At 46.9% G+C, this 227430-nt stretch overlaps 12 protein-coding genes and 3 long non-coding RNA genes across 41 annotated transcripts; 10 read left to right on the top strand and 5 right to left on the bottom strand.

Moving 5' to 3' along the window:
• The first annotated feature begins 23394 nt into the window (after positions 1–23394).
• Positions 23395–31789, top strand: LOC133154397 (uncharacterized). 3 transcript variants are annotated; one of them, XR_009714467.1, is made up of 3 exons: positions 23395–25059; positions 28415–31060; positions 31217–31789. XR_009714467.1 is itself a non-coding variant. In XM_061279083.1 (2 exons), exon 2 carries the CDS (start codon positions 28468–28470, stop codon positions 30961–30963), a length of 2496 nt encoding a protein of 831 aa, XP_061135067.1. In that variant the 5' UTR covers positions 23395–25059; positions 28415–28467; the 3' UTR covers positions 30964–31789. The 3 variants fall into 3 exon arrangements, 2 of the variants coding, with proteins under 2 accessions (XP_061135067.1, XP_061135068.1); XM_061279083.1 differs by having other exon boundaries at positions 28415–31789; XM_061279084.1 differs by lacking the exon at positions 23395–25059 and having other exon boundaries at positions 28577–28735; positions 28807–31789.
• A 1136-nt stretch (positions 31790–32925) lies between these two features.
• On the top strand, positions 32926–46221 carry LOC133154381 (protein unc-13 homolog B-like). 3 transcript variants are annotated; one of them, XM_061279034.1, is made up of 32 exons: positions 32926–33054; positions 33190–33409; positions 33485–33712; positions 34140–34281; positions 34359–34528; positions 34810–34925; positions 35007–35170; positions 35402–35555; positions 36039–36107; positions 36297–36386; positions 36585–36725; positions 36876–37141; positions 37352–37437; positions 39157–39283; positions 39357–39453; positions 39822–39965; positions 40487–40564; positions 40635–40712; positions 41224–41259; positions 41373–41408; positions 41506–41535; positions 42456–42482; positions 42728–42816; positions 42883–43020; positions 43091–43214; positions 43527–43571; positions 43634–43705; positions 43812–43959; positions 44032–44088; positions 44319–44399; positions 44474–44633; positions 44747–46221. In XM_061279034.1, the coding sequence occupies exons 1-32, from the start codon at positions 32983–32985 to the stop codon at positions 45027–45029; spliced, it is 3768 nt and encodes a 1255-aa protein (XP_061135018.1). In that variant the 5' UTR covers positions 32926–32982; the 3' UTR covers positions 45030–46221. The 3 variants fall into 3 exon arrangements, with proteins under 3 accessions (XP_061135018.1, XP_061135020.1, XP_061135021.1); XM_061279036.1 differs by lacking the exons at positions 41373–41408; positions 41506–41535; XM_061279037.1 differs by lacking the exons at positions 41224–41259; positions 41373–41408; positions 41506–41535.
• An 850-nt stretch (positions 46222–47071) lies between these two features.
• Positions 47072–58179, top strand: rusc2 (RUN and SH3 domain containing 2). Of its 4 annotated transcripts, none has more exons than XM_061279031.1 (13): positions 47072–47203; positions 49948–51553; positions 51995–52421; positions 52855–53397; positions 53722–53895; positions 53975–54136; positions 54253–54329; positions 54393–54567; positions 54640–54745; positions 54811–54857; positions 55023–55911; positions 56026–56190; positions 56776–58179. In XM_061279031.1, the coding sequence occupies exons 2-13, from the start codon at positions 50171–50173 to the stop codon at positions 57041–57043; spliced, it is 4416 nt and encodes a 1471-aa protein (XP_061135015.1). In that variant the 5' UTR covers positions 47072–47203; positions 49948–50170; the 3' UTR covers positions 57044–58179. The 4 variants fall into 4 exon arrangements, with proteins under 4 accessions (XP_061135015.1, XP_061135016.1, XP_061135013.1 ...); XM_061279032.1 differs by having other exon boundaries at positions 51992–52421; positions 55056–55911; XM_061279029.1 differs by having other exon boundaries at positions 51992–52421.
• Positions 47865–52024, bottom strand: LOC133154523 (uncharacterized). Its single transcript, XR_009714486.1, has 2 exons — positions 51905–52024; positions 47865–49154 (listed from the first exon to the last, which is right to left on the bottom strand). It is a non-coding gene; the product is annotated as an uncharacterized LOC133154523 (long non-coding RNA).
• A 3542-nt stretch (positions 58180–61721) lies between the features above and the next one.
• Positions 61722–93291, top strand: wdfy3 (WD repeat and FYVE domain containing 3). 6 transcript variants are annotated; one of them, XM_061279014.1, is made up of 66 exons: positions 61722–62081; positions 62282–62433; positions 66270–66480; positions 66993–67116; positions 67238–67347; positions 67595–67819; positions 68266–68458; positions 68619–68805; positions 69173–69339; positions 69408–69896; positions 70180–70290; positions 70465–70658; positions 70750–71030; positions 71420–71608; positions 72091–72295; positions 72380–72594; positions 72771–72883; positions 73365–73614; positions 73878–73978; positions 74203–74421; positions 75146–75327; positions 75597–75828; positions 75906–76069; positions 76328–76439; positions 76711–76901; positions 77204–77356; positions 77954–78027; positions 78110–78271; positions 78462–78677; positions 79101–79318; positions 79497–79693; positions 80163–80297; positions 80378–80557; positions 80741–80974; positions 81156–81255; positions 81356–81516; positions 81714–81943; positions 82368–82477; positions 82551–82733; positions 83012–83181; positions 83254–83331; positions 83653–83883; positions 84005–84173; positions 84356–84525; positions 84694–84842; positions 84948–85068; positions 85151–85236; positions 85309–85389; positions 85579–85633; positions 85715–85834; positions 85925–86042; positions 86125–86231; positions 86303–86456; positions 86526–86617; positions 87070–87282; positions 87573–87714; positions 87786–87940; positions 88421–88579; positions 88642–88821; positions 89044–89226; positions 89337–89430; positions 89519–89662; positions 89899–90138; positions 90575–90686; positions 90849–91046; positions 91300–93291. In XM_061279014.1, the coding sequence occupies exons 3-66, from the start codon at positions 66301–66303 to the stop codon at positions 91418–91420; spliced, it is 10629 nt and encodes a 3542-aa protein (XP_061134998.1). In that variant the 5' UTR covers positions 61722–62081; positions 62282–62433; positions 66270–66300; the 3' UTR covers positions 91421–93291. The 6 variants fall into 6 exon arrangements, with proteins under 6 accessions (XP_061134998.1, XP_061135001.1, XP_061135000.1 ...); XM_061279018.1 differs by lacking the exon at positions 61722–62081 and adding an exon at positions 71712–71795 and having other exon boundaries at positions 62280–62433; positions 83012–83175; XM_061279017.1 differs by lacking the exon at positions 62282–62433 and having other exon boundaries at positions 79497–79687.
• A 714-nt stretch (positions 93292–94005) lies between these two features.
• Positions 94006–105081, top strand: cds1 (CDP-diacylglycerol synthase (phosphatidate cytidylyltransferase) 1). Its single transcript, XM_061279184.1, has 13 exons — positions 94006–94510; positions 96375–96538; positions 97055–97151; positions 97675–97772; positions 98027–98166; positions 99440–99498; positions 99722–99804; positions 100485–100572; positions 101114–101182; positions 101373–101528; positions 101787–101906; positions 101994–102097; positions 102224–105081. Exons 1-13 carry the CDS (start codon positions 94442–94444, stop codon positions 102345–102347), a joined length of 1371 nt encoding a protein of 456 aa, XP_061135168.1. The 5' UTR covers positions 94006–94441; the 3' UTR covers positions 102348–105081.
• tmem175 (transmembrane protein 175) lies at positions 103683–109592 on the bottom strand. 2 transcript variants are annotated; one of them, XM_061279157.1, is made up of 10 exons: positions 109383–109592; positions 109001–109039; positions 108837–108934; positions 108698–108749; positions 108565–108600; positions 108404–108487; positions 108170–108334; positions 107782–107898; positions 107581–107705; positions 103683–107103 (listed from the first exon to the last, which is right to left on the bottom strand). In XM_061279157.1, the coding sequence occupies exons 1-10, from the start codon at positions 109590–109592 to the stop codon at positions 106428–106430; spliced, it is 1602 nt and encodes a 533-aa protein (XP_061135141.1). In that variant the 3' UTR covers positions 103683–106427. The 2 variants fall into 2 exon arrangements, with proteins under 2 accessions (XP_061135141.1, XP_061135142.1); XM_061279158.1 differs by having other exon boundaries at positions 107581–107716; positions 107782–107860.
• rasgef1ba (RasGEF domain family, member 1Ba) lies at positions 109507–121841 on the top strand. 4 transcript variants are annotated; one of them, XM_061279162.1, is made up of 15 exons: positions 109507–109647; positions 110183–110410; positions 114933–115106; positions 115349–115471; positions 115540–115677; positions 117213–117428; positions 117625–117699; positions 118283–118378; positions 118561–118663; positions 119435–119514; positions 119595–119690; positions 120378–120473; positions 120696–120819; positions 121095–121167; positions 121260–121841. In XM_061279162.1, the coding sequence occupies exons 2-15, from the start codon at positions 110300–110302 to the stop codon at positions 121276–121278; spliced, it is 1524 nt and encodes a 507-aa protein (XP_061135146.1). In that variant the 5' UTR covers positions 109507–109647; positions 110183–110299; the 3' UTR covers positions 121279–121841. The 4 variants fall into 4 exon arrangements, with proteins under 4 accessions (XP_061135146.1, XP_061135145.1, XP_061135147.1 ...); XM_061279161.1 differs by having other exon boundaries at positions 109590–109710; XM_061279163.1 differs by lacking the exons at positions 109507–109647; positions 110183–110410 and adding exons at positions 112465–112726; positions 114379–114445.
• Positions 121842–122618: 777 nt separating this feature from the next.
• Positions 122619–131398, top strand: prkg2 (protein kinase cGMP-dependent 2). Of its 7 annotated transcripts, none has more exons than XM_061279093.1 (19): positions 122622–122720; positions 123318–123779; positions 124711–124877; positions 125152–125265; positions 125498–125603; positions 126176–126239; positions 126517–126594; positions 126652–126746; positions 126820–126888; positions 127054–127152; positions 127213–127363; positions 127551–127687; positions 127930–128019; positions 128085–128226; positions 129834–129997; positions 130071–130193; positions 130269–130331; positions 130623–130689; positions 130947–131398. In XM_061279093.1, the coding sequence occupies exons 2-19, from the start codon at positions 123382–123384 to the stop codon at positions 131040–131042; spliced, it is 2223 nt and encodes a 740-aa protein (XP_061135077.1). In that variant the 5' UTR covers positions 122622–122720; positions 123318–123381; the 3' UTR covers positions 131043–131398. The 7 variants fall into 7 exon arrangements, with proteins under 7 accessions (XP_061135073.1, XP_061135077.1, XP_061135076.1 ...); XM_061279092.1 differs by having other exon boundaries at positions 127210–127363; XM_061279089.1 differs by having other exon boundaries at positions 122619–122720; positions 123381–123779; positions 127210–127363; positions 130071–130331.
• A 239-nt stretch (positions 131399–131637) lies between these two features.
• On the bottom strand, positions 131638–137881 carry bmp3 (bone morphogenetic protein 3). Its single transcript, XM_061279193.1, has 3 exons — positions 136565–137881; positions 135019–135896; positions 131638–133538 (listed from the first exon to the last, which is right to left on the bottom strand). The coding sequence occupies exons 1-3, from the start codon at positions 136839–136841 to the stop codon at positions 133347–133349; spliced, it is 1347 nt and encodes a 448-aa protein (XP_061135177.1). The 5' UTR covers positions 136842–137881; the 3' UTR covers positions 131638–133346.
• Positions 137882–138769: 888 nt separating this feature from the next.
• On the bottom strand, positions 138770–162973 carry cfap299 (cilia and flagella associated protein 299). Of its 4 annotated transcripts, none has more exons than XM_061279268.1 (6): positions 162800–162973; positions 160737–160861; positions 157035–157129; positions 144314–144456; positions 139471–139611; positions 138770–139346 (listed from the first exon to the last, which is right to left on the bottom strand). In XM_061279268.1, exons 1-6 carry the CDS (start codon positions 162902–162904, stop codon positions 139254–139256), a joined length of 702 nt encoding a protein of 233 aa, XP_061135252.1. In that variant the 5' UTR covers positions 162905–162973; the 3' UTR covers positions 138770–139253. The 4 variants fall into 4 exon arrangements, with proteins under 4 accessions (XP_061135252.1, XP_061135251.1, XP_061135253.1 ...); XM_061279267.1 differs by having other exon boundaries at positions 157039–157129; positions 162800–162972; XM_061279269.1 differs by having other exon boundaries at positions 139471–139600; positions 157039–157129; positions 162800–162969.
• On the top strand, positions 158178–162082 carry LOC133154521 (uncharacterized). Its single transcript, XR_009714484.1, has 2 exons — positions 158178–158613; positions 161783–162082. It is a non-coding gene; the product is annotated as an uncharacterized LOC133154521 (long non-coding RNA).
• A 1949-nt stretch (positions 162974–164922) lies between the features above and the next one.
• Positions 164923–170385, bottom strand: prdm8b (PR domain containing 8b). Its single transcript, XM_061279132.1, has 4 exons — positions 170222–170385; positions 168377–168620; positions 167340–167571; positions 164923–167031 (listed from the first exon to the last, which is right to left on the bottom strand). The coding sequence occupies exons 2-4, from the start codon at positions 168608–168610 to the stop codon at positions 165785–165787; spliced, it is 1713 nt and encodes a 570-aa protein (XP_061135116.1). The 5' UTR covers positions 168611–168620; positions 170222–170385; the 3' UTR covers positions 164923–165784.
• An 11412-nt stretch (positions 170386–181797) lies between these two features.
• On the top strand, positions 181798–217557 carry antxr2a (ANTXR cell adhesion molecule 2a). Its single transcript, XM_061279171.1, has 17 exons — positions 181798–182284; positions 184725–184796; positions 186607–186678; positions 186783–186864; positions 186943–187047; positions 187129–187197; positions 187991–188071; positions 189796–189856; positions 189938–190033; positions 190872–190941; positions 195904–195982; positions 196385–196480; positions 199717–199767; positions 199879–199968; positions 200858–201028; positions 201105–201185; positions 216768–217557. The coding sequence occupies exons 1-17, from the start codon at positions 182100–182102 to the stop codon at positions 216801–216803; spliced, it is 1497 nt and encodes a 498-aa protein (XP_061135155.1). The 5' UTR covers positions 181798–182099; the 3' UTR covers positions 216804–217557.
• Positions 217558–221488: 3931 nt separating this feature from the next.
• LOC133154518 (uncharacterized) lies at positions 221489–227181 on the top strand. Of its 2 annotated transcripts, none has more exons than XR_009714480.1 (3): positions 221489–225592; positions 226861–226980; positions 227044–227181. It is a non-coding gene; the product is annotated as an uncharacterized LOC133154518 (long non-coding RNA). The 2 variants fall into 2 exon arrangements; XR_009714481.1 differs by having other exon boundaries at positions 226075–226980.
• The last annotated feature ends 249 nt before the right edge of the window (positions 227182–227430 follow it).

Below are 227430 nucleotides of genomic sequence, written 5' to 3'. Positions count from 1 at the left end.
TACATTTGCAAATACACATTTGCGTCGGCTTATCAGCACAGCTTTTCCATGAAACAGAACTAAAGTCAAAGTCCTCGGCCTTTGATGCTCGACAGTTGTTGAATAGGACCAATGTGCCAACTGAACACAACACATCTTTATTTATCTCCAGTAGCGCTTTCACAACAGCTAGGGCGCTTTCCAAGAACATGCTGCATGATGATTAAACCAACATTTGGTCATTTACATGCACCTCGGCATTTGTCCTCATTATATTTGTTCCCATGTGCTTCTCGATGTGCCCGTTTTGGAGGTTCTAATGTTGTGTCTGATTAATGCCCGAGGCAAGATCGCGCCGCTGCCCAACCCGTCCGTTCTGGGCCAACAGTTGCGAGACCCCAGCTGGGCCCGGTTTTGGATCAATATAGACGGCTTCATTGCGATTGTCGGATACACACACCTACACACGTGTGTCAAACGTTTCCTTGCGGGGACAAAGAACGTCAATCTGGACAAACCAGAAGAACAGCATCCGCGTAACACTCTATCTTCCGTCTTGGTCAAGCTTCTCAAGGTTGGGGGACCCTGGGGAAAAAAAGTCTAAAGTAAACTCAAAATACAACAACACAAAATGCCTCGGCTTTCTTTTGTCTGTGGCATTGCCTCGTACTTAGGTTCCTCCACGGCTTGTCTGTGGCATTGTCATTTTCTATGAGGTCAGTCTGAACTCGTAGCATTTCGCACAGAATAAGCAAATGTCCTCCATTTTGAGGTTACATTGACAGAACAAAAAGTGGAAGTGACAGGTGAGGATAGGAAATGAGCACCTGAAAGTCAAGTAAGAACAGGAAGTGAGCAGCAGGAAGTGACAGGTGAGAAGAGGAAGTGAGGTCGCAGCAGGATGAAATAAACAAGGAAGTAAGCCTTGTGCCTGATGGGAGGGGCTGAGCGGGTAATCCCGCGGCCATCTGCCGCTGTTGTGTTGGAATGTCGAGCTTGCACGGGGCGGTGCTCTCACGATAATGCCGCTTGCTGAGCGTCAAAGCCGTGTCAGTCTTTCCCGTTTTTTCCCGCCGCCGTGAAGGGGCCTTGAGCGTGTTGGTGACAAAAAACGGACAATGCGGGAATGTTACATTCCCGCCCGTCTGACCTTCTGTCATGAGCCCCGCCCCCACCTTGTGAAAGTATCTATTTTACTGGGCCCATGAGCCAGCAAGTCAACAGTTGTGAAAAGCGTAACTCCCTTCATCAAATGTCTTTTGGAAAACCCAGTCTTGATAGAATATGACATCGTCATCATTCTCTGACCATTTAATCCTATGCTTGACATGCGTCACATGATGAGAAGATGGTTATTGATTTGACCACGTTTAGTCTCAAACTCAGAGGCTACTTGTTGACTTGCCCAATGCAGTCTAGCTGCGAGCATGCCGGTTAGCTTGCCTGTTAGCCTCGGCGCGGCCCTTAAGGCATTATCCTGTCGGGATGATCCGTTAGCAAACGCTAGCCCGCAAGCACATGCGCACGTCCGAGGCGTTTCTAGCGCCTTCTAATTGCAGCCACGCTGACCTGCGACGGCCCTGAGATGACGGATTTAACTTTGATGATTGCCGTCGATTGGCATCGGCCTGCTTGGCTGGCTGGCTGGCGATTGAGTTTGACTCAAGTGGAGAAAGTTTGATGTACCGTATTTTCCGGCCTATAAGGCGCACCGGCCTATAAGGCGCACCTTCAATGAATGGCCCATTTTAAAACTTTATCCTTATATAAGGCGCACCGGACTATAAGGCGCACCATTAATGCATCATGTCAGATTTTTAATCCAAATCAAACCATTCTCCATTTTATCTTTTTTATTTCAACTTCAGACGGAACAAATTACTTTATAATCATAAAATAATGATCCATAGTCTTTTTGAGTCATGATTCATAGTCTTCAGCGGGCCACTTATGATTAATTTCATGACACAATGCTTTGGGCCAGTTTAAATTTAGGAATTTTGTCCATATATAAGGCGCACCGGACCATAAGGCGCACTGTTGGTTTTTGAGAAAAGTTTAGGTTTTTAGGTGCGCCTTATAGGGCGGAAAATACGGTACTTTGTAACAACGTTTTTGTTCTCATATTGTCAAACATTTGGATGAACTTGTCAGGACTGTAAATTAGGGTGACCAGATTTGGTTTGGTGAGAGCGCTGGAGTGGGCGGCGGCAGTTGAACAAAATCCCGGACAATTTTGAAGTTCTCCCCGGACATTTTATTCGGTCTCAAAAGTGGACATGCACGGGAAAAAGAGGACGTCTGGTCACCTTACTGTAAATGTGGACGTTATATCTCCAATCAAAGATGATTCTACATGTCTCTTGATTTCCGCTTCTCTCCCATTTTTGCGATTCAAATTGGTTTGTGTCTTACCAAGCTAGCTAGCAACCTTGCTACCGTTCTTCGCAGCTCACTAGGACACTTTATTCCTCTCTCGCGTGTTCTTCACCCCTCGAATAAAAGGTCACCGTGGATTTGCACGTAAACCTCATTGAGCTAACCTCGTCAGCTTTAATTGGCAATTAACATTTTCACACTAAAAGTCATTTCACCGTTGAGCTTGAGTCAGCTTGATCTCCCAACGCTCATGTTTGTTGGAGCAACAAGTTGATGTTAACATTTGCTTTCTCTCCCCCCCCCCCCCCCCCCACAGTGAAGAAAGCCAAACTTGACGGGCCTTCAGGTGAGAGCTCTTCTCCTCATTCCTCCTTTTTTTTGCAGCAAGCAGACACATCATTTGAATTATATTGAGTTGCTCCGCTTGTCCCGCATGTCTCTTATTCCAATTCCTTCTCATTTGCTCTTGCGTGTTAGTAGAAGAAAAGATAGATTTCTCTCTTAGTGTTCTCTTCCCTTACAACTGGGTTCTACTTGATGGGTGGAATTGCAACTTGTCCTTTGGAGACTGGGAGCAAAATGCTTTGCAGGAAACTCAGATTCAGTGGAGCGTACAAGAAGGAGAAAAGAGGCGCCCCAGTCTGCTGTTCCACTTTAGAAAAGCCAATCTGATTTTTGATAATACGCGATATGTTTGGTCGCGGACGCTCAAATCCCAGAGGCAGAATGTCCCTGGAGATATACGGCCCGGAAAATGTGTCACTTCCTCAATTAGTCTGGCGATCACTCGGATTTTGTCTGCTGTGGCCGTCGCTTGTTGACTCCTTTGCTCGCTTTCACAAGGAACACGCGAACTTCAGTTTGAAAACGCAGCGCAGCCCTTAAGGCCAGTTTCACAAAGCCAAATGAAATTTGGCAAACATGGGTCTCATGAGCAGACCCACAAAAAAATCTCAAGACCCCTTGGCCAAAATGAACTCAATCGTTTTGGTTTGAAATTGAGTGCCAGTGTTGTCAACACCTCCATGTCCGTCACGCACCAAAGAGTTTCAAAAAGCCAGGTCCAAAAACAGAAGGGAAGACTGTTACTTTGGTTTTAAGCAGCCGTTTCTGGGTGACTTTTCTCATCTTTAAGAGTCCGTTGATCAGTGTGCAAGTGAAACACTGAAAAACGTTTTCAAGAATGCAGGGATATATTATCGTGAGTAGACCCACCAAAAAAAGCCCTCTCCCAAAACAACACGGCAAGAGTGCGGAATTGGTTTGAAGCATCCATGTTGGGCTCTTTCACATCCAGTAAATATGATTTTTTTTTTTTGATCAATTCTATTTCGATTTTAAAATCGGGAAAAGATATCGGTAAAATATAAAAGGAAAAACGAAAACAGGACATAACAAAATGTCCCAAGCAAGTCGTGAATAACTTACCCATTTTTTTAAATTTTTTTTTATCTCCAGATAAATTCAACGCCTACGTGACACTAAAGGTGCAGAATGTGAAGAGCACGACCATTGCGGTGCGCGGAAACCGGCCGTGCTGGGAGCAGGACTTCATGTTGTGAGTCGAACACTGATAAAGCTGATGCGCCGCTTAAGATTGAGAGTTTACGTCAAATGCGGTCGGACCGCTTTCGACGCCACACTCCTTGTGGTGGTGATGCTCGGAGTACATACGTTTTCACCAAAAGTCATTATTTTGCCACTGAAATGATACAATTTAGCTTTATTGTTTTTAGCATTACCGTTTTTTTCCTTGTATAATGCGCAAAATTTAACTAATTTATTGTCCTAAAATCTGGGGTGCGCATTATACATGGGTACAAAAAAAAAAAAAAATTTTTTTTTTTTTTTTTTTAAATCCGGATATCATACGGAGGCCGCCATTACAGATGCGCTTTCTTCTCTGCTGTTCACTTCAAACACGCTCCATACGAACACAATGCTCTCGTATCAGACGCTTGCTCGATCACCTACTCGTTTGCTGTCACAATGTACCCGACACAAATCCGAAACATTTCTTCGCTATTGAGTTTGCTAGCGCATGCAAAGTGATACTGACCGGCAGAATAACATCCGGTTGTTCCCAAAGATGATCTTTTTTCTGAAATAATTTTACGTTTACGGACTTAAGTAGGAGTCAAAATTTGGGTGCATATTATACATGGGTACAGGGTTTTTTCCAGCATCAACATGCCATTTTTAGGGTGCGTATTATACATGGGGGCGCATTATACATGGAAAAAAACGGTAGTTTTTTTTCCAATTCCAAAAAGTGCATTAACTTTTTTCCCATGTAAATACTCGATACGGTATGTTGACAGTCTTAAATTTGCCACGTTTTGCTAATTTTGCTTGTTTGTTGTGTAGTGAGATCAGCCATCAAGATGCCTCTCTGGTGGCAGAATTGTGGAACAAGGGTTTAATTTGGGACACTTTGATAGGCACGGCGCTGCTGCCCCTCGACGCCATTCGACATTCCAACGAGGTTACGCACGCACGCACGCACACACACACACACGGTCCGCCAACATGTTGCGTGTGTTACAGGAGGGTCCCGGAGAGTGGACTTGTCTGGACTCGGAGGTTCTGATGAGAGCAGACGAGATCTTTGGCACCACCAAACCGACTGCGCACCAAGTGCTACTGGACGCACGCTTTGAGCTCCCATTGGGTCAGTTGCCCTAACACATAGGTGTCAAACTCAAGGCCCGGGGGCCAGATACGGCCCGCCACGTCATTTTACATAGCCCGCAAAGAGAAATTTTGCATCGACTTTTTGTCATTACTAAAATTACAAATTGTCTTTATCTTTTAAAAATAGAGATATTGCTAGCCTGTTTTTATTGCCGTAAATCTATTTAAACTATTTGAACCGTTTTTACTGATTTCAAAACTAGTTATTCATCAGTGTTGTGTACTGAATGTGTATGGAAGTCATACAGTCATAATGGCCCTCCGAAGGAAACTATGAGGATCAAGCGGATCGATCGTTGCTGTACTTTTGCAGACATTCCAGAGGACGAAGCTCAATATTGGACTCGCAAACTGGATCGCATTAACAACATGAACATGGACGAGCGAGACGTGAGTTCAAGTCTCCTTTTGAGCATCCTACTGCTACCTTCAGGCCGACAGCGCTCATTACAGTCGTGCCCATGACGCTTAATATGAAATGTGACTTTTTGCGTCAGTATCCGCCGCATGACGACACCATTGACAGAGGACGGGTGGCGTCCGTGCCCTCGCAGTGCTGTGAGTAGCACATTTCCATCTTCATCTTTCATATTCACAATTCATACGGACGCTTCATTAGGCACAAGTCACTGCATGAGGTCCGCCACAATTCATGCCGGTGTACGTGTCCATTCCAATCATCATGTTTGCATATTTTATGTTGGTATCTGTCACTTTTATTTTATTTTTTTTTTAACAAATGTATGATGTCATAATGTAGTTTTTCACCATGACCCCAGTAGGCTTCTCCCAAGTGTGAAGAAGAGTTAATGGCAGTGAAGAACAGTTAAACTTTTACGACTACTTTCATCATCAATTCAGGCCTACGCTATTGTTTCAGATCAGCCTGCTTTGGTTTTCAAATTTAGGCTTTAAGTGCGGCTTAGGGTGTTTTAAATGAGGTTTCAAAGAAGCATTTGGCTTTTAGAGGGCTGCAAGGACAGTTTTGGCTTGGAAAAATCGTTAGGGTGTTAAGCAACGGGTTTCGTGTGTGTGTGTGTGTGCGTGCGTCTTCTTTTCTTCTCTTCTCTTGCTCCTTCATTTGGAGTGAGTGTTGCACAAAAGCCATCGCTATCATGACCTCATCTCCTTTGTCGTCGTCATCATCCTTTTCATCCGTGGTCTTGATTTCTCGGAGTGACTTTTCTTGTTCTTGTGGTTTCCCTGCTTGCTGATCACCAGGCAACTGGGCTTATTTTGGACGGACGGACCAGCAAAGTACGTACACAGAATTAAAATGAAGGTTTTGAGCCAGAGTGTATGACGAGGACGAGGTTTATGATTTTAAGATGGCTTAGGCTTTGACATGAGGCTCCCCGAGCTCATGTTCAGGCTTTCAAATCATGGTGACTAGAAAGTTTTGAAGTTGCAAAACCCGTTTTTACCACCAGAGAGAAGTATTTCTCTAAATGTACTTTTCATCTGTGGCGCTCAGTAGTCTGTGTTCTCACTCAGAACCTGATGAGCTGATTTGGTAATTTATGCAAACTTGACAAGGAAAAAAAACGGACTGAATGGCTGTTACCTTTTTCCCAAAGTGTTGTGTACCTGGTTGTCTTGAACACAGCTTTCGACGATCACGACAGCGCTGTGGACGACCATGACTGGGAAGCGGCCGTCCGAGCGCCGCCTCCACGCTACCACAACTCCTCGCAGAGCAACTCGTCGACCCACCAGTACCCCATCGGAGGCCGGGTCCAGCGCCAGCAGCTCTCGCGGGACAGCTTTGAGATGGAGCACCCAAACCTGCGGAGTTTCAGGTAAACACGAACCGCCATGGCTGGGTTCTTTTTTCCCTCACTTGATGCTTTCTTTTCTGTCTTCCATGTTAACACTTTTCCTTTTCTTTGCATCATTGCTGTCGCACTTTTTCTTCTCCTTTGCATTCCCGCCCAGGCGGTCAAGCAGCAGGCGCAGCGTAAGAATAGTCCCGGTGGACTCAGGCATGGGTGTAGAGGACTGGGAGGGCAAGTACAGAGTGGCCAACTCGGGAGTCCTGGATGACTATTTGGACCAAGAGCAGAAGATGTGGGAGGACGAGGAGAAGAGCATCATCTACCGGCTCACAGATACGGCAACAAGGCATGAATCCAGAGCCAGTAGGTTCTACCAGACAGTGGAGTGCGACGCCCTCTCGCCCGAAGACCGTGAGGCGCCCCGCCGGCCAGACGGTTTTGGCACCGGGGACCTCCGCTTGGTTTACCGGCAAGCCGGCAGCTTTGAGGATGACTCGTCCCCTCCTGAGATTGACATCATCCCGTCCATCAAATGCCTCCAAGAGCATGTGGACCGGGAAGGTCTGCTGTTCAAGACCAGGTTGTGGGCCAAGACTGCATTGGAGGACAGCTATGCGGCATTCCGCGAGGAGGAGGCGGCCCGACAAGTGACCAGGATCAGGACCGAATTTGGATCCGTAGGTTCCGACGAAGTGCAGTATTCCTTCGGATCGGATGAGGAACTTGAGGACCTGATGTTCAGTGAGGCGGATGTTACATACGAGTATTATCAATATCCTAGCAGGTATGCACCCCACCTTGAAGGGGCCAGAATGAGATCAGACACCAGCTTGTTGCCCGAGGATGAGTCCTGTGAGGACTACATTAACCCAATGGATGAACTCAAGTGCTTGGTCGATTCCGTTTCACAGTACTTGACCGTCAAAGAGGAGGAGCTCAACAGCTCTGAGTTACAGCAGAAACCGGTGAGGCGAAAACTGCCGTCGCTGCCAGCTGTGCCGTGCAAGGAAAGTAAAAGCGAAGACGTCACGTCCGAGGACGTCAAAGCTGAAGACCTCAAAGCCGAGGACATCAAAGCAGAGGACAAAGTAGGTGTTAAAAATGTCATGATGTCATTGTTCAGTACAATTACACAAGCCAAAACCACTTCTGAAGTAGACCCGACAGAGCTTCCCAAGGCTCCCGCTGTTGACTCTGGGATCTTCAAACTGCTATCCATGGTCCCAAGAAGTAGCCCCGATGCCACCGAAACATCCGGGGTGATGCCCACAGACCCGCCGTCCTCCAAGGTGTTCCCCCAGCCTGAATCTGGCATCTCGAAGCTGCTTTCTTTCATCCCCAAAAGCGGTGGCACGTCCCCCCCTGTGGCTATCGTTCCCCCCGCCTCCCAGGAGCCCGCTACTGAGAAAAGGTTTTCCCTGCAGTCTCTGATGCCTTTCCAATCATCTGAATCCATTCGGCAACCTGAAGCAAGCCAGGCGTCTACTATTACAGAGGCACAAGGTGGTCCCCAGACCACTTCTGGTTTAGAATCTGTGCTGGGCAGGCTTAGTCCTATGAGGCTGTTTTCCAGCACACCACCATCAAGAGAACCATCCCCATCAAGAGAGTCTTCCCCTCAAGCATCAGAACAACAACAACACACACCAGCTGCCAGCAATGACCCTGTAACTCCTGTCCCAAGTCCCAATGATGATTCACAAGCACAGCCGAGACCAAATTCTGGGAGTGGATCAGTTGAGCTCTCTCCAGATACAGGAAGTGGATCAGTAGAGCTTCTTCCAGAAACGGAATCTTCGGGTGAACTAGCAGATATTCAGCATACAACTCCCATGTTTCCAGAACCAAAACCCGAAACCTCGCAAGAAGATACAGGTTTGCTTGGTCCATTTAGGAAGTCTCTGTCCAGTTTGATATCCACAAATCCCCCTGAAAGCTCCCCAAACAGCCCCAAACCGGCAGAAGAATCATTTATAAGTGGCAAACTCAAGATCCCGTTCTTCTCCTCTGAAGATTCTCCCACTGCAAGCCAAGTAAAACCTGAGGGAGGGTTTTTTTCTGGCCTTCTTAAGTTTTCCACCAAGGAGGAAACCGATGTACAGCCAAGGAGTCCATCCCCGAGTCCTGGGAGAACGCCTTCGCCGACCCGCGTGGCACTACTTGAAAGCACCCCGAAAGGAAATACTGAAACAGGCTGGTTTTCAAACCTATTCAAAGTGACTCAAAGTGAACCGGCTAAGAAACCCACAAAGGCTCCAGTGACCCCCAGTGTGACACTCACCAAACCTAGCGGCCTAACGGAACCACACACTGAGCAATCAGAGGGTTCTGCCGGCGGGAGTGACACATTGTCGGTCCGTAACCCCCTGAGTCTGAGTGATGTCCAAAATAAAGATCGTTTAGAATCAAAACCAGAAACGACACAGCCTCAAGGGTTTTTATCTGGGTTCTTAAAACTTGGCCCCTCAGAGGAGTCTAAACAAAACCAAGGAGGGGACAATCACCCTCAACATGGAGGAATCTTTTCAGGGATATTTTCCTCACCCCCTCCACCTTCACCTCAGACACAGAACCCTGCGACTCAACCATCGGCAGGACTCTTATCGGGATTCTTAAAATTTGCCTCTGACAACATGTCGGCTCCTACAAATCAGCCGTCGGCAACAGAGCCACAAAACCAATCTGTCCAGGTATCTGGTCAAGGACAACCTGCAGATGTGCAACCCCCTATTGGTGGACTGTTGTCTGGGCTCTTGAAAAAAGCCACTGACTCGGTTACTCAGCCTTGTCAGGAAGTCCAACCAGATGTGGCAAATGAAATGAACGAAAATATCCAAACTTTACCTCAAGGGACACCTTCATTGCAAAGTTCTCCTTCTGACAAGCTGGGCCATCAAATAGAAGTTACCTCAGATCAACCACAAAAATTACCAGCAAAAACCTCAGCGGCAACACCACAGCCACCGAAAGGACCTTCGGCAACCCAAGCTGCTCAGTCAACCAATCAACAGTCAAGTAATTTGCTGTCTGGGCTTTTTAACAAGATTGTAGAACCTACCACTGCATCATCTCAGCCACAGTCCGCATCCCCTTCAGCAACCCCTCAGCAAGGTGGTTTCCTTTCAAGCCTGTTTGGAATTGGGAGCCAAGAAACAGCCCCTGAAAGTTTACAGAACCAGCCACATAGTGGCACACCTAGCTCTAAACCATCTCAGCAACCGGGCATCAGGCCCAACTTGCACAGGCAAAACCAAATCCCACCACAGCAGCCCACAAGCACTCCTGGAGGGACACTCAGTGGATTTTTTAGCAAAATTGCAGATGCGGCAACACCACCGACAGCTGCTCCACCAGGTACTCAACAAGATCAGCAAAAAACACAAATGGCAGGCACTAAGACGAACCAGCAACTTCCTAATCAACAAGGCGGTTTCTTGTCTGGACTCTTTTCAAGTCCTACGACTCAAATCCAGCAGAAGCAGCAACAACCATCTGTGAGTCCTTCCAACAGGCAGCCACTGCGAAGGCAAAGCCAGATACCCCAACAGCCGGCTACCCCTGTGACTGAGCCACAACAAAGCGGGTTGTTGTCAGGGCTGTTAAGTAAATTAACCACCGATAACGCACCACAACAACAGACCTCACAAGGCGGACTTCAACAGCAGGGTAAATCAAACGCTGCTGGATCTCAACAAAGTGCAAAGCCACCTGGTAACCAGGGAGGATTTCTGTCTGGGCTGTTAAGTCAAAAAGCGTCTCCACAGCAGCAACCACTGGGAAAAAGTTCTCAACCTGCCACTTCGGAACAACCCAGTCAAGGTGGAGGTTTACTTTCAGGCTTTCTGAAGCTTGCATCTGGTGAGAGTGTACCTCAGGAACATCAAGCACCTCAAACTGAAGGCAGTCCAGCGCCATCAGAATCGGGTGGCTTACTTTCTGGCCTGCTCAACAAAATCTCCGTTCATGTGGAGCCAACGTCGTCTGCAGCTGACCAGGCAAACAGTCAAACAATGCAGCAGCAGCAGCCATCACGTGCGGAACAAGGATGTCCACAGATTCAGAGAACAAAACCAGTGGAAATACATTCTGCACCTGATGTGGTGGGAGAGAAGGACTCCAAAGATCAAAAGGGATTCCTCTCAGGTCTGTTCAATGCCGTAGACGAGTCATCTTCAAAAGCCTCAATTTTTGTAAAGAGTGACACAAAGTCTTCCAACACCAGTAGCACATCTACTGCTTTGCTGTCGAGCGTTTTTAACAGCTCCCCCGGCGACAAGCACACTTCTGCTCAGGAAAAAGAACCAGAAAAAGGCCTTCTTAACCGTTTGTTGCCAAACACTAAAGAGGATACCCCTTCGAGTACAGCAGCAGTCACATATTCTTCTCTTACAGTTTCAACGGGTGTCAATCATGCAAGAGAGTCTCCGCCGCAGGTTGTGAAAGTTCCCACCGTGTCCCCCACCCAGCTTTACCTTGAGGAAATTCAGCGTCTCTTGTACGGGACGGCAGGAGAGTACGGCTACAAGGACCTTTTGTACAACTTCACGGAGCACGGTGTAATTCCACCCGAGCTCTATGAGCACCAGTGTCTCATCGAAGCTCTCCTGTGGCAGCAGCTTAACGACTATGCTCTCACCGAGGCTCTTGCCGCTCAAGCTCATGAAAGCTACAGCGAAGGCCGACCACCATCCGCAGGTGTAGGCAAAGCGCCCAACTGGGAAAGTCACGCTTGGCCTAGTCCTAAAGAAATGGATATTGGGCATTTTAATGTTCCATCACATCCATGGAAGGATTCTGCCACCCAGCCTTTTGAGAGGAGAAATCGCTTCCTGGAACAAGATGAAGACCTAGTTTTGTTTGATATGACCTGCAGGGATAAGATGCCATGGACCAGTTGTGACCATTTAGATAAACTTGGCGTGAAGCGCCAACCCTGGATTACACAGGGAGGGGGTCTAAATCTGTCTAGCCGAAAGTCAAGAAGCGGTCTAAACCGAAGTCAGTCTCTCTCAGAGTTTAACTATGTAGCAGAGAAGGCAGCAACTTTCAACGATGTAACTCTCAATGACTTTAGTTTGAAGTCAGCGACAGACTTTTTAAAACAACTCTCCACCAAAAAAGGTCCAATGGATCTAACGCATAGTGCCGTGGATTTGAGCAGAGCAGCTGGGGCCTCATTGCTCAGCGATGATGAAATGCTTTTTGAGGACTCAGAATGGTACCACCAATGGCTGTCATTGCTGGATCAAGGGCTCTGGTGGCCAGCAGAAGCTGGGGACTGCGGATATTATGTGTACACCAACGAAGACTTTATTTATTCTCTATTGACTGACAGAGCTGGTAAACACCTTTATGCCTGTGCCGCACCGGAAGACTTACAGAGACTCAGTAACATTACAGAGAATATCGCAAACATTTTAACCCACAAAGAAAAGGAAAAAATAACCTTGTGTGGTTTTAAAATTCCCCTCTGCCCAGAAGAAAAAGCTCCTAGGTTTCCAGAACAATTGCACATCAGATCAGGGATACCGGATGCTCCGGAGGATCTCACCTCAGCTCTACATAAGGGTGAGAAAATCATGAACATGAACTTGGAAAGTTTCTCTCAGATGTTTCAGGAGTCCCTGTCTTCTCAGTTCGAATCCCCCGTGGACTTCACGGTGTATAAACTAAAGAAAATCACAGTGAGAGCAGAAGAAAACCTTTACAGCAACGACCAGCCTCCATTGAAAGCCACCGATTTGACAGTAAACTCTTCCAAAGCGGAGCATGGAGGACCATACTGGCTGAATCAAGGGGTGAAAACCATGCCTACATACTCAAATCCACCCTCCGTAAAGTCCCACAAGCCAATATCTCCCAAGAAGCATCACCAGATCCCTGAAATTAGGATTGGACATGTTGTTGATGCACCCGTGGACCAATCTGAACCAAAAACAAGCTCTGTCGTCTCCAGAGGAAACTTTTCCAAGCCAACTGGCACTCAAGTGACAAATTCTCATTCTCTTCCATCCTCAACAACTGCGTCACCTTGCAATCTTTCCTCAACTGTTGCCAGGAGCCTTCCCCAGACTCCATCAGCATCAAAGGTAGATGAACCCATGCAAAAACAACTCTCCCCTCCAGGAAATGTTACACCTGTCACTTCAGCTCCTTCGTCACCAGTAGCTTCAGCGGTTTCAACCACTATGTCTTCTTCTCAGAGACCTCGACTAGCAAGACAGCCCTCTCAGACAGACAAGCCCAGAGAATCACTGCAAACCACCAAGACTTTAGACTCTGGGATTGGCAATGCCAGCAGAATCCACTCTGCTAATACTCCAGCTCCCATTCTGAAAGACTCACGCAAAGAACCGCCACAGTTACACATCCTGAATCCCGGCGCTAATGATGAAGTTAAACTTTTCAACAGGAACCGTTATTTTGGCTCATCAACTGGCCATCAGTCAGGGGACAAAGTTTTAGATTTTTCCACTGCAAGCAATAAGATCAAATCTTCAACAGAAAAAGATCTCCAAACTGAAGCTTTGAAGCAAAAATTAGAGGTTGTTGACTTTTCCAAACACAAGTTGAAAAGATCTAAGGAATCTGAGACATCCATAGTTACCGACCGGTCATCGCAACAGACCCGTGTCGACAAGGGAAGAGCAAGCATTACCTCCACTAAATACCCATCTAATGAAAACCAGGAGATTACCACGCCAGCAAACTTGTTCAAATCCGTACTAGATATGTCTGCAAAGACCGCAGCTCAGCCAAAGTTACAAAATATCGAGACAAATCAAGTGGGATGTTCCCCCCAGGTTGGATCATTTGCATCCTCCTCACTTCAAAGAAGCCCTGTTCCAAAGCAATTACACATTGGCGAAAAGCAGCCGAATCCCACTATTAACTTTCAGAGGCAACCGTGTGGAGTTTTAGGAGCAGATTATTTGGCACATCAGGCTCCCGTCAACAGCAGGAGAGCATCATCGTTTGAAAACCAATACACTGCCCCGGCCAATTTAGTCAAAGCGGTAGAAGACATGTCTTCTAAGTTGGCAAAATCCCCACCTAAAGGAGACAACAATGTGTCAAGAGACTCAGAGCTGACCACTGAAGCACTTGCACTGACTAAGAGAAAACATGTCAGTCTGGAGAGAAAACACCAGACTCATCAGGAGTCTCTTGACTTATCATACAGAGAACTAACAGAGGTCTTGGGATATCTTCTTCCTGCTGATTCTCATGAAAACCATGAAAAACAATCCGCTATGAGAGATGATATTCAAAGATGCCGGGTCCCGTCGCGGCGTTCTTCCGACCAATCCCCGGAGCAAGCCTCAGCACCTGCCAATTCCATCAAGGCTGCACTTGACATGTCTTCGAAACCAACAGGCTTGAAAACGGTACTCGACTCGAGAGCGGATGAAGTTCTGACCAAAGGAATTCCCTTAACCAAAGGAAAAGCAAACGACCGCCAAATGGGACGCAATAATTCTCTCGGTCTTGCGCTAATCAAAGACCTTCCCTCTCAAGAATCCTTTGAGTGGGTTCATTGTCAAGAACAGCAGAAAGCAGTTCCCCTCCCACCTCTGTTAAAATATTCAGACGCTGTATTACCAGCTATGCTCCTTGCACCCACCTCAGTGATTTCCACTGCGGGAGGTCCACTGGATATGTCACCCAAGCCACCTGGCAGCACATCAATAAGCGCCACAGTGCCTTCACCCGAGCTTCATGACGCCATTTCACTTATTAATAAGCCTAGTGCACGAGCAATGGCCAGGAAGGACTCTGTTGGCCTTCCACTCATAGTAGAACTAGAATCCACATACCATAAGATACCTCCAGCCGAGTCTCAACAAAGAAGGGTCGCCCTGACTGATCTTGACACAACAAAGACACTGCAGAGTCATATATCCAACTGCCATACCAATGACCCTTTGTGCTTCACATACAAGCAAGTCCAGCAAGCACGCAAACCATTGGACTTTTCTATAAAAAACAGCGTCAACAGAATAAATATTTCTGATATTTGCGCCGAACAAGAAGATGGAGTGCCTGTAAATTACATTAATGTTAATGTAAGGAAAGAATCCTTAGAAAGAGAACAAACTGGTCGAATCAAAAAGAAGTTGTTGCAAGGTTTAGTGGACCTGACTGTGGATACTCAAAATAAGACCACAAACAGTCAAAGTCTGAGTGCGAACGATCCTTCCTCGCCTCCTTTGTATCTAAGCTGCCTTTGCCAGCAACGGGAGTACACAAGAGCTTACGCCCCTCAACAAATCTTTCGATACTCACCCTCTGCTCACACTACTTCTCAACCAGGTATGACTGACCTTTCAGGAACACACCAAGCAAACTTTGGACAAAATTCCGAAATTCAAGCTGAGCTCGACGGCCCATCCTCCAATAGCACATATCACACGGCCGGTACAAGAAGTTTTCAAGCCAAAACACTTGAGCAAATACATCCAAAAATAACACAAACCAACCTTGTAGGCTACATGGCACCTGTAGATTCAGTTACGTCACTATCAATGGTGACAATGTTGCAAAGACAAGATCCAAGTGTTCCTGCAAAACCCCAAATTTTCAACAAGCAGGGTAACTTGGAGGAAAGCCCCAGACAAAATGTCACAGGAAGTAATCAAAAGCCCTCCGTTACCCAGGAACATCACATTAAGGAAACGATCAAGACCTCTCAGCCTTTGAATTGTCAGTCATCACCCGTGTCGGTTGTTATTCAAGTCTCGGAAAAACGACAAGATTCATTGAATTCTGTGGATACGCAACCTTTGGTGAAAACAATGTCCGCTCTATTATCTGATCAGCCTGACACTAGACAATACCCCGCTATTATGCATCAAAGTCAGAAACCAAATGTACCTTCAACTGCTACCAGTTCTACCCAGCTTACGACAGGATTTACCAACCTTGTCTCCCAACCCATGGCCTCAAAATACAAGCCTTTAAAACAAACGATGGAGCAAAGTTTTAAACCTGATCTCCAAACAGTAGAACAGGGTATTAGACCAAAACTTCAAAGACAGGAAGTTCAATCTCAATCAGGAGCTTCTTCTGTCAAGGGGTCAGTTTCATTGTTCAGTAATATAGGTTCCCATGTCACTGAAAATCAAACAGGAGGAACACCCCATCCCACTATAACCAGGTCTGCACCTGTGGAAGAAAAATCTCAGGTTACACCTATTGAGCTTGTTTATGGTAGCCATGTTTCACCTTCCCAATTGGTAGCTAGTACCTTACCATCTGAAGCTGCAAGCCCGCTGAAAGATTTGCCTCCGCTACCATCACTCATTTTGGAATCACATCACATCGTGGGTAGTTTCACATCCAGTGGCTTGACCCATCAAGAATCTGTGACATCATCCACTGTCAATGTTCAGCAAGCCCAAAAAACACAAAAATCAAGTATACCAATATCAGAATCTTTATCTAATGAACCAGGCAGCACCACACCTTTCAAAGTCACTCTCAATAAAGACACCACAGTGGAACCCTCACCTAAATTGTCGGAAGATTTGTCAGAAACTATGCCACAAGAACCCAACACAAAATCCCCAAAACTAAGTACTGGAAGTGACCAATCGCAGGAAGAAATAAGCCTACCCAGATCAATTTACATTGGCATTAATGTTTCAGACACATTGCCTGTTGATCAACTAATGGATCCAAGTGAACCAAGACAGTATGTCAGACTACCCCATATATTTGTCTCTGCTGCAAGTTCACCAGAAGATGAGTCGACTGAAGATGTATCCAAAGAAGTCAAGGCTGAAGAAGGTATCACTGAAACTGTGACAACCCCCACAGAGTGTGGGAAAGATTCTGAACCTGATATGTCTTTGGACGATAGAGCTACAGATGCCATGAGCATAGAGACCACACCGTGTTTACCCAAGAGGTTACTGCTGATAAATGAATCGAATGCAGAAGACCAGGGAAAGAAACATTCCCTCCCAGAAGCCTTTGTTTCAGAAGAAGATCTCAAAGCAGACACCCATGTTGTTTCTGAACCACCCGTTGAGAAACCACTTGCACAGCTTGAAAAAGATGAGCCACCTAATGACCGGACAGCATCAACCCTCGAACCAGAAGAAAGTACAGAACCTCCTTGTGATGACAAGAGAACAACTTCAGAAATTGTATCACCCGACATCGAATTTCACGATAAACTGATCGAACCACCGTTGGATATAAAACCCTCTGAAGACGTCCAACATCTTGACAGCAATACAGAAAAGGATGCTTCTTTTCCTACTTCTCAAGACAGTTCTGTCAAAGAACCTTCCAAAGAAGATAGTCCAGTAGCCGAGCTTGGTCAACTGCCCAACGAACAACAAGGAAAGAGTTTATTGTCCATGTTGGGCACCTCTAATGCAAGTCCAGAGCCGTCTGCTTCCCAATCTGGAATGTCAATACTTGAAAGTATCCTCCCTAGTTCGGTACCTTCTTCAACTTCAGAAGAACGACAAGGAAAAGGTTTACTCTCAATGTTTGGTGGATCAAATGTCCCATCTTCTTCTGAAACCAATGAACAGTCATCTTTAACTTCACAAGAACCACAAGGCAAAGGTTTACTCTCTATGTTTGGTGGGTCAAATGCCCCAGCATCCACTGAAACTAAAGGACCCTTACCTCAGTCAACCACACATGAGTCACAAGGAAAAGGACTACTCTCAATGTTTGGTGGGTCAAATATCCCATCTTCTTCTGAAACCAATGGACAGTCATCTTTAATCTCACAAGAACCACAAGGAAAAGGTTTACTCTCTATGTTTGGTGGGTCAAATGCCCCAGCATCCACCGAAACTAAAGGACCCTTACCTCAGTCAACCACACATGAGTCAGAAGGAAAAGGACTACTCTCAATGTTTGGTGGGTCAAATGCCCCAGCATCCACCGAAACTAAAGGACCCTTACCTCAGTCAACCACACATGAGTCACAAGGAAAAGGACTACTCTCAATGTTTGGAGGGTCAAATATCCCATCTTCTTCTGAAACCAATGGACAGTCATCTTTAATCTCACAAGAACCACAAGGAAAAGGTTTACTCTCTATGTTTGGTGGGTCAAATGCCCCAGCATCCACCGAAACTAAAGGACCCTTACCTCAGTCAACCACACATGAGTCAGAAGGAAAAGGACTACTCTCAATGTTTGGTGGGTCAAATGCCCCAGCATCCACCGAAACTAAAGGACCCTTACCTCAGTCAACCATACATGAGTCACAAGGAAAAGGACTACTCTCAATGTTTGGTGGGTCAAATGCCCCAGCATCCACCGAAACTAAAGGACCCTTACCTCAGTCAACCACACATGAGTCACAAGGAAAAGGACTACTCTCAATGTTTGGTGGGTCAAATGTCCCAGCATTCCCTGGAACCAAAGGACCGTCTGCTTCTTCAACGTCACAAGAAACACGAGGAAAAAGTTTACTCTCAATGTTTGGTGGGTCAAACAGCCCAGCATCCCCAGGAACCAAAGGACCATCAACTTCAAACTCACATGAATCACAAGGAAAAGCTTTGTTCTCAATATTTGGTAGCACAAGTAGTAATCTATCAAGTGGACCAAGAGGTCCTATTGCTGGAAGTGTGCCACCAAGAGGTCCTCCACCTAAAGAACCTCCAGGAAAAACCTTGTTTTCCATGTTCGGGGGACCTGCACCCCAGCAGGGGCCAAGTCCAAGAGGTCCTCCTCCAGCTACTACTGGTTCTGCTTTATTTGGCAATTTGCTCCAAGGTACCTCCAACAAAGAAAGCCCAGGTACAGGCCTGTTCTCCAAGCTTGGGAGCCCCAGTGGATTGACTCAGAGTGGACCAAGAATGCCTGCAGCAGGACAAACAGAACCAACAGAACTCAAATCTTCAGAGCCCCCTGGAAAAGGACTGTTCTCTATGTTTGGTGTACAAAACCAGCAGAATCAGGCACCTGAATCAGACAGCGGTTTCAAAGCACCTTCTGTGTCCTCTCTCGGAGGAACTGCTGATAGAAACAAAACCAAAACTGAGATTGGGATGTTTGCAATATCTTTCACAGAGGAATCCAAAAAAGAGTCACAATTAATTGTTCTTGGGAAGGGGTGTCATACTACAGGTGAAGATGAAACAAAAGAAGCTCTCCTAACAGAGCCTAGCCAAAGTGAAGACATAAAACCCCAAGAAACGAAAGAGGCTCTTGAGACGCAACCTAGCCCAACTGAAGACACAAGTCATTCTGAGAACTTGATTAATGTTGACCCTAAGTCCCAGCCTTCACACCCAGAGGTTATTTTGACTGAAAAGGAATATGAAGATATACAAGACGACACCAAGAAAACATTTGACAATACTGGTACAGGAACAGAAGAAGACATAACTGATGGAATCCCACCGTGTGCTGAAAATGACTCTGATGTAGGGTTAGATGCACAAAAGTTAATTTGTGTACTAGAGAGTGACACTATAGACATAAAAGAAGTTGTGGTTTTAGACAACCAATTGAGTGGAGATGACAACCAGCAAGTAGGTGAATCAGAAATGAGAGCAGAAACCACCAGAAGCTCTTTAGTCTTAAACATGAAAGACGCTGTCAAAAGCGAATCTGAAACGACTTGCGGTGATAATGCCGGAGCTGACATGATTGTGGTGGAGCATTTGCAACCTGTTATTGAAGCCATACCAATTCCTGAGCCACAAAAACAACAGAAACCTGGAGAAGGAATCCCAGATATTCTCAGTACATATGAAGACCCACACACTCAGCAATCGGATCTGAAAGAACAAGCAGTAGATGGAGAAAAAACAGCCGGTGATTCATCTGGCGTTTCTACCGATACGGGTCTTACAGTGATGGAGGAAGCAATTGCAGTTAAAGCAGAGGAGCCCCCGACAGAATCATTGTCTTCACTCACACCCTCAGAAATGCCAGTGTGTGCGAAGGAGCCAGGTAAGGCAGAGCCTTCACTAAAACTGCCATTTGGACCAGACCCACCTTTTGATGGTTCTGTTTCAGTGGTCTTGGCAACCGCTGAGGACACAGTTCCTGGAATAAACCCACCAAAAATCATGCCTTTAGACACAGAGCACATTAAGGGTCCTGATTTACCTCCACAACAGCCCACACCGAGACCTCTCTCAGGTAGGCCATCTGTTTCACAAGCACAAAGAATGGGAGGACCCCCACAGACGGAGGGATCGAAAATGCCTCGGCCCACACCACCAGGACCTCAGAAGTCCTCTGAGCCGACTCCGTTTTCTGGATTCATGTCTATGTTCTCCAACAATTCAAGTGCTCAAAGTAAACAGGCAACTGTTGGTGCTTTCTTCTCAAGCTCACCTGGTTCTCTCTTTGGGTCAGCTACTTCTCGACAACAGGAAAAAACACAGCACCAATCACAAAAAAGCTCATTTTTTGGCATTTCAAGTAGCATTGCCCCCGAATCCCTTACAGGAGACATTCTCAGTATGTTCAAGGGTCCCGAAGCAACCAAATCTGAGGGACCTCAACCTTCATCTGAAAAGACTAAAGAATTTGTGAAGACAACAGAGGACTCCATCCTTGAAAAGGGTTCAGTCGAGGAAGCGGAACATGCGTATAAGGAAGACGCCAAGGAAAGTCTTAACGTTGAACAAGATGGGGAAGTTTCAGAAAAAATGTTAGAGCAAGAAGATCACGCTCAGGTGTCTGACAAAACAATGTCACTTCCTCCCCCGGAAGCCCAAGAGACTGCACCAGAGACCAAAACCACTTTTGAAACACCAAACCTTCCTGCACCTAAATTTGGCTTTTTATCTGTCGCTACTGAAGGAACATCATCAATCGGATCCTTCTTCTTGTCCTCTACACCGCCAACTGTAGATTCAAAACCATCTCAGCCCCCACAGACAGAGGGGGGTCTCTTTTCTGGTTTTAAAAGTCTCTCGGTAGGCATTTTCCAGGATGAGAAGCACTCAACAAAGGAAGAATCATCATCACTTTTTGGCGGGAAACTTGGTTCGATGTTCGGAACTTCCGATTCTCCCAAGTCTGCTGTCGTCACTGCCCAACTGCAGCCCCAAAGTCCAACACCTGCCGAGGAAGTGGACAAACTCTCCCAAGGCTCAGAAGACACAAAGAGCGACACGCCGAGTGGGACTTCCAAAACTGAGAGCTGCGACAGCCTTGCTGAGTCACCGCAGACGGGACTTGCTTCCGAGTCAGTGTCCCTTGCTGAATGTTTGGATGAAGATCAGGTACGAGTGATTCCGTGTGAGGAAGATGTCAGCGTGGCTACGTCACAGAACGCCGAGCCCTCGAAGAGCCTTCTGACGCAAGAAACTGCCCCAAGGCTAGTGCTTGTCATCATACTATTGCTAGCTTTCCCTTTCCTTTCTCATCCTTGTTCACTGACTTCATCCTTTGGTTAGTTATGTCCATGTGATTTTACGTCACCCTCACAATCATGAGCTAACTATACCTAGCATGGTACTTAATCTAGCAAGCAGACATTTTTGGTGTTTTTTTCTTGTCGTTTGGAAACTTTGAACTTGTTCAAAATTCCCTTGCGACAACAAAATTATAGGCTCCCCAACGTCTGGCGACCGTTCAAAGCCCTTGAACAAAAACTAACCCATAAATCAACCGACATTGAAACATTTTAACAGTTAAACACAAAAACGTTTGACCAAATTGTGTCACCTGAGCAAGCCGGCATAAAGCGAGCAGACTTTTTAGCGGACACAGCATAAAGTTTATGCCAACATCATGTAAAAAAAAAAAAGAAAAGAAAAATGTGGTCATTAAAAATCATCCAAGAGCAGCGACTTTAACAGACCAGCTACACATACAAACGCAGCAAATAGTAACAGACACAGGAATAGGGCCTTCCATAAAGACCCATCAGAGGCAATCTCTCCAAATGCCACAAAAGAGCCAATATCGCGTTGTACACGCAGGACAATTTATGAACTAACAAAGCTTTGTGTTTTGTAAACACAATTTTCAGGCTAACAAGTATGTCTGGCGACAGGGCTGGCTAGTCAAAGCCGTTGCAAATGAAAAGTGCAGATGAGAACGTCTGCCAGGGAACGACTCTGCAGCGCGTGTCCCGCTACAGCAGCGAGCACCTACGTAACAGCGTTACAGCTTTCTTGACAGTGACGAAGAGGCAGAGAATCTTTTTATTTGGGAGGTGTGTGTAATTCGCCCTCCTTGAACGATGCTCGCAATCGCAGCCAATTTCTTATATGAATCAATGTGGGCGGGATGGATTGACGACTGCGTGGCGGTGCGGACGGCGATAAAAGGAGGGGAGGGAGAGGCTGTTTGGAGCGAGGCCAAGACCAAGTAAATCACCGCCACTTACTTCGTTAGCCGTCGGCATCACGGAGCCGCCTCCCAGACGTCTGCCGCGTTTCACCTCTAATGCTTCGCTCCCAACGTTCAAATATTGGGAACAAGTCTGCCTCGAGCACGTGTTGACCATTCAACCTCGGACACCAGTGGAACTTAACAACCTGAAATTTAGTAGCCGGGTAAAACAGCTCAAGAAGCTACGCCCAAAATTCAAGTCAAAAACACTTTTGGTTCCAACTGCCAATAGAAGTTGCCCATCCTTCAAGCCTACTTCCCTGTATTTGGTCCTCCCTGAGATTTCTATTTGTCATAAATACCAATATATAGTATTTTATTGAACATGGCAGTAGGCAACATGATGCTCACTCTCCAACTGTTTGACTCACAGCAGTCGCTTGGACTCGTCGGGCAACCTCAGTCCCAGCAGCTCCCAGGTCAGCTCCGAAGCCGAGTCGGGCCAACCCCCGGAGGGACACCTCCACCCACCTCTCCAGGACGAGGCAGACACAGAGGAATTGAGGCACGCGGCCACCCTGCCATCCAAAGCCATCTGGGACAGCCCTGAGAACGAGACCAGGATTCACATCAGGTATGTCGGCTGCACTAGCGCTAGCAAACGAAGGTTTACGATACTATACGGCCGTTATTATGTTCCTACTGTTACTCCACAATGAAAGCAAATGGATGGTACAATATCATCGTGAGATTGCTTAGAATGATACAATCTGCGATATCGGCCAAGAAAATAATCGAGGACGCATCATCCTCCGTCTCCGATTTGATCGTGGCGTGTCGTTGCTGTGCTCAGAGCGGTACCGGTGCGGTACCATTGTGATATTTTGATGACAATGGATGGACTGGAAGAAAATCGATTTTCATACATCACGGTATCGATATTTGAAAAAACGCCGCCGTGGATCATAACCGATTTTCTTCCATCATATTGACGACAGACTATCAAATATCCAGATTTTGATTGTATTGTTACCTCTGGCGGTACGCTATTGACACGCCAATACAAAGTGTGGTTGCTGATTTTCTTCCAATATATCGACCGTCGCATCCGTCCCGATATCGTCAAAGTCGTACAATTTGGATACGGCCGAGTATGTCGCTGACCAAGTTTTGTTTTTCTCCTGGTCAGCGTGGAATCGGACCAGCCTCCTCTGTGTTCTCCTTCCAAGATCCGCTGGCTCAAAGCATACTACAAAGTCAGGGCCAAGCTCCTCCTGGTAGGACACCTCACGCCGGCCTTTGTCTCCCCCACCTCCCCTTTCATCCCGACTTTGCTGCGGCTCTCCTGGCGCTCCCCGTTTGCTCACGTTTGCCCTCAGCTTTGAATGCCCATTGCGAGTCCGCGGATCATCTCACGCCGCCAGTGTGAGAACGGTTGCGGGCTTCAATGTTTTGCTCAGAGTCAGTGGTTGGTTGCCAACGTTGTCGGTTGCCGTGTTGCACATTGTCCGTGACTTGAACGTGGGCGCTTACGCTGAAATTGCGGGGCTCGATCGTGGCTTTCAAGCTGTTGCCGCTCAGTCGCGCTGCAAAGGTGGGCAGACTCGATTGTCGTGCTCTCCCCGCATGTGATTTTCTTGTTGCGTTTCATCATTTGTTGTGATATTAACATCCCGACTTGGTTTATTTTCCCCCCAGGAGGATCAAAAATACTTTATTTTTTTTCCTTCTGTCTCTGTGGTCAGTATCAGCATGGCAACCATGTGACATTTCTGCTGCCTTGCTGCGGTCTATTTCTTTACGATCCGCGCGGGCTGCATTGAAACTTTTACTCTCTCTTTTAGGCGTGTGTTGGTGTGTCACTTTTCATGAAAGGACTTTACTTCTGTCAAGATGGCAGTTCAATAACCATAGAGGGTATAAAGTTCATGAAAGTATCTCCTATTTCTTACTTCTGCCAAGGAATGTTTTATTTTGCGTGTCAATGATTAGGATGACACAAAAATGACTCGACTCATTTCTGGAATAACTTGGAGAGTGGAGGGGGGAGGCATGGTGGGATTCAAGGCAGAAGCCATTACATTTTGGTGGGGAGCCAAGACTCCCCCCCCCGTCCCCCTTCACTTTTTCCTCCGCTCTTGGCAGATGTCCGCAACGCACGGCTGAGTGCTCTTGGTTTTTATTTTTTTTTACTGGATGGATGGACGGACGGATTAATTGTCTTCATCACGCACAGACATGCGGGCTACGTGGATTATTCATCATCATTGATTCATCCATCAATCTTCCGAACCGCTCCTCCTTATGAAGGTCACGGGCGGTCTTAGGGCGGTAGGCGTGGCACACCCAGAAACCCTGCCCAAGGCGGCAGATTTTGTGTATTATTTCAAGACATCCTCAGGATAGCGGAGGTGTCGAGGAGGAGCAGATGCGTGAAAAGCATATGTGAAAATCAAAAGGATACATGTGTTGATATGACCAAAAAAAGTGCAAAAACGTGAGGAGGAGGAGGTGGGTGAGAGAGAAAGAGAGCGGGAGAGAGAGAGGCAGAAGGGGAGAGAGCCTCAGGTTGGGAAGCAGGGGGAGGGAAGAAGAAGAGGTGAGGCTGCGGAGGAGGAAGTTGGGAGCAGGGAGGAAAGAAGGGACCAGAGGGAGAAAGTGAGAAAATGGGAAAGAGTGAGGCAAAGAGATAGAGGTGGATGCAGCAGAGGAAAGTGGGAGGGAAGGAAAGTGAGAGGGAGGGAGAAATGAAGTGAGGAAGGAGGGAGAGAGCCGGGAGAGTAGTGCGACCACTGAGCGGCTCCGTCAGTGATAAGAAGGAAGACGATGAAGAGGATCCTGATTGGACATAGCAACAGCTTGAAATGGACTTGATTGACAGCCCAGCAAAACCATGCCGACTTTGGAGGATTTTGCCCGGCGACTCTGGCTGGTGCCGTTGGTCGTGCGCCTGGTAAGTGCATGGCGACCATTCATTCTTCATGGCGAGGAGACATTTGAGGAATGAGCACAAGGTGGACATCCCTTCGCGACCAGACCCAGTGTACCTCCACCCTCCCTCAAGTGACAAGCGCTTTCTATTTTTAACCAATCGTGGCGCACTTTCACCCTCCTGCAAATCTGTCACTTAGCAGCCAAGTGAGACGCGGCTCGCATCGGATGGGCCGGCGGTTCGATTCCCAGCAGTCAGTTCGTCAGGCGAGAAAATCATGATAGTAATAAGAATAAGAAGAAGAGGATTTTTCTTTGGGGGTGGAATGAATTGTTGTCTTATTTTAGCGTTAAAGAGAAGTCGGCAAAAATTGGGGAGAATTTGACCGGTTTTTGCCAATTTGAAAATCACTCATAAATCAGGGCTTTGTTCTTAGAGTCCAACTGTCATCTAAAGATCCTGTAAGCTTAATTTTTGTTGTTGCTAATTCCTGGATCTGAAAAGGTTGCCATCAGATATGAGACGAGCGAGAAGTTACTGGACTGCTTGGAAGTACTACCCACAAGCAGGGTCCTCTAACTACATTTTGACACGCCCCTCCAAAACCTCCTACTGTTGCCTAAAGTTCCATAGGTTCCTGGATCTTTCCCCCCCCACATCCCAGAATTGTCTTTTTGGGGCCCTGATGAACTATCCCGAAACTACACTTAGATAATATTTGCATTGATCCCAAGATGCACAAAATCCCTACTTCCTGATAAAATTCCTGGAACTGTCACTTTTTGATACTTTTAGTTTCTGCACATAATTTTAGCCCTGATAAATAAAAACCTTGTCCATAAATGTAGACAATGGTTCTCAAACAGATTGGTCCCCCAAGAGTTCAGAATTCTTAAAAATATTCCTGTCCAGACCCTGCCCCAAAGGTTCAAGGAGCTCTTGAAAGTACTACAAACAACAAGATCTTCTAATAAATTATCCTGGAACTAAAACAGACACATTGGACCTCCCCAATTTCCATATTGGGATTAAAGTTCCTGATCATCTTGGTGCTTGGAACTTTATTCTTGTCTGTTCCAATCGCTGAACAAACCCAGAAGGTGGACCTCTCAAAAGCAGGGTCCACTGCGTACTACTTTCTTGTAGAAGTAGTAGCACACGGTTGTCGAGCAGTTTTGCCTATATGTAACATGTAGTTCTCCTACTAGTGTGCTCAAGTGTGTGTTGAGAGGAAGCTAAAGCTTTTAGCACCAGCAAGCTAACAGCTTGGCATTCACTTGAGGCACAGCGAGGGAAGAGAAACCTGATTGGATTACACTTTCCAGAATGCGGACACGCCATGACGGTGTGTAAGCGTGCGTGTGTGCGTGCCTGTGTGTGTGTTTGTGCGTTAGTGTGTGTGTGTGTGATGGCAATGCTAAATCAATTAGCTTGCACGGGACAACCAGGCTAATGAAGGTTGGCAGACATGACTCAGTCCCATAAGTGTGCGTGTGTGTCCGTTTTTTTCTATCTTTGTGCATCACAAAGTTGTTGCAATCCAATCACACCACGGTTCATCCTAAAGTTGATGGTTGCACCTCTTGATCTGCAACTTTCCATCATTTTCCCTTTTTTATATTTGATCAATGGGGTCACTCTACACTGTTGTATGTTTATTGTATAGAGGAGCTTCACCACTCATCGTTTGCCTTTCTTGTGGAACTGTCATAGAATTTGACAATAAAAAGTTCCATCCTGTTATGTCAAGCTTGCCTTGTGTGCCCGCCCATGTTTTTTTTTTTTGCTTCTATGAAGCGATGACACTGTCGTTTTGTCTCCAACGAAGGTGAGCAGAGGATGTTTTTGTCTGATTTGTTTCGTAGACTCTGCTTTCTTTATTGCTTCCGATAGAAAAAGTCTGATTGATGGTGGCGGTCTCAAAGCACCGCCATTGATCTTCTCCGCGTGAAACGGTCACAAGAGCGCGGCCGTCGTTTAGCGACGATCGATAAGGTCTTCGGAAGTAAGAAATCTCGGGACGAGGCAGATTAGGGTGGCACTTACCATTCGTGTTCCTCCCCCCTCCAGCAACAATATGTGTACAATAAGAAACAGAAAAGTGACGAGCGGCACGTGCACCCAAATGTCAAAACGTGGCCGTTTGTTTTGGTCGTGGTTTGTCACTGAAACCGCTAAATTCAACTTGAATCCACAACTCGATCTCTGCATGCAAATTGATGCAAAAACGATTCCAACTGATCTGAACACTGTACCGTCTTGATAACAAGTTTAAACTGTTGCACTGTAATGTAGAATTTGCATATTTAATTGTTAAGCCTAGAATGATCCCACCTCCACTATTTTGTAGTTCCTTCCTTTTGGTGTTTATTCACACGGTTTGTGTTGGGTGTAAAACCACTGTCAACCGCTAGATGGTGGCACACTATTTTGATTGACTGTACATTTTGAAAAAGAAGTCTGAAAACAGGAAGTGTATTTCAAGTCAGCCGGAGTTATCCGTCAGTTGGGCGTCCCTCAGGGCATGTTTCTTAATTGTTTCTCTGTAAACCCTTGTGGTGCCATCACAGGCTCTTTCTCAATTCCATTTTGGTGTTACAATCGCAAAAACAGACGCTTGGCGCAGCACAAAAAAAAAAAAAAAACAGTCCTAACATTGCGAAGCTTCACTGGTTGAATCAATTCCATGGAGAAGCAAACTAAGGTGAAGCGGCCGAATGTGTCACCGTGCCCAAGTTACAAGGCGTTCCCAAAGAGACCAAACGCCTTCGGTGGCAGTCAAAATGCTTTGACACGAAAAGCGCTCCCCACCCTTTTGGTGTTGGAGGAAATTAGCGTGATGTTATCCTAAAAAGGATGCTTTTGTTTCTTATCAGGCTGTAAGCTTTCGCTTCTTCCTTGAAGGGGGGCATTTGGCGTGTGATCAACAGCAACTGGTGTGATTTACATTTGCCCTTTCCTTTGACTGCAAAGGACTTCCAGGATGCTGACGTCCAATCAGTGAATAGAAATAAGAGCGTCGTGCGAGGGCCGTAAGTCAACAGTAGCGTAAAAAGACGTGGAATATCCCCAACATTACCTCCTTCGGGTGACATTGCGACATTCAGAACCTTTCAGCATTTGTAATGAAATGAAGTACAATCCATTTATGGTACATGCTTGACGTTTAGATGAAGGTGAGCGGCCAGTTTACAATTTCTCCTTGGTCTTGCCAGGAATAATCTAGAAAATCTTGAGCTTCATCGGATCCACCATTCCTCAAATGTCTCAATCCTTCTTGTTGGTTTTGGTGAAAAAAAACTTGACTGAAGATCATATGAATATGAGAATTTTCCCGTATGCTGACTTGTCCGACTCACAAACATACTTCCTGCAGGTATAAATAACAGAAAATGGCAGCCGCCTTTTGACGGGAACAGCGTAAGGAACATGTTCTCCAGGAATCGCTCCGGTGGGGCACATGGAGCCCCTAAGGGGGGCACCAAGACCAAGAAGCGGGCCCCCAACCCCAAGGTAGCCCTGACCATTCGGGGGAAAATCCACCGGCTGCTGCAAGGGTCCGTGGACCACCACGTGCCCGATCCCCAGCATTATTATGAGGAGGAAGTGAAACAGGAAAAATGTGCAAAGCGTCACGAGCTCTGTCCAAAAACAGCATCCAAGGATGAAGCCTGCTCATCGGTCGTCATGTCAAACGGTAAAGGACACGCAGGTCCGCCGGGTCCACTGACTCTGGAAGGGTGTTTACGTATACCCTGCACTCCGCAGCGCAAAAGTGGAAAGTCCCCCGCCAATCGGAAGCGGATCTCCTTTGAGGGTTTGCTCCCGTTGTCCCCGGAGATGCCGCCCACCACCGTTCCACTCTCTGGTTCTGCCCGGCAGGACCGCAACGGGCTCTCGATTACTTCCCCCCGTGCTCGACCCAAGAGACCTTACTCTGCCGGTGACACTTTGGATTACGACTTCACTCCACCCTTCCCAGGACCACCGGAGCCAGAGGAGGAGGAAGGGCGTCTGGGCGAGGCGGATTCCAGTGCCATCATTGATCACATTCTCAAAGAGCTGCGGGGCATCAACAAGATCCAGGAGGAGATCTCTGACCTCAGGGATTACCTCACCTCAGTGAAGGGCTCCGTGGAGGAAGTGTCGTCCTGCGTGGATGCGGTATTGCTGGAAATTGAGGGCATTCGCTCCAGTGGGAACCGCAAGCCAGGCCTTGGCGCACAAGCCAGTACCTGGTCAGGGAAGGTGCGCACGGATGGGCCCTCCGCTCGCAGGAGGCCGGCTAGCGCACACGGAAGTTTAGAAAGCGCAGCGACAAGGTACAACCGATTCCCCGATGTTCGCAAAGGGGAATTGCGACAACCGAGGGCAAAGAACTACTCGGTATCTCCGATGGCAGAATCAACCAGTCCTCTGGACCCCGAGGACCTTGAGGATACTTCGGACCTCAGCTCGGACATCCCAGAAGGCGCGCGAGCCGGGAAGCTGAGCTTTGGCCAAGACTGCCTGAGCACAACTTCCTTGTCTTCTCCAAGTTCCAAGTCCGAATCAGATGTGGAGAGAACTGCTGAGCAGGCAAAGGATCACTGGGCGACCGCCACACTTCCGCACGAAGCTGCCGCTGAGCGTCTTTGGGACAGGGAACCTTCCTACCTGCGAGATTATAAATCAGAGGCTCCATATGACGGAGCGGTTGTTTGGGATCACTATGTCGCCAGAATTTCTTCAGATCATGGCTTGGGTGGATCGAGGCAACATTACTCCCAGTCGCCTGTGAGGACATCCTCTCGTCGGGAGGACTGGCAAACGCGGAGGTCTAAATCCCAGCCAGGATTTCAGACAAGCCTCAGAAATTACAATGCAGAATATTCCTACCCTAAAAGTTCTGCTTACCATTCTTTTGACGGACATTATGGATATGCCAACGGGTTCGACTCTGTCCAATCAATCAGTCAGGTCGGTAGTTATGATGGAACTTATTTTCCGTATGAAGACTCAACAGCAGGGACATGGACGTCACAAGTCAAACCCTTTGTACCAGAAACTGACGAGACACTCCTTCAACTCGGTCAAAAAGATCCCCAAAGGGGCTATAACGTCAGGCGTATAAGTCGAGCCGTGTCCGACTTTAGTTCTGCTTTGCGTGAAGCGCTTTGCAAACTTGAGGTCCCCCCAGACCAAGAAGATGTAACAGACTTTAACGCATCCACGCTTTCTGACATGCCTCCAAAATCTTTTAGTTGGGACCTCGTGAGCCAAACCATTCCCTTTGAAGAAGCCCAAGAAGAAGGTTTTTTCTCCACCAGCCAGCATTACCCGAGTTTGGAACTTGTTGCCTATCCTGCGTCAATGTCCAACAATGTACCAATGTACCATGCAGATGTTCCTGAGGAATGGCCACTGGACCGGAATGTCAGGAGCCAGTTATCTCAAGGCACCACCACGGAATCTTTGTCAATTGCAGAAGCAGAAGAACAAGGAGAAAATGTGGAAGTCAAGTCAGCCGTCCAAGCTGAGGAGCAGAACCTGGAAATAAACCAGATGGATGAACGCACGCTAAAATGTGTCAGGAGTTTCCAGCAGATCCTACGAGAGAAGCGGGAGATGAGGCGCACCCTGGCCAGTGTGTCCACCTCTTCTCGGGAGGGCTTTGAAGCAGGTAGTCCTGAACCCAAAAATATTCTATCTTCATCGCATGCCTCCACCAAAACAGAGTTCCAAATGTTTTCAGGAGGGAAAGGACCATTTTTCATACGTTGGCGTCGGCCACCTGTCGCCCAAAGTCAAATGCGACCGACCTCAGCTCAAAACTTCTCAAGTTCTGTACTTTTTAAGTTTCAAAGCACCTTTGGGGCTAATATCATTATGACGTCGTCTGTCTTGTCATCTGCGCTAAAGCCAAGATTTTCGTCGTCCCCGTGAGCGTCATCCATCCATCCATCCATCCATCCATCCATCCAACCATCCGTCAGTTGCCAGCACTGCACTCCATCGCTGGCGGCCATTTGCTGAATTAGAAGTGAATATCTCCTTGGAGAAGAGGGAGAGATCTTTTTGTTTTTGTTTTTTAATAGCCGCATGGTCACATTAGAACACTGATGAGCTCAGTCGGCTGCTCGCACCGAAGCCTAAGCATGAGTTGACGCTCGGCTATATGTCTTGTGCTGTCTTGCAGGTGGAAGTCGTGATGGAGATCAGGTTTCTGACTGTGTGGTTATTCTGCCTCCCGACATTACTAACATTACATCCCCCCCAAGACCTTGTTCGTGTGTAACTTGATGGAATGTTTCTTTGGTTGCATTGAAAATGTTGCGTCATATTGCCACAGTGATGACAAAATAACATTGGCCTTCGTGTGTTTTGTAGGACCTGAGCATGTGGTGTGAAGGCCCTCTTGAAATTGTTTTGATTTTCTTCTGCATCGTTCATCCCTCCCTCCAACCCTCCGTCCCTCCCTCCGCCATCTGAATTCATCCAAATGAAATTTGTTTTGTTTACACCCCTGGAATTTTGAGACGATTCCGTCATTGAAACCAGTTTCATTACATTTTAGTAGGGACAAAAAATTTTACTTGTTACTAACTATCGGGGTGATGCTAATACTAGCACGTCATACCGAAGGTCCACCACACTGCCTCGATCCCGACTGGCTTCCCTCCATGTGCATGCTCCTTGTGGTGTCCGTCGAGCCCTGAAAGCGATCCCTGCATCCCATCTGCTTTGGAATCTTTGACGTTTGATGTTTGTGTTTCAGAGCCAAGACGGCGACCTGGGCGGGCGGCCGTGGACCGGGCCGAGGTCAGTGAATGTCTCGTAGAATCAGGCCGACAACATCCAGCACGAAAGCTGTTTGGATTTCCATCTGTGTGTTTGTGTGTATTGGCGTAGGGAAAACGCACCGTTTGGCATTGACAGCATGCCGGACCTCCCAAAGCGAAGGCCCGTTGCTCTCGTCAGTGAAGTGGTGAGTTCCAATCATGAACTTTTTTTTCTGAATGGCCTTAAAAACGCCATTAGCTTCCAACGTAAATATGTGCAGATTCATAAATAATGACAAAATGACCAAGGCCGCATTTCCCGTAATTCTGTTGCGAGTGGAAATTTATAATCGTATCATAACAATCCATTGAATACATGTGAATTAAATTGACCAATGAAATTAAACGGGATATGTTGTCCACTACAGTGCGGCAATGCTAATCGTAAGTAGCTAACATAAACAAAAACATATCTATCCATAAAGACAAAAGGTGGAAGCAACTAGAAAGATCTTTTGGAAAAATATGAATAAAATACCAAGAAAACACAAAAGCCCGTTTTTTGAAGCTGCTTGCTCATGTGTAACCTTTGATTTTCTTCCTCCTCTTCCTCCTCCTCCTCCTTCTCTTCTGGCTTCCAGGCTATGGTGAGTAAAGCACATTTCTAGTAATTGTTGTGTTTTGAATGATGTGGGATGAGCTCGCACACTTTGTGCGTCCTTTGAAATATTCAGCGTGGGGACGCCCACACTTTCGCTCACAAACAAAACAAAGTCATATGAAGCCATAGAAGGAAGGGTTTGGAGTGCCCGGAGAAACCCCACGCAGGCACGGGGAGAACATCCACACAGGGAGGGCAGGAGGTGTCATCGAACCCGCACCATCTGAACCGAAAAGCGGACTTGCTAACCAGTGCTCCACCGTACTGCTGTAGACAAGATTTGGACAATTTTGGGCCAAGCCCCCTCACTATGCTCCTGTGAAGGAGGGGCGCAGTATGAGTTTGGAAAAATACCTTAGCAAGCAGCCAGATGAAGACAAGACGCAACACGTGTAGAAGTGGAGGGGTAATCGTAGGCTGATCAATTAAAATATCAGCTGACTGTCATCACGCGACACTGCACCGTAATCAACTATTTGTGTTGTGGATTTGAAAAGCTCATTGGCTTCATCTTTTCAGACCATGCTGCAGTCCAGGAAGGCCGGTCTGTCCCACACGTTGGCCATGAGGAGCTCCCTCAAAGACAAAGAGCTGGTGGGTCACGTTATCGATTCGTGTGACGTTGTCGTGCCGCAAGAGGTCGGCGACCTCTCGGATTGTTGCCACAGTGAATGCAAAGGAGGCTCATGATCACGGAGTCACAGGTGACTGTTGGCTGTTTCCCAACAGAAGGGCCACGTGTACAAGAAGACACTTCAGGCTCTCATCTACCCCATCTCCTGCACCACTCCGCACAACTTTGAGGTGTGGACCGCCACCGCGCCCACCTACTGCTATGAGTGCGAGGGGCTGCTGTGGGGTATCGCCCGGCAAGGCATGCGCTGCGCCGAGTGTGGCGTCAAAGTTCACGAGAAGTGCCAGGAGCTGCTCAACGCCGACTGCCTGCAGCGTGAGTGGAAAGAGCTTCTGGGGCCAAAATTCAAACCGAGCCTCCTCGTCAACGCATTGCCACCGTCTTCCTCAGGAGCCGCCGAGAAGAGCTCCAAGACTGGAGCGGAGGACCGGACTCAACACATCATCATGGCCATGAAGGATCGGATGAAAATTCGCGAGAGGAACAAGCCGGAGATCTTTGAGGAGATTCGCCGAGTGTTCGACATTTCCAGGACGCTCCACAACCAGCACATGAAGACCATCAAGCAAAATATCCTGGACGGGACCTCCAAGTGGTCAGCCAAGATCACCATCAACGGTACGGTCTCCTTTTCGCTCTCCTGAGCCCGATGACACTTTGTGATATCTGGCAGGAGTCGAACCGCCCCCAAGCAGTAGTTTGTGAGCGCCGATACGCCATCTGCGCACCGGGCTCAGCGCTAACCCAAACCACTTTGGCTTACCGCCACCTCCCGCGCATCCAGGGTGCCACTGTTACCACGGCAACCTGGCACGTGGCAGTATGCAGTGGCAGTGGTTGTTGCTGTGACAACCATCACACCTTGTCTGCGTGGTCCGTCAAAGGCGGAGATGTCAATCTGAGTTTTTCCATCAAAGACGCTGAAATAGTTGCACAAGGTTGCTCAGGAAGCAGGCGCATTCAACGTCTTTGAAAATAATTGACGAATTACCAATTAAGGCAGCCATGCAGTTGAAATGCTCCTGCACTTCCTCTGGTGCGTTAGTTGTGAGTGCGCAGGGGCTCCAGGCCAAGGACCGGACCGGATCCAGTGACCCATACGTCACCATTCAAGTGGGCAAGACCAAGAAGAGGACCAAGACCATCTACGGCAACTTGAACCCGGTCTGGGAGGAGAAATTCACCTTGTGAGTTTGCACTTATCCATTCTTCATCAGCGATGTTTGTTTCCAATCTTTTTCGAGCTCTGCGCCGTCTTTTTCAGCCAGTGCCACAACTCGTCGGACCGCGTGAAAGTGCGCGTGTGGGACGAGGACGACGACATCAAGTCGCGGGTGAAGCAGCGGCTGAAGAGGGAGTCGGACGACTTTCTGGGCCAGAGCATCATCGAGGTCCGAACGCTCAGCGGCGAAATGGACGTCTGGTACAACCTGGGTACGGATGTTTTTTGTTGTCAGTTCATTGCAGACTTAATTTTGCAACAAGAAATGTGGCATGCCTGTCGTGCGTGCACCCACAAGAGATCTCAAAACGCCATGCTGATAAAGGCGGGGCTGAGCTGAGCTTGGCTGGAGGGCACTGTATGTCCAATACGAGGGAACCAAACACTGCACAGTCTCCACTTCCCTCGCTGCGGGCTCGGACGAGCACTGAGCGCTTTAGCCGTTAGCTTGAGATGCACTGCCAGTTGTGCCTTTTATTTTTGTTTTTTCCAGAAAAGCGAACCGACAAGTCAGCGGTGTCGGGTGCCATTCGCCTCCAGATCAGCGTGGAGATTGAAGGCGAGGAAAAGGTGGCGCCGTACCACGTGCAGTACACCTGTCTCCACGAGGTGAGGCCTTTGCTCCCCATCTGGGTAGGGTGCTAGGTGGGAGAGGCTCCCACTTCATCATCTTGCACTTCTGTCCGGCAGAACATTTTCCACTCGGTGACGGACGTGGAGGGCACCGGCACGGTCAAGTTCCCGGTGGCGCAGGGAGACGACGCCTGGAAGGTTTACTTTGATGAATTGCAGCAGGACTTGGTGGATGAGTTTGCCATGAGATACGGCGTCGAGCCCATCTACCAGGCCATGACGTAAGGCTACCGTCAATCTTTTACATGAGGTTGTGGAAGGTGACAGTTGAGGTCAAAGTCGTATCTGGTTGAAATAAACTTTGAACATACAATAAGTGGTAGCAACACAGTAGGACAGCTCTCAGAGCAGACAATGCTCAACTAGCAAATATTCAGATTTTTTTTCAATTTGCAAGTCAGGGCACTGCCATATTTGACAATGTCCTAATTCATGTGTGTGTGTGTGCTCAGCCACTTCTCGTGCTTGTCGACCAAGTACATGGTGTCGGGCGTGCCGGCCGTGATGAGCACGCTGCTGGCCAACATCAACGCCTTCTACGCGCACCCCAGCGCCACCACCCCCAACGCCTCCGCACCCGCCAGCTTTGCCGCCTCCAATTTCGGAGTGAGTGGCATAAAAGTCGCGGTTAAGGTGGAATGACGGAGCGCTCCCGCCGTGATCTGGGAACCCCGCCTGCTGTTTGTGGTCCAATTACTTGCACACTCACACTGGGCGCGACCTGTCTGAAGTTTAACCAGCAAAAATAGTGAAATTGGCCCATCCTGTCGAGCCTATTAGCAAGTCCACCTTCAAAGATGGCGGCAGGAGCTGGCGGAGACCACCACCAGGGAGTCCTGGCCTTGAAGCAAGTTGATGGCACTTTTTTCAAGGGGGACTGCGCCACTAAAATTGAACTTCATGTTGGCCCCAAGGTGCCAGATAATGTCGCGGTTCCAATTGTTTTATCCTGACATAAATGCTTGTTGCTAAGCTAGCCACCCGATCAAAGGTAAAGCTTGATAAATACAAATCCAGACATTTGTCTTGTGTAACAAGGTGAGAAATTGTGCTCGGGACAACCATTTTGGTATTTTGTCTCTCTAACAGCGGGATCGTTTTGTCAAGCTTTTGGATCAGCTCCACAATTCCTTGAGGATTGACCTCTCCATGTACCGAGTGAGTGTGCGAACCTTGGAAAAAATAGATGCCACGTACATTATGGTAGCCAAATGGCTTTCGGGAAGGCGTTTCAATCTTTCAAAATATGTAATACAGTAAAAATAAATATATCCTAGTTTTGTCCTCAATTTGATGACTTTTCTTTCATTTTTTTGGATGAACAAAAACACGCATATATGTCCTCAGAATAATTTTCCGGCAAGCTGCAAGCCCCGCCTCCAGGATCTCAAGTCCACGGTGGACCTCCTCACCAGCATCACCTTCTTCAGGATGAAGGTCCAAACTCAATTCCACGCATTGCGCTTTCTTATATTGCCATACTAACAGGCCCTTTGTCTCATTCACTTAACGAGTGCATCAGCAACACAAAGCAGAAAAATTAACCAAAAATCTTTTTTTTTTTTTTTCATGTGATGGATTGTCGGGATTATCGATGCAATACCGACATGGCGTGTTCTTGTCCACGCGGTCCAGGTTCTGGAGCTGCCGAGCCCCCCCAGGGCGTCGTCGGTGGTCCGCGATTGTGTCAAGGCCTGCCTCAACTCCACCTATGAGTACATCTTCAACAACTGCTTGGAGCTCTTCAACCGCCAGTTCCAGACCGCCGCTCCCACCGTCAGTAAACGCCTAACCCTCGCAAGCTTTTTATTTTGCACGCAGACGCAGCACAAAACAACATCCAAACGGCACATTCACTTGTCTTTATGTTCAGTATGTACACAAGGATTATTTACTCACAATCGACGCTTTGTTTTTTCCTTGCAGACTGAGCCAGAAAAGAAGAAGAAGAAGAAGAAGAGGGAAAAAGTAGAGGGTCAGGAGAAGGAGGAAGAAGAAGAAGAAAAGGAGGAGGAGGAGGAGGGTGAAGAAGAAGAAGAAGAGGAGGAGGAGGAAGAGAAAAAAGAGGAGAGCCAGGCACCAGAGGAGCAAGGCCCGAGCATTCAGAATCTGGACTTCTGGCCCAAACTCATCACGCTTATTGTGTCCATCATCGAGGAGGACAAGAATTCTTACACGCCCATCATCAATCAGTCAGTCTTTTTCTTTTGTTTTGAAAATTCACCTGCTGCAAAGCTTTCACATCATCTTGCACTTCTGTCTGGCAGAACATGGTGAAGCCTTGCAGCAGTGGAAAGACAAAAAATACAAATCTGGGTTTTTGCTGTGTGTGTTGTGTGTGTGTGCGTGCAAAGGTTTGAGGACTCGGTATAAAACATGTAACCTCTGTGGGTTCCCTGTAGGTTTCCTCAGGAGCTGAACGTGGGGAAAGTCAGCGCTGAGGTGATGTGGACACTGTTCACGCACGATGTCAAGTACGCTCTGGAGGGTACGATTTTGTGCTAGCATGTGTGTTTGTCCATTCCTAAATCCGTCTCGTTGTTGTTGGTTTTTGACTTTGCTGCGTCCGATCTTTTCTTTGACGATCTTTGGTGTTTCTCCAGTTTTGGCTAAAGGCAGTCGCTATCGCCGGAACGTCGGTGAGCGTTGCTTGTTAGCATTGTTATCGTGTTAGCCGTCAAGTGATTGTCTAGGACATATTCGTACTGTAGGCTAGAAAACACTTTGTGGTCTTGGATTTTGTTTTTTGTGGAGATTTGGAGATTTTTTTGGAACCGCTTGTTTTTACTGTCAAGAAGGTAACCACAGGTCATATTCAACCCTAGAACCCTCATCTCTTCGAAGCGTGTCAATGATCAGGTTGTTAGCGTTAGGTCAATTCTTAAAAGAGGTCACGGAGGTGAATATTCTTACTAGAAACTGTACCCACCTGAAGGGTGTGTTTTAAAATCATTTTCTTTCCCTTGAGCTTTGCAAAGCTTAGTATTCCATTATTTTTACTGTATTCCAACCCTCGTTTGAAATAATATCCGGCAACGTAAATGTTGTGACGTCAAATTCTGATACATCCGGCTTGGTACTTTCTTCAGTCAGCATGTATGCTAGCATACTGCCTGGTGGTGTGTTTCTTTTTGACCAGTTTTCATTTGTGATTGTACCCGATAAAAAGCTGTCCTGTAATATTACATATACAATATTGCCATTTCTTAGCATGTTAGCATACAATTTCTATTTGTGCCTGATTAAAGGGCGTGGTGTAAATTCCAGATCCATCCCAATTATGTCTTAGCAGACGCCGATTGTTAGCATAGCAATAGTTAGGATTCCAGTTCAAGCACTTGAGTCCACGAAATCTTCCCAAATTGCAAGCCTACCTGTTTAGCAGTGGTTAGCTTTTCCCTTGTACGCTTGCATGGCAGTTCATAATGCAGGCTAGTCTTGGTGTTAAATTTGTGTTAGCGTTTTTTTTTTTTTGCTGCTGCTGCTGCTGCTGCCTCACCGCTTTCCTCCATCAAGTTTATCATCAAGTCACCAACAACATCCTTCTTTTCTTCTCTGCTGTCACTGTTTTTGTCTTTGTTTTTTTTGCCATTCTGTCACCATGGCAGCTGCAGCTCCCAGCACCTTCCGCATCCGCAGAATATACTTCCCGGATGGTAAGACCACAGATGCAGATATAAGCAAGATGTCAAATCATTGTTGTTAGATCCGAAGATGATTACCATCGTAGCGAAACGATCAAAAGGAAAAGAATCGGTTGATTGCTGATCATGTCTGTACGGGAATGACGTTGGTAGTAGATTTGGGAAAAGGGATTTGCTGCTAAGTTTTCAAATAAAAGGTTGTTGGTAAGTTAAGGAAAGAGGTGATTGCTGGTAGTTTAGGAAAGAGGGGTTGCTGGTAAGTTCCGGAACAATGAAGGAATTGCCGCTTCACTCTGGAAAGCGTTGATTGGCGGTCGAGTGAAGGTAGATTTTGAATGTTGGAATTGCTGGTAAACTGAAAACAAGGGATAGGAAAGGAAATGGATGTTGATGGTAAGTTAGCAAAACGTGAGGTTGCTGGTAAATTTGGAGAAGGTCATTGCTCGAAGGTTAAGGAAGGCGTGGTTGCAGGTGAATTTAGGAAAGGTGGGTTGGTTCACTGAAGTTTCGCAAGTTCGACTGCTGGTAAAATTTGGATACTGACGTGACTTTGTGTTCCCCAGAGCACAATCATCATCGTCTGTGCAAGCTTTCAGACTACATGAACCTTCACTTCAAGGTCAAGTGGCTCTACAACGAGTACGTGTCAGATCTTCCCGCCTATGCCGACGCCATTCCCGAGTACCCTTCGTAAGACATCCGTCTCGCCCGTGTGGATCAGTCACACGTGTGTCCGCATTTGACGGCTTATTGTGGTCTCCAGGTGGTTCCTGCCTTTCGTTCTGGCTTGGCTGGCTGAGAATGAGGATGTTTCCATGGACTTTATGCATGGAGCACTGGAGAGGGACAAGAGGGAAGGAGTAAGTCAACACACACACACTTTTTTTTCCTAAACTTACCAGCGAGACCTGCCACCAGCAATCTCCTGTCCAAAGCATACCAACCTCCCCAAACACTCTCCTAACTTTTCCAGCAGTCCTCCTTTCCTAAACCTCCCAGGTACCACCTTTCTTCAAATTTAGCTTCACTTCCATTCTCGGAAGCGCCACAGCAATTAACGTTAATTCGTGAACAGACCAGCAATCACCCTAATTCCCAAATTGACCAGCAATCTCCCCTTTTGCTAACTTTACCAGCAAAAATAAAAATCAATAGTCATGACTTTTGAAAAAAATATGAATTTTCTATTATCTTCTCCTTCCCGTTGCTTCTTTTGGATCCTCTCCAGTTCCAGTCGACGTCGGAGCACGCGTTGTTCTCCTGCTCGGTGGTGGACATTTTCACGCAGCTCAACCAAAGCTTTGGGATCATCCGCAAGCTGGAGTGCCCCGACCCCAGCGTGCTGGCTCACTACAACAAACGATTTGCCAAGGTGAAGATGAAAGTTAGACGAAAAGATTTTCATCGTCGTAGCGTGTTTCTAGCAAAAATGATCATTGCCAGTGTCGATTATGGTCGTCGTCGGATCCAAACCTCGTGAAGTGATTCCAATCGTCATAGTTGAAGGATAATTGTCAAAACCCAGGATTACTCTCACGACATTACATTATTAAAAGAAATAACATCCTAGGATTCTTATTGTCACATTTGTTATCCTTTGAGACTGATTGCTATTAGTTATGTTTTATACAATTATTATTATTACCATGATTCCAGATGTTAGGAAATGCGCTTTATAATTAAAGCTGTGTTGTATTGTATTTTAAAGTGTTACGTCAAAGGATTATTATTGTCAGAGTTGTTAGAACAAGTATTATCGTAGTAGTTGATCAACGGATGATCATCGTACTTTGAATGTCCCACGATCCTTCTGGCGCGACCTGGCCGCTCGCCGTGCTAACCTTTGAGGCTAAAGGTGTTTTTATTGGTCCGGTTTGCTCCTTGTCTCTACAGACCATCAGCTGTGTGCTGCTGCAGTACTGCGCCCTGCTGGCCAAAAACTTTCCATCCTACTGCGGCAAGGAAAAGATCGTCAGTACCCAAACGCGGCCGTCGGAAGTCGAGCGGGCGTCCCTCACCTTGTCTTGTGTTTGCCGTGCAGCCCTGCGTGCTGATGAACAACATCCAGCAGATGCGAGTCCTTCTGGAGCGGACGTTCGAGTCCATGGGAGCAAAGCAGGTTGGCAGAGAAGCTTCTCTTCCGTTTCGCGCAGTAATCTTGCCTTTTTAGAAAGTTGCCCACCTTTTGATGCTTTTCAATCTGCTTTGAAGACCTGTGGGCTGACTTTTCAGTGTTTGGTTTTCTTGGCAGTTCACAGTTGAGGAAGAGAGGGTAGGTCCCTTCTTTCGAGATCCCCCCCTTTTGCTCCCTCGCGGTCATCGTTTCTTGAGCCGTGATCAAAAATGTATCGTTACGATAATTGTCAACGCAAATACCAGATTCCCAAATTCCAACCTTCCTTTCTTTAACCTATTAGCAACATCCCTGTACCAGCGATCGCCCTTTCCCTTATTCACCAGCAATTCCATTCGTTGGAATCTGCCAGAATGCCCTTTTTCCGAACTTGCCCCTGTTGTGAATGTTCCAGTCCCCTTCCCCAAGCTCACCAGTAATCTACCTTTCCATTAGTGATCAGTTTCCCTCCATTTCATGAACTGACATGTTCAATATTGATGCTTCTTCACAAAAGTTGGAGAAAGAGGAAGAGGAGGAGTTTAATGATGAGGTTGGTACATATGTGGCCTGGTGACGTGATCGCATGACCCTGCCTCCTTGGTAGAGGGCGTCATTCATATTTGTTTGTTTTGGGTGTTCTGTCTTGGTTGTTGCCCCGTGCAGCCCAACAGTGACATGGAAGGCGCTGATAATGACGGGGTGGGTATGCTATGCTATGCTAAACACTTTTCTGTCTATTATTTTGTGCTTTTATCATTGCTTCTTTTTGTTAATTATGATTTCATTTTCGACTCAGTCGGCCTGCTCGGACTCGGAAGGCTCGGAGGTAAGTGGCGGCTGCCGTTTTTTTTAGCTTGAACGCGGTTACCATTTCGGGATAATCAGGGCAAAACGGGAAGTAGAAGTGAATCCACATCCCGTTTGTCACTTTTTGCCCAATCTCTGTTCACCTACTCGCTCTCGCTCAGATGGACAACAAGGACAAGGAGGACAAGGTCCAACTGTGTGTGTGTGTGTGTGCCTGTATGCATGTGTGGTTCTGTGTGTCTGTGAGCGTCAGCGTGGCCGTACGTCTGTACATCAACATGATATCTAGACTACCGTTTTTTTCCATGTATAATGCGCAAAATCTAACTAATTTATTGTCCTGAAATCTGGGGTGCGCATTATACATGGGTACACGTTTTCTTTTTTTTATCCGGATATGATACGGAGGCCGCCATTACAGATGCGCTTTCTTCTCTGCTGTTCACTTCAAACACGCTCCATACGAACACAACGCTCTCGTATCAGACGCTTGCTCGATCACCTGCTCGTTTGCTGTCACAATGTACCCTAGACAAATCCGAAACATTTCTTCGCTATTGCGTATGCTAGCGCATGCGCAGTGATACTGACCGGCAGAATAACATCCGGTTGTTCCCAAAGATGATCTTTTTTCTGAAATAATTTTACGTTTACGGACTTAAGTAGGAGTCAAAATTTGGGTGCGTATTATACATGGGTACAGGCTTTTTTCCAGCATCGACATGCCATTTTTAGGGTGCGTATTATACATGGGGGCGCATTATACATGGAAAAAAACGGTAGTGTAAATGTGCACCTATGTGTCTCCTGGAATGTATTTGAATGTATGTAAGAGTTTGTTTGTTTGTGTGTGTGTGTGTCAATGTCTATTGTGTATGTGTGCCTCCGTGCGTCTGTGCATGTTGCGGTTTGTGACGTTTGTGCATTGTGTTGTTTCAGGCTGAGAAGAAAGACAAAGAGAAGCAGGTTGGTTGTTTTTGTTTGCGTGTCACTTTGGCTTCCTCGTCTTGCTCCTTTGTGCTTTGACGCCTCTGCAAAGCGGATTGAAAAGTAGACAAAAGGTGGCGCAAGGGTGGGCGGACATCCTTACCCACCTCGGAGGTCCCAGCGTGCCCGAAGCTGTCACCACTTCGACCCTCACAGCAGGGTCATTTTTGGATATCGGCCTTCAAATTCAAACCCGCGTGTGTGGATGCGTGCGTGTGCTGTAGTTGGACACGGAGGCTGCTGACATCCTGAACGAGCTGCAACTGCACCTCAACGGCGTACTTGACAACTTCAGCGGCGTCTTTGCCACGAGGTAACGCTAGCACCCACACCCACAGAGGGAAGCGATTGTACCAGGCAACGTTTTGTCTTCTATCAGTTTGCAGGCGCGCATCAGCGCGTGCATGCGGCAGATGTCGGAGCTGCTGTGCCAGATGAAGGGCCCCCCGAACCCCGACACGGCCGAGGGTGACGCCGACGCCATGTTGAGGCCGCTCATGGACTTCCTGGACGCCAAGTACGCGGACTCTGTTACGTGCCTTTCTGTCCGACAGCTGGCGTTATTTCATACTCGTGCTTGCGTGCAGCCTGAGCGTGTTTGCGGACGTGTGCGAGAAGGCGGTCCTCAAGAAGATCCTGAAGGACTTGTGGAAGGCCGTCCTGAGCGCTCTGGAGAAGAACATTGTGTTGCCACAGAGCAACGATAGTCTGGTAACAACAAACGGCATCCCACACTTCGCAATTTGAGCCTGGCCCTGTTTCCAAACCATAATCCAGGCAGGAAACACTACTTTGAAATGCTAATCCTTGTTGGAAACCCAAATGATCAAGACCAAATCCCTTAAAACTAGGGGTGGGCGCTATGGTCTTAAAAAAAAAAAATCGATTAAAAAATCGACTATTTTACGATATTGTAGAATTTCTCTGCTGCCTTTCCTGATGGCAAGTCAAAACCTATTTGCTGTCATCAGCTAGGCTGAAATATGATAACAAAAATGATCGTTGTCGTCATCATCATTGCAGGGTGCGCAGATCTTCACTGCTGCCAAAGGACTCTCCAACCTCAAGGTAGCTCACTTTACAATGATGATGATGACAACAGCAAAGACAATGATGAGTTTGTGTTTTAGGGCGGCGGTGAGGCTAAAACGCTGACTCCCAAGCAGTGCGCCGTGGTGGACGCGAGCCTGGAGAGCCTCAAGGTGGGCGGAGCCGTCCAGTCAAATGACCGGGTCTTCAAACAAAGGCCTGGCTTTCGGACTAGTTGAGGAATTTGAATCGAGAATAATCTCCCTTTCTGTTTTGCAGCAATATTTCCACGCTGGCGGAAATGGCCTGAAGAAATCTTTTGTGGAGACAAGTCCCGAGTTGTCGTCCCTGCGTCAAGCTTTGTCGCTTTACTCGCAGAGCACGGACGCCCTCATCAGGACTTTCGTCACCACGCAGCGGGAACAAGGTGGCCGCGGTTGCGCTCGCCCGCACGCGTGGTGCGTGCAAACACCGTTAACGTACGTGCGTATTTTCCTAGTGCACAACGGCACGGGCATCCGAATCACAGCCAATGAAAAGGTTCGACCTGATCGAGGTGAGCTCCGAAGCCCCGCCTCCGCTGACGTTGTTTTGTCCATCTTGAATCATTTTGATGAGCATTTCAAGCAGACAAAGTTAAGCTTTCAAAGGCTGTAGCTTTGGGTTTCAAGCCCGAATGAGTCCGGCTTAGGTGTTTAAGTCAAGGCTACAGTTAAAAACAGAATCAGGAATCCAATTAAGGGGTCGAGACTAGGGCTGGGTTTTGAAAACGTGTTTGTGTTTAAGGCTCAGGAGTGGAGAACCCAATCGGCGAAGTGGTGCTGCAGGTGGACCTGCTTGCCAAGGAACGCAAAGTCGGCGTCAAAGGTGACTCCCGCTCCGGTTGCATTTCAGCTGCTGATGTTGTCATGGTTACCCACGGTCGCCGTATCGCCCGTCAGTGATCGGCGTCAACGACCTGCGCTGGCGGACGTCCGGAATGTTCCGCCCCTTCGTGGAAGTTTCTCTGCTGGGGCCGGCGCTGGCTGACAAGAAGCGCAAGTTCACCACCAAGTCCAAGAACAACTGCTGGAGCGCAAAGTTCAACGAGAGCTTCCAATTGTCAGTGGCGACATCGCACATGACGTCACGTGACATATACATCCTGTGCAAGTTTCTCTTCCTGGTGTCCATGAGTCTGTTTTCCACTAACGCTCCTTGTCGGTCCTCATCAGCACGTTGGGCAAAGAGGGAGTCGAGTGCTACGAGTTGCAGGCCTCGGTCAAGGACTACTGCTTTGGGCGGGCCGATCGCGTGGTGGGCGTGTCCGTGCTGCAACTGCGCGACCTGGCCGGGCGCCGCGCCTGCGTCTGCTGGTGCCCCCTGGGTCCTGCCGTCCACGCCGACCAGACCGGCACCACTGTGCTGCGCATCCTGGCCCAGCGGCCCAATGACGACGTGGCCAAGGAGTTCGTCAGGATCAAGTCGGAGTCGCGGCCCCCCGAGGAGGGCAGTTGAACGGGGAACCGGATGCCTTCCCAATGTGGTCTGCCAAAGGCCCGAAACGAGGACTGGTCTAGAAGTCTGGAGAACTATTGTGTGTTGGGACTGCAGCAATTACTTTCGGCAAGTCCAGGAACTGCAATTACCAAAAACTAAAAAGCTCCTGTAACTTGAGGTGGGCTGGAACATTCAATACCGTCATGTCCGCATTCAGGCCGAGCAAATTTATTACATTCTTACAAAATGCAAATTCTGTTGTTTACAAACATTTTGATTTCTGTTGTCAGAAAAAGCTAAACGCTAGCTTATTAGCTTCAATCTGTGCTCTTACGTCTCGTACCTTCAAGGGCGAGCGTTTTGCTGCCATTTTGTCGGTGGAAAATAACGCAGTAACGCACGAGCGCTTTGAAATGTCATTTGATGACAAAGAAAGGATGAGTTTCCGTTCATTGCAAAAAAGAAAGAAAAAAACAACGTCCGTCCCGATGAGTTGGCGGCTAGTTGGCGTACCTTTCTTCACTCGGTGTCCTTAAACGTGGTGCTTGACGACAATACAAAAGGCGGGGCAGCAAATTGTTGTTCGTGTCACGTTATGTACGGACACGAAGCGACATCCCGGTTTTCTTGCTCCCTTGAATTCAAACTGCGACGACCGCTGCCAAAACAAGGGCAAAAATTCAACTCTGACTTTTCAAAGTGTATCGGTGCACGTTTTGAGTTGGATTTCAACCCGTGACGTCAGTTAGGCCAACTTTCCGTGTGTGTTTACAATGTGCCAAGTAATCCAAGAGCTCGCCTTGGATACACGTCTGTACATACGAAGGGAAAGAAAAAGCATGTACAAACCTGTAAGCCCTTATGCCATGTATTTAATGTGAATTATGTATGTGGGCTGCATGGCTCAGTGGTAGAGTGGTTGTCTCACAATTCAAAGGTTGTGGCTTTGATCCCCAACGTTGGCGACCTTGTCAAAGTGTCCTTGAGCAAGACACCTAACCCCTAATTTGCTCCTGGCAATGCCTTGTGTGGCAGCAGCCTCCCATTGGTGTGTGTGTTAACGGGTGAATCGATTGTAAAATGCGTGTAGATGAAGTGCAGTCCATTCATCATTTACCATGTACAAAGACTGAGCAACATGTAATCAGGCCATTTGACAAATTGCGTGACAGTGGACTAATGTTTTGTACATAAAATATTTATGAATGAAGTGTGGTTTAGTCTCTTCTTTTAAAGATAAAAATGGAAATAGCATTGATCTGTTCTTGCTTATTGATATTTTATGGCTAAGTATTGCGCCACCATTTGTTCAAATGAACATTCCAAAAGGCGAGTTTCTAAATACGGTGAAATATCTTTAATACATACACTACAGTACTGTATAAAATTGTTACCGTATTTTCCGGCCTATAAGGCGCACCGGACTATAAGGCGCACCTTCAATGAATGGCCCATTTTAAAACTTTATCCTTATATAAGGCGCACCGGACTATAAGGCGCACCATTAATGCATCATGTCAGATTTTTAATCCAAATCAAATCATTCTCCATTTTATCTTTTTTATTTCAACTTCAGACGGAAACAAATTACTTTATAATCATAAAATAATGATCCATAGTCTTTTTGAGTCATGATTCATAGTCTTCAGCGGGCCACTTATGATTGATTTCATGACACAATGCTTTGGGCCAGTTTGAATTTAGGAATTTGGTCCATATATAAGGCGCACCGGGCTATAAGGCGCACTGTTGGTTTTGGAGAAAATTTTAGGTTTTTAGGTGCGCCTTATAGGGCGGAAAATACGGTACTTATGCTAATCACTCTTGATTACGTTGTAGTTTAGAATTCCTCTCATACAGCACCATCAGGTGTCAAAATGCAGAAAATGACAATAAATGATCTGTCACCACTATTATGTATGTTTTAAGGCACGTCTGTCCTTTCGGGTTATTATTAGTATTATTAATGATGACATTAGAATCATCAGGCAAGGCGGAAGGCAAAGTGGATGTCATGATGCGGGTTAGATAAGGCGGTGTCGTCACCGCGCATGCGCAGTGTGTGTATTCCGCCAAATCGACAAGAAGCATTTTCGTCGTCGACGTCGTCTTTGCACGGGCTCCCGCACTCGTACGTGCATGAAACGCCAGGACGCCGGACAGGGACCCCCACGTTTACCACCGGGGACAAGGTGACTGTTTTGAATTCGTCGTCGGTGATAGAAAAGGTATGGAGGTTTTGGGCGGTCCGGCCCCGCAGGCTTGTCGGCTCATTCGTACCGAACCGACGACGCCTCCCTCAGCCTCCTCCTCAAATATTCTTTTCACCACATTCATCCATCCATCATCTCGTCTCGTTTTATCCAGCAACATTTCTCGTGGCTGGTTTCTCATTGAAAAGACAGCAGAGTTCGTTTCTGGGCTGTGCATTTCGGGATTTAAATATATATATGTACATCTATCGCATTGACACAAAGGAACGTTTGTGTCGGTCTTGCCAGTAACAAGATTTTGCCGTGTTTTACGCATAGACAAGAGATGATTGGGCGTAAACACAGATTTAGTTTCTATTGGATGACGATGTTCGATAAATGACACACAAGAGGCCCAAGACCTCATTTGATCATCACATATTGATCCCGACATGACAGAAACAAACAGCCGTCAAGCTCCACACACAGAAGCAATGACTAGTATTTCCGCTGCCTTCCTTGAAAATAAAAGTCTCGTTCGGTTTCTGACACGTATTACCAGTCTTAAAAATATTATTGACATGAACTATACTACAAATGCATCCCACATGTAATTAGCTATAATTTACTCAGCTTTCATTGAGTTGTAGTGTGAGTATACTTTTTGTTTTCTTTTTTTTTTTTTTTTAAATTAGGACGACAAACTCAATTCTTGGGGATGTTCACTGTGGTACTTCGATACTGCGAGGCAGAGGGATGTCGATTTTGGTTAATGCTTGCGTCCCTGGACACTTGAGCAGCAGCATGACGGCACTCCCTTGATATGTAAACACAGACCGGTGCAACAAATTGACATCAACTAGTCAGTTTGTTGCACCGGATGAACGTGACAAGCGTGACGAATGGCGGAATGGGAATAGTTGGTGAGAGTGGCACCTTGGTGAATTCTGCCAGTTGAAAAGAAGTGAAAAGTCTGGCTTGCTAACGACTGCGGCTAGTTGACAAGTTTGGCCAGTGTGAGCGAGTATGACCAGTGCAGCTAGTCTGCAGGCGCACCTTCCGTGAATCTTCTGTGGTTAGCGTGATGTCTTGCAGACAGTATAAAGATGTGTTTTAGTATCTACCGTTTTTTTCCATGTATAATGCGCAAAATTTAACTAATTTATTGTCCTAAAATCTGGGGTGCGCATTATACATGGGTACAAAAAAAAAATTATTATTATTTTTTTTTTTAAATCCGTATATGATACAAAGACCGCCATTACAGATGCGCTTTCTTCTCTGCTGTTCACTTCAAACACGCTCCATACGAACACAATGCTCTGGTATCAGACGCTTGCTCGATCACCTGCTCGTTTGCTGTCACAATGTAACATTTCTTCGCTATCGAGTTTGCTAGCGCATGCGCAGTGATACTGACCGGCAGAATAACATCCCGTTGTTCCCAAAGATGATCTTTTTTCTGAAATAATTTTACGTTTACGGACTTAAGTAGGAGTCAAAATTTGGGTGCGTATTATACATGGGTACAGGCTTTTTACCAGCATCAACATGACATTTTTAGGGTGCGTATTATACATGGGGGCGCATTATACACGGAAAAAAACGGTACTTGCGTTTCTCCTCACATTATGTAACAGGCAGGATGCACATATTTTCTATTTTATGAGGGTGGCCTGTTGTCTTTCTAATTTGCTTCAGCTGCTGCATGTCGCCCCGCCACCCTGGGTATCCACTTGTCGCAGTCATGCTAACCGAGATGCTAGCCCATGACGGCTAGCGGTCAACTCTTACATAAGCCTTGCTAAGCTAATCTACTTTAGGGAAGCAAACCAGCGTTGTTTGTCAAACGTCCATCCAGGTCACGGGCATCTCTTGACCGGCGTCTCTCTTGTTGTGTGTCGCTAGTTGACGCCAAGTGCGACTCGTTGACGAAAGCGTCGGCTTGGTGCTTGTGAAGCAGATAAGAAAGACATGTCGATAAGGTCGACTGGTTGTCACGAGAGAGACAAGTTGATATGCGCAAAACAAATGTGTCGACCAGAGATAAGAGTTGATCTGATACTTGATCTGTGCAACTAGTTGGTGCGTGAGACTAACAGTTGACCTTTGCGACTTGTTTTCAAGAGATGGGTCGAGATCACATTACACCCAATCAGATTCATTGACCGGTGACACTAGTTCACGCGTGCAACAATTTGACCAATCCGACTTGCCGATGCTTATGACTCTGTGATGGTCGTTCTACTAGAGGTGCGACGAGCTGACGAGGGGGACGCGTTGACGCCAAGTAGGCCGTATGTTGATTGTCTAGCTCTTATTTAAACGCGAGGTAAGAGCACCAGTTAAACAAACCACCTTTGGTCAAGTAAACATGCCTCAATCCATCCATGTGGATTTTCTCTCTGCCATACACGAAGCAGGCACCGTAGAGGGTTGATTAGTATTATCATAGAGGATTATTGAACGTGTGAGTGCTCATTTGGATTGAGCGGCCTTTCTTCTTTTGTCTCCATCGCACAAAGACATTTCGTAGTTCGAACCAAGTCTAATACAAGTGATAAGAATTGAATTGTACGTCCCGTTGACCTGAGGACACCCGGACCTGGCCTGAGGCTGCAGCCACTCACCTTGACATTTGGACTTTTGCCACCAGTTGACAACTGGATCCAGTCGAGTTCTGCGCGCTGACGAAAATAAATTTGACTATAAAGTAGTAACACGCAGTCTTTTTTTGTCTGCAGATGTCGTTCTCCGTCTCTGACTTTGTGTTCCGTGCTGACCATAACCTCGACTTACCCACCCACTCCCAGCGGGGTCGCTGAGCTGCACCCGGCCTGCCGCCGCTGAGCTGCACCCGGCCTGCCGCCGCTGAGCTGCACCCGGCCTGCCGCCGCTGAGCTGCACCAGGCCTGCCGCTGTTGACAGCGCAGGCTCGTCTGATTCCGAGCGTGTTGCTTCTCCGCCATGGACGGCCCCCCTAAACTGTCCGGCGAGACCCTGATCGTGCACCACATCCCCCTGGTGCACTGCCAGGTGTCGGGGCGGCGGCGGGGGGTTTGCGGTGTCGGGAGTGGCTCTCTAAAGAGGGGCAACCCGTTCAGCCCCCCGGAGAACTTGGGCCTGAGTCGCACCACCTCCCTTCCGGAGAGGGACGTCCTCCAGAGGGAGGCGCTGCTCTACAGCAGCCTGATTCAGACCTCCGCTCAGAACACGCCACCGGAGAGGAAGGGCGGCGGCAGCACGGCTAGCGACGACTCCTCGTTCACCTCCAGCATCTCCGACGAGCAACTGGTCGCGGCTCACACGATACCCCGGGTCAAGACCAGGAGCCGCCACCCGATACGCTGCAACCCATTTCTGGTCAAGACTGACGACGAAGAGTATGAGGATGAGGAGGACGACGAGGACGACGACAACCTGGCCGGCTATCTCGAGGACTCCTCCTTTCACCTCCACGGCCTCGCCGAGGGCGCCTCGCCGCCCTTCTGCCTGCGCGGCCTGAACTTTGCGTCAGAGTCACGCTATCGGAATGGCGCGAGCCAAAGCTCAGACCCGCCGGAGCTGGGCCGGCGGCACGGCAGCAGCGGCTCCAACATGTCGGTGGACTGCGGCGAGCACGAATGGGAGGACGACGAAGACGAAGATCCTCCCATGCCTTGTGGCATCAAGACGGGCTCCTACTCCTCAGGGTCTTTGGCGCAGCACTGCTCCTGCTGCACCGTGGCCCAGAACCTCTCCCAGGACTTCCCCGATGCCTTCCCAGAATGCCCGCGAGGCTACTGCAGCGACTCGTCGTGCAACAGCTCGGACGGCGTGCTAGTCAATTTCAGCACTATTTACAACAAGATGAACAATGGCGTCCCCGAGAAGCCAGGCAACCTGAACAGCCCTGCCGAGCGGCCCTCTGCCATTGACCAGCGGGACCCAATAGAGGGCGCCTTTTACTTGGACCTCCTCACATCGCCCACGGAGCCTCCGCTGGCCTTCTCGCTTGGCCGAGAGCCTTCGTTGTCCGCCTACTCCTCTTGCTCGGCGGAGCACCAGGCCGCCGTGGAGCTGGACGCCAACTGCAACTCCTTCTGTCCGACGCCCGCAGGCGGGGACGTGTCCTGCCTGCAGAGTCGGGCCCGGTTGGTGGTGGCCAGCCAGAATTACTACAAACTGGTCACCTGCGAGCTGTCATCCCAGTCTCCGCCCAGCCCCGCCGGATCGTCCGTCCACAGTGGCTCAGAGGAGCACAGCAGGGGCAGCCCGCCATGCTCCACCCAGCCCAGCGAGTACTTCCTGTTCCTGCAGAGGGCCAACCAGCAAGTGGAAGATGAGGGGGAGGATGAAAAGTCAGTGACGGTGAGCCCTCGGTTTTCCTTTGACAGTTGTAAAAGTTGATTCATGCGTGTGTTGTTTTCCATCATCTTTTCATTTTGAATTTGCATTCAGATAATCTAATTTGTTATTTTTCCATGTTGATGAATGTACAACATGGGCATATCAAAGGAGCAGTAGCAAGCAAAGAACAAATAATCATCTTCTGCTTTTTCTTGGTCTGCTGACTGTTACCTGGGATTTTTTTCCTCCCCGACTGAGTATGCATTTTATTTTTGCGTCTGTGACGCTAAGTCGCCACATCTGCTGCGCTAAATCTTGGAGCGTGACTCAAAATCATGTCACATGAGTCCGAGCGCCATTTGCCATGCGTACCTTCGTTGTTGGGGAAGCAGATGGAGTGCAGCGGGCAGATTGGTAAACAGAGAAGGTTCCTCAATGCCTTTCACGCTCTTCTTCCAGCAGCCTGTGGCGGCTAAAGAGGATGAAGACGAGGAGGCGGCGGACGAGCCAGACGCCCCTGCCGATCTCCTCCAAGTGTACGTCAACGTGTCGCCCCCGCAGGACGAGCAGGACGCCGGCCGACTGCGATCCCGCAGCTACGACCGCAACCTGGACAAGTCGCCGGGACCCCACCCGGGCTCTCTGGAGCGCATGCTGAGTTGCCCCGTGCGCCTCAACGATGGGGGCGGCGCTCTGGCCGAGCCTCCTCCTGCACCGCCGCCCCGGGTCACCTCCTTCGCCGAGATGGCCCGCAGCAAGCGGCGGCACGGCAGCTCGCCGTCCCTCAAGGCAGATCCCTACTCCTCTGGCGAGTTCTCGCCCAGCCGGGAGGGTGACGCCGCTGCCCCCGGTTGTGGCCAAGACGCCACCCGGGAGACGGACGTTGAAGGTGTGTCTTGCGCGCTGCCTTCCCGTCTTCACTTGCATTCTTCCTTCCCCCCTTTCTTTCCACCCTGGTTTCCTCCCCTCCGTCTTCCACCGTTCTCACTGCCACTTATTAACTTATTATTACTCTGGCAGCCAATGTCACTGCGGCTATTTCTAGCGATAGCAGCACTAGGGCCTCTAGACTGATAAACATCTTGCGCAACACTGCGAGGCGGCTCACAGGCACAAATGTGTGTGTTTGTGTGTCTTTGCGTGCATGTTTTTACACACGTGTGTGTTTATTGTGTCTGAGCAGTGGTAATGTTATTTGGCTAAGCTAATGAGCGTGTGCTTTCTGTTAGCTGACGACATTGCTTCAATGACAATTATCTTAGTTTATATGAACAAGTGAACAGATTTAGATTCAGCAGTGGTTTTTGCTCTCCTTGATGCAGGCAGGTCCTCCAGCTGCTCCGACGTCCATCCGGCTGTGGTGCGTTACGGCAAAGACCAGCGGCCCACCTCCCTCCCCATCCAGCCCTTCACCTTCCACCACCAGCTGGCTCCGAAGCCCCCCCAGCCTAAGCCCCTGCCCCACCTGATGACCGGCTACGTGTCTGGCATACAGGCCAGCTCTGGCTCCGGTGACGAAAGCGAGGAGCGACATCGGGAGGTCGTAGCCAGAGCCGCGGCTCCCCCCGGCTCCGTCCGTCCGTCGCCCCTGGGGAGTTACTCCCCAGTGCACCTTCAGGAGGAGGCCGCCAGCAGCAGGACCTGCTCCACGTGCACCCCGAGCCCCCCGGCCCCTCACAACCTCTCCCGCTGCCCACATAGCGCGGTGCGCACGGGGCCGCCGCACTGCACCCCTCCCCCCGCTGGCCTTGGTGCGAAGAGGGGGGTGGCGCCCCCCACCCTGCCGCGCCTGCACGGGGACGTTGTCAGCCCCCTGGGGTGCGTCAAGACTGGAAGCCTTGTGGAGGGAAGCAGGATGCAGAATGGTCAGTTTCACATCACTATAAAGTAGCTCTGCCAAGGAGAGATTCTGTTTGTCCAAACTGGAACGTGAAAATTATTGTAGGAATGCCAATCCACTGACAAAAAAATGAGATTGATTATGAGAAAGTAACATGTTGATGGTTTGAAAATGATGCCAAATTGCGACTCTAACACTAAATTTAACTAATTTCTAATTCTGTTGTTTGTTTTCTGGACTTCCCTTGGACTTGCAACGTTTTCTTTCTTTTCATCACCTTGATGTTTGTGATGATCTCGTCCCGCCTTATTCTTACTGTTCTTCTTTCCTCCTCGCACTCGTCTGGCAGCGCACCACCTCTCCCCCCAGGCCTTAAAGTGGCGGGAATACCGACGTCAGAACCCTCTTGGCGGCGAGAGACCGGCTGGCATCTCCTCGTTGTCAGATCCGCGGCGTCCTCCCCGACGCAACGTCTTCGATTTCCCTTCAGCTCCCCGCTGCCGGCCGACGGGACACCTTCACGGTACGGTGTGGGTCACGTGACCACCTACTTCCTGTTTCGGGTGTGTAATTGGGAATCTGTTTTTCTTTTGAATCTTCAGTCAAGCAGATGCAGCAGAACTTGCCCCCAGATTACCTGTCTCTGACTGAGAGGCCGCCCGAGGAGTTCTGCCTGTCCCCGGATGCCTCCGCAGCTTCATCCTTGTCCTCTTCTTCCGCCGCCTCGCGCTCACAGTTTGCCGTCAACATGACTCACAAGAGAGGTTGGTGAGCGTGATTGAGTCTTTTTGGGAGCATTGAGAAAAGACACCTGTGTGCCAGTTAGGGTCTTAAAAGGCAAACTAAATGCTGACATTGCTGCGTTCCGGACTTTTGCCAGGTTTGGTGAAGGCTGTCAACACGGCAGTCGATCTGATCGTGGCTCACTTCGGTACGAGCCGAGACCCTGACGTCAAAGTAAGTCCAACACGTCTGCGTTGGCGTCAGTCTTTTGATACTCATGCGGATTTTGCATTCCAGGCCAAGTTGGGCAACAGCTGGGTGAGTCCCAACGTGGGTCACCTGATCCTCAAGTATTTATGCCCGGCGCTGCACGAGGTACTGCAGGACGGCCTCAAGGCCTACGTGCTGGACCTGATCATCGGACAGCGCCGCTGTCAGCCCTGGAGCCTGGTGGAGGCCTCCACGCAGCTGGGTAAGGACCAACCAGGCTCCCTCTAGTTGTTTCGGAGAGCCCTTAACCATGTTGGGTGTTTTTGTCGGTCAGGTCCATCCACGCGCGTCCTCCACAACCTGCTGATGAAGGTGAACCAGTTCTCGGAGCTGACGAGCCACAGCATGAGACTCAACGCCTTCATCTTTGGTCTTCTCAAGTAAGTCCTGCTTCTCTTTGTTTTATTTTGAGCCTCTCGTTCATCTCGTCGCTCTTCTTTTCCAGCCTCAAGTCTTTGGAGTTCTGGTTCGGTCACCTCCTGACACACGAAGGTAAGTTTACTTACTTTTACCTGCGGAGCGAAAAAATAAGGAAGACGGGAGTACGAGTAGTTGAAAAAGTCCAAAACCTAAACGTGGCCACGGCAAAGTGGAGACTGCGGAGTTGTAGCTGCGCATAAGTGGCAAGATAAGAAACATGTCTCCTCTTTGATGCAGCACCCTCTACATCAGCCTCTCCTTTGGTTCCAGACATCATCGCCGCTCACTACAACACCTGGGGCCTGGTCCCGCTGGCTCAGGGTGCGTGTCAGCAGCTGTTCGGCGAGCTCCTTCTATTGCTGCAGCCCCTCTCGCTTCTCCCGTTTGACCTGGACCTCCTGTTTGAACCCCGGCTCCTGGCGACGGGGCGCGAGCAGCAGAAGCGGCGCAAAGAGCTGCTGCGCTCAGCGGGACAGTCCACCACCAGCTCCACCCTGCAGCTCATGAGGGGCTGGGGTGCCGCCGTCGGGGACATGGTCACCGGGAGAGAGAGGGTGGCGATGAGGCCGGATGGCACCTGGCCCAGGACGGAGGCCTCCAGGAAGGAGAGTGTCCCGGTGGGGGTTGCTAACGGGGCCGAGGACAGAGTGACGGGTGGCCAGAGGATGAAGGGAATAGGGCAAGAAAGTGAGGAAAAGGACGTAGGGAATTATCCCCTGAGGAAGCACCCCGCAGCCACGCACGAGGGGCGCCAGCGTCAGGACCGCCAGGCTGGATGGTGGTACCAACTCATGCAATCCTCCCAAGTCTACATTGACCAGTCCGCAGAGGGTTCCAAGTTTGTCAAAACGGACAAGCGCCGGACGTCGGGCGAGCGCCGCCCTTGCCGGCTGCCGCCCCCCAGGGAGGGTGCAGTGGAGGGCGCCGAGTCTGGCTCTGGGGGACGGCCCTCCTGGATGGGAAGCCCGCCCGAGTCGCTCCTCAACCAGGAGGTGACAGCGGTCCCAAGTCCGGCGACCAAAGTCCAGCCGGAGAGCGTTGGTCAGGGGCTGCGCTGGGGGCGGCTCTTTGGGTCGGCGACCAAGACATACGCAAGTGAACTCAAGGCTAAAGCTCAGAAGAACAGGTACTATCAAAAGAGATCTAAATTCAGTACACCGGCTAAGCTAATCACGCTCGTGGTTAAGCCGTGGCACGCGTGTTTCAAATGAACAAAAAGTCCATTTGTTGTATTTTACAGGCTGCCGTCTGGCTGGCTCGGTCTGGACTCATCGGTTTTGGGCCTAATGGCGCAGACTATCGGTGCTGGGGGCAGCCAAAAGGTAGAGGCGGCGCCCGCCAGGCCCCCGTCCGGTGTGGTTTCACCCAACGAGACCAATGCTAGTGAGACTAAACTCTCAACATGGTAGGAATCTTCAAAAGCAAAAAGTCGCTTCAAACAAACACGCAGCAGTTACCTAGTTATGAAATCAGCGATGGGCATTGTCCTTCCACCCTTGAGTTTTCCCGCACGGACGGAAGATGGCCAGCTCTGTGAGCCTTTACCTCAGAACTCCACGAAAACAGGATAGATCCTGAGCCTCGGATGGCAGTTTTGCAAATCTTCTTTTTCACGGAGCTGTTGTCCTATCCCCAGAATTTTCAGAACCTAATTTGCGGGTCAGCTTCAACCTCCCCGATTTTGCCCACCCATCTAGACCCGACCTAACCTCGACATGTTACTTGGATCTTCATAGTTTCTTTGCTTGAAACCTGTCGTTCGCCTTTGCCGCTTCACACGGTACAGGGCCAAAACGGGACAATCCCATAATCGCAGAGTTGAGAGTTAGGGATTTGTTTTGACGTTTGGTTTTTAAATTCACCTAAGGTCCAGTCGCACGTTGCTGTGAAGCAGGCCTTGATTCTACCTCACCAGCCAAGAGAATCCCCTGTCAACTGTCGCTGCCTTTTACACAGTGATGTGGCTCAAGTTGTTCTTTTCCTCCTTCAGCAAAGTGCAAGCGTTGTGCCACCACATCGCCACAGAGACGGGACAGCTCAGCTTCAACAAAGGCGACGTCCTACGAGTGCTGAGCAAGGCGGATGCCGATTGGCTTCTCTGTTCCACGGGCGCCGCTCGGGGCCTGGTGCCCATTGTCTACGTCTCGCTCTGCAGCACCGGGGAGACCCGGGATGCCAGCGGCTCCAATGGTAGCGGCGGTGCCGGTGGCGTCTGCAGCGCTGGGAGTTCCGGTGATGAGTCTGAATCCGGACAGTGAAGTCCCTCCGCCCACGGTGAACAGGAAGTGCCCTCCATTGACCCACGTGAGCATGCAACCCGCCAAATAACCAAAATTCAAAGACAGCAACTGGACTGTGATCATGTCACCAATATTATGGTTATTATTAATATTATGATTGGGAGATATCGATACACCAGGTTGGACTTGCTGTCAATCACTCCCATGTGTGGAGGTGGATGGGGCCATCATGTAATGTTGTGACATTACTAGAAGATGCAGCACAGGGATGGGCATCAAATGGATGAATACGTAATCATGTCTTAAATCACTGTAGTCAAACCGATAAGAATTTTCTTGGCTCTATTAAAGAAACAAACGCGCATCCTGTACATCCTGTAATGTCAATGGAGTTAGCCCCTGTAGCTTAGCATGCTTTGCTAAAACCATTGTCACGCTAACTACCTACGACGGAGTCTAGTTGCTTGCAACAGATTTGGACCTGGCGATCCCTCAACAAGTGTCTGAATGTTCTTGAAGCACTATTCCAAGCTAATTAAAGCGCTACGGCAGAACGCCTGACGTCGAAATGACTGAAGTCGTACAAACGTTCACAATGAAGGAGACAAAGTCCAGAGTTTGTTAACATTAGCTTGCCTGCGCTTTGTTTGCAATTTACTCTGAAGGAGTGAGTTTTTTTACATGTTTGATATTTAAGACCGGGAGCCAAAAAAGATGCCTCTGACATCACGAAGAACTTATTTTTATGCCCGTAAAATAGCACGGTACCCTGAAACATTGGCCAGTTGACAATTTGACCCAGGATCTAATTATTTCGACGTTGGTGTTTCCGCCATATATTCCGGTCTTGGCTCCCCGCTGGTCGCCCGGTTGTCATAGTCGCGGCTCAAACTAAGTTTTAGCGAGCTTGGGTCCTGAAGAAAAAGAAGGGAAATTTGCACTGTTTGGACACTTTATTGAGGGTGTTAGACTCTTTGTCTGCTTTTCTTGTACAGTTGAAACTATTTAAAAATGCCAACAGTATTCCAGTGTAAATACGTCGTTTGCTATCCGTTAGAAGATTCCCCCAACCTGTAAATCTCTACACCATCTTCCCCTTGTGCATATGTATGATGCTAATCAGCTAATGTGGCTAACTAAAGTGCTCTTGTGAACACGTGACTCCTGTGTGTGTGTGTGTGTGTGTGTGTTTAGAGTAGAAAAGGAAGACATTTTGGAGGCAACAATGGTATGTGATAATAGTAAAGAAAAATATTTTACTGAAAACAAATTGGCACTTCTGTTGGAGCAGATTTTCAGGCAATACCGAGACATTTTTTTTCTTTTTGTAAATGTAACAAAATAGTAGTATATCCTGAAAATGTCACCATCTTTGGTTCTTTTCAGGCAGACATTTTTTCATCATCCCACTCACCTGTGCTATTGAGTCCAAAAGTCCAATCCACGTAAATTCTGCTCTTTAAAAAAAAAAAAAAAAAAAAAGTCAAGTCCAATCAGATTGCATGTTCTGGCAGCACTGTCACGCCTTTGATTTTAAGGCAAAAAAAGCGTGTGGGGGGGAAACAGCGCAGCCAGCAATGATGCAAAAAACATTGACGAATGACAATAATCAAGTTTAACAAAACCAACTTTTCAACCGGAGGGTCATAATATAAAGCTATGGAGGTTTATCCATACTTTTTCAACTTTCAACCTGAGAGTCATAATATCAAACAGCTGTAACCAAGGGGACAACATTTTATTGGTTAACGACAAGTCACATTCTCGAAGTTATCCAATGTCACTCGTGCGGGACACCCAAACAGGCCGGAACCTGCGAAAGAACAAACAAAAATGTTTAGTTTGTGTCGCAAATGACAAAGAACACGGTTCACTTTTTGAATTTGTAAAACTATTTTGACCCAAAGTCAAAAGTGAGAAACCCTTTCATTTTGGTACTTAACAAAGCATTCAAATGCTTCAGTCTGCGGCCCACCTTGTAGTTCTTGTTCCGGCAGAATTTCTTGAGGCGGTCCACTTTTCGCATGGCGTTTCGCACGTTAGGCGCATTGGTGGCAAAGCAAAGCTTGGTTCCCTTTCTGCACACAAAACTGAACCACGACGTGGCCTTCACATCAAGATGTGTTTGCCGCCGTTAATGTCAAGTCGCAGAAGCCAAACTCACACAATGGCGCTAATACGGCAGCCGGAGCCGGCGATCTGAAGGCGGTAGTCCACCAAGGGCAATTTTTCCGGGATTGCCACACCGTGGGCCTCCAAGCAGCAGTCGCTGGGCATCTGGCCGTGCGACACTGACGACAAAATGAAAGGAAAATGCCATTACGAAGAGCAAAAAAAAAAAAAAACAACATTACCGTTTTGAGTTGGTATACAAGTGAAATGTTCAATACATTAATAGTTATAATCAAAGTCCAAATTCAATTCTCTATCAATTGGAACAGATTCATTACAATTTCTATTCATCTATTCATTTACTCTAAACCAAATACAAAATAAATGTACCAGTAATAACGCCATGTTTTACAATTGAAGTAATTAACACCCATTCCTATTTTAACCATCTATGATCATTGCAATGCATCTTTGAATGAAGCTGAAAAGCTCTGAGTACAAGTGTCCCTAATATACTGACCCGTACAGCAGCAGGAGACAAGGATGAGGACGAGGAAGAAGCCAAGGAAGTTGTGCGGATTCATGACTGCGCCTTCTGACCGAAAAGGAGACCTGGCGCCGGCCTTTAAATCCTCTTTGGCACCAACTTTCACTTTCACTTTTTTGTCTTGCCCCCTCCACCGAGCCTTCAAGGGAAATTTCCGACATTCGTCTCGTAACTCATTAACAGCATTTAAATTCTTTCGAGTAATAATATGACAACCATCAAATGAACCTTATCTTGTCAAAACAATAAATGTGTCTGGTGTGACCGCTCACTGATCTAAACACTAGACATCCAAATAGGGGTGTGTAGACTTCTTCTAGCTACGTTATGTGAAAGAAGCTTTGTGCAGGTGTTTGGTTGCGTGTTTGTGCTCGCCCACCATCCGGACAAGCATCATCAAGACAAAAAAGCTTGCCAGGTGTGGTGAAACAAACTCAACATATCCACAAGATGATGATGATAAAGGTCTGTTTTTATGGGCCGCTTCTGCAGTCATGTGATTTTCGGGAAATCGCTTGTGTCGACTTTGGCTTCGAAGCAAATCTGTGAAAAACTTATTGGGGGCAAAAAAAAAGGGAAAGTGATGAGATTGAAACTGTAACATTCCTACATGTACATTGTGCATCAGTCTAAAAAAAACAAAACTTCTACTCAAAGTAAGTCGGAAAGGCACTGGTTAGCACGTCCACCTCACAGTTCAGCGGCTGCGGGTTTGATTCCACCTCCGGCCCTCCTTGTGTGGAGTTTGCATGTTCTCCCCGTGCCTGCGTGGGTTTTCTCTCGGCACTCCTTCCACGTCATCAAAACATGCAGGGTTGGCCGATTGAGCGCTCCAAATTGCCCGTAGGTGTGAGTGCGTTGGAGATCGAAAGTGGAAAAATCCACCTGCAAAGTGCCTTGAGGGGAGTTGACTCATGCTTAGCATAAAGAATCTTGCAATTCTCACAGCCGTAAATCAAGGGGAAAAAAAAGGTAGACTCCTGTTTCATTTCAGAGAAACGTTTTGTACTTCACTGAAAGTCTGCACCTTCTCTTCCTCTTATGCTGCTTGGCAAACATCCCAAATAAACGAAAAAACGTGTCGCAGCCAGCTGGGTGATTCCTGGAAGCTCCCGAATTTATTAAATTATTTCACACAAAATTGAAGATCCGACCAGAAGGCCCTGAAACATCTACGTCCAGAAGTGAGAAGGAAGTCGACCATTTGAAGGGAAGGCTATGGCCCACGCTTGCTGACATGAATGTCATGTTTATGGATGAGCGAGGCACAAATACAAGCTCCAGCAGACAAAGACGTGAAACAAAAAGACAAATTCACTGGTCTTCAGTCTCATTCTTAGTTATGTTGACGTGGAAGTCAAAGGAAAACCAAAAGTGTGGCCACAAACATTTTGCACGACAATGCAAATATTTTCTTACTACGGCATCCTGTCCAAAAGTCCGTGTATATCAGGAAAGGTCAAGTTTACTCAAGCATTTAAATGTCAACTGTTGGTTTCTTTTTTAAAACTGTAAACATTTGAGAAATCATTTGCTGTCACAGTGTACCCTACACAAATCCGAAATTTTTCTTCGCTATCGAGTTTGCTAGCGCATGCGCAGTGATACTGACCGACAGAATAACATCCGGTTGTTCCCAAAGATGATCTTTTTTCTGAAATAATTTTACGTTTACGGACTTAAGTAGGAATCAAAATTTGGGTGCGTATTATACATGGGTACAGGCTTTTTTCCAGCATCAACATGCCATTTTTAGGGTGCGTATTATACATGGGGGCGCATTAGACATGGAAAAAAACGGTAAGTATACCCGCAGCTGGAGTGTGCGGGGTGCACTTGATTTCTTTAAGTTGGTGATCTGATGTCAATGTCACTGGCGCCCTCTCGTGGCCGCCGTTGCACGTCCTTCCAGGGGCTTGTCCTCTTCCTTCCCCCCGGCAGATGTCAGCTTCGCTCTTCGGATGTCAATGTGAGCCACTGGCGCCCTCTCGTGGCCGCCGTTGCACGTCCTTCCAGGGGCTTGTCTTCTTCCTTCCCACCGGCAGATGTCAGCTTCACTCCTCGGCGTGTTGTTCCCGGCTCTCTGACTGCTTGCTCAGTCAGTGCTCGGCTCTACTGGAGGGATGCTCACCGACCGACTGGGAAAACGAGGAGCTCTGCGCTAAGCTTTTTTGTTTGTTGTTGGTTTTTTTTCCTCCTTTGGTGTGTGTGTGTATGTTAAGCGGGGAAAGAATGGCCACCGGGCGGCACTGAAGCAGCGGGAGCGGCGGACCGAGGCGTCCCGTGTAACCTTATGGATGTACGTGGAGGCCGCCCGCCCGGAGCTCCTCGACGCGCCGCTGCACTCCTCCTCTCTGAATCCGGGCCAAGTGTTTTGCAGTGACCGCTACTTGGCTGGTGAGTCTTGCGTACTCAACGGAGACTCCGCGGAGAAGCTAAATGGCTGGGGCGAGTTAGCATCAACAAGCGTCGTGCGCCTCGGCTACTTCCCCACACCCAGTTTCGGCCTAAATGTACCTTGTCCGTCGTTCGCTTTTCGATTTTACATCAATCATTCATGTTGTGATAGCTACTATCTTATTTTCCATGTGGACAAGCACGTAAAATGGGTCGCTGGAGGTGCTAGCGGGATCATCCGGCGGCTAGCAAAGGGACAGACCCTCCGTACGCTGGACCTCCCGATCTGCTTCGACCGTGGAAGCGATTTGTGGCGTGATGGTGTCCGAATCGTCGCGACTACCGAAGCGAGGTGGGCGAGCGAGCGACACGCAATAATGCCGCTGTGATTTATCATGACGAAGGTGGGGGAGGGTTGTTTCGGTCACGGTACCGGATGGCCGGTTCGGTTCGTGTGACGTTCCAGAGGAAATGACTGGCATTTTAGTCCGCTTACGTCGGGCCTCGGTGCGGTGGTGGGGTGCATTGCTCGATTAGTCCACCGACCGGCGGCGACGTGCACCAGTCCGGTGGGAAATGTGTGCGGAGCCGATGTGGAGCGCTCGGATGTGGTTGGTGTGTAACAGTCGTACCGAACATGTTCGTGATGGAAACATGCGTTACGTGTGTGAATTGCACACGGGCGGGCGGCTTTGTATTCCAACCGGATGGGGAGTCAGTCGCATCAGTGTGTAACATCAACATTGTTGGTTGTTGACATTTCCTTCATCCTTCCGTCATGTGTGTAACAGAACCAAGTGATTCCATGTGTGGCAGAATCATGTTCAAAATGGCGTTTCCAACATACGAGGCGTTACAGTACACATGGTGTTGGTTACAGGTGTCAGAAGCTGTAGATGTTATAAGAAACATCTGATGGCAGATGTGTATTGCCAACACGAGGTGCTCGCTACTCATGTATTTTCGAAACAAGAGTTCTTTGCAACTATTTTCTCTGGGGGTTTCATGTTTGTTTATTTAGCGTTATTATTATTATTTTTTTAATGGGCGATATGATTCAACATGACTCCGTCCGGTTCCGAGATGGGACAGCAGGCGAGCACTAAGGTTCGTCTGTCCTCATTTCCTACCCTGGTGGTAGAGCTGTTTTGAGAGAGTGGGTGTGGCCCGGGCTTCAAGGCACCCGCCGGCAAACGGGCAATGCGGCCGAGACCCGAGCAACGTGACGGAGAGGCAAACACACCACAACAAAGGGCAGAGCTGCGACAAAAGCAGCGCCAGTATCTTCTTACATGCCGGAGGCCTTCTCAGGGCCGAGAATGTTTGAATCCAAGTCAAAGTGTGCAGTTTTCTAGCCGTACGTTATTACCGATTTTTTTTTGTTGTTCTTTCACTCTTACGTTCACCTGATGCATGAAGTAACACACAAAAACCCGACATGCTACTATTTCAAAGTTTCAAAATGGTGCAGTCGAATTTGGATTGAGTCTTCCAACCCATGAGTCCAACTGACAGCTAAGCTCCACGTTGCCGCATGTTATCACCATGGCGACGGACTGTCAAGCCCAAAGTCTCGGCACTTGTTTGTGGTCTACTGCAGGGGTCACGAAACCTGGCTACTGTGTAGTGCGGAGGGCTACCAGTTTGATACACACTTTTGAAATTAGGTCACCATAGTCCGGGTCCTCGCCGACTCGTCGGGTTCACTTTTGACGGATGGGTGGATGTACTTGAACACTAGGCGTGACTCATTGTTTGCTCTCTAAAGTTGCCATCCCAGTTCTTTTCCGACATGTGTGACGAGGACACAGCCTTCTTTTTGCCTCCGCTCGTTCTTATTCCGACGCCGCGTGCACGTCGCCGGTGTCAGGGGGGGATCAGCTGCACCAGTCCCGGCAGGCCGGCCACACGCACGCACGCACGCACGGAGGCACACGCGCAGCAGGCCGGCTGGCAAACAAAGCCACTGGCACTGCCATGCTTCTCCCCTTCTCGCGCCACCCCGGGGAGAAGGAGCGACACCGCTACGGCTTCTCGTCGAAAAGACATTCCCGAAGGAAGCAAGGAAAGGAGGGAAAGAAGGGCAGGCGGGTGTCTTGAAGGCAAAACACTCGACATGAATCGCCCCTGCGTGGAGATGCTGGCCGGGCACCTGGAGAACAGCAGGTAGCGGAAAAAACAACAGCCCGTCTCCTTGGCGACCGAGGCGTTAGCTGTGGTTGCGGTCTACCATCTTTTCTCTTTTGATCGACTCGCTTTGCCGATCTTAACCCTAAAGGAACATATTTTGTCTTTGTACGTTTCCTCGGCCGCCTTCCTCACGCGGCCTCGGTTAAAGAAACGTTGGTATGGATTTCAGTCAGAGTTTGCGTCGATTTGCGTCCGGTTCCGAGACATTGTTTGGACGTTTACGAATGTCAGTTTGGTCTTGAATCAACTCGCGGGAGACATCGGGCGGTTATGTCACGCTTTCTCCCACTGGCGCGGCAGCGGCCCCTTGAAGACAGCGGGCTTGTCCGCAGCTCGCTCGGCGGGAGACGCTCATCGCACGTGACGGACGCTCTCGCTCAGGAGTTTGCGTTTCACTGACTTATTTGGCTGACTCGTTTTGATTGTCGGGGGACCAAGTGAAAGTAGCTCGTCCTCGAGTCATTTGAGTACCTCCAATCACAATCGGTCTCTCAGAATTCTGCAACTCCTAGAATGACCATAGCGGTCATTTTGGCAATATTATTTGTTTATATTTGGATTTTTATGAGAAAGATCTAAGAATAAATTGGTGGACTTGGTAAAAACACACCAGGTCACCGAATGTCAACTATAATTTTGTTTATTTAATTGACGCAACATAACTCTTCTGCAAATACAAGTACAGTGTTGAAATGCAAACAATTTCTCTGTGAAAATTCCCCCCCAAAAAACAAATGTAACTTGCTTTTAATAGAAGCTAGTATCATCATAGGACCTTGACAATCCACTCTATTAAATTCGAGCAACTTTCCAAAATGCTGTGGTACCTGAGAGCCAGCTCATGAAGACCCTCTGCTGTTCACAGTCACTGTAGTAGATAGCCTTCATGTGCATCTCCAACATCTCATTGGTGAATTTCTGGAACAGGATTGCCAAGAATATTCTAAAAGTCGCTAACGTGTGGGTGCTTTCACTAAATTTTCCCTTGCCATTCCATCAAGCACATCGACTCCAAACTTGGTTCTGTTGATATGCAGTCTCTGGTTTGGCTTCTGATGTTGACCGTGTTTGGACAGTGCTTAGAATGGTGACTTTTGTGCTTGGCTTGCTTTGCCTTGATAGAGAATACGGTTTGCACTGCAGGCTGGTTTTCTGGGCCGTTGCACCGGGCCTGTTCCCCGGGTTACCGATGCTCGGGTCGGTTGCCCGGCGTTTATGGTCGTGGAGTTATTGTGTGTTGCTTTGTGTGTCGAGTCATATCGGATGCGTGGCTTGCAACAATGTCTCGGGCCGTGCCGTTTTTTTTTTTTTCCCCCCCCTTCGTCTGAATCAGATTCTATTTTTAAAATGTCAGCAGGTGCCGTGACGCCAGCCGCCTGTCCCTCTCGGAACGTTTGTCCCGCCGTGACTCAGGAAGCAGCATGCTGATTTTTCTGGGCATCGTCATGATTTTTTTTTTTCAGACATTTTGCGTCCGACCGGAAACCCTTCCGACTTTCTATTTGGGTCGACCGAGGTTTGGCTCTTCTCACTGCTTTGTGTTTTACCGTTGAGGACTCCGAATGTGAAATACTGCTGAAGTAGACCTTCTGGAGCGTTTTGGTGGGTCGCTCGTTCCCATCCTAAAATCACTTGCTGTCCTGTTTATCAATTTGAGGAACTGCAAACCACAATAACAGCAGATTTACCCCCCCCCCCCCCCCCCCCCACACACACACACATCCTGTTTGAAGCGTTTCCCGTTCCTGAGGGACTGCGGACGCAGGCATTAAGATGTCACGCGCGAACGCTTCTGTTGGGTTCATAGGCTGAGCTCCACAGGGGTTTGCTTTCATTGAGTGTTTTTTTATTTTTACGCTGACTTTCTGCATGACATCCCCCCCCCCCCCCACCCCCAGTGTGATTTTTTTTTTTTTGCATTGGCTCGCATTAGCCGCTGCAACTCAGCAAGCGACCAGCGAGCGTTCTACTCACCAGCGGTCATGTACTTTTGTCCAGGGCGAGCTTCGTCCTGAGCAAGCCTCTCAAGATGAACATGATGAAAAGGATCATGGGGCGGCCGCGTCAGGAGGAGTGCAGCCCACAGGACAATGCCTTGGGCCTGATGCACCTGCGGCGCCTCTTCTCCGAACTCTGCCACCCTCCCCGTCACATGACGCAGAAGGAGCAGGAGGAGAAGCTCTACATGATGCTGCCCGTCTTCAACAGGGTGCGTGAAAAAGCAGTAATAGTATTCCTACACGATGGTCACAACGGGCGCCCGGACTGACTGAGGTTCAGTGGTGCTAACTTTTCAGCCTTTTAAAGCCATAAACACTCAAAGTCTGTGGAAGTGAGGATAGTGACCCCAGGTGGACAATGATAATAATACATGCCGTGTCCAATTGGCCCTCGTGTTGCTACGGTACTCTAATCTGCCCAGGCCCTCCGCCAGTTGGTATCGCTGGCCGTGTAACTTCACCGAAATAAGCGGTTGGACTCTTTGTTGAATCAGATTTCATTCTCGGGCCAATGATGACGATGTCATCATTTTTCCGTCCTCCAATTGGCTGGTCGCAGCCAACATGGACTTGCAAAATAGGCGAGATGCACGCATAAATACCTTTAGCGTCTCTAGTGAGTATGATGTATTGTTTTAAAATGTGACACTGTTGCATGTTGTACTGCAATTTATAAAAAAAAAAAAAAAAAAAAAAAATCCCACTATGTGCCCACTCTCAGGTTTTTGGGAATGCGGCTCCCAGCAGCATGACGGAGAAATTCTCGGACCTGCTGCAGTTCACCACGCAGGTGTCCCGCCTCATGGTGACCGAGATCAGGCGTAGGGCCTCCAACAAATCCACCGGTCAGTGCGTGCGTGGAGGGGGAGACCCCTGACTGGTCGCCGGGCAGCCTAATTGCAAAAGCCGTGTCGGAGGATGATTTAAAGCTGCCTAACAAGCACGTCTTTACGTGTGCGCGCGCAGAAGCGGCCAGCCGAGCCATCGTGCAATTCCTGGAGGTGAACCAGAGCGAGGAGGCCAGTCGCGGCTGGATGCTCCTCACCACCATCAACCTGTTGGCCTCCTCGGGACAGGTCAGTGCAGAAGGCGCCTTGTCTGTCTCCTCGCTTGTACAATGTGTCTGTTGTGATAGCGGGCCCGCTTTTATAGCCCCACAACAACAACGGTCTTCCTGACGCTCTCTTTCTGTGTGTGCGTGTGTGTGTGATCAACAAAGCAGTCTCTCAGCCCACGTGGAGTGCGTTCCCTGCTACCTTCCTTCCTCGTTTTATCCTTGAATCCATCTTTTCTAACGCGCACGCACGTTGATTTTTCTTTCAGAAAACGGTGGACTGCATGACAACTATGTCTGTGCCATCCACGCTGGTCAAATGTCTCTACCTGTTCTTTGACCTCCCACACATGGTGGAGGCCCCAGTAGGCCCCGCCGCGCCCCCTCCCACCTCGCCGCCGGCCTCCCAGGACAAGACGTCCGGCCCGGCCCAGCCCCCCGCGGAGCTGCCCCCGGCCGACCGCCGGGCGCTGCTACAGAAAGTCTTTGTCCAGGTACCAGAGCAGAACACGCGTGTCACAAATCACTTGGAGGGAAACTAAAAGCCTTCACCGATTCAGATTTGGGTTTCCAGAAGAACAAGTTAGCAGTCTGACTAAGGTTACCGGCCTGGCTTAAGGCTTCAAACCAAGGTTTGTGTTCCTACAAGGCTTTTATGAAGGCTTATTTTAGGGCTAGTGTTTCTCAAATAGTGGTGGGGGGGTCAGAGGTTACGTTGTTATGCAGAGGTGTACAATTTAATTCAATTTTATGGACAAAGGCTTCTATTTTTAGTCTAGTTGAGGGGGCGTAGAATATTTTCCTCCTCTTCTGTGGGGCATAAAAACGAAATTGAGAAGCACCGGGTTTGGGTTTGAAGCCTGCATTGGGATTGCGGGCTTAGGATGCCAAATGCGTGGTGGGCGGAGTTTTAAAGGTTGTGATTTTGTTCCTTTCCCAGATCCTGGTGAAGTTGTGCACGTTTGTGTCCCCGGCGGAGGAGCTGGCCCAGAAGGACGACCTGCACCTGCTGTTCAGTGCCATCACGTCCTGGTGCCCGCCGCACAACCTGCCCTGGAGGCGGAGCGCCGGAGACGTGCTCACCACCATCTCGCGACACGGACTCAGCGTCAACGTGGTCAAATACATCCACGGTAGGGCTGGTCCATTCATCGTCATCACCACCACCAGATACTTGGCTTGACATTGAGATTGGCACCAGTAAACGAGATGATTGATTCTTTCAAAACATGCCTCTTGAAATAAAAAAAAAAAGCAAATACATTTTAGAATTGCTCTCTCTTGTGTCCACAGAGAAGAAATGCCTGTCCACGTGCGTTCAGAACATGCAGCAGTCGGACGATCTTTCACCGCTGGAGATCGTGGAGATGTTTGCAGGCCTGTCCTGCTTCCTCAAGGACTCCAGCGACGTGTCGCAGACGCTGCTGGACGACTTCCGCATGTGCCAGGGCTACAACTTTCTGTGTAACCTCATGCTCAGGTGGGCCATCAAATGGGTGCGACTGGTTCCATTTTTGCCGTGTTAGGCGAGCTAATCCACGTATTCCTGGATCGGTCCTTTGTAATTATTTTCTCATCCACGAGCGGTTTCCATCGGCCCCCGTTTGGCACGAAGAGAGCGGACGTGAGTCGACTTCATTCCAAATGCTTTGGCTTTCTCGAAATGTCGATTGCGCAAGCGGCACATTTGTGCTATTCTTGCGATCCATTCAGAACAAAACAGGCTCAGTCAGGTGTATTAAAAAAAGAAAAGAAAAAACGGCTCCAGCGGGTTGGGGAATGATGCAGGGTTTGGCAAGACACTTCTTCTCTAAAGTGGTCTTTGTGTGGCGGCGGGCCAACACCAGGCTGGAGCAGGCCAAGGAGGACGAATCCAGGGACGCCCTGAAGGACCTGGTCAACCTGGTGACCCGCCTGACCACCTACGGTGTGACGGAGCTGAAACCGGCCGGCCTGACCACCGGGGCGCCCTTCTTGCTGCCGGGATTCGTCCTCCCTCAGCCATCAGCCAAAGGTAGGGCTCCGGGAAGGCGGGGTTGAGCGAGACGGAGGCTCTGAGGCCACGTGTTTTGTTGGGCGCAGGGCAGACGGTGCGCAACATCCAGGCCTTCTCGGTGCTGCAGAACGCCTTCCTGCAGGCCAAGAGCGGGCGGCTGGCCTGCACGCTACTGGATGCGGTGGGCGCCGTCTACGCCGCCGACCCGGCCAACTACTTCATCCTGGAGTCGCAGCACACGCTGTCGCAGTTCGCCGAGCGCGTGGCCCGCCTGCCCGAGGAGGCGCAGGTCAAATATTTCCAGCTTCTGGATTTTGTGGTCTTCAGCCTCAACTACGTGCCCTGCAAGGAGCTGTTCAGCGTCAGCGTGCTGCTCAAGGCCAGCGCCTCGCACGCCTGCAGCATGACGGCCGTGCGCGCCCTCCTCAGGATGGCCCGCCACGACCCCGTCTTTGCCGACGTGCTGCGGGAGGTGGGGCTGTTGGAGGTGCTGGTCAACCTGCTGCACAAATACGCCGCCCTCCTCAAGGACCCCGCCACCCAGCAGCAGCAGCAGCAGCAGCACAACGACCAGGGTGAGAAACGAGTTGGTTCGCGTGGGAGGGGCTTCATCTGCAACTCAGCCATCGACCAGACCATCCAGAATTCGTTTTCGTCGTCCCTTCATTGTTTGGATTGCCCCAATCCTCTGAATTCCAGCCTCTCAACAGTCAATATTTGCAGAACCAGTCCGACTTTTACTTTGGAGAACAGTAACGAAACGAAAGAAGGGATGGAGATTGAAACATGTTTTCCTCAATCCAACTCCATAAAGAACAGTTGGAATCTTACAAGAAATGTGATCTCGCTTCTCCACAGCCGAGTGTAAGAACAACGCGGTGGCCGAGGAGCAGAAGCAGCTGGCCTGGCTAGTCATGGAGACGCTCACCGTGCTCCTGCAAGGCTCGCACGCCATCAACACCAACGCAGGTAACGGCAAATTCAATTGCTGGCAAATTCATCGCGACTTGAACCTTGCCGTGAGCTCCACGTCTAATTTTGACCTTGTCCACGCCAAGAAAGGAACAAACGAGCGCGGCAAATATCACTTTGATTGCTTTTGTGCCTTGACATTCTGGCGGGCCCTTCTTCCCGGCCGCGTAGCCTTGTTTCGTGAGTTTGGGGGCGCACGCTGCGTGCACAACATCGTCAAGTACCGGCAGTGCCGCGAGCACGCGCTGCTCATCATCCGGCAGCTGGTGCTGTCGCCCAGCGGCGACGACGACATGGGAACGCTGCTGGGGCTCATGCACTCGGCGCCGCCTGCCGAACTGCAGCTCAAGACGGACATACTCCGGGTGAGCCACGTCTTGCCTGATTCATTGACGGCGGCGGGGAGCTCAAAGATGCCGTCGTTATTTTCATCTCGATTTTGGTGCTTGATTCCAGGCCTTGCTGTCCGTGCTGCGTGAGAGCCACCGCACGCGGACGGTCTTCCGCAAGGTGGGCGGCTTCGTGTACGTGACGTCGCTGCTGGTGGCCACGGAGCGCTCGCTTTGTCCGGGTCAGCCGCCACGCACCCCCTCCCACGCCGCCCAGAACCAGAACCAAGTCTTTGAGCTGCTGTGCACCGTCTTCTGCACGCTCACTGCCGCCATGCGGTACGAGCCCGCCAACTCGCACTTCTTCCGCACCGAGATCCAGTACGAGAAGCTGGCCGACGCCGTCAGGTACTTTGTGGAGCATTTTGGTGCCCAATTTGTTTTGGGGACAGAGTGTGCCGTTTCACAGTGTCGCATTTTTTGCGCCGTTATGCCACTTTTCGCGTGTGCATAAATATTGCAATTATAGCGCCTGTTGATCTGGCTTTTTGTGCACAAATATTATACATTCGCATTGAGATCCAGTAGGTCATGTTGCATTTTTCAGCCCAAATACAAATAAATTGTGTTTGCGGTACTCAATTTCCGAGTACTCGCCGACACCCCTAGTACCAAATTTGCTAGTAAGCCAATGACAGCTAATTATCGTGAAAGCATACGGCCACAGGAGGGCGCCTTGGTACTGCTTTGGGTACTGGACCGTCCGTACTTTTCTGAATGCGGGGGTCCTCCGGCAGGCTGCTGGGCTGTTTCTCGGACACCAAGAAGCTGGGCCCCACCGCCGTCTTCCCGTCCAACTCGGAGCCCTTCCAGAGGCTTCTGGAGGATGAGGCCGCCCCCGGCGGAGACGGTGTGTGTCCCACCCTCAGACACTGCGCCAAGCTCTTCATCTACTTGTACAAAATGGCCACCGACTCCTTTGACAGGTACGCAGCGCCAAGTCTCCCTTGGTCTTCCTCTCTTCTACGCGACTAACTTTTCTTCTTCTTCTTCTTCCTCTTTTAACACCCGTTGCGTTTGCGTGGTCAGTCGCGCCGAGCAGGTCCCCCCCTGCCTGACTCACGAGACCTCGCTGCCCTCGCCCTGGGGCACGCCCGCTCTCGCCCGTAAGAGGTAGCTGCTCGCCTCTGGCGCTTTCCTCGTCTCCTTTCCTTTACACATCCCCGCAAACACGCGCTTCTGAAATTTCAAGTTGCTTAAAAGAAATTCAGACCTGATGAGTTTGGTGCCTGAACGGGTTGTCAACTCGCTCAAAATCACCGTAAACCAGAAAGGAGCGATGTTTGATGATAATGTTTCTTAAAAATGTTGGTCACGGGTTTGCCGGCCCGATCGGTTGGTTGCTCGATCACAATTTTTAGCCCCCCCCACTTGACCTGCCTTGGCTGACTTTGTTCCCTGTCGGCAGGCACGGCTACAACAATTCATCGGCCCCCCCGGCGCCAGTCAAGCTTCTGACAGAGCTGAAACTGCACTCCTCCAATCCCGTCCATTCAACCCCCCCCTCCTCCTGCTCCTCCTCCTCGGGGGGCGACATGGTGGTCATCCACCCGGGTGCCGTGCTGGCCATGGTGGACCTGCTGCCGTCCGTCTCCTCGGAAAGCCAGCCTGAGGTGAGAACGCCGCTACATTGCCGGAAATCATCGTGGACCGTCGGTCGTTCGTACCTGACGAGTGACGCCCCGTCCCCATTGCAGCACGCTTTGGACCTGCAGCTGGCGGTGGCCAACATCCTTCAGCTGCTGGTGAGCAGCGAGCGGAACCAGCAGGTCCTGTGCGAGGCGTCCCTGCACCAACGTCTGCTACAGCGATGCAGTCAGGCGCTGGGCGACGAGGACCACCCACTGCACCCGCCGCTGCAGCGCATGTTTGAGAGGCTGGCCTCGCAGGCACTGCAACCCGCCGCGCTCAGGTACGCACAGGCCCACCCTACGGCACCCATTACTCCACCCGCGACTTTCCCTTAGGAACGCCGATCCTGCGGTTTTCAAAGAAGGGCACGCAGCGGGACCTCTGAGGGTGCAAACACTGACTGTTTCTCTCTCTCTCCTTTTTTTTTTTTTTTTTTTTTGTTGATGCGCCGGTCAGGGAGTTCCTGCGTCTGGGCAACCCGCTCAACTGCGGCGCCTGGGACAAGAAGCTGCTCAAGCAGTACCGCATGCACAAGCCCAGCTCGCTCAGCTACGACTCCGACCCGCGAGGTGAGACGCTGGCGGTCGGCTTCCCACCCCCAACGGCCGATGCTGACTCTAATGGTGGCTGATGGCGGCGGCAGCGCGTCTTCGGGAAAACGCCGATTATGACTTTGCCTCCGCGGATGAAAGATTGAAAGTCGGGCTAATTATCTATCATTAGTGGAGACTTGCAAGCTTTACGCCGCAATCTGGCTTTCGTTCTAAAAAATTAGATTTTTTTACAATATAAATGTTTTTTCCTTTATAGGGATGGAGAAAAATGCTGACTTAAGTCTCCCGAAAATAATTCCTTTATTCTCCTGAAAAATATGATTTGCGTGCTAGATTTTGAAAAAAAATCGAAACTATTATAGATTATACTATTATAGAAAACAGATTATTGAAAACAAATCCTGCCCTGTTCTACTTTTGCTTTTTTTTGTGAAATGACTGCAACGAATCTTACCGTATTCGTTTTGACCCCCCCCCCCCCTCTCTCCTCCCTCAGGCAACATGACGACGTCGATGGAGGGCTTCGGCACCGACGGCGTGTTTGCCACACCAGGCGAGGACGGCGGCCAGCAGGCTGGCCAGTACCGGATCAGCCGGAGCCTGGTGCGCTCGGCCGAGGCCAGTGCCGTGCCGCTCACCCGCGTCAAGTGTTTGGTCTCCATGACAACGCCGCATGACATTCGCTTGCACGGCTGCGCCGACACGCCCGCCTACGTCGAGTTCGACGCCTCGCTCGAGGGATTCGGGTAGGGTGTGCTAAGTTAGCACCGGAAGTTATTGTTACTGTTCGTAGTGGTTGTCCTTTGTATTTTTGTGACTCTGTGGGTGAGATGACAACGCTGGGCCACTTTCTGCACAGCACACACTCACACACCCACCAAGCCCCTTGCCGCTCTCCCACTTGTCAACGTGAAATCTTGATGCTTTCCTCTGCTGTCTTCTTGGCTCACACATGTCCACGCGGATCGAGTCGATGGCTTTAGGTGAATGCGTGTGTGTACCTGCGCAGGTGTTTGTTCCTGCCCAGCCTGGCTCCTCACAACGCGCCGGGCAACAACAGCAACTCGTCAGGCATCGGCGACGGCGACGTCATCAGCGGCTTGGGCACAGGTGACATCATCAACCGCCCCCCCGGATGACCTCTAGCCCCTTTTTGGAATCTAAAACTAAAACAGCCGAAGATGAATGCCATTATCTTTCAGCGTTTCCCATGCCGTTTTAGCATTAAGCTAGCAGACCTGAGGCTCCCCCTGCCACATTTCTGTCACCCACGCGCCAGTCGTCGCGCTGCTCGCGACTGACCGGCTTGTGCTTTTGTGCGCCCTGTCGTCCAGGAGAGCGTTTGTTCCCCCCACCGTCGGGCCTGAGCTACTCCAGCTGGTTCTGCGTGGAGCGCTTCAGCACGCCGCCGCATAGCCACCCGGTGCGCTTGCTGACGGTGGTGCGGCGCGCCACGTCCTCGGAGCAGCACTTTGTGTGCCTGGCCGTGGTGCTGTCGGCCAAAGACCGCTCGCTCACCGTCTCCACCAAGGAGGAGCTGCTGCAGACCTACTGTGAGGCCTTCGCTTGATTTCATCTGATCACATGCGTGTTCATCTCGTTGCCTTTTGCGCCATCGTGTGTCACTGGCACTGGTGCCTAGGGCACCGAGCCACACTTGGGAATATTTGATTGAGTCCCCTTCTGAAAGTTCTGTCGCATGCTCAATAGTCCTAAAAGAGCAATTAAAAACAATCATTGCATATATTAATATATTAACAGTCGCATCCCCCCCCACACCACCAAAATTTACTTTACTGCAGACAAGTGGAATCTTTGAGTGAGGCGATTTCAAACAATAAAATTCAATTCAGGCGAAACATAGAATTGATTTTGTCATTTTTAGTCTTTTAATGGCATTTTTATTTGCATTTTTTTGTATTAAATTAATGTTTGTATTGGCATTAATTAATTTCTAGTTTAGTTAATTTATTAGAAATATTTATTATTAAATTATTAAATAATCTACATTTTTATTTGAAAGTTATCCATGTATTTTTGTATTTTTTTTTATTGATGTAATAACATTTAAAGCAAGATATTTTGGAAGTATTGATTTAATTTAAATTATTGATTTGTGTAACAATTTAAATTCATGTGTTGAATTGGTTTCACGTTTGTTTTATTATGGCACCAGCCGGCACACTGGGTCGAATGTCAAACGTATTCCTGCAAAATGACTTGATAATAATATTAAGTGTGTCCGTGTTGTCCTCTGTTTCTTTCTTGCTTCTCCAGCGGACGAGTCCAGCGAGGAGGCGTCTTTCTACGAGATCCTTCCCTGCTGTGCCCGATTCCGCTGTGGCGAGCTGATTGCCGAGGGCCAGTGGCACCACCTGGTGTTGGTCATGAGCAAGGGCATGCTCAAGAACAGCATGGCCTCGCTCTACCTGGACGGACAGCTCGTCAACACCGTCAAGGTTTGTAGCTGAACACTTTTTGTTCTGCCTCCTGTTCATTTTGGGTGTAGTGCCACTGTTGGTCAGTAGATGGACACACAGTGTTCTGTTTGGCACAGAAGACTAAAAACAGTCTCGAGCTCAGAAATGCTCTTGAATTCTGCTTTTTCCGTCGTAGCTTCATATTAGAATGTACATCTTTGGCCAGGACGTCTATTTCAAGTTGAGGAATAACTCCAGTATGCACACTAATATGCGTGTCTATCGCGATTGCGGCACCTTTACTGCAGCTCCACTACGTGCACAGCGTGCCCGGGGGCTCGGGCTCGACCAACCCCCCAGTGGCCAGCACGGTGTACTGCTACGTGGGTACGCCCCCCGCCCAGCGCCAGCTGTCAAGCCTGGTGTGGCGTCTGGGGCCGTGCCACTTCCTGGAGGAGGCGCTGCCCGCCGCCAGCGTGGCCGCCATCTTCGAGCTGGGCCCGACCAACGTGGGCAGCCTGCAGGCCGTCGACCTGCTCTGTGAGCGCCGTTCCTGCCCGCCTCCTTGGGATTCGCGTAGCGGCTTTTCATAGCCAATCTGCCCCACCCCTGCGCAGGTAAGGAGTCCAAGGCGGAGGTGGCGCCGCCGCCCGCCCCGGTGGCCCTGGTGCCAGAGGAGAAGGTGTCCTTCAGCCTGTTTGCCGTCTCTGTGTCCACGTTGACCGTGGCCAAGATCAGGAAGGTCTACAACAAGCTGGACAGCAAGGCCATCGCCAAACAGGTGACGCGCGGTACTCGCCGACTAAAAGGCGGCCCTGGGAATCTGAGCGGGACTTGGGATTCTCTGCATGACTGACCACATTTCAGAATGGCTTCCTCTTGGTTTATGTAGTCGGACTCAGCCGCAGCTTTTTCTGGACTTTTGTTTGCTTTTTTAACACCGATAACGGTTTTCTTTTGCTTGGTTTCTACTTCCTGTTGGCTTAATTGCCCTTTCACTCTGGATGGAGCAGCTATTTTTTTAATTTTGTTTTTGCAGCTGGCCGTGTCCTCCCACGAAAACGCCACGCCAGTCAAACTGATCCACAACGCGGCCGGCCACCTCAATGGACCCGCCCGCACGATCGGCGCCGCTGTCATCGGCTATTTGGGTAGGTTTATTGAGTTAATATTGCTAATGACGCTAGAAATGCTGATGATGCTAGCGAAGCTTTACAAGATCTGATAAGACAAGCTAACAAAGGTTTGATGCTATTTGGATCCGATTGGATTAGCTTAGGGTTGGACTAGATGGGGTTGGATTGTTTTTTTTCTGCTAATAATGCTAACGAAGCTGACAAAGAAACAAACAAAGCTAATTTTGCTAAACAAGCCAAGATGCGTTTTGTTCCTGACAGAAACTTTGGTGGCCTTTCTTTGCAGGGGTGCGCGCCTTCTCGCCCCAGCCGGTTGCCACCATCCTACAATACGTCGGCGGGGCAGCGGCCATTTTGGGTCTGGTCGCAATGGCGTCGGACGTGGAGGGTCTGTACGCTGCCGTCAAGGCGCTGGTCTGCGTGGTGAAGAGCAACCCGCTGGCCAGCAAGGAGATGGAGCGTATCAAGGGATACCAGGTGGGGCCGTCTCTCGCGACAGTGGACAGCTTTCGGAAAGCACTTTGCTTCTGACTCTTGATGTTCAACGTGGACATGTCACGTCAGTCGCTAAACTCGCAGGGCTGACGTGCAAGCCTCCACTGTTTTGACATCACTTTGGAGTGTGTTGACATTGTAGTGACATTTGTCATGAAAATTCATCGTGAAAAGCCGACCACCGTTGTGACCGCGACAAGAACTTGACTATGACAACTCCAACGAAAACATACACTGGCGACTGATGGTGAGCGGGGCTCTTTTTTTGGGGGGCGCGGTTGCAGCTGCTGGCCATGCTGCTGAAGAAGAAACGCTTGCTGCTCAACAGCCACATCCTGCACCTCACCTTCTCCCTGGTGGGTACGGTGGACAGCGGGCACGAGACCTCCATCATTCCCAACTCCACCGCCTTCCAGGACCTCCTCTGCGATTTTGAGGTCAGCCCCAAAAGGCCGTACAAGTGTTCTGGTCTTGCAAACACATAATAAGAACTGAAGTTCAAGAAACGTAAAAATAAAAAAAAATCCAATCGATTTTTCTATTTATAACCTTTTGAAAAAACCATATATTTTCTAATATATATATATATATATATATATATATATATATATATATATAAACAATTTGAGAAGATGAATTTAAATTTTAAAAATGTAGAAATTATAAAAAATTTATACATTAAAATTTATATTTTTAATCATAAAAAGTAAGCATCTAAAATTGTTGAATTCTTTTTGTTTGTAAATCAAAAAGCGTCAAAAATTCAAATATTGGATATTTTGTGATTAGGTCATTCTCATGTATTCTGATATGTAAATGAATATAAATAAAGTTGACAATGTTTTGAAAACATTTTAATTTAGACGAGATAATAAATACATTTTTAAAAAGGTATTGCTTTTGTGCTTTTATTTATTTTATAAGTAAAAATAAGATTGAGACGTCAAAACCATACATCTTAAAGATAAAAAAAAAAGACCATCCGTAAATGTGAGCAAAAGAAATTTGGAGTAAGTCAATGTATTTGTGTTCAGGTGTGGCTGCACGCCCCTTATGAGCTTCACCTCTCCCTCTTTGAGCATTTCATTGAGCTTCTGACCGAGTCCAGGTGCGTCCCTCTTGCCCCATGACATCTCGTCCGTGTCGTTCCCGTTGGTGATTTGCCTCCCCTGCCCTTCTCTGCCTCGCAGCGAGGCGGCAAAGAACGGCAGGCTGCTACGTGAGTTCCAGCTGGTGCCCAGGCTGCTGCTGACGCTGCGCGACACGTCGCTATCGCAGCCCACCGTGGCCGCTATCAGCAACGTGCTCAGCCTGCTGCTGCAGGGCTTCCCTAACCCCCTTGACCTGCTCAGGTCAGACCCGCTCGTTTGACTCATCACCATTCAGGAAAAAGTTGGTCAGATTGGTGGCATGTAAAAAAAAAAAAAAAAAAAAAAGACCAAAATGATCTGGTTCAAAACTCGCAGTGTACGAATGAAAGCCAAGTTCGACACAGCATACAATTAAATTGAATGTTAACGTAAAATACGTAACCCTTTGCAGGTTCGGTCAGTTCCTGTCGTCCACGCTGCCCACGTTCGCCGTTTGCGAGAAGTTTGTGGTGATGGAGATCAACAACGACGAGAAGACGGACGCGGGCAGCGAGGAGGACTTTGGCGGCCTGCTGTCGCCCAACCTCATCCTGTTGCGCAACAGGCTGCTGGACAACCTGCTGAGGCTGCTCTTCACCACCAAGGACAAGACGGTCGTCAACGCCCAGTAAGATAGCGCTCGTAATTAGCATTGCCAACTCTCGCCCCCCCCCCAAAAAAATAGCTTTCCTGAAGTAGAATCCCACACGACATGAGTCAAGAGATAGAACACAAATCATTTCATTTCAGTCATCAAATCACATCATCGGATTTCATTCACTCCAATTAGGATGCCATTTTTAGTCGCTCCAATGACTCACTGCAGTTGTGTCATCTACTAATTAGAAGTTGAATACAAGGCAAATCATTGCAGTTCCGGTGCGGAGCGATTCGATCCACACCTTACAAAATTGATTCAATTAGGATTCAATATGGTTGGCTTTAGATCTGCTGCCATTCGCCCCACTAGCAAATGTGACTCATTCTAATGACTTCCCAATAGCTAATGTGACTCATTCTAATGAGATCGAGCTGTCGGTCTGGTGTTTAGGGCCTGCGAGGACCTGGTGCGCACTCTCGGCCTGGACTGGCTGCTGATGTTCATGGAGGAGCACCTCCACTCCAGCACGGTGGCGGCGGCCCTGTGGATCCTCACCGTGCTTCTGTCCAACCCGGCCGTCTTGCACCGCTTCAAGGAGGGGGCTTGCGGCGGCGGCTGGCTGGACCACACCGACTCGGTGCTCACCAACAAGATCGGCACCGTGCTGGGTGAGTGCCGGGCCGTAATGTAAAAGAACATGTTGCAGTCCCACAATGACGTTAGTCCGAACGTGCTGATCCTCTCGGTCCCTCTCTTAACAGCATTCGCACCCCGACCCCCCTGACGCTCAGTCATATGCGGACTTGCCACTAGGGGCCAGTAGCTCACCCTCCGTTGCGTTTGCAGGCTTCAACGTGGGCCGCAGCGCCGGCGGGCGCTCCACCGTGCGGGAGATCAACCGCGACGCCTGCCACTTCCCGGGCTTCCCGGTGCTGCAGACGCTGCTGCCCAAGCACACCAACGTGCCCGAGCTCTACTTCCTGCTGATGGCGCTCTTCCTGCAGCAGCCCGTCACCGAGCTGCCGGACAGCCTGCAGGTACATGTCAGTACCGCAAGGCTTTTTTAACCACACGATCATTACGCCGAACGTCCAGAGTTGAACGCAAACTAAGATTTCTCGATATCTGTGGTAGACCCGAGTCAAGTCACTTTTTTGGGTGCGTCTGGCCCCAAGTCAAAGCGAACTTTTTTTTTTTTTGTCCTATAGCCAATTGAGAGTGCAGCCGATTTATCTGGAAAAGTCGTAGCGGTAATTTCAGTATTTGTTTTTGGTTTCTCAGTATTGCAAATGTGATGACATAATTTTTTAAAGAAGATTTCCCATGTGTTTTTTTTTTTTTTTTTATAAACACAACCAATCAAGCACTGCTAATAAGGAAGAGTCCCAAAAAAAATTCAAAGGCACTCAGTTTTCCCACGCTGTTCAGCTTTGGAAGTTCCGCTGCATCCCGTAGAATTTATCTCGTGAAGATTCATTCATGTTGACGATTGCGCAACGCCGTGCACTTCAGTTGGACCTGGACTCCATGTGGACGTTCATCTTTGGGGTGCCGGCGTCCAGCGCCACGGCGGTGGGCTCCATCCACAGTGTATGCACAGAGGCCGCTTTCCTCCTGCTCGCTATGCTGCGCAGCATGCTCAACCTGGTGAGGCTCAAACGCGCCTCAGCGGCCACCGTGATGCGCCCAAAAGCTCGTTGGACGCTCTTGATTTCATTTTCTGGCAGCCGTGGCAGTCGGAGGAGGAGGGCTCGTGGCTGCGAGAGTACCCGGTGACGCTGATGCAGTTCTTCCGCTACCTGTACCACAACGTCCCCGACCTGGCCCCCATGTGGCACGGTCCCGACTTCCTGTGCGCTCTGGCCGCCACAGTCTTCCCCTTCAACATGAGGCCGTACTCTGAGATGGTAACGTTGACTTTGGCCGCTGGAGGGCGACTTTACGGCCACCTGAAAAAGAAAAAAAAAAGATCCGTTGGATTCACATAATTGGGACATGCGCATGATTCAAACATTTATTTATTTTGGGGGAAATTCACCACATTGGAAATCCGCTAGCTGGTAATGAAGACGTCCGCCGGCGCGTTGCAGGTGAGCGACCTGGACGACGAGGCGGGCTCACCCATCGAGGAGCTGAAGGCGTTCGGCTCGGACTCGGGCATGAACCGCAGCCAGTCCGAGTACTGCAACGTGGGCTCCAAGACCTCGCTCACCAACCACCCGGCCAAGAAGTATGTCTTGGACTTTATGAGGGCGCTCATCATGGACAACATGTGTATCACGCCCGCCGCCAAGCAGACGCCCGTCATCGACCTGCTGCTAGAGGTGGGTGGGACGCAGCTGACTCTTTTTACCCGTCCCCAAAGTCCCATGTGGACACATTTGACCTTCTTCCACATTTCTTGACCTTTGCATTTGGAACACCTTCACAAGCGTCAGACCTTCGACCCTTCCTCAACGCATTTCACACTCACTTGGCTTCCCCTTATTATTTTGTGAACCAAAGGCATCCCCGGAGCGTTCCACCAGAACTCAGCAGAAGGAGTTCCAGTCCAACATCCTGGACGGCGTGATGGAGCACCTTCTGGCTGCTGACGTTCTGCTGGGTGAGCTGCAAAGACATAAGCGTTCCTGCCCGCTGAACCCGACTTGCGGCTGGGCCCCAGGGCATCTACCTTTCTCTGGCCCAATTGTGACCTTTCGCAGGCGAGGATTCGTCCCTGCCGCTTAGCGGCGGCGGCAGCTACCAGATCCTGGTGTACAACGTCTTCTACTTCTGCCAGCGCGTGGTGGACAAGCTGTGGCAGGGCATGTTCAACAAGGACTCCAAGTTGGTGGTGGACTTCATCGTGCAGCTCATCGGACAGGTGACCTATTAAACGGCACTTGACACGTATGCAGTGCTGAGCTGAGAAAAAAAAAAGTTCTGCTTTCTTTTTTTTTTTTAACAAAGACAACACAAAATGCACAAAAGCCAATTATATTACAAGCAAAACTATATTTGGTCGATCATGTAAAAGTTGTATTTTGGCTCAAATTCCATTTTTTTGCCCCATCCCTTCAGTCCAAGAGGCGGTCTCAGGGTCTCTCCCTGGACGTGCTGTACCACTGCCTAAACCGCACGGTGCTCTACCAGCTGTGCCGTCCGCACAAGACTGTGGCGCAGCAGGTGGCGCTGTTGGACGCGCTACGAGTTCTCACCGTTAATCGCAACCTGGTGCTGGGCCCCGGCAACCACGACCAGGACTTTGTGGCCTGCCTGTCGCACTGCTTCATCTGCTTGCACGCCGGCAGGTAAGGCTGATGTGGGAAGGACGTGGCAGATTGTACGCTGTGGGATGCAGTCTTTGGATTTGGAGTTCCGCCCTAGCGACAAATGACCTGCTGGCTGTGACAATGAATTGTGAGTGGCAACAAGCCACCTGCTGAGGGTGACTGACAATTTTTTGTTGGTCTCTGCGTCACAGATCATGGCACGTGACCAACTGCCGTGCAACAGCTGATTTAGCGCGTATGACTCATAGATGCAAAGTATGTTTTGGTCTTTTGGGCCTGACGAATTCTGCCGAGCAACGGGTTGACCTGTAGGCATGACTGCCACATTTGAATTATGACTAGCAAGAAGCTAGCTAATGTGCATGACTAGTAAATCACAATATGTTATTTGACATTGGGCTATGTACGTAACTAATTGTGTGTGTGTGTGCGCATCGTGCAGCAGCGTGGAGGGCTTTGGCCTGGAGGCGGAAGCCCGTATGACCACGTGGCACGTTATGATTTCGCCAGAAAACGAGAGCGACGCAACACACAACCACGACGTCAGCGAAGGTACGTCTCCGGACTTTGGAACGCGCGCTCGGCCTCGCACGGGGATCTGACGGGGATGATCGGGCATGTGCAGGGCGCCAGCTTTTGTTGAAGGCGGTGAACCGCGTGTGGACGGAGCTGATGCACAGCAAGCGTCAGATGCTCGAGGACATCTTCAAGGTGTCCCTGCCCTGCAACGACCGCGGCCACGTTGACATCGTCACGGCCCGACCCGCCCTGGAGGAGCCCGCGCTCAAGAGCTGGCAAAACCACCTGGGTGAGGAACGACTTCTCGTTCGGGAAGATCTGGCTTGTCACTCGTCTTTTCCTTTCGTGAATTGCTTGTCAAGTGTCCAGTAGCGCACCACCCAATTTAGAAAAGGAAAGAAAAAGGGGGGAAATGTCAAATTAGTTGAACGATGTGTTCAGTGTCATATCTGAAAGGCTGCCACTTCAAAGTCGTAATGAATTAAAAAAACAATGTAAATGTGGTGGGCCTTCACTGCCAGCCCTTCTTCACAAGTCATGACGTGTGCCTGCTGTGCTTAATTTCAGTCCACGAGAAGAAGTGCATCAGCCGCGGTGAGGCGGCGGCACCGGCGGTGGCGACCCAGTCCAAACTGTCACGGGTCAGCAGCGGTTTCGGCCTGTCCAAGCTGACGGGCGTGCGCCGCCACAAGAAGGAGAACAGCCTGAGCAAGAGCAGCCTCTCAGCACAGGCCAGCGCAAGTCCAAATCCGAATCCACGCGCCAGAGTCTGAAATGTCGCTCAATGTTGTTTTGTTTTGACGCCACAGGAAGCTTTCCAGTGGATGTTCACGCACATCGCCGTGGTGAGAGACCTGGTGGCCATGCAGTACAAAGAACACCAAGAGGTAGTACCTTCTCCTGCTTCAGCAAACTTCATTAACGTGCACAGTAAATCACCAAATTCGTTAAAATAGGTCACATACTGCGAGGCGGAATTCCTCGACCGCCAACTTTTCCCGCCCAACGACAAATAGAAAATAAACACAAGGCAGACACCACTCGGTCACTTGTTGCGAGGCAGAATTTGTCCAGCGCTCCGAAACAAAGATGAATGAATTAGTCTACGTTTTTTCCAAGAAAAAAAAAAAGCATGTTGCTAGGCAGAATATGTGGTCCGCTAACGTGCTGTTTGTGTTTGCGTTGTTTGCCACCTTGTCGTCTCCCAGCGGCAGCAGAACGCGCTTAAGTACGTGACGGAGGAGTGGGCGTCCATCGAGTACGAGCTTCTCCGCGAGCGAGGGCTGTGGGGGCCACCCATCGGCTCCCACCTGGACAAGTTCGTGTTGGAGATGACGGAGGGCCCGTGCCGCATGCGCAAAAAGATGGTGCGCAACGACATGTTCTACATCCACTACCCTTACATCCCTGACACGGAAAACACCACCAATTCGGCACAGGTGCGCCTTTCCTTTCTCGCTGGCCAGGTAACTTGTCGCTAGGCAGACTTGGTCAAGCATCACCATTTGAGTGCACGAAATTGATCTTGTGGCTCGGAAACCATGACTTTTTCCCCAACAGAAACCGGTGCGCTACCGTCGTGCCATCAGCGCAGACAGCAAAGAGTACTACATGCGCCTTCTGTCGGGCAACCCCGGGATGTACCAACACTCGGTGGAGCACAGCAGCGAGGGCGAGACCACGCAGCACGAACCCGAACACGGCGAGGACACCATCGCAAGGGTCAAAGGTCAGGCGAAGGATCAATCGCAGTTTTCTTCTCGGAAGTATTTTCCCATCCAAAATATGACTTTCTTTACTCCCCTAATCGACTATTTCCCCTTGAAAGAATGACTATTTGTCGCCTGCTTTGTTGCGAGATGATCTCATTGTGCGTTTCGTCGTTTCATTCAACGGCTTTCATTTCCTCAGGTCTGGTGAAAGCGCCGCTGAAGCGCTCTCGGTCAACGGCGGACGGCGGCGACGAGGATGCTCAGGATCAGATCCAGGATCAGCTGATAGAGTCCGGGGGACCCGAGGAGGAGCAGCAGCAGCGTACTGACAACACCGCTCTGCTGCGACTGCTGGAGGAGGGGGAGAAGGTCGGCATGACGACGACAACAAAAGACATTGTGGACATTATGTAAAAAATGACCATATTCTCGTCATATTTGACATTTTTCTCGAAAAGACCTACCCCTTAAAAAATGCATATTTATGCAGTCTGCCTTTTTGGAGGGGGGAAAAAAATTAATGTTTTTTGTTTTCAGATCCAGCACATGTACCGCTGCGCCCGCGTTCAGGGTCTGGACACCAGCGAGGGTTTGCTGCTCTTTGGAAAAGAGCACTTCTACGTCATTGATGGCTACACCATGACCGTGTCCAGAGAGATCAGAGACATTGACACGCTGCCGCCCAAGTACTTCTGCAATTTCCCACTCGCTTTTCCATTCGTCTTTCCCAAATGACGGAAGCCTCGCCACCAGCACAAAAGTTCTAAAGACGTCCTGTTGTTGTGTGGTAGCTTGCACGAGGCCATCATCCCCAGAGGTGCACGGCAGGGTCAAAGTCAGCTGAAGCGGACGTGCAGCATCTTCGCCTACGAGGACATCAAGGAGGTGCACAAGCGACGTTACCTGCTGCAGGTAGGGCTGCTTCTTTAGCTTTACAGGGGGCGCGCCATCTCTTGTCGAGGTCTTGAAGTGTTGTTTTGGTGTTGCGTGGCAGCCGATGGCAGTGGAAGTGTTCTCCGCCGATGGGAGGAACTACCTACTGGCTTTCCAGAAAGGGGTGCGGAACAAAGTCTATCAAAGGTACGAACTAAACGCACCCCTTCAACCGTACCACCACCACTGTCTTAATGATACAACCCATTCTTTCTGTAGGTTCTTGGCAGTGGTACCGTCGCTGGCTGACAGCTCCGAGTCGGTATCGGGACAAAGACCAAACACAAGCGTAGAACAAGGGTGCGTTTTATTTCCATGTACGGGATGAAAGGGCAGAAATTGGAGAGAGTAGGTTTGAAAGGAATGCAGTTTACAGCAAGTTCCACTGGAGCTAAAGGCTGGCTAAAATCATTGCGGTGGCTAATCATGAATGGTAGCTAATGCTAGTAAGAGGCTGACTGTTGAGTTTGTTCGTCATGTTGCCTTCAGGTCTGGTCTCCTCAGCACTTTGGTGGGTGAGAAGTCTGTGACTCAGCGTTGGGAGGTAAGAAGCGGCCTTCTCATGTCTCAAGTTGGACCCCCATCCTTGGTGCTGTCCTCGACTGACTCGCGTATTTCTTCCCAGCGAGGGGAGATCAGTAACTTTCAATACCTGATGCACCTCAACACTCTGGCGGGACGCTCCTACAACGACCTGATGCAATACCCCGTCTTCCCCTGGATCCTGGCCGACTTTGACTCCGAGGTGAGTTGCGCAAAGGGGCAGGCCCCTTGGCTGCCACATCCTCAAAGCCTGTTGTGTTGATTCCACCTTTGTGTTTATTTTGTGGCCAAGGAGTTGGATCTGAACAACCCCAAGACCTTCCGCAATCTCGCCAAGCCCATGGGGGCGCAGACGGACGACAGATTGACGCAGTACAAGAAGCGATACAAAGACTGGGAGGACCCCAATGGTAACCAGCGCCCGTTTCACCGAGCGATGACTGGATCAATTCAGAGTGAAGAATTGATAAGTACAATGGTTTGACCACGCAGGCGAAACACCCGCCTACCACTACGGTACACACTACTCGTCTGCCATGATCGTGGCCTCCTACCTGGTGCGCATGGAGCCTTTCACGCAGATTTTCCTTAGACTTCAGGTGAGGGAATTCTTCAATGAATTAACCCTACGCTATCAGTGCTTAGCTAACGTAAAGGTCCCCTCCCCCAGGGTGGCCATTTTGACCTGGCCGACCGGATGTTCCACAGCGTGCGCGAGGCCTGGCTGTCGGCCGCCAAGCACAACATGGCCGACGTTAAGGAGCTCATCCCTGAGTTTTTTTACCTGCCAGAGTTCCTGCTCAACTCCAACAACTTTGATCTGGGTCAATAGCCACAAACACAGCACCAAGCAACATCGCTAATGCTAACGGCTATCTCTTTGAATCGAACAGGTGCCAAGCAGAACGGCACCAAGCTGGGCGACGTCATCCTGCCTCCCTGGGCCAAGGGCGACCCCCGGGAGTTCATTCGGGTTCACAGAGAGGTACGCCGTTAGCGATCACTACACTTTTTAACCTATGCACATTGGGAGTGACGACCGAAAAAGATGCGTTGTGCTGTCTTGCCTGAAAGTCTGCGCTTCCTCTCCCTCGCGCACCCTCAGAGAAACGGTGCAGTAGAACTTTGAAGGTTGCGCACCCTCTTTCAATCTCCCACAAAGGGATGGCGCACCACCGCTCCACATTTTGTGGAACTGCGCTGTCCATCGACTTCTTGAGTGTGCGCACCCCCTCTTCCCAGTACACGAGTGTGTTATACCGAATCTTTTGCACACCCTCTTGAGTTCATTCGGGTAACTGTGTCCCACCACCAGAATATTGTTGTTCAGTCTCACTCAATGTTCAGTTTCGTGTGCCCCCCGAGATGGCAGTGGCACACACCCACTGTTTGCGTTTCATCTGTGATCACACGTTCTTTCTTGCGTCTTTATCCCAGGCGCTGGAGTGCGAGTTTGTGTCAGCGCACCTCCACGAGTGGATCGACCTGATCTTCGGCTACAAGCAGCAAGGTCCTCCTGCCGTGGAGGCCGTCAACGTTTTCCACCATCTCTTCTACGAGGGCCAGGTGGACATTTATAACATCAACGACCCTCTCAAAGAGACCGCCACCATCGGATTCATCAACAACTTTGGGCAGATCCCCAAGCAGGTGCTAATGCTAACACTACAGTTTCTGACACTGTCACTAATACCATCACTACATTACTGCTAATACTAATATCTAAAAAGTGTGGCTGTAGCTAATGTAGCTTATGCTAATATCTGTTGACACGAACCCAGCAAAATGTCATTGCAAATAATGCTACAATATAAAAATGCTATTTTAGCAAATAATATTCCATGTACTGTGACTAATGCTAATGTTCTAAAACTGCCGCTGCGGCTAATTGTCACAAACGTGTGCGTGTGCGTGCGTGTGTACACGCGTGCCTGCTACAGCTGTTTAAGAAGCCCCACCCGCCTAAACGGGTGCGCAGCAAAGCTAACGGCGACCCCGCCAATGTTCCTCCGAGCTCCACCGGGGAGAAGATCTTCTTTTACCACCTGGACAACCTCAGACCCTCACTGGCCCCCGTCAAAGGTACTCAACACAGACTCAACGCATACAATCTAATAACACAAATAGTGAAAATGTTATTGTTTTTGTTCCAGAGCTGAAGGAGCCTGTTGGTCAGATAGTTTGCACCGACAAAGGCATCCTCGCCGTGGAGCAGAACAAAGTGCTGACTCCGCCGACGTGGAACAAGACTTTTGCGTGGGGCTACGCCGACCTCAGCTGCCGCCTGGCCAACTACGAGTCAGATAAGGTCAATGGCGCTCCCTCAAAGGACCAGATTTAAGGGGGCTGGCGTCGGCTTAAATGTCCCAGCTGAGGCTCCTCTCGAGCAGGCAACTACAGAATACGAGCAGTTCTTTTCTGCGGCCCTCCACCTGTATCAGTCTGGAGGGAAAAAAGAAACGTAAATAAAGGCAAAGCAAGTTTGTCGATATGTGCCCTGGATTAGCTGGCAACCAGTTCAGGGTGTTCCCCGCCTAGTGCACAGAGACTGCTGGGATAGGCTCCGGCACGCCCCACCGTGAAAATGAACGGATGGATGCAAATGTATGTGGATTATCTTTCTGGAGAAAAAATGAAAGGGAGCAAGATGATAATCCACACCTTGCAGGAGCCTAGCTCAGCTGAGTGTCCCAGCTGAGACACCTCTTGCGTGGGCAAGAGTCTGAGCCTGGGCACTTATAGTTGAAACTATTTTGAACATTTACATGTGTATGTTTTTTTTTTTTAGGCTTTAGTGGTGTATGAGTGTTTGTCCGAGTGGGGTCAGATCTTGTGCGCCATCTGCCCCAACCCCAAGCTGATGATCACGGGCGGCACCAGCACAGCCATCTGCGTTTGGGAGACTGGCACATCCAAAGAGCGAGCCAAGACGCTCACGCTCAAGCAGGTAAAACTTGACATTCTCGTGCTGTGAAGCCACCATATTACCCTCCGCCCCTCCGTTTGCAGGCACTGCTGGGTCACACGGACGCCGTCACGTGTCTGACAGCCTCGTCCGCTTACCACATTGTGGTGAGCGGCTCTCGGGACAGAACCTGCATCGTGTGGGACCTCAACAAGCTTTCCTTTGTCACGCAACTACGAGGACACCGCGCCCCCGTCTCCGCGCTCTGCATCAACGAACTCACGGTACGAAGAAATACAAGTTTGCTGAATTTTGTCAAGGGGCTGAAATCAAACAGCCGCTTTAGTAAAAACGTGTAAATGCTAACATCGCAAAACCGCTACTGTGGCAAATGCTAACATCCCAAAACTCCCACTATAGCGAATGCAGACGGCACGTTCACTGCTCAGATTGTTTGTATCACAGGTTGCTAACTTGCTAACGCTAGCTTGTGTGTGCATGCGCAGGGTGACATTGTGTCATGCGCGGGCACGTACATCCATGTGTGGAGCATCAACGGCAGCCCCATCGCCAGCGCCAACACCTTCACGGGACGCAGCCAGAGCATCACGTGCTGCTGCGTATCAGAGATGAACGAGTGGGACACACACAACGTCATCGTCACAGGACACTCGGACGGCGTGGTCAGGGTAAAAGAAAACCAAAACATAACAAATAAAAAAATACCAGCTAGAACCAAATACCAGTGTGGAATTCCTCTTTCCTTACTGATCATACTAAACTTGAATGCTCGTCGTAGTTCTGGAGGATGGAGTTCCTCCAGGTCCCAGAGACCCCCGCCCCCATACCCGTCGAGCCCGATGTTACCGACTGCTGCGGGGACGACAAACTCGGTCAGTCAAATACAAAAAAAAAAAAAATCCAAACCCCGTGTTTAAATTGTCAGGGAGTGTCACGCATTTTTTTCCTACGGTCCTCCAGAAGGCGGCGACGAGGACAGCAGCGACTCAGACGGAGAAGAGGCAAGAGGAGCAGGAAGTGGTCTCAGTCAGGAAAACAAAGCAGCATGCAACCCGTCTAGTCAGCCGGGAAGCCAACCGGGCAGCACCGTACACAGACCCAGAGGTAACAGCCTGCAAAAGCTCATCAAAACTAATATTCATTTTCAAACTGAGTTTATTGTTGATATTATTTCCCAAAACAATGTTTTTCTTGACGCTTAATGCCGCCATGTCCCCAGCATTCAAAATGAGCCCAAACGAAATCCACGTTGTAGCGGTCTTTCCAAAACAAAAATCCAAATAACATTCACTATAGTTTAGGAATCCCTAATAATAAAGCATGAACTTTTTTTTCTGCAGGGCCATCCGCCAGAGGCGGCGCGGCATGGTCGATGGACAGCGGCTCGGACGACTCTCGCCGTTGGTCTGACAGCTTGAGCATCGATGAAAAGGACGGCTTTGTGTTTGTCAACTACTCGGAGGGCCAACACAAGGGCGCGCATCCTCACCATGTGCACCCCCATGGTCTCAACAGTGCCAACACTCAGCCGGCGCACCCGCCTTCCGCCGAGGCGCGCGCCTTCAACCAGCTCAGAGCAGGTCGGTATCGTTATCGACTCCTCGACTGCGCGACACTAAATAAATCGCTAACACGAATTACCAGGCCCCTTTTCCCATCCGAACCCCGACCCACAAAGAACGGCGGCGTAGTTTATCGTCCTAGCATTGCACTACCCGATGTCCGAAAGCTTTTATGTTACTATGTAGATTTAGACTCCTAGAAAAACGTTTCCCAAACGTTTGTTGATGCAGCCACCTAGCATTGCCTGCTAACCGAATGCTTGAATCATTTTTGCACTCTTCAAAGATTAAAATTCTAAATGTTAACTTTTTATTTTGAATCAACGCATCCTCTTCAGTCACAGTTGATGCACTGCCTAAATCGATACGCAAATGGCAAAAAAGTCAAACCAGTAGTGTGGGGGGGGGGGGCGACGCGCCCGCTAACCGCTAGCTTGCTACCATGTGTCAACAGGCTACAGGTGGGAGCGACAGCTGGTCTTCCGCAGCAAACTCACCATGCACACGGCGTTCGACCGCAAGGACAACGCGCACCCCGCCGAGATCAGCGCGCTCGCCATATCCAAGTGAGACGCCGTTTTGTCATGCCGCTCCGCCGAGCCCGTTATCGCATAGTCTCGATATCAGCTTAAGGTTCAGGAGCTCGTGTTGTTTTCAGTGCCGTCACGTGCGCGGATTGGAATGGAATAAATGTTGAAATGAGATCACCTTCTTTGCTCACCTGCCAGGGACCACAGTAAGATCCTGGTGGGCGACGGGCGCGGTCGGGTCTTCAGCTGGTCAGTGAGCGACCAGCCGGGGCGCTCAGCCGCCGACCACTGGGTGAAGGACGAGGTGGTGGACAGCTGCTCGGGGTGCGCCGTGCGATTCTCCCTCACCGAGAGGCGTCACCACTGCCGCAATTGCGGACAGCTCTTTTGTCAAAAGTAAGTTCAACATGAGACTGGGAGGGTGCAAAATCATCCAAATTCACCCAAATGATAGATTCTTTTTTTTTTTTTTTCTCATGACTCGCCATATCTCTTCTCCCTCACACAAACACACACACCCTCGATTTTGTTGTTGTTGTTCCTTTTTTTATTCCAGAACGTTGCGCACCCTCGTCAAAGCCTCAAAGGTGATTTTCTAAAACATTCGAGAGCGGCCAAACCGAGGCAAGCCTTTGTGTGTGTGTTGCAGGTGCAGCCGCTTCCAGTCGGAGATCAAGCGGCTGAAGATCTCGTCGCCGGTGCGCGTGTGCCATAATTGCTACTGCAACCTGCAGCACGAGCGCGCCGCCAACGACGAGCACAAGAACTGAGCGCGCCCCCGCCATCTTTGTCGTCGTCATACTTAAGGTGTTAATAGTGTACATATACATGTAATCGCGGCCTTTTGAACGACCGCAACAAATGTAAGATAGCGGCTAGCAGGTGGACGTCAAAGAAATGTGAATGTCACTCATGAAGAATAGTGTCACTCGTTCTGCAAAATTTGGCCACTTTTTTTTTGCTGCTGCTTTCTGAAGAGACTGGATGAACATGTTGGAATATCACATCTTATATCTTGAAATAACTTTCATATGAATAATGTCTGGTCAATCTTGAGTTGGTGTACAGGATTTTCTACCAAAAGGGATTTACTTCTCTGTGTGTATGTTGTTGTTTTTAATAGAAAGATATCATTTGTTGCCCGCACCCGCAAGCGTGATCATCATGTCATGACGTATTATGGCAAAAACAAACATGGTCCAGATGCTGCTTTGGTTGCAAACAGCAGGAATGTAAACAACATTTAAACACATCGTTAATTGGGTGTTTGTTTTTTTCCCCCATGTTTTGAACCTGGTTCCAACTGCGAGTGGCAATAACAATACATCAGAAATGTACATGGAAAAAAAAGCTTGAAATTAGTGAAAAGTAAAATACAATTTTGGAGGATTTTTTTTAAAAAAAATTTAAAACAAGATTTTGACTCTGGCAAAAGAAACCCGGATTGTACTTTTTTGTATAATGTGCTAAAAAAGAATTTTTTAAAATATAAATTCCTCTCAGACAGTTACCATTTTGTGACTTTAATCTCATTATAACCATTTTCCTCCTAAAAAAAAATCCTTAATTCAATCAGAATATTTTGCCTTTTTTTGTTTATGTAACTTTAGAGTGTTGTCTAAAAACAGTGGAGTCTTCGTATTCCAAATTATTTCTTGAAAAAGAGAAAGACTATTTGTGTACTTCTGTTGTCATTTTGTTGCAATGTTAACTTGTTTACTCAAAATTGCAACATATTTCCTAATAAGAAAATCCGACTTTTTTCTTTATTTCCCCATCAAATATATATATTTTTCATTTCTGACGTTCATTTCCCTCCCCGCACCTTTGGAAACCTGACCACTAGAGGTCGCCAAATCCCAGCGCAAGCTTGAGCCTCTTTAAATCTTATTTTTTTTCTTTTTTAAACCGATTCCTTTGCTTTTCATTGGCGGCCACGAAAAGACGAAATGGTTGTAGCCAGGTTCACTAACACTCATGGTAGTGGCGACCATTGTTGATCAAGTCATAGCGTTGGGTGTCCTTGTCAATCCGCAATGTGCAAAAGAGGAATGTGGGGAGCTGGACTTTTTAGGTTTTATATTGTTTGCGCGGTCCCGAAAGACATTTCACGTGTACAAAGTATTTATGCACAACAGCTGCTTTTACATGTTTTTTTTTTTTTACACATACATATATATATATATATACACACAAAAAAGAAGATTGTTGCATGAGCAAAGCGGATTGACTTGATATGTCAATACCACAAGACTTGTCGTCAGTACCACAACAAGTCTTTTTGTGTGTGTGTGTGTGTGTGTGTCGCGTTTTGCAAGGAAAAGACACTTTCATGGGCTGGGCCCGACACGTGACACTCACAAGTACACGACCGCTCGTCCGCTTGGGGGAAAAAAAAACGTCGCTTGTGGTGGGGTCTGCCATATGAACACTGCTGTGCAATCTGTGCTACATGAATGTTTCTGTTTCTTCTTGCTTCTGCTTCTTCTTGTGTGTTTGTTAACACCACAAACGTGTAAAAACGAGAAAAGAACAAATAATTACACTCCTGTCATCGTCATGGAAACAAGATGTTACAATAATGCAATAGAGCTGATACTTATTCTTTAGCCTTTCAATAAATAATTGGTGTTTACCACTACTTGCCTCGCTCATTTACATTATCCAAGCCAAAGTGAGTTTAAAAAAAGTTTTTAACCACCCTTTAAATTTCTTTTTTGAAGAAACAAAGTAACATTTTGATCCAGCCATATTTAAAAATATATATATTTTCCAAAAAGTCTGATTTTCAGGTCACACTTATTTTCAAATGGAGAAACGTTTCAAGGAAAACTTATTTTTTTAGGAAAAAAAAGAATTGTCCTAAGGTCTGTTTCGTGTTGAGCGCAATGTCCGTTGTTGAGCCAGAAAAAAAAACAAAGATGTGGAATATGGAGTTGGTTCTTTATTGGCAAGATGGGACAATGTCACCTGACCATTTGGTATCTGTGAGTGAGGGGGCGTCACCCCCATTTAAAAAAGAAAGATCTAATTTCTTGGCATTTTTTAGGTCAACATTCTCAAAAAGTCAGATTATTCATTCAATTCCAAAAAATTGTCTACATTGATTTTTGTCATTTTATTAGAGTTCAGCTTTATTTTGCCATTGTCATCAAGTATAAGCAGTATACTTTTCATCAAAAAAATTCAGCAACCAAACCATCACTTTGATGGGGAAAGTCCTATTTTTCAACAAATCAAATGATCTGTAAATCAAATATTTCCGTTCATGAAGGCTTTTGCTTTGGTTGCCTAGTGACGTCAGAAAGCGTTTCGCTCATGCGCACACATCATCTGCAGTCAGAATTAACTGCAGCAAACGCTTGGAGCACCATACCGGAAGTACAAATCGTTTCACGCAACCAAAATAATTCGTCCCTTGAAGCTTTGTCATCCCATCTTGAGTTACTTTGAAAGGCCTCGTGGAAGGGACGTGGTTTCCCCACAGTGACTTTACATTGACGGTGGACTGCGGTGATAAACACAACCACGCAGTCCGAGCCCAGTCTGTGTGGAGACGTCAAAGAAGCTTTTGGGATATTTGAAGCGGCTCACCTGTAGTTCCCTGGCTAAGCTTGCTCCCTGTGGTCCTTAACCTCACAACAGGGACGCCCTGACCAATCGTCCAAGAAGAACCGACGAGCGAGCGTGAGAGTGGGTGACCTTCCTTGCGAGCCTCCTCTCCCGGGCTCACCTCTCCTCGGGGGGCGGCTTATTCGAAGCTCCTGGCAGCGGCGGGCGGCGGAGTCGACATGACCGAGCTGCGGCGACGAGGGGGCGGCGGGGAGGACCCGGACAGCACCGACAACCTGAGCGATAAGGTGAAAGTAATTATGATTATTTAAAAAAAAAAAAAAGCAGACTAATCAGATAAAAGAGCTTCCCGTCGGCTGGACAAGTTGGTCGTAGTTGTCAAAGTGAGGGGAGACGGGAGGCTAATTATTAGCCTGTTAGCTTGTTAGCGAGCTAAATGGCTAATCCGTCCACTGTTCTAAGAATAGTCTCCCTTGCTTTGATTTCATGTTTACAACACATCCTGCTTGCTTGGGTGAATATACTTCCTCAAACTGCCACTGCCATTTATTCACGAAATTTCAAAACTACCTCCTCGGGTGTTTTGTTGAAATAAGAAACACTTATACAAAGTTAAATTGTTGATTCATGGCAAAAACAGAAAGAAAAAAAACAAGGTTCAACTCAATCTTTTTTCTTTCTTTTTTTTTAAACCGCAGTTGTGCAAAGAGCTGCACTGTGGATCCCCCGATATTCGCAAACCGCAAGAGGAAGAAGCTGGATTAACAAAAAGCTTTTTGTTTTAGGTAGTCACAACTCTTCCAAAATACAACTTTAATCACTTCCCTCCCCAAATTATAACTTAATCATGATTTGTCTGGAAAAAAAAAAATCAGATTGAAATTTTTATTCATATCCAGGCTGCTATTTGTAATTACTATTGCTTTGCAGGAATGAGTCAAAATTTGTTCACGCGTTGGATTGGGCACAACATAGTAATAATCAGTGTGTAATTTGTGGACTCGGGTGGGATGTTGTGACCTATGCCGTTTTGAGCAGTTGATGAGAAAACTGTTCCCTATTAATAAATCTCTATTCTGTTCTGGTCTGTCCCGGTCTCTTGTCAGTCCAACCGCCTTTGTAATTATAAATAAGACCATGATGGGTGAGTCATAAATATCAGGGCAAACAAGTTCAAGAGGTGGAGGGATGCTGAATGTTTTTGACCTTTTACCTCGCTTGAGAGGGTGTGGTGGCGGCTGCGCCGGATTGACTCATTGACCTTCGAACAGGTCGCACAAGTTAGAAATATGCTTGAGGAAGATTTCTGTTCTTCTGTACAAACAAGTGAGGCCTGGCAGACTACTTGTGCGTGTGACAGTGTCGGTTGCACGATGATGTCACAGGGAACGCGCGTGGCAGATTTGTCAATTGGGCCTCGGTAAAAGTTTGCCACGCCGTTTGAGGCCGAGCGCTTTTAGTCATACGATTGCCGTTGGCGTTGAACCGCCAACGCGTCATGTGAGCATGGCAACAACATCGATTCTTTGCGCTCTTGATTTTGGACTGGAAGGACACCAAGGAAGGAAGGAAAGAAGGAAGGAAGGAAGGAAGGAAGGAAGGAAGGAAGGAAGGAAGGAAGGAAGGAAGGAAGGAACATGAGCGGTGGCAGAGACATCCGAGAAAAGATAATCACACTTTTTGTGGAAATCGTCCCGCTCAGAGACAAGTGAAATTTATAAGTTGACATCATGCACGCATGAGAAATGGCCAATCGTCAATTTGACCACCTTTCATGTCCATTCCAACATTGTGTGAGAAAAAAAATCACAACCATTTTACATACTTTCTTCTAATTTAGCGCCTAGCCTTCATTTCTGGACCAAGATCCGCATATGGCCGGCGTCCTCCTCGTCACCGACAAGCGGTATTGCCATTTCTTTGATTGTCCAAAGCGAACATATAAATCTGTACGGCTTTCACGTCAGCCGTGGCTTCATGTAAGAAGCGTTGCTGAAGTTGCGATGAAGCGTTCCATCACACCAAGCAGAAGTGGGTCAAACCGGATCTCGAATCAACATGGCATTCCCATCACTGCTGGTTAATGTCTCTTTCAGTCACATGTTTGTCAATGTCAATCCCTCAAACCTTTTGTTTCTGGTGCGTGTGAAGGAGGCCGAAGGCGAGGATGACAGGCTGGTGGGCATGCAGGGCGACATGGAGGGCGAGTGCGACGTGGACACCAAAGCGGACGCCGTGGATGTGCCTGCGTCCACGGCAGACACAGACAACACGCCACAGTGTCTCAACAAGGCTCTGGAGGGACTGGCGCCGAGGTACGACGTGGCATCTTCGTATCCAAACCGGCTGTGCGGGGTCGCGTCGCAAATGCACAAACACTCGGCGTGACACTTTTACCCTGATGGAGATCTGTGCTCAAGGAGCTGCTCACGCCAGGCTTTTTGTGGAAGATGTGAAAAATCTGTTATTGTTTTTTTTTTTCAATCTGAAAATGCAAATAGCTGAAAACATTTTACATCGCCCCCTAGTGGACCCTCTGCGCTTTTTTTGCTTTCTTTCACTGCAAGCGTTTGTGTGTGTGTGTTTTTTAAAAAAAAAAATTATAATTGTTATTAGCTCTTAGTTTTATGCTAATTAGTCGATGCTAAGCTACTAGACGGACAGGTTTTCTTTCTTTCGGTTTTGTGTTGCACACTAACAAAGCCCAAAACATTCCAGAAATGACTTTCACAGGAGGGAAATGGAAGAGCCGGTGCTGCGGCTTCTGTCATACATGTTTGAAACATGATGTAACCCAATGAATGTTCCTGTTGTTTCTGTGCCGTTGACAGGTGGAAGAACTACTGGATCCGCGGAGTTTTGTCTCTCGCCATGATTTCCTTCTTCTTCCTCACCATCTACCTGGGACCAATTGCTCTCATCTTGATTGTACGCACCCTTTGTTTTTCTTATGCTGCAATTGCTTATTTCTTTCAGCCCCAATTTACCACCGACCTAAGTGGATATCCCTTTTAGGGGAGCAAACACACATTTTTAAAAGCCTGGTAGAAATGTTAGGGTACCCAACAAATTCAGAGTTAGAGACCTTCTTTTCACCCATCAACATGCTATTTTTGCTTTCACGCTGCCATTTTGGGTAAATCCAGGGCTCTTAGAACGCTGACAAAATCTGCTTTTTTGGAAATGTCTTTAAGTCTTAACATTTGTCAGTTGTCTCTTATCCTGACACTTAAATAACCCTTTTTGGAGGACTTCATTATTTTGATTCCTCAAACCGTTTTCTTTCAGACCTTCAATAAAATTGCCTTTTTGGCCGGTCCTAACTCTTTATTCCGATGACTTAATTACAGTTTGAGCGTTCTTAAGACGTATTGGTCTGGCCACTTTTGAGGTTGCTTGAATGACTGAATCTTCTTTGGGCGGGCTTAACGATCTTTGTGTGTGCTCATAGGTGATGACGGTGCAAATCAAGTGTTTCCAGGAAATCATTACAATCGGCTATAAGGTCTATCGCTCGTATGACCTGCCCTGGTTCAGGACACTCAGTTGGTGAGGAGAGAAAGACACGCGCAGCACATTCACACACACACACACACACACGCACACAGGACAATGTGTTGAGAATGTGCTGGGTTCAAAGAACACTGCCGTGTTGGAAGTCAATGATAGCGAACAGATTTCCATGTTGAGCAACCACATCGTGTGCATGTGTTTTGTGAGATAATGAACTGACAAATAAATCACAGCCTAAGCATGTGTGTGTTGAGGGCAGATTCTAAACGCGTATGTTTTGCTGTATTGAGGTACTTCCTGGTGTGCGTCAACTACTTCTTCTATGGCGAGACGCTGGCCGAGTACTTTGGCGCGCTGGTGCAGAGAGAGGAGCCCCTGCAGTTCCTGTCTCGTTACCATAGGTTTATCTCCTTTGCCTTGTACCTGGCAGGTAAATAAAGCGTTGCTTGAACCCTCTCACACACGAGCCTGGCTAAGCAGAGCCAATGCTGTGCGCGCGCCATTGGGTCCAGCGGGGAGGGCCATTTGAGCCGACACATCAAATTCGCTTACTTGCTGTGACGTCTCCTCTGTCCATGTCGTTACAAAATGACGCGCGAGAGATTCAGTCGTTTGTTTAATTCGGCATTGAACTTTGTTTTGAATGACTCGAAGCACACCGAGTCCAGCCGACGGCTCTGGAAGCATTTAGAAAGATGTGGATTTCTTCGTCGGCGTCACATCCGCTCTTTGCTAATTGCTTCCTTCCACCTGTCGGTCTGTTCAGGTTTGCCCCACCTCGGAAATGGGCATCAATGCGACTCGCTGTAGCATCGGTCTGGCTTGCCCGCATTCTCCTTAAACGTTTCAGTCACCTTTCTGATCTGGTCATGGCGTAGAGAGCACCTCAATTACCCTCCGCATCATATCAACCATTACCAACCATTCATCAATTTCTACTTGTGTAGTTTAATCAATGATTGTGTGTATGTAAATGTATGCTTGTGCACTTTAATTAATGAAACGTGAGCGTCATTGATTGTTTTGCTAACGGGGACTCTGAAACCTATTTTCCACACTAGCTAGCTGAAGCTAACCCCCACAGTGCTTTTCAAATAAAGGTATGCTAAGGGAATGTTAGCTGGCTAAACTAAACTTGATCTGAAATAGATATGTGCTGTGATCAGGCTAGCTGGCTAAAGTTAACGTGAATGGTGTTACTGTCGCTGTCTCAAGCAAACGGTGTTTGTCAAATAGATATGTGCTGCCTCTATCCGGTTATTGCTAATGTAATGTGCACTGTGGTCATGTTAGCTGGCTGAAGTGAATGCCGACAGCGTGTGTGCATCTTCTCTAAATACATGCTTTGTCATGTTTTGTGCCGTAAAAATGCTAATGGTGTGCTGCGCCCGTGCCAAAACTGCTGTAACTCACGCTGGCGGTGTATGTAAAACAGAAGTGTATGTAAAAACAGATGTACTTTAGCAAATTGGCGAATGCTAGCAGTGTTGTTCGCTATGGTCATGCTAGCCGGCTAAAGCTAACGCTCTCTGTGGAAAGTATGTTTCATCCTCCCAAATTACAGACACGGTGCGGTGTTGAACAGGCTCCCTGAGAAAGAAACATACATCTGTCATATTAACCACGTCGTCTATGTCATCTCAGACACACGTGATGTCATCTTTGATGCTGATGGCACATTTGTTTCTTTCCTGTTTTTTTAGGTTTCTGCATGTTTGTGCTGAGTTTAGTGAAGAAACATTACCGCCTGCAGTTTTACATGGTGTGTATACAAACAACGCTAACAGCTAATCAAACTTATTATGGAGGAGATGACTGATTAAAAGGAGAATGCTCCCCCGGGATATAATTAATGATTAACCTGCACATCATCATGCTTTTAAATGATGTGCTTTTGCTCATCTGTCAAGCAAATATTGGACTGAAAGCTACGTTGGCGCATTCCAATGCTGTGACACTTTGTGTGTGTGTGTTTGCCCTTCCAGTTTGCGTGGACCCATGTGACGCTGTTGATTGTGGTGACTCAGTCGCACCTAGTCATTCAGAATCTGTTTGAAGGAATGATCTGGTAAGCCCCACAGAATGTTTGTAGTGACAGACCTTCTGCAAACTAGCAAGGTCCCCCCCAGAGAAGGGCTTGGTCGTTGCCGGTCACGATGGTGGCAAAGCACTTAAAACCGAGAGAGGCTCTGACGGCATTGAGCATGAACTCTACACAACTATTTACCCACGTGTGATAAGCAACCGGTTGCAATACGTACATTATTTAGCATGTATAATACTACAGGCTCATGGACCTCAAATAATGTGCCGGTGCATACCAAGGCTGGCACTCAAATATTTATAGAATCACAGATTCTCTCGTCATTATCGAATATTCTGATACAATTTTGCGTTAGTGTATTAAGAAATAATCCGTTCCCCGATTACTGTTCATCAGCCAATTATTTTGTCGGGTTATTTTGTGATTCAAATAACAATCAAGCAACTGCTGATGTTTGCAAATGTCTTCTTTTGATTGAACACAAAAGATAAATCATCTTGCTTACACGAGGCTCGAGAGAAATCATGACTTTTGTGAGCCTGAAACGAGAAGATTTGGAGAGCGAAATAACTGCTCTAAATGATTCCTAATACAAAGCGATTCATTTGATCATTGATTTGTTGTTTATTCATTTTGACACTCTTACACAAACTGCCGCGGCGTCACACTTTCGACTGACTTCGCTTACCAAATTGTGTTTTTAGGTTCATCGTGCCCATCTCCATTGTGATCTGCAATGACATCGGCGCCTACCTGTTTGGCTTCTTCTTTGGACGCACGCCGCTCATCAAGGTGACTCCTCCCCCCCTCCCCCAATACCCTTGAAAACGTGTTGGCGAGCTGCCCAACGCAGCAGGCGGCGCCATCAAGCCTGACTCGGGAAGCAATTGCAAGTTGAATCAATTGAATCAATCGAACACAAGTCATATCATTATTTAAAACATGTACATTCAGTTTCGCAAATGTTAATTAAATGCAAGATAATGCTTTTGTGGGGGGTGCACATCATGTTTGGATGCTGCTAATTTGCCCTTTATTCGAATGAAAATGATGTCCGCCGCCATTATATGGCTTGGACACAAGAAAAAAAAAAAATCAACATGTGGATAAAATTTAGTCATTTAGTCTCTTTCCATTTGCTTCCAAACACGCGGACGGATGTACGGGAGTAGAAAAGGACTTTATGCGCTCCCCATGATTAATCGACGTGGAAAGGAAGCTTAAGGGCAAGACCATAAAGAAAGAAGCGCAGTGTTGCAATGGGCACACGCGGGACATGTTCAACAACAACCACCGTCATTGAGCGTGCGTGTATGTGTGTGTGTGTGTGCAGCTCTCACCGAAGAAGACATGGGAGGGCTTTATCGGCGGTTACTTCTCCACCGTGATCTTTGGATTCGTTGTGAGTGCACATATGAGGCCACACCGTTTCTACACCACTTCTACCTCCCGACATGGAGGGCACACAACTGACATAAACACGCAACCGGATGTTCACGTCGACACGCGCTGCAAGCAACTGAAAGTGGCGGCGAGTCCAATTGACGTGTTTAACTGCTGAAGAGCACCGTTGTGCTTTTTGTGTGGTGCAGTTGTCGTCGCTGCTGTCCCAGTTCCAGTACTTTGTGTGTCCGGTGGGCCTGAGTAGCGAGAGTGGCAGCTTGTTCACGGTGGAATGCGAGCCGTCCGACTTGTTTGTGCTGCGGCGGTACAACCTGCCGGCGCTGGTCCGCAGTGTGCTGCCGTGGGTGAGCTCCTCGCACTCCTGAAATACGCTTGGTACATTTGAACGCAATTAAGGTAGGATCCTTTTCGTTTGATAACGTCAGAGCATGTCAGAGAAATTCAAGTGATGGGCTCAGCAAAGTTTTGGAAGCAGCTGTCCTTTTTTTTCCCCCCCATCGCATCGACATGTTTAATTGCTAGCCAAAATATTGCAGACTGCATTCTGTTGTTTAAGACATTACGGATGATGATAGCAAACCTTTTTTGTGTTTCTTTCCCAGGAAACCGTGACGCTGTACCCGTTCCAGATCCACAGCATTTTCTTGTCGTCATTTGCGTCGCTCATCGGCCCTTTCGGCGGATTTTTCGCCAGTGGCTTCAAGCGAGCCTTCAAGATTAAAGTGAATGGCCATAGTCTCTCTCACTCTCACTCTCAATGAGACGCGAGTGGAGCCGTGCTGAGCGTCATCGCCACGCTTCTCTTCCAGGATTTTGCCAGCACCATCCCGGGACACGGAGGGATCATGGACCGTTTCGACTGTCAGTACCTGATGGCTACCTTCACCCACGTCTACATAGCCAGCTTCATCAGGTGGGAATTGGGAATTCAGCCCCCACGAGAAGAGCCACACAAAAGTCTCAAGAAGCAATACTCTTAAAGATGCGACGAGTTTGCCATTTTGACCCGAGTGCTATTTTCCTGTGGTTTTCGTCGCAGGGGTCCCAATCCCAGCAAAGTCCTGCAGCAGCTGCTCATGCTGCAGCCGGAACAGCAACTTAGCATCTTCAACACACTGACCTCGCACCTGAAGGACCGAGGGCTGCTGCCCCCCGCGGCATGAAGGCGGCTCGACGGGAAACCGTGTGCGTGATGGCGCAACTACTGTATGTACACAACAACACATGAAGCGTGTCGTATCCTGACAATTCTTTATCCGACTTGAAACCTGCACTAGCTTTAAGTTAAAAAAGAAAAAAAGGTTGTCAAAAAAAAAAAGTCTTTCATCGGTTTTGGAGCATTGCATCCGACCACCATATTTGACCAGAAAGTGGTCAAACCCACGTTGCACTGACGCGCCAATAATGAGTCGTCGGTTAGCGGCCTAGCACATGTGCTAACCGGCGACTGTTCACTTTAGCCCCACGCTTGTCAAGTCACCAAACGTAATGCTAGATGCTAACGTACATAAAGAAATGTCGAGCTAATATATACCTATCGATAATGTCAGCAAAAAGAAAAAAGACAAATCAAACAGATCTTTGTAGTTAGCGAGCATGGACAGACACATTTCGTAGATTTGAATATTGAGATCATGAAAAAGATCTTTTTATATTTCCCAAGTAGTTAGAGGACGGCATCAACGTACATAAGGTTAACATGTAACTTTAGATGCAATAATAACCAGCATGCTCTGCATAGGGTGGGAACATGCTAGCAACTAGCACAGATGCTAAGAGTATATACATAGATAGTTTCGTAGCAAAAAAAGTAGTTTTATTTATGAGTAAAGTGACGGGGAGCATTCAATTCATGAAGCCTCCTAAACTTTAGATACAATAATGTCAAGTTTCTTATGCTAAGAAGTTTGCATTTTCTTTGCAGTCACTAGTGTGTAGCGCTAGCTCATTCAGCTAACAATATTCGAGCATGTGTGTGGTGTAAGCATAGTTCACCTGCTAACTGCTAAACTCCCCAGTTTGCATTATTGTACTACTACTACTACTACAACTACTACTGAGGTTGAAGAAGCACTAAAATATTCCTAATGCTAACAAGGGCAGCCACATTGAACGTCAAAAATTTGCTAACTACTAGCAGACGTAATGAGAGAAAACTCAAATTAGACTATTTTTTAAAACTGGAAACAGTCGTTCATGTTACCTTTGTTAACAACGCTCTTGCTAACCACTGAACAAGGCTTGTGGCTTGTAGTACTGCTTTGCTCCACAGGTAATGACAGTGTCACGGACTCGCTAAACTAAAAGGTGCTTTTTTGTTTTGTTTTGGATGTTAAGGAAGTTAACATTTTCTGGGCCGCTAGTTTGTTCAGTTAAAGGCTAACCTGGCTGCTAACCTCTAAACGGCAAACCAGTTAGCATTGTACTACTGAAGAAACACTAAAATGTCCCTACCCGCAAACGTCGAGCGCCGCACTGAGCCCCACTTTTTTAAAGGCTTTTATTGCGTGAAATTAAATATTTTAATGATGTTTTTGAATGTAGTTTGCAATGAAGGCTTTTGCAGATGATATTTTGTGCAAATGTACTCCAAATGTTGGTGCGATTCTTGGGGGGGCAGGAAGAAGAGGTTTACCAAAGCGTTTTGTTTTCTGTTGTAGTTTTGTTTAGTTTTTTCACTCTCTTAACTTTGTGCTGCTTTTTTTTTCTGGGTGGACTGAGTCCAGGACATTTATTTTAAAAAGTGCTACTGGGACCAGACGAGGGGCTTTTATTGTGAAACTCACCACTTCCTGTCACAGCTGCCCACTGAGTTGATTTTGAATATGTTGACATTCATATAAAGGATACAGAGCATGCTTTACGGACCGAAATATTAAGCCCAAAACAACAAGATGTGACAGTAAAGAAATGAGACCCAAATTAGTCTTTGAAATCTTAGACCCAAAGCAATGGGGTGTGACAGTAAAGAAACAAGACGCCAAACTTGACGCCAATTAACTGATACAGCTTTGTTCACTTAATGTGCTCTGCACTGGTTGTTTTCAACAAACAAACAAACAAAACCGGGCTACCAAATAGCCTCCGTTTGATAGCCCTTTAAGCAACAGATACTTGAACACAAATGGATGGCCCAAACACTTGTAGACAGATTATATAAAAAATATTCCAATCGTTTATTCTTTATCCTCTGTGAAGAACGGAGAACGATACTGTAGCTTACAAAGGAGTTGGTACTATCACCACGTTTGTACTCTTCTTCCACCAGGTGGCCAAGGCGCATATAATATGCACCGCACAATATTCGAAAAATTGCACCGAAACCAAAAAGTAACTCTTTAAATTGTCATTCCTATTCGTTTTATGTAGGACATGACACTGTGACATAAGCAGTCAGCCAATAGACATCGAGTTAGTCATGTTTCTTGTCACAACTTACGCAAATAACTTGACAGAAAATTGACCATCGGCTCCTATAGAGCTCTAAACCTATATAGTTTCTTTGAAAAGGTGAAAAGCTCCATTTTGATTGTCCCCTTGACAGACTCGCACGTTCAAAATCAATCAGGATTGGCCATGACATCGATGAGTGTGCTACTTAATTTTTTTTCTGTCAATCCCACCCCCATCCCCTCTTTGGGTTGTGTAAATTCTTCCATCAGAGAAAATAATTTTTGAAAAAAAAACCTGGAACATTTAGCAATGGTGTTACTTTTTATTTATCATTGTGAATATTTGACGATGTTTATTATCATGGTTGAAGATGAAAATGATGAAGGGTTTGCAATGAAGCTGGGGTCAATAATTTAAAAGATATATTTTGTTGTTTATTGGAACATTTTTATTCTGCACAAAAAATATGACTATAAAATAAAAACTACAATTTTTTTTCCCGTACTTTAACAATGCCACAAAATCTCCAAATTCACTTGAAGAACATTCCGGATGTCTCTGAATTGAAATAAACAACCCATTGCGCAACAAGCACACAACTCAATCATAACAACAACGCAGATTTCAATAATAATTTCACATGCTTTTTTGAAATCTTTTACTCACCAGTGGTGCTTTTAACTGAAACGACATTGACTCCTACTGGTGGACGTTTGTAAATCAGCAAAACGAAAACAATGCTTAAAATGTGCAATTTGAATTGATGGCTTAGTGACATTTTTATGGCATTACTATCAGTATAGTGTCAATTATTCAGGGTGTATTCAGACCTGACTGTTTGGTCCACTTGAAACGGACCAGAGTTGGATTGGAAGGCTGGTCCGGACTTTTTGTGCAGGTGTGAATACACTCAAACGAATCCTGGTGCGGATAAAGTGGTCTCGGTTCACTTTCAAACGAACTCTGATGCGGTTCGCTTCAGGTGTGAATACAAATGGCGAAGATCCGCACCAATAGCACAAATATTCAGAGCGGGAACATTTCGGGTCGAAGCGGACGTTTTTTTGCAAATTCCAGGGTTAATATTTTGTTTGGGAAGAAAGGGGTGGGGGGGGGCATAAAAAGAAGTCACTTTAAAAAAAATGGGAGTTTGTCTTTTTTGTTCGGCCACCATTGTCGTGATTTAAATTGCAGTTTGTTATTAGAAACGACATTAAAATGGGTTTGATGTAGCCTAGCAGTAACACGTGACTTAATTAGTTTGTATGTTACTAACAAGTCAATGTCGACAAATGCAACATGTCCAAGGAGGTTAGGTACAGGAAAAGAGTGTGAAATGTTTTGCCCACCCTGTTTTTTCCCCAATTTCATTTGCACTGGGGTGTGTAGACCTTTTCTAGCCATTGGATGTTTCAAGACGGATTTTCTTGCGTTTTTCGTGAATGCCCTCAAATTATCGTTTTCCGTCTTTCCCAAGACCCTGTTTGTTGATGATGCAACTTATCCGAAAGTGATTTTCTTTGGCGTTGCGATGACCGCAAACAAATATTTTTCCAATTAATTATCCTGTAAATGAAAAAAAATCCCACAAAATGGAAAAATTATCTGCAAATCCGGGGGGGGGGGTAAATGTTACATGTATTGTATAAACTTAAAACAAATAATCACCCCTGGAATTCCCTTTCCAGCCCGATTAGCCCCTTAAGTTTTGTCCTGGCTGACGCCACTATTTTTGAGGTTCCGATTGCTTAAAATGGACGACATGAGTGTGGTGCACATAACACAGTTAGCAGCGCCGCCAAGCTGCAAAGCGTGTCGTTGTTTTCCATGCATTAAGCGCGCTCGACACATCAGCCGATTAGCAGCGGGTTGAACGGAACCCCGGAGCAAATGTTTTCCTCCCCGTTTAGCGTTTGTCTCCTTTGCGGACCAAACAGGCGTCTGAGCAGGGCCAGGACGACTCTCACCGTCAACCTGAGCAGCAGGAAGGCGAGCGGCGTGGCAATCTCCATCAGGTGGAAGATGGTGGCACTGAAGCGGCTTAGTGCGCACGTGAGCAGGAAGGCGGTGAGGGCCACGGCCGGGTACAGCGTCAGCTTGGCCAGCATAAAGACGTGCTCGGGGCCGCCATAGCGCACCGCCGGCCTCAGCGTCCGTTGCCCGCTGCCCTGCAGTGCCGCTACCCAGGTGGCTAGCTGGAACGCACCGGCGCCAAAGACCAGGACGCAGGCGGCTTGTACAGCGCGCCGCTCGTCACGCGAGGCGGCATGAGGCAGCTCGTGGGTGAGCCGGAAGGCCAGCGGCAGGCCGCCGACAAAAGCCAGGGACATGGTGTTGAGGAGGCCCATCAGGCGCGTGGCCTGGACCACGTGCAGGAACAGTGAGTGGTGCGCGAACCAGAGCAGGCCCACGGTGGCGAAGGAGCCCAGGTAAGCCAGGTAGTCGGACCCGTACGGGCGCAGCGCCGCCACCAGGCTGCCATTGAAGCGCTGCCGCACCGTGGCCGGTTCGGGGACGTTGTCCTCGCTGCAAAACAAAATGTTACCATTATTTTAAGTCAGTTATTTATTTTGATCAATGGATGGATTGGGTTTACATTTTTTTTTTAATATAAAATTTTAAATAAAATTTCTGTCACTTTATTGGAAAAACTGAAATGTTTTTCATGTGAGGGAAAAACAGAATTACAAACCAATTGATGGTGATTCAGTTATTCGTTTGGTCATACATATTTCAGAAAATCAAAACGTTGATTGTTGTTTGTTAATGTCTTATTTGGACTCATTTCAAAGATTGCGTTCATGGCACGCCACTAAAATCTCAAGAGATTTACTCTCGCCAGGCTGCATTGGACTATACCAGGTTCAAGTCTCAAAGCAATGAATCCATTGTCAAAATGTGCCGAGATGTGTGTGTGTGTGTGGTTGCTGTGGAGAGGAAACATTGTGATGTTGAAATGTAGTCATAATCCCGCGTTTTCAGAATTTACCAATTGGTACCTACCAAATGTCCAGGATGAGCAGCGTGGCCACAATGGCGTAGACGCCGTCACTGAAGGCCTCCACACGCTCTTTACTCAGCGGCTCGCTGGGCATGAAGGTGTAAAACATCACCTGCTCCGGATCCTCCTCCACGGGACCTCAAAACCACACTTTCATTATTTTGAAAAGGGTTTGAATTCGGAGAAACCAAGAAAGTACCTACCGAGAAGTTTGTCCCGACACCACAGGACGCCCTGGGAGATATACGGAAGGAAGATGACAAGAGCCAGCAACACGTACGACTGACGGAGAGGAGAAACAACTCATCGGGAACAAGAACCTAGCAAGAACAACCCCAAATCGAAGAAAACAACTGAATCCCATCGGGATCACATCAGCTCAGTGGCCTAGTGGTAGAGTGTCCGCCCTGAGACTGGAAGGTTGTGGGTTCAAAATCACATGGGGATGGGTTAAATGCAGAAGACAAATTTCACCACACCCAGATGTGTGTGTGTGACGATCATTGGGACTCTAACTTTAACTTTTAATCTTCACGACAAAAGAACATCACATCTGGAACAACGACATGAGGTCAGGGAGTCTGGACCAACCAGCTGGTAGCAGAAGAAGGAGCAAACTGCAGCCAGGAGGCACATGACAGGAACCCTCAGGAGGACTTTGAGGATGTGATGTCGGCACACGGTGCGGTCCTCACACGCTTGGATCTGATCCTGGAGCAGGAACGGACGACCGAAGGCGTACAAGACGATCACCGACTGCACAAAAACAACAACGGCGATGTCAAGTCAGGCTTGGAGATGCGTGCGCTAATGTCAATGACAGACCTGAATGAGACCGATGACCATCACGCAGCCGCAGAAAAGAAGAATTCCAAGAATGTGCGACGGAAAGGTCGCCATCAGCGAAAACTGCAAGCACAAGAAAAACTCTGCGGTGATGTCTTTGGCGATGTCGTTTCTCAACAGATGGCGCCAATGAGACTGACTGTGTACGGCAGCAGGGTGATCAGCATCATGCACGCCTGGGACCCCAAACAGGAACGACACAGAAGGGACAGCAATTTCATATCGGGCTTGTAAAAGGAACTTCAGGCACAAAGTCCACATTAGCCTACATACAAGGTTGAGCAAGGCCAGAGTGTCATCGATCCGCACAATCACTTGGAATAACCTGCGGCAGAAAAAAGGACAAGTCAAACAAGAACTACAAGTCAGGTGAAATGAATCTGTTGCCACGACAACAGGATTTTCTTCACACCTGATGTGCGCCGCCCAGGCCACAGTTACAATGAGGAAGGTCATCAGATAGACGGCCAACTTGGTGCCTAGGAGAAGCTGAAGGTTTTCATCCAGCTCCTGAAATGGAGATCCCGTTACTATGGTCATGTTACCGTACTGGACAACACTGATGTCACGCGTTACCTCATCGCCCTGCATCTTGGTGTGGGCCACAGGAAGAATCTGCGTGCACATACATTTGTTAATGGTGCTCATGTTTGTTGGCTATATTGGATGTCAAGGAAGCAAAAAAATGAAGGAAGCCTTGATTTAAAGTGCTTTTATTCGCCGTTTTGAGCAACAGCAAATAGCGTGTCCACATAAACTTCTCATGTTGCTCATAATGGCCTCAAAATAAATAAATACATTATTGTATGACATTGTTTAAAAACAGCAGACAAAAACTGCAAGCGTTTGAGTCTTCCGCCATAGGACTGCCACGCCTACTTCTAAAAACGTTTTCTTACGTCACCAGCACATACTTTGTAGCCATTGGGCAGCGACTGACTTTCGGTCGCCATCTTACCATGACGGTAGCGATGATGGAGAGGAGCGCGTCGCTGTAGGCCAGCAGCCGGTGCGACGACTGCGTGCCGCCGTGAACCTCTTCGACATTGTCCGAGGCGGCCAGGAGGCTCTCTGTGGACATGGCAGAGGCGTGCCGCTCCCTTTCCGCGTCCTCCCCGACGTGTTGCTCCTCTTCCGCCGCGTGGTCGTCACCTTCGTGTTGGCTCATCGCGAAGCTCGTCGCGCCCCTGCTCTGTTTGCAAACAAACAGATCTAACAGTCAGGTGACTCCAGGCGGCGAAGAAACCCTATGCGGAAGTGCGATGCGTCATTGAGGCTTCTCCGAGGTCTCAGTCATTTCATTCAAATATTTATCATGACTCAGTTATTCAATAAAAAATGGTTTGATCTACTAAAAGCACAATAAGAGCCACCGTAAATTATTTATGCATATTTTTAAAGGTAAGCGCTAATGGGGTAAAGTAGTGTCACTTTTCTGCCTCTAGAGGGAAACAGCAGTCTAGCTTAGTGGTCATGTGTTTTTTATTCGGTATTTTTTTTTAAACAATGAAAGGATTATAAACGTATACAATGCGAGTTGTACAGCAAGAAAATAATTGTATATATTCTTTACATATTTTTAAAAATACTTTTTTTAACCTGAGGAATTATAAACAATAATAACCATTTGATTGATTTACGTCTGTCAAAATGTACGTAGTGTAAAACCAAAATATAAGTTACGTAACAACATTTACTAGTATATCCTGTAATTCTTTCGGGGGGGGGGTTCGGTTTTAATTGACTTTTCTATTCTAGTGAATGAAGCCGCAGTGGCGCCCCCTGGAGCGTGGAAGCTTGACGGGATCTTACAGATCTGCCACCTGGGTGTGTCGCCCATGGCCCCGCCCCCAACCACCGCGGAGGATTTGACAGATGCTCTTCATCCATCATCGCATTATTGCGCTTGCTGGTCTCTCTCTCTCAAACTCCGCAATGGCAAAGTTCCTGACCAAAGTCCTGGGATGTGCGCTTCCTGTGCGGAAGGTAAGGACTCCTCACCTTCTGATTTGCGTTGGACTTTGTTTGATGATGCTGAAGTTGTCGCCTTGGCAACAGGAGGAGGAGGAAATGGGATGCTGCTTGACAGCTCTTCTCACTCATGCCCGTGCGTTTTTGTAGTTTGCATTTGACTCCATTTTTAAAAGAGACAAAAATGAAACTGGTAGTAGAAGGTCAAACGGAACAAAGAAAAAGCCCCCCAAAAAAGGCAGAGGAGTCAACTGTTATGAAGGGAAAAGATGGTACATTAAGAGATGACATGTCACTCTTTTGGTTGTTTTTGTTTATACTGTTGCCTTTACATGGAATTGGAACGGCTGGGCATTGCATAATGACACACACGCGCACACACACACACACACACACACACATCAAATCGAGCAGATTGCAATGATGTCTGATGGATAAGCAGCTATGCCTGTGCTGTTTTGGGATTACAGCTGTGTGTGTGTGTGTGTGTGTAGGGGGTGGTCGGGTGCGCGTGTGTGTGTGTTTGTGGATTATGAATTGATGGGGGAAATGTGTCACGGGATGACAGAAAATGAAGGATGGTGTGCCAGTCAGACAACCGTTAAATAAGAAAATCACTCAGATATTTCCTCTATTTTAAGATAAGCATTAAAGCATAAATTAACAATATGTTGATAATCATAGAGGTAGTACGAATGCTGTGTCTGGAACCTGTCAGTTAAACATCCGGGTAAAATATTTCAATATATGGTCCACCGCCAGTTCGTGGGACTTTTAATACTTGGTCCTTCCAATCCCAAAGATTCTTAGAGCCTTCAAAAGTACTTTACACCCTTAGCAAAGTATTCCTTTGGCTTTTAATTGACTGTATTAGCACAGGACTGTATTAGCACAGGACGGACACAATAGTCCACTACCGCAGCATTTGGAACTGGTACTTTTTTTAAAATTAGAGTTCCTAGATCTTTAACAAAAAAAATAAAAACACAATCTCCCCCAGGAGGGTGTCATTTTGAGCCCAATGAAATAAATGCCTTCGAAAGCAATTCTTCTTGCCCTCTAAACACAAACAAAACTCCAACTAAAAATGCTTGTAATCTTTGGTTGTTTTTGTATGAGTGTAAATATTTTCTTATGTGTTGTGTCACCCCCAAATACGGCCACACGCACGGGTTATATAACGGCGCCAAGCCGATTGTGTGCGAACAAGGAAGGACAGTGTGTGGCTTCACGTAAACACTCAAGCACGAGGAAAGAATTAGCCAGCTGGGAATGTCAGTTCTAGACACTGTGCATGCGTGCGCGTGTGTGTCTGTGTCGGGATGGAAATGTGCAACAGATATGAAGTGATGGAGTTTTCTATATTTTGCACACGCCCACCCAAAAAAATGTGCGGGCAAGTCTTGATGAAGCAGCATGTGGCCCATTGCCATAGCTCGTGTTTGGGGGCTGGTGTAAGCGTTCAATCATTTCCTAGCTGGGATTTAGCCAGACGCCCCTCCCCCTTTGGCCCGCTAGCACGCACTGGAAGGAATGTGTCCTTCCCAGGGTCACTGTGGCAATCCTCCCTTCCGACAACTTTGGAATGTCTGCTGTGCCCCATGCCTGTCTTTCTTTCTGCTTGTAAATTGATCCTGACCACACATGGAGCAGGTCTCCTGTGGACCCCCCTTTGGTCTACATTCTCCCTCCCACCCTTGCTGTCAATCAGCAGCTAACAGCGTCAGACCTTCATCCTTTCTACAGCTTTGTCCTGATTACGCACCAGTCCCAATCTTGGTCACGGTCAAGTCACTGCTTTCTGAAGTCACCAGTTCCATATATTGAGTTCCATACATACATCCAGTTCCATTGATACCATTTCATAGCATTAGTTCTTTTCAAATTTAATTTCAGGAAAACAAACTAGGTAGAGAAAAGTGGATGCGAGAGTGGTGGAAAAACCAACCGGGGGAAATCGAGACAATAGAAAGAAAGAGGAACCGATTGGAGAGAGGAGGAGGTGTAGCTCTCTCTTCTCTCCTCTCTTCTGATTGGCTGTCGGCCTTACACTTAAAAGCTCGCAGCCCCGCACTGAGTTCGAGAGCCTTGGACCGAGACTGAGAAACAGACGTGCGAGCGAGAGGCATCATTGACGCGCCTTCTCGCGGCTTCCATTTCGCCGTCACCCAACGGACTCCTCTCAATCTGGATTTGTTGTTGCAGTTTTTCGTTTTGTCTTTCTATTTGCCTTTTTTTTTTGGCCTCAAAAGTCCGTTGACGTGACGTGGACAAAAGTATTGAGACAGCTGTAGCGAAAGGGGAAAGGACGCAGGCCCACCTGAAGTCCAGGTAAACTGAACACACATTCTGGGTGTGCGCGTGCGTGTGAAATATATATATATATAGTATATATATATATGAAAATAAAATTTCATGTGAAATAAACAATATTTGAAAAATAAAACTAACACAAATAGCATGTATAAGGTTTCAGTCGATAATTAAATGATACTTAGTCTCAAGCACCAGGCGTAGAAAAAAATAGGATTAGTAATAGTGTCTATTATTAATGAAGTGACTTTTTAGTCAGAGTCACTCAAGTTAACAATCTTCACTTGATTTGATTGACATGACAAATTTCCCACTCGTACTATAATATGAATCAATGGCCGTGTGTTTTCAATGCTAGTATGTTTGGAGCCACACGCACACATTTGCACACCTTCTGGCTAAGAGGATTCCCACCCCGTCTCCTGCAATTTAATCGTTAATCCCTCACGTCCTCTTGATTTGGCCACATTTCATTTTCTAGCTCTGACTTATTTCTAGAGTTTGGAAATTTAACATTTTTATTTCTGCATGTATCTTTCAAAGTATCAGATTTGTCCTCGTGTATAGCCAGATGGCTAAACACTCACAATGTAAACAAAGACCCCGCTACTATCTTGTGGGTTTGTTTCACTCTGCTAGCTTGCAAGCTAAATTAACAACGTGTGAAAAATAATGCTTTTGTCCATCAGGGTATGCCCCCCAAAAAACAAACATTGTACAAAACTAGGGTTACAGTCGTCACTCGGCACTATTGGGCTTCACTCTATGATCCATTTGATCAATGTTGGACCCCTGATCTGATCCGAGAAGGCGGCGTCGTGTGTCCGAAGAGCACTTTCATCTCCACATGACATCATCCGTCCTCAGGCGTCGTCCAGGGCGATGTCACAGATGACATTCCCTTTTGGCTCGTTCCACTCGGCTTGATCAAACAAGGGGCGAACAATGTAACACCCGATAGCTCATCCTAGAAACATTTGGCTCCAGAAAAATTAATCTCCTGGAGCCAATTTCATTTGGCAGTGTGACATTTGTTCGGACCGTCTATCATGACCTGAGGCACACAAAAATGTCTCAGCAAGGCGTCTTCCAAAAGTCTGATCATTAGCTTTGAAACGGCCATTGTGGGCTCACTTTGGACATCTCAGGGTTCTTCTAGATTTCATTTGGAGAATTCAACTCTGGAAAATATTTTTTTCCTTTAAAACACCAAGGACTGAACTGAAACAAACACCTTACACATAAACACTCGTACCCGCCCCCGACAACCCCAAACACACACACACATCTTTGGTTTCACATACGGGCCCTCAGATGAAGTCCACGTGCGTCTCGGCTAGCCCATTCATGAACTCAAGTGCAGGACATTTCCATGAGAAAAGAGAGCGAGGCAGCGGGAACATCTGCCACACCATGTGGTGGTCACGCTCACACAAACAGAACACAAAAGTCCATCTTTGTTGACACTCAAGCCTTTAGCATAGTCAGATCACGGACATGTTTTTTTTGTTGCTGTATAAAGCATAAGAAAGAATAAGAGAGCAGGTTATTTGATTCTTAAGTGCTAGCTACATATATAGCTAATTGCGTTTTTAAATTGCCGTACATTAAACGCAAGACTGTCGGAATTGTGTCTGCCATGTGAAACTATTTTTACTTTTTCCCGCCAGTTATTCATTCGATGGGCTGTTTACAACGAAGATTTTAGAATTTGCTTCAATGTTCTCGACAAAATGTGTAAGTGAGAAGTGTTTTGTGCTTGCATTGTTAACTATCGGTGTTACGCAAAAACAAATACCGAATGTTTTTGGAGCAAATTTAAAACAGTGAATTCTTTATCTTTTAAGTCAATTTTCCTGAAGCTTCCGAACTTTACACAACGAGCGTTCATGGGTTCTAGTTGTTGACTTTGAGTTGTTTTTCTCCCCACTTCCGTCCCCTCATCTGTTTTTGTCTTTTTCGGGGCATCGCCCGGTTCTGATTTAGCTTCTCGCGGTTTTCGGCAAGGTCGCGCAGGGTTCAATTTTGGCGGGACAGCTGCGAGGCGAAATAGCGGTCATCTCTAATCCGGTGCAGCATTCCTGCTCTCGCAGACCGTACTTTTCTTCCTCACGTCCAAACAAAACAAAGCAAAAGCCAAAAGACCGTCGTCTTGAAAACGTCTAGAACAGTTATTCGAACCGTCAGCGTCTGCGGTTCTGACCCGCTTGTTTTGCTTTTGCAGGACAACAAGAGCATGCCTCAGACACCGCACAGCGCCGGAGGCTACAAAAAAAACTTTTACCAGGCCCAGGAGGAGGCCTATTCTGGACTCTCCGACCATGACAACAACCTGGAGTCCGGATCCTTGGACGCCCTCATACGGCACCTGCTCCCCACTGTTGACTATTATCCGGATGTGAGTATGATTGGACCAGGAGGTTTTGGGGCAAATTCAGCACACGAAACCTGTTTGGTTGATTACGTCCATGAAAAATTGGCCCACCAAAAAGTCCCAAGAAGCCACTCCTGAAATCGGACAGTCAGCAAGTGTTTGGTTTTAGGAGGCCATTTCCAAGCCATTTGCCGCGTCCGTCAAACATTTTCCCTGTTTGCAATTTCCCAGTTTCTAAGATGATTTTGTTTTGCCTCTCTCCACAGAGGACGTATATCTTCACATTCCTGCTGAGTTTTCGCCTCTTCATCCACCCGTATGAGCTCATGTCCAAAGTGTGCCACCTGTGCGTGGAACAGCAACGACTCGGCGACCCCCAAGCCGATAAGGTGGGCCGCCGGATCTCAAAGTCGTCCCATTCCCCTTTAGCAAATCTGACACTCGGCGACCGTTCCAGATACGACTCCGAAAGATCGCTCCAAAGATCCTGCAGCTGTTAACGGAGTGGACGGAAACTTTCCCTTACGACTTCCGGGATGAGCGGACAATGCGTGGCTTGAAGGAGCTGACGCATCGGCTCTCCACTGGAGATGAGGTGGGACGTGAAAAAAAAAATGATGAGAATGCTAAGCTAGCCCGCGTGCCTAGTGTATTCATATGGTTCAGACGTATAGCAAAGTTCTTAGCTTCAGCATTGGAGCAGCAGTTAGTCACCTGTTAGCGTTGTGCTGCTAGTTAGCATGACATGCTGGTGGGTGGCTGCTGTTTTTCAATCATGGGAACCGTTTGTTTGTTTATTGCATGTGATTTGGGGGTGTCGGATGCTAACAATGAATGAAGCAGCAGGAGCTTGAGCAGAGCAGATGGGGAAGGTAAACATCCATCTGTCATTTGGGAGACAACCCCCTCCCTGCCCCACCCCCCAACTCGCCCTCTCCCATTGTTTGCCGTGCAGGTTTCGTGTCATTTGTCTTTAATCTCAAAATCGATACGTGACACATTAACAGCGACATCATGAGACGGACTCACATTCCCTGAGACGCCAAGAAATAAAGAAAGAAAAACACAGACAGAGAGACAAGCAGACTTTTGAATCTGCATAAATGAAGTGCACCGTTCCATGCAGTCCTCCCAAAAGTTCAACGTTGGCCTGGAGCAAATGCTGCTCATCACGTTTGTGCTTGTTGTTGTCTACGACTGGGAACATTTTGTCCATCTCAGAGGCGCAGCAGTCGAGCATCAGCCGCGATGTGCAAAAGCTCTTGTTTATTTTGGTGCTTTGACAAAATGTTTTTTTTTTTTGTGGACCGACAAGCATGCTAATAAGACCCATTGATTGGATTTAGATGGGGAAAAAAAAGTTCTATTCTTGAAATACTCCCGCTGGTTCCCCTAATGTGTTTTCCTCAATGAAAATAAAGCACGAAAATGGTGATTTTTGCAACATCAAAAAAATACATTTTGATATATACATACTTGTGTCCTTTGAACAGTATGATCTTCATTTTGTAATTGAGTGACTTTTTTGGTTGGGGAATTTCCCTTTTCATAGAATAGTATTTGTATTTGAAGTTAATTTGGGGTGTTTGGAGCGGAGGTCAAGTCCCAAGTCGAGGATTGTTTTGTCTCTCAGCAATGGAATCCTGTCTCGCCGCGCCTGATTGGCTCCAAGTGTCAACACTTGTTCACACCCTGGGTAAAAAAAAAAAAGCTGCGGCCGTTTCTCCATGGTGGAGCCTGGGTTTGTTTTTGCAGATTTTGAAAGCCTCCAACAGGATGTGGTGGGGAGAAATCCACAGAGGCAAACACATGTGCGTCCCTACCTTTTTTTTAGCCCCCCCCCCCCCCCCTTATGTAACCAAGTTCAGTGTGTCAGTGCGAGAACGATTATCTAATCTTGGCCTCTTCGGAGTCCAGGCCGCCAGAGGCTCTTTGGCCAAATTTGGAGAGTCGCTAGCGATCAAGAGCTTGCATAAGTTCTCCAGTGAGCCGCGGCCAAAAGGGGAGAGCTGGCCACGGTCGGCACATTTCCAAAAAATGAAATGAAAACAAATCTGTTTCGCCATCTTGAAGACCAAGGTGGGGCACGGGCAAGCACTGGACTGACCCGATTTGTTTCCCCTTTTACAGATTTACAGGAAGGCGACGAGTCAGCTGAGCCAAGGCTTGATCCGGAGGCTGGCGGTTCTCAGCCAATACGAGGAAGCGCTGGTCAAGATCAACGCGGTGGCGGCCGAGCGCCTCGGCATCCTCAAGGCTAAACCCCAGGCCGCCATTCACAGGGACATCATGTCCATCTGCAACGACCCCTTCACTCTGGCCCAGCAGCTGACCCACATAGAACTGGTGAGAACCAAGAGCGAAGACTGATCAGTGGATAGGAAGTTGTTTTGGTTTAGTTAATTACTCCTGGAGCAAAGCGTGGCTTCGCCTATCGGGCAAACTGTGGTATCCGTTGTTGTTTCAAAGATTCTGGTTTGAATATCTTCCACTTGGTTAGGTTTTATTGAAGGATTTAGGATATTGTTCTGCCTTTTCTCAGGAGAGACTCAGCTACATTGGCCCCGAGGAGTTTGTCCAGGCATTCGTCCAGAAAGCTCCGGTGGACAACGGCAAGGTAAAGAGGGAAAGAAAAATGTCCCTGAATAAATTCACAGATAAGACATCCATTATGCAATGTTGCGGCGCCGTTTGACGTACTTTTCGGGAGGCGGACCCATTTGGAGTCTCAGCTTCACATTGCCGGGATCTTGACACACCATCAGACAAAGGAAATATACGCCGTCGAGCTCGTCAAAATAGAAGAACACAAAAGCACTCTTGCTCGGTCAATTCCTTCAAATCCCGACGGATCTTGGACGAGGTGGGCATCGCTAAGCAACCGCAGTCGCCGCCGGGCGGGTGGGGGTGCGCTCGCCGGTCAGGCTTTCAGGTTGCTAGGCAACAGGTTGATTTGGGATGCAAGGTAATGAGTGGGGAGGCGAGGGTGTCATTGTGCCTGAGGCCAACCTGCCTCGCACCCACAAAAGGTGAAGGGTACCCCCCACGCACACACACACACATTTTCCCAAGGCGCATGGGGGGCCCCTACAAGAGGTGATTGGTGTCAAGCCAAAGGAATGTGTGCAATTCAATTGAGAAGACTCCTCATGAGCGCACTCTCGAGCTAAGAAACATGTTTGTCGTTGTTTTGGATGCAGAGCCTCTTTAGCGAGCACAAGGCGGCGGCCAACCTGGAGGCCTATGTGGACTGGTTCAACAGGCTCAGCTACCTGGTGGCCACCGAGATCTGCAGGGTGAGGGACGAGCTGCTGAAGCACTTAACCGCTTCCATTGAATGCTTAACATTAGCTTTGAGAAGTTAGCTTTTGAGCTAAGAATCATTTGCATCGCTAAGTAATCAAAGGACTAGGTACTTTTAAATCGGACTTTTCACTCACTTTTAAATGGCAGCTCTTTTGTGTCATCTTCTTGACAGCCCATAAAGAAGAAACAGCGAGCCCAGGTGGTGGAATTCTTCATCGATGTCGCACGCGAATGCTTCAACATTGGCAACTTCAACTCCCTCATGGCCATCATTTGTAAGTTACTCATCGGCCACGCCTCATCCGGAAAGTTAGCGCACCCACGCTCGCTTTTGAATTTTGCTTAAAACAAGCAAAAAAAAAAAAAAATAGTCCCACATGCCCTTCACCGGGGTGCACGCCACCATTTGGAATTAAAAATGTTGAAAAACTCACAAAAGCGAGAATTACACACTTGGTGCCAACTTTGGTTTGTTTTAAGGGTGCTCCTGGTTTTAGGGAGGGGGGGATGTCTGGAGGAGCATCTGGTCAGCCTGTGCTACATAGCGTGGGGTGGGGGTGCGCAAACAATCAAAGCAGATGGTCAACACGGTCAAGAAACTGCGGTCAAGAAAGTCGGAAGAAAGGGTCAGGATGTTTTCCTTTTTTGGGTGGGGTCGCTCGGAGCCCGTTGGTGACCGGGTGAGCGAGACAAACAAAATGTCTCCTGGGAACGCTGGGAAAGCGCTGAACAAAACGTGTGGCCATCACTTTTGCTCAGACTTGAGCAACTTGTTTGAGATTTTGATGCGGGCATATTTGAATTTTTCAGCGAGTGAATTGAACTCGTGGAGAAAGTCCAGTCATTTACAATAGTCATTTAAACGTGCCCCTTTTTGAAGCCGATTTTAAAATCATCTATATTTCAAAACCATGAATCCATTAATTGGTTGGTTTCTTTTGTACAATATAAAGGTGGGAACAGAGGCAGACAAAATGGTGCGTTGTTACGCTCGCAGTGGGATCAGTCCATGTGTTTGTTACGCTCTTGTTTCTTTTCCATTCTAGCCGGGATGAATATGAGTCCCGTGTCCCGCCTGAAGAAGACGTGGAGCAAAGTGAAGACAGCCAAGTTTGACATCCTGGAGGTGCGCTCTTTTCATTCTCCTTACTGGGCCGTGTTCCAATACTTTTGTCTTGACTGTGTATTTGTAACGTGTCTCCGCAGCGCCAGATGGATCCTTCCGGCAACTTCTACAACTACAGGACTGCGCTGCGCGGCGCCACCCAGAGGTCCATCACGGCCAACAGCAGCAGGGAGAAGGTGAGGACCACATATGGCAAAAATGCAATCTGATTTAGTCAAGCAGATGTTATGACTATTCTACAGGCAATTGGATCAATTAAAGGAGTGCTAAAGAAGTTTGAGCGCCCGTCGCGACCAACTTGCTATTTTGTCTCGCGGCCTTTCATCTGGCAAAAACAAACCCGTTCACGTCGCCAACGTAAGCGTTAAAATCGTTTTAAAAGGGTTGGTATTTTTTCTGAATTTTTTTCTAAATGAATTGTTTCTTCAAACAAAATATAATTTAGTTTATAATTTTATATTTCTCTTGTATACTCAAACATTTCTGAACATTTTTCTCAATTTATTTTCAAAAAGAAAATGTTTCATTTCTATTTGAAGAAAAAAAAGGTTCATCCAGAGGAAAAAAATATTGCATAATTGGCAATAGCTTATTTTATCCTGATAACGTCGCAAGGCGCCTACTGCCGACTTTCTCCTCTTTTCACGTGGCAGCCTCTGTTGTTTGTTTGGTAGTGTGGCAACGGACGGGCTTACGCGAGGCACTGTCCCGTCATGTGGCCTCGTCTTCATCCTAATCATAGCAACAACACGCACGCACGCACGCACGCACGCCCTCACTGAGCAGTGTGACCTGACTTGCAGACGAGCAGGACGCGGTAGCCCGCACGCTTTGCCCTCGTGACGCTTTTGTGCGCATTCTAGATTGTCATCCCGTTCTTCAGCCTGCTCATCAAGGACATCTACTTCCTCAACGAAAGCTGCTCCAACCGGCTGCACAACGGACATATCAACTTCCAGGTGAAAAATGTGTCTTTTACGAATGTCAATTTCTCTTGATAGAAAAGTGTTACTCTTTTTCTACTACTTTGGACTTTTTTTTTGCTTTCATTTTGGCTTTGTCTCTTCCTTAATTTGCTAATGGGGTGATGCAAAAATCAGACAGTGTAATCTTTTCGAGGAAAATGTACGAGTGAGAAAAGTTGTCATGTTGGAATGTGTTGCTGCTTTTGTGATTTGTAGAAATGGTGGGAGCTGGCCAAGCAGGTGAGCGAGTTCATGAGCTGGAAGGCTGTGCAGTGTCCCTTTGACAAGGAGCGCAAGGTTCTGCACTATCTGCTCACCGCGCCCGTCTACACCGAAGACGGTACGCACGCACCCATGCATGAAAAGTCTCCACACCCCTCTTCAAATATTAGCTTTCTGTGATGCAATCCAAAGGGGGGAAAAATATTGTTTGAGGTGGAAAAACATACAAAGCAAAAAACTAAATAGCGGGAAAAGTTACAACATACATATTGGATAAGCTACATGCTTTAGCAACTTTACGCAAATTGTTATTGTGGCGTTTTCCCCCGCTCATGAAGTTGCTGAAAACAATTTTTGACAATTTATTTGACAATGTCTTCTTGTTTTTTGCAGCGTTGTGTCTGGCATCGTACGAGAGCGAAGGTCCCGACAACAACATGGATAAAGACAGATGGAAGTCGCTCAGGTCATTCCCACTCCTGGTCACAATGTACACAAACATCTGGAAATTAGATGGCAGAAATGTTTATTGATGGATTTTTCTTTCTGTCTTTGCAGATCCACGCTGCTAAATTGAGCATAACCAAAAAGATGCAAGATGGCGTCTGGAAATGAAAAAAAAAAAGGATCCTCTAACGTCTGCGAGGAAACCACCAAAGTTACTTTTTCCACTAGCGTGGAACTAACTAACTGCATCTTTTTCCATCTCTTTGTAAGACATTTCTAGTCTCCTTTTGTATACTGTGGGAGCAACTATATGCTAGCTGCTGGTTGGCTAGCATGTGCCATGCCTCTGAGCTAAAACTAAGGTCAGCTGTTATTTTTTTGTTTTCATTTTCAAAATGCGCTGGCTGCATTTCAAAGACACCTCGGCTGCTAACTTAGAATATTAGCGTTACAACAGAGCGGATAAGCTACACATTTTAGCAACTTTATGCTAATTGTTATTGTGGCGTTTCCCCTGCTCATTCAGTTGCTGACAAAACATTCTTTGTATAATTCAGCTTTTAATTACGTGTCTGCACTGTGTTGCTATTGACCTTATTTATGATCTCAATTGTGAGAGAATTGATTTTACGTCTTGTAACCTGTGAAGCTTTTACATTTGTGATGTTTTTGTTAATAAATGATCTCCATGTGCCCGTGTGGATTGAGTGTGAATGTAAAAGGTTGTTTGCCCTGCGATTGGCTAGCAACCGGCCCCTGCCAAGCGCCCAAAAGACTGCTGGGATGTAAAGTAAGGCTTTTTTTTTTTTTTTTTTTTTTTATGTAAAAAATGACCATGACCTTTTTTTCACAACTGTTAACCCTAACATAAAAGTACCGTGCACATCAATAGAACACGAACAACAAAGGCAAATTTGAAATAAACAGTTACACAAGCGCATGCATGCACATGAAGACCCAAAATGTGAACAAAGACACGCAGAGACAATCATTGTTCCTTATGGATATTTTGTTTATGAACACACGTGATCATCCGGCTCTGCGTGTGGGCGCGCGCATCCCGCTGGCACTCACTGAGCATGCGCGAGCAGAAGTAGAAGAAGCGCAGAGAAGAGCGTAGTGATGTGCATTCCAGTTCTTTTGAATGAACTGGATCTTTAGAATCAGTTCACTCAAAAGATTCGTTCAAACGAATCGATCAAGGAATCGTCCCCCCCCCCACCACACACACACACACTGATCCAGTTTTTTTTATTTTTTTTTATTTTTTAACTTCAATAACACACAGAACTAAGCAATACACCAGACAAAAAAACAATCACGGTAATATCGACAACGGCAATGCACACACTTTTTTCTATATTACAACATGAACTGAATATGAACTGAAAAAGAACGAATCACTTTAGGAAGGGATTTGTTCACTGTCGTTCACTGAAATAACCTCGTTCTTTGAACGAATTGTTCACTCACGACCCAACACTAGAAGAGGAGACAGACGTGCGGTAGCGGATGGAGCGCGCCGTCTCGTCGCGAGCGCCGGATTCGGACTCGAACCTCGTCATTCGTCAGGTAAGAAGCGGCTTAGGGTTGCATTCGTGCACACCCCGCGCAAGCACGCCCCTGGTACCGCCGCTATTTATTCCCCCCAGGTACCTTAAGTGTGTGGTCGTGACGTAGTTTTGTTGACGTTGGTGTAAATTTGACATTTGACGTCATCAGAAAGTTATGGCTCAAATGCATGTTGAGCGCGAGGGGGAGCGGGGATCACTAAGGAGTTACACAATTACACTCTTATTATCACTCAGTGTGGAATTTGCGTGTGCGTGTGTCTGCCTTTGTGTATACTTGCGCTTGTGTGTGGTTGACTTCTTGTGTGGGTTTTGTCCGAGCGTAAATGTGTTTATTTGTAGTGTGTGTGTGAGAGAGAGAGAGAGAGAGAGAGAGAGAGAGAGAGAGAGAGAGAGAGAGAGAGAGAGAGAGAGAGAGAGAGAGAGAGAGAGAGAGAGAGATGTTTCTGCCTGCCTGTGGGTGTGATTTTGTTTTGTGTAACCGTGTGTGTCTATGTATGTATATGTTTGTCAGTGTCTGCCTCTGTGATTGTTTGTTTGTCAGTCTTGATTGATTGTGCAACCTGACACTTGCTGCCTTCTGAATTATGAATGACAGCCATACCGCGCTCTTCTTCTTGGGCTTCCTCCAATCTCGACGCTCCTCTTCCCGCTCTCCAAGGATGGGAAACGGCTCAGCTAAGGCCAAGCGCTCCAAGAAGCCCTCGCCGGACCCTCTGACGACGCGCGTCGACCAGCTGGAGCAGGAGCTGCGAGGGAAAGACCAGGAACTGGCCGCCAAAGAGCAGGTGGTCAGAAGTCTCCAAGAGAAAATTGCCGCGCAGGAACAGGCCCTCATGCACCTCAGCCAGGAGCTGCGGAAAAAGCAGCAGAATGGGGTCCAAAACCAGAACGGAGACCGAATGGCCGCCGGGGTCCCAGGAGTCGGTATCAAGGAGACCCTCAATAAGAGGAAGGGCGCCAAAGCGGGAGTGTCTGCAGAACCGACATCCCGAACTTATGACTGTAACCACCTGCCAAAGTTCTCCTTTGACAAAGCCCGAGTACCCAAAGAGTCCAGGTAAGACACCTCAGATGCAATCAGGAACAGAACCACAACACTTTGCATTAGTCTTTTTCCAGCCAGGAGATTTTAGCAGCATTCTTGCTCCAGACAGTAAACTTGAGGAAAGTTCTTGTTCCCAACAGGTGACCTAACATGCAGTTCTTGTTCCCAACACGTGACTGCAGGTCTGTCTCCAGGCCAGAGACTTTAGCGGTCCTTGTTATTAACTAAAGATTGTCCAACAGTCTAGTTCACGACAGTAGACATTAGTATAGTCCTTGTTCCAGACAGGATGCATTATTGTATCTTTTGCTCCTGACCTGAGACTTTAGTGAAGTTGTTATTCCTGGCAGGGAACATAATCAAAGTTGTTGTTTATGACACGCAACTTCCCAATAATTGAGTTTCTGCCAGGGGTTTTAGATTTCTTGTTCCTGAGAGGTGACGTTGACAGACTTCTTGTTCCTACGAGGGAAAGTCATAGTTCCTGACTGATGATGTTCTTGTTCCTGTTCTTTGTTCCACACAGGTGAATTAAGCAAAGTTCTTGTCCTAGACAAGTTAGGGAAGCTAATCACTTCTTCCTGCGAGGGACGATTCTCAAAGTCCTTGTTCCTGACGGTGGTTTTAAGAATGTTGTTCCTCACAAGTGCTTTCCCCAAATTCTGGCTCCAGACGGGCTGTGCCAGATGGTGGACCACCTCCGGGCTAATACAAGTGGCGTTAGCACACAGGAAGCGACACCTTCCTCCCGCCAAAGCTGTGATGATTGTGTTTTTTTTTTTCACCATTTACTTTTGCTGTCCTCATCTTGTTTTGCAGACGCCAAAGAAATGTTGAGTTGCTCCGACGTGGGCGAAAGATCGCTTGCCAACGTCGCCATCTAACTCCTCTGTATTTGTGGCATTTTTTTGTGTGTATGTGTGTGTGATCTGTTTTGTGATAGTGTGAAGAAGCAGTTGGTGGAGGCCCTGAACAGGAACCAGTATCTGAAGCGTTTGGAGCCGCAGCAGCTCAGAGACATTGTGGAATGCATGTTCCTGCGCAAGTACCAGCAGGGAGATTTTGTGGTCCGGCAGGGAGAAGTTGGCAACCACCTCTTTGTCCTGGCAGGTACCACTTTATTCTTGTTCCTGACATGCCATTTTGAACAAAGTTAAGGTGAAGAAAAGTTCTTATTTTTCCAAAAGTCTTTGTTCCCGATGAGCAACGACACCTAGCGTGCTTATTTCAATTGTCCCTGTCCCTGTCCCTTGACAAGAGACGTTGACACACACGTTACATAAAAGCACACACAGGAACCGATTCTATCAAAGCATGGTTGTGATGCGTGATAGTGTAATATAATGTGCGTTTGTGTCTCTCTTTCTCTCGCTGTCTCCCGCAGATGGTAAGTTGGACGTGTTTCAAGAGGACGTGCTGGTGTCGTCAATGATGGCGTGGACGGCGTTCGGGGAGCTGGCCATCCTCTACAATTGCATGCGCACCGCCTCCGTGCGAGGTAAACCTCATCTCCGCTTTCAGGCTAAGGCCAGCTTGCTGCCCCAAACCGGCTGAGCGTCTTATTTCAAAGGCGGAAAGGCATTCAATTCTTTCATTCAAAATTGGATTGAAAAATGATATACCACCTGCTTCAAATCAGGAGTGAAAGGTCTGAATCAAAGACATTTGCTCACAAATAGGTTTTGTCTTGTGCGTGTTTGTCCAACGCCTTTGTTTCCCCCCGATGGAAGCTGTGAACAGAGTATGCACGTGGGCTCTGGAGCGCGAGGCCTTCCAGAACATCATGCGGAGAACGTCCGATACGCGCCACCACCAGTACGAACACTTCCTGCGCAGGTTGGTTGAAATGGCCACCTCACTTTGCCCTCATGGTGGACAATCCCCTGATCTGAACAGGTTTCGTGACACAGGACATATGTTACGTTGGCAAAAATTCGGTTTGATAGTTAGGGTTTGATTTGAAATGTTGTGTTCACACTGCAGCCAAATCTGGATTTGATCTAGACTAAACTTAATTTGATTTTAATTTAAAATTTCCATCAGTCCAACACTTCTGCCAGAGTTTAGGTTTTCAATTCGGGTTTGACAACAGTAGTGCCGTTTGAGTTTCAGGACTGGGTCGTAGTTTTAAGTGATGTGTTCAAAACTACTTTAGGGTACAAAATTCGAGTTTAAAGTCTGGATTAGAATTTCAAAGACATTTTGTAATTCAAATGAAGATTTTAAAACAAGTATTTTTTTTTTTTAACGAGGGTATCAAGATAGGTTAGTTTGGGTTTGCAGCTAGTGTTCGGGTTTCAACTGGGTGTTATTGGATATTAGATATTACAAGTTATGTTTACATTGAAGCCAGATCTGGAGCAGATGTGGCTTGAACTTGGTTTGACTTTTTTTTCTCCCCCCATCAGTGTGTCACTTTTGGCTGATTTGCCCGACGACAAGATCAGCAAGATTGTGGACTGTCTGGAGGTGGTAAGGTTCTCACTCAGTATCATCAAGTGCCTCCTGTTTGACTAATGAAGGAATCAAACCTGTCATCTGGACATAGACCTGAGGGTTAGGGTTTCAAACGAGGGTTTCAAAACAGACAAAAAGATAGGATTATAGAGGGATTTATTAGAAGGATCAGGTTGGGTTCCAAATGAGCCTTTTATATTGGGGTTTAGGTCAGTGTTTTAAATTGTTTGAAGCGTGGGGTAGGGTTTCAAGTTGTTTTAACCTTGTTGCCTTACCTTTGCCTTCCTTGCAGGAATACTACAACAGGGGCGACTATGTGATCCGAGAGGGCGAAGAGGGCAGCACCTTCTACATCATCGCTCAAGGAAAGGTAAGACATCTCTACTGCTACTACTACCAGGATTAAAAGCTGCTTTTCATCTCGCAGGTGAAGGTGACCCAGACTACAAAGGGCCACAAGAGTCCTCAGGTCATAAACACGCTGCAAAAGGGCGACTACTTTGGAGAGAAGGCACTCATCAGGTAGCCGCTAGCTTCCACATAAGCTAATCGCCCACGCAAAGTGAAATATTGCTAATGCTAGCGCCTGCTTTAGCAATGACGTCAGGTCGGCTAACATCGTTGCCGATGACGACGGATTGGAGTGCCTCCTCATGGATAGACAGTGAGTCAATTGCACCATGCCACCAACAAGTTCCGAGTTTAGGCTTTCAAATTGGGGTTCAGACATCAAGTCAGGATTGGAATTTGATTTTCAAATCAAGATCAGAGTTTTAAACGAAGGTTTGGAGCTAGAGTTAGATTTCAAAAGGGGATTTTGATGTTACAGGACCTTTAACCAGACGGTAGGAACCTTCGACTCGCTCCAGAAACATCTCCAGGGCTACGTGGCTACGCTAGACCGGAAGGACATGAAGCGCCACGCCAGGTACGACACTCTCTCGCTTGTTTGCCGCTGTAAAATCAGCAGGGTTGGCGTCCCCAGCAGGAAGTCGCTCTCACGGCACCCCAGTCAGACGCTGCCACCCGACATGCTCCGCCTGAAGCAAATGGCCGCTACCTTCCCGCCATCCAGACCCCTCGACCACATGGACGTCGTCGCCACACTCGGCGTCGGCGGATTTGGCCGAGTAGAACTGGTACGCCCAGATGCAATAAGCTCTTTCATTGGCAAAGAAGTCATCCCTATTATTGTTCTCTCATGTACCAGCCAAACTGCCATAATTTGCTTTTCATGGGAGGGTGAGCGTGGGTTGAAAACACCTGTTGGGAAAACCTTTTTGTTTTCTTAACTGGTCCTGACATGAAGGTATTTCTTTCCATCAGGTGAAGGTGAAAGGCGAGGACGTGACGTTCGCGCTGAAGGTGATCAAGAAGAAGCATGTGGTGGACAACCGGCAGGAGGAGCACATCCACTCGGAGCGCCGCATCCTCGCCGAGGCCAGCTCGCCCTTTGTCGTCCGGTCAGGACTTAGTCTCGTATTTGCTCGTACAAATATTTGCACTGACAAGAATCAGGAGCCAGATGGTCACTGACTTGAACTCTGTCAAGAAATGACAATACGCTGGCGCCTTGTTCAATTGCTCCAAAACGGACCAGTGTTTCTCTTTGTAAAGTTAAATAAATACTAAAGGAGAAAGTCTTGTAAAAGGCTCAAATGTTCTGCGGTTCTTTGACGTTCACTCTGCGACTCCTCCGCTCCAGACTGTTCCGAACATTCCGAGATGACAAATACGTCTACATGCTGCTGGAGGCGTGTCTCGGAGGAGAAGTCTGGAGTCTTCTGAGAGACAGGTAGGTCCAGACATGGTGTTTGTTTGCGCTTTGACCCAGCTGGTGCTCTCCGCCATCTTTCTCAGGGGCAGCTTCGACGAGCCCACCGCCAAGTTCTGCGTGGGCTGCGTGACCGAGGCCTTCGAGTACTTGCACCGCAAGGTGATCCTCTACCGAGACCTCAAGCCGGAGAACCTCATGCTGGACTCCGAGGGTTACGTCAAACTGGTGAGTGGACGACTTTAGCGCGTGTTGCCATTATTACAAATCTGCTTGACCAATGAGTGACTGACCGTCACTGGTTAAGGAGACAAATTTGATCCAAGAGGAGACTGAGGGCAAAGCACAGCCAAGTGCGGATCATGTAGTACATTCCAAAGAACAGGGCGATGATTCAAGCAATGAGTGATCAAATATGATTAAGGGGGGGTGGGGACTGAAAGCAAAGCTTGCGTTAGCCAAAATGTCCCGGACATGACGGGTTATTAAGAACCATCTACGGTGGTACCTCTACTTACGAACGCCTATACTTACGAACTTTTCGAGATACGAACCGGAGCCTCCCCATTTTTTTTACATCTACTTACGAACCAATTTTTCACTTTGAATTATTATTTGCTTTTACATTAATCCCTATGGGAAACATTATTTCTACTTGCAAACGTTTCTACTTACAAACCTGATTGCTAACCAATTAAGTTCATACCTCAAAGTACCACTGTACCACTTTGAAACCCTAGCCCTAGTTTTAAACCCTAGTTTGAATCTCTAAACCTATTTTGAAACACTAATCGTAGTTTTAAACCATAGTTTGAATCTCTAACCCGAGTTTGAAACAATGGTCCTAGTTTTAAACCCTAGTTTGAAACCCTAACCCTAGTTTTAAACCCTATTTTTAAACCCTAAACCAAGGTTTAAACCCTACTTTGAAACCCTAACCCTAGTTTTAAACCCTACTTTGAAACTCTAACCCTACTATAAAACCCTACTTTGAAACCCCAACCCTAGTTTTAAACCCTACTTTGAAACTCTAACCCTACTATAAAACCCTACTTTGAAACCCTAACCCTAGTTTTAAACCCTACTTTGAAACTCTAACCCTACTATAAAACCCTACTTTGAAACCCTAACCCTAGCTTTAAACCCTTCTTTGAAACCCTAACCCTAGTATGAAACCCTACTTTGAAACCCTAAACCTAGTTTTAAACTCTACTTTGAAACCCTAACCCCAGTTTGAAAGTATATTTTGAACCCCTAATCCTAGTATGAAACTCTAAACCTAGTTTTAAACCCTATTTTGAAACACTAACTCTAGTTTTAAACTCTACTTTGAAACCCTAACCCTAGTATGAAACCCTACTTTGAAACCCTAACCTTAGTTTGAAACCCTTGTATAGAACCCTAAACCTAGTTTGAAACCCTAACCTTTTTTTGAAACCCTACTTTGAAACCCTAACCGTAGTTTGAAACCCTGACCCAAGTTCAACGTATTTAACTCAAATGAACATTTATGGATCGATTCAGATTCGTTCACGTTTGAATCGCAATGCATCTAATAATCAGAAGTCTGCGTGTAAATCATCAGCGTTTTTTTTTTTTGTAACAGCAATTTGGGGCCCTCTCCAGCAGGTGGCGCCCCAGGTGAGTGCCTGGTTCGCCTTAGATGCTGAGAGCCAGCCCAAAGTGGCATTCAGCACTAAAGCACACAAGCTCACTAGCTGGCTAATGAGTGACCGGTAACGGTTAAGGTTGACTAGGCGTGACTGAACGCAAAATAAAGCCAAGTGGAGAATCTGTGAAGCACATCACCAAATGATCTCCTTTCATCTCCGTAGGTGGACTTTGGCTTCGCCAAGAAGATGCGTGGCGGTCAGAAAACATGGACCTTCTGCGGGACCCCCGAGTACGTGGCCCCGGAGATCATCCTCAACAAGGGCCACAATCTCAGTGTGGATTTTTGGTCCCTGGGCATCCTGGTGTTTGAGCTCCTGACTGGCAGGTGTGCCTTTCAAAACATTCTGCTCAACAAACCAACAGACAAACAAACATGACTTCCTGCTTGGGGCAAGCAGCCCCCCATTCACAGGAAGCGACCAGATGGCCACCTACACCAGCATCTTGAAGGGCGTCGACAAGATGCACTTCCCCAAGAAGATTGCTAAGAGGCCTCAGGACCTCATACGCAAGCTCTGCAGGTTCCTCAAGGACCAACACGCACGGCACACACACAACCCAGTAAACCGCTTGTCCTTCTGGTTGATCTTCCTCAGGGGGAACCCAGCTGAGCGGCTTGGAAACATGAAAGGCGGCATCGGCGACATTAACAAGCACAGGTCACGTGCATTGTTTGTTTTTTCTTTGTTTGTTCTTATCCCATTTTGTTTGAGGAATAAAAAAAAATCATTATCTTGGCACAGTTTTTTTTTTTCCTTCTAGAAAGTATCATGTATTTTTAGAAGATTGTGTAATTAAAAATATTGTGGAACTACAAGAAATTTTGCCAAGTAAAAGGTATACTAGCATATATTTTGACGTGATGAAAAAACAGCTCGCACTATATTAGGAGATGAGTTTTTATTTTATTAGATGTTCGTATCGCAAACTGAAAGTAAGATTGTGTGCAGGTGGTTTAACGGGTTCGACTGGGCGAGACTAAAGGCTCAGACCCTGCCGTCGCCCCTCAAGAGACACGTAAGTCCCCCATCAACACTTTGCAAAGTACTCAAGACAAAGAACTGGCTGGACTGGCTGCTTTTGGCACAAGTTCCAATTCACAAGGGGGGAGATTTGCCAACAACTCCGAATAGCGGTTGGTGCGAGCGAGCACAAACGTTCTAGAACATCTGAACTTGATTTGAGACTACCTAAAGATAAATCAAGCGCTTCAATGGACAATAGCTGACCTTGTTTTGTTTGTTTTGACCTTGCTTGTTTTTGTCGTCTTTCAGGTGTCAGGTCCTCTGGACCACAGCCACTTTGACGTCTATCCTCCCGATGACAAAATCCCTCCTGACGAGCTCTCGGGATGGGACGCCGATTTCTGAGCTCCGGCCATCATCGTCTTGACCGTTCCAAAAGTTCCACCTGGCCATGAGAAAAACAAGAACATCATCATTTGAGATGTGGTGACTTTGTGGAAGTACAGCGTGCGCCTCACGTTAGTCAGCCTCTTTTGGTTCCCCCGACCGTCAGAATGGATTGTTTTGTAAATGAAGACTGCTGGACACTTGGATAAAAGTTTTCATGGGATTGCATCAGGCAAATGGAATGGGGGAAAAAAGTCATAAAATACAATGTGTGCTTTTGAAAAATTCTTGAACAAAGAAAATGGGTCTTCATGAAAGAAAAAAATATAAAATGAAAAATATTTACAGAAATAAAGATTTGAAATCAAAACCGAGAGCGGGTGGACCAGGGTTTATTCAGCAAAACAAACTAACAGACCCGGCAAACTGACATAACAAAACAACAAGAGGACTAACCGACAGGGCCGTACAACAAAGACATCAATGATCTGACGGCGAGTTAGGGGCAGACAGGACTTAAATACACGACAGGTAACGAGAGGCAAGTGAGAATGATCACACTAATCATGGGCACACAGCAGGGGAGGGGCAAGCACAGACAGAAACGGCTGGGGACGAGACATGACACCCTTTTGCTTTATTTTCAGAAATGATTGCAGTTTTTGCAGAATAATCAGGCTTTGCTTCTCACAAAACAGCTTTTTTTTCGACACCCAAGTTCTTTAATAAGACAAAAACAGAAAACAAGCAAATCTTTTTTTTTTTTCAAACCAATTTTTGAGGACTTTTGTTTTTGGCCATTTTTCCCTATTAGCATACACACATCGGACGATTTGCGAGTGTGGACTTCTGCAAACTTTTATTCATTTCTATGAATGCTTGGCGAGTTGGCAGCGCTGCTCGTGTCGAGGGGGGTCAAAGGTCAAATGTCCATCACTTATTAAAGCCCGCATACCTCCTTCCAAGGCCACGCCCCCTCAGCCAGATAGACAAAAATAAATAGCTTCAAGATATTTCCATATACAAATATACGTTAGCGAGCTTATTGTACAAGCGTTTTCTAACATTTCCACAAGTGAAAACAAAAAGACCACAGTGTGTCTATGGCATGCAAAAAGTACAAAATATAAAAGTTACCAAAAAAAACAAAAAACATTTGACACAAAATAAATGTCTCTGACATATCAAAACGATTTGAAATATATTCATATATTTTGAAGAGTAAATTCCACAATCATAGCTTTTCATTACAAACGGATTCCCAAGATTAAAAAACTCAAAGGCACTTGCCAACAGACAGTCAGCACAGCAAAATGTACAAGGGAACGCGCGTACGAGAAGTCTGCATAAATAGTTTATTTGATGTTGGGCTTTCAATACAACCTGAGGATGTCTTCATTTGTTAAAGAAAGTAGGGGTGCGCCAGCTGAGGATGTTGAAGAGGGTGCATGGCTTCAAAAGTTCAGGAACAAAGCTGGCAACCTGTTTGCTTTGGTTTGGTTCATTGGCTGAATGGCTTTTTATTTGATTGATTTATTCATTATCCATCCATCCATTCATGTTTTTTGGGAACATGCATGCAACCCTCTGGACTGTGAAGCGGACGTGCTAACCAGTGCGACACTGTGGTGTCTATTTATTCATTTGTGATTCATTTATTTATTCATCAGGGAGGGGGAGTGGTGATGGCTTTTGGCATTGCATGAAATCAAAAGATGGATTTAAAAAAGTGAGAAGATGAGGAATTTAGCCATCCAAGAGATGATACAATAAATCTGAACAACCGAGACAATGGTGGTATGCACCTCCCTGGGGATGTGCATGAAAGATTTGAGTCATTTTGACATCCACATGATCATATTTGTGTGATGAAACGGGATTTCTTTTAAAAAAAAAAAAAGAAATTTGGGAGCCTTAGGGTGCGCCCCCTTGAAAAACCAAGACAACCCCCTTCTACAATAAAGACATACAATGATAGGGAAATACGGACTTAGGTGAGGTAAACCTTTGCATGCCCCGGGGTGTGATTGTATAAAGGTCATTTGGATTCTTTTGTCACGCAGCCTTGCTTTGTCTGGAAGGGGTACATCAACTTTGCCGTGGATGCGGAAGGGGGGGGGGGTTGTCTTCTAAAGTTCAGGATGTGAAGAGGTGCGCCCCAACAGAGGGATTTAGCCTTCAGTGTTCCTTCTTCACCCTGACCCTAACCCCGCTTCCAATGCCCAGTTAGTCCGGTTCATTGTCAGGGTTAAGGAAAAAAAAAAAAAAAACAGGAGATGACTTGCTTCCATGGTGACAGAGGGCAAAAGTGTGCCAAGGGAGCTATCGGCATGCGCACGAATCCACCGTCATGTTAGGGTACACTTTGAGCACCACGTTCCTGTCCTCATCAAAGAAGAGAATGCTGAGGGGGGACATCTTTTCGGGGACACAGCACGGCTCGGGAATGCCGGGCACCACACCCACCGCCCGCACGATGCTCTGGATGGTGGCGTGGTTGGAAGGTTTCAGCGCCTGCAAGCACAACGCACGTCGCGGGAAATACGTTAGTGACGAGGCATTTCGCACACATTTTGTTTAAGAGCATTGGAACCTCCTTGATTTCACGATAAGACGTCAGAAATGATGAAAGGGTAAAAGTAGGGCGCCAATTCGATTGCGTTTAAACATTCCACCTTTGACGAGTTTTTGCCTGCCGGCGTTCCCGCTATTCCACTCAAGGTTGTGGAATGCTGCCAGTGGATTTCTGCGTCTTTTCCCACCGACGGAGGCGCTTTGAAAGGGGGGGGGGGGGTCCACTCTTTAAAACAGCAACCCCTGCAGGCGAGGAGGAGCGCGGATGCCACAGGCCGCTCCTGGAAACAATTAGGCCGCACTACAAAGGCCGAGAGGGAGTGAATTAAGTGGTGCGCATTCCGGCCACGTTTCGAATGTTTGCTGTCTTATCAGATGGGAAGCACCTTTGTGTTTATGCATATCTCTTAAATGGAAATATGACATGATGCCTTGGAGGACTTTTTGGTTGCTGATGGCATCTTTGCGGTTTGCATAATGTGGGCCGAGTGGCTGTTAGCATGAAGCTATATGTACTGGATCTGTGGAAGCATTGACTAATGTTTTGAACTGAGATCCCGACCACTCAATAGTGATGGAAAACGATCCAACACGTGGGACATTAGTAATGCTAACACCTAGCATGGCGGCATGAGGTAAAGGTGGTTAGTCGTTGCAACTCTAACCTACCAACGGATTTGTGCTAATTTAACTATTGTGCTAATTTGGCCAATCCACAATCCAGATACCAGCAGACCAACCTCTTCATCTACCAGGCCAACCACCAAAAAACATCCACTTAGCCACTTTTGTGACATCACTAATGCTACTATGTAGCCACCAGGCATGGGGCACCAGACCCCAACAGTTATCACGAGTTGGCCTACCCACTTGAGGACCTACCGACCCAAATAGAAAGCTAACATAAGCTAGCTACTTGGGACAGCACTAACATTTACTTCTGTGGTGACGCAGAGTGTGTAATAGTCATTAAAGCCACCGCAGGGCGAGTGTTGCTTAGCCTTGCAGCAAGTTGCTAGGCACACGACGCTAACTATTTCTCTGCGCTAGTCCAGTTGCGTCTAAACCAGCCGCATTGCTCGGTGCGAGGCGGGTCGCAAGAATCAGATCTCGGATTGTCAAGTAAATCCGAAACTGGAGAGCGGCGTCACCGGCAGAGTCAAGAAAGCTTGGCCCCAACGAGATGTACCAGCATGGGCATGGGGCGTGAGCAACACCCTCAGCATCACAAGGACCAATCTAAGAAACACGACGAGCGACCCTGGGATCCACTTAGTTCCCTACTGTATCTTTTAGACCTCGTGAGACATCTACTGACTGACGAGTTGACAAATGCTTTACATTGATGACCGATTGAGACACGAGAAGGCAAGGTCAAGCCAGACAGGTCCCAACGAGGGAGACCAGCAGAAAGTCGCACCTTGGGCATGGGGAACTGGCACGATCCCGCGCAGTAGTAGGCATCAAAAGACTTTGGAGAAATTATCCACTCGCTCCAGCCGATATCGGCAAAGTCCACTTTGAGGTAGCGGCGTGCGCAATTCCGGGGTTGGTTCCACTGCTTCTTCCGGGCCTTCTTGATGGTGTGCTCGTCAAACTGCAGCAGAGGCATCTTGTGCCTCGGGTTCTTGCGGCTTTTTTTCCGCGGCGGCCGTCGGGCTTGCTTGCTCTGGAAGGGCTCGTAGGGACTGGACTCGTCCCAGCCGGCCGTCTCGTAGGGGTACTCTGGTCCGGGGAGCTCATTGTTCTGCAGGGGGAGCGGGATATTGACGGAGCGCTTGGGCCTGGAGGAGCTCTTCTGCCGTTCCCCTGGCTCCTCCGCCGAGGGATTCCTCCTGAGGGTGGCCACCACGCTCTCGGGCTCCGCGATGGCCGAGTCGTTGGCGTAGACCAGGATATAAGGAGAGCGGTCAGCCAGGAGCTCCTTCCAGGGCCGGGGTCCCCGTGAGGCCACCTCGATGCCAATGAGGAGCTGGTGGTGTGTCTTGGCTTGATTGACCGCCCGGGTGATGTCCTTCCATTGCCAGGAGATAAAGTCCCGGAAGCGCGTAGACACATTGATGCGGAACTGGCCCAGCGTCCTCATCCGGTCCACCTCAGGGGCAAAGCTCCAGATAACGGCGTGGATGTGGCTGTGCCTGCGTGGGCCGTGGAGGACGCAGCCTTGGGGTCTGGAGCAGGACCCGCTGCTGTTGCGGAGGTCCCCGATGTAGTAGTGCAGCGTGGCAGAGAGGACGTCCTCGGACTTGGTGAGTGACGTCAGGTTGAAGATCTGAAGCTGCTTCCTGTTGATCACGCCTGGAAGGGAAATTGTGCTGATAAGAGACTACCAGATAAGAGAAACCAGAACTTCAACCGCTCTAAAATGTACTAACCCACTTTGAAATCTTTGAAGAGTCGACCCACCCTCCAACCGGCTGGCCACATTTCTGCTTCCTATATCCTCCCAAGCTATTTGCCATTTATGTACCTACCTACACATTTTACAATAAGAATGAAAATGGAGGCAATAATATTGGTAATTGGTAGCTAAATTGTAAGTGAATATAGGAGAAAAATTCACTTCTTTCAGAGAAGCAGGTGTCTCTAAGTGGGTGCATATCTCGCAATACCCAACAGGGGGCAGCAAAGGCCAACAAAAGCAAAGCAATACGGCTCCTTCACGCTTTCATTGTTTTAACAAAACGTTAAATTCAAAAGAATAAATCCAATTCAGGTGAATAAAGTAAAAAATTGATTAAAAATTTTGCAGGGGAATTAAGCCTTGATGATGTGTCATTTTTACAAATAAGTCTAAAAATCCAAGAAAAAAAGATAAGCGTGAAGTTTACTGGCGAAGGCAAAAAGCTGCAAGAGGTGGATTATTATTACAATTTCAATGAATCAATTTCGATTCAATTCAAATTACAAATACATTTTTTTTTGAACATTTGTGGACGGGGACTTTTGTGCATCTGTTTACGTACCCCAGTGTGCCTTGAAGCTGCGCACCGTGTTCCCGTCCTTAAAGGCGAATCCCGCCTTGTTGTACTTGTCGTACAGCATGTGCATGTGCTCCGTCACCGTGTCTTGGGACAGCCGCTCCCGGTCTCTCTCTACCAGCGGGGCTACCGTGCCGCCCGCCACCGGGTGTCTCCGCTCGACCGCGTGCGTAAAATCCGCCTCGGCTCGGACCAGCGCGCAGTATCCGAGGCTCGCGCAGCAGGTCCACGCCGACAGCACGATCAGCAGCAAAAAAGCCATCCTGGAAGTGGACGCAAAGACGACCAAATGGACTTTCTCCAATCTATCACACGAGTCTCCGCAAGCGGTTCCTATCTCCGGTAGGACTGGGCATCACCAGAGTGGGGAACCATCACATGCAAGGAGGGGCGCGGCAAAGTCCAGTGCAGGTGCCCGAAAAAAAGATGCGTGGCTACGCCGAGTCAGTCAAGCAGTCCCAAGGCTCAGCTTTCATTGAAACGCCACGACCCTCCGCTCGCAATTATAAAGGCTGCTGGGACCAGCAGGCTATTCCTCTCCCTCACACACACACGCGTGCACGCGCGCGCACACACGTGCACGCTGACCGACTGAAACAAGTTTCCCGTTCAGGAGACTTTTACACACACACGTTCAAACCCTGACAAAAACAAAGCAGCTGATTTGTTAAGTGGGGTTCAACATTTATTCCATAGATCACTCTTTTCCACGATGCGCACCCCTTCCCCCATGCTGAGTCAGCACACCAACTTTCCCAATCTCTCCCCTCATACGGTTGTGCAAAAAAATATTGCGGGGGTATGCAGGGAGAGAGGGGTGCGCCAATTGTCGACTCTCTGAAGCCGTGCACACCGTTCCACATGCTGACACTTAGCCCCTCTCCCCAACAAGCACCCTTGAAGACATTTAGTTGACCTTATCAAACCCCCTTAAACTCTTGACAGAAAAGGCACCCAGCACACCTTTGCAAATATTTGGCACACCACTGCTCATCCGCACAGAGTCTGAAAAATGTCCAGTGCAGTCGTTTGTGAACGCTCTTTAACATCCTGACAGAGTTGACCCCATCAACTGAACGCACACTCTCAACTAACATGGTGCACCACCTAATATTTACCCCCCCCCCCAGCATCTGTGCACACCATCAAAAATGTTCAGTCTATTTTGTGGCACACTCATTTTAACATCCTGACAGAGTTGGCGCACCCATTTGGTGCACACACGCTCCCTCACACACACACACCCTAAAGTAGTGTTTGTGCATCCTCAACCGGCGCACCCCCCCCATACAACATGCACCCTTTTCAACACGTGTTGACGCCCCCCCCCCTGCACACACCTTCAAAATCAACCAAAAAGACCAACTATTTTTAGAAGCAAAAACTCCTGACCACGTTACGAAATATGACCGACAATACACCTTTAATCTCTAATTGGTGCACCCCCCCAATCTGTTTTAGTGAATCATAGCCCATGGATAAGTCTACATTTAGAGTTCAAGCATACAGACTGAACCCCCCCCCCCTCCCCTTCTGACGCGTGTGAAAGCAGCAGCTTATTGTTCGCATTAAAGGCTCGGCCGCCCATTTAGCGCACCTCAATGGCGTTAAGCACGCACATCCTGTAGCATCACGCTACCGTCCGGATGCGGCGCACCCACCCCGTACACCCCACCCCCCCATGGTTGGCGTTCCCTTTCAGGGGCGCCGGTGAGGAAACGATGAGGTTATTTCTCCGTCTCCGACATCTGATTGCAATAATTTGAACATGCGACTTGGTCCACACACTGAACGCGTTTAGGACCCTCGCAGGGGGTGGTGGGGTAGGGGTGGAAAGGGGATTTTAGAGGGGTTCCAGCTGGAGCACCTCAAGAGTATCCGTCCATGTTGTACAACAGTGGAAAGCCACTCAGCTTGTGGAAAATAGGCCTGAAAATGTCACAATAATGTCACCATGAAAGCTGGAGCAGTTCACTCGTCTTATTGTTCCTTATCGCAAAGACGAGACAATGCTAACTGCGTTTCAAAGTGGCATGAGGACAAACTCAACAATGATCACCACAAGACACACAGACACAAACAAGTGCGCGCTCACGCACACAATATAAACCACGTCGATTGAAAAGTAAAATGTGTTGATATGACTCCATGTTAGTTTGTCCTGTGGTTGGACGAAATAAAATCATCGGGGTCCAAATACATTTTATGAGCACATCTTAAAAACGTACATCTGGATATATTTTATTTTGTTCAATCACTTGACTAAATAAAACAGAGTAAATTAAAGAACTATTTTTTTTTTTGGTATAACATTGCGAGATGACACAAAATGATCCAAAAAGCCTAAAACAAACATTCTTCATCATTGCGTGTGAGCGCAGCATCGTGGGGCAGCTTTGATGAAACACACAAATTCAATCCCCAGGGTCCGATTGCGACTAAAATAGATAAACGGAGCTAAAAGGGGCAAAAAAGATGAAAGGCAAGTTGGACCCATTACAACTTCTGACATTGTGGAAGTCATGTTGGTGATGATTACGCTGATAAGTAAGTTAAAAAGGGAATGTTGCCGGGCCTCCGCCCAGATGGAGAACCTGATACGCATCTGCCTCCCGCTGGAGATTTTCCTTTGCCCCCTGCTCAGGTCAAATGTGTGCGTACGTGCATGTACATCTCAGGCACTTGCGATGTAGTGGTCCAGGATGGCAACATGCTCGTAAAGGTCCGACTGCACTGCGCTCCTTTGCGCGTCCTGGCCGGGATGGACCTGGAACACAAGTAGTGTTTAAGTGCGGCTCGACAACAACCGTGGCCACCGTTAGCTGATGCTAAGGAAGTTAGCATCGGTGCATGTGTGTTTGGGTGAGTAGAGGGAGCTCGGCGACACCCACTCGCGGGTCCACGTTGAGGATGCTGCCGTCCGTTTTCCTCCTGAACAGAAGCGTGTCGGGCTGCTCGTAAATGACGTCGTAGTTGGCGCTGCCCGTGGAAGCTGACGTCTGATTGGTCCAATTGTAGTAACTGTGAGCAAACTCCAAAATTTCAAAGTCAAAAAGTGCAAATCTTGCCCATTTGTTTCTACAATTTCAAATGCAAATTTGGGCTTGAGACATCAAACTTGAAGGCCTAATTTGAAGCGGGAAAATGGTCTTAAAAGCGCCTTAAACTTGAATTTCTAACCTTGACTTGAATCTCAACTTTGAAAGCCAAACTGTTGTCTGGAACTCTCTCAAGTTCAAGCCGGTGTCAGTCGGGCAACATGGGTGAACTGCCGACCTCGTCTGGCCGCCCATCCATCCATTTGCTGTACCGGGAGGAAACGGGAATACTTGGAGAAAACCCACGCAGGCACGGGGAGAACATGCAAGCTCTACACGGAGAGGGCCGGAGGTGGAATCGAACCAGCACCCTCTGAACTGTTGAGGCGCACATGCTAACCAGTGCCCCGCCGTCCTGCCTGACCTTGCCGTAAGTTGGAAACGCTTGAAACTTTGAAACATTTCTCTCTCTTTTTTTTTTGCAAGGACAAGCCAAAAAGCGTCTGACACATTCCGCACGGGAACGCAGAGTGGCTCGGCGCCAACATCTCGCTAACCTGCTAAAAATCCCACCGAGTGCCAGTGTGCCGCTTAGAGTTCAGCCAGATGACATACACGCACACACGAACACTAGCGCACAGTTAGCAGTTAGCCGCTATCCAAAACGCTATTGATTTTGGATGAGGTCGCTGCCGTTGAATTTGTCCGCTAGAACATCATATCTCCAGTCATTACATGCTTCTCACTGGCTCTCAAGTATGCCCTAAAAGCCCAACCCAACCCTTGCTTGTAACCTTACGTTCAATGCCCAACTTGAATCTTATAACTCAAACCTTGGCACGCACGCCTAACCTGAAAGGTTGTTTTAAATCCCAAACCCTGACTTGAAACCCTAATTTCAAAGCCTTATTTGAAGCCCTACTTTCAAAGGCCAACCATGACTGAAAACCCAAACACGCAATCCTAGCTTGTGACTCTCTAACCCTGTTTTCAAAGCCCAGTTTGGTAAACGTACCCAGCTTTAAAACAATAACTCGAAAACCTCGACCGATCCTGCCTTCACCATGATTTGGAAGTTGACATTTTCGATACCCTTTCTTTTAGTACTCACTTAAAATGATAGAGTGTACTTTTGATACACAAAACTGAAATCCACATAATGACAGAGAGTCACGTGTGGAGCTTTAGGTCGTGCTGAGGAGGACTTGCGCAATGTCAGAATATTTCTGTTTTGACAGCTGGTGTCAGTAGCCTCCGTGAGTGCCCGATACCTTGAAATAAGGTGAGCATTAGCCGCTATCAGTACCTTATCTGGCTTGAAATACAAGATTGAGGAAGTAGTATGCAAAGTTAATTCAGCAACATCCCAGATGGATTCTGGAGATTTTGGAGATGTCGCAAATCATTTTAAAATTGGTTCGCCCAACATGATTGATTTTACGGATGTTTAGTCTTGAATCTTTCTTCTTCCCCTTTGCGTTCTGTCCTCTTTCCATCGTCTCCATGCTGCCCCCCCCCCCCCCTCTGTGGGGAACAATAACAGGCAGTGTGGTTGGCGCTAAGAGGGAGCAGATGCTGCTGGATGTGCCGGAAGCTGCTGCCCACTCGTTGCACTCAACCGCACACACACACAGACACACACACACACACACACACACACACACACACACACACACACTGGCAGTCCTGCCTCCCCCTGCGATGGCCCGATGAAGACTGGATCGCTTCACCACTGACAAACCGATGTCAGCTTCTTAGCCTGAGTAGCTAACGTAGCAGTCTTACTCACTGGCCCTCCTGGAAGGAAGGAAGGAAGGAAGGAAGGAAGGAAGGAAGGAAGGAAGGAAGGAAGGAAGGAAGGAAGGAAGGAAGGAAGGAAGGAAGGAAGGAAGGAAGGAAGGAAGGAAGGAAGGAAGGAAGGAAGGAAGGAAGGAAGGAAGGAAGGAAGGCAGGTGGCTTGCCTGGCGGGAAACTTGGAAGCTGACAAAGAGCGCACTGCCGCAGCGCACCTCCATGCCTGGCCTCATTCGGCGCTGTCAAAACATTTGCGCCGCCGTCCTCTCGAATTAACTTTGCAAGCGATCCGGCATCTCGTGGGACTCCAGCGTTGTGCCGCGGCATTAATAGGAACTTGTGGCCTGCTTTGCAGCCCAGATTGTTAAATATTTGCCGGGCGCAGTGAAAATATTCCACATGCGGAGGAGCTTAAGAGTTTTGTGTTTGAAGGCCAGTCATCAAACTTCACTGCCACGCTCTGTTCGCACGCTAGGCTGAAAAGTCCACTTTTTTTATTTTAATTCAGCATTGTCCAATACATCCAGTTTAGGAGGTTGAAATATGGTAGGAGCCTTTGAAAGATTTGAAAATAACCCAAAAATGTGTGCTGCGACTTTTCCGAGTTTTTTTTGTGGGTCTGGGGTCAGGGTCGGACGTGCCGACCAAATGTCGTTGCCAAAGTCAAAAAGGCTTTAGGGGCTTTGACCAATCTCACGGCAGGAGTTTTTGTTTGTAGGACCACAGCCACAGGATATGACAGAGTTCATGTCAAATGGCCACTGTAGAAATACTGAAAAAAGTTTGCGTCGAACATGGTCCACTTTATTTCGCCAAGGGGTTGCACAAAAACATATCATCTGGGTCCAGATAGATTCTTTTGCCCGGCTGCCGGAGCGCTCAGGGGGTTGCCGCGGCAACGCCCCATCCGTTCAAACGCCTCGCATCGCCCAAGCGGTTCACCGTAGAATGAAAGTAGTCGGCCAGAAGAAATGTGACATCTGGGCCGATTCGGACTCGGCGCTGAGGTATGCGCGCATCCGTGGATCTGTCGCAAAAAAAAATCTAATTTTGCCTTCAAGGGGAAAAACCTTAATTAGTATTCGGCAACGAGGCCAGTGCAGTGCAAGCATTCTCTCCTCGAGCGGTGAGCGGCGGGCAAGCGGGCCGGCCGAGCCGACCTCCGCTAGCTTCTAATTTCATGCGTCGGAGTGCTGGCTCAGCATTCTGCTTCCTTGCCAGGTTTGAACATTTTCTTTTGGCCTCACTGGAGTTCGACTGGGCGGAGCAATTTGGTGGCGTGCCGAGCGTGTTTGGGCCTCGTGTTTTATGTCGAGTTATCGAGCATTGCTCATAATTCAGCAATGTTGACATGTTGGAAATTTGCGAGCAACTGGACAAAGGTGGAAACTGGAGAGATCAAAATTATGTAAGATGGCCGCGTCAAACAAAACACGACTGACCTGAGACTTTTGCTGCCGGTCATGTCATGATTGACATGCCAACCAGATTTCCAAAGTCCAAAATGGCTGCCTTGAACTAAAATGTAGGACTCCCTGTGTGTTTTGGGGCACCGGTCGACTCATCGTGCCTCTCAAAGTTTATTTTATTTTGAGGAGTGTGTCTTTCTTTGACAAATGATGGCAGAGGTCCAGATACAAAAGTGGACATGAGGGAGAACAAGCGTTTCATCCTTCAACTGCCCCCCAAAGACAAAGTTTTCTTGAAATGAATCACTTTTGGGCGTACAGAGATGACGAAATGACGAAACAAGATGGCGGCAGTCCAGAGCGGAGATGCTTCTTTCATGTACCGACAAAGTCTGACGGGCTTGGGCTGACTTTGCAATGGGAGCCTTTCTTTGCTTTCATGCGCTTATTAGCCGCAGCTTAGCTTAACGTTGGCCGAGCTCGGGCGCCAAATTGGAAGCAGACCGCGTGGTGACCTCTCAGAACAAACTAGCAACCTGCCGCTGCGCCGGTGCGCCGAGCTCCTTGAATGAAAAGAGCAACCGGCGGCGATGAGGTAACGGCGTCACGCTGAGACACGAGCGCTCCTCAGCTTTGACTGCTTCAAACAAGCGTGACCTCCACATGAACTCACGGGGGACTCCATTAAAAGAACGCACACACACGGTTTGAGTTTCGGAATAGGGATTCAAGCCTACAGGGCAACAATTTCAGGCTTGAAGGTTTCAAGTCAAGGTCTCAAATTAGGTGTGGTGGGGGGGGGGCTACAAATGAGGCTTTCAACGACAACCTTTAAGACAGTCAAAGGGCTTCAGTTTCGGGTTTCAAGACAGGGGACGGCTTTCAAAGTAGGGTTTTAAGACCAGGTGAGGAGGATTAAAGTTAGGATCTCAAATGAGATTTGAGGTTTCATCCAAAGGTGAGGCTTTCAAATGTGCTTCCAGGACATGGCTATTTCTAGTTTGGGTTTCAAGCCACAGTAGGGCTTTGAAAACATAGGTAGGGTTTGAATGACACTTTCAAAAAGTAGGGCTTCCAGCCAGGGTTAGGGTTCTAAATTGAAAGCGTTTCAAAGGTTTAAATCCGTTGAGGGTTAGTGCAAACGGCCAGAGTTTTCAAGGTTTTCAAAGTTGGCTTTGAAATCTCTTCTTAGCTTCAGCTTCCAAATGCGGTTTCGAGACAGGATTAGCCTTTCAAGAAAGTCAAGTGACCGAGTGAAGACACAGATTCAAATCACGAAACAGAGTCAATAAATAAACAGGTTTGAAGGTCCGGGTTTTGGTCAGCTGGAGGGGCACAGCATTCCGCCCTCCCCTTTCCACGAATGCCGAGGCATCGGAGTTGCATCCGGTTCTTGCCGACCGACTATTGTATTTCCTTCCTTGCCTTCAAAGCGCGCTCCGCCACCCGCCCGCCCCCGCTGTCCCCGCGATCCTTGTCCGAGCAGGACTCACCATAAATCCCGGGGTCCTGGCACTAGCTTCTTCCTGCCGCTGAAGTATGGCGCAAAGTCCCGGGTCTGCAGTTTGTGGGCGTAGTCCAAATAGCCAGACACTTCCTGACCCGCGGCGTTCACGTCTCGGATGAAGAGCAGCGACTGCCCACAAGAAGAGAAGAGGAAGGTGTTGGGGTTTGTTTTGGTTGGTTTTTTTTATGGGGGGGGGGGGGGGCTTATCCCTTAGACTGACCCCCAGGCTCCAGGCCGTCCTCCACCCGTCACCATGGTCAGCTGGCGGCAATTAACCTCAACAGGTGCGCTGACCTAACAGGGAGGACCCCTGCGGCCCCCGTGGCCCAGGTGGACCTTCACACATTCCATCTAAAGTCGCGCTCGCTGTGATTGTCTTCATCTACATTTGTGAGCACAACTTTTTGTTTTCTGAAGCGCAGCCGTTAAATGTGCATTCAAAATCGAGCTGGCACTTGTCGCTGTCCAAGTTTGAGCTCGCAAGTTGATCTCAATTTATTTTTTGTTCTGGAAACCCGGGCATCGAAATGAACGCATGTTTCGCTCAAATCTCTTTGGGAAATGTGCAAATGTGTTTGTCATCTGAACTCACACTCACTGGTTTTCATTCTTTAAAGTCACACTCGTGATTTCTTTTTTGTTTTTGTTATGTAAACCGTGCCGAGAGGTGGCCGGCTCGCTCGGAGTGAGTCTTTTGTCAACACAATGTTGTCTTAGCCTCCACATGACTACACAAGCAGGTTTATTTTTTATATGTGCAAATGCAAGAATGCAGTTTGCATTGTTTCACTTGCAGCAAATAATTTTTATTTTTTTTTTTTTTAAAACAAACAAAAAAAATAAAATCTGGTCACACAAAGACGGGAAAAAAAAAAAGATTTGAATGACTATCCAAAGCATTCCGCTAGTGCGCGCTCGCCAGGAGAGTGGAAATAATGGGAGGCCATTTTTATCCGGGCATTTGGTAATTACAGGGTGTGTCAGTAGACAGATGTCTTGGCAGCATGCAGAAAAAATGTAGACCAAAAAAAAAAAAGAAAAGGGACGATTCAAAAGAGCTTGCTGCTCGCTGCACTGCGGTAGCCAAACATTTTATCTGCACAATGGCACACAAACACTTTTTTCTATTCTTACTCATGTTTTTGATCTGATCATTGGGACTTTAATTGTTAATCTTAAATGAGTGCTCCAGGTTTGGGGAGTGCCAAATTGATATTTTAATCAATGTTTTTGATCTCAATTCACAAGTATTTATTCATCAAGTTTTTGTTGCCTCAATTCACAGTAAACTCTCAATGTTTTTTTTTCCCTCAACCTTTTGTGATGCAAATTTGTTGAAATTGTGTCATCTAACATTGCACCGGCAAGTCTAAATTCAAGTTCTTAATCGGAATTCACAGTCCCAAGTCTTTGTCAGTTTGAAGCATACATTTTTGTCATCTGAATTGACATCTAAATCTAAATTGAATGTAATCATGCGGTCTTGTCTGCAGTCTAAATTGAATACAATTGCAAAATAAATCTACAGAAGATTTGATCTAAATTCTTCATTTTATTGTTACCTGAAACAAAAAAATTTAGATTACAAATCTGCATTTGCGCTGATAAGGTTTCATTTAAACAGACACACACCGTCTTTTTCCGTGTATAATGCGCAAAATTTAACTAATTTATTGTCCTAAAATCTGGGGTGCGCATTATACATGGATACAATTTTTTTTAATTTTTTTTTTCTTAATTTTTTAAAAAAAATTTCTTTTTTAATTTTTTTTTTTTTTTTTTTAAGAAAATCATGGTACAACAAAACCAACAACAGGACTGACCGACAAAGTCGTGGAACAAAAATACATTACCAAAGACAGGAACAGAAACCAAACAGACATCATGACAGTAACACATGCAATGATCCGACGGTGAACGAGGAGCAGAGAGGACTTAAATACAAAACACGTTACATTGATTGAGGTGACACAGGAAGGGAGGGGGGACAATTTAATTAAAAAAAAAAAAATTGGGTGCGTATTATACATGGGTACAGGCTTTTTTCCAGCATCAACATGCCATTTTTAGGGTGCGTATTATACATGGGGGCGCGTTATACACGGAAAAAAACGGTATTTGTAAATGAACACCTTGAGCTTTCAATCTCATGGAAATTCACTCTCAGATTTTTAGCAAAACATATGCAGTTTGGGCCAAAATTCAAGCTAATCCAAATGATTGCTGGCTCCAGTTTTTGCCCATTTCTAAATTGGGCAAAGACCCACATTGTGACAAGTTAGTGGAGCGGCAGGTTGACTTGCCGCCCGTGCGTTTTGGGAAGGAGCATGTGGGAGGGTGCGCGGGCGGCGTCTGGCGGGCAGGTGCCCTCCTCGTGGCGAGCGACCGCCGAGCTTCGTTAGCCTGCCGGGCCGCCGGCAAAAAAAGCCACTCGCTGCGGTGTGCTGCGGTGGATCAGGCCCCGTTCTTTGCCTTTGAGCGACCCATCAAGTCGCGGTCAGAACATAAGAGGCTTAAACCCACGCGCTCCAAATTACAGACTACTCGCAATCACTAATTTCAAGACCGCTTTTTCGGGGTTGTTTTTTCCTGCTTTCCAATTTCCATGCAAACCTCCTGCAATAGTGGGACCACTTCATGTGACCGTTGCGATCATCTCGCGAAATCCCTTCACTATGATATCATCGATAGCTAACAAATGAGCCACCTGAGTGAATTTGATATTGATAACAAAATCAAACCACTTGCAAGAACATCAATTTGACAACCGTTGGCCTCGGTTGCTCCGAATCCCGCTCTGCCCCACTGTCGTACGGCGTTCCACAGGGTTCAGTTGTGGGGGCCTTGCTGTTAACATTGTAACAATTTTTCTGCCCGTGGGTTCCGTCTTAAGCAAGCACGGTTATTTCAGTCCACTGCTATGCAGATGACAGTCAAGTCAACTCCCGCTGAGCAAAAAGGACGCACTGTCATGAAGACTACTTTTTGAGGCCTGGAGGGCACGGGAGCTCTTGAATTTCACAGAAGAGAAAATAGAAGTTCTTGTGTCGTGGACTTTGTTCATCCCACCGGATAGTCTTGAACTTGGATTTCAAATTGGACCTTTTTTTTCCGTCTTGTCAAGGTAAAGCCTCCCCTCCTCAATGATGTATGAAAAGTGCCTTTTGGGTTGCCGAGTAAGCTGTCAGGCTGACAGGCGGCATCATTTCCATTCCAGCACTAAAACAAAAAACGAGAAAGAAAAAAGCAGGGAGAAAACGCTTCCTGCTGCAGTAAATGTGCGGCACGCCCAAGTTGGCGGTATTAGCAGGCGACTTCGGCGCATGCGGTTCTGCGCAAATGCGTCCTACGCCATTCGCCGCCGGAGCCCCCCCCCCAATCTTTCCCGCATTCCACTGGCTTTTAAATTACCAGTGGGAAGCCGAATACGAGTCCAGGGACCAAAATACCCGCACCGCCGAAGAGGGAAGGGAATTATGGCAGACCTTTTTTGATGGCTTTTCCCGACGTGTGACGGGGCCGCGCCTTTTCCTTTGAACGAAGCGAAAAACGAGCGGGAAGCGTGCCCTGTGTGTGTCCGCCGCAAACAAGGCCACATGCGGCTCGTCACTTTTGGCCTTCGACGAAACGGCGACTGCCTCGGGATCACAAACATCACTTGGAAGGATGATCACAAACATTTGTCTCGAAATGTTTCAATTCATGCTTCTCTAAAAATATAGAATTTCAAAGGGAGCTTTTGGCATGTTCACCAAACCTATGTGCAACGGTTTCCGTTTTCTGGCGCCTTCCGATCTGATACACGCGTGTGAAAAGGCCGGTTTTATGTGTTGACTGTCGTTTCCTTGCAACCCAAAAGAAGTCGTTGAGGACAGTAAAAAGAAGCTCGTGGTGTGTCACAGGTCCTCACGGTTCTTTTATGACATCAACAAAAATAAGATATTAAGATGACTCTCACATACTACGAGACACTAAGTATTGATAAGGTCATAATTCAAACTTAAAGTTAAATCCTCTTATTTGGGGAGTTTAAAACAGTGTAACCTGACCTCCCAATTAAAAAATAAGCAATCACTCTGGACGTACATTTCAGAATTTGGGCAAAAAGTCAAAGAGACTTGATGAACAATGTCACGCTTTGGCTTTGTAGGTTTTTCTTTGGGTGACATTCCAGAAAGAACTAACTTGAAGTAGCCTGTTTTTTAACACTTAACAGTGTCATCTTATGGACAATACGCTCATAAAGCCATCAGTGGCAGTTACCCACAATGCAGCAGGACACAAATTACAAAGTGGCACCAACACACACGCACGCACACGCACGCACACACCACAAGCTGTGCACTCCCTTCCTGTTGTTGCAGCAGCAGCAGCAGATGTTTCAAGGCAGACAAATAGCTGTTAGAATGTTAGCTGTGCCGCTAACTCTCGCTAAGTTAAATGTAAACACATTCCAATCTGCCGCCAAGAATCGTTTCAAAGGGTCAAGTGAGGAACTCCAATTGGGAATGTCACCTCGGAGTAGTCGTACATAACATTCCAATCTGCGACCAAAAATCATTCCAAAGGGTCAAGTGAGGAACTCCAATTGGGAATGTCACCTTGGAGTTACTATATATCAACCTGAACCGGTTGATATATATGCATACATCATGTTAGCTGGCTAATGCTAATATTAGCCAGCTCACATGAGCACAGTGCAAATATGCATTTTGATTCTGCCATGTACCAACCACATTGCTCCGCATTTGCTTTAGCCAACTCTAATTTCACTTGTCCACTGTTAGCTTTAGCCTTACCTGCTGGTCACTGTGACCATTCATCTCTGAAACATGATGATTGTGCACATTTGTGGCGTGTTACAAAAATGATGTTATGAGAATGACAGCAGATTTGTTGGTGCTTGCTATCTTGGAGCGGAGGTGCGAAAGCCTCCAAATGTTGGCCCAAGCGTAGGCGAACCGCAACAGTTTATGTGAGAAAATGTAGGACAAACAGCGCAACGATGCGAGGAAGACAGCCAAGGTGTAAAAAACCTTCCCTGTAGCTCAGGTGTGGAAAACAGAAGCAAAGAGAAAGAGGGAGAAAAAAACAGCAGCAGTGATGGGAAGGAGTCGACCCGCAGTTGACCCACGGTTGACCTCTGTTCAAACGTGACCACTACAAAGCTCAGCAAGGTGCGCTTCTTTGTCTTGGTCCGCGTTGTGCATCAGTCAAGACTTTCAAGATTTAAGGACTTGAGTTCACTTTGTAAATTACTTTGAAGCACAACACGGGCTTCCATTGGGTGCCCCAATATGTAGCCTAAACACACAAACACTTAATTCCTATTTCTATATATGTATGGAGAATCAAATAAATTCGAGAATCAATTCGATTTGCCACGCGTGCACGATTAGCAAGTGGCTGAGCAGGCCTTGCGTTAACTGACCAGTGGTTTGGCGATCGTGTTTACAATGCGCTCCCTTCCTTAATATTGGACAATTTCCCACGGCACAGCTGAACATCTCTCACGGCACACTGGCACAGTGGTTGGGGAAACACTGCCTTAAAGGCAGGCTAGATCTTAAAACCTATAATCTATAGACCAGCGAGCAGGTCCAATGTTTGGTCCACAGACTCTCAGTTTGGCCTGGAGTGCAAAAAAACAATCGGTTTTGTCCACCGGTTCGAAACCTAATCGCCTGGATTCAAAGAGCAAGTGTTGGGTTTGTCGTGACCCAAAACAAATCTGACTTCAAACAATGTGGGCTTGGTCAAATTGCCAACTGAATCTTTTGGAGATTATCCTGATGATTTCAAATTGACCAAAACAACATTAACACATCAAAGTGGGTAGCTTAGCACGTGCTAAGTTTGAACTTTTTGCACTACTCTTCTCTATTTTCGTGCCAATGAAACTGGTTGCCTTGTATTGATGATGTGACAGTGTCTCAAAAGGCTTAAATAATAAAAAAAAAGTTTAAATAATTAGTTGAACTAACACTAGTAAACACTAGTATTTTCCATTCATATTGACAATCTCCCATGCTCAAACGTTAATGCCGATCATCACTGAGATTTATTGTTGGTCCGCTCAGCTAATTAAAGTTTGAGCGGGGGGAGAGCGAGAGAGAGCGAGAGAGAGAAAGCACAAGGGAGGGTTATGATTAAATGCCGTGTATGTACTTCAAAGTCGCCATCGACGACTCCTCATCGCTTCAGGATCTTTGTCTTCATCGTCTACAGCTACAGAGTGATACATCCCATCTCGTTCTCTTCTGCTTATTTTCCAAACAAATGTTTCATTAAAAAAATGTACTGTATATGTAAGAAATATTTACAACTTCATAAAAGTACAATTAAAGCGCCTGCATGCTTCCGAACCAAGATGTGGTCACCCCAGTCAAAATTTTTTTTTTTTTAAAGAGTAAAAGCATCCTTTTTTTTGCCACCCAATTTTTGGTCATGCTTGTGGTGACAATGTCATTTTCCAAATAAAGGAATGCGCTCTGTAAAACAGCTTGTAGTGTGGTGGCACTGGTGAAAGTGAAAAAGAGTTTGAAAGAATGTTACATGTCCTTTTGTGGACAAACAAGGAAATGTCAAACATACCAAAGCGAGCTACCCAAATTCAAGTCAAGTGTGAGCTGTGTCGCAAAACAAAAGCGCTGATCTCCAGGTTAATTCTTTTGACCGGTCGCTATGGTGACGCATGCACCTGCGTTGACAGATGCTTTAGCTTTAGCCTTAGCATGCGCTATGCAGCAAACAAGTCACAACAATGGCAAACATCCAAGCTTGGACCACCAACATGTGGAGGACAAGACCTTTCGATATTCCGCTACTCCAGCCGGGGAAGGCCTTTCTGTAGGCAACGTGATCAGCATCATCAATAACAATGTTTGCGCTGTCGCGTTATGGATCGTACATGATGGTCAAAGTGCTGACTAAAATCTCAGTCCGTCTGCCGGACCACTTCGGCACATTAAAAGATGGGGTGTTAGTTTGTGCTCTGTGTCGCGGGTGTACTCCGAATGTTAATGTTAAAACGAAACAAATCTCAAACGAAGGTGAATTTCGAGCCGGAAGTGGGTGCCTATAACTTAGGTGGATGTGAGTAGCAAGTCAGCCAACTAGTCTGACTTGAGTAACGCGAGCGTCCCGTCAAATTTCGTGTCTGTCAGCGAGCCTTTTAGTGACGCCATTTTGTTGTAAAGCAGCCGAGTGTTTATTTGGAGTAGCCGCTATTAGCCGTGTTTACCCGAGAGGGCCCCCTAGTCCAAGCACCCCCTTTGAGTTAAAACTTTACATGGCTGGGTGAGCTCCCTCTTAACATGGGGCTTAAGTTGCAGCGGAAACCTTTGCGTAACAAACATTTACGTAACGAGCTCTACGAGAGCAAAAACCAACTCAAGAAGAAAGAAGTGGAAGCGGCACATTCGAGTGACAGACGAGAAAAAGAAATGGACTCTTCTCCAGACAATTACTGCTGCAGGATTGAATGCATGCATTGTAAAAGACAAAGATGCCTATTAGTTGGTTCTCATACCTGATGATAAAAGCATTAAAAATTGAGTATTTATATAAAGCGAAGAGTCAAATTGGTTTGACAATTACAAAATGGTCCATTGTACAGTGAAACAATCCCAATTTTTTATGTTTACCAAAATTAAACACCAAACTTTCTGTTGCTACTTACGAGTACACATTGCGGTTGCTCCCTGTACAAACACGTACAGGGTTTGTTGAAGCCACAAATTTGTCGTCGACGTGTACAAATTGGTGAGACCAAGTAAAGACGAGCTTGTCGTTGCCGTTCAAAAAAAACCTTCAAGCTCGGTTCGTTGAAAACAAGTTGTCGCTGATGTCTGCACAAATTGGTTTTTGACTCCTACAAAATGCACGAGGTTCATTGCGATTGTCTGATATTTACAACAAACACATTTCAATGATGTTTCCACAAAAAAGAGTAACAAAGCAATAACTTGGTGTGGAACCTCCCGAGCAAAACGCACTGATGGACGGCCGTAAGGCGAGTGTAAACAAACGCGTGACGACCATTAATAAGAATCTTAAAATTCTTGAGGGATTTGACCGGACGCTGCCATGTCAAGTGGTCCCACCTCTTGAGCAAACACAAGACGGCCACCCCGCCGCGCGACACAAAGCAGAGGGCTTTGCCTCGCCTGCCCCCGACCTGACGCCACCACCCTCGTAAATTCTCCCGCCCGCCATCATTTTGTGATAGCTACGAGCCGGCTAATGAGTGTCAGCTACGAGTGCGTCGGGAAATGAAACACGGCCTTAGCTTATATTAGCTGTCGTACAATCAGTGTATGATTCTTTTCAATAGCTTTGAGGCTGTTTGCTGCTTTTTGCAATGTTAGCTTAGCTTAGCTGTGTCAGCTTCTCTTTGCGATGTTTGACCCTTGGTTAGCTTCTCTTATAGGTGCGCTTGCTTATGTTTATATGCGCTAACTTTGTTGAAGCCTTTGTTGGCCTCTTTTTAGCTGCTTTAGCCAATGTTTACATTCCTTAACTTTGTTTTAGCCTCCCTCGCCTGTTTTAATGTATATTAGCATCTGTCAACTTGTTTTAGCCAAGGTTAGCCTCTCTTGGCAGTGTTTTAGCCCGGTGTCGCTCGAGCACGGTGCGTCCCAGCTAAGTAAGTTGAATCCCATGAAGGAATCCATTTGGGGTGAAAACATTGACATTCAATCTGCCACCCGAGTTGCTGCTGATCCGCTGTGGACAACATATGGAGCGGATTCTTGGGAATCCTCTTGTGTTCACGCACTGAAGTGTATTATTCCACCTGAGTAAATAGTGCACAGCTCGCTTGCTCGCTCCCTCCCTCGCTCGCTCACTCATTCATCACACATGTAAACACACAGACACACACACATACTGATCCCACTGAAAACACTTATCTCATTAAAAAAACACACACACAGAAACGTCTATCTCTGAAAAGGCACATGACCAACGCACCTGCACACCTATGCCGTCCTCAGGTGAACTCAGGTCAGTACACGCCTGAGATTTGAGCTAATGCTTTAACTTTCAGATTCCCGGCTTGCTTGCAAATCACCGACATGAACACTAACATGTGGCAGATGGTTTCGCTCCGCTGACAAATACAAGACATTCCTGCACTTCCTTTTTTTTGGGGTGTGGGGGGGGGGTCATACACTTGATCATATGTTACGAATGCTTAATTACACTTTGCGTGGTCGAACCGATGGAGCACCTTTCGAGGCATGTGGCCATCTGTCGGAAGCGAGCGTGAAGGCTAAAGATAACAAGAGGCTAAATGATGATGGATCGCAGCAACGGAGGCTCCGACGTTACAGCTGCACACGACCTTGCGTCTAGAGAAAACGGTGCGCCAAAGACACGTCGCAGGCAGGCCTCTATTTTCCCTTCCTGTCCTGAGGTCACTTGAAGTTGCACGCCAGACGCACGTCGAGTGGATTGAAATCCCTCAAGGTGCAACGTACCATCCGCAATCACGGAACCCTTTTTTCTCCCCCGCTGATGGACGTAGAAATGGAAACAGATTCAGTCCACGGTCAAACTGTGGCCATCACAGTGAGTGTTTGTGTTAGCTTCATTTATTGGGCACACGTATCCTAACTAAAATGGTTTTTCCCCCCCTCACAAAACGGACTAAATAAAGTCTTGCATTATTGTGACTTTAATCTCAAAGCATTATCTAAGTCTTACTTTAAATAAAGTAAAATTAAATTTCAAAAAGAAAACGCAAATCTAAAAAAGAATTGAATGAATTTTAAAAAATGAATGAAAACAAAAGAAAAAAACTAGATTAAAATTATTTTTTAAAAATTTAAAAATAAAAACAATAGACTATAATAATAAAGTTCTAAATTTTTAAATAAAAGAAAATGATCTTAAACTATTAGAAGTAAAAAAAAAAAAACTGAAATAGATTGAAAAATTAGAATTCCATAGAATAGATAAAAAAGTTGTGATAAATTTAAATACAATAAAAGCGGTTCAGAAAATGGATGGATTTAAAAAATCACCAATGAAAGTTGGAGAAAAAATATATAATACAAGAAGAAAAAAAAATTGCGTGCACATTAGGATCCCGCAATATTTTTGTCTCTGCCCCTCCAGGATAACTCCTTGATGCCATTCAAGTCAATGTAACATGATAGCCCTGCACCTTTTCACCTTTGATATCAAACTTGCCATTGTTGTTGCACGCGCAAAACACACACACTCACACACACACACATAGAGGGACGTGTAATGCAATAGCGATGGGAATTCCTCTTTAATTTCAATGCTACACTTGATCTGTGGGCCGCATGAGCGAGCAGCTTATTATCTATAGTGACAGGAGCTTATCAATACACGATTGGCCGCTGGGCGCACAGCCTCCGTCAAAGACAAACACTTCCTTTATGCGCCGCGTCCCCTCGGGGCACAGGACGGCTGACAAATTCCTCGATGGGAGACCAAAAAAAAAAAAAAGGATTTACTCTAATGATCCAAGCAGAACATGGTTTTGGACAAAGCTAAAATACATTTTAATGGCAGGAAAATTGTCGGCAAGCAGACTTTTTAGCAACAACCAGCACGTGATGCCAGTTTCTTTTATCAACTTGAAAATTGGTGGGTATGTCTATGACTAAGCCCACCAAAAGTTAGCAAAGAACTATGTCTGAAAATCCACAGGAAGTCTGCCATTTTGCTTCGAAGCAGCCATTTGGAGCCCCGGACATGAAATTTGGTGGCCGTGTTTATTGCATGTAGAGCCACAAAAAAAGCTTTCGGATACAATACCTGAAAAACGCACAGAAAGTCATATTTGGTCATTTTGCGTGTTTGAAATTCCAGCTTCTGATGCTAGTTCGACTTAGCAACATGTCGCTTTGTTGTTGTGCAAGTCTATCAAAAAGAATCTCTGGATGTTGTCGAAAGGACGCAACTTGAGGCTCAATTTACATGTCCACGTTAGCGAGGCTAGTCAGCGAAGCCTAAACAGCTTTCAATGTGATGCTCTGTCCTGCTGTGAGGCGAGCACACCTTCAGTTTCACCCCCCCCACCCGCCACCCCCGACAACAATGAACACACCCTCGGGCGACCGGTGCAGGTGCGACCTGAATTGATTGAAGAAGTTTTTTTTTTTTTTTAAGTAACTTCTAACCTTGCGCAAATAAAGCTTTCCAGGTGCAGCTTTTGTCTGTGTGCGACTTTTGCAAGAGAGTCAAGAGATGATCATCAAATATGTCAATATGATGCATATGTGGAAATTCGATACCATGGACTGTTTGACGTGACGCAACTGATGATTAAAATAGGTACCGTATTTTCCGCCCTATAAGGCGCACCTAAAAACCTAATTTTTTCTCAAAAACCAACAGTGCGCCTTATAGCCCAGTGCGCCTTATATATGGACCAAATTCCTAAATTTAAACTGGCCCAAAGCATTGTGTCATTAAATCAATCATAAGTGGCCCGCTGAAGACTATGAATCATGACTTAAAAAGACTATGGATCATTATTTTATGATTATAAAGTAATTTGTTTCCGTCTGAAGTTGAAATAAAAAAGATAAAATGGATAATGATTTGATTTGGATTCAAAATCTGACATGATGCATTAATGGTGCGCCTTATAGTCCGGTGCGCCTTATATAAGGATAAAGTTTTAAAATGGGCCATTCATTGAAGGTGCGCCTTATAGTCCGGTGCGCCTTATAGGCCGGAAAATACGGTATATTAAAAATGACCACAGAGCATTAGAGATTACAGCCCGTGAATATTAAGTCGCAATGTTTGTATGGAGTTGAGACGACAGAAGAGGAAGAGGGCACGAAGGGCCGTGCTCAGGCAACACGTCAAATGACAGGTGTAATTTCAAGCCAGTTTGTTGAAACGCGACGGGACAAAAGCGTGACGAATGACACGCAGCAGCATAATGCGAATGTCCTCGACTCCGAGGAAAGACAATCGTTGTGCCTCAAAGTCATCCTTTGTGACACTCAAACGGAGGCTTCGTCTCACTCCGTCAATGCCGAGAGTGACGGATGGACTGGACGCTCGGAGTTGACAAATGGGAAGTTAAAAAAAAACTACAAAATGAATTGAAATTCAACATAATGCTAATAAAAGACATTTTGTGACTTAAATTCTATTTTTTTTAATTAAATTTGTCAAAATGTTGTAAAAAAAAAAACACTCAAAGTAAACCAACAGAATGAAAAGAAATCTACACAAAGTGTGCATCCATGCCGTCAATAAAAGTCACTTTGCAGAATAGATTTTTTTTCTAACTCCTCCAGCTCACTAGCTGAGTTAACAGCTACGCTGGACTTGCGTGAGGAAATCTCCCGCCACCCGAGAATGTTTCCGGAATGTGCGGCTCGCACCAGTAAGTGGCCTGTGCCCTGTGACGTCCCGCACCTTGTCCTTGTCCCAACAGCAGCTTTTCAATGTTGTTACTGGCCGTCCACAAATATGCGGCTCCCCCCGCCTCTCGCGCCCAACATTCCGTCCTGGGCTTTCTCTACTCGGACGTGTCCCGGACATCCCAAGCGGCGCGCCGCAAGCCTTTCCTTTAACGGGACGGGAAGTTTGCCTTGCCTCCTAAATTCCAATACCAAGCTTGCGCTGGCTGGCACTGAAGCTACGTCAGGCGTTGCAACCGGGTCGAAAGTTTAAAAAAGGTCCACGTGCCAATCATACGAACGCACTCACTGTCATTTTCCCAGTTCCGTTGGCTTCCTCACGCTCAGCCAGCTCCCTGAGGAAGTTGTCCCGGATGTCACATCCGGAGCTCGCCAGCGTCCTGGAAGCAGACGTTAGCATGTTAGCACTCGAGCGAGCCATTCTCGTCGGAATGTTGTGGTGATGCACCGTTTGGTTCTTTGTTGAATTCTAAAGTTGCCAAGACAACATTTGGGTGTTTGTGATCAACTCCTACAATTTCTCCTCTTCCGCTTGCTTAGCATGCTAAGCGCCTAATGGCAGTGGCCTCAATATTTCCCAGATTTAAGGCCTTTACTGGAAGTTGTACGGGAAAAAAACCCAAATATATTAAATGAAAACCTATTTTTTTTTTTTTTTCAAAAAGGATTTTTCCTGAACCTATGGCTGCAGGCTGCATGCGCACGCCATCTTTTTGCAGGTCACACGGGGGCGGGAGGGGGTGCACCGAGCGGTGCTTCGGCAGCCCCAAAGTAAACACAGCTGTTGAGGAGGCAAAGTGCTGGGGGGGGAGTTACCCAGTCCCCCACAAACACACACACATACTTATAAAGTCACGGCCAGTGAATGCCACTGGTCCAAAACACTCCGTTTTTCTTCTTCTCCTTCTTAGCCAGGCTCATTTATCCTCGTTTTGTTGTTACTAGCACTATTAGCTGCTAACGACTCGCTAATTAGCTTGCGCCGCTCCGCCGTCAAAGCAGATGGCCCGTGAAATTATTACGAGAGGGCAAAGGCAAGTGAAGTCAGCTGAAGTCGGCGCCATCTGCTCCATGTCTGCGGCCCCTGTCGTTCAGTTTGTGGCCTGTTGGTGTCACTAGTGAGGTCTTTCAGCTGTATACTGCAGAGGAAGACTACGCTGATTGTTTAAAGACTACCTCACACAAATGCTCAACCCTAAGCTTATTTTTGAAAGCTATTGTTTGAGACCCTAGCTCCGACATTTTTGTAGAAGGCCAATAAATGAGAGGAACTGAATCAACAAAACCACCCGAAAACCCAAACCAGCCATCTAAATCTAAAACTATAGGGACCGAACATGGAAGCCACCAAACAAGCAATCAAGTCGAGTGACTTCAAGTCAGTGATGCGGCTTGACGTCAAGGCGGAGGCCGGCTGTGCCGCAGATGTGATCTTGGCAGTTTTGCTCCTGGCCGGCTCGTTATTTGGCGGCACGTGTTTTCATTTAGGGCCTGATTTAAAACAAAAATGAAAATTGGTGCTCAACCCCCACCACGCCCTTAAACGGCGACACTCGAAAGGCGAGGAAGCAACAAGGCGACGTCAGTCATCCAGAAGAGCCGCTCGTCCGTTGTGAAGATGTGGGAACCGCTTCCTGCCCTTCAACCAGAGCGCTGAGGTTGCGGGGGCGCGCGGCCTTTGGATTCGTCTGATTTAGGAGGCAGGAGCATTGGAGAACCATAAAAATAATCCCTGCTAAATCACTACAGAAAACGAGGGGGAGAAGAAATGGAGAAGGACAAGTGGAAAGATGACAAACAACCTTGAAGAAACACAGATGGAACATTCTCACCGAGCGAGCGTTCAACATGGTTCTCTTCAATGGTGAGGAATCTGCTTGGACCGATTCTCAGACCTGCGGCAGATTGAAGCGGAAGAGCTCCACTTGAAGCCTACAGAATGTCATCTGGGTCACCATTTAGGATGAAACCATGACAACCGGTGCCCGTTTGATTGCCGCTACCCCCGCCCCCTCCCCCCATGCTGCTCCAACTAACATTGCACAGCACCTTAGCACACGTTTCCTTTCTGACAACAGATGATGAGTCGTTGTCATGCCATCAACTGCTGAGAAGGATTTGCTGTCAGATTATTTTATTTTTTTGCCTTAATTTAGGTAGCGACGACGGCGGGTATCGGCAGCTTCCGCACTACTCGATACCTTTAATAAGGTCGCTATGGGCCCAATACGTGTTTATACCTGGTATCTGTATTGGGTCCATTCCGGCCCATACTTTTAAGCATGCTCGACACTCTAGCTCGGGCTTTGAAAGACTAAATCGGAGTGAAAGCCTCGTTTTGAAACGCGATGGCAGTATTATTCGAATCACAAAGTCTCATTTGAAAGCCAACACCCAAAATGTGGGTGTGGCTTGTCGATTATCCGATCACACTGACTAAATTTCCTCCGTACAGCAAAAAGCTGCTGGGGAAGAACGTCGGTCACGCTAGGTGGTCTCCGGGTCGGATCAAAACTCGCTGGCGGCTGTTTATTTAATTCCGGCTCCATTTCGGGCTCCCGTCCCAACTAGAAGCGGCAGATTCCTGTCGTAGTCTGCCTCTTTTTTTTCCCCCTTTCTTTTTCCTGCTAACCAAATAAGCACACAAGGACGACAAAGCATCCCATCCCATGCTATTGAATTTCACTGCACTGGAAGCTTCTTTGTTTTGTCTTTTTTTTCCTTCTTCTTCCTCCTCCTTTCTTTAGCGTGCTGTCCTTGAGAGGAAAGGAGAGGAGAGGCGAGCCGGGCCAACGGCGGGGCAACGTCTCCACTCCCCCGCATATTTTATTACCACAGGTGCAGGGGTAAAAAGAGGGAGAGAGGAGGGGGCGCGCACACATTGATCAGATGCACGCTACGGGCCGCCTTAATTGAAAACAGCTCTATTTATACACCTGCAGGCACTAAAGGTCTCCGGGAGAGCACGATGGATTGAAAGCCAGAAGAAGGGAGGAGGGGGGGGGGGCTGTGACAGAATGGTGAGAAAAGAAACCAGGCTGGAAGGTGAAAGACATTCCCCCAAAAGCAAGGAGGAGCGGGGGGGGGGGGGGGGGTGGAGGGGGGTTCGAGCTTTGCCGCTCGCAGGTGCAAAACGCTTTACAATGACGACGACGGGATCTCGAAAGAAAAAAAAAAGTGTCTTTGTGCTGGGGTGGTCGGTGATCATCTCGGCAGGCGCTACGAGGGAAATTCGCGGGAAAAACAAAACAGCAGTTAAATGCCGCTGACTAACTGGTTGGGTACAAACAAAAACAGATCGGACTTATCTAAACGTTGCCTCAAAAGTCTTTGACTCGTTCTGATAATGAAATGGCTAGCTAATTAACTAACTGGCAAGTTACCCAATTCAGTACCCAACTAACTAGCTAGCTCACTAGCTAACTTGCAGGAAACCAATAAACTATGTACCCATCTAGCTAGTTAGCTAATTGACCAGCTTGCAAGTTTGCAAATTAACTAGCAACTAGCCAGCCAGCCAGCTAGTTAACTAACTAACTAACTAACTAACTAACTAACTAACTAACTAACTAACTAACTAACTAACTAACTAACTAACTAACTAACTAACTAACTAACAGTTTTAGGATACAAAAGGCCCACAGTCCAAGAATGTTTTGGGATATTTTGCATTTGTGTCAACATAATTTTGTACGTTTCATGTCGTGCGGCTGGATTTGGAAGCGAAACGATGGCGGAAAGTGATACCCAGAGACTTCCTGCATCCATCCACTCGCACACGCCCAGCCCCCCCCCCCCCCCCACACACACACACACATACATACACAAACACACGCACGCACGCACACACAAAAACACACGCTCACACACACACAGACACAAAGTCTGCTATAGCCACATCAAGATTTCAGAGCATGAAAGCGCTTCCAGATATGTCCATGCATTTGTCAGCAGGCGGGCGACGCCTTGTGGGAGAGTAAAACTCACGTCGTCTGGTTCCGGTGGTAGTGGGTCGCCGATGCCGACGCTGCTTTCTGCTGCTCAAATTCCCGCCGACTCAGCACAGTGCCCCTGTGTCCGTGCTCCACCAGCTTACGAGCCACCTCCTTGCTCTGGAAGAACGTAAAATTACCCATTTGAGCTCCATTGACCAAAACATCAACATTCCTTTTTTTTTTTTTTTTTTAAAAGAATGTTTCCACTGATGCTAAAGTCAGAACTTTCCTCATGACTGAGGTTATGGGGTTTTGAGTTTATTGTGGATGACAACAACATATTTTGATCCACAAGAGGTGACGGCGAGTCACAGCGGCCTGCCTCATCAAGCAAAGTCAACTAACGAGCCATAACAAATGAAATGGAAACAAAACGGCATCTCGTCTCCCAAATTCATCTGCGTCTGCATAATTTTGCTGACCAAGCGACGTGCTGAGTAACAACCCAAGAAGCTAACTTTTCTCCATTCATTCACACATATTCTTTGGTCACCCGTTGTAAACTACAAACCAAATTGCGACAGATGAATATTGCCACATCTGAGTTTATTTTTGCCAAAACGTGACTGTTTCCAATTTATTTCACAGATGTGAGGAACACATTTGGAGTTTTCTTTTTCAGAAGACAGGCCCCAAAAACGGTACTTTCAAATCCTAAAAGGGGCACTTTGTTTGCAACTTCATAAACGTTTTTTTTGGTTGAATGTTTGAGTTGCTAAAGCATTGTTGAAGTCCGGGACTAACCAGATTACAAGCACAAACAAACTCTCGAGGTCCGCCACCCCCCTCAAAAAATACATATGACCTATTTTGAATAAATGGTATAGTTTGCCAACTACTGGGTCGCTTGCTCCGTCTAGTAAAACTTTGCTGAAAATCATTCTGCCGTTATACGTTGATTTAATGAATGTGCTAAACACACTATAAAAAAAAAAAAAGTTGTTTGTTTTTTCAGAAGGTAAGCACTAATAGTGCTATTTTTGCACAAACTGTACTTTCCAATCGTGAACGGAGCGCTTTGTTGACCTTTTCGTGCAGGTGGGGTAGAAACGCCATTGACGTCCAACGGTGTCCAAACTGCAAAGCGAGCTGTCAGTTGGTTCGCTGCGGACTGTCAGCTCGCCGATCACGTCCGGAAACTCCAACGCCCCCAAGACGCGCACGCGCGCACGCACACACACACCACCGCTCTTTCGGCAGAAACGATCCCCCCCCCCCGGTCCCAAAAGTGGCCGCGAACGTTGTGCTCTCAACGCCGGACGCGAAGCCGCAACATCCATCCTGGCGGCCGAGGTGATGACTTTGTAACGTGACCCATCATGTGAAAAGCCCCAAAGAGCGGCGGCCAGGAAAAACAGGGCCAGGCAGTGGAGCGACGCATTAGAGGCGCGCATTCGTCGGCGTGCCGGTGACCCGGCCCGACCCGAGCCAGCGAAACCGTGATTGACGACAGCTGATTGGTGCCCAGTGTGGACACAGGTGTTCAAACAAAATCCGCCACGAAAGCACTCGCGAGCGTGCCATCCATCTCGGTGAGTCTGGGACGAAACGTACTACACTGTTCCAATTATGCGTTGCTGCCCTCTAGCGTGTGACCCGGATTATTACAGCAACAAAAAGCTCTCGTTCCCAGACCTGGTTGAGAATCGGTTTGATTTTACGATTGCTTCCCCTTTTGTAGCGTGGAACCGATTTACCGGATATTAATAAAACATTTCCACAATTTTCTGCAACTTTTGGTCAATAAGGCATATTACTTGTTATAAAAAGAAGTTAACCTAACAATAATGTTATTAGCTCACGCACGAGGCTTGAAACAGAAGCTGCTAGGCAACACGAAGAACCTGACCCAAAAAACGTTTTTGAGAGGTCTCAGGTGTGAGCTCCACGCCGAATTGAAGTGTTTTGGTTATACTTCCGTTTTAATTTAATGTATATGCTGCGGTTGGTATTCCAAATGTACCATCCCGCAGTTTTGTGAATGCCATTAGTACACGAGGCACTCTCAACACGAAAAAACAAAACACTTAACACGACGAAGGGAACTTGACTCACAGTGAGGAAAACCAAATCCATCGATGTCATTTTGGAGTCCAAATATTCTTTGTAATCCTTAAATCGGGTCACCGCGTCTTGAATATTTGTATTGCTTGACCCCATTTTCCCCGTGTGTGTGTTGTAAAGTTTCTATGGCAACCCCTGGACCTTTTTTTTTTACGACACCTTTTACCAGAAGCGGAAGTGGCTCTCACCTGCCATTGGAGCGTTTAAGCCGAACCCCCGAGTTCCATTGAGGAAATCACAATCAATAATAATCAATAACCTTCAGACCACCGGGGAGTCGCTGATAGTGTAGGCCAGGGGTGTCCAAACTTTTTGCAAAGATAAAGTCCATCCATCCACCCACAGCCACACCCACATATATATATATATATATATAGGCCTAACCCCATGAAGCTCTTTTGCAGTAGTTCCCTGTAGTTTCCTTTTTCGCCAAATGGTGGCAATGTTGCCCTGATTTTCAAAGGTTTGTTTTTGCTGTGCTGAGCTTGCTCCCTATTGTCATTTTTGTGAACTGTATGAAAAAGTCTTGTTTTTCTTTACGCGTCTTAACGCTTGTTGTCCAAAGTGCACATAAAAAAAGTCTGTTTATGATATTATTATTCACAAGATGCGACCTTGCATATTAAAAAATGGATGTACTAAGGGTGTCGTTTGAGTATATCACCTTTTTTTGCTGTAAATAAACCTAAGATTTGAATCCCACGTGCAACCTGCAGTTTGCGTTATTTTTATGAAAATGTAACGTAATAAATGTATTTAATAGTGTCATAAAGACATTCTCAGAGTTCATATTGTATGACAAATGACGGCATGTGATAAAAGCACCCATCTGTTTTTATATATGTTATCGATATTTTAAATGTTCATGATATTTTCAATGCAAATTTCATTTCATTTTAAATGTTCGTGATATTTTCAATGGAGATTTCATTCTAAATTTAAGGTTTGGTTATGATCGTATTTACTATTCGTTATGATACTTATGTTCGTATTTTGGAAATGAGAATAAACCTCGCGGTAACTGTTCTCACACTGCATTGAATAGTTTTCAATAGCTTTGTGTGTCGAATTAGAATTATGATGCCACATTTTTAATAGACACATCCAGTAATTGGCTGATGATGTATAATTTGTGACTATAAGAATACTTTTAAAAATGTATTTTAATTCCTTACCTTCAAATGTGTCTTTAATACATACAAAACAGTCAATGACTTGCTGTCTGTAGATTTATGATTATACGTCACCGTAACACATGTATTTTAATTGCTTTTTTGCTGTACAAAATGCATATCTCCAAATGCTTGAAAGCTGTATCATTACTTCTAATTGTACATAATGAACAATTAAAATCCCATGCAACTTTTTAAATTAGTCTTGTCGGCGTGCTGTATAATTAGCTGTAATTATGCAGGCAACAACATTTGACTGATTTTGGTCATTATGAATTTGATGGTTGACAATAGAAGTGAAAAAGAAGGAAATCACCTTTCTATTCCTTTGCATGAAAAACATGAAAGGAAATCTGGCAAAAATATATTCACGAAAACTACGACAGAAGAGCAGTTTGAAAATAAAGCCTTTTCTTTTATTGTCATTGCATTCGACATGATTCGATCAATTGTCATACGTAGTAAATTTTCCCGACAAACGGAAAAGAAAGAACACCCCGCCCTCACACACACACGCGCACACACACACACACACACGGGCACACACACGGACACAAAATATGATTATTATTATTATTAATATCATGATCACACTTTGTGTTTCAAACAGAACCATTTGTATTTACACACGGCCTGCATGTGGCGTGGGTACGAGTTGCCGCCGTCGTGCACGCACTCACTCGCGCGCATCGTGTCCCGATTCGTGTAAGATAGAAAATACAACTCACTGTACATTTACACATATGTCCAGCTTCTCATATTAGTCGTGTAAGTGCTTCATAAATAGATTCATTTCAAACGTGACATTTTTTTGTACACAAAACCAGACCTTCCAAAAAGGAGTGCAAAGGGGGAGGGGGGGAGCCAGGGGCGTGTATTGGGGGGGGGGGGGGGGGGGGCTGAAGTCAGCGATGTTAGCTTCTCAAGTGGAAGGAACCCAACCCCGATTTGCAGCAGGCCTCCAAAAACAGACACGCTCAGCCAATTTCACATAACCAAGTCTGTTTGGCTAACGACCCGGGCAAAACTTAGCTCCTCCCTGAGAGCTACCCAATTGTCCCAAAGAATTTCTTTTAGCAACATGAAATTTGGTAGACGCGCATCATGAGGAGTCTCGCCAAAAGTTCCAACAAGCTGTCACTGACAAAACGCGGGAATTTTAGGCTATTTCTGTTTTGGTTAGCAACATGAAATTTGCTGGACAATGATTAGTCGCACCGAAGTCTCAAGAAGTCGGGACCAACAAAACGCGGGAAGTCTGCCGTTTGAGTTGACTTCCACCGAGAGACTGTTCAGAAATTCCCGCCCTGAAGACACTTTGGTTTTGCCGTGTGGTCCAAACGTTGCAAACGAGTCGCTGAGCAAGGTGGCTGAACGTGGCGGCACCACCGAATGCTGCCACCGTATGAGCTAGCAAAGCACAGTCGGTGAGGTTTTTGTCTCGCATGCTAAGGTTGACTCGTTTCCATGCCGTGGTAGACGATGCGCCCGCTACTTGCGCGTGGACCCATTTGCAATCTTTGCGCTCTTTCTGAAACCACCCAAGATGGAAGTAAAATCCCGTCTCAGTAGAAAGAAATGTTGCATGGTATTTGGTCCGAGGAAGCGGTAGAGGTATCTTGGCTGAGAGATAGCCTCAGGTGGTTTTGCCGGGGTCCTTAGTCAGAGGAGTTATAAAAAAAAAAAAATAGGGTGCTTGTGTTGGAAATCAAATTGGAGCAGAAGTCATTTTTCTGTCTGAGAGAGGACCTTTGAAGATTTGAGTTGCGGCTCCCTGGCGTCGGATCCCGGGCGGGCCCTCGAGTCAGTTGTGCGAGGTCATGTGACGCGACAGGTGGTGGCGCTCGCGGAAGGACTCGTTGCAGATGGGACACTTGAGCTTCTCCTCCCGCCGGCGCTTGACCAGGGGCTCCATGGCGTACTCCTTCTTGTGGTGCGAGCGCATGTGGTACACCAGGTCCGAAGTCATGCGGAAGGAGGCATTGCACTTGGCGCACCAGTTCTGTGCCGGCAGGCAGAGCGACGTGAAGGAGGGCGGCAGGAGCGTGAGCGCCGAGGGCATCTGTAGCTGGACGCCGCCCGAGTTCTTGGGCCAGAATGTGGTGGCGGCGGCGTACACAAAGGGGCTCTGCTTGGCCACCCCGCCCGGCACCGGGCAGCTGGCGCCCAGCTCGGCGCCCTGCAGCTTGGCGGCCAGGTGGTCGGCCTGGTAGAGGCGACTGGACGAGATGGTGTCGCCCACCGCCGGGTGGCAGTCCAGCAGCTTGGGCGGCATCACCAGCGGGGAGATCTGAGCGTAGGTGGACCGGGCCGGTTGGCTGAAGGCGCTCTTGCGCTCACCGGCGCCAGCCTGGCTCACTGAGGTGAAGGCGCTCGCCACGGGCGGGGTTTGGGGCGGCTGCGTCTCCGACAGAACCTGCCGGATGTTCAGGTGCTTGTCCGAGAGGCCGCTGCCCCCGCTGGCGGGACGGTCTTTGTTCTCGGAGTTGGCGGCCGACAAGCCTTTTCCGCCGCCGTGGTTCTTGAGAGTCTGAACTGACTTCTTGACTTCAGTGAAGGCGCTGCGCTTGGTCTCCGAGGAAGCGGACGTGGAAAGCGTGCGGTGGTTCTCCTCCAAGCCGTACACGCCTCGGTAGTTCTGCGCCGATGTGGCCAACTCCTCTTTGGACTTGGGCTGTGGCAGGCTGGCACGCCGGCACTCCCGGTCATCGGCGGCGGAGAACTTTCTCTTCCCTGAGCTCTCGCTGCACACCTCCGCCTCCCTGTCACTCAGCGGGCTGCCGGTCCGGTTGTTCTCCATGTCCCGAGCCAGGTTGTGGAAGTCCGTGGACGGTTTGCTGCCATCGCCCTCGGAGCGCCCGTGCTTGGGGCTGCTTCTGGTGGGCGTGGTCACGTCAGCGGGCCGGTCCGGGCTGCGCTCCCTGCCGGGCTCCTCGTCCGCTCCCGTCAGGCTCTGCAGTCTTTTGGTGCAGCGGAAGCGCAGGTGCGCCAAAAACGGGAACTCAAACTGGAACCTTTGGCTACAGTCGGGACATGAGTGTTGAGATGAACCTTTTTGGAGAAAGAGAGACACAATCGTTGGTTTCCCATCAGACCACAGACTTCCGCAGATACAAAATGAAAGCTGTCTTGTGTTGCGGCAATCTCCCAAATGTCCCGTGGCAACACCTGAAACATCAGCCACTCTGAGAAGTTCTAGACTTTGGATTTGTCGACCGCATAGCACAGCTCGAGCTCTAACCGTATTTTGGAGGGGGCTCTAAAGCCCTTTTCACTCCACTTCCGCAAAAGGAAGCACGCAGACCACTACGAGCAGAAAGCCTGGCACTTTTTGCATTTTGGGCGGCTAAGAACGGCACCTTTGCTCTTGGGGGCCACCCTGGCGGCGGAGAGCAGCAGCAGTTCCACCAGGTCCTTCCCGTACCACACCAGCAGCTCCTCGTCCTTCTCGATGCGCCTGAGCGAGCGGTAGAAGAGCTGGCCATTCTTCACGTAGGCCTCCAAGTTCTGCTCGTCCTTGTCGCGGGCTGACTGCACCAGGCGGAGCCACATCAGGCCCTCCGATGTGCTGTTGGCCGCCGACGTGTCCACCTGACAAAGGCGTCTCGTTAGCAGCGTTCACCGCGACCTTTGGCAAATTGACCCAGCTTGCATGTTTTAGGGTTTTGGAAAAATCATTTTTTAGTGGAATAGGGGCTGTGCACAGATGTGGGCGATTCGAAGGGACTATTTTTTTTGCAGTTGGTGCTTTGCTATGCCCCCTTCCCAGTCTATAGTTTGGATGTAACTCTATTGTGATATGGTTGGCAAAATATCGCAGTAACGTCACAGACGTTAAGACTTTACTGTTTCTAAAACTCATGATGAAACTCATGAGTTGCTTTTTTTTTTATTTTTTTTTTTTAATATTGCAAAAACAGCGCGTTACTCTGCAATTGTCATTTTCTTGTCATGATAGCAGCATTGGCAAAATATCCAAATATCATGACATGAGTTTTTTTTTAATATCCCGATGGGCCTTTTTTTAATTATTCTCCGGGGAAATGATTTCTCACTGTATCACAATAGCACTGGTAGAATATTGTCATTCACTCTTTAAGTTTTTAATTATTTCTTTTCTTTTTTTTTCTTTTCCACCTTCATGTCATCGCTGCGTTGCAGGAGCTTCTCTGGCAATAGGGTTTCGTTCTGTTATGAAAATATGACAATAGATGGGGCGTTGATCCCGATGATCACGTGTCATGGTTGGCAAAATAGCCAACCATGACAAAAACATCTTGCGTGTTACCTTTTGATTCTCAACCTTGGAATCATTTTTGAAGGAACTACTAAATTAGACTACAATCACATGTTGTGGCGGTATGGACACGAAACGATCGCTGGCAAAAAAAATTACCCGGAAGATGTAAGGCGCTGTGCGCTTGTCGGTGGCTTTGAGCGCGATGAAGGCGATGCTGTCGTACATGGACGTGTGGCTGAGTACGCACGGCCCGAAGATGGCGCTCTCGGGCACATCGCAGGTGGTGTACACGCTGGTGAAGATGTCCGTGAGACACTGCTGCACCGCCTTGGCGTCGCCGTCCCACAGCTGCTGCGCCTTCTGCTGCGAGCTCGACTCCTCCATGGCCATGGCCGCCCACCTGCAAGCAACGCAGCCGCTCGGTCACTTCATTGCGCTAGAGACGCGCACAAATCAAATGCTCCTTCCGCGAAAGACTAACAAAGCATTTTTACACAGAAGGAACTAGAAACTGCTCGCCATAATTAATCCGTTTCTTAAAAACAATGATAATATTCACGAAGGACACCCAAAGACCCCCCCCCCCCCCCTCTTTTTTTTTTTTTACAGTATGAAGCAAAAAAAACGTCGCTGTTGTTTCAACCGTGTTGTTTTTTTAACAACCATTGACATGAATTTCTTTTGAACCAACAACTCAGGCTGAAAACATCATGTGAAGCATCAGTTAAAAAGTCGTTTCAAAATATTAGAAATACTTTACATTTGATACGCGTGTTTGTATTTTTTTTTTTCTTTTTTGCCTTACAATAGCTGTAATTTGCATTAGGGGGCCCACCCATGCGCGCCCAGCATACGCATGCCGTGCAATATCCGGCAGTACAAAACAAAGTCAGATTGCATAATGGCGTGAAATTTTAAACTAATTGCTGCGAACGGCATCCTGAGCGCAGTGAACGAAACATTTTTTTTTAAAAAAAACACAAGATTCAAGATCTTTTTCCAGGTATTTAGGCTAATATCTAGTTCGGGTTCCGTGCGATGTTACAAAGCCCGCTCGGGGTTTTAATTCTTTTATAATGGTCAAAATAATACCGTTTAATCCTCATCCCGGTATAAAGTCATCCATTCTCTTCTTTTTTTAATCCTCTTTTCCTCGCTTCTTACACCAGCCTCATTTGCATAATCTGCCACTTCCCATGCACCCGACATCGGAGAGAGTAATTAAAGCAGCACGAGCGCTTCATTATGATGATGATGATGATGATGATGATGAATTTCTTTTTCTCCCTCCCCGAGCGCAACCCCCCGCGCGGAGTCCCACATGGCGCACGCGTAAAATGTCCCCATAACAACCAAAAGAGATTTCTACCTTTCAAAGCAAACCAAAAGGATGCATTTTAATTTGTTTGTTTAAGCGCTTTTGCGTGAAATTACATTTACAATTTGCAGTTTGGTGAGGATTTCCCGTTTGATTCGTCAGATTTCAAATGCGACGCATTCTCAAGTCAACTGCTGTCATTTTTCAAATGCAAATGTCACACTTCGGCCAGTAAAAAAGGTAAAAATATCAGGAAAAATATTTTCAATTTAAAATAGCTAAAACCTTTGCACGGAACCTTTTTGCTTTTCTTATCATTTAATTTTACCAAAGCTTCCCTTGTGCAGCGCAGCCTTGCTCGGCTTCTTCGCGGTTTTGGGTTACTCGGTCCTCGGGACCGGGACGCACTCCAGTTCGGCCCTACTGCCAACAACCAGTCTTTTAAACCCCGAGCCAACACGAGAATACCCTCTTTTATAATAATAATAATAATAATAATAATAATAATAATAATAATAATAATAATAATAATAATAATAATAATAATAATAATAATAATAATAATAATAATGACGATAATAGTAATAATTTAAATAATGATAATACTTATTATTATTATATATAATAATATATAATAATAATAATTAGGTATCATCATCAGAAATGTCGTTTTCAGCCCCTACCTCTTGCGCAGATTCGGAACCAAATAATCCACAAGCAGGAGCCTCAAGAGGCGACGTCAAAAAAGAAGAAATGCAAAAGCCAGCAAAAAGGTTGCCTTGGCCCCCTCAGTGTGTCAGAAGCAGGACGCGTCCGGCTCCGTCCCGGTGGTGCGCGCGCGGACGACGTGTTCGGATGCTGTGAACGACTCGCGGGGCGTCGCGCGCGTTTTGTTGGCCGCACATAATTTCCCCAATGAGGCGTGTCACTCCGCGTCTCCTCCTTTTAACTCTTGACTGGCCGACTGCCGCTTGACAACTCTTATTATGGGACCCCCACCCCCTCCACCATACGTGCCACCCAGCCATCAACCTTCCTCCCACCCCTCATTATTATCGTAATTCTCATCAAAAGCCTTGATGCTTACTCACCCACTTTGGGGAAATCCAATTTTAAGTCTGATTTCACTCGGGAAATGTCTTATCGCTCCTATTTGTTTTCATATCGACTATCATAATGAGTACAGAGTCAAATAGAAATTTTATCAAGGTATAACAACCTTCTCCTCCCCATCCGGTTCCACCTCCTTGCACCGGTGCCGCCCGCCAACGGAACCTGGCTCAGGTGTTTCAATCGTCAGTCGGCATCATTCTGCTGCCCCGCCGGACACAAACTCTGCACTATGTAATTGCAATTACACGCACGCAGCATGTCTTTAGTAACATCTGTCATGGCCGTGACATGTTCATAACGTCAAACGGCCGAGTTAAGTTTTGCTATGCATGCGAAGCTTCTCCGGCTGCGGATGCATTTCGGTCCAGCCCGTGAGCAGCGGCCCATCCTGGCTCAGCAAGTTCCCGCAGTTGAGGAGAGGTGGTGAACTGTTGATTTATTTTCATACATGATATACTAAGAGAGAGGAAATTGACATTTCATCACGCTCAATTTCCCTCAAGTCACAACAAGCTCAAGTTTCCACGCCCACCATGCAGCCGGCTTCACGGAGCTGCCTCGCATCCCAAGTCCAGGGCCAGCCAGGTCTTTTGCTCCACTACCTTCGTTCCCGACATTGAGAAGACCTAAAATGATCCTTTATTGCGCTCACATTGGCCCCCGGTCGACCCGTTTTGCGAGCAGAAGCCGACTCGGTAGCTCCTGAGACGGCCTCGCTCAACTCTGCGTGTCGGCGGTGATGGCACTGGACAGCATAGCGTATATTTATTTCCATATATCAGAGTAAATATTGAGCCAAATTGAGCGTTTATGACCTCTATGACACACATCGATGCTCTAATTGCCAAACAACCTTCTCCTCCTTCCTTCCCCACGTTCCACCTCCGTGCACCGGCCCCGCCCGCCAACTGCAGCCGACTCCGGAGGCTCCCGACTCGGCCTTGCTCAGTTTCGTAACTCGCTGGAATGTGGTGGAGGCGGGTGTCCGCTTTCCGGCAATACCCCGAGGCGCACTCAGGGGGCGCCAGTGTATAATACTCACGGTTGGATGAGGCAAATCAGGTTTTTTCTTTTTTTTTTTTTTTTAAATCCTTTTTTTTTTTTTACCTTGATGTCAAGTGCATGATTCATAAGCACTTTTAAAGGCAGGAATATGATGACAAATTGATGATGGTATTAAAGTGTAATCACACACTTTTTTAGCTCAATAATTTCCACTCAAGATCCACTTGAGGCGACTAATGATACAATTTGAAGATGTCTCGTCCTTTTAGGTGTTTGCCCTTGTGCTCCATCATAAATCCATCAGATCAATGGTGCCGCCGCGTAAACAAATAAGACCTTCATCTTTTGGGATGATTCTAAATAAATCAAAATGGCCAAACAAACAGAATCCTCCCGAAAGCGGCTCGTGTGGTTTTAATTATGTTAAAAAAAAAGAAAAAATACTCTGCAGCCCAGGCATGGTTGTCATACTATTAAAAAAGATCCATGCGTACGTATCCGGACTCTGTCAAGATGTTATGTTACATTGATGATGAAAAAATATTTTTCACTCCAAATAATGGGAAATTTGATTTTATTCACACTGGCCTTTGGAATTGTTTCAGATCGAAAATGGAATTGGCCTGCACAGCGTCGACGTCATAAAATGGGCCTTCAGCAATCTTCAATATGACAATATTCAATATGTAATGCAATCATGTGAAATGCAACACACACGCACACACGCACACATGCACACACACACACACACACACACACACGCAAGCCATTCACATATACCCCCCCCCATGTGGAGGCCTTGCACAATCAATTAGACAAGTCCTAATAGAATACTAATAGAATACATACTTGTACAATTATGAATCAATGAACGAAGGAGCTAATATCAACGATGGTTTCGTTTGTTTCACGTACAAATAGAACTATCCCGTCCAAAATGACTGGCAGTTGTTCAGCATCGTGGGGCAAATTGTGAAAATACCACAGAGGAAAGAGGGGGGGGGGGGTGAAAAATAGATGAATTAATAATGAGTCACCCCTCCATCGTCCGTTTAAACCGACAATTTATCCAAAAGGGGGAACGTGGCCAAGAAATATTGTGTAGGGCACATATGGCACTTCAACTGCCATATGTGCCACTTTTCACAAAAATTGGCAATGACGTCCGTGATGGTCAGCGGCAACTGCCAAAATCACAAACGGGCCCAGCACGGTGGGGGAGGGGAAGGGGGGGGGGGCAACGTTTGAGGAGTGAGGAAGCCTGGCAAGGAGGGTTCATCTCAACACGGAAGAAGATGATAGCAAGGGAGGGGGGTGGCTCATGGAAGATGGTCGCTAACCTATTTGAGATAACACAAATAGCGATAGCACGCACGCACACATCCATCCGTCCATCATCCCTCCCGCTCTGTCCATCCATCCGTCCCATCTTTCCCAGTCTCGCTGCCAGTGTGGCTGAGAGGTGCACTGAGGTGATGTGGCAACACTTAATGTCTCCAACTCTCTGCGGCCTCAGAGCGTCCTCCATCAAACATACACACGCATGTCTGCCTTCGTCCACCCGGCCCATCTCTACCGGTGGGCCAATTCCCTCCAACTGCGTTTCCAACTTTCTTCTTCACTGTCTTTGTACGGACGGGGTCATGGCAAGTAACAGTACAAATACTTGAGTAGTGCGACTGTCAAACAAGTCACGACGTGGCCCACTGCAGTTTTACGGCCTGCTTTTATTTTGAAAGTCTTACTTTTGACAGGATCACGTGCAGACCGGGAAATGTTCACCGCCTCGCTGCTCCGTATCTTTTTCTTTCTTTAATCCGATTTCAAATTGTTCCTCACAGGGCCAGGGCGCTGCCCCTCGATGACATTGGCATTTTTGCATTCGCAGATCGGTTGGCCCGAGCAAACCTGCATTCAACATGTCAAGCACATCCACACATGTGATGAGTGAGAAGTATTTGTAATTTGATCTCGACTAATTGCGAATGATACGTTGTCAACGTTTTGCTTGCATTTTTTGGCTTTGTGTTGCAATTGTGAGAGCGGCAGCACAAAGAGATGCCTTCATTTGCGAAGGCTCGGCTACCGGACAAACGCCTGGCCCACCGAACGTGAAAGACGGAAATAGAAAATGAAGCTATCATCGAAGCTGCACGCTCCACTGTTGGCTTTGCGCGGCGGCCGTGGCGCTTTGCGTCGCCTGACTCATTTTCATGACAAAGCTCCTTCCCACGTGTCCGGCGGGGCCCGCCCGGCACGCTAGGCCAGGTTGTTGATGTTGGCCCGCGGCGCTGCGTGACATGTGACGGGCCAGCTGGGACTTTGAGAGGGGCCGGCGGCTTTATGCCCCACCGCTGCTAGCTAGTCCACCGCTGCTAGCTAGCCCACCTCTGCAAGCTAACCCACCGCTGCTAACTAGCCCACCGCCTCCTTCCAGCGCCAAAACAACAAATCAAAGCACGCTAGCTGCTGGCTGTGTGTGCGCGTCTGTGTGCGCACATTGTGTGAGCGGCAGGCGCTCAAAGCAAACAGTGGGACACAGCTGTTAAGTGGGGGCATGCAAGGTGTGTGTGTGTTGTGATGCATCACTGTGAATATTCTGCATGTGTCCTCTCCCAGCCTCCCTGTGTTGGGGAGGGCTCGTCCTTCCAGAAGCATCACGGCCAGTTTGATCAGAAAGAGATGAGGGGGGGAAAAAAAAGCGTGACAATGAATACAAAAAATAAGAATTAAAAGTAAATGAAAGGCAAAAATCATGAGGGGAGGCCACAGAAGTTTGGGTAGAAAGTGCTGTTAAGCTTTTGCAATCGACTGCTCGGGAGTTGTTTTGACACAATTGCGGAGTCCACTGAGGCCCACGATCGTCTTGAGTTGTCAGCACGCACACCCGCGCACAGTGATTGGGAGCGCATTTAATAATCTAACAATTGATGTGCGGATGTGTTTTAGCTACCCATTGCGCTCCAAACGTGTTTGATCAAAAGTCTCAACAAAATGATCACGAGTGATGCTCGAGAGATGAGGGTGTGTTGGGTTAGGTCATTGATTATCGAGAGCGATTATCCTGCGGTGTGTTCGGACTTGATCATCCTGTGGTTTGCCGTGGCGTGTCAAAACGGATGATCAGGTCGATTATCTGCGTGAGGTGTGTTGATCCATTATCTCGCGGTGGTGAGGGGTGGCTGTTCAAATTGATTATCGTGAGAGGAAACTCATGTTCATTCGCCGCAAGTGGTGTTTGACAAAAAGACACAAAGCTGATTCCTCCTTGTTGGAATCAAGCAAGCTTTGGATGATGAGATTCATATTTGAAGGAGATGAACGACAAGTGAGAAGACGATCATCGAGAGCCATCGCATTGCGTAACAGTGCAATCGTTTTTTTATGTGAACCTTTTTACAGAAGTGAGTAAAAGGTTTTTTTTTTTCAGCTATTTTACAATTGTGAAACCATTTTGGTCTTCGTTGAAATATGTCGCAACCTATCCAGATTTTTCATTCGGAGCCATTTTAACTTGTTAAAGAATGCTTTAGTAGCAAGTATAATAAAATAGCCTTTTTTTTGTGAGGGACATCTTGAACTGGTTTTGTGTTAGTTCCGGAAACTGTGAGGAGCCTGCTACATTTTACCGTTCTGTTTCCTGTTTTCCAGCATACGGCTGACGGGACTGGAAAGCGAGTCACTCCGGAGGGGTTTGGGGGGTTCCTTTAATGGCGGAGCGGGGGTTAGGTGGTGCGTGTGTGTGTGGGGGGGGGGCACTCGCCAGTCACCAGGGATCCTTTAACTTCTGACCTGGCCGACATGGATAGCGCCGTCTGATGATAATCGCTGTCAATTCCTGCCCTATTTTCTTCTTTGTGGGGGCTTCCTGGGTGACCCCCCCCCCCGAGTCTTAACGAACCCGCAATAGCCCCGCGGCACTCGGGCCCCTCTGGGGGTCGGGCCTTCCGGGATGGCGGCGTGGCGGGCGACCTCATTCCGGGACAGATTTCAAAGCAGATTTAGCTCACATGCCGCCGTCCCGCCTCCTGTCGAGCCCGCCCGCTATCCCTTTTGTCCCACTGTATGAGGCGCAGAACGGCCGAGGATGCGTTGGCGACAAGGATGGCAAACTCCGGGACCTGCTCGCACTTTTAATTGCCCGCATATTCTCAGAAGTGCGTAAGTGACTGAGGGAGGCAGCATTCTTGCCATGTGATACTGTTAGAATGCCATTTTGCTTTCCAGCAATTTGGTCCTGTCAACAAATTAAAAAGAAATTCAGCCCTTGAAGCCAGTTTACAGTTATGATTGATTGGAAATGGACATTTTCAAAAGAGTGAACACAGAGGGCTAAAATACATGCATGCCATAATGGTCAAAATGACCCATTTAGTTTTTTTTCCCCAAACATACGTTAAATTCTGAAATATGTTACTTTTGGTCTTCACAAATCACAAAATTGTAATTATTCATCAAGTTTAGGAAAAAGCAGCCCCCAAAGCTAAGTTTGTTGAGCATGAGGAAATTTGCGAAACATGACCGAGGCCACATTTGCTAGTTTCAAGAAGAAACGGTCGCAGACCAAAGAAGTCAGTCCTTTGTGCATTTCCAGCAAACACTTTGAAAAGCACCACAAAATGGACTCAGAGTTTGTTGGCTGAGGATGTTTTCAAACTTGCAAATGGAGCCCATCAACAGCTTCTCACTTTGAAAACTTCCCGTTCGCCATCATGAAAGAAGGATGCGGGTGGGTATGGGGAATGCTAAAGTCGAAGGCCGTCGCCTGCCTCCTAGCTAGCGCCCTCCCGTCCGACTTTTCTCGCTCAACTTTTAATGCGATTACGCAGCGCCGAGTCCGAGGCGGCCGTTTCCCCAAAAGCCAACATAAGAGCTTGGGATGGATGCTTGCTGCGCTCTCGCCCCTCCATGAACGCCTCCCCCCCTCCCCACCACCACCTCGGCCGGTCCCGCTCTGGTCTCCAAAGTCTCGCTAACGTCACATTAAGGGTCTGCGACAGTGCTGATGGGTGGGCCCGTGTGAGGGATTAATGGCCGCACTTAACGGTACCAGCACGTCCGGTCCAATCTCAGCAATATTTTGCTGGACGTTGAGCCGCCGCAGCGCACACTCAAGTCGTGTTAGCTCAACGACAAATGCCACGACCGGGGCTAGGGGGCGGGGCGGGGCGCGTGCTGCGGCAGTCTTTGCTACTTCCTAAAGTCCTGGGCTGCAACTTCCTCAGGTGCTTTTTTTTTTTATCACTTTAGACTGAATGAAGCAGCATGTGGCTCGTTGCCCGAGGTCAATTTCAAGCGCCGTTGCAGTTAGGTTAGTTCTCATCAGGCAACTTCATGTTGTCGTAGAGGCAAAAGTATACATTTGAGAGTTTGATGATTTTCCTCGCTTTCCTCTGTTGACACGCGACGACGGCAGCTCGAAATATCTGCCATTCAGTCTCGTCACTCTGTCAGCTTTCTTGAGATCCGCGAGAATGAGCACGAGTGAAACCGGTCCCGTGTCCTTTTTGCTGGCTTTCAGAAACTTTCCGACTCATGACAGACAGGCTGACCAAATTTCACCTTGCTAAGTGACACGGGCTACATGAGCCAAATTCTTTCCCAAACCTGGGCGAGCCTAAAATGGCCGCTCCCAAACAAAATGGCTGACTTGCTGTGTTGTCGAGGGTTCTCGCATGTGTTTAGTTAAGTGCGGCGTAGTGCAAGTTGAATGCGAGGTCATCTGAGAGAAGAGCAACGCGGCCGTGCCTCCTCGCTGACAGGCTGGCAAAAACATCGGCGAGATGAAGCTGGCCTGAGGCTCTCGCGATGGAGGTGACCGGCTTCCCGGGATGCTTCGCTGCTCGTCCGAGCGCCTCAAAGACTTCCTGCTTCTCTAAAAAAAAAACTCCTCCGGGCCCCCCGGGGGACAAGAGGGGACGGCGGCTGCGGCGGGCCTCCTCAGCAATCAGCCGCCATCAACGCGGCATGCTCTTGACACGTGAAGTCGCAGCTCATCCGCTTTTTTTTCCGCCCGCCAACCCCTCTGTACTCATTCAGTCAAACGCACATTTGCGTTTGGCAAGCGCGCTCCACAGTCTTCCCTTCGTGTGTCTTCGCAAGACGACTTCAGGCTCTTTGAGGGATAAAACATTTTTCCGCCCGGGGGAGTGTGTGTGGGGGGGGGTGGCAGTGGATGGAGGGCACGTCGCCGTGTGATAGTAAACTTACAACATCACAATCGATTTACGAAATAGTACTCATTTCGCCACACCAGGAACTCAAACTATTCAAAATGGCTTCCAAAGTGAACAGTGTTTTGAATGATACAAAATGATATTTTGCAATCATCACAATAACTTTCTTCACATTCCAACAGGATCGTCATTTGAGTCGGAAACAATTAAATAATAATAAAAAAAAAATGTGCAATATGTGCTAGTTTGTTGGGGTGATTCATCTGTTATTTGTACCTTTCTTTCATATGGCATTTTTTTTTATGTTATTTGTGACAATACAGGGCACTGCAAAAGTAGCTCCACAGCAGTATCATCTGCTTTTTTCATCTTTTTTCTCTTTAAATTATTTGTATTTACTTTAAAACACTTTTTCGAGCAGTTCACGTTCATCTCGCCCACCACTAACCAAGAGTATTTGTGAGGAAATATGAAGTTGAAGAAATGGCGACGTACGAGGTACGCCAGCGATATGAAACTTATTGTTTGCGATTGGCGTATTGCACAGGCCATTCTCATAATAACATTTATGAGGACGTATTGTACAGCCCTAAGACATGTTGTCCATAGATAGGTTCCTCAAATTTGATTTATATGTAACTTAAATGTCACATATTTCTTTTGGATTTGTCAATTCTCAATTGCTTTTGTTTAGTTTTATTACAGAAGGGCATTCAACAATTGGAGAAAATCGTCAATGCGTGCGATTGAATGTTGTGTCGTCGCCACGGCAACAAGGAAACCGGTAATGTGGCGACGACTTTATCACCTGTCCCCCGCCCCTCCCAAGCCCTTGTCTCGTGTTAAACGGCGGCGACTTTCCTCAAGTCCAATTTATGGCGGGCGCGGCTGTCACCGGCGAAGACGTGGAGCCGCAAAAAGACGCTTCCAGACAGATTAAGGTAAAGTCCATCCTTAATTTGTTCATCACGAGGCGACCTGTCAGCCGGCGCGTCTTCATACGCTCGCCCGCCGCCGCGTCAGGGGGAGTCAAGCGTGAAACACAAAGGGGAATCAAGAGCAATTACTCGAGGGGGCGGGGCGGGGGCGACGGCGGCCCGACTCGGACGGACGTCAACCGAGAACCTTAATGGACGCCGTTTAAGGCCGTTCCCGGTGCAAATGAAAACACGCGCTCCACGACGAAGGACGGCTGCACATTTGTCACCCTCCAATCGGCGCCCTTTTGTGTTTAACTTGTGTCATGCAAATGAGCCACTGCGCCCCCCCCCCCGCCCGCCGGCCTCCACTGCCACTGGGACCGAGCAAACATGTTACTCAATTTGGAATTGCTCACAAAGGGGGGTTTCTTTTCTGATATTTGGGTCCGATTTTAAAATAAGTGCTTTTTTTTGAATAGTCTTCTATTCTTTCTTGTATTATTATATTTTTCCATCTAATTTCATTTTTTTTGTAATTAAAGAAAAAGGTCTAATACTTTTTTTTTTTTTTCCCAGTGGTTGATTGTTTAGCACTTTAGGACTGTATTTTTTTTTTTAAACCCTTTTTTTTCTTCAATATTTTTGTCTTCATTTTTGCCCAGTACTTTTACTCCAATCTGTTTTAATTTTTGATAATGATACTTATTGGAATATCATAAATTCCTACCATATTCTTCGTTCACTACATTTGTGTTTGCTGCAAATTTCCGTATTTAGCGAGCTAATATTTCATGTATTTTTCAACAATTTTGGTAATATTTTGAGCCTTCCGTGTCGCTACCTGCCGCTTCGATTCAGCTCATCATGTGTGCATCCGACAACCCTGCTGCTCTGCTTGGCTGAGTGACTTTACTATAGCTGCTCTTTGCCTATGTGATAAAAAGTTCACAGTTCACAAGTGTCGTGCAAAACAAATATTAGTGGTCAGGACAAACCATAATGACCTCTATGTTTCATAATTAGTCGAGTGGCCGTTATTTCTCAAGCTCCTTGAAGGAAAAGGCTTGTTTATCGCTAACGACGTCTTTAGTCGAAACATAAGAGCCCAGTCGACACATAAATGCCGTCCTTTCATCATGTCACTGTGTGTGTGTGTGTGTGTGCGTGTGTGTACGTGAGTGTGTGTCTGTTACTCATTAGCTGAGCTCAATGTTGGCTCTGTTGTGGTCGCTGCATTGTTTGATGGTTCTTTTGTAATCAGCAGATGTTGGTGCTCCGCTAAATCGCTTATCAGACGCTAATGTTAATTTCAGAATGTAGAAAGCCGGGGGGTGCATGACTTAAAGTTGACATTTGATTGTTAGTTTCTCAAATATCCATCCGTCCGCCCGCCCATACGTCTATCCATCCATCCATCCATCCTGCTTGTCCCCGTGGGACACCCTGAACTCGTTGCCAACCAATCGCAGGGCATACAGAGACGAACAACCATCAGCAATTTGGAGAGCTCAAGCGGCCTACCGAGCATGTTTTTGGGATGCGGGAGGAAACCGGAGGACCCGGAGAAAACCCACGCAGGCACGGGGAGAACATGCAAACTCCGGCACCCACCGAACTGTGAGGAGGACGGGCTAACCAGTGCTCCACCGTACCGTCACCCTTTTAACAATTTGTTAAATAATGGACGTTATTTTTCTTGAAAAATGAAAAAAGCCTCCAATTCTAATGTCCAATATGGCTGAATCTGCAAAAGAAGTGGCACGTTTGACCGCATGCGGCACCTTTGACAATAACTTACTGCACCAGCGATGAACATTCGCTTTGGATTTTGAGTTAAAACCAGCTAATTTGTTCAAACCCTAACAAACTTTGCGCTTGTTTTTGTTGACTTTTGCAGCCGTTCTTCCTTCCCAACGAGTTTAATCGCCTCAGCGCTCATGCGAATTAGCAAATACCGCAAGAAACGCGCACACACAAACCGACAGACAAACAGACTAGTCTGTACGGCGGCACAGAGTCGGCAGTTCCCTCTGAAAGCAAACGGCGTGCAAAGGAATTAACATTGTAATTAACATCCAATTAGACTTTGATTTGCCAGATAATTATACTGCTGTGTTGATGTTCACATTTGATGAGGTGTGTTAGCTGTAATTAGCTGCGGTGGAGGTGTGCTTGAGTGTGTGTCTGTGTGTGTCTGACAACTCAAGCACAGCTGAGGAGAGCAAAAGAAATCTGCAGTAGTAAAAAAAAAATCAGCTAACAATGCGTTCAAAGCAGTTTATCATCATGCAGGCTCATAAGAATTTGTCTTATCTCGAAAAAATTAAAAAGATTAAAATTTCCTTTATTTAGGGCATGAGGAAGTAAATCTACCGAATTTGTAAGATTTTGCAAAAAAAAAGGGGGTGTACTTTCTTTGCTAACTGGAATTTTACTCAGGAACAAATGTTTTTTTCTCCATCTGCAGTGGATTTGACTTGCAAGTGTGCTTAAATCGGACAGTGTCGTTAAAATGTGTCACGTTCCCTTTCAGCCACCTGATGAAAAGTTCAGATGAAAAGCAACATAACTGGCAGCGAGAAGATGGTTTGATTGCAAGAGCACATACAGTTTCCTGAACAGCCTGGAGTCATAGGTCTTCTTTTAATTGTGTTGCCAACTCGTGTTAGGACAAGATAGATGAGAGATAACATTCTTAGTATTTCCTGTATGAATGACACCTGTGAGGAAAGGTAGCATGACGTGAAAAGTACACGTGTTGTTTAAAATACTTTATACACAATAGATTCAATTTTTTGAAAATTAGGGAAATATCATGTAAGTCAGACTTCTCTAAAAGTAGTATCTTTTTTTGGGGAGAAAATCTTGAGAAAAATTTATTTTTTCATTTAATAATATATTTGTTTCCTGAAAAAAATGACCGTTTTATACAATGCACTTATGGATTTTGATTTTAGAACATCGGAATGCATTTTTTCGTTTTATGAAGATTTTTGTACGATTTTTGTTTTTCCCAGTTTCCATGAAGCAGGAATTCCACAAATCCGAACTCATCCTGAACGCATCACAAGTTAGTAAATTGGACTTCTCCCCAAGTTTTGTCGTGTCGCAACTGCTCGTTTTCTCAGAATTTCTCTCATTTTCTCAAAAATCTCCCCAAAGTGACGTCGGTGCAAATCTCGGACTTGTTCGGAGTTAACTGAAGTTGCAAGAGAGCAAAGTGTGAGTCAACAACGATGACGACAGCGCGGTAATTTCCTCAATTTCACATGTCGCCGTGGACTCCGAAAGCGGCGATTTGACATGTAGCTTGTTACTCGTCGTTGTCATCTCCTCCTCACCTACCAATGCCTCGATACACACGTTGGAAAATGTCGCCAGACTTCTCCCCGGCGAGTCAACTTTTGCCCGGGCAGCGTTGGATCCGTGCGGCCGCCATGGGCGCGCTCTTGCTGGGCGTTTTAGCCTCGAAGGGCTGGGCGGAGGAAGCATCCTGCCACGGAGCTTACGACCTCTACTTCGTCCTCGACAAGTAAGACGCTGCGCGGCTCGCTTGCGCTCACTTCAGCCGGTCTCTTAAGTGAGCAGAAATGTGTCGAAAACTTGCTAGCACCATCGGAGTTTACTGTGACAACACCTGGTGCCGTATGACTATGCCCCAGCGCAGTTGTGGATGTCATAACAATATGGCTAACCCAGACCCAAAATGAATTGACAGCTGTACAGTAAATCAAATGTGCCCATGAAAAGTTTCAGGTAATGTGACATGATGAAATGGGGACGTAACAATACGTTTCTAATACGTTAGATATTTGCTTTCCCTTTAGTGATTGGACTTCCAAGAGTGTTAACACACCTGTCTGAGAAAGCTTGCACGAGAAACTAGAACGCTAACTGCGGCAACAAGAATTTCATAAGCTGTCAGGAACGACGCTGACATTTAGAATCGATCATCCTATTGATTATTCCATCCATTATTCGATTAATGCCGAGGTCCATATGCCTGTTCAGTGGTAGTTGAGTTCTTACCTGTCGTTGGTATCGTCATCACGCTCCGCCCACTTCATTTTGGAGTAATGCCATCAAACTATTAAAAAAAAACCCAAAGTATTTATTTGCAGCCACCCCAAACCCTGAGCAGCACGATTCCCCGTCTTCCATGGAAAGAGGTCCGACATTTGTTGCTGGAAGAGCGCATCTGGCAGCAATAAGTTCCTGTAAATAAATTCTCCAAACTGATTTACCGTTTTTTTCCATGTATAATGCGCCCCCATGTATAATACGCACCCTAAAAATGGCATGTTGATGCTGGAAAAAAGCCTGTACCCATGTATAATACGCACCCAAATTTTGACTCCTACTTAAGTCCGTAAATGTAAAATTATTTCAGAAAAAAGATCATCTTTGGGAACAACCGGATGTTATTCTGCCGGTCAGTATCACTGCGCATGCGCTACCATACTCGATAGCGAAGAAATGTTTCGGATTTGTGTAGGGTACATTGTGACAGCAGACGAGCAGGTGATCGAGCAAGCGTCTGATACGAGAGCATTGTGTTCGTATGGAGCGTGTTTGAAGTGAACACCAGAGAAGAAAGCGCATCTGTAATGGCGGCCTCCATATCATATCCGGATAAAAAAATAAAATAAATTTTTACCCATGTATAATGCGCACCCCAGATTTTAGGACAATAAATTAGTTAAATTTTGCGCATTATGCATAGAAAAAAACGGTAACTTCTTCGAAGGTGACTTAATACTCTGACCATCCGTCCTCTAGTGGCTGTTGGCTGTATTGCATAACAATTTAACTGCAAATTGTTTGTGTGGAAAAAAACAACCCCGCCAAAAAATCCGTATTTGGATTCCTTTAAATGTTTGAACTCAGAAGAGCTGTAGGTCGCATGTCTTGGACGAGCTGCCGTACGGAATGTCTACTTGACAAAGTTGTTGGACAAAACAGCGGCAGCCTACTCGGGTTGGTGTTTGGAGCCGCATGTTTTCGTTGGAAGTTGACAAAACAAGTTGAAGCCGTGATGATGCAGACGCAGGAAGGAGGAGTTGCATCATCACCCGCCAACACACAACTTCATGTCCGAGTTGTTTTTTTTCCATTTCATTTGAATGGCGGTCACTCCCTCGAGACTGCCTAGAGTTGCTTTTTGCTTTTTTTAAAAATGTTTTTATTGTTCACACCCACCCAGATGATAGAATGCTGACAGCATTGCAGGGCGTTTTAGTCAGCGAGTTTCCTCATCACTGCTGCAATTTTTCATCCGTGCTTTGCGGCGGCCACGGGTGTCACAACCAGATGTAGGACAAAAAAGTGCCTCTTTTAAATATGCGCAAAATACGTACATCCCTGCAAAATAAATTCAATGTTTTTATGGTAAAGTAGCATCTCGAAAAAAAATAACTTTTTCTCAAATTTTCACTAAAAAAATACAAATATTATTTTTATTTTGGAAGTTTCGTTCCCTGAAAAAAATCTTTATTTTTGTGAAATTTTAAAAAGAATGACACTTTTTTTTTCCTTTTGAAATATCCTTGCTGTTATAAGATTTTTTTTTTTTTTAAAGTATGCTCATTTGTCTAAATGTCTTTTTTCTTGGATGATACCAATTTTGATGCTAAAATTATCAATGGATGTTGAAAAAAGGCGTGACGTGCAGTTATTCTTGAAAATAATGACACCCAAGATATCTTTTTATTGTGATAAAATTGGATACAGATGGATGAAAACCAAAATAGCAAAAGCGAAAAGTATGACTTCGTTGCCTCCTAATGTTGCCACTTATTTTATTTTGTATTTATTTTCTCTCTGCTACTAGACCAACCCAAAATTTGTCATGAGGTAAAATGTAGAGCCGTTTCTTGTCCTGGTGAATGTCCGACTTCCTGAAATCCTTCCTGGATTTCGGATCTGATTTTTGCTGACGCAAGATGAGCAGCGCTGTTTTTGTCTCCCTTCAGGTCGGGCAGCGTCGCCACCGACTGGTTCGAGATCTACTCCTTTGTCAAGAATCTCACCGACAGATTCGTCAGGTGAGTGAGCGAGCGCGCGCAGCAAGCCTCCCTTTCCCGAGTGGACAGACTCGCACGCCGCCATCATAGATGCACTGATAAGAATAGAATGAAACATGGACAGTGCTACAACTTTGTCTCTACAAAACAAATGTGATTCTCTCAAGATTTGTCCCCTGAAAAACAATCGTCCTTCTCTTGAGGGATGTTAGAGGCCACGCGTGCAATGGCCGCCTCGTTCCCGGTCAGAACTCGATCATGTTCTCGCACGGCGGCCGGGCCTCTCGGCTCCAGTCTCCAATTTTTGGAGGATGGGCCAGTGCGTCCTATTGGGACCAAAAAACAGTCCCTCTCCAAAGCATTTGCGCCGGCTGCCAGCTCAGCTACAGGACAGACGGCGGCGACCGCGCCAGAAGCGCCTCGTGCGAGCGCACTCGCTTGCCCGCCCGGAGAAAATAGCAAAGGCAGCAGGTGGGAGTGGGTGGCGGAGTCGGCCGCTCTTCTGGGCTGCGAGAACGGCCATTTGCCACAGGAGTGGCCACTGCACGTACCCCGCCCCCCCCCCATCCCGCCCCCAAACTTCCGACTTCCACCGTTCCGTCTCAGACGAAAAGTCCTTGTTTTGTATGAAAAATAAGTCGTTTATTATCGTCAAAGAACAAAAAGAAAAGCAATCCTTGAAAATTTCTAGAAAACGATTTTTTTCTTTTTTTAAGTTAGCTTGAAGTTTAAGAATCGTTTTTTTGTTCAGGGGATAATCTCATGAGTTAGCATCTGAACACCAACAACGTTGTGATGTCGGGATTAAAAAAGAGGGAAATAAACAAACACACCAAAAAAAAAAACGTGCAACACACAAATGTCTAAACTTGAAATGTAAGAAGTTTTTAAAGTAAAAGGTTGTCGCAACGTTCAGCTTCTGCTCCCACAAAGGCCTGCGGGAACGCTGCAAGTTGGCCGTTACGCTTTGCAACTTCACGCCCGGCAACGCAAAAAGTCGCACATTTTCTCTTTCCACCCAATATGTCCTCATTTGCAATTCCCGCTTACACTTTGAACACAAAGGAACAACACATACAAATCTCAACTACTTTCCAAGATTATGATGATGACTTTTGAAAGCGACACTTGGTTCTGCTCTTGATACTTCCCAACTTTGTGATATTGTCTTTGGACGTCCAAAATAATACGGACAAAAACGAGCACAATATTCCTTTAAAAACGACAACTGCTGGAATATATCACGAGGACACCCGAGTCTTTTTGCAGAATGAATGTGCCGAATACCTTGAGTATGAAAAACATCACGGTTATTTGGGGGGGCGGTGTATAAACCAAAATAAATACTTTTTGATATGCAACCTAGAAAGGTGTCAGAACAACTTTAGCTCGGTGATCCAACTTTAACAAAAACCAAGATCCTCTTTCCGTTTTGTCACCTTCCGACGTGTCCTTTCATGTCTGCTCAAATGACGCCTTCAAATGTAGCTATGCAGCGGACTTGAGTCCAAATCAGTACCACTTAGTCATCAAAACCAGCCCGCCTTGTCCGGCGTGGCGTTAAAAGTGTCAAGTACATATTTGCATCCATATTTCTGCCCCACAGGACGTGACTCATATCACAGCAACAACATGTTAGCTGCGACTTCCTTCTTGCTGACAGAAAAGGGATAAATTTAGTGCTACGTGTTGAAAATATATTGGATTCGCAGCCACCCGTAGAAGCTTTCGGCAATTGGGCGAGCCACCAAACTGCCTGATAGGAACAGAAGAATCATGCTAAAGGTTCATATCATGTTCATTGTTGTTATTATTATTTTTTACCCTTTAGTCCCAGGATGCGAGTTTCCTTCATCGTATTCTCGGGCCAAGCTCACGTCCTCCTACCGCTGACAGGCGAGGGGTAAGTTGCCGTCCTATTGCTAGCGTGTTAGCATTTTGAGGAAATTGTATTAGCCGTCTTAGTGCTAGCTTAGCGCACTGGAAAACATGTTTGTGTGTCATAAGGTACAAAATAGAAGAAGGCCTGGAGAAGCTGCGAGCGGTCAATCCGGCTGGCGAGACGTACATGCACGAGGGTATAAAAATGGTGAGCGCACCCTTTGGCAGGCAGCCACGAGAAATGAGCCTGACCTTTTTTTTTTTTTCGCGCCGTTTTACCCCGTAGGCCACAGATCAGATCCAGAAGCAGACTCTCAAGTCGTCTAGCATCATCCTGGCGTTGACGGACGGGAAGCTGGATGTGTTTGTTCACGAACTCACCGTCAAGCAGGTCCCGCCCGGCCCATGTCGCATTTTTGTTGTTGTTGCTTTTCTACAATTTATGTTTCTTTTTTGGAACATTTTCCTAAAGGCGGAGGAAGCACGGAAGTATGGCGCTCGCGTGTACTGCGTGGGCATCAAGGACTTTGACGAGCAGCAGGTGAGAGAACACTTAGCCCGATGCTAACGACGCTGCAGATGAGCGTTGACAGAAATGCGCATCGACGACCACCGCGACGGTCGTGAACCTCGGAATGAGCGCGACTTGAGGCGTGTGGAGCAGCGAGCGCCGCATTCAAACAGAACGTTACCGCAATACTGTCCTCACAACAGTGGGCTGGCTTCTGGGCCGCACGGCAAAATGGCCGCTTTTGACCTGGAACCGGCCCTGTGCGAAAGGGACCTCCAGTAAGTTGCAGTCACTGACCCACTTTGAGGCAGCCGCATTGTTGGAGTCAGAATTTCATGGATTTCAACTCGTATCCGACCTGAGATTTTCTTGATGCCGACCAGGCCCAAAATTGAACTGAGCACATTGGGTTGCACCGCCTTTCAAAGTCAAAGTCAAAGTCAGCTTTATTGTCAATCCCTTCATATGTCGAGACACATAAAGAAACCGAAATTGCGTTTCCTCCATCCCACGGTGACGAGACATTGTGAATCATTCATTTTAAGATGCCTGACTGAATCTGGCAGCAGATTGGTAAAGTGGCAAACCCCGTTGGCCACATTTGGCCAGTGTTGGGCCTACCTCCCCCTCCCCGTAACCACAGCAACCATGCGGCGCCCAAACAAAGACAACACGAGACTCCCTTTGCACCACCGTCGAGCCTTTGCCACATTTGGGCCATCTGCTCCGTGGCACGCCGCTCGTCCACTCCAGAGCCGAGGCTCAGTCAGAACCGGGCTAGCTGTGCCGTTCTCAAACCTTTTCCTCCCGCTTGTGCACGCAGCTGGCCGACATCGCCGACACCAGGGACCAGGTGTTTCCTGTCAAAGATGGCTTCCACGCGCTGAAAGGCATCGTCAATTCTGTAAGTGGAGCTTCCTCCTTCATCTTCGTCGTCTTTCGCTTCCGCCGATTTATTTAAAAGTTGGAAACGGCTCGTTTCCCGTACCCGACTTCACCCGTGCTGCCAAAGGAAAAACTCGAGTGAGGCGTCAAACACACTGTGCCTGAGCGAAATGAAGTGGCGTGAGGAAGCCTTTTAGCAGCCAGTGTGTGTTTCATTCGTTCTTGCCTCAACTTGGGATGTTTTAGCGATGTGTGTGACGCCGCTTCAAAAGTATGTGTGAGAGCCTTTAAGAAGCGCACGTGAGATTCTGTTCATGTGGCGTGTGTGTGGCTCTTGTGTGTCACGATTGTGCGCGTGCTCCTTTCAGGAGTGTTTGCGTCAGCCAATCGTGCGAGTGTTTCGTGAGCAAATTCGAGGCGCGTGCCTGTGACTGTTTCAGTGAGAGTGTGTGTGAACGCTGGACTGCGCACTTTGTTTTTGGTGGTGAATGTGAGAGCGTTTCAGTTGTGTGTCTGTGAGCACTACGGTAGTGTTTTTGTGAGGAGATCAACAACGCACAGGCCGCAGTTGCATGTGGGGCCTGCACGGCTTTCTTTTTGCTTCACACGCACACACACGCACACGCACGCACGCGCTGAGTTGGTGGACATGACGTGTGTCAGGCGAGGCCAGAAGGAACATCTGCTGGAGATGTTGCAGCTGTGTTCAGGCCAACGCACTCACACGGACGGACGGACGGACGGAGCTGCCACGTGTGCAGGCGGAAAGGACGCAATGCCAAATGCTCATTGGTGTTGTTGCTAACGAAAGCAATCTGTCCGCCTCTCATTGGAGCCCGGTATTTTTCTCCACAGGAGGAAAATCTTTTGTTCCCCAATGAAACGAAGACAAAATTGGAGGGAAAATGTACAAAAGTTATATTTTACCAGACGTAATCACAAATCATTTAGGGTAATAGTTTTCAAATGAATATAGTTTAATGTATGTGTTTTTTTTTTCCCCCATTCTATTTTTAAGGAAAGACATCTTAGTCCAAAAAGGCGGTTTGTTAAATGAATCACATTGAATTAAAAGTAGTTTTGGCAAGTTTGAGGGGAGCTTGGGAAAAGGAGGCATTTTTGCCATGTTTAGGAAAGGAGGCCTTGCATGTAAATTTGGCATCGACTCCTGCCTTTCTTTTTTTTCCCGAGAGGTACGTGGAGCTGTAGCTTGAGAAAGCTGCTGACAACTTGAGGAAAGGGTGATTGCTGGTAATTTAATGTGGGAGGATGACAAAAGGAGGACTTCGTTTCTTGATAAACGTAATCAAGGCGCAATCGCTGAGCAAAGGGTCGATCGCTGGTGAGGAAAAGAAAGCCGGTTGGCTGCTGAATATTCCTGCCCAACGCGGCGGGGAGCTCGGACCTGACGGCAAACAAGGCCGACATCTTTTGTTTTATCAGCACTCTGACGAGGAAGTCAGGGCGCCATTTGCATACTTTGTCCTTTGTTGATTTACGGACTGGCGACAGTGGAGGACCCTCACGAGCCTCTTTATATGTTAATGCCGCATCGGCAGCCTACAAGCGCCTGATGCGATCGCCTCGCATAATTTGCCCATAAAAGCAGCCGTCCGCCGCGTCGGAGCCGAGACGTTTCTCAGGTGTCGCGCCTTAATCTGTTTTGCAAAGCTGACACGCTCGATAGGCCGGTGCCGACGTGACGATAACGTGTTGCTGGCGTTCTTCTCTGCGTGTGTGCAGATTCTGAAGAGGTCGTGTACAGAGATCCTGAGTGTGGAGCCCTCCAGCGTCTGCGTCAACGGTGAGGCTATTTCAACCCATGTGCTCACTAGCGCCCCCTGGCCCGCATGCTCCTGAACTCATCCAAATGTTGCCACCGCAGAGACGTTCGCCATGGTGCTGCGCGGGAATGGCTTCGCCTTGGGCCGCAGCAGTGAGAGCGTGGTGTGCAGCTTCATCGTGGACCAGCAAACCTTCAGTAAGTGTCACCGCCATGTGCTGTACCATAAGCGCTTAAATTGCTTTCTGCTGTCATCGTTTCTCTCGAATGTCGTCGTCTTTGTTCAATGCGGCAACACGGGGGCGGAAATGTTATTTATTTATATATTTATTTTTTTTGAAAAGGGGTCATGGACGGTGAAGTCGAGACCACACTGCAGCTTTGCAATTTTATTTATGAAGCAAAGTGCCGTCCATCGTGAAACAAATCAGCCGATGTTGTCGTGTACCCGACGTGGTTTGTACAGGTCACGCTGCCTTCTTCTTATTTTGGGCCGCAATCTGCTTCCGCCACATTTAGCTCATCCTTCTAAACACGCATTTGGCGCCTGCCAATGCCAACAAGTTATTTTCTGACTCCTGACTGAAATACTTGTGCAGCATATTGTGCCTGGTTTTTCTTTTTCGTGTTTTTTTTTTTTTCCCAAGACTCAACCCGTCGTCAGCAGATGTCCTTTCTCAGTTCCATCGCCCACTCGGGGAAAGGCCCGGCGACGTTCCTTCCTCTTTTTTTTTTTGGCATCCTGCATGTATTTCTGACGACCTTTTTTTAACGGCAGGGGTCGTTTTTTTAATTGGGGATGGCAGTGGGGCGGGTACGGGGTGGGGCGTCTGGAGCGCGCGCCGCATATGTCCGACAAATGCCACAGCCTCGTCCGTCACCTCGGCGGTGGGAAGGCCAAACAATCGACCGCCGTGGCCGGAGACTCAAACGGCAAATGTGGAGCCGTTAAGTTGTCATGCTTCTTCTGCATGTGAGCAAACAACTCCTCCTCCATTTTCATTTTCACGTCAATGTCTACATTTTGTTTTGCTAGATCACAAGCCGAGCGTCGTGCGCAACGACTACCTGCTCTGCCCTGCGCCCAAGCTCTACGACGTGGGACAGTAAGTCCGGCGCCACCCTGCTCTTGTCAATGGGATCGTTTTCACCTTCGGGAATGTGTCAAGTCAAAATGATCTCGATAGCCTCTCGTCACAAAAAGTCTCAGCGTGCTTCACGTGCCCACAGCTGACAACCTCATTGATACTGTTACCATGCTCAATGATAGAAGGCCGTTGGTCAATTTTCATGGCATCAAAGTGAAACTGTTACCAAAGCAGAGCACAAATGAACTGCGTGAACGCGCCGCTATTATACAAAATGGACGGGAAGCAGCCACGTTTTTGTGTCGACGTGGTTTTGGTTTTGCCCAATAATCCTCCAAGTCACAACAACACGCGTTTGACCAATCAAACGCCGACGCTTGCAAGGAGGATTGCCCGCTTATCTAGAATACTCTGCGTATAATCAGCAGCTACTTCAAGTATATTATGATACACGAATCCTCTGACCACTCTGCTGTCCGATTTGGAGAAAAATGATTGGATAAAAGGGATTTAAAGCAGTCATCAGATTTGATATGTGGTTAGAGCACGTTACCCTTTTAATTGGAATATTGTATTTGATCTGAACAGAGAACCAAAACAACTTCATCGTGACATTTATGACTCTTGCTGATAAATTCACCATAATAATGAATTTTATGTTGCTCTGCGGGTCCCCAACTTTTTCGGACCAACGTAACGAGACAAGTGCCAATTTGCTGAGAACGTAATTCATTCTCAAACAAAACACATTGACGCATATTTTACGTTTTCTTGAAGGTGCACCACCGAGGTCGCGGGCCAATAAAGTGCCAACAATCATTTGCGGCCAACACGCATGCGCTTCTCCCCGGTCACTGGCTAAAGATGCCGTACAGCTTTCTTTTCCTGGCGCGCAGACATCTGGAAAGCCGCTCGCTCGCCGCTTAATTAACACCGGGCGGCCCCATTAAGACGCTAACTAGTCAGGGCGGCTGGCACTGAACACATCCGCTGGTAGGGCTTGGGAGACAGATGCCGCTGCATTCTCTACATTAGCTTGTTAGCACTACAGATGCTAACCGGCGCATCGATCACATCGCCCGCCGCCTTATCTACGGATGAGGCAAACACAGGCAACCCTGAAGCTACGTGACGATGCAGAAAACCTCAAAGACGATGCCAGTCGATTGTTTGCGTGACAGCAAAGCTTTACGCTGAGGCAAATGAGTATGTCGCTGAGCTGACTAGTTTTAGATTTTCAGAAAGTTACAAGATGCCAACCCTTCTCCTGGCATCTTTTTTTTTTTTTTTTTTTTGTAACCCCAATAATATAATAAGTCAATGCTCTGACAATCCCGGCTGCCGGAACTTCCTGCCTTGGCGCCCGGTGCCGTTGCCCGTAAACGTCGATTTGGGTCATGTGAAGGAATAGGCCATTTGTGGCCGCCCTTTTTCCTGGCGTACTGGGAAAGGGGTTCATCTGCTCGGACAGCTGGGGCAGCGGCCCCCGAACACAGGCACCTGCTCCCCGTCCCCAAACCTGCGGCGGGAGGGAGGGTCCTCTCGTAAAGATAACAGAGGGGCTCCGTCGACACCTAGCACATAGGATGTTAACGCTAAAGCTCGTCAATTATTAAGACTGCCGGCTTTGGGCCAGCGGACAGCTGCTCCCATCTGCATTTCCTGTCCATGTGCACGTTCCTTTGTTGTCACGGCAACTTCATTCCAAGCCCCCGCGCTGTGCAACTACAACTTGTTCTCGGGATTTAGCCGTCAGTGTTGTCGTTTTTCTCTGGATATCCGTATGTAACTTCTGCGCTCGGCTCCAAAGTCGTTTGTGTCAGATAAAACTGTACAGATAAATTTATTGTCGATGCGTTGCTCACGTAGCTCTTTCTGGTTCCAAATGACACAGCGACCCGACAGTACAGATTTATGCTACATAGTAGCGTCATCCGGCGCCAATGTCCTCGTTTGTGTCGTATTTGAAACGGAGGCACTCCAAGTGCGGCGAATGTAAGACACTGGCGAACGCCGTACCATCTGTCGGGAGTCCAAAGCGCACGTCCGTCAATCGGGAACATTCTGCAAGTTCTCCCAGCTGTCAGCAGAAGTCTCCGCCGAGTGACGCCTGCCGATGGCTCTCGCATATGCTCCTCCGTCAATTATTCAGCCTCCTCCATTTTGCCGTCTTTACGGGAAACTTTGGAAAACCATTAGCGTCTTCACGATCCCTCGCCGACCGTGGTGTCCAGATGGACATAGTCTCTTTCTTTCTTGACGGATCCCTCGACGGACCGACTTGCTCGCCGTTGCTTAAAAACGCAACCTTGCAGCTGTTGTCTGATTTAAAAAAAAAAAAAAAAAGATACCCAAAGAAAACTTTGAGGCAATGTGCTTATGTCGTGTCAAAGCCTGCTGTCAAAGCCTGCCGAAAGAATCCATATTTAAGTTCATTAAAACTGACTCAAGTTCAAACGGTCCCCATTAAAGCGCACCTAAATCAGCTCAAAGTTTGTAATCACGTGCAAAGCCCAAATTTGTATCAAAGCTCACTGAATAAAGTGCGGCAGAAATTCCAAACAAAATGGGCTTGGATCAGACGGTCCACACTAAAGCGCAGAGAAATAAAAAGGCTCATGGAATTGGAAAACAGTTGACATTAAAGCTGACTGAAATCGGAAGCAGATTGTATCGAAGATCACCAAGACTCGAGCGGCCCGGATCAAAGCTCACAGAACTCAAGACATTCATTCTATAATTTGTAACTCTTGTCCCACAAAAGGGCACTTTTTTTTATTATTATTATTAAATACATTGATCTACTTGCAGTCAAGTCAATAACATATTTTTTTGTTTTTTTTTTCTGGGGAAACAAATGAACCCATTTGTTAAGCTTGTCCAAAGTGATATCCTTTAGATTTCATCTCACAAGAGGGAAGGAAGAATATGGTTGTGGGTGATGCTCGCGTTTAGGATGTCCAGCTGTGATGGGAGGGGGAGGTGGAGGGGGGGGGGGGTGCCCGCCACCGCTCATCAGTGTTTCTCGCATGGGAGCCCTCCTGCCTGATTAATAACCTGCCTGCTATTATCAGCCATTCGGCTTCAATTGGCCAAATGAGCTTCTGCTGTCACGTCCGACACGGAGAGCTCGCATTTGCTTTGCACGCCACAAAGGGACGAACGGCCTCCGCACCCTTGCGGCTGCAAAGGCCAGCAGAGCAATTTTTATCCTCGGTTGTCTTTTTTTTTTTTTTTTTTTTTTTTTTTTTCCAATCCACTGGTCAGTTTGACCAGTGACGTAAGAAGACAGTAAAATAAATATATAAATAAAAAGAAAATACATCATCATTTCAATATTTATTAATTATATTAAAAGAAATTGGAGATTTTTTTTTGATAGGTCAATTTGGCATACAACAAATAGGAAGTGTTTAAAAACAAACTGTGAATAAATATATATATATATATATATATATATATATATATATATATATATATATATATAAATACTTTAAATAATTTCCCCTCAACTAAAAAAAATTAAACCCTACCTTTTTTTCAATAATTTTACGCTTCAAAACAAATGAAATTGATCCGCATTGGCTTCCACATTAAATGTCTTATACTTTATAGTTTACCAATTAAATAAAAAAAAACATAAATATCGACGTCCATGTTATCCTGTTTTTGTTTTCAAAACATCTGTTAAAATTCCCAAACCTCAATTTCAAAATGTTATTTTTTTCCCCCAGTATTCTGAAATATTGAACCAGTTCATATGCCATACTTTAAATGGATGGTTGTATATGAATAAAAAAATAACCCAAAAACGTTTACCATTGTAAATAAATAAAAACTATGAATATAAATAAGTCTAATAAAAAAATCCCATTATTACATTTTTCAAAGCAGTTTTCTAGTCATTAAATGTATGCAACATTTACGTGTATAAAGTGAGAGCAAATTGTGCTCAGGGGTAATATTGACAACGGACAGTGATGCTGCTGCTGCCGCCAAAGCTTTTTAACCTTATTGAGACGCGTGGCATTTACTTTGCTCATATATGTCACTTGATTTGCATCGCCAAGTGCGTGGAAAAAAAGACGCCGGGCCTTGACGTGGTGCGAGGCACAAGTTGAGGGTGCGTGGCGTAATGGCCCTCAATTAAAACCCTAATGATGAACGGCACCGCAATTTCCATATGCCCATTACGGCCCGTCCAATTACGGCCACCTTAATGAGAACTGCGCATCGCTTGGAAACGCCTCAAATCCTCCGCCTGACAAAAAAAGAAAGAATGCGAAGGAGAAAGAAGGTGCGCCTTCGGGCGGCTCGGCCCGGCCCGGCCCGCCCGGCGTGCCGAATACTAACGAGGAGAGGTCTCTTTGCTTTTGGATTTGGCCCGAGGCGGCCAATCCTCCTGTGGATCCCAACAGATGAGCGAGCAGACCGTGTGTCCATTACGCCCCCCCATCAATATTCCCATGCCTTGGCACCTTGCCCTTATTTACTCGCTAAATATTTAAGCAGAGTTTGGCATGCACCCCCCCCACCGGCGCGTCCCAATGCTCTCTGATAGTGATTTTTTTTTTTTTCCTCAACTTGTTGACACCTCCCCTCTAGCTCAATACTTGAGTCTTAACAAAATAATCCAATTTCCATGATGTTACTGCATATTTTTCAGCAATCCTTTGAATGTTTTTGACAATAAGCCCCATCCAGGGAAGTCTGAATTTGAATTTGGAGCATTTTCAGTGGAGTGCCACGTTTTGCCACATCGACATAGAATTTTTTTTTCTCTTTGTTTTCTTTCTGTTGCTGGAAAAAATGTCAAATGGATTTAAATTTTGAAGTCTATTTTTTATTGCTACTCTTTCCGCCCTTACTTTGAAAAGGCAGTAAAACAAACGCACATGCTGGAATGAGGACACTATGGTCAGATGGTGCTAGAAAAGAAAAGTGAAATGTTTTTCACTTCAATCATTTGTGTGTTGCCAGGAGCATGGACGTGCTCATCAGCCTGAACGACGGCAAGTCGTTCATCTCCAGCTCGTACACCATCACCGCCTCCACTTGTGTGAGTCAATGCAACACAACATGAAACTTTCAAACAAATAATTTACACTCAAATCAAATCTAGCTAAAAATGTCAATTTATCGGGGCAAACTGAATACATTTGCTGTTATCTTGTTCCAAGCTTAATGATGACTTAACTGTTCGTCGCCCCCTGATGGTTGGCTGACCTACATTAACTATCCAGCAGAGCCTGCGTCTTTCCAGTCACAGTAAAAGCAGGTTGATTTCATCAAGGCTCCCAAAATTGGGGTCACGTATCAAAATATTTAGGCAGCTAGCACGCTTTCTGTGCAGTCGGAACACAACCCAAAACATTTCAAGCGAACGCGCTGTCACATTTTTTTGTGTGTGTCTTTTGTGAGACCTGAAAGTATCAATGAACAAATTGTGACATGTTTGCAGTCCAACGGTCTGGTGGTGGCCATCGTGTTCCTGGTGCTTGTGGCTCTGGTGGCTCTGGCCCTCTTCTGGTGGTTCTGGCCCCTCTGCTGCACTGTGGTGAGTCTGGTGAAGCCTTCATGCCACAAGCGCGTCCATCTCTGTTCTGCCGGGTCACAGCCGTCCCAGTATTCAGCGTTTTTTGTTTACTGACGGCCTTTAGGGATTCTTTTGTTTCCGATTTCGTCACATTGTGAGCGAAACGCTGCGAATGACGGGATTAGCAAACACTCATAACAGGACGGCGTAGCTAGCGGCGGCCGCAAATCCGACAAAAAGCGCCGCCAATCTCCGCGCTTATTATTAATCGCGTCGGTCCCCGAGGTAGCGCCGTACCGCCGATGTCTCGCAAGCAAAAGATTTTGTTCACCTGCACGCAATCTGTCGCAGGCGACCCGCTGCCATTTTCTGCTTGCCGTCACCGCTTCCCGTTTGAGCTTCTTTGTGTGCCGTCGCTAGGCGACGTTCGCGGCCAGCCGGCCGGCCATTTTGCACCGCTTCGAAGTGGTTATTGTACGCCACTTGCGCCTCAGCCAATCGGCTCTCTCGCTGGGGCGAAAGCTCAATTTGGGTCGCAAAGGATTAATGCGGCTCACCGTTTTGTCTTGGACAAAAAACATGTTGGCAGATTTCTTACTTTCCAGGTAGGCTCGAAGGCGGGATGAGCACTTTTGGTTGATGATGTCTTGAAAGTTGATCAATTGCCAGTCGTGTATTTTTGACGCAAACTAGTGGTTGCTTAGTGGCCCTTCCCAACCCTGCTAGCCCGTACCAAAGTTAGATGTCGCCGCCGCCGCTCTCCTCACTCGTGGCGCTTTAATTGATGTGCAAGCGCGGCCTCCTCCATTGTTCTCTCTGCGAGCGGCTTGCACTTTTGTGTGAGAGTAAACTCGCCGTACCCTCGGGCCCTTTGGAAAACACTCGCAGCCACTTTAGAAAAATCCACAACAGATTAGGCGGGACGGGGCCAGGGGAGGGCACAGATGGCGCTCTTTTTGCTCCCGCGTCTCTGCTTTATTTTTATTTTTTTCCTGGCCACCGACGCAAAGCCTCTTCACCAGAAATGATGGACGTCACCTGGCGTGGCGGGAACCTGCGGGGACGGCGTCCAGCATGAGACGTGAGCATATTTTGGAGCGGCAACAAAGGCATTAAAATGTAAACCCCCTGCAGCATGTCTGGCCGCCGCCGTGTTTGTCTTGGTGCGGGGAGCTGCTGTCGCCTCGCACCCGGGGAACGCCGCACAAGAGCACGGCCATGTGTGCCTTGTTAATATTTAAACCCCCCCCCCCCTCCTCCTTTGTACCGCTCGCCAGTCTGCCAAGCCGCGGCGAGGCGCAAAATCCCGGCTCGCCGCCGAGCCAGCAGAGGGGTCACGCGCCCGAGCTGCCGAGTAGTAATTTGCTTTTGTTTGTCGTTTATTTGGGCAAAATGGTGGCGGAATCAAAGGCTCAGTCCCTTTTTGGAATTGTTTGAGGACTTGATAACCGTATTGCGCCCCGCCATTAGTATGGGTTGCTGCCGCGTGCGCCTTTTGCGATGAATCACCTGTGGATGCTCATTTCTGTTAGCACTTGTGACGTTTTACGCCATATGTTAGCACTAAGCTAGTATACTTTTTCTTGACGAAATGAGGGTTAATTGTGGAGGTGCACCGATTAGTCGGCAGCGATTCGATAATAGTTTTATGATTGATCATGTGTTAGTGCTCGCCAAGTTTCCAGGTATGATTGTAGATCCTAAAATGTTGGGCATTGTCCAAATTTATATGAACTCCGTCGTTCAACAGGATGTCAAATGTGTGGGCATGTATTTTTTTTTCCGACACATGATAATTTATGCCGAACTGCCACAATGTGGAAAAAAAAAAAACACGGCTTGGTTTTTCGAGACCTTTGCAATTTTGAGAATTGATTTTGTGCGCGTGTCTCGTCTTTGTGTTGGATGTGAACTGGATGTCGCATCTGTTCATCAGGTAGAGCCGGGACAAAGTCCCCTCTACTCTATTTAGCCCACAATATGTCCCGAAAATCTGCTTGTGTAATTACTCGGGAGGAGCTAATGCGGCCAGCGTACGGCGGCGGTGGGAACGACGCCGGGCAGCGTATGGAGAGGTCACAGGATTTGCTGATGAGCGTGTCAAAGAGAAATTCATTAAGCCTAATTGATGACTTTCGTTCATTATGCTAATGAGCGCGCCGTGCCTGCGTTTGAAACGCAAAGCAGAAAACAGCTGTTAGCGTCCTTGCTAACTTTGTCATTTGTAGGTTTCCGATGAAGGCCATGGTAGGGTTTCTAGGTAAGGCTTTCAAATTTGGGTTTTAAGCAAAACTTGACCATTCAAGAAAGCCCATGTGAGATTTTGTTGAGCGCTTACAAGTTTCACTTTCAAGTCACATTTAGTCAGCGTTGCCATTTCAGATTAGGGCCATAATTCGGGGTTTGAGAGAGTAGGGTTTCAAACCATGGCTAGAGGAATGTCAAAGAGGAGTTAATGAAAGCTAATGTTTTTTTTTTCCATGCATCTGCTCATGAAAATGCAGCATAAAAAGCAGCTGTAGTTGGTGTGCATTCCTTCCCACCACGCAAGAAATTCATCTGCTAAATGCCCCACATTGGGACAAAAGGTCCGCCTTGCTCTTTACGGCTTCGCTGATTAAATGGAGCGTGCTGTCAGAGTGCCCAACTTACAGAATTGGGGGGGTGGGGGGGTTGAGGGGCACCTCCAGCTCACCAGGGGGCAGCGTTTGAGCCTCTTCCCTCAGAGGGCGTCAAGTCGCGCGGGTTTCAGCCAATACGTACAAAAAAGCAGGAGCTCCTTCTCTTCCTCCTTCTCTTCCTCCTTCTCTTCCTCCTTCTCTTCCTCCTTCTCTTCCTCTTCCTCCTTCTCTTCCTCCTCCTCGGATGGATGGATGGATGGATGGATGGATGGATGGATGGATAGATAGATATTGAGGCCGGGGGGGGAATTCAGTTCAATTTCCTCCTCCTCCTCTCAGTCTCCCGTCTTATTGGAGTTAATTAACTCGCCAGGTCCTGGGTGGGCTAGGGTGCGCTGAACCTCGTGCAATTAATTCAAGACGCATCCCACCCTGTCAACAAGTTGACTGTTCATTTTTTTACGAGGGAGGGGGAGGGGGCTCATGTTGCAAAACAGGAACACTCACCAGAGTCAGCGGGTTGCGAAGAGGTTTTTCTTTTTTTGACTGGGTGGCCCGTCAGCCGTCAAGCTCTTGTCACATTTTCTCCTGACGGACATTCTGCTGACGTTTTTTTTTCTCTTCCTGTTTGTCCAGGTCATCAAAGACCCCCCGCCACAGCCACCCCCGTCAAGACCGCCGCCACCTGTGAGTACGCTTTTGAATCAGGCTTCCGGCTTCAAAATGGCCCAGGCTTCAGAGCTTTTGATGAGCTGTGATGAGGCCTGGAACAGCCACGCTAACGTCTCTCCGTTGCAGGAGCCCGAGCCGGTCGGCAAGAAGAAATGGCCCACCGTGGATGCCTCCTACTACGGAGGAAGAGGAGCTGGAGGCATCAAACGCATGGAGGTCAAAGAGCACACAGAACACACTCACACATGCACACACATCCCTCTTTTTTCTTTAGCTTCATCCACCTCTTTGTTCTCCTCCTCTTCCTTCTCCTTTTCTAAACCTCTTTGGTATTTTTTCCTCTCCAAACTTCTCATCTTCAACCTTCTCCTCCTCTTCTCCTCATCGTGTTCTTCCTCTTCTCCTCATCTCTCTCTCTCTCCCGTCAAGCAACCAATCCCACATTAGTTTCACCTTCTTCTAAAAGTCACACAAGCGCGTTGTCGTGTAAACCCGAAGCGGGTCAACAGGAAAGCGCTTACGCTGCTTTTATTGCGACGTGGCCGTCCATCATTCCGTCGGTCAATCCGAGCCTCGACAGCTCTGACGCGACAGGCTGTCCTTCGTCGTCCCGTCGCGATGCCGTCACGTCGTCTCGGCTGTCAACGTGTCCGCCGTCCTCACCGTTGCCCCCCCCCCCCCCCCCTTCTTTTCCTCGTGCTCCTCCTGCACATCATCTGTAAATCATCACGGGGATGTCCCAGCATCTTCTGGGAGCACGTAGCTCTTTGCTCCCTTCCCTTGAGAGGACGTGCGAAGCCGCGCCTTTGGTCTTCGCGTAGCCGTTTGATGAGCCTTGTCAGGCCACATCCTTGCTTCTACGGTCAAGGAAGCAAAGTCTCCAACATCTACTGTACCTTCGACAAGACTCGTTCTCATAAAGATGCCAGAGTTGCACACAAAGATGCCATTTTTTGCGCATGCAACGTTTCATTCTGGTATCTATTGCAACCACAAAATATTTTCTCACAAGAAGGCAAGGAAATGTTATTATGAACAGCGTCGTTGACGTCAAGCGTCATTAGCGTGATTCTGTGTTCAAAACTCATGTCTTTGATCCGCACAGGTGCGCTGGGGCGAGAAGGGCTCCACCGAAGAGGGCGCCCGTCTGGAGAAGGCCAAGAACGCGGTAGTGTCCATGCCCGAGGAGGCCGAGGAGCCCATGGTGAAACGGGCCGGGCCCGCCGCCGCCTCCCCCCGCCGCCGCTCGGACAACAAGTGGTACACCCCCATCAAGGTGAGGCGTCTTTTGGTCTGCTTTGGATTCAGCTTTGGAACGTGACCGCGAGACTTAAGCACCGCATGTCCATCAGGGTCGTCTGGACGCTTTGTGGGCCTTGATGCGACGGCAGTACGATCGCGTTTCCCTCATGAGGCCCACGTCTGCTGAGAAGGTAAAAACCAAAAAGACGCTTTGTTGGTCAGTGTTGATTTTCAGGATTATGCCTTGAAAGGCTGACGTTACTGACAGGTTAGACCTCAAACAGCCTGTGAGGATCATTTCTATCCATGATCCATAATCCCATTCGTACTGGCAAGTCTAAACAAAAAGGCTCCCGCTCGCTTCATTCGCATGTGGCTCGCCAAAATCTTCCATCAAATTAACAGGAGGTCGGAAAGGGACCTCTCGATACTCATCCTGGACCTTTACCTTGCGATTCAAATGGGAAAGCAACAGGTCACCAAATTGAAGGAAGTGCCTCAAGGAGCCTCACAGCAGATGCAGCACTCAGCTGTGGGCGCTTGCCCCTTTTAGTTTTTTTTTTTTTTTCTCGCCTGTCGCGATCAAAGCGCCGGGAGTCGGCGGCGATGGCCGACAACAACCCTCTCGGGCCATGATTATTTGAACAAGATTAGCCGGGCGCTCGCTTAGATCGGAGGAAGTAGACGCCTCGCATGGGCTCTGCCGCTGGTCGGGCCGCTTCAAGCCACCCACGAAAGAAAGGGCATAAGAAGAAAGAGTTCTTTCTTTCCTTCACCCACTGAGAATTGATTAGGAATCACATCGATGATCGGTATTGATAATAGAAAGTCGACTTTTTGGGACGCGGGTCATCATTTTCCAACTGCTCCCAAGTTTTTGGCGGAAAAGCAGATCCTTTGGTCTAGCGCCGGCTGTCAAAGACGGGAGGGACTGTGAGGTGGCTTTTGATGGCCAACAGGAACCCCCCCCGGCTCATGAATGTTTCAACAAATGTTTCCCGGGCTTTTCGTACAGGTGTAAGGCTGCAGGTCGTCACCGACATCTGTTCGGCACGGGTCACCGGCCTCCGACCGCTCCGTTATGCACCCCCCACCACCACACACACACACACACACACAAACCCACGCACGCACAGAGGTGTCCAATTCCGTGCCGCCGCCCTGAGCCACTGTTGCATTTTCCAGCAGATGCAGACGGGCGAGACGGGAAATGAGAGGGAAACTGTTTTTTTCTTTTTGTTTTTTTCCGGGGGTCTCACATTTAGCGCCCGAGGGCCTTCGACACCAAAGGTAGGCGGTGGCGGCGGGGCGGGGGGCGGCCACAGCTGCAGTGCCGAACTCGCCCCGGGCGCAAATAAAGAGATCTGATGCGTTTTGACTGTGTTGTCGGGCGAGTGCTGGGAACCGGGGAGGCACTTCTGAGCCAGCTTGGCGCTCGCAACATCTGCCGCCAAGTTTTTCCCGGGATCGGCTGGGGACGGCAGGTAGAGCAAGATGGCGGGATTGGGGGAGGAGGGAGGGGCTTATTCTGGCAGCCCTTAGCAGCTGTGTGTTTAAAGATAGCGGCTATAGAGCGAACCAACTCTCCCTCGACGCCGTCCGACAGGAAGCCGAGCGCGAGTAGGCGAGCTGCGACCAAACAGGCGGTGCACTTGTTCTGCTAGTGCGTTTGTGTGTGTGGGCTTCCAGTTGGATTCCCATTTGTTCCTCTCTCTTCGCATCTGTTCCTCACCAGGGGGACGAGTGGGCTGAGTGCTGGTGGAGGTTAACAGTACGAGCCGCCGGACCTCCACGCTGATAAAATATCGTTTTGGTGTGTGCTCGCGTATGGGTCTGTACGTGGGAAATCTCTTTATGTAATTGGCCTTTTTTTTTTCTTTTTTTATGAAAAAGTAATCATCAGGTCTCGTTTTCTTTCTTTAAATAATTTTGTATTGTTTGTGATTGCTCCTTGGTGAAGTTGATATTAATAGTTTCAACCATTTTGGACAGATTACAAACTCAAAACGCGTTCAAACCCATCTTAAAACTTTCCTGATATTTTTATCCTTTGGCGCAGAAGACTATAAGTTTAACTTCCAAAATGTCGGGGAAAGCCAACTAGAATGCCTGAAATTTGGGGACGTGGTTATCAGATGCAGGTGTTTGCTGGTTATCTTGATTCGGCCATTCAGGTTATAGGTCACATTCATGAAAGTTTTGCAATGAATTATCTGTCCATTTGAAACTAGCCGCACAGACTTTCCCACAGGCTGTAAACAGGTCGAGCTGTATGTTGGCGGCCATGTTTACAATCAAGCTAAGACAATAATCCCTAACGCGGCCCACTAGACAGCTCCAAGACTTTTCTCATGTTCAGACTTCTGTTCTCTCCCAGAAAATATGTCCCGTGTCACGGCCGAGGACAAGCTGTTGCTGGGATTTTGTCATCTGTTAGCGACTTTCAAGTCTGGAGGATTGAAATATGTAAATAAGCGTGTACCGACATGGGCATGGTGATCAAGACATCTTGTTGCCCTCATTAACATAAACTCAGAGTTCATTAAATAGTATGTGCTGTATATGAAATAGGAATTGATCATTTATCACCACCGTGACTTTTTTTTTTTACTGAATTGTTTACGAATGAAATGTGTAATCATTTCATTATTTAATCCGATAAATAAGTATGCCGCCGAATAGGGTCACAGTCAAGGCCGTGGTTCTAATCTAGGCCCTTGTCTCAGAGCGACTGCGTCGGTCCTTTAATAGAACCTAGGCCTTGAGGTTAAGACCTTTAGATTTAGAGCACAAACTGCAGCCGAATCGGCCAACACGGGTTAATTAACGGCCTATGCCATGGAAAGGTGTTTTAGCTCTGAATGGAAGGTCTGTCAGTTGTTTTCATGAATGAAAAGAAAAAACAAGTTTGCCAAACGATTTCATTTTGAAGTATATCGGATCCACCGTGTACCCCAACACCCAATTTCCTGTCTGAGCCGTGTCATTTCTTCAGCTTCATGAAAATACGCTTGCGGTGTCCGGAAAAGATGGAAGGCTTGCTACGGAGCTAAAACCGGAAAGTCTCCAGACCACACGACTCCATGTGATCAGATTGTCGTGTCTATGTCTTGAAACATCGCTCAACACTTGTGATGACGTTGTTTTTACATTTTCCACCTCTCAGGCCTGGTCTGTGGTCTCCCGACACTTTTATTAGCTGCTTCACTGCAGTTTAGTAGCAATTAGCTCCGTTAATTATAAGATGTCACGCTCTCTGATCCGTAGGTGCGTCATTAGCTTGCTTGTTTACTTCCCATTAAAAGTCTTTTATGGGGAAATTAGTGCTGCGTGCACTAAACACCTCTTTGCTGCCACCACGGCTTGTGTTTTTGTTGTTCATCAACTCTTTCTTAGAACATAAATTAGCGCCCCGTTAGCATATTGTATCCTCACACGTGTAGCTAGCTAGCTAAAGACGTCGGTGAAACCTTTTAAGATGTGTCATCTGAAACAATAGCGCCTTTTTTTTTTAGACAAAAGGCGCGAAAGGACATCTGTTAGCGCTAACGGTAGCCAGCAAATGCATTTAGAGTTGAGATCATTTACATGCAGGCGTTAAGGTGCTGCTAGCGCTTCTAATGTTCACTAAGCTAATATTAAGCGTGCTTTTGTTAGCAATATGGGTCAAAGCACGTAATTAGCTGTGAAATTGCGATTGCAGTACAACACATTGCGGAATTCACAAATAGATACACCAGGATATTACTTTCCTACAATGATCTTTTCATGTCTAACAGAATTCCGATTTCAACCATTGATTCTTGTCTAGCCCGATACGAAAATGTCTTGTTTCATCACCCGCTCAGTATTTCTTGTGTATTATATGAATGCAGTGGAGGCCCAACGGGTGATTGGGATCCTGCCAATACCCGTTACAAATGTGTCTTAAAGAAAAATTCTTCAAGTATAAAATCGCCAGAGTGCCTTCCATTAAAATTGGCCGTGCCTCCCAGAAATTTGAAAACACAAAAACGTGTTGTTGAATTCTCTTTTGTTTTTTTCTTTCATTAATATTTTTATTGTTAAATTGTTTTGTATGACGTATGTATTTACATTAGTCCTCCTGAAAGTTGCTGTCAACAAAACTAATTGCTAATTGAGAAGGATCTGAAAACGTGAGCGTTCACTGCGGCGCTCGTCGCCACCCTACGCAGCTTGACCGAGTAGCCGCATCGAGGGTTAGGGTGCTAGGATTGCTATAGCGGTGCGGCCAGCCCTGGGCTTCATTAGTTCTATGAGTGGACCCGGGCCTCATTAGTTCTATCAGCGCACGTCCTTGTTAGCGCTAACAAGTAGCCAAATGACAGCTCCGTTCCGTCGCCCCCACCCCCCCGGCCTGTGCTGTGACAGCTTTCACTGCAGCGGGAAAACCAAGCGAGCGTTTACGAGCGCCGACCGCTCTCTCTTAACCAGATGACTTCTTTTTACACGAAGCCAGCAAAAGTAGGGCAGATGTCTGTGTGACTGGTTGTAAATTTGATAATGACCGCCATGTTAATCCTACCCCCCCCCAACCCCTCTACCTCCCCTCTGGCTCCGGACCTGGCTGGTAACCGGATTAACCTCATAAAGCAGGAAGCTTTTTGTTACTGCTGATTGGATGACGGGACTATGCTTAGTGTAGCAAATTGAAATATTACAGCTAAAGTAAAAGACAAAATGATAGCACCCATATTAATTAGTGCTAATGGGAGCTACAGGTTTGTAATTTGTAATCCGGTAAGAACAAGCTAACTATGAGTTGCAATCCTGTTTCATAGTAGGTTGCTTTTGTGAATGTTAGCGCCCAAATGCTAGCAGCTACGTATTTTATACCAAATCAACAGGCCACTAAAACTAGGCCGGTTATGAGTTGCAATGGTGCATTTTTACAGGCAGGAATTGTAATTAGTGAAATAAAAACTTGAAAAGTTTAAATCCTAAATTTTAAAGATTATTTTACAGCAATGAAAACATTTCAAATCCAATGTTCAGTTCTATATTCTAGATGAGAATATTTAAGAATGAAATAAATTTAGAAAAAAGAATGGAATGAAATTCTAAACACTAAATTCATTTTAAAACAAACTAAAAATGTAGTTGAAATGAATATGAATCAAACTCGATCTTGCAATGAGAATTAGAAAACCAAATGAAATAATGAAATGAAAACAAAAGTAAAAAAAAAAATGTTGTAATGAATACATTAACATCCCAAAAAAAAACTTAGTTCAGCTCTCTTGATGTGTTATTCCTACAGTAGTTGTTTTCTTGCCACGTTTGAAATTTGCGTCTGTCTACTTTGCTGTATTTTAAATTATTATTAGAGTACATACATTTTTATTACAATTTTATAAACATATTTGGACAAAACATTCTTGTTTAGCTAATAAATCTCATGTTTGGAGCAACAAGCAATTGGTTGCCTGTGTTAAATGTGAACATGTGTCCATATCTAACGCCATGATTTTGTGATCCCTTCTCATTTTTGGCCTTCTCGTCGTCTGGTTCTTGCCTCCCCATTAGCTGAAGGCTCTCGTTGTATTCGTCCGGGTGGTCTGGGCTGGTACCTGCACCCCGCGCAGAGGCGAAGGGAGAGCACTCGTGTCGGGGGCTCATTTGACACCCCCCCCCCCCCCCCCCGGCCTGATCCGATCCGACCTGATGTACCCCCCCCGCCCGACCCGCCTCGTCCTCGCTTGGACCGCCGCTACTCTCTCGGCTTCCTTTCTTCATCGCCTATTAAAATCAAAGCGAGCAGGAGAGGCGGCGGGATCTTGGCTTTAATTAAATTACATTATTGTTAACGTCAGCGTCGCAGGGGCCGACTCGGTCGTGTGCGCTCTGCCTCCTCTTCCTCGTTCACCTTCTGACAGACGTATAAAGGAGGAGGGGGTGAGCAAAGGCGGGGTGTCACACATCCTCGCCGTAATGTATTCTAATGCTCCCCTGTGTCCATTTGAATTTTTAAAAGGGTAGAAGCGGGGCCGTCATGTTATGCGGGGAATATGTTCACAGTGAATATTCGATGAGCGCGTGCTTATTTTGTATACATGAATGTAACAAGGTGGCCGCCCTGCCTAATGCGGACTGAAGGGCCCTCGCGTGTGCGCAAAAAGCGTTTTGAACACTGCCGCCGACACGGCGTTATGAATGCGCACGCCGACGCGCTGCGTACGAGACCTTTGACAAGCGTCTGTTCACAAACACGCTTTACACTCATGGCGGGAGCATAACAGCAAAAGGCCAAAATGAAGACTAAGCATCGTATTAAGTCACGCTCACTCAGGCACAGTATGTGTGGCATTTTTTAAGTTTGGGTCAAACAAACAAACAAAAAATTCAGCCCCAGAAAGCAGTTTCAGTTTGCAGTATGAAATTTGGTAGATGGTTTTGGTGGGTATCTCATGGGAAGACCAGCATAAAAGTCTAAGGAACCCATGTCTGAAAATGCACACAGGCAGTTTGCCATTTTACTTTGGAGTGGATACATACATTTGTCATGATCCTATGTTAAAACCATCCCAGAAAGTTTTGAAAAATTCTGCCCCAAAATGTCTATTACTTAGCAGCAGCAAATTTGGTAGACCAACAAAGGAGTCGAACAGGACACATTTCTTCTTGAAAAGACACTTTTCAAATTCAGCCCTCTTGGCCACTTTCAGTTCGCATTATGAATTGTCAAGTGATTTAGAAATTTCGGACCCCCAAAGATAACACCGTGTAATTTGGTCGCCATATCAAAAAAAAATCCCAGGAACTTGTGCCTGAAAAGAAGCAGCAGCTCTGATAGTAGTTTTGAATTGTGGGGTAATGTCATCTTTTGATTCTGTATTGAAAAATCCAGCCGCCAAAGCCGGCTTTAGGTAACGACATGACATTTTCAATGGGACCCACCAAAAAGTCTCAAGAAGGCACTGTCATTTTGGTCGGAAGCAGCCATTGTAGGTTCACGTCAGCCTGTGGAAATCTCTGCTTATTTGACGGTCAACACGGCCCGCGACTTTTATTTACACCAAACAAGTTCATCTGCTCAGAGGCAGATGTCGTCTTGAAGGATGTTTCTCTTCTTATGAATAAGTCACCGCCGTCCATAATTGATGATGGAAAAAAGATGCAGATGTGACAATAGTTGGCGGCGCCGCTCATTTAAAACGCCCTTGGAGTCCTTCCAGATGTGCTTGTCGTCATTTTTTCCTCCCCTCGTTACGTTTCGACTTTAATTTCCTCCGTTAGCCCTCTTTTTTTTTTTTTTGGTCTTTGATGGATGCCGGTGGAGTTAGTTAATAACGCAGCTTATTAAGCTTAATGACAATGTGATCTTTTACCACTGATAGCTTGTCCGGGTCTTAATTAAAGATGATACACTTTTAATTAGGCTCTCTCTCACCGCCGCCGCCACCACAGCGACCTCTCCTCCCGCGGTTTGTCGTCAAAAAGCCGACACGGCAAAATCAAGCCGACCGCGACGGACGCGGTCGGTCCTCGATTTGCCGTCTTGAGCTTTAGTCTTTAGTTAGCCTGTCAGCCGACTTGCGCCGTTGCTGTTATGGACATTTATGCTCGGCGCCGTTTCAGAAATATGTTTCAGAAATACATTTCAGAAATAGTACACGATTTTGTTGTCGTGATTATTATTAGCATTACCACGCTCAAATTTACACGTATTGCTTGCGACTAGCCTTTAGCCTGCTCTCCCCCTCGGAATATCGTGCGTGGCAATATAAGCACCGAGGCTACCAAAATAAAGTGTTTAGTCTTATGTGGATGCGCGTGCGTCAAATCAATAGCGAACAAACGGTTCCGTTTGGTTGCCAGAGCTTCCAAGCTGTTAAATCTCACCTTCCAAACGCAAAAGTTGACAATCATCGCACGACTTGATTTGGGTGCGAGCATCTGAACCCCCGTGTGACACACACACAAACATGCTCACACGCGATGAAAGTTTTTGCCATGTTTTCCGTCAAGAACCCCCCCCCCAAAAAAAAAGCTTCTGATCAATGTTTGGGTTCGGCCCAATAATAGCGCAAGCTATACATTTTGTTCTTGGACTCCTTGGAAGGCCATTAAGCAACAGTGTTGCGCAACATAGTTCTTCCAAACCGTTTATGTACCAAAAGACGGCGGGCTAATACATGACAACGGATCAGGATGAGCAGGAGAACATTTGGCTGTGATTCTCAAATGAGCATCAGAGGTGAAGATCACAAGGCTATAAAATGAAAGTAAAATTTCACTTTGGTTTTTGCAATTTGATTGATTTCCTGTTACCCGGACTGGAAATTTAGTTTGCACAGTTTGATATCTGTGAGTTGCCATTTTTTTGGGGCATTTTTGTTTTCACATTATCAACCAGAAGACACGGATAATACATAGGATCACCGTGACCGAAGATCTAATTGAATATAGTCACAATCCTACAATTGACCACATCTAAGAATAATGCGCAAACACACACACGCACACACACGCACAAACTGTATTAAATCTCCAGCATCACATTACGACTCGTATGGATTATTAGCATGCAGCTCGATAAGCATATTTTGATTTTTTTCACTTTCTCTCGCCCGCGCACGCTGGCGTTACTTTACAACCTCGTAAATAACAACTTTGCTTTGCGTTGCAGATTCAAAGCTGCAACTTTTCTTCTTTTTGCTCCAAAATCACTTGTAATGCAGATATACGAGCGCGCAAAGGAAAAGTTTGACTGTAGAAGTTGGAATGTAGTGTTGCGTTGGAATGCGTTCTACGTCACTATCAATTCAGTCAAAATTGGCGTAACTGAATATTTTGAGAATAAAATACTCGTTTCACATTTTTGAAACAAAAATAAATTCCTGGTCATTATTTTAAATGTAATTTTACAAATATATTGAACAAGCCATATTTTAAGACTTGAAATGAAAAAGGAATACAAATACCGTTTCTTTCCATGTATAATGCGCAAAATTTAACTAATTTATTGTCCTAAAATCTATTGCGCATTATACATGGGTACAAAAAAATAAATAATAATAATTCTTTTTTTTTTTTTTTTTTTAAATCCGGATATGATACGGAGGCCGCCATTACAGATGCGCTTTCTTCTCTGCTGTTCACTTCAAACACGCTCCATACGAACACAACGCTCTCGTATGCTGTCACAATGTACCCTACACAAATCCGAAACATTTCTTCGCTATTGAGTATGCTAGCGCATGCGCAGTGATACTGACCGGCAGAATAACATCCGGATGTTCCCAAAGATGATCTTTTTTCTGAAATAATTTTACTTTCACGGACTTAAGTAGGAGTCAAAATTTGGGTGCGTATTATACATGGGTACAGGCTTTTTTCCAGCATCAACATGCCATTTTTAGGATGCGTATTATACATGGAAAAAAACGGTATGTTAAAAATGTCTAAGAGGTTATCTTATTAATTCATTTACATTTCAATAAATACAATAGAATGGTTTGTAATCCTTCATTTTAGTGATTTAGTTCTTTTAGTGTTTTTTTGTTTATTTATTGCAGTTTATTCATTTTTATTTATTGCAGCATCCATCTTCTATTTGTCGTCTTTGTAAAGCTCTTTTATTTCGTGCGCCCGCTAATCTTGTCAGCGTATCGAAATACTCGTCTGCCGGCTGTGTTGAAAAGCTGCGATTGCTTGTAAAAGGTCTCCTAATGCAGAATTGCAGCTTTTTATGAGCACGCCGTCATCAGACTTTGATGAGGCCCGCCCGCCTGCGGACGTGCGAGCTTATGCTTTTCTTTTCTTTTTTTTGCTGCAGTTGGGAAGCGCCTTCTTCAGCAGGGCCACTTTCAAAGTACACGTGAGCTCGGTAGGCGCCTGACCCTGTAAAATAAGTAAAATAATCATAACATTATGTTTGAATTTTCTTTTAAATCACCTTTTATTAAACATGGCCAAACTTTCTAGTTTCAAGAAAAGGCCTATCACAATCAATTCTTAATAGAATTGATGACTATTTAATTCCTGCAGAATTGCTTCACTTCTCTCAGTTATTTGTTTCATAAACAGGCTAGCTGTAGGCTATCTGCATATGTAGCATAATATACATTTGCAAGCCAGTCAATTAACTGCTAAGCTACTTGCTTTAAGCAAAACAATCTTTTCTTGTCTACATTGGCCCGACTCCATGCCACTTGTGATTATTTCATGCTCTTAAATTGTTGATGTGCGCCGCTGCGGCTTGCGAAGCGGGAGCATCCGCGTTGGACCTATACGGCGTTCACACCGCGCAGGGATTTGGACAGCGCGGTGGCGCGGCTCCGCCCTGGTTCCCTTGGTTGGATCCCGTTCGTCCATTAGCGCCATCTGTGCCGTCCCCGTGCCGTCTGCGAGGGCCCCGCCGCCCGTGCCAAAACTATTGGCATTTCTCTGGAACAAGCACAGGGACGGTGCCCAGAGCGCTTAGCTGCCAATGATGTGCACTTACTCGGGCACAAAAAAGAGAGAGAGAGTCAGGCATCAACTCCAGGGAAGCAGATGGGCACCAAACATCTGCATCCGCTACAAAATGGCGCCAAGCGTCTTCTGGCTTCATGAGATGATGCTGATTCGTTGAATTTGACACTTCGCCAGACCTCGAAACCAAGCTGGCTAATCAGAGCCTAGTGTATGAACTGTTAGCACGTTAGCAATTTTTATTGGGAAAAAAAATAGCCAACAGCTCGACAAGTAGTAAACTCCACCAAATGCACTTATTGTACCGTGGAGCTAGTACGTTAGCTAGCCATTGCTAGCATAATTTTCACAATTTTCAAAAATTGTTTTGCTTATTTAGTAGCAGCCAGCTGCTAAGTATTTATCCTTGCTTTTATTTGTCACAATGCTATCTTGTTAGTACATGTACGTATATAAACAGTATGTCTCGCAAGATGTCAGACTGTGTCTTATCGAGTAACCAAATCTCATGTTGCTCAGTGAAAGGGGCTTTGGGAGCTAAATGTTCAAAATCTCTTGGGATGGGGCTTGGGTAGGAGCGTTGTAAACTTCCCAACATGCCTTAACTGGCTGCTTCAAACCAAAATGGCTGACTACCGTTTTTTTCCGTGTATAGTGCGCAATATTTTACTAATTTATTGTCCTAAAATCTGGGGTGCGTATTATACATGGGTACAAAGAAAAAAAAAAAAAATTTTTTTTTTTTTAATTTTTTTTTTTTTTTTTTTTTTTAAATGTCATGGTACAACAAAACCAACAACAGGACTGACCGACAAAGTCATGGAACAAAAAGACAGGGTGACATTACCAAAGACAGGAACAGAATGACAGTAACACATGCAATGATCCAACGGTGAGCGAGGGGCAGACAGGACTTAAATACAAAACACGTTACATCGATTGAGGTGACACAGGAAGAGCGGGGTGACACGAACAGAAACTATGGCAACCTAGACACATAGCAAAACTGGGGACGAGACATGACAAATCTCCCCCGAAATAAAACTCACCTTTCTTCTTGTTTGTTGTCAATCGCGCATCGCATTCAGCCATCCTGCCCAACACACTTAGTAAAATTCATAATTGACGACACATCGTTTGATGCGATGGTGCAATCCTCGATGGTGTGTTATTGTCAAATATTGTTTGTTTTTTAATCTCCATCGCGGACCGGACGTCATACGGAGGCCGCCATTACAGATGCGCAGAATGGTTGCGCAAGACACGTCAGCTATATAAAGAGCGAGAGTTCAGTTCTCCACCTATTAGTTTCAATTCACAGTTTAATTAGCAGTTTCAATCAGCAAATAACAAAATGCGTATTACAGGTAATATTTTATTTCACAACACTTTGCCTTGTTCCTTTCGTCTCTGCTGTTCATTTCAAACACGCTCCATACGACCGCAATGCTCTTGTATCAGACGCTCGCTCGATCACCTGCGAGTTTGCCGTCTGTCACAATGTACCCTACACAAATCCGAAACATTTGTTGCGGCTCCGAGTCACGACGAGGGGCAAGTTTTGGTTTCCAAGGTTGTTTTTATTCCTCTTCAACGTCTCTCCCATACTCTCTTCCCCTGCGCACGGAGCGCGGTGGTGCGTTTAGGGGCAGTCGGAGAAATCAACGCCAACAAAAAAAATGACATCCAGCCTAGTTAAGACCATACCAAAGACTTTAAAAATGGGACCCATTGCCTCCCTGCGTGTGTGACGATCTTTGGGACTTAAAAAAAAAAAAAAAAAAAAAAATTAAATTTTTTTTTTTAAAAAATTCATAAAAATTGGGTGCGTATTATACATGGGTACAAGCTTTTTTCCAGCATCAGCATGCCATTGTTAGGGGTGCGTACTATACATGGGGGCGCACTATACACGGAAAAAAACGGTACTTCATCTTCTCTTGCAATTCAAAAATTAAACAAGTGAGCGATTGATTGGTGCAGACGCTGAAGTTCAGAGATGCTTTTTCCAGACTGCTCTGCATATGCTGCTGCCGTTTGCTAACTTTTTAGCGCAAGCTGTCGCCACTGATCCCAGGTCAGCCGACGACTGCTCCGATGGCCACATTCCGCTCCGTCAGCTTCCCCCGTTTGGAGTGTTTGATACTCCCGCACTGCATCACAGGCCGACGGTTTAATACCCTCCCGTAAATTGGATGCCTGCATCAGCGCTGTCTGTTTGTGGATGCATCTGCTTAGCGTGAGGCTGACTAAAAAATGACTGACACAAGGTCTCCTTGGCCATTTTAGCATTTTTATCAACTCTAGTTAGAAATAGGACTCGATGACGACAAAACATTAATGCACCTCCGTGGCTTTTTTTAAGGCAAGTGTGTTGGCGTTCTTACCGATACCGCATGTTCTCCTTCGAGTTCCCAGTCAAACTTTTATGTATCTGAAAGTCAATCAACTACTCATGCTTAATCCTTTTGCTTCTACTTCTCAGCTTGCTATAGGCTAGCATGTCAACTGTTAGCCTACTAGCAATTCTCAACTCATGATTTGGTCTGCTTTAGCACTTTTACCGACGCTTGTTATATAGCTTAAGGATAGTAAAAAATTGTTTCTTGTATTTTACGTAACCGATACCATGCACATGGGGCGATGACAGTCTTTCAAAAGAAGAAAGGTCCGAGCGCTCTGTGATCAAGGCGCGTTTGGCCGAGGCTCAGGTGGCTGCCATTTCCGAGCGGGCCAGATGGCAGCGCTGTGTGGGCAGCGTGTGCATGTGTGCGCATGAGGGGCCAGCGTCAAGATGGCCAGCAGTCTTGCGGACTAGGGAAGATTGCTCACACACACACGCTGTTCTTTGCGTCTGCGGTCTTACTGCCTTCAAATTCCACTTTGAACGACCGGAAAGCACCCTAAATTGGCCGCTCAAAAACAAAATGGCTGACTTCCATTCATGGGAGTTTTTGGTGGGTCTCCTCGTGAAGGCTTAGGGTCAACCAAATGCTATGTTGCTAAACCAAGGTGGCTAAACATGACCTTGTGGTTGAGTTAGATTGCCTTTCGAAGAACCTCTGGAAATGTCTGCTTGGAACAGTTTGAATATTAGTGTTGGCAGTAAACATGATGGCTAATACTGCAAAAAGAAATGTTTGCATAACGAAAAGCATGTTTGGACAGAACGTTGCGGTTGGGCTTGCTAAATCCCAGATTAGCGACGCTGAAAAGTATCCGCCGTTGTTGGCAGGCGTCTTATGACCGCAAAACCAACATCTTGCCACCGGATTACACCTCGACTTTTTCCACGCCGCAGATGGATGATTGTTCCTCGATGATTCCTTCACACTTTGTTTTGCAATGTCTTTGGTGGAAATAAAGCATCCAGCAGTTCGTTTAACAAGCCAAGAAGAAGAAGGGAGAAAAAAAAATAAGGCATTTGGATGGCGTCTAAATCGCCGTCAAGCTGTCTGCGCAGCACACAACACATGGCCGGCTCATTTACATTTGTACTTTTTCTTTGATTTGTAAAGCAGGCGGGATTTGTCCATTATTTACAAAGCCCTGCGAGGAAAGTCACTAAGTAACTCAGCAAAGAATTGGACGCAAATGTGGCATCAATCAAGGTGATCGAAAGACCGGCTAATACAAATTGAAGTTTGTTTAATTGAAAAGTTTGGCTCATTTTAAAATTAATCACTACAACAATTTAATTTAAAAAAAATGAATGCACTAATTTCAATCAATAATCCAAATTTTTAAAATAGTTTAAAAATCTTTTGGAAGACTGATGAGTGTATACAAATCATGTCTAAAAGTGACAGTTAAAATATAAATCTTGAACATGAGATGTATTCTTCTCACGCCTCCTTTTTATTCCCAGTTTGTGTTTTCAGACACTTTTTTCTTTTATTTGATAAAAGCAACAAACCAAAAATGAAATATTTCTCAGTTAATTATTGTATTTTGACAATTACCCCCCTCTCAGTTTTTCGTTTTCATCTTTTTAGAGTAGTTAAGGTGCTTTGTTTTTTTTCCCCAGAGGTCTTTGATTGAGCATGTGCGAAAAAGGAGGAAAAATATTATACAGTATATCGACCCCTCTAAGCCCACGGTAAACAAATCCCATTTTGTACAAACTAATAAACTCAACATTTGACAACGTATATCAAAGATGCTCCTCATAAAATTCTACTGCCATTGCAGAAAAAGAGGATTTCTTCAGCAAAAACCCGGCGCAGCTGAAATGCTTCCTTTTTGTGTTCTTTCAAATGTGTCAAACTAAAGTGTGCCTCGCCATCTAGTGGGTGACAGTGGAATTACACCCCACCTAAAAGGGGTGTGATACACAATAATGGCGCCAAATAGCTCACTACTGCTGACTTGGAACCCATGATGGAGGCTAGGGGGGAATTTCTGTGCTATGTTGAGGAGGACCATAGGAAAAAAAAAATCAAATAAATGAATTTGCATTTAGTTCCTCTTTACGTAATGTAACAAAGAATTTGTACTTGATTACTTTGCGCTCCGGGAACTGCTTTCACGTTAGCGACATTGAATGTTTACGCTGTGAACACGATGGCGTAGACTTAATGTTTTCAACACGCTTGCTTGCAGTTTGTGTGTGTGTGTGTGTGTGTGTGTGTGCGTGTGCGTGTGCGTGCGTGTGTGTGCTTGCTGACACTGTTGAGAGATTCGCAGTGTGAGAGCTCCCTCTTGGTGTCGGCTAGACTACTGTTGGCAACCACACATACACGCACACACACACTCTTTGACATGCTGAAATGAAGACATGAATATTTTTTTCGTCATATATTGGTAGATTGTAGAAATGTGTTCGAAATTATTTGTTGAAATTTCAATTGTTTTTTATTTAAGAAATTGAACTTTACTTTAAAATGTATTGACCAAAAAAAATTATATTTGAAATGAATGAATTATTTATTTTTGATATTTTGCGCTTTTTATATCAGACTGACTATTTGGTAAAATATATTGTCATCATTTCTTAATAATTTGATTACCCTTTTTATAGAACACATTATCTTAACTTCTTTTCATGCAGATTTACATTCATTTATAATTTGAATTGTCTTTGTATTTCGTAATCATATCTATATCGTTTTTTGCCTATATTTTTGACAATTTCCATGTTTTCACATCATCAATATCTAGACATGATATTTTATTTGTGTTTTTATTTTATTTTACAATGATATTTAAACATTTTTACTATATTAGAATTTGGTTTTCCTCATTCACATTTAATCATAACATTGAAATATTAATTTTTGATTTGCTCTCGTTATGTCAACTACTAAATATATTTTATTTGGTTGTGTTGCCTTCAGGGTCGCTGCGTAAATTTCAGCCGCATTCGACGTTAGATGACGCCGCCGATGACGACGGGACGCTCACCGCCCATGGACCAGAGAAGAATTTCACACTTTTTTCAATATTTATATTTGCTTTGACATTGTTCCCACCGCTTTAATTCTTATTTTTATTATTATCCCACAATTTGGGATCCCAAATGCATCGCGAGCATATTGAAGGATGAAAAGAAGAGTTTGTCAGAGCAATTTTGGCAGGGGGGGCGGGGCCTCCTGACAATCCTGGCCGTCTTCCTCTCGGCGACGTCTCGTCACCGTGAAACTCTCCCGTCCGCATCCTGCCGTCCCTCCCTCTCACGTGTGATGGGTGGACGACAGGAAGGACAAGACGGAGGCCCCCGAGGTTTTCGGACTCGGGCGAGACTTCGCCCTTTCTGATACACCTTAAGTCGTCAGGGAATTAATAGAGCGTAGCCCCCACCCCCCACGGCCCGTCATACCCATCTAATTGTTAGTCTTTCTTCTGTCCACCGTCCAAAAATATTTTGCCTTCATTTCAAAGCAAATGCGAATGCACTCGGTACCGATTTTTGCCTTGAAATATTTTCACCACCAAATATGAAATATTGACTGTTTTGTATTCGCTTTGGCACACTTGAAGTTAGCTTAAACATCATTTAATTGTCAATCAAATGAGCACGCGCTGTTATACTAGGACGTCATGATCAAGCATTTCATTTTGTTATGGAGTTTTGTCATATTTTTATATTAGAAAAATATTTTTGAAATAAATATATATGATTATTTATTTCCTCTGAATTTGATTTGTACAAAATCAAAATTTATTCAGGAAAAAATCTCAATCATTTTAGGATATTTTTAGGAGTGTTTACGTTTGACTCTTTATACAGACAAGACGTTTGGTCTCTCGGTTTGTCGCCAGAAAATTATTAGAGCATATTTTGGCCGCGGGGCTCGGCCTGCCTGTGCGAAGGGAGTGAGAGCCCGGGCGGGGCGATGGACGGACGGATGGTTGGTTGGTTGGTTGGGGTTTTGAAGGATTGATGCCTTGAATTTGCTTGACACGTGCTAGTGCTCAGCAAGGCATGAACTTCTTTTTTTTTTTTGGGGAGGACAACAAAGAACGGAAATGTTCATTAAAATAATTAGACGCCCGCGAAGTGACCCACTGCCGAAAAACGGGGGCAGGGAAAAAAAAGAAAAGAAAATTTGAACAGTACAACAAATTTTATGAAATAAGCATATTAGATTTGCAATTATTAACAAAATATTTTGACTTTTTTTTTTTTTATTAGAAAATTGAACTTGTTTTGGTTAATTTATGAATATTTATTGTTTATTTGTTGGCGAAGAAGTTTTTCTTTTTAGTTCAAAATGTCACATTGGTTTTTCAAATTTGAAAAAAAAAGCTTTGGGACGTTCATATCCACCTGAATGTGCCAGTTACCTCCATTCAGCCTTTGCCGATTCTCCCCATGAATGATAACGGACCATAAAAACCAGCAAAAAAAGCCAACCCAAAAGCGAACCACGCCTCGTTGTCGAGCGCGTCTGCACCCCAAACGCAAAGCCAAAGTAACAGATGCGACGGACGGATAAGTATTGTTCATTTCCAGAAATGATGTAGCCTATTTTTTGCGTAGCGTGCCCACGCCCCGATCCCAAAGGGAGGGGAGGAGGGTGCCTATGTGGCCGCTGCGGGCGGCTCCATTTTTCTTCTTGGCCATGTGAAGAAAAAGGCCGGAACGACGCCGTCACTTTGCGATCGGGCCGCGCGGGGATTGGAGTGGAAGAGCTGACAAGGCCGCCGCCCCTTTGACGGCGAGCGCTACGGACAATGACCGGTGGCGGCTGGCCGACCGCCTTAGCGCATGACATCAAAAATAAGTTCAAGCGTCGTCAACGCCGACAAAGCCATCCAATTATTATTCCTTTGTTTGCCACTCGTCGAGACGCTGCCGACCCACGATGGCCTCTAACGTGACATTTTGTCCATTGTTGCAGTTTTAGCTACAAATGTTCCTTTCTACTCGGGACAAAATATATTCTGACATAAAATGTACGCCATCTTTTTAAGATTGTACAATTTTGATTCAAGACTTATTCTGAGCAGTTTTTGAAGATTCGATTTTTTTGACGACATTTCTCATTTTCCTAGAATTCAACCAGTAGCAGTAACAACATAGCCCACTGAAATCCCTGTTGAAAATCAATTTGCTGAATTTGAATTCTTGCCAGTTGTTATTGGGGTTATAATTGGTTCCAAGATGAAAAAAAAGTACAGTTTTTCAAATTTAAGGCCAAAATATCTTGATCCTTCTGCATCGTATAAGAAGCTTTGTGACAGTTGCGTCACATTTGATGAAGATGCTTTTATTTATTTCTATATCGTATTTTTTATTTTATTTTTTTATACTTTTTTCCAAGACAGCCGCCACTAATGCACCTTCATGTCTTCAGAGTGCTTGTTTTGACGAGATTCTTCCATAAACTTTGTCGCTCAAGATTTAACCTTAACGCCACTGGTGAAAGCGCCGGGTTATATTTTTTGCAATGCACCAGAGGGATCTGTGAGCTTCAAAAATGAATTCTTTCGCGACTCATCGAGGAAATCCCAAATCACACTTCTACGCGTGACTTCTTCTACAACCAACCCTTCGTCAGTTTTCTCCAAAAATGTTAAAAATTAGTTACCGCAATACAAATATGTTCCAGTCATAAATTGTCGCTACATATAATTCTTCTTCACAGTGCATTTTTCACACAATGTTTTCACTTTTCTTTACTAAAGTCAAGTGTTATATTTCAAATACATATTGAGTGTAAAGCGAGCCGTGTGTGCGCGCACACACGCGTGTCGTTGTTTTGTGTTCATATTTACTCGCATGTGCTGGTGGTGAACACGCTAAAGGGGATCTTTAATTGGGCCCATGAAGATTTATGCGGCCCGACGGGGAGCGCCATAATACACTGCTGCTTGTGTGTGTGTTTGGACAGAGTGGACAATGTGCAACCTCTCCCTCTGTCCAGTCACCGGAGGCTTCATGCATGCACACACACACACACACACACACACATACACACACGCATACAATCCCTCCAAGGTCTTCATTGCCTCAGAAATCAGGTCTCGTGTTTAGAAAAAAATATGCCCACGCGCACCTTCTGCTTTGTCTGCATTTGTGTGCAGTGTGTGTGTGTGTGCGTGTGTGTGTGGGGTTGATTTTGTGATATTTTGGAAAATGAAGGGAGGGCTTTCAAACTGGGGTTAAGATTTCAGACTAATGTTCAAAAACCGTTTTACGTTTTTTGAGCCTGGGTTACGATTTCAGGTCTCATGTCTGTGTTTCTTTTTGTTTATTTTTAAAGAGGATTATGGTTTCAAATTAGCGAAAGACAGGGACGATTGTTTAGATGGTAGAATTTGGTTGGAGTGTGCCGGTGTTTACCCGCCTGGAAGCGCAGCGGCGCTTGAGGGCGGCGGCGGCGGCGCGAGGGACTTTGCCGGCATCTATTTTCAAGGCGACGCAGGCGGCGCGGCAGCTAACAGCTAGCCGCTAAATCCGCCGCTGAGCCGGTGCCACAAGGTTGTGTTTTGACAGCGCGTCGCTCCGCTTCCTCTTGCCCGCCTGAGCCGTCTGGCTTGCCGGGTTGCCCTCGTTTGCACAGGTGCCGGCGGGAAAACCAAACTTGGCGGACTTGCGCCAAGGCAGAGGGCCCACGCCGTCTTCCAGCTCGTTAAGAGTTGAGACGCAAGCGGTGCAGGAAAATATCCTCATCGATGTTTGTCTTTAATTACTCCTTTGTCATCCATCGTCCAGCTAATCCGTAGTCGATGAAACGGCCAAGGCTAGCTCCAGGTGCTTATTATCTGCAAAATAATCACACACCCTAGCTTGTTTGCTCAACTCAAGACCTATCCACCATCTGAACTGTGCTTGTATTATAGCGGTTCAAATCATTTGGTTAGCTTGGTATCCAAAGTCCTTTCAACCTTTTACTACTAAAGTGAGATATACTTACTATCCACGGTCAGTGAGGATCTCTCCTGGTCCACCAACACCGCATCACTGGCAAAGAAAGCCCAGCGCCGGCTGTACTTCCTGCGGAAACTCAGGCGAGCGAGCGCTCCTCCGGCCGTCATGACTGCATTTTACCGCGGCACCATTGAGAGCGTCCTCTCCAACTGTATTGCCGTTTGGGGTGGCGGCTGCACTGACTACAACTTGAAGGCCCTGCAGCGCATAGTGAACACGGCTGGTAAGATTGCTGGTGCTTCGCTCCCCTCCTTGAAGGACATTTACACCTCCCATCTCACCCGCAAGGCGACCACGATTGTGAGTGATGTGAGTCACCCCGCTCACTCTTTGTTCGAGCTTCTGCCCTCTGGGAAGAGGTACAGAAGCCTGCGCTCCCGCACCACCAGACTCTCAAACAGCTTCGTACTCCAGGCTGTTAGGATCCTGAACTCGCTCCCCCGTTCTGCGTAGCGTCTTGTACTTTTACTGTCTGTACTGTCTGTATGCACACTGGCTCTTATTTGTTGTGTTATCTGTTTATTTATTATTTATTTATTATTACTCTTATTATTTATTGTTTGTGCCTTTTTGTTTATGATGTTTTTTACTTTTGCGCTATGCTTGCTGGCTCCGTTTTGCTCCTCTCATTTATTGTGTTATCTGTTTATTTATTATTTATTCATCACTCTTACCATTGATTGTTTGAATTTCTGCCTTCTTGTTTTTATATTGTGTCGCGTACTTGTATGTCTATCGTGTTAGGTGTCTCGTCACCGTGGGATAGAGAAAAACGTAATTTCGGTCTCTTTGTGTGTTGTGACATGTGGAGAGATTGACAATAAAGCTGACTTTGACTTTTGACTTTAGTAAACTAGCTAGGCTAGGCTAGCTGTCTTTCTGTGTTGGAATAAATGAAGTTTTTAATCCATCTTTCAATATACCTCTTTATCGTCTCTCCATCCAAGTCCAGTTAAGTCTTTGCCAGCTAAGCCAGCGAGGCTAGCTCCAGTTGCCGTTTATCTGTAAAGTCTTCTAACGCAAGGCTTACTTTGTATTCACGGGGCAAACTGTCCTCGTATAAGCTGTTCAAAATAATTTTGTTAGCTTGATATCCAAAATGCTTTCAACGACTTACGTGCGCTAGCTAGGTTAGGCTAGTTATGTGTGTGCTGTGTTGGAATTCATGAAGTATCTGTCAATCTCTCTGCCCATCTCTGTCAAACTTTCTAGTATCAGTTTGTCTGTCATCCATTCATCGAACGTTGATTTATCCTTGGTGCACAGCCACATGCTAACGTAAAGGCCCTCAATGCGTTTGGAGCCAAATGTCAGCAAGATCACCTGTCGTGGTGGCCATGTTTTCTAGGCCGTGTGAATGCTCATGCTAAAGCTACAACGTCATGTTGCCTGTCCGTCAGCTCCCGGCGGGCCTCGTTTGCGCTTCTGCCGCCCATCTGAACCCGAGCTGAACCGAGCAGGCAGCTTATGGAAGGGCCTGTGAGCCAATCGCACGGCGGGGAACACTGGCAGTAGGCGGTAGTCCGCAGTCACCTTGCCGGAAGCTCTCTGCATGGCGCTTTAATGAAGGCGGAGGGGGAGAGAGCGTGTCCGGAGGTGTTGTTGATGAGGAGTATGATGATGTCACGTCGGGCTGGCGCGAGAGGCAGCAGATCGCTTCTGACTCGGTCAGCAGATGTTTGGAAATGGCGCTAATGTGAGCACGCTGCCGCCTCGACGGGCGGCGGGGGAAACTGATTGTGAGCAGAACTGAAATACAAACAAGATTATTTTTAGCCCCTTGTCGCTGGCCAATGAAAAGCAAATCATGTGGACGTTTATACAGTAAAGCAGCACGTTTTAACCACCGGCCTTTTTGAAAATTCAAACCCTGAAGAAATTTGAGACGTATGTTTAGCAGGAATAGATCCACAAAAATGTCTCAAGAAGTGATTCCTAAAAAAAGGGCGTACAACCATTTGGGTCGTGTTGTACTGTTAAAAAGGGCAACACGGGTGAAAGGTGGTGACCCATGTCACCCTCCGATTGACCGGCCAGGCTTCCGATGGTGCCAAGCTAAAATGTTCGCCTCTGACTGGATTATCCGATCGCTAGATGTTAGCCCCGCGTGCTAGCATGTGGATTAATCCTAAAAATAAAAGGACATCAACATGTTTGTCACCTTGGACAAGGAAAGGGAACAAAGAGTCACCAGGCAAAACATGTTTGCGGTGGGAAAGGTGTGAACCGCCACAAGTTGGATTGCTAAATGAAAGGACTTAAAAGATTAACATGTATTAATGATGGCAACATTTTTAAAAAATGATTCTAATCATGTTTGACCTTGAGTAAAATGTAAACAAAACACTACTCGCCTCAGAATTATTTTCCAATAACCTTAAAAATTTACATTTCTTTAAAATATATATCAAATACAATCTTGGATCATTCTTTTGGAGGTTACAAGCCACCGTTGGAACAATTAAATATTAATTACTATACAAAGTATTTCTTTCAAATAAATGTTTACATCCATCATAACTATTATTTGGTATTTTTATACAAACTGAATGAATGATTACAATTTTAAACTATTCTCAGTCATTTTTACACATTTTGTCCTTGCACCATCAGTAAATAAACATGACCACCGTTAAGAAAGCTCAAACGTGACTTCAAAAACCTCCTGTACCGCTAAAACAGTTTTTGTGATGGCCCAGGCACAGATCGATCTTGGCTCTGTATTTTTGCCTTTTGTCGTATTGACTGACCGGCATTATAATAGTGATACGGAAACAAAGGATGACTTTGTCATAGTCATGTTTTCATAACTTTCAGCTGAGAGACGTGACATTGTATCTTAGTGACGTGAATGAACAATGTGGTTTGGCAACAGGCCTGAGTGATGTAGCAATGTAACTTAGCGACATAGCTTTGTGACATTGCAACATAGCTAAGTGATGCAGTTAAGTTTAGCCTCGTACGTAGGGGACAAAATCAAAGGTTCCATCATGAGCCTTAGCGTCATAGCTTAGCGATGGAACTTAGCGACACAGCATCGTTGTGACATAGCTTAGCTGGCTAGCTGGGTGATGTAGCTTAGCAACGCGTCTGACTGACGTTGCGACATTGCTAGATTCGCAATGTAGTGACACATGAGCGGGTGAGTGCGATTCCAACCCCGCCATTTCTTCCCCAAAGTCACCCGACTTACTTTTCCACATGTAATGTCTTTCATAATCACTCCTTTTCCTGCTTTTATGTATTATGCCTTCAATAATTGCTGCGTCTGCTGGTCATTTTTAATTGAGTGGGGCCTTTTAATGAGCCCGCACGTCTTTAAGGCGTTCCATAATCGTTTTCATTTTGCCCAATGTCGCCGATCAATCTTAACGCACGACTCACTTTTTTGTCATCTTAGCAAAGTACGTTTGACATTGTTAAATCATTTTGACTTTTTAGTATTATTGTGGTAGTTGGTCAGACTTTGCATGAATGTGGCCGTAAATATATATATATATATATATATATATGGTCTAAATCCTGCCATGTCTTTGTTGCAAGAATCATATTTGATGTTTGCGTCGTAATTGAGATGATGTTGATGATCTTGTTTGTCGGCCAAAGGAGATTCCGCCACCGCGCAGGATTAGCGGGAAGTTTGGTGGCTTAGCAGGAAAAAAAGCTTGAGGAAGGAACAAAAACATTAAAATCAGTCATGTTAAAATTGGATTGAAACAAGAGGATCGCGTTTGTTTCTTTGTTTGACAAGGACCTGAGTTAATAATGTCACGTGGAGATCACAAACAACTTGTAAACAGTTCAGATGGATGGAACAACAATCTGGAGGGGCACAAAATAGTTTGACTTTTAAACAATAGATCAAAAGAAATGATCGTAATGGTTCTTTTGATATTGATATTGACATGACTTACTATTTCAAGAGTGTCATATTTTCATGACGTAAAATTATTTTGTTCTTATGAGACCAAAGATGTAAGAGACTTTTGACATAATCCCTTTATTTTTTGTAATTACTCTAAAGCTATTTAATAAGAAAAAAAAACCTTTTCCCTCAATTCAGCAGTCATGCCCCGTACTTGCCAAATGAAGAGACATGATTCAAGTGTTCAATGTTAATAATAGCCCGCAGTCAACAATAAACTTGTTTCATAATGACAACCTCAAGCAGCTCGAAGCGAGTCATTTGGTTGCGAAAATGTTTGCGCTGACACGCTTTGGGCTAAAACAAGTCTCCCTTAAAAGACATCATTAAAAATACGCATACTTTTTTTTCAGCATGCCTCAAGGAGACAAGCTTCTGTCCATCAAAATCGAAAAAAAAAAAGACTCATTCTGTAATTATGAGCAGTCAGCAGATGATTAGATTGACACTGTACCTGATCATCAAGCGGCGTGACAACAATGAAGAAAAAGTGACGGTTGATGGTTGCAGACTATTGAAAAGACTTTTTTAAACAGTGCAAAATATCCAAAGTCAAATGTAAAAATGCTTGCCAAACATGCCTGGCGTAAAAAAAAATTAAAACTTTGGATGAAAACGACGACTCTGGAGTTGATCTCAAGTGTCGTCACGTTCGCTCATAAATATTCACCTGATGCTCCCAGTCGGACAAACTTTGGAATGGCGGCTACAGTTGCACGCATCATTTTGGAGGAGGGCGACGTACCAGGGGCGAAATTACAACACGATTTTATCGCAGAACATAGTGTGGATCAACCCAAACGTTGGCCGACATGTTGAGGCCCCAAAGTCAGCGGGAAGAAAGCCGTTTTCGTCGAAAGGTAAGCTTTATTTTGCGATAGCTCTCTCACTCAGGTGAGGTCCTGTATGCTAACCAAGCTAACCTTGTGTTGCTAACGTAATGAAAATTAATCAACAAACATAGTGTGGAATAACTTAAACGTTGGCTGATAGGCAGAAACCTTAAAGTCAGCTGAAAGAAAGCAGTTTTAGTCGATGGGTAAACTTTATTGTGTGATTAGCGCTCACTCATGTGAGGTCCTGCAAGCTAACCTCGTGTTGCTAACTTTTATGAAAATGTGGAAGTCGCCACTTGTTTATTATGCTATCAATATTATTAGATAACAAAGCAAGCAAAAACAAAAGCACATGCCAAAATATTACAAATCTGTGGAAGTTTATAAGATTTAAAGAATGCTCAAATAAATGAGCAGTCACATTTTGTACTGCAATTTTCAGTAGATTAAATGAAAACGTGTAAAATAGTTTGCGATGTTTCACTGCCGTCTTGAATCTCTTGCAGTTGGATTTAGCGTTTGGAATGCTTTGGCACGCACGCGTGTACCACAGCGTCCATTTTTTATGCCAACCCATGAAAAATGAACATTTCCTTTCGGCGTGAGGAAGATGCGTCGAGACGCCCTCGTCTTCCTCACTTCATCGTCATGGCGGCGGCCCTGATCTTCGCCCCGCCGTGGGGCGCCGCCGTTGACATTGAGAGCGTGCGACAAGGGCCGCGCCCGGGCTGGACGGCGCCCCCTGCAAGATGAACTCTCATTTGCGCAGCAGCTGTGCCGAGCTGAGAGCATCAAATATTGAGGGAAACAGCTGCCCGCCATCCGCCGCCGCCGCCGCCATTAACACCCCTTTCTCCCCCTCCACCGCTATGCTTTGCTCCTGCCACAAAAAAAACACACCGCTGTTTCTCACTGCGCGGCTTTTGAAAACCCCGCCGGCATCTTGGCTCCGCAGCTTCCGTGCAGTGCGTCAACACAAGTGCACAAACTGCTTAAAATAATGGCAAACGTGGACCTTGGCGATCAGAAACATTTGATTGAAATCAGGGATTTCCCGTTTCTGTACAGACCGACTGGTACCAGTCCGTGGGTCACTTGGTACCGGGCCGCCAAGCCGGACAGAAAAAAAAAAAAAATTGACGATCAATTAATTCAGGCCAAGACACTCGTCCCGGTCACGTGACATGTTTCCCCAGTCGAGCTCGCAAAGCTAGCAAAAATGAGTATAAATTTATTTTGGAAAATATTAAAAAAAATTGGCAATTCTCTCCCAATTACATCCATCGGTTCAGGTCAAGACGCTCATCTCGATCACGATCCTACGAAGCAAGCAAATATGAGCAAGAAACAGATGTTTGGAAAAAAGCCCAATGAGGAGACGGAAGAAGAAGAGGCTACGACTTCTAAGAAAAGTAAAGCTGCATTTAAAAGAACATTTATGGAGTCCTAATTAAAATGTGGATTTATCGCCACAGGTGACTCTGACGCGCCAAGCCCACTCTGCATAATATGTGGCGACGGTAGAGATGCACCGATCCGACTTTTTCAGTTCCGATACCGATGCCGCGGCTTTGCGTATCGGTCGATACCCGATACCGATCCGATATTATGGTTGATTTTTTTTTTTTTAAACGTTTATTTCGAACATTAAAGAAATACAAGAAAAAATAAAAATACAGAAAAATGATAACTCCATAATACAATAGAATATAAAAGAAAAAAGATATTGCATCATAATTTTCCTTTATCGTAAAATCATATTTGTTCAAAAAGGGAGTAGAAGGAAGCCTAAGCTTATCTGACTCTACCCCATGTAACTACATGTTTCTATTTAATTCTGTCAAGAATTTGTCCATAGTCAA

Source organism: Syngnathus typhle, linkage group LG5, assembly GCF_033458585.1.
Source record: "Syngnathus typhle isolate RoL2023-S1 ecotype Sweden linkage group LG5, RoL_Styp_1.0, whole genome shotgun sequence".
NCBI lineage: Eukaryota > Metazoa > Chordata > Actinopteri > Syngnathiformes > Syngnathidae > Syngnathus > Syngnathus typhle.
Note: the sequence above shows the minus strand (reverse complement) of the source record. Positions and strands in the feature narration are given on the sequence as shown.

What these genes read in the sequence shown, in the direction of transcription:
- LOC133154397 (XM_061279083.1), top strand. Translation starts at nt 28,468, where the DNA reads ATGTTCTCCAGGAATCGCTCCGGTGGGGCACATGGAGCCCCTAAGGGG.
- LOC133154381 (XM_061279034.1), top strand. Translation starts at nt 32,983, where the DNA reads ATGCTGCAGTCCAGGAAGGCCGGTCTGTCCCACACGTTGGCCATGAGG. An exon ending in AGGAGGAGTTTAATGATGAG is followed by an intron (nt 41,260 to 41,372) that starts GTTGGTACATAT and finishes TGCCCCGTGCAG; the next exon opens with CCCAACAGTGACATGGAAGG. An exon ending in ACGCAAAGTCGGCGTCAAAG is followed by an intron (nt 44,400 to 44,473) that starts GTGACTCCCGCT and finishes ATCGCCCGTCAG; the next exon opens with TGATCGGCGTCAACGACCTG.
- rusc2 (XM_061279029.1), top strand. Translation starts at nt 50,171, where the DNA reads ATGGACGGCCCCCCTAAACTGTCCGGCGAGACCCTGATCGTGCACCAC. An exon ending in GGGAAGCAGGATGCAGAATG is followed by an intron (nt 53,398 to 53,721) that starts GTCAGTTTCACA and finishes CTCGTCTGGCAG; the next exon opens with CGCACCACCTCTCCCCCCAG. An exon ending in GCTAAAGCTCAGAAGAACAG is followed by an intron (nt 55,912 to 56,025) that starts GTACTATCAAAA and finishes TGTATTTTACAG; the next exon opens with GCTGCCGTCTGGCTGGCTCG.
- wdfy3 (XM_061279018.1), top strand. Translation starts at nt 66,301, where the DNA reads ATGAACATGATGAAAAGGATCATGGGGCGGCCGCGTCAGGAGGAGTGC. An exon ending in GGAGCTGCTGCAGACCTACT is followed by an intron (nt 74,422 to 75,145) that starts GTGAGGCCTTCG and finishes TTGCTTCTCCAG; the next exon opens with CGGACGAGTCCAGCGAGGAG. An exon ending in GCAGGCCGTCGACCTGCTCT is followed by an intron (nt 75,829 to 75,905) that starts GTGAGCGCCGTT and finishes ACCCCTGCGCAG; the next exon opens with GTAAGGAGTCCAAGGCGGAG.
- cds1 (XM_061279184.1), top strand. Translation starts at nt 94,442, where the DNA reads ATGACCGAGCTGCGGCGACGAGGGGGCGGCGGGGAGGACCCGGACAGC. An exon ending in CTTTGCCTTGTACCTGGCAG is followed by an intron (nt 98,167 to 99,439) that starts GTAAATAAAGCG and finishes CTGTTTTTTTAG; the next exon opens with GTTTCTGCATGTTTGTGCTG. An exon ending in CCGTGATCTTTGGATTCGTT is followed by an intron (nt 101,183 to 101,372) that starts GTGAGTGCACAT and finishes TGTGTGGTGCAG; the next exon opens with TTGTCGTCGCTGCTGTCCCA.
- tmem175 (XM_061279157.1), bottom strand. Translation starts at nt 109,592, where the DNA reads ATGAGCCAACACGAAGGTGACGACCACGCGGCGGAAGAGGAGCAACAC. An exon ending in CCAAGATGCAGGGCGATGAG is followed by an intron (nt 108,935 to 109,000) that starts GTAACGCGTGAC and finishes TCTCCATTTCAG; the next exon opens with GAGCTGGATGAAAACCTTCA. An exon ending in GTGTCGGGACAAACTTCTCG is followed by an intron (nt 107,706 to 107,781) that starts GTAGGTACTTTC and finishes GGTCCCGTGGAG; the next exon opens with GAGGATCCGGAGCAGGTGAT.
- rasgef1ba (XM_061279162.1), top strand. Translation starts at nt 110,300, where the DNA reads ATGCTCTTCATCCATCATCGCATTATTGCGCTTGCTGGTCTCTCTCTC. An exon ending in CTCCCTCATGGCCATCATTT is followed by an intron (nt 118,664 to 119,434) that starts GTAAGTTACTCA and finishes TTTCCATTCTAG; the next exon opens with CCGGGATGAATATGAGTCCC. An exon ending in GCCCGTCTACACCGAAGACG is followed by an intron (nt 120,820 to 121,094) that starts GTACGCACGCAC and finishes TGTTTTTTGCAG; the next exon opens with CGTTGTGTCTGGCATCGTAC.
- prkg2 (XM_061279089.1), top strand. Translation starts at nt 123,382, where the DNA reads ATGGGAAACGGCTCAGCTAAGGCCAAGCGCTCCAAGAAGCCCTCGCCG. An exon ending in TTGTGGACTGTCTGGAGGTG is followed by an intron (nt 126,240 to 126,516) that starts GTAAGGTTCTCA and finishes CCTTCCTTGCAG; the next exon opens with GAATACTACAACAGGGGCGA. An exon ending in TGGAGTCTTCTGAGAGACAG is followed by an intron (nt 128,020 to 128,084) that starts GTAGGTCCAGAC and finishes CATCTTTCTCAG; the next exon opens with GGGCAGCTTCGACGAGCCCA.
- bmp3 (XM_061279193.1), bottom strand. Translation starts at nt 136,841, where the DNA reads ATGGCTTTTTTGCTGCTGATCGTGCTGTCGGCGTGGACCTGCTGCGCG. An exon ending in CAGCTTCAAGGCACACTGGG is followed by an intron (nt 135,897 to 136,564) that starts GTACGTAAACAG and finishes TTTCCCTTCCAG; the next exon opens with GCGTGATCAACAGGAAGCAG. An exon ending in GCCAGTTCCCCATGCCCAAG is followed by an intron (nt 133,539 to 135,018) that starts GTGCGACTTTCT and finishes TTGTGCTTGCAG; the next exon opens with GCGCTGAAACCTTCCAACCA.
- cfap299 (XM_061279267.1), bottom strand. Translation starts at nt 162,904, where the DNA reads ATGGGGTCAAGCAATACAAATATTCAAGACGCGGTGACCCGATTTAAG. An exon ending in TACCACCGGAACCAGACGAC is followed by an intron (nt 157,130 to 160,736) that starts GTGAGTTTTACT and finishes GTCTGCTTCCAG; the next exon opens with GACGCTGGCGAGCTCCGGAT. An exon ending in ACGGAACTGGGAAAATGACA is followed by an intron (nt 144,457 to 157,038) that starts GTGAGTGCGTTC and finishes TCTTGTGGGCAG; the next exon opens with TCGCTGCTCTTCATCCGAGA.
- prdm8b (XM_061279132.1), bottom strand. Translation starts at nt 168,610, where the DNA reads ATGGCCATGGAGGAGTCGAGCTCGCAGCAGAAGGCGCAGCAGCTGTGG. An exon ending in CAGCGCCTTACATCTTCCGG is followed by an intron (nt 167,572 to 168,376) that starts GTAATTTTTTTT and finishes CGCCTTTGTCAG; the next exon opens with GTGGACACGTCGGCGGCCAA. An exon ending in GGTGGCCCCCAAGAGCAAAG is followed by an intron (nt 167,032 to 167,339) that starts GTGCCGTTCTTA and finishes TTCTCCAAAAAG; the next exon opens with GTTCATCTCAACACTCATGT.
- antxr2a (XM_061279171.1), top strand. Translation starts at nt 182,100, where the DNA reads ATGCCTCGATACACACGTTGGAAAATGTCGCCAGACTTCTCCCCGGCG. An exon ending in CTCTACTTCGTCCTCGACAA is followed by an intron (nt 182,285 to 184,724) that starts GTAAGACGCTGC and finishes GTCTCCCTTCAG; the next exon opens with GTCGGGCAGCGTCGCCACCG. An exon ending in CTCACCGACAGATTCGTCAG is followed by an intron (nt 184,797 to 186,606) that starts GTGAGTGAGCGA and finishes TTTACCCTTTAG; the next exon opens with TCCCAGGATGCGAGTTTCCT.